This window comes from Pinus tabuliformis, chromosome 7 (genome assembly GCF_031772625.1).
Source record: "Pinus tabuliformis cultivar Carrire ecotype Pingquan chromosome 7, CPIR1, whole genome shotgun sequence".
NCBI lineage: Eukaryota > Viridiplantae > Streptophyta > Pinopsida > Pinales > Pinaceae > Pinus > Pinus tabuliformis.
In genome coordinates this window covers 1,224,831,233-1,225,119,590 of record NC_142293.1, presented here as the reverse complement: position 1 = coordinate 1,225,119,590, position 288,358 = coordinate 1,224,831,233, and the positions used below count along the sequence as shown (strand labels likewise).

The 288,358-nt window shown below is 37.5% G+C and overlaps 1 protein-coding gene and 1 pseudogene across 1 annotated transcript; one reads left to right on the top strand and one right to left on the bottom strand.

Annotated features, from left to right (window-relative positions):
- The first annotated feature begins 62,534 nt into the window (after positions 1-62,534).
- LOC149251799 (3-oxoacyl-[acyl-carrier-protein] synthase II, chloroplastic-like) lies at positions 62,535-219,049 on the top strand (annotated as a pseudogene).
- A 27,294-nt stretch (positions 219,050-246,343) lies between these two features.
- Positions 246,344-249,910, bottom strand: LOC149251798 (uncharacterized). Its single transcript, XM_089459571.1, has 3 exons — positions 249,585-249,910; positions 249,275-249,462; positions 246,344-248,530 (listed from the first exon to the last, which is right to left on the bottom strand). The coding sequence occupies exons 2-3, from the start codon at positions 249,320-249,322 to the stop codon at positions 247,415-247,417; spliced, it is 1,164 nt and encodes a 387-aa protein (XP_089315697.1). The 5' UTR covers positions 249,323-249,462; positions 249,585-249,910; the 3' UTR covers positions 246,344-247,414.
- Between the last annotated feature and the right edge of the window lie 38,448 nt (positions 249,911-288,358).

The following is a 288,358-nucleotide window of genomic DNA, read 5'->3' as shown; positions in this document are numbered from 1 at the left end:
CTTACACTTTGACTCAATCACTTTCTTAGACTCATCATGTCTCAATCTACTTACTTAACTTAACTGTCTTCTACAATTAGAGCCTCCCTCTATTTATACAATCCCATGGTCTGTAGACCATGGGAAGATCTTTCAAGCTGACATTACATTACAAAAACAAGGGCAGACAACCCTGTGACTCTATTATGACTTCGCGCTCCACGCCCACAAATCGTAGAGTCTTTACAATGGACTTGGTCAAAACTTGGGCTTTAAGCCCTGAAACATGTCTTGTGGGGATTCCACGCCCAACAAGAGCAAAGAGTTGACCAGTACAATATGGTACGTGTTAGGGTCCGACTCTAACCTGCTTATTCATGTAATAGGGTGAAGTCATAGTTATAGTTAGTTAAAGAGTCAACAAAACCCATATTAATAATTGTAAGTGGTTGACCTGCATTTAAAGAAAGGGACCACAGTTAGTTGCAAATGGGCCATGGTATTAGATAGATGGTATTAATAAAACCATGGTAATGACCCATGGTATTGCATGTAGAATCCTATATAAAGGATAGAGACTCCCCATATAGGAGCGTCGTGTATTATTCTGTAATCGAGCCCTGCTCTATTGGAGGTTGCCCCCTCGAAGAGGCAAGTGAACATTGCTTTCATCTCTAAATAATAAAATACATGTTGTTATTTCTCATTTTGTTCTGTGTTCTGGGTTGTATTTCTTCACATATTTGGTATTCTGGCATCTTCTCGTAGGTCAAGAGCATAACAAGAGGTATCATAGCACTTTCCAAGGCCAGTGGTATCTCCATTTGTAGCAGATTTTATTTTTTTGGCTAGAGACAAGTTCCGACGTCTTTAAACCATGGGATCTGTCGTTAAGCGCATAAAATTGTGGATTTGGGGAGACATGCACACAGGAAATACAAGAGTTGGTCACGCTTGTTGGACTCCCTTGTAACCCCTATGGGAACCCCTTCGAGTAGTAGTGCATTATATAGAACCACGCACGGACTGTCTTCCACGTACCATCTAGGTATATGGGAAGCCCCCTAGGCTCACTTGAAACCTCACCGTAGATAAACCGTCGATTGTCTTGCTGCTACAGTACACCAAAAACAACACTTGAGGAGATTACTCATGCGTACGATAGGGTAGTTAGGTAGTACGGCTAAGGGTATAGTTGATCCTCCTTAGTTACTGCCATGAAAGATTGGGCCGAGTACTACTGTTCGACCCTTATGTATATTGCGATCTGTAGCACCTGACACTCCTTGAGACCATAGTTCCCTTGTCTCTTTGAAGATCAGCCATCATCTTCTTTGCCAGATCAGATCTAGCATATTGGGTTTTGTGCTACTGCAACAATCAGATCCACTAGAATACCATTCAGATCTAGCAGCGAGGGTTCAATCACTGCCGCATTCCTACTCACACTCTGCAATTGAGGGTTTCGCAGACAAATCTGACCATTTGTGCAGGGAGGCTTGTGGCTTCTATACCTTGGGGTGATTGTGATAGGAAATTGGGTAGGATTAACTTTTCTGGGAATTAGCTACTGTAGTATTGATAACTGGAGAGTAAAACTCCTTTTGGAGTATAAAAAAAAAAAAAAAACTCGCAAGGAATGGATTGAAGAAGCTCTCAAGGAATGGTTTTCACATCCTTCGCTCTCCCAACACATTCATAACTTGCAAGCAAATCCAAATTCCATAGAGGGGTACTATTGGAAGGATGATATTTTTTGCTACAAGGACAAAGTAGTGAAATCACCGACATCCACCCTCAAAAGGTGCATTTTGGTAGATTTGCACTCATCTCCCACTGCAGGCCATTCAGGTTTTCAGAAAACTTATGTTCGCACTCGTCGTTCCTTCATTTGGACAGGCATGAAAAAGGAGATTCTTACTTTTGTAGCGGAATGTGGTATCTGTCAGTGCCACAAAGGAGAAACAGTCAAGTCCCCAGGCACTTTACAACCATTCCCCATACCTGCCTCAATCTGGACAAATGTTTCTATGGATTTCAATACTAGCCTTCCAAAGTCAGGCAACAAGTCATTCATCATGGTGGTTGTGGACATAATTTCTAAGTATGCTCATTTTTGCGCCCTACGCCACTCTTTTACACCCACTTTGGTGGCTCAATCTTTCATGGACCAGATCTTCAAATTGCATGGCATGCCCACTTCCATTGTGTCTAATCATGACTCGATCTTCACCAGTGACTTTTGGCGGGAACTTTTCAAGCTACAAGGCACCCAACTCCAACTCAGTACTTCCTATGGACAAACTATGGACAAACTAAAGCAATCAACAAATGTTTGGAGTCCTACCTCAGGTGTTTCACTTTAGAAAAGAAACAGCTATGGGTACAGTGGTTACCTCTAGTTGAATGGTAGTATAATACTAACTATCATGCTGCCACCAAGATGACTCCATATGAAGCAGTTTATGGTCAACTTCCCCCTTCACCTACTTCTTATATACTTGGATGCTCTAAGGTAAAATCAGTGGATCAACTCCTACAAAACCATGCAATCATGCTTTCCCACCTCAAAGATAATCTCCATCAAGCTCAGAATCGTATGAAGCAACAAGTAGACCAACATCATTCAGAGCACACATTTCAAGAAGGGGATCAGGCATTCTTAAGGTTGTAACCATACAAGCAAACGTCACTCAAAGACAAGGATTGTCAGAAATTATCTCCAAAATTCTACGGACCGTATCAAATACTTCAATTCATTGGAGAAGTAGCCTACAAGCTAGCCTTGCCACCCATTGCAAAAATCCATCCTGTTTTCCATGTCTCATGCCTTAAGAAAGTGGTAGGGAATAATTGCAGAATTCAAACCAGTCTACCAGAATTGGATTAAGGTTCAATCTGGCTCCAACCTAAACAGGTTCTTGACAAGCGAGAATGGTACTTGCGCGACCGCACGATGAAGAAAGTCCTCATCAAGTGGAAAGACACCTCTCCAGAAGATGTAACCTGGGAACCAGCCACTATTTTTCAGTAGTTTCCGTAGCTTCAGCCATGAGGACAAGGATATTTTTATGGGGGAGGGCATGTTAAGGTCTGACCCTAACCCACTTATTTATGTAATAGGGTCGAGTCATAGTTATAGTTAGTTAAAGATTTAATAAATCCCATATTAATAATTGTAGATGGTTGAACCACATTTAAAGAAAGGGACCACAGTTAGTTGAAAATGGGCCATGGTATTAGATAGATGGTATTAATAAAACCATGGTACTGACCCATGGTATTGCATGTATGAATCCTATATAAAGGATAGAGACTCCCCATTGAGGAGCATCGTGTCTTATTCTATAATCAAGCCCTGCTCTCTTGGAGGTCCCCCCTCGAAGAGGCAAGTGAACATTGCTTTCATCTCTGAATAATAAAATACATGCTATTATTTCTCATTTTCTTCTGTGTTTTTGGTTGCATTTCTTCACATATTTGGTATTCTGGCATCTTCTCGCAAGTCAAGAGCATAACAGTATGAGAGTATGAGACATGAGAAAGAGAAAGAGAAGGATTTGTACCCTAGCCTTTTTACCATAATGACCCAAGGCCTCTTTAGGAATGTAGGCCTCCTTAAGTACTATGAAGATGCTACATCCCTAAAGGGGCACTCTGAGTTTTTGGCACAGGTGATCCGTTAGTGGGATGTCCTCTGATAAGATTTTTGTGTTAGTACCAACATGTGGTTTCAACCCACTATGGAGGAAATTTATTTTATCACTGGTCTATCCAAGAGATGAGGGGATTTTCCGAGTTCCCTGATCTCCTCCATGTTGTCGCAATAGAGAGTCATCTTGTCTAGTCTTAGAGATATGTTGGGGATCATGTAGTTTCTCTAACAGATTTTGAGGTGTATGGTGGATAACTATAGATCACTTCTTTTGGTGTAGAGGAGTTTAGGTGCCTCTCATTATTAGTGAGTACCATTTCAAATTATACTAGTGATGGGCAGTGCATTAGTTTCCCTATTTGTTTTATGTTTATTCTTTTGTGCATAGGTCACGAGGTATCAAATGGTATGCCATTTTTTGTGGAATTTTTTTATAGCTTTAGATAGATTTCGTGCTATGCTACATGGTAGGGTAAACTTCCCTTTTTTCTCAGAGTGGTTTTTTTTCTTTTTTGAGAGATTTCTCGAGAGGAGGCCTACTTTTGATTGTCACCCTCCTAGGCTAATGATTGAGGTGAGGATGTGCATGTGGGGCAAGATGATGCCCAAGAGGGGCCATCCAGAGTATTCAACCAAGAATTTTGTCGACACACTGGGGATATTGTGTAGAGATTCAACCATATTTTCATCTTGGTGTTGTTTCCTTATGCGGGGATGGATTGGCAATAATTTCCTAACATCCTCTTCACATGGGATGAGCCAATGGATGATAGAGATAATATTAGTCTTTTCTTTAAAATAATCTAGTTTCATTTTATTCTCTTAATTGATTAGAATAAATTGTATTCTAGCATGTTCTTTAACTTGTTTTTATTAAAATGTTTAATGAGATTATCTAATTATTTGTATGTACTATATATTTTGTAGACATCAGCACATTCATTGGGGACATGACTCCTTCCCCACCAGATGGAGATGCGAAGATAGTCGAGGTAGCAGAGGGTGAGAGACATCCTGATCGGATACACAAGGGAATGCGATGATGTCATAAGTATAATATTGGATTTAGGATGGAGTTGAGTAATTGGATCTCTAGACTTTTGATTGAGGTGGGATTCTTCCCTATGATGAATTGAGATATTAGGGAAAATCCTAGGTTTTCAGAGCTCTAGATGGACTTTTTTCATGATATGATGAGTCTTACACATCATATCACCAGAGCTAGTAGGTTTATACTGGCATTAAGGAGGCATCACCACCATGCAACAAATATAGAGACTTCACATAGTACTAGCCCATCAGATCATGATGCTCAAGGTGGTGATCCTTCCAGTCATGATACACCTCCTCGAGATGGCCATGCATCAAATACACAATCTTCACCTAAACATACTACCCCATCGAATCATGATCAAGGTGTCAGTGATCCTTCTGGTAGTACTCATCCACCTCCTCTTCATTCACCTCATGATCAGGTAGTTAACCATCCATAATATTCTGGTACAGTCCAGGCTACCACTACTATTGTTGTATAAGATATTATATAGCAGTTATTTGACTCCTCTCTCTCTCTCTCTCTCTCTCTCTCTCTATATATATATATATATATATATATATATATATATATATATATATATATATATATATATATATATATATATATATATATATATATATATATATATATATATATATATAGATATAGATATATATATGTTCATGTTGATGTAATTAATTATATGTTGGTGTTGATGTGTATATTGTTAGGTCATGTTAGATATGTTCATTTAATGTGCTTCCATATAGATGTGTATGTTATAGTAGTTATTTGACAATATGAGATGTGTATTTGAATATGTGTGTGGTGATGATGTTAGACAATGCTTCTGTTTTGTTAGATGTGATCACGATGATGATGCTCTATTAGATTAATAGATTTTTGTGCTAGCTAATGGATTTAATATGTTCTAGAGGTGTATATAATTATATGATGACAGTGAATTTGAATCTGTATTTTAGATGATGTTTATGTTTGTTAGATGGTTATCATCATGATGTTTATTTTTATGAAATGATATATAGTATATTATGTATTTGTTAACCTATATCAAAATTTTATATATGAAATAACATCCAATATGAATTAATCTAAATACAAAATTCAAAGATTTAAGTTTAATATGGTTGAAACTATAATTGTAAAATTACCATAAATATTTTTCTATTACATAGATAATTCATACATATTAATTCTAACTAAAGTCTTATTCAAACAAGGGTTGTGAGTAGCATATTCCCTGCCTATAGAAAACATAGAAAAAAAATGTTTATATAACATTTCTAAAAAATATTCACTACAAAACAAAATCAATTTTATAGACAAATGAATTATCCAAACCTCTAAACAAAACAACCTTTCTAGTCATAGTCAAGTATAGAAAACAGAAAGTTGTGACCTATATTTAAGACAAGAATTAGAAAATATCTAATTCATGTTTGTAATTAATTTTCAAAGCAAATATTGCAACATGTAATCATTAAATAAAAATTCAAAATATTTATAATAAAATTAAAATATATAATTGATTGGTCTATAAAATAACCTATAATTAAAAAAAACAATAACATTACAATAAATTTGATTTTATAAATTTAATAAATTAAAGTTTATTTATTAATAATAATTATGAATGAAGCATCATTAAAAAATTTTTATTAAATATAATTATTATTTAAAATATAATTTTTAAATTAATGTGTAATTTAAATTATAATTATAATTATTTTTTTAATTTCTAATGTTTGAATTAATAAATAAGAAAATGTAATCAATAAAGTATTGTCAATAATATTTATTTAATAAATATAAAAATAGTTTTTTAAGTTTATTTATAAAATTCAATCCATTGTTAAATTAAGAAAACTTAAGTCATAACTTCTTATAATAATTTAGATTTCATATAACTTAAAAATTTCTATTTTAATGAAATTTAATTGATCACTAAAGTTATTAGAGTTTCAAGGAATTTAAATTCAATATTTATAGCAATTGTTACCAATTTGAATTTAAATTTGATATCTTACCAATGATATAAAATGCCAACAAGACGAATAAAAAATAATATAATTAGCATGGGATTTCTTAGCGTGAGATATTGTTAGATGTGATCACAATGATGATGCCCTATTAAGTTATTAGATTTGTGTGCTAGCTAATCACGTTTATATATGTTAGAGGTGTATATAATTAGATGATGTTAGTGAATTTGGATGTGAATTTTAGGTTCTGTTTATGTTCATTGGATGGTTATCATCATGGTGTTTATTTTTATGAATGATATATATTTATTATAGATTATATATTTGTGAACTTATATCAAAAATTTATATATGAAATTACATGCATAAAAGACTTACTTTAAAGAAAAAAATGCAAAGATATATTTATAACTTACAAAGCTTAATATGGTTGAAGCTGTAAGTTTAAAATTATGATAAATAGGTTTCTATTGCATAGATAGTTTATACATATTCATTCTAACTAAACTCCTTTTCAAAAAACAAATAAATATGAATACATGTTATTTTCCATTATACTATTTTCTCTTTTTGAATAGACTCTTCTACCCTAAAATTTTTTATTATAAAAAGTTAGAATCTTCAATCATAAGCATTTTATGGGCCCTAATATATTATGGATGAATTTTTTGTTTTTGTCTGTACTTTGTAAGTTGATTACTATAACAAATTTAACTTAATTAATTAATTTTTATTCTAGTCAACATTGGGTGCATAATTAAGTATTTCCAAATGTAATGATATAAGTATGTGAACTAACAAATAGCTAAGTTGAAAATCAAATTATTACAAAATCCAAATTAAACTTATCACAAAATTAGAATTAAACAAATATGTTAAATTTTTTATTTTTAAATTATAAATTACACAATTGGAGATACATAGTTTGATGTGCAAAAACATTTCCACTAGAAAAAAATAAAATGTGTAAAAACATTTCTGAATTTTACCAATTATATAAAATTCCAAAAGACAAATGAAAAATAATATAATTAGTGAAATAAAGAAAATAAAAGCATACAACAATAGTATAAATAATGAAATAACACAAGTACATGTCACTCTTCATTGTCATCACCTTGATTATCTTCCTCACTTGGCATCATAACATTGTTGTTCTCAAAAATATGTTTTGATCTATGTTCGTGTCTTAATACGAACCACCAATCCCTATCCAACAAATTTGCATAAAAAACATATGGATGGAATGTTTGGGGAAATGTAAGGCTCCCTAGCTTCATGCCACATCTTTCTAAAGTTGATAGATATCAACCCACTATCATGATCTCCCTTTACATTATTTTGATAAAAGGTGTCCTGCCACTTGCACCAAAAAATAACACATTGAAATGAAGATAAGCCCACTTCAATGATCTCTTATATCCTTCTCACATAACCTAAATATAAATGTAATGCCAATATTTAACATTCATAAAATTCTCCATTTTTAATGTTGATGTGTGACATTATTTCTCAAAATATAAGGGACTTGATCATGGAAAATTACCTTAATATTTCCTACAAACGTGCATTTGACATGTCATTCTTTGCTTTCAACTTGTATAGTAACATCATTGTCCCTAGTTGTGTAGAATTTGGCTGGCTGCTAGGTCTAAAGACAGGGGTGGTGGAAGTAGATTTCAAGCTTTTGAAAAAGGTATCAGTGATATGACCATCATCCCCTACCTCATCATTCTGGAATGAATCTAACGAAATTGTCTCCATGTAAGTCGTGTCCAGTAAGTAATCATCCATACCAACCTCTAGTTGATTACCGCCATTACCAGCTTGCGATGAAGAGCGACTATTATGTAGAGTGTAGTCATTCCTAATTTGTGAATTTGGACATAGTAGGAATTGAATAGGTGGCCGATTTGACCATTATTAGTGTGCTTCCCCTCTAAGATTTTCTCTTAATGCATTTTTCTCTTGAATTGACATTATAGTGTGGTGCATCGAGAATGGTAGGTGGCTCACTCATCATCGCTAGAATCCTAATTTCAAAAAATATTGAGCATTAGTACATCAATGATACTAGTAAGCAAAATGAAATTGGTTTGCTGAAATTACTTTATAATAAAAAATTACTACCATCATTGACCCAAGATTACAACTAGAACATGGCATGTTACAATTGGCAGGGTAAAGATGTTGTCCATTTTTATCTACCAACTACTTGCAGTATGTTCTTCCTAATAATAGCTTTTGATTTTTTTGAACTGATGGAATATTTTCTACATATGAACTTGATTCTCAATTAGGATCTTACACATTTGGATATGTTTTTATTCAAATTGACATGGATAAAAAAAAATGAATTAGATAATCAAAATATGAATAAAATCTAAACTTATTGAAGATGGAAAGGGAGAACTCCGCAAAGGACTTTGAGCAATATGGGACGAGATGGAATTTGAAGAATTGGCCATTCGATATTATGAGATTTTATCCATACATTTGAACAAAATCAACAATAAATTTGTGTACATACCTAAAATTAATTTTGAGAACCATATAACCACAATCTGAATTTCAGTATAGTTTTCAAGCCATTTATCAAGAATAAGATGACTTTAAGCGAAAAATGTATACTATGTACTATTGTAACTCATGTGGAAGTAACTTAAAGTATAATTTGAGAGGAACATGCCATTTTATGTGAAAATAAAAATTCAGATAAATTTTAAAGCATATTGGTACCCTTGTAAAACTAACCACGTTGATGCATTTAAAAAATAACCACATCAGGGATTTAAAATAATAATCACACCAATTTTTGGGATTTCGAAAATAGGAAAGGAATTCTATCATATCGGTGCTTTAAAAAATTAAAGTGCAACAATAAGTTATCTTAATCGATGCACATTACTATTAAACATGCCAGTGCCTTTTATTATGAAATGCACCAATGTTTCAAAAAACTGAAAAAACCGGGCACATATTTTTTTTCAAATTCAAAAATGAGAAGTAATTTAATTTTTGAAACCTAATTTCATAAAGTCTTATATGTAGTAAGAATATATTTACCATTTCATTATTTTTCCCGAAATTTCAAGGAAAATATTTGCAATAGAGACATATTGGGAGCATTGTGGAGCGAAATAATACTTTGGAACAACAAAATTATTCAGAAGATCAAAACTTGAGAGGCATGGTTATTCACTCAAAACCCTACATAGAAAATATTTTAATTTTTACTGTTGATTTTACTAATATTTTTTTTATAATTTCTTTAAGATTTAGGAAAAAAAAACTGCAAAGTAAAAAATTTACTATGGATTTTAGTAACAATGTTTTTTACAATCTTTATTCCTATATAGATTTAATTAAAAAATTTACTAATAATTTTTTTTACAATCTATTTTCGTATTTATATTTAATTAAAATTCAAGAAAAAATAAAAGATTTAATACTTACCTTAAACCCTTATTTTTTTCTTGCTTATGTGACTGCAAAATTTCACATGAGGATTTAACTCCCTATACCACTTCACAATTAAGGATTTTCATTTTAGTCATTTTAGATTTGCTAGGTTTGTGCTACTATATATAAGGCGTTTCACATGTAAAGAAGGGGGGGCACTTATTGAATCAAATCCAAACCTTGTCGGCCCTATCTATTTTTTTTTCAAATGGATTTTTTTTATCGGTGCACTGCTGTCAAATAGCACCCTTAAGTCCAAAAAAATTGTGTTTAATTTTTTATGCTTTTGTATTTCACTGTGATGGCAGTGCTTTTATCGTTACATCTTGCACCATCATAATTTAAATTTATTTAAAAAAAACAAATATTGTGAGTGCTCAACAATTAAAGACCTAGTGCATTTTATAAATTAAACGCACTGGGTCAGTCATGCACATAAGCACATCAATTATCAAACTTCTTGTTGGTTAAAAATTGTGTGATTTATTTATAAAATATATTTAATGGATATTTTATTGAATGGTATGGGTTGTATATTGATAAAAACATGTCTGAGAAGTTGTCAAGTAACAAAAATATTGATTGACATAGTGATAACACATAAAAAACAAAAACAAAAAGACAATTTCCTTGTAAATTCTTTACAAAATTAATATGTTTCAACTATATGTAAGTTTAACTAATATGTATTAGCTAGCATGTGTCATGCAGAGGAAAATAAGAAAGAAGCTCGATAAGGTTATTTCTGATATAAGTGAAAAAGAGCGTAAAATTTGATAGGAAAATTGCAAATTGATGAATTAGGTGAACGAAAAAATACTATTCAATATGAGATTTGTTTTTGAATTTTCATTAATAATATACTTAAGAATATTAGATAACATGTTTCAAACAATCTATTAATTCACATATGTTTAATTTTCTACAGGGACCAACAAAAAAAGAAAAGAATGTCCTTCTAAGAAAAAAATATTATAGAACATGTAAATGACAATGAATTGGTCTTTATCTCATCTAGAGTGGTGTTGGAGGTTAATGGAGGGGGCGGGGGGAACTTTTGCAAAACTATGAGGGATATTGTCGAATGAACGTATAGATGTACTTTCCACTTATAATACAGAAATTAATTGAATTATTCATAAAACCAAGTTATATAAACTACAGAAAGTGCTTCCAGAGAAATGGTCAATGAGACCTGTCAGAATTGCAATAGAAAAACATACAACAACAAAAAAATCATTCAAAAAGTAATATTTCTAAAAAAAATTCTATGTATATATTACTACAAGATTCATTTATTAATATCAATTTTATTATATGTAGTTTTGATATACCAATATAAAAATAGTTTATTACTTTCTCAAGAAGATTATGAAAATCCCAAATGATCAATGAGCTCATATCTAAAACATGTCAGTAGGAATGTCCAAAAAAATGTACAAAGAGATGGTCAAAGAAATAGACACAATTGCATCATAGGAGGAGTCATCTCAACAACAATGTGTTTCAAATGTTTGTAATTATTGATTTTTCCTATTAGGTGCATATAAACAAATAATTTAGCATTAAATATTAATTTTCAAGTATCTTCTTGCAGAAAAGAAAAGAAAACGGAATTCATTCAACACATAAAACGGGATGACGAGAAAGAAAAAGGTTGATATCAAAGTTTGTGAGTAATTGTTAATATTTCCTTATAACAACTTAAGATTTCATTTTTGTATATTTTAAGTTTTTCTACAACAACCATCCTCGAATGTCTTCATATAGGTGCTAGCATACAAGGAAGAGCCATCATAAGAATTGAATGACATTGGGTTAAATATGGGTTGTGAGTATATGTTGGCATATCAAAAATTAATTGTAGAATCTGTAATTATCTATGTTGTTTTACTTCTCTGAGTTTATAATTAATAGAACAAAAACATACTTTATATTAAATCTATGATTTATTATGGAGCATAACACTTGCAGGAAACAAAGTATGGAACTACACCAACATAAGAGTTGTTGAAAGAAGGCATGGTATTTGGTTTTGAAAGAATGTGTATAACTCAACAATCACTTCTTACTATGGTACATTTTTTCTCAATTTACATTGACATATATTTTTTATTTCAACTTTCATTATTCTCACCAATGTAGATACACTCATTACACATTATTTTTATGTTTGTAGATGGAAGATAAAGAAGAAGAAAATAATCAATGCAATAAAAAAACCATCCAAATAACCCAAATCATGGAAGTAGCTTGAGCACCAACGACAGTTCCAGCAAAGAATGTATTTTTTGAAATAATTGTCTATGAAAATCAAACATTTTTTTGATGTAATGGACATAGTGTCCCAATTTAAAGACAAGGGGTTACCAATAAATATCCATTTTTGTATGACAAAGAGTCTCTTATTCATATATAATAAAATACATTTTAAGTTATTTTATTACATTGTCCAATGTTTCTATGAAATGTTACACTAGTAATTAAATATATGAGTGAATATTATAATGAAGAGATGCAAAATTTGAGGATATAATAAATTAATCCAAACATCATATATGAATGCACTAGCCCCAAGGGATAGCCCAATTGGTTGAGCCCTTGTTGCTAAGTACCTTGCTTATTGGCAGGTCTCAATGTCAAATATCCTCGACACTCTTTGGGTTAGGCCTGATATATTAGGCCGCTTTTGATAGATTTGTGTGGATTAGTGCTCGTGGACGTAGAGGCCACTCACTAACTACGAACCATGGTTTCCTTAAAAAAAAATCATATATGAATGAACTAATAAAAAATTAATTTATATGAATATTGTTATAAGATATATGTCAATTTTTTTCTGAATAACAGATTTAAATAAAAATAATAATTGCATTGTCAAGGGTCGATGATTCTAAAAAAAAAGAAAATGGATACTGGGACATCGTCTATTAATGTGCACCACTTCAAATACGAGTTTTCAACAATATATTTACAATAATGAAAAATGGTATCCCAGTGCATTTTTAAAATAAATACGCACTTGGGGGAAGATGCATATTTGATGCACTAGTGAGATTCACCTTTAACGCACCAGTGCCTCATTACCTTTAATGTGATGATGTGTTATATTACGTAAAAACACCAATACTACAAGAATTTTTTTTCTTACCCTGGTGCCTTTTCTAAAAAGTACAGCACTGAGGCTTTTGAAAACACATAAGAACCAGTGTTGTTTATACAACTCATTAGCACTATTGTATTATTACACATAACTACCCAGTGTGTTGGAGAGATAAAAGCATTGGGACTGCAAGTTTTATTTTTTGCCCCAGTGTCCTCCCTGGAAAGTATTGCCCAAGGCATTTTCCGAAGACATAAGAACTAAGGCGATATACCTTATAGGAAATGGTTTTTTTTCATTCCACGGCCCAATGCATGGTATCATAGATTGTATGTTTCTTTTTTATTGTTGAAGTACAGGTGAATTTATAAATTTAATGCGCTAGTACTCCAATTGTTTTCTTCTAGTCATGATGCTTTTATTTGAATTTAGAGCACCAACGCTTTTATACTAATAGCGCACTAGTGCCATTTTTCCACTTAGTGCATGCTAAGAAAACATCCACTAAAATATATGGTTTCCCATATTTTTTTACTTATTAAGAAGTTTCATTATTAGCTTCACTAAAACATCCTCTACAACAAAAGGATGTTGTAGCAGATATTTTTTTGACAATTTTTTCCAATTTCATAACACTAAAAACCTCTGTTATAACCTCCACTAGAAGGTAATTTTCTTGTATTTTTATTGGCTCCTAATAAGTTGAATTCACAAGCGTTCAACATCAAAAAAATTATTCCCACTCTATGGGTTGTGTTATGTACCTTGGGGTCCATTTTCATCTTTGATGGGTCCCCTTGTTATAGGGACATATCGCTCTTATATAAAACTCTTCCTAAACTATGTTGGATTTATGTACCATCTTATGTACTTAGAGGGATACTTTGGAGAACCTCTTCTCTATGTGTCCATAGCCTTGCTAATATACATTGCGACATAGATCCATGTTATATTCACTAGTGGTTTTGCCCTCCTAGCCTCATGCAAGGATCTTGTCCAAGACTGTGGGAGATCTGGAGAAATATATGATTTTGATGTTTGAACGTCTAGTGAGAATAATTATGCAATTACTCCTCATTGTTATTTCTTTAGAAGCTTTGTCATGCCATTAGAGCTGATTATCGTTCTTGGTTTCCCTTCGATACCTGTTAATTCAACTTCCTTTCATTCCCAAAAAAAATTCAAGAAAAGTTCTTGAAAGTTAAAATCTATCATACCCAAAGATTGTAAGCATTGGACTCTTAGTACAACTTTAGCACCACCCATTGGAATGGAAAGCATTGGAATATTCAATACATATTCCCCATGGTTAGCATGACATTATGGCACCTTATAGAGAAATTTATAGTTCCTCTATTTGCAACCATCACTTGACACTCTGGTGCTAGATATAGGAAGCAATTCAAATCCTTGGCTATCTTACAATAAATAAAATTATGGGTACTACCCTAATCAATCATCATTATTACCTTTTCCTTATTGATATGTCCTATCTGGAGAGTTTGAGGAGTGATAATTCCTGGAAATGAATTACAAGATATTGTCAGATTCATTTCTTCTTTCTCTAGGGTTGGTTCTTGATTCCTCTTGTTTTGAAGTTTGTTGTTCCTTTTCTTCCTCCTCTTCACAATATATGTAAAATAATCTCTTCTCAACATACTTATGACCTTTAGTGTATTTTATATCACAACTATCATAAATCCCTTTTGCTCTTTTTTCTTCTAATTGTTGTGGTGTCAACCTTGTGGGTTGTGGAAGGCTAGGAGAAACAACACTTCCATATTTATAGTTGTGAGTGGAAGGATTCCTTGTTTCCATAACTTTTCTTTCAATTTTTCTTGCCAACCTAAATGCCTTCTCCAATGAATCAGGTTCCCAAAGGTGAACCTTATGTTGCATGTTATCCTTTAAATTCCCCATGAAAACATCAATCCTATGCTCCTTTGGAATATCAGTTACCCTTATATTCAATTTTTGGAAGTCCTCAATGTGCTCTGCCATTGAACCATTTTATTTGAGATTTATCAATTGGCTAAAGAAGGTGTTTCTCGTTGTATCCTCATAATATGCTATCATTTCCTCAGTAAAAATTGACAATGTTACAAGTGGTTTACGAGAACAAAGTCATCTACACCATACAAATTAATTAAGTTCTAAATATAAAGTTGCAATGTGTACCTTTTATTTGTTTTTCACAATATGGAGATCAAAATATTGTTCTGTTGACAGTGTTGGACCCGCCAACCTGTCAGGGGATCCCCTCGGTAAGAATTCCCAAAAATACCTCAAACTGTTTGGTGTAGGAGTCCCAACAATGGGTCATATAGTATCGCCTTGACCGCGGTTGCATGTAGAGGCAAGCAGAATGTCCTTGGTTGTAGCAAGGGTGTGACTAGCACAGCAAGCCAAGGAGGATGCATGAAGGGTTCTAACACAGGGAAGGTAGAATGAGTGTGCCCCTTGGAAACCTATGGAAACACACATCTTGGAAGGGAACACACGAGAAAAGATACATCACAAGCTAGAAGACATGTGAACCTACAATCTATAGTGTTGGTTAAACCAACAACAAATCTCAATATGATTCATACATACATATCTAGAAAGAGTCTATACACACATGTGTAAGCAAACAACTATATATATCATTTGATAAACCAAGATAATTGAAATACAATAACAAGATATGCATGAAACATGTTGCCTCTATTATATTAAGAGTGAAAGATCCAATCAAGCAATACCACCATGACCAACCACTAGTTCCAACAACGGAATGTTACAGTCATTGCCTCCTACTCCTCCAAAGAGATGTACTAGATTTTCACTATGAAGAAACCAAGGCTCATTACAATACACTCCAATCTTTCTCTAAGATACACCTATAGGAAGCTTCACCACCAAAATCATGTACAATAAGTTATGAGGTTCTATAAATAGAAAAGGGTGGGCTAACCCTTGAAATTCCCCTTTGTGACTCTTCACCTACCCTCATGACTCTTCAACTACTACATGAATGTTACATTCGACCATTAACATTTTGTATTTCACTTTTACAAGATGTTACATACAATCTTCACATGTACCCATGTGAGACAAAATAGGATTGGGCAATCCATGCAAGGTATCACTAGGACTCAGACAACTATGGGAATACTAACTCTTTGACATCCACACGATGATTGATGGTGGTGAACTGATGCCAAGATTGGTAGTCTGTGATGGTGTCTGCATGTTCAATGGTGACATTCTACTGAAAGCGAACTCTCGCCTCTGTTGCATCCAGGTACACTAATTTTGCACCTTTGTCCAAGTCATCTGATAACACGCGCATCATAGTCTTGAGTGTAGCCAAACCAACAACATACTGATGCATAGTTTCTACACTAATCTCCAAGTCTGCGTTGGTGGCTACACACATCAACTTGTCAAAGTACATGTCCATCTTAGTTCAGAATTGGTTCTTTGACTTCACCTCAGTGAGTGTGCCAATAGATGGGATTGCATGTGCATGCACAATGACATCCATGCTTCTGAACACCTATGCATGTGAAGCCTGCAAACTGGTGATGAGATGCAGGAGTTCCTCATAGTTCTAGATCTAACTCTGGATGTGTGCCTTCAACTTTACCTCCTTTGGCTTCATCATCTTTTGGAAATGCAATGGGGCTCCTTTGTACCTCATTTTCCATGTATGCATGCAGTCAATAATAGTGTGAAGATTTAACAAGATGCATACTCTCCTAGCACAACGCTTCTGTCAACCGTTGAGATGGACAACTACCTTATGCATGGTGCCCAATCTAGAATACAACATCCGCATGATTATTTTGAGGGACGATACTTCATCCAGTATCACTCTCTTCAACTCTGCTCTACCGGATGATTTAACATGTTCTCGTACCTACTTAGATGTTTGTAACTCCTTGGCCATGCGCTCATTCTCTGCTATCAAGAATCGAACACTCAAGTTGGTGGCCTCAGCATATGCTCTGGTAGCATCATCCAATGCTGCTGGATGCTTGTGAACATTAGATATGGTCACCCATTCTTCAAACTACGTAGGAGATGTGTGGACATCCGGAGTAGGCACTCTACATGACTGCAAAACCCTGTGTTGTGATTCATCGAAAGATATGTTGTGCATCTCCACTTCTAAATTGTCTTCAAGGATCTCTGTGTCTCCTTGATCACTTGGGATTTTCTTTTCTTCCAGATTTGGTGAAACCGGTAAAGTGACCTCTCGGTTATTAGGCATGAGGTCAATATCCTGTTTGGACTCTGGTTACACTGCATACGTATCCATCTACTCTAGCATTTATTCAATTTCTTGAGCTAAGTCCTGCTCCTGCAACTACTTACCCTATTTGTTCTGTTCCAGTTGTTTGGATGATTCCATAACTTGTATGGGCACAATTTCATCAATCTTTTCATGCTACACCTTCTACTGTGTCTGTCCCTGTGGCACTTCATTATCTCTTCTGTGCAACTCCTATTCTTCCCAGAGTTGTTGCTTCAACTCTTGCAATTCCTTTTCTGTTTCCTCCATCCTCCATTTATCTCTTTGAATTTACGCATTCCTCTTGTCTCATTATCACCTCTTAGCCTCAATCTCTAAAGTTTATTTCATCACGAGTGGATCTACTTTAAACTTGTGGCTTTCTTCTACCTCTACGATGTCATCAACCTTTCTCTTGCCTTTTTCATGCATAGGTTTGTTACCCTCTACTGTTGCTAATGATGGTGCTCTCTGAGATGCTGCTTCGCTAACCATTCCAAAGCTATGACAACTAGTTCATTGAGACTAGAGAAGTTATGACAGTATCTCCATGGGTCTTCCTCTAGCCAATGACATGCCCCATGGATCTAAGGAAATTTCACTCTTGCACAGTGTTCCTTTACAAAGAAATGTGAATCATATGAATTTAAACTTCTGGTGCCAAAAATGAATTTTTTTAACTCTTCCATCTCGGCATCAACATGCTTAATATTTTGTATCTCGCACAACCTGATCCACAAAGGAAGAGCAATCCAAGGTACCTTCTTCTTCCTATGCAGTCTAGCTAACATCCCTATTCAGATATGATATGACACTTCTTGCATGATGAGATTATCCATGGAAAACTTTGGTAAAACATGTGGAGGCTTCTCTGCACTATACATTTGTATCAAGTCGCCAAGGGGTGAGGCATACCACTCTGCTATGTCGATCAGTGCCTCCATTGTTTCCTGTGACATGCAAGGTGGATCCTGCTCAAATATCATTTTGTACATTGGGGTGACAATGTGGTCTGACAACTGTGTGATGACTCCATGGAAGCTGCATTTCGAGAACAATCTACAATAAGTGTGCATAGAGGTTTCCGAAGGTGTTCATGTGCACTTCAAACCTAAGAACTAATGATGGGCATGGATTACATCCAAAATATAAGCGAACATTATATTTCTACTTGTTGACATTTGGGAAAATTTTGGGCTTATGTCACCTATTCCTTTAGCCTGAGAGCCAACATGTCTGACTAGTTGCAATCCCTTCCTTCACTAGCCAGTTGGACCAATACAATCACCCAGCTATGTGGGAAGGTCTCTATCTCCTCTTGGCTGTATAAGTGGCATGCAAAGATGACCAAGTATTGATATGCCTTCCATAGTATCTTTGTCTTGTAAACTAGGATGGGTGTTGTCCGAAACTTGGTTGGATATTTCATCCAAATTTTCAATATATCCCTAGAGTTTGCATTGTTGTGTGTGCTAAAGGGTTTCTCCATTATGATCACTGGTTGTGAAAAGTGATACATCTCATGATATTTCTTTGCCCTAAAGGTAGAAAGCTCTGTCCCACTGACACTGCTCAACATCATCGTCTCAGGATCAATGATTGAAACAATCCAATGTATCACGTTCGCGCATGGAAACTTGGGATACCTGCATGCAATCAGGCACAAGCCAAATTTGTGGATGTTGACATAGATCCTGTGGTCTTCTATATCTTCCTCAAATATGCCTGAGAATGTATCATTGATGTCCTTCGATTTCATCTTGATGTCTCTATCTATGACCAGCTTGGTGTCTTTGTAAATGGGCAAGCTCATAGACACTTATTCAACTACAGCTCTAGTTCCACTTCCAATGGTGTTCTTTGACCCTGCTCTCTTCGAGGCCATTGTACCTATGCTACTGAAATACAGATGAACACATTCTATACCTGGAGACATAGTGACACTCATGGAAAGCAATCTATCAGGTTAAAACCAAAACAAATATGAGGACTAACATGCAACACACTTGGGTGACTGGCTGTAAAGAGTACGCAATTTTCATGGGAGGTTGGGAGACTGACTGCCAAAACTACACAAGGAATAGCCTAGGCTATCAGTAGGATGACTGACTCTTGAAACTATGTAATTCATAGTCCATCCTGCCTACTGAGGATTGAAACTACATAATGCACAATTTCAATCAGCAATGACATGCATGCCCATAGACTGAATTGCGCAATTCTCTGGGTCAACAGGGAATTGCCTCCCAAAATTGCACAACACAAGCCTAGAGGCCAATGCTAGGCTAGATTTGTGCAATTTATGGAGGGAATGTAGAGCCTTCACTTCCAGAAATGCGCATTTCTATCTGGGAAAGGGAAGGTCTAAGCCAAAGCAACCTAGACCCGCTAATAGGCGACTGAAAACATGAAAAGGTTTGGATGCATGGCGATACTAAGTGTAAGCGAGTGAATGGTTTTGCATGAAACAATGAATGTAAGATTTAGAAAATGAGAACATGTGCATGTGTGCGAAATGAATCACTGCAATGGCGACCATCCATGTAAAACAGTGTCATGCATGCGACAATAATGAAATGCAAGAAAAAACTAAAATGGTGCCTCTACAAGCTAATATACATTAAAATGATAATAGACATTCAACAAAAGCAAGAAAGCAACATTCATACAAAGCGAAATATGAAAGGCAATAGAAAATCGACAAATGACTAGAAAAGCAGACTTACCCAGAAACAATTGAGCTGAATGTGTCGAAGACTCCTAGATGTGTTGTGGGATATTAGAGCTCCAAGATCAACATGAGGAATGATCTCTATAGCATCGAATAATTAAGTTTGAGTCTTATGATGTGCATGCCACAAATCTGGGAGAAAGCGAAACTTGGAGGGAAGTTTCTAAAACGATCTTTGCATGTAACCTCCAACTGCTCAAAATAGATCCCTAATATTTAGGGATGCTTTTTTCATGCTTATTTTCACTATTTCGAGAAAAAAACAACCCATGCATGTAAATTAGGATTGCTCAGTCCCATAGGGAACTCGTAAACTTGAAGGCACATGTAACAGTCTGCAAGCCTGGGAGAGGTATTTACGCAGTTTCTGGCCTAAGCAAGGTTGGCTGTCCCTCAGGAATTGCACAATATCTAGGGTCAATAGGTCACTGCCTCTCAGAATTGCACAATTTATGGGTTGAAGGCAAGTGTTAGGCTGAATTGCGTAATTTTCTGAGGGAGGGTTGCCTGGCTGGATTACGCAATTCTGGGGCCCACAGGCAGCCCAATAGGATTGTTCAATTTCTGGAGGGAAGGTTGGTTCCACTCAAGAATTGTGCAATTTTCTGAGTGAATATCTTAGCCAGAAAATTACCTAAGTACGGAATGGTAGCCTATGATGGGAGACAGGCAAGTTGACATGTATAGGTTGGAAATCCACTGAAACCCAGATGAAGCCTATGTACATGACAGTTCAAGACAGGCTACTAAGGATGGTTGGTAGGGAGGCTCCAAAACGAGGCTAAGGGAAAATTTTGGAGGGTGGTTGTAGCCGCTACAAAATGTTCCATCTATAGTATCCATGTTACCAGATCCTTGCCATCAAACCTCCTCATATCGATCTTTGGAATATGGTGGGTCTTAAATCCAACGTTAGATTCTATGAAATCATGATTAACATTCCTTTTGTTCTCATCACAAGTTTCATGTAATATATTTTTTCCATTAGAAAGCACTTGTTGTAGCGACTTTGTCAAACCTTCCTTCAAACCTTCGATGTCTACTTTTAAACCATTCTTCAAATCTTCCATGTTGCCTTTAATTTTTCTTCTATATCATCCATATTACCTACCATGCCATCCATCAAAACTTCCATGCCTAATTTTAAACCATTCTTCAAACCATCAATCTTAGCTTCCATTTCATTTTTGGTTACTTTTTGCGAAAGTGAAATTTGTTGCACTTGGTCTTGTAATTTTGACATATCATGTTGCATTTCTTCCTCTTCTTCATGTGTCGTAGTAGAGATTTTTGGTTTCTTACTAGGGGTTTCCATTTTCTTTCTTTGAGCAATTTTGGAGTCAAATAATGATATTTATGCTTCACTTTTCCCCTTGAATCACTTCAAACTATTTTTTCAACCAAAAATTATGCAAATCAAAAACAAAAAAACACACCTTTTCCTTACTTTGTAGGAGCTTGATATTGAATCTATTTTATCTCTATAATTTGGGATCTCCACAGTCTAAAATTTTGTCTTATGTTAGCGCAATGAGTCTTCTTTCTAACCCCATAAGTCAGACCAATATTGGAGTCTTCAAGAAAGTGTTATGCATGATCTCCCAAGATGACCTGATTCTAGACTAGTTCAGTAGATTAAACATGTATGGAGTGCCACATGTCATTGTTTCGACCTTCGATCCTAAAATTGCTACATGAAAAATTGAATTTCATTCACTTTTAGTAAATTTCCACATATTTTAATTTCCCTGGGTCACTTGTTTAAGATTTATTTTTGGATCTTGCAAAAACCCTAACTTCCAAGGATCATATCTCGAAAAATATAGTGAACCAAGATCTAAAAATTTTACACAAAGTTCACCAAGATTTCTGCTCCATGCCACAAAAATTTCAGCTTCTTAACCTTTGTATAAAAACATTTATAGAGAAAATTCCAAGATGACTTGTTTTCAAAATCAAAACCCTAGAATCCAAAGCTCTAAAACCAAATGTTATGCAACCAACTCACAAAAAAGAAAAAAATATAAATCAATGACTTGAAAAATAGCCTCTTAGAGGGGGGAAAATCCTTTAATTCACATAAATGAACAATTCTTACACGATTCAAATGAAAAAATCTCCTTTCTATATATAGGATCTTAAGGGGTCACAACATAATCAGAGCCTACATAATAATAATAATGTAAGGGCATAATGATAACAATAGTGGGCTTCTATGGGGTACAATAATAACAATATGCGGACTACATGGGCACAACAATAACAATAAGGGGATGCACTAGGATTATAGGGACCTAATAGATCCACTATGTATTTCTTGTGGATACATGTACTAGCATTTAATGTCATAGATCTGACATGTATAGTTGGTGGACAAGTCCAATTTCTCCTTATGTCAAGCATGGGTATGCCTACCTCAAGGATGATCTTCTTATGAATGAGACTTGGTTGTTAGTTCATATTTGATTAATTCAAATTATCTTAATATTTGGCTACAATGCATCAATTTTCACCCTTATTTTTTTTACTTATATGGGTATTACAAGGAGGTTATTGTATGTTATAGGGATAAAATTACATAATTAAGCAATCCCTCATAATTAGTTTGTTGCAATTTCATAATTATGAAATAATAATTATTTTATAGAGAAAAAAATCCATAATTGGCAGGAATGTTCTTAGTGAGTTCAAAAACTCTCATAATTAAGCACAAAACTCATGCATGACTTGTAATTGATTGGTTTAGATATCATCAAGTGTATCCATGACTTGTATCCACCTCATTCACATGCCATCAAGCCTACTAATGGCCCTACTTGTCAAGATACATCCTCCTTTAGGAATGGTCTATATAGTGAGACCCTTTTAAGGGGGATGGGGGAGGAATAGAAAGAATAGTTGAGTGATGATGGTGAATTATTTCTAGGACCATACTTTCTTGCACATGACATGAGCCTAGTCCATTGGTAAGTAGAGGAGAGAAAATAACCATGGATCACAAAGGAGATCATGCTTTCACTAAGGTATATTTTTCATTGTATTTCTTTATATTGATAAGAATACAAATTCTTTTGTTTCTAGTGTCTTGTTCATGACATGGAAAAATCGATTTATTGTTTTAGTTTTATTTGATAATTAATCTTCCTTTCATGGAGGCAAGAGTTGTATTTCTTTGTTTGTAGTTATGTGGAGGAGCTTAGTTCTAGTGATTAGAGTGGGATCTCCAGGTTGGAGTGTGATCTTTAATAGCAAGATATCTACATAATATACATCTATATGTAAGGTTTGAGCTACAAACACTTATTTTTCTTGTCTCTATTGAAAATAGCAATAAGAAATGATAAAAATAGAATCCAAAAATTCGAGTTTAATTTGTTCTTGAATTAAACTAAGAATTAAAATCGAATTCTATTCTCATAGAAACTTATAAATAGTTAATTAAGTTTAATTAACTTAATTAGATTAGGAATTTCGAGTTTGAAGTCTTTCTAAAGTCATGTATATGTTCTCCCTATATTATAGAGGTCCAGGATGAGTAAATTGTGAGTTGTAATTAGATAACATTGTTTACTGAGTTAAGTTCAATTAAATTAGTTCCAAATTGTTTGAGGAACTAATAGTGAGTTAATAGTTAGTTGGTGCACTAATGCATTAACTAGTGCTACTCTAGTTAACTAAATATTCCCTCATCAAAAACTCATGCATGTCGATTATGAGAAAGACCCAGTTGAGACTAGAGTGCAAGGATAGGTTACTATCAGTTGTATAATTTTCTGAGTCGTACAGATGGTGCATGCAATCAAGAACGGAACCTTGAAGGGATTGCATAGTTTTAGATGCACTGGTTTCCCATTAATATGAGCTAATCATCCATAGGAATTGCGCAAGTAAATTGGGGCTTGGAGAGCTGGAAATTGGCTAAGTGTTGGCCAAGAGGTTGCTTGTGAGCTGGAGATTGATTTTACTAAGTGCTGGGATTATTCTTATGAGAACAAGAATTGTATTATCATCTTGGATTTTTAATTTAATGCAATACAGATAGCGAGGTTTTGAGCTGTGGATTTCCCTGAATATTTATTGTGTTATGTGCCACTGATTTGTCTTCCTCTTATTGATTATTGTTTTCATCGATCTATTGACTTCCGTTGATTGATAGTGGAAGTAGTTTCTTGTCTCTTGCTTTAGCACATTGCATGAGCTTGTGAATCTACAGGATTTTATGCATGGTAACAAAGTTGAGAACAATATACTAGAGGAGATTTGGAAGTTTTGAGTTCAGGGTTAAAGGTGAAATTCAAATTTGCAGTACATACTTCAGGATCGACAGATGGCATTCTACATTTTGCAGCTCAATTATGCCTTGGATGGTAGCTCTAATTAGATGGATGTCATGTTGGAAGGCAATGGCTTGAAGGAATTCATTGATCAAGACATTCGTAAGCCACCAACATCAAATGCTCAGAATCTCACTGAATGAAAGAAGTGAGTGGCAAGGTCGAGGCAGATAATCCTTGAGGGAGTTCAAGAACACATTGTCTCAAGTCTCCATGGGATGGAAACTCCACATGATATGTGGAAATCATTGAAGGAGTGTTTCTAGAACAGCAGTGACCAAAGGAAGTTATCACTAAAAGATAAACTTTGAAAAATCAAGATGGAGGCGAGCAACTCAATTCCAAGTTACTTGACCAAATTCACTCAATGTCGTGATGAACTTGGAAGTGTTAGAATCATGGTTTTCAAGGATGATATGGTGATTCTTTCTCTTCTAGGACTCCCAAAAGATATGGCATAGTTATTTGGACTTTGTCAATGGTTTGGAGAATCTTCCAGATTAGGAATGACTGTGGTCAGATTTGATGCAAGAGGAGATCAAGAGGAACACCGGGGATGGGACCTCTTCCAAGGAAGTGGAAGAGGATTCTGCCTTATCGAGTAAGGAAAAGAAAGGAAAGGGAAAGAAGTCCCAAGATGAGGAGGGAGGAAAGAAGATGGACTTGATGAAATTCAAGTGTTTTCACTATCATGAGCACAAGAACTATGCCAAGAATTGCCCACAAAAGAAAGCAAGCAAGAAGAAGTCAACAATAGCGATAGTAGGTGAAGCTCTAGCTTCACAATTAGAACTTGATTTCAATCTCATTGCATGCATGGCCAACACTATCATGGGAGGCATGTGGTATCTTGACAGCGGTGCCTCATTCCATATGATGGGGAATAGAGATCTCTTTAGTGATTTTGAAGAGAAAGACCTCAAGCAGAGCATAGGTTTTGGAGATGATGAGAGGTATAGAGCTACCAAGATCGGTACGGTTACCTTTTAGAGGGAGTCTGGCTCCCCTCTCAAGTTCACAGATATGACGTATGTTCCAAGACTAAATAAGAATCGCGTTTTGGTCGCGGTATTGGAAGATTGTGCTTATGATGTGGTTTTTAGTAAGGGAAAGGTATTTCTTACACACATCACCAAGGGATAGGTGAAACAGATCAGTTCACAAGTCAAGAACCTATATTCTCTTGAGTTTCAAGATGCATACAAATCCAAGAGGAGAAAGGCAAAGGTTAGAGACTTGATGGTTGAGAGGGAGGGTAAATTTCCTCTCAACATGCAGCCCCAGAAGAAGCCTCAGAAGTAGCTTTAAGAAATTGTGGAGCAACCACAATTAGATAAGTTGATAGGAGACCGAGTGGAGATATCCACTCAAGCAAAGAAGAAGCAGCGTCAGAAGCAGTATCAAACAACTATGAAGCAACCAAAATTGGAGAAGTAGAGAAGAGACTGAGTGGAGGCATGCACTCATGTAGAGACCTCCAGTAGGGGGGATTTCAAGCCATGTGGGCAGAGGTATCACATGCATCCATACCTCCAGGTTTGAGGTTGGGTGATGTGAAGTGATAGTCTCAAGAGGGCTAAAATTAGGCAGGGTCCATTGAGAGGTTTTATCTCATGGATTGTACCTTGCTATGGGAGCCCAAAGTACATAGTAGCAGGAGGAATCAATGGGATTGATGCAGTTAAAGATTAGAGTGACAGAGGCTAGATCAGTAATATACTAAAGAGAATAGAGAAGGGTTGACAACAGCGCAGAAAGGAAGAGTCAACAGAAGTGAAGAGTTTTTAGTTGGTGGAGGCAATAATAGTTAGAGACTTTGATTAAAGATGCACCATACTGCTTCAAGTTGGATGTTTTTCTGTCTCTGGAGTTGCTGGAGCAGCAAAACTAGAGAGAAGTGTTGCATGCAGAACATTCCAAAGGTTGAGGATTGGGATCGAGTTGAATTCCTTTCTTGTTGAGAGGGAGTGTTGAAAATAGTAACAAGAAATGATAAAAGTAGAATCCAAAAGTTCCAGTTTAATTTGTCCTTGAATTAAACTGAGAATTAAAATCGAATTCTATTCTCATAGCAACTTGTAAATAGTTAATTAAGTTTAATTAACTTAATTAGGTTAGGAATTTCGAGTTGGAAGTCTTTCTGAAGTCATGTATATGTTCTCCTTATATTATAGGGGTCTAGGAGGAGTTAATTGTGAGTTGTAATTAGATAACTTAGCTTACTAAGTTAATTTTAGTTAAATTAGTTCCAAAGGAACTAATAGTGAGTTAACAGTGAGTTGGTGCACTAATGCACTGTTATGAAACCAGCTCAAGAAAAGATAGAAAAGATAGATCAACGCCTTAGAATTCAGCCTCTTCGAGGGGGAAACCTCCTTTACATTACATAAATGAATAGTTCTTAGATGATACAAATGACAAAACCTCCTTTCTATATATAGGAGTCTAAGGAGTCACAATATAATCCAACCGACCTAACAATAATAATATAAAGCCACAAAAATAACAATAGAGGGATTCTATGGGGCACAGAAATAACAATGTGGGGGTAATAGGGGCACAACAATATAAATAAGGGGTATAACTACAATAGTAATGGGGTAATCACTAGTATTATAGGGACCCAACATGCCCCTCTCCTTCAAAAAAGTGTTGTCCTCAACGCTTGAGTAGTTCTGGATACTTCTGCATAAAATTCTCATCCTCCCATGTGGAATCTTCAGCGGATAAGTTCTTCCACTTGATAAGATACTCTGAAATTGATCGATTTCGTAGCTGTCGAGTTCTTGTTTCTGTGACTGCTTCCGGTTCCAATATAATTTTTCCTTCCTCATCAAGTTCTGGCAATATTGTTTGAATTGGGAGCTTGTCACCTATAACCTTCTTTAAACATGAAACATGGAAAACTGGGTGCAATCGAGAAGCTGCAGGAAGCTCCAATTTGTATGCCATAGTACCAATCTTTTGCAACACCTTGTACGGACCATAATACTTTGGTGATAATTTATTATCCTTCTTAGCTTGCTTTAGGGACATTTGCTTATATGGTTGTAGCCGTAGGAATACCCAATCACCTACATCAAAACTTCTTTCACTGCGATGTTGATATGCCTGTTGTTTCATTCTATTTTGTGCCAACACGAGGTTATCCTTTAAGAGTTGGAGGACTTGTTGTTGATGTTCGATGTGATGTTCCACTGCCTGAACCTTAGAATTTTCTCTTAAATATGATGTGATGGATGGTGGTTGATACCCATAAAGTGCCATAAATGGGGTCATTTTTGTTGCTGTATGGAAGGAAGTGTTATACCACCATTCAGCCAGAGGCAACCATTTGACCCATTGTGTTTGTTTATCAGATACAAAGCAACGAAGATATCCTTCCAAACATTTGTTTACTATCTCAGTTTGCCCATCAGATTGAGGATGATAAGATGAGCTATGAGCTAACTGAGTACCAAGACAAGAAAATAATTCTGTCCAAAAATTTCCAGTGAAAATGGGATCTCTGTCACTTACAATAATCTTTGGGTTTCCATGTAGCTTTTGAACTGTTTCCATAAATGCAGTAGAAACTGTACTGGCTTTAAATGGATGTGATAATGCACAAAAGTGTGCATACTTGGTAAGTCTGTCAACTACCACCATGATGACACTCTTTCCTTCAGACTTGGGTAAACCTGTGATAAAATCCATTGAAACCTCCTCCCAACGTTGGCTTGGAATGGATAAAGGTTGTAATAGACCTGGTGTCTTAATTGTTTCAACTTTATTTTGCTGGCAAACCAAACATTCCGCCACAAACTTTTGAATATCTGATTTAAGGCCATCCCAAAAAAATTCCTTCTTAACCCTGTGGTAAGTTTTTAAAAATCCTGAGTGCCCTCCTAAGGGAGAAGTGTGCAATTCCATAAGAATCTTTTGTTTTAGCTGGGAATTCTTACAGAGGTATAAGCGATCTTTGTACCATAACGAATCATTTTTCCAGCTAAATGTATCAGAAGTACTGGAATCTTGTTGTAGCTTTCGAATAAGTGCCCACACTTCTTCGTCATTCTTCCACATCCTCATCCTTTCTTGAGAGTGCATCTGCCACCACATTTTGCTTCCCTTTTTTGTAGATGATTTCAAAGTCATAACCCAACATCTTTGTGACCCACTTTTGTTGCTCTTCAGAGGATAATCTTTGTTCTAAAAAGTATTTAAGGCTATCATGATCCGTTTTTACCTTGAAGTGTCTTCCCATTAGGTAGGGTCGCCATTTCTTAAGTGCATGGAGTATTGCCAACATTTCCTTCTCATAAATAGCTTTTCTTAAAAACTTTCCCTTGATTGGACGACTTTCAAAAGCAATGGGTCTTTCATCTTGCATTAGAACAGCACCAATTCCATTTCCTGAAGCATCACATTCCACAATAAAGGTTTTTGTGAAGTCCGGTGTAGCTAAGACTGGTGCTTGGCACATTGCCTCTTTAAGATGTTCAAAGGCCTTTGTTGCTTCCAGAGTCCATGAAAATGAATCTTTCTTCAATAATGTTGTTAGAGGTGCTGCTATTCTCCCATAATTCTTAACAAACTTGCGATAATACCCTGTCAACCCAAGAAATCCTCGCAGATGCTTTATGGATGTGGGGATTTTCCATTCCTTAATGGCTTTAATTTTGCTAGGGTCTACCTTAACTCCTTCATGAGATACAATATGACCCAAATATTCCACCTCCTGGACTCCAAAGAAACATTTGGATCTTTTTGCATATAATTGTTTCTCCTCCAATAGTTGTAGCACCCTGTCAACATGTTCAACATGATCCTTCCAAGACTTGCTGTAGATTAGTATATCATCAAAAAATACTAACACAAATTTTCTAAGGAATGGTTTGAAAATTGAATTCATCAAACCTTGAAATGTTGAAGGTGCATTGGTAAGGCCAAAAGGCATGACCAAAAATTCATAATGACCCTCATGAGTTCTAAATGCCGTTTTTGGAATGTCTTCAATCTTCATTCTGATTTGATGATATCCCGAACGAAGATCCAACTTGGTGAAGTAAATTGATCCATGCAATTCATCCAGTAATTCATCAATAACAGGAATGGGGAACTTATCTTTAATAGTGAGCTTGTTGAGCTCCCTATAATCTGGACACATGCGCCATGATCCATCCTTCTTGTGCACCAATACTACTGGAGCTGAGAAAGAACTTTGACTCGTTTGAATTATACCAGCCTCTAGCATTTCTGCAACCATACGTTCAATTTCACTTTTTTGGACATAGGGATATCTGTACGGCCTGATGTTTGGAGGAACACTTCCTGGAATCAGATGAATAGCATGATCATGATCACGCATAGGTGGGAGACCCTTGGGAGTCTCAAATACCTTGGAATGATTGTCCAAGACTTTTTGGAGATCTTGAGAAATAGATGATTCCAATGTGGAAACATCTAGCGAGCATAATTGTGCAATTACACCTCTTTGCTCCTTTTTTAGAAGCTTTGTCATACCATGAGAGCTGATTATCTTTCCTGGTTTCCCTGCAATACCCCTTAATTCAACTTCCTTTCCTTCCGCAAAAAGTTTGATGAAAAGTTCTTGAAAATTAAAAGCTATTGTACCCAAGGATTGTAGCCATTGGACTCCTAGTACAACATCCGCACCTCCCATTGGAATGGAAAGCATTGGGCTAGTCAATACATATTCTCCCATGGATAGCTTGATATTATGGCACTTTCCAGAGCAATTAATTGTTCCTCCATTTGCAATCATCACTTGACACTCTGGTGCTGGATATAGGAAGCAATTCAATTCTTTTGCTACCCTACAATGAATAAAATTGTGGGTGCTTCCTGAATCAATCAACACTATTACCTTTTTCTTCTTGATTTGTCCTTCTATCTTGATGGTTTGAGGAGTGGTAATTCCTGCCAATGCATTACAAGATATGGTCGGATTTATTTGTTCTTCATCTAGGCTTTGCTCCTGGAGTATATCTTCTTCTTTTGACCTTTCTTGCTCCTTTTCTTCTTCCTCTTCACAATCTATGTAGAATAATTTCTTCTCAGCACACTTATGACCTTTAGTGTATTTGCTATCACAACTGTAACAAAGCCCTTTTGCTCTTTTTTCTTCCAATTTTTGTGGTGTCAACCTTATAGGTTGTGGAAGACTAGGGGCAACAACACTTCCGTCTTTATAGTTGTGAGTGGTATGCTTCCTGGTTGCCATAATTTTGCTTTCCATTTTTCTTGCTAACCTGAATGCCTTCTCTAATGAATCAGGTTCCCAAAGGCGAACATCATGTTGGATATTATCCTTTAAAGACCCTATGAACACATCAATCCTATGCTCCTCTGGAATATCTTTTACCCTTATGTTCAATTTTTGGAACTCCTCAATGTGCTCCATTACTGAACCCTTTTGTTTGAGACTTATCAATTGGCTAAAAAAAGTGTTGCTTTTTGTATCTTCATAATGTGCTATCAATTCTTCTGTAAAAATTGCCCAAGTGATAAATTGTTTACGAGAGCAAAGCCATTGATACCATACAAATTGATTTGGTTCCAAATATACAGTTGCCATACATACCTTTTGTGCGTTTTGCACATTATTGAGATCGAAGAATTGCTCCATCTGTAATATCCATGTAGCGGGATCCTTGCCATCAAACTTCCTCATATCGATTTTTGGAATATGGTGATTCTTCGATCCAACATTAGCATCTATGGTATCATGATTAACATTTCTTTTGTTTTCATCATGAGTTTCCTTTACTACCTTTTCACCATTAGTGACCCTTTCTTGTAGCAACTTCTTCAATTCTTCCATGTCTGTCTTCATATCTATCTTCAAATCTGCCATGTCTCTCTTCAAATCTTTCTTTGAATCATCCATCTTAGCTTCCATGCCCTTTATCTTAGATTCCACGCCATTTATCTTAGATTCCACGCCACTTATCTTAGCTTCTATTAGCTTTTGTGAGCGTGACATTTGTTGCACTTGTTCTTGTAATTTTGATATATCATGTAGCATTTCTTCCTCTTCTTCATGGGTCATGCTAGAGCTTTCAGGTTCCTTACTAGGTGTTTGCATTTTCTTTCCTCGGGGCATCAGTTACTGATAATAATGCTTTACTATGCCCTTTGAATTCCGTTAAACGAAGCTTACACAAAAATTTAAAAAAAACTACACACCTTTTTTCACTTTATAGAAGCCTGATATTGAATCTAATGTATCTCTGTAATTTCGGATCATCCAGTTCTAAAATTGCTACCTGTAGTAGCCTTCTGCGTCCTCTTTCCAATGCCACAATTTTGAGCCAAATTGGATTCTCCAAGGAAGCGTTATGTGAAATCTCCCACAGTGACTTGCTTTTAGACTGGTTCAGTAGAGCGAACTTGTACGACGTGCCACGAGTCACTGTATAACCCTTTGAATCTGAAACACACGAAAAAGAAACTACAGTCCGTCCTCTTTCTGTACCTTTTTACGAAATTTCAATCCGATCCTCAGAGAGAGAGTTATGACGATTTTCCCCAGATCACCTGTTTTGAATGTAATTCAGGAGTCTGCAAAAAGGTCAACTTCCTCAGATCATATCTCCGAAAATATCACGCGAAAAGCTCTGAAATTTGGACCCAAGGTTTAGCGCCAATTCTTCTCAAATGGGTTTTTTTTGCGACTTCTGAAACGTCACAAAAAAAAGTTATAGCGAAAATTCCACGATGACCTGTTTGGAGCAGCGAAACCCTAGAATTCCAAAGCTCTGATACCAAATGTTATGAAACCAGCTCAAGAAAAGATAGAAAAGATAGATCAACGCCTTAGAATTCAGCCTCTTCGAGGGGGCAACCTCCTTTACATTACATAAATGAAAAATTCTTGGATGATACAAATGACAAAACCTCCTTTCTATATATAGGAGTCTAAGGAGTCACAATATAATCCAGCCGACCTAACAATAATAATATAAAGCCACAAAAATAACAATAGAGGGATTCTATGGGGCACAGAAATAACAATATGGGGGTAATAGGGGCACAACAATATAAATAAGGGGTATAAATACAATAGTAATGGGGTAATCACTAGTGTTATAGGGACCCAACATGCACTAACTAGCGATACTCTAGTTAAGTGAAGATTCCCTCATCATAAATTCATGTATGTTGATTTTGAGAAAGACAGTTGAGACTAAAGTGCAGGGACAGTGTACTCTCAGTTGTATAATTTTCTGAGTTGTATAGATGGTGCATGCAATCAGGAACTAAACCATGAATTTTCCCACTAATATGGGCTAATCAGCCATAGGAATTGCACAAGGAAATAGGGCCTTGGAGAGCTGGAGAATTAGCTAAGTGTTGGCCAAGATTTTGCTTGTGAGCTGGAGATTGATTTTACTGAGTGTTGGGATTGTTCTTGTGAGAACAAACATTGTATTATCATATTGGATTTCTAATTTAATGCAATACAGATAGTGGGGTTTTGAGTTGTGGTTTTCCCCAGATATTTATTTTGTTATGTGCCATTGATTTGTCTTCCTCTTGTCGATTACTATTGTCATCTATCTTTATGGGTTTTTGTTGTAAAGAGTAGAAATAGATTCTTTTCTTTTGCTTTAGTACATTGCATGAGCTTGTGAATTTATAGGACTTTCTACAGTCTCTAATATGTATTTGGATGGTTGTAGTGTAGAAATTTGGGATTGATCTTGTTTATTCACACACTAACCAACATATCTTGAGGTGAGGTCTGTGGATAAATAGTTCCTTAGCCTCTTTGTCATTTATGATATAGAAATAGCCCTAGCTTGATAGAGATAGAATGGTAGTGTCTATGGCTAGGTGGATTTCTAAGGTCTACATCCAATTGGTGCTTTTACATGAATATAAGTGACCTACATTATATGCTTTTATATGATGTGGTTTATGTATTTAATATTTGTTTTGCTATGTATTTGTGCAATTATGCATGGAATTCCATGTTTTTAGGACTACATATGGGTTTCATATTCAAAGCATATTTTTCCTCATGGTACCAAAGCTTATATCACATGTCTCAATTATTACAAAATTGGTATTAGAGCCATTAGAAATGTTATAGTTGATGTAAGAGCCTTATTTGGTATAATTAATCATGGTATCAAAGTATGCAAGGAAAATTTTAAGGATGGAATTTATCTTCAAATGTACATGTTATCACTTAGGTTGTTCCCTGCCTCCAGAAGGGAATACGACCGAGGTAACCACTAACCAATCTTTTAGCTGCAGATTCTAGCCAATCTGCAACCAGAGGGGGGCTGTCTGGTTGCAGATTGGCTAGAATCTGCAGCTAAAAGATTGGTTAGTGGTTACCTCGGCCGTATTCCCTTCTGGAGGCAGGGAACGACCTAAGTGATAACATCAGTACAAATCATGATGAAACATACTAGTCCTTAACATGAAAAATGTAAAATATTTTGATAATAATTTTGTAAACATATTAGAGTTTTTAAAGATATTTATATTTTTATAAAAACATTGATAATTTTTAAGGTAAAATAATTTTATGCTATAAAAATTGGGAAAATCGTTTTTAGGAAAAAAGAAGAATAAATCAATGAACGTTTTTGGGAAAACCATGGAAAATTGACCCTTAAACTTTTCTGTGAAAGTGTGGTAGAGAAAATTTAAAAGAGTTTTTAAAATTCCATATGTGCAAAAGTTGATTTGTATTAACATATGCCCAAGAGTGAGTATAGGGTATGTTTTTCTCATAGTTGTTTATCTCATAGCATTGAACACCAACTCTTCTTGTCTTAGTGATCAATATCTATAAACCAACATCATCATATAGTAATTCGAATCGATATGATTAGTTATAACCTATCCTTTTCTCATAGGGTGTGGATGAATTGTAATTTCAAGAATTACATAACTTGTACAAAATTGATTAGTTTACATAACTTATAGACCAACATCATCTTATACTAATTTCAATTAATATGATTAGTTATAACATGTCCTAAACTAGGGTGTGGATCGATTGTAATTTCGAGAATTGTGTAACTTAAAACCAAACTAGTTACAAGACCTTTAGGAAGGTTTGAAACCAAACATTCTAATCTATTTAAATTCATTCCCTATTACTAGATAACTAAATAATGTTTGTTAAACATGACCTTATCTATAAAATATGTACTCAAATTACTAGAAAAAACATATGATCGAACTAGTAGTCCAAGCTCCTCAATTTCTTTGCATTGTGATGTTGTACTACTATCCATGCAAATATATGATTCATTTATAGATAAAACATCTTGAGGCTAGGAAACCAAAGGATATTTTGGGTTCACTCCATTTAGAATGGATTCCAAAGCTTATCTTTTCCAATAAACACTTATGTGTTTCTTCCTACATAAAAAATAATGCTAACTTTATCAAAATTCAAATCTATTTTGTTCAATTTGTTCATTAAGAAGTCAATAGCTTCTAGCTACATTAAAGGTGATGAAACAACACATGTTACCTAATATATATACCATTCAAATCTATTTTGTTCAATTTGTTCATTAGGAATTCAGTAGCTTCTAGCTACATTAAAGGTGATGACACAACACATATTACCTAATATATACCATGATAAAGATACTAACAAAGGATGAAAACCTCAACATTATCATGTTACAAATTGGACCAATGATGACAACATTAACTTTATCTAATGAGCATTTTTGAATATGGTGAATACTAAAGCATGTGAATCTTTTCTCTAGCTTATGATGTCATGGTCTCTGAAATATTTTCCATATAAGGCATTTGTATCTTAATTGGAAGCACATCCAAACAAATTAAATTCAATTGGAAGGTCTTCTCTAAACAAAAACATTGACCATGCCACTTGAGAATTTAGGGAAAAATGTCTTGGAGTTACAATAGTTTGATAAAACAAAAAAGTAAACTAAAACACATATGAAATTTATTTGGTTTTCAATATGATGAAAAAACAAAGAAAAAAATGATATATGAATTGTTCACAAGGAAATTACAACAATTATTATGGAACCATGGATTTCAAGATGTTGAATCACAACATTAATGTCAAATTCACTCCATGTCTTAAGGTCCATATAAATGAAGGAAAAAAATAGATTTTTAGGCTCTTATTTGTATGTATCCTACTAAGATAGACATCAATGCTAGGGTTTTAGGAAACCTATTCTCATGCTATACAACATTAAAAGAATTTCTTGTGGTGCTTCTTTCCCAAAGGCATATTTGATGGGCATTTTAAGTATATTATGGATATGAAGTTAAGCTATTTTAGGAATTTCACGGAATAAATCTTAGTGTGTAGATTCGGTTATCATATTTAATCAATTAGAACCATGGATTATTATTCTCATCACAACTCATAACACGTGTTGTTGTTGATACGAGGTTGAATTTTAACTCTATTATGACATATTTCTATATTCTTTAAAATAAATAACAAGTTGACCCTCCTCCACCCATAGTGCATGATTTTATTTCAATGATATTATCCAAAAGGAATTCAAATATGTTTTTTCATTCAAGCATGTGTAGGTGGAATAAGATATCCCAAATATAGTAATCTCTCAGTGTTTCATAGGGATTTTCCTATTGGTACTACACATCCTAGATTTTCGAATAGTATGATTAAATGGAACATATATCAGTATCCTAATATGAATTTGTTCAATTATTTTGAGTGTTATCTCTAAAGGGATTAAAAGGATTAACATGTTTGAGGACAATATCCCTATTTAGCAAAGTTTATAAATTAGATTTATAAATATATCAAACAATTTCATAGGTCCAAATAGAAAGCTTCCCAATTTAAATAGTGTCACAATGTATTCAAGTTAGGAACAATCTTATTAAAGGTAAATTTAAATCTAAATTACACATTTTCTCCCTAGGTAGAGATATAGAGGAATTGTTATCATTTTGATGATGAACGTTTATGTTTATTTTCCACCTAGCCATCCACCGACACATATAGAATATTCTATAGTGCACTAAAATTAAAGTTTCAATGATGGATGTATTTGTATGTCGTGTCTATATTTGTAATTTTTTTGTATATACATTCATAGCTAAGTGTTGATGGGATGGATAATACTATAGAATCAAGTGATGTTATTGGGGAGTACCTGTTACACAGTATTTTGTCATGCCTCCTGCACTTCCATGTGGCATACCCTAAACTGCCTGAAACATGACCATTATGCAGTATGATCATCCATGTATATAGCTCAGATCCCTCCAAAGACTTTGTTTGGAAAATGCCTTGAGATTTCCCTGAAGAAATAGCTCTTAAAACCCTAAAATGAGAGTCATCACTCTTATGAGGCTTAAAATAGTGACTTGTTGCACTTTTTTTGACCGATGATGGTATCGCTCTGTTCCCTTGCATACCCGTGATGATCCCAAAAATGTAACTTTCACAAAGGAGATGAGAAGCTTCATGATCTAGAAGCTTCCAGAGCGATGATCTGGAGGTGGTTTCGCATAGATGAAGTCGAATCCTCCCAAGTTGACCTATGTGTCTTGTCCCTACGAGCTAACTCCTTGAGATGTCGGCCTACTCCTATCTTTTGACGAGTCCAAACTCCCTCTCCCAGCTTATAAATTCCTCCCCTCCCATTCCCAAATATTTGGTGTTTGCCTATTTGCACCCTCATGCTAAGCTTGTGCCTAGAGGCTATTCATTAGACTTGGAGAAGGTGTACTTGGATAATTCTTGGCTTGGACTTGGATTACAACTCAAGGAGAGCCTTTCAACATCAAGGGTTGGGTTGTAAGCTTCCCTTTACTTCCTAATAATATTCAATTTTTGGTTCATCTTCTCAAAATATATATGTTCATGTATTATTTAGCTTGACACTTCTTGATCAGTTAAGTAGGTTGTTATTAGATTTTCTATTGGTTTTCGCATGCTTTGTTGTCTCTTGATCACTTTTGCAGGTACATAAACGTTGAGAGAAGCAGGAAGAAGTTCGTGACACAAGCAGCTGGAGGCCCTCAACAAAGGAAATTGGAATAGCATCAGAAAAAGGTAGGTCATATCTTTCGTTCTACTTTTCAATTATAACCTAGGAAGGTGTCTAGTTGATTACCACTTTAGTTGCTAGACCCACTCATTGGGTTAGAGGTATCATCTCTTTCCACAAAGAGGATTAACCTTTCAACACTACCATTTTTATGTTAGTGATCATAATGAGCATGACACACTATTTGTTCAACATTTCTTTAGGTTGGTATATGAATCATTCAGAAAGAATGAGACAACATTTATACATTGGATTTGGTCTAAGGGGTTTGTGGGGTCATTCGAATTAGAATTATCCTTTCACTAGGTGAGTCAACTTCATAAGAAAATGGGATCTTGGCATATCCAAAGAGTTTTTGATATAGGGCATGGAAAGGGTTTACATGATGGTGTGGATTCTATATATATATATATATATATATATATATATATATATATATATATATATATATATATATATATATAATGAACAGTACTCGAGATGTAGCAAGTGAATCATGACACAATCTAACTTAAATCATTTAATAAACTATTTGATTGGTGTTGATTTCATTTCGGCCATGAAGGTCAGAAATAGGTGAGGCAAATATGAAAATAAGTGAATATAATTTCAAAAGTGAAGCTCAAAGTTTCAACACTTTGAAGCATATGATCCATAGAAAAATTATACTTGATACTTAATATGATGTATTTTAGTTTTAAATCTTCTACTTGGTGAGGTGAATAAATGCATGCATTCATATTGTGAAGTTATACCTAACATAAGATAATTATACTATGTTATGAGTAAAGACATGAGTGTCATGTTTTTCATTAAGACATGAAAATATACATGATTTTGTATATTTTTTTTTATAGAAATGGATGTGCACTTGATTAATGTGAGAACAAAGGATACGTGGAATAGTGGAAATATGTCCCTCCTAATCTAAAGGGGTGACATCCAACTCCAACATGGTATGAAATTCATGATGAAGATCTTGTGGTTTCCCTAGATCATCATCATTTTTCTAGTGTTGTTAGGCAATGTATGTGACTTCATTAAGGGGTTTCTAATATATTAGTGATGTTTTCATTAGGCCTCCTCAATTTAATGCTCAAGTTTTCATACAACCAATGTACATTGATATTTTATTTTGTGAAGAGAATGTGGCCTACTATTCGATTTGATGCATGCAAACAAAAGAAATTTGTTGTGATCAAATTGAGATGAAGATTAATTAAACCATGTTAGTAGCAAGTTTTGGTGATCTTATTAAGATGAATAATAATTAAACTGTGTTAGTGGAATGGTTTTGATTGATCACATTTTTAAAATACCAGAAAAAAACAAGGTGATTATGCCATCTTTAGAGATTCCATGCCTAAATATATATCTTGCCAATATATTACTTTCATGATAACATTTTCGATAAAGCTCACAAAGCCAAAAGTGAATAAACGTGAAGAAAGGAGATGGAAGATAGAAAAAGTTGATCATGGATGTATTTCAGAGACTTGAATTATTACAATACATTGGCCAAATGAGTAGAGTAGATGAAACTTTTAAGTCCAACATGATTAGCACACCAACTTATTACACACAATGACTCAATGCAATATTTAATTTATTTCCTTGCATATTAATCAACCCCATATTTGAAATTTATTTCCCTGCTTGGTTGGATTACATTTTTCTTATTTTTTTCTCATTTATATTATATAATTGGAATAACATCATAATGATGTCTCCATACCCCATTGGCCTAGGTTTAAATCCTATCTTTGATATTGATACCAATATAACATTTTGCCTCTCTCGTCAATTATTCACTATTCTCCTTGGTTATAACCATTGTAATGGTTTTCAATTGTTTATTTCAAAGCATGTTGATCTTAATGGTGATGATGGAATTCCTCTAGTTTTTCTAGAAAAGAAATACATCAAAAGTATCCTTGTAAATCAAAATTACAAATAAACAACATTAATATTATTAAACCTACAAGGAGGGATCAGTCTAAAACATGCTCACATATCAACACCATGAAATACACTTAAACAATCTTGACACTTAGGAAACATGCATTTGTAATGAAAATGTACTACAAAATTGGAGGTGATTCACATGGCATCGTATGTTGGCATGACAGTCTAAGGTGTGCCATTTATAGGGGGGAAACAGGCAAAGTAATTGATGCAATTCATATTTATACTTTGGTGGGATAATTTAATGACATGTTTTAAATTTTTTGAACAACTCTATTATGCCAAATCAAGCATGCATGATAGTTTACATTGGAGCTAATGCTATCAACAGTAATGAACTCATTTTTTAGAAAATAAGACTATTTCAATGATTTACATACCAAATGGTAGTGATGGAAAAGGAAAATCATTTAAATATATTTCTACTCTTTCTATTCATGTTAAATAAGTTTAAGTGAATTTGGGCCCATGGGAGTGTGCTAACAAAGAAGATTAGGATGGGGAGGAAGATTATGAATAATTATAGGGAGAAAGTATAATAGAAGATGGATCAAATGCATTAAAATATATCAAACCACGCTACCATAATTAGGTGATGCATCACTCAACATACTACCATGGAAATGATGAATATCAGTTATAAATTTGGTATATTTATTATTACTATTATTACTATTATTATTATTATTATTATTATTATTATTATTATTATTATTATTATTATTATTATTTGAATGGTTAGAAGAAAAATTTGTTAGCATGTATACCTAAAAGCATTATGAATCCAAGAAATATGTTATATATTATAACAACATTTTGAATGATTGTGTTTATGCTTGAATTTATATTGATTATGCTTACATAATGTTGATTCTATAATCTCACTTGTAAGTTATGAATTATATGAAAACAAAGTTAAAATAAATAAGGATTAAATTACAACCGTTATGTAATTAAGTTAGGATGTCACACAAAATGAAATTATTGATGTAATTTGTGGTCATCCATATAAATGCACTTATGCCCCTTAATGAAATTACCAATCACTTTGATAAAGATGCTAATATGTGTTATTAGCCTAATTATTTCTACCTTAGTTTTCGAAATAATTTTCAGCATTAAACATCATTTTGGAAATATTTAACTCTCACTTCCATCACTATATGATGTTAAATTTTCCATGTGAACTCAATAAAACTTCAAAATTCTAACCAAAAATCCAAGCTTAGTATTTTCCTAAATTTCTATTATTTTCCTAATTTTCTACATGTAGGATGCCTCCTTCACATTTTAGAAACAATTTATTATCCCAAAATAATAATAAAAAATTCAATTGTTGTACATCTTCCAAACAAGTTATAGCGGTCTAAAGAGAACATCACTAATCCATTAGGTTAAAAAATATTATTTGATCTAGCCCTAAATTGATATCCTTACACAACTACTTCATGAAAGCATTGGGAACATCCACATTGAATTTACAACTAAAAAGAGTCTACCAAGTCTATTATAAAATAAAGTCATTTGGAGTCACTGATCCCATCCATTGATGTAGTGAAAAGTTATCCTACCAAAATTATTCCAAAAAGAGAAAAGCATCCTTATCCTATGCCTTTCTACGATTGAATGATAGTTGTTCTATGACCATAAGCTTAGAGAGGAGAATACAAGGATATAAATGACCCTCCCTTGAGGTAGCTTCAGAGATCACCTTTTTTAACAACCTTGAGATGTTGTTTGTAAGTCTCTTGTTCCCATTCATAATATACAATTGTATATTTTTTATTGTATCATGTGCCTTTAATATTTAATTCATGTTATCTAATTCACTTTATTTGGCATGAGGTAGAGTATAGAATGATTTACTTTCCTAATATTTTCAATTTACTTCCATTTTATATTCAATATGAAAAGCACAGCCGTTTTTTAATTTCTAAAGGAATAAATAATCAAGATGATCTCATATTTATGTGACATAGCATCAATTCCAGCTACTACCATTATCACCCCTAGGTGAAATACACCACCCCCAGCACATGGGTACAAGTAAGAAATGGAAGATTTGAACGTAGGAATTTGTACTCACATTTACTTTATATTTTCACAAGATTTCCAAGTGAGCTCCTTGGGACACTTCATAACCAAAACCATTAACTAGGTACCTTTTACTACATATTGGCGATAAACCACCAATACTAGTATGGATGTAAATATGGTGGAAAGGCCAACACAATATAATGTGGAAATTTATCTCGCCATATTTTAGTATGTTACTAGTCTTGTAATGAAGATGATGTGGGAAACCCTAACATCGCTAAAGTGGGGATTTATATCTTCACAGTAGTGTTTATTGTTGATGGATATACCTTAGTGATACAAGTCACAACCTCAATTTCATGACTTCTTCCTCTGTTAGTCCACAGAAAATTTTAGGGGCTAAATTTTGTAGGTGGCATAATTTTCTATTCTTTTTCCAAAAAATATATTTGTCATTTCCTTTTTTCTAAAAATGATTCAACCAATTTTTTTAGGATAAAAGTTTTTACCTTAAAACATTTTGAAAAATTATAGAGACTATATGAAATCATTAAAAATATGAAATTTTTTACAAATATAACACCAAACATTTCATAGTTTTTAGGGACTAGTAAAATTTAATAATATTTCTACATTTAAGAAAAAAACTGGGATTAATTTTATAAAATCTCCAAATTTAACATGAGCCACTCAAATTATAAGTAATTTAAAATAAAACATCCAAATCAAAATGACTTTATAATTTTATGGAGTATTTGTGATAAAGATAAAAAAAAAAAGATGATAACTACATCTTAGTCACCCAATCTGAACATTAGCTATTACAAATATCTAAAAGTCAAATACGAAAACAATAATTACATATTAAATGAAATATAATTTATTCCTTAGATAACTTGGAGGAAACTCAAGAACAATCTCCAAAATTAAAGTTTCACATAGAGAAATCAATTAATAACAATGTAAAGAAAAAAATTTGTTCGTTAAATAACTTCAATGAAACTAATCTCAAACAAATTCAAATTGTAGAAGCCTAAATTATGGAACAATATAAATGAAATAATTCAATCATTAAATTACTCGAAAAAAATTTGTTCGTTAAATAAATTCAATGAAACTAATCTCAAACAAATTCAAATTGTAGAAGCCTAAATTATGGAACAATATAAATGAAATAATTCAATCATTAAATTACTCTTAAAAAACTCAAGGGCAATATTCAATAATCAAATTTTAAATAAATAATCATTAATAACAATATAAATAAAAATGCTATTATTAATTTTTCAAATAAAAACATTAATATTAAATAAATTTTCAAAATTAATTTAAATTTTTCATTTTTCTATGTTAATTTATTCTAAATATCCCATCATATTTACCTTGTAAGGCATTTCTCTCTGAGACCAACTCCCCTTGTGCACTTTTGTCATCACTCTATGTCATTTGATCCATTTTTAAACGATTGGATTGTACTCGTCCATTGATTTGAATTGCACTAACATAGGGGGTTGCATCTCGATTGACACAATTGTTTTTCCCTTTGAGCAGATGTCGTCCTTGTATATGATTCTTGTTATGTGTTTTAACGGTGAGGGTTTTCCCACATCCTTATGGAAATGACCCTATGCTCGTCTGCACTGTCTTTCTTACCTCCAGCGAGTGAGCAAGCGCTCAGCCAGAGAATAGGGACTGTCATGGCTTTCCTTGCCATTCTCAGACAAAAATACAAGGAAACGAACTTGATAAGGCCTTTCAGGTCGATAACATTCAGCGCCTTGTTGTTCTAGAGAAAAGGGGCACAATTAGAACCACTGAAGGTGTGGATATCACTGAATAATATTGTGTTGAGGGTTGTCCATTCACTGCAGAGATAATTATGAGTTGAAGGACCAAAGAGGACACCTCAAGGGATGCACAGACTATTGAGTCCCTTCTATTGTTTGATGAATGATATTTTTTCCTTGGTCATGGAGGAAGAAAGATCAATGTCTTCCCCTTTTCACTTAGGTTTTTTTCAGCCTAAATCTATATTTAGGTTCTTTAAGAGAACATAGGATTGAAAGGATGTACTGAACTAGGCTATTGAGCTTAAAAACATAGAGAATAGATCATGCATTCATTAAGTGAGTCGAATATATGTATTGAATTGGTAGATTAATTTTATCTTGTAAGGGTTTAGGAAAAATAGGTTCACATATTTTATTTATTGATGGTCTCACTGTCAATTTGGTTTTTTTCCTATAGAAGAGCTTGTGGGAAGACTATGGGTTTGTATTTCTCAACCCAATGGTGCGTCCCATGTATAAATTTCACTCGACAACTTGTGAATATTTATAATGAGCTTTTGAAGAGAGGGGAGACCTTTGAGGTTGTGTTTCTCTCGAGTGACATACAAAAGAAATACTTTTAAGTTTTTCAGCATGCAATGGTTGGTTTTTCCATTTGGAAACAATGCTAAGAAGAACTTATTTCGCTACTTCCAAGTTCAGGGTATACCGACCTTGATTACTATAGGTCTATATGGGAAAATAGTACAGACTAATCCCATGGGCCTTATACGAGAATACATAATCAGATCTTACCCATTACAATAAAGCGACTGAATGAGCTTACACGAGAATACAAAATCAGAGCTTACCCATTTACAAAATAGCAACTAGATGAGCTTGAGGCAAAGGAGAAAGCCAAAAGAGAAGCACAAACCCTAGAGTCACTCTTGGTCTCTAAGGAGCAGAACTGTGTGAGCAGAAGTTATACCAATTTGGTATGCCAATATCTCATTTATAGGGAATGACCCTATACGTCTTCCCCGTCTTTGTTGGTACAAGTTCTAGCATGCCATGGACCATATATCACATAGATTAAGGTGTTTGTAGGTTCTGGAAATTATGCATCTTCTCAGTTTCTCTTGATCAAGAAATGAAAAGCTAAATGAACCACGTAACGTTTTGGATGAGCCTTTCGACCCATCCCAACCAAATATTAATATTTCAAATGTGTGTTTGGAAATGTTTCTCGAATAGACATGGTCTCGCATGTTGGCATGGTATTGATATTAGCTCTCATCCTTTAGTCCCCATCCTTATGAGAACTTGCAGCTTCCATCTCATCATGTATTCTTTCACTTTCTTTCGGTCAAATTCAACTTTAAGACTAGCACATGAAGCCTATCATTCATATGGGTCTCAAATCGACATGTGGGTATAGGAGGAGGTGTAGTGGAGGGGACAAATAGGTTGTGGACAAGGTGGGTTAGAACTATTGATTTGAACGAATCCAGTCCGTTACTTTGATTATTTGATGACTAGGGTTGTTAAGGGCATATAGGAATCCTCCCTCCATCTCCTAAGTTGGTTAAGCAAGGTTTTTTGATCAGAGGTTAGTAGCACTAAAAGGAAAGTCAACATCCATATCCTAACGCCCTATAGCTGCCATAGAGTCAATGGGCTCTCTTCTACCTAAAGTATAAACAATCCACCCCTCCCGCAATTGGGTTCAATGCCAATGAAATAGGGATATTTAGGAACAAAGTGTGGCGAATCAAGAGGAACAAAATACCTTTGCTACGGATGGATTATCCCCCACCAAAGAGAAAGAAAGATGAAGGTTTCTTGGGGATTTTGTGAATAATCTTAGAGCTTTTATCAAGCATTCTCTCTTCTCCTTGATGCTAGTGTTTGTAGAGGAACATCAAGGTGTTTGTGAGCAATTTTGGTGAGTAGTTAAATATTAGTGATTTTACATGGTGAAAAATCTTACTATTTATGCTAGTGTTCCTATGAGTGAGAAGATTAAATGCTTGTTATTCAAAATGACTAAAAATTTGATACCATCTACTACATCTTCTTCGAAGAATATTTCCTCACTAACAATAGGTTTTAGAGGCTTCCTTTTCATTGTTATAGTTTGATACACTGACTTGGCTTGGTGCAACTACCACACAAGTTGGCACCTTTTTGATGTAGCTATATGTTTTAGAGTGGAGTAGGAAGTATTTCCTGGTCTCTAAATCCCCTTTCACTACAATTCGAGCATGTTCTGCATTTCCAGTCCTTTTATTGTTCCTTCCAGCTTCATAATAAGGTGAAACCTCTCTATCAAGAGAACTTGTTTCTGAATATTGGTAGATGAATGAACCAAAAAATTCAAACCTAAGGATGAAGGAATAACTATGAGGCACCACATTTTACTAATAACCATTCCATGATGACAATATTATGGGTGTTGGTAGAGCCACATTAGGGTGTTTTGAGCAATTTTGATGAGAAGATAAATCTAGTGATTTTATATGGTGAAAAAACTTACTCTTCGTGCCAATGTGCCTATGAATGAGAAGCTTAAATGCTTTTTTTTGAAAGTGACTAAACATTCAATACTATCTACTACATCTTCTTCAGAGAATAATTCCTCACTAACAATAGTTTTTAGAGGCTTTCTTCTCGTTGTTATAGTTTCATACACTGAATAGGCTTGGGACAACCGCCACACAAGTTGTCCCCTTTTTAATGTAGATATATGCTTTATAGTGGAGTAGGAAGCATTGCTTGGTCTCCAAATCCCCTTTGACTACAATTCGGACATGTTTTACATTTCCATTCCTCCTAGTGTTCCTTCCAGCTATTTGCACTTAAATCTGCCTTAGGCTGAAGGAAGGCGAAGTTCAGGGTAACCACAAACCACGCTTAGTCTGGTAGCTAGCCCTACCAGAACAGGAGAGGGATCTCTCCGAGTCACGCTCAGTAAATAGATAAAGAAACGGTCTGAGATGACTTACAGTGAAATATTGACCTTAGGCTAGTAAGTGAATATGGATACAAGAAACAATTTTTTATGAATGACTGAGTTTCTGGGATGGTATGGGACCAACGGACAACAATGAACAAAGAATTTAATACAAAGGCACAGATTATTTCGTGAGGCAATACCGGTGGAAAGTATAGCAATTTTTTTTGAAATAACGCGGAATGGAGAGATTTCTAAGGAGAGCGAAAAGGGCATAAGTACATGAATCCTTTTCAATAGAAGAAGAACACTGAAACATGAAATTCTCCCACAGGCAAAGCAATATAATTGAATTCTACCTTATCTAACTTAGAAAATTTCACTGGAGATGAATATGAAATGAAATTTGAAACATAAAGAAATACGTATGAAACATAAGAGACACATTTGCTACACTCAGAACCACATGAATCTCATGAAACAGAGCCGCTACCTTTCATTAATCCTCTGTCAAAATATACAATGAAGAAACAGAGTTTCTTTCCCACAGTCTCCCAGAAATTACAAGCCAACCAACCCTTTGAAAATAGTTTGAATACAATATATAGAATGTGCCATGAAGAGATGTAATGCCCAAGGGTTGGGGAGTTACTCGAATCATTACAAAATGGAGGTGGAAAGCAAACCATTAGGTACAGGTGCAGTGTTACAAACATGACAAATGGCTTGGGTGACTGTTTGCCTTCCTTTGCCACTTGGATAGAAACCCATCCTGAGTGAAAGCACTTTAGGTGCCAAAAAAGTGAAATGTAGATGAGCGGGCCCACTTGGAGAAGTCGCAAATCAAAATTTCACGAAACGGGCGCGATTTTCGCCTTTTTCTCTATATGTGCCGCGCCAAATTCTATATGCACCCTGCCACTTTGGAGCTTTTTTTGAGGCACTTGTAGGAGTCCAAAATGTTCCCAAGTGTACTTTTTGGAAATTTTGTCCTGTCTAATTTCCAATCCAATTGGAATTTCTGAATTTGGTGCTCATTTGCCCCTCCAAATCTTCATTCTCCCATGACTTCTTCCTGTGTGTCAAAATAGGGGTAGAGAGGTCATTTTTGGGTGTTTTTGACCTCCTGGAGACTCAAATCATGCCCAAATTTCTTTTCCAAGCACAAATAGTCGTGATTTTGCATGAATAATCCAAAAATGTGGGCCATTTCCAATTTGGAGCTCTCAATTCTACGCGCCGCGCCACAGGGAGAAAAAACCTGTGTTTTGACCAAAAAATTGCCATGTGACCAAAATTGCCCCAAATTTCTTGAAATTTGGGCTAGAGGTTCTTTATGAAGTGCTATGTTGTGCCAAAGAAGCTTCATCCAAGATTCGAAGCCGATCTTGCTCTTTTGCCTCTTTTGCCTCTTTTGTTGCTTTGCTCAATTTTGCCTTCAAGCTCTTTATTCAGGCTTTTTCACTCATATTTTGTGCCCTGTAATGGAAAGCCATGTGTCTTAGTAAGGCATGGTCTTTGTCGGCCTTGTCCAGTAGCCTCTCCAGGTGCATTTTAACTCTCTCGAGATTGTTCTCCTAGTCCTCATTGATCTCTTGCTCCAATGACGTGAGCTCAACTCTTCTCCTTTGTGCAGCTTGGTGATGCTCATGAATGTTTTGTAGCTCCATGATCGCTTGCTGATCCTCAAGCTGTTTGTTCCTCCGCTCCAGATATTTCATGTTCCATTTGGCTCTTTCTAAATCAAGGGACAAGGCTTCAATCTCTGGTTGCTGCTCCTGGATGATCTCTCTAAGCTCTACATTTTTCGGTTCTATATCTGTCTCATCATCGTGAAGGAGAATGAATTCGGTCTCTTGTTCACCTGATGGCTCACCTAAAACCCCCTCATCATGCATTGGATCCTTACCTCTGTCCTATTCCTGTGTCATCGATGCCCGAAGCGAGGCCCCTTCCACCCCGTGTGGAGATAACACTCGCTTTGTCGCTGCAAACAAATGTCTACTGCCTCTCTAATAGGTGATGAATACTGGCATAGTAGTGGCCTCATGGCACTCATACTCGTGAGGAGGACCACCTATCTCATGCTCTGCCTCTGATAATGCCTCTGGAGTGCTGAAGAAGTCACGGGAGATGAAGTCCTCCCAAGCAATGCCCTGCAATCCCAACTGATGATCCACCAAAATCCGGATAAGAGCAAAGTGATAAACACTGTTAAGTTGCTGCTGAGGGGTCTTATGCTGCATGAAAGTGTTCATCCTCTCTATGTTCGTGCAAATGAAAAATGGGAGGTTCATCATCCACACCCTGGTAAAGTGCATGAGAAACCTGATGTGATAGGCATATAGATGAGAGAACCTCCCCTCACAGTTGAAGTACTTCATGATCAACCTCATGAGTGGAGCATACTCATTTCTCAAATATCGGAATGGAAAGACTCTTGTGTGCTGCCTCAAACAACTGGCCTTAATGTAAGGCTCATAATGCTTCCTATCCACCTTCTTCTTCTCATGCCACTATTCTCCAACATTTGGTATGCCTGTTGCCACTGAGATAGTTTCGGGTGTCAATGTGAAGGTGACCTCAGCCAAGATAGACTGACCTCCATGTAGGTGAAGCACAAAAAGATGGGCCAACTCATGGTGAACTCTCACATTAGCCACCCTTTGACAAAATTCAAAACATGCTAGTTTCTGGAAACATGACATAGCAAGAGGGCATGCCTACAATTCAGTGAGGGTGTTTGGATCATCCCTAACATGTTTGCCACTTTTGTGATGTCTCCTGGGAGCTTGTTCTTCTGGGGATGTATCACTTTGAGACTCCACCTCATACTCTGATGAACCCTCAGATGCCATGACTGTTGCTTATGTATTGTTCTTGGACTGCCCTTTAATGATGGTGAAACTAGGTGTTGTTGTGATATCTGCCACCAAGGGGAACAATGAAACAAAAGGGAGTATTAGGAGGGGAGTAATGTGATGGGAGTAGGGGTTATGGTGAGAAGTTTGTTTAGGGATATGTAGGGGGTTTGAGTATTTGATAGGGTAGGTTTTTCGAGTAAGGTAGGGTTTTGGGGTTATCTGTTGACAAATAAGAGGAGGGGAAAGGGAATACGGTTTGGTAGTGTTTTAGGGTAGGGATAATGGTAAAAATGATAAAGGGAGGATAGGGAAAAATGGTGGGCGAAAATGGAACCTTGGCTTCAATACCACAAATATGCAACCCTAGCAACAATGGCCTTTCGTGTTTTCTTGTGGTTGACTTTATGAGTTTTGTTGCATTTCAAAAATTGCCATAAACCATCATATCATTTATAAAATTTGAGGAACATGTCATTTCATAGAGCCTACCTGTGAATTTGAGGGGCTTCACAAAAAATTTGGGGAAGTTTGGCACTGTTTTGGCGCTTTGTCTGTGTGCGCCACGCGCAAAACCCAGTGCGCCGCGCCCTGGGTGTGCGCCGTGCTCATTGGAAAAATACACTGAGGGCTGGCTCTGTGTGCGCCACGCCCTCTGTGTGCGCCATGCCCTTTGTGTGCGCCGCGCCCTCTGTGTGCACCACACCCCTGTGTATATGCGTCGCGCCCTGAAAACCACCTCCAACCTTGCTCCAAACACACACGATGCACACTCAAACACTTTGCAATGTTTCCCTATGCACTTGCTTTGCACAATGACTTTGATTTTGGTGGAAACTTGTTTATAAAGACTTGGAAGTGATGGGTTAAATTTTTGCTTCTCCAAAAACCCATTTTTCTAATGTTATGTTTTGACACTTTTTCATTGACTTAAAGCAACACTGATTTTCACTTTCCCTTTGAAATTTTAGCTCAAATGATGAAATGTTCGGCACTTTTTGCAAGGATTGCATGATAGGACATTTGACCATGGAAACCATGACTGCATCTGAAGAAATAAATTGGCGACCTTTTGAAATTTTTATCACAAATGACACTGTTTGACTTTTCTTCAAAACAGAGTTTTGAAGAACAGTCGAAGTTTATCAATATGGCGATGAAACTCTCTGAATCATTACTTTGTAAGGGCCTCACTCTAGCCTGCATGGCTTTACTGGACATATTTAAAGACCAAATTGATTAATCCCTAGACTTAATGATCGAAAATGATTTTATTCCATTAAAGTACCAGACATTGACTGTCATGGACTTTGGTGATCATTGACAAAAGACCTAAGCCAGCAGGAGCCAGACATGGGGGGGAATGACTAGCATGACCTTTTCCGTTAGATTATGGCATGCCCCTAGCAGAATGTAGTTGATTGAATGGAGCGGGACACCTAAAAATGAAATGCATAAAGAGTTTTGATCTCTGACGGAGGACTGATCAGAGTGACTCTAACATTGGCTCCAATGGGGGATGGTAGCTCCTTGGAGGTGCCAAGAACAGCAGATCTCTGGAAGAGCTAAACAGTGCCTTCATCCATTGGGCTATGGAGTCATCATTTCGACAAACAACACAAGAGTCTAACTCATTTATGAAACTAAAATGACCAAAATTGACTCAAACGTGACATTGAAATGACTTGAAGACTAACTTGACAAACTCAAACCAAACTGAAATAAAAATGGTATTTACACTGATAATGGAAGTACCGTTAATAACTTAGAAATGGTACCGCTTGAGCAGCCGACCATTGATCGGCCCTCCTGGACAATCTTCCCCATTCATTTCCTTCTGAAGAATGGCATTCTGACCCCGATATGCTGCAATCTTGAAAGGACCTTTCAAAAGATTCTCGAACTTACCATGCTTACCTTTTTCCTCATTCCTTGCATCCCACTTCAGCACCACATCATCCAACTGAAATTTTTCCACCTTGGCCTTTCTGTCATAAATTTTCTTTATTTTCCCCTGCAATTTGGATGTGTTCTTGAAAACTTCTTCTCTGGTCTGCTGCAAGTGGACCATTTGATTCAACCTTCTCTGCATGGGATCTTCTTCACTACCGGCCTCCTGAAGAAGTTTGACTACCGGGGCAATGAGAGAGGTAGGAAATATTGTATCAACTCCATAAACAAGCTCAAACGGTGACATACCAATGGATTTCTTCTGGCTGACCCGATCTGCCCAAAGTGCATTGACGAACCTCTTATGCCAACTCTTCTTATTTATTTCCAGCAGCTTCTTGATGATGTTGACCAATGATTTGTTCGAAGATTCTACCATTCCATTGCCTTGCAGATGATAGGTAGTTGAGTGACCCAAAATGATGTGATATTTATGACAAAATTCTACCATCCTTTTTTATTTGAAACCTGCTGCGTTAGCGGTGATTAACTTATTCGGGCAACCAAATCGAGACAAGATGTTATTTTCAAGGAATGAAATGATTACCGCATCAGTAGCTTGTCTGGTGGGAATTGCTTCGATCCATTTCGTGAAATAATCTGTCGCTGTGAGGATCCATTTATGCTGACCGGAAGAAGCGGGATGAATTTCACCAATGAAATCCAATCCCCATTGCTGAAAACGGGCACTCACCTCAATAGGCTTAAGTGGCAAAGGCTGTAACTTTTTCTTTCCTTCGAAAATATGACACTTATGACAGCGCTTGACCATCTTATATACATCAGCGAACAATGTCAGCCAATACTACCCTGCTCTCAGAATTTTGTTTGTTGTTGACTTCCAAAAAAGGTGACCCCCACAATCTCCCTGGTGGCAGTCCTCCATGACCTTCTTTGCTTCTTCTTCCACCAAACAATTCAAAATAATTCCACCAAGATCTTTCCAATAAAGTGTAGAATTAAGAATGCAAAACTTGGCAGCTTTCAACTTGAGTGTTCTTGCTTTGTTTCTAGTCATTCCGGGCGGTGGTGACAAATTTTTAAGCACATATATAAAGTCTGAATACCACGGAGAAAGAGCAAAAATTTATGATACCTGAATTGATGGTGCTTCCTCATTCTCATCGGACATAACAGTGATCAGATTTATGTCCAAGGCGTGCAAGTTTGATTCAGCCATTAACTTTGCCAATCCCTGTCCTTTAACCAGCTTTGTGGGCTTTATTTCCACATCATATTCCAGCAAGGCTGCAATCCATTTGCCTTGTCTTCCTTCCAGATCAGTCTGCACTAAAACATCTTTGATAACAGCGTTAGGAACATAGGCCAAAATATGAGAATGTAGAATATATACCCGGAAATCTTTCAATGCCTTCACAAGTGCAAGGGCTTGCTTCTCAATGATGTTGTATTTTAAGGCTGCATCTCTTATAGCTCTGCTGAAGAATGCAATGGGTCTTTCATGATCATCTCTTTTCTGCAATAAAATAGCTACCATAGTGTGCTCTGAAGCAAATGAAAATAATATGAAATCCTGAGTGTAGTCCGGGCTGACTAAAACTAGAGCTGAAGAAAGAGCCAATTTGACCAAATTGAAAGATTTTATAGCCTCCTCCATCCACTTCACTTGGTTGTCCTTCTTAAGCATGTTCGTCATTTCTCTTAGGTGCTCAGAAAAATTAGGTACAAAGCGGTGTAGAAAATTCATCTTACCATTGAACGATTGTATCTCTTTTTTATTCCGGGGCAGATCGATTTGCTGAATTGCTTGCACACATGCTGGGTCAATACGAATGTCATCTTTTGAGATAATGTGCCCGAGTAATTTGCCTTCCTCCATGGCGAACAAGCTCTTCTTCGGATTCAGGGAAAAACCATATTTTCTGCACTTTTGGAAGACAGTTTTTAGATGGTACATGTGCTCTTCATCAGATTTGGAAAAAACTGTCAAATCATCCAGGTACACGACCAAAAAGACATCCTTCTCATTTGCAAAAGCCAAGTCCATTGCACACTGAAATGTGGCAGCTGCGTTCTTCAAATCGAAAGGCATTTTAGTGTAATGAAAGGTTCCCCATGGAGTGGTGAATGCTGTCTTGTCTCGATCATATTCATGGACAGAAACTTGGTTATATCCGGAATAACCATCAAGTAGTGACATACAAGATGCTCCCACTACTCGCTGAAGTATATGGTCCATTTTGGGTAGTGGATAGTTGTCCTTCAATGAAACTTTATTGAGATTTCTAAAATAAATGCATAAGAGGATTTCACCTGTCTTCTTTCATACGGGCACCAAGTTAGAGATCCAATCCGAAAATCTGATGGGCACAATGATCCCTGATTTGTACAACCTGTTTACCTCCTTTTCAATAGATGGCAGCAACTTTGGATTTAGCCTTCTCAACTTTTGTCTAAATGGTTTTTGATTAGGATTGATGGGTATAGTGTGCTGAATTATATTGGTATCATACGTCTTTAAATCAGAATAGTCCCAAGCAAACACATCTGCAAATGAAGACAGCAAACTGATATATTTGTCCTTGATCTTTGGTGGAAATGCTTTAGACAATTTTACCAACTTAGGATTAGCAGCTGTTCCGATGTTGACCTCTTCTACACCCTTCTCTGTTGGCTGCAATGTTGGCTTGCGGGTTACATCATCTTGATCAAAAAGTTCTTCTAAAGGTATCAAGCCTTTAGGAATAATGTTATTCTTCAGCTGCAACATGTCCATTTCATTGATCTGCACCTCATCTGTACCATTACCTTTACCATCATCATTTTCTACATCAATTGAAGTCTCTTTGAACTTGCCTTTGTTTTGCAGAAAATCATCAATCTCCTTATCATATTGGAACACTTGCCAATACCTCTGATTGTCTAGAACGGTTGGATGATTCTTGACATGGATTTTGAATTTATTACTAGAGTTCATTGGGATATTCAAACTACTTGCTGCCTTGGCAAGAGCGCCAGCAATACTATTTTGTATAAAAGGCACACATGTCAAGGTGTATTCTGAAAATAATTTTAGGATGTCTAGAACTGCATTACGGTAAGCCCGCATCCTAGGATGCTTTTCTCGATACTCGCCTCTGACCTGCTTAGTTACCAATTCGGAGTCGCCATATACTAAAATCCTCTTAGCATTCAGCTTTCTTAGAATCTTTAGGCCAGCAATCAGAGCTTCCTACTCAGCTTCATTGTTTGAACAATCAAAAGCCAACTTGTAAGAGCATACGCGCACGTTACTAGGCACTTTGTTCAGGGTGGAGAAAGGACTGCATACCCAAATTCCAATTCCAGCGCCATCATTTCCCATTGCTCCATCGAAATCCATGGTCCGAAAACCTTCTTCCTCCTCTTGCAAGTGCTGGAAATCGGTTTGTTGTGCCTTGTCTGCTTGCTTTCCATGACTTTCAGCTGATTGCCCAACAACGTTCTACTGTTCTTGTCCTTCTCTCTTTAAAATTTCTCTGAAATTTTCTGTTATTTCCGGAATATCATCTGCTTCAACTAACTGACTATCTATATCATTTAAACTATCTGAATACAAAAAAAAAGACTCTAAATCTATATGTACATAGTTAATTAGATGATTTATTGGTTTCTCCTTTGTGATCATGTATTTCATTTTTTGTTCCCGATACAATTTCCTCATTTGTCCAAACACCGAAATCGTTGCATAGGAGAAATCTAGCTGTAGTGTCCCTTTCAATTTTGCTACCCAAGACCTGGAAAGAAGCATGCCAAACCTGGGAGGAATATCTGCTACAACAACATCCATCAAAACATTCTTCATTGGGAGCTGATCCAGACTCACAACCAAGTCTTTGATGAGTCCTATACATCTTACTCTGCTGGAATCAAATGAATAGAGATCATGGTATTGTCGGGTGATGTCCAGACCAAGCTTATCCATGATAGCCTTCGGCATGAGATTGTGAGAAGCTTCGGAATCGAACGTGGCGTTATGTAACACAAAATCATGCAATATTAAACTGATATAAAAGGGTGGCACATCACTATCAGGAGACTCAGCATTCGATGCTGGCCCAAAAATCATTTCAGGTTGATCATCTTCGACATTCACCATGTCGGACATTGGGTCCAAATTCAACATTTTAGATACTTGCCCCTCTATAAATGTTGTTCCTCATTATTTCAGTCAAGGGGATGGATACTTTCAATTTAGAAATCTTGTTCTCTAAACTAAAAGCGGGGCTCTTTTCTACCTCTTTGACCAGGATTTCTTTCCTTTCCTTTTCTTTTGAGGCAACTTGCTGATGTGATTGTTCTTTTGATGGTGATTTGCTGCTCTTCGGACCAACCGCCTCCTTTCCTTTCCTTTGTGTAACTAATGAATCATTCTTTGATACCTCAACATCCTTCCTTCTTTGAATTGGTTTGAACGACACATCTATGTTTCTAAGTGAATATCATTGCTGCTGGGCGGACAGAGCATTCATATACCCCCTTTGATACTCCTCTAGTTCTTATTCTAAAACATTGTCACTTGCTAGAATGAAATCTATGTCTTTGTGTACAGTCGAACCTTCTGCATACTCCTCCTCCTCAGTGAGATAAATAGGCAAATCATCAGGAGTAAAGAGGTGGTTTTCTTCACCTATTACATTCCCGTCCTCATATGATTCTGGTCCATGCACAAAATTTTGCTGCAAAGGTGGTTACATTGGCTATTGTGCTGTCTGCTCTTGGGTTCGCTGATCTCTTTGTCTTATTCTATATTGTGGTTGTTGCTGACCATGAAAGTTAGGATTTCTAACTTTTGGCTCCGGTTTGTCAAGTTTCACCCTTTCAAGCATCTGCTCTACCTTCTTGAGTAATTGATCCATTGAGGAAGACTCTTCTTTTATGGTGACCTTCTTTTCTGCCTTTGCTCTAGCTCTTTTGGATAGCAGATTTGCTTCAACGCTGATCGCTATCTTCTGCATATCTTCCATTTTGGACGGTTCTCTCTCTCTTAATTGATAAGCCATATCAGCATCAAAACCATCCAGGAACTTCACCATGGCTAGTCCCATAGGTGGCCTTAGATGATCTGGAATTTCGTTATAAACTAAATTGAATCTAACGCAATAGTATTGGACCGACTCACCAGCGTTTCTTTTGATCTGCTCATATTCAGCCAGAATTTGAATAGGATTCTTTTTCACTTCCCATCAGTTTAAAAATTGTCTTTGTAGGTCGGCCAAGGTAGCGATATTTGCTGCCGGTAAACCTCTGAACCATTTCCTCACACCACCTACAAATGTCTATACAAAGAGTCTCATTGCCACATTCTCCGCGTCGATCTCATGAAGTTCATAGAAATCTGCCATTCTGTCCACATGTTGCTGAGCAGTAATGCTGTTAGGAGTGCCATCAAAAAATGGGATTTTGCTTTGATAATCTGTGGGCATGTCATCTAGAACTTGAGGCAGAACAAGGGGTGCAAAACAGGCAACCATCACTCTTGGTGGATTTGGCCTTGGAGGTGTAGGAGGAGTATGCACAGTTTGTAAGGGGCTAGCAATTGGAGTTTGAAGCTGAGCTATAATGTAATTAACAATTGACCAGTTAGCCCTTTCCGTCTCCAAGTGTACAAGAAATTGTGGATTGGGGACAGTATAGTCAACAGCCCTTTCGGATTTGGTTTCGAACAACGATAGTTCAAACTGCTCATCAAACTCAAGCTCTTCAAGATACTCAAAAATGTCAGGACATGAATGGGATTTGAACACGAGAGTTATAGTGCTCTCTTGATGAAGGATTCTTGGAATCAAGTTGGGTTTTTTGTAAATATGAGGGGGATCCGGATCTAGATTGGCTCTAGTATATCGTCTCGAAGCCAGCGTGCTATTTTCGAAAAAATCAAAAGGACATGAACAACTCACTCAGCCTATCAAATCCTAAACTTATCATCCAGAAGCTTAGAATTATCAAGAATTAAGGCGATTAATTACGTTCCCCAGTATGGTCGCCACTATTTTAGCACCTAAATCTGCCTTAGGCTAAAGGAAGGCAAAATTCAGGGTAACCACAAACCATGCTCAGTCTGGTAGCTAGCCATACTAGAACAGGAGAGGGCTCTCTCCGAGTCACGCTCAGTAAATAGATAAAGAAACGGTCTGAGATGACTTACAGTGAAATATTGATCTTAGGCTAGTAAGTTAATATGGATACAAGAAACAATTTTTCATGAATGACTGAGTTTCTGGGATGGTATGGGACCAACGGACAACAATGAACAGAGAATTTAATACAAAGGAACAGATTACTTCGTGAGGCAAGATCAGTGGAAAGTATAGCAATTTAGTTCAAAATAATGCGGAATGGAGAGATTGCTTAGGAGAGTGAAAAGGGCATAAGTACATGAATCCTTTTCAACAGAAGAAGAACACTGAAACATGAAATTTTCCCACAGGCAGAGCAATATAACTGAATTCTACTTTATCTAACTTAGAAAATTTCACTGCAAATGAATATGAAATGAACTGTGAAACATAACGAAATACATATGAAACATAAGAGACACATTTGCTACACTCAAAACCACATGAATCTCATGAAACAGAGCCACTGCCTTTCATTAATCCTCTGTCAAAATATACAATGAAGAAACATAGTTTCTTTCCCACAGTCTCCCAGAAATTACAAGCCAACCAACCCTTTGCAAATAGTTTGCATACAATACATAGAATGTGCCATGAAGAGATAGAATGCCGAAGGGTTGGGGAGTTACTCGAATCATTACAAAATGGAGGTGGAAAGCTAACCATTAGTTACAGGTGCAGCGTTACAAACATGAAAAATGGCTTGGGTGACTGTTTGCCTTCTTTTTCCACTTCGATAGAAGCCAATTTGGAGCAAAATTACTTTAAATTCCACTTCAGGTGCCGAAATAGTGAAATGAAGATGAGCGGGCCCAGTTGGAGAAGTTGAGAATCGAAATTTCGCGAAACGGGTGCAATTTTGGCCTTTTTCCCTATATGCAGTGTGCCAAATTCTATATCCACCGCGCCACTTTGGAGCCTGTTTGGAGGCACTTGAATGAGTCCAAAATGTGCCCAAGTGTGCTTGGTGGAAAGCCTGTCCTGTCTACTTTACAACCCAAGTGCAATTTCTGAATTTGGTGCTCATTTGCCCCTCCAAATCTTCATTCTCCCAACACTGCTTCCTGTGTGTCAAAATAGGGGTAGAGAGGTCATTTTTTGGGTGTTTTTGACCTCTTGGAGACTCAAATCATGCCCAAATTTCTTGTCCAAACACCAATATTCGTGATTTTGCATGCTAAATCCAAAAATGAAAGCCATTTCCAATTTGGAGCTCTCAATTCTAAGCGCGAAAAAACCTGTGTTTTGACCAAAAAATTACCATGTGACCAAAATTGCCCCAAATTTCTTGAAATTTGGGTTGGAGGTTCTCTATGAAGTTCTATGTTGTGCCAAAGAATCTTCAAGCAATATTTGAAGCCAATCTTGCTCTTTTTCCTCTTTTGCCACTTTTGTTGCTTTGCTCAATTTTGCCTTCAAGCTCTTTATCCGGGCCTTTGCACTCATATTTCGTGCCCTGTAATGGAAATCCATGTGTCTCAGTAAGGCATGGTCTTTGTCAGCCTTGTCCAGTAGCCTCTCCAAGTGCATGTTAACTCTCTCGAGATTGGCCTCCCAGTCCTCATTGATCTCTTCCTCCAATGACGTGAGCTCAACTCTTCTCCTTTGTGCAGCTTGGCAATGCTCACAAATGTTTTGTAGCTCCATGATCGCTCGCTGATCCTAAAGCTATTTGTTCCTCTGCTCCAGATATTTCATTTTCCATTTGGCTCTTTCTAAATCAACGGACAAGGCTTCAATCTCTGATTTCTGCTCCTGGATGATCTATCTAAGCTCTACATTTTTCGGTTCTGTATCTGTCTCATCATCATGAAGGAGAACGAATTCAGTCTCTCGTTCACCTGATGGCTCACCTAAATGCCCCTCATCATACATTGGCTCCTCACCTCTGTCCTATTCCTGTGTCGTCAATGCCGTAAGCGAGGCTCCTTCCACCCCGGGTGGAGATAACACTCGCTTTGCCGCTACAAACAAATGTCTACTGCCTATCTGATAGGTGATTAATACTGGCATAGTAGCGGCCTCATGGCACTCATACTGGTTGGAAGGACCATCTATCTCATGCTCTGCCTCTGATAATACCTATGGAGTGCTGAAGAAGTCACGAGAGATGAAGTCCTCCCAAGCAATGCCCTGCAATCCCAGCTGATGATCCACCAAAATCCGGATAAGAGCAAAGTGATAAACACTATTAAGTTTCTACTGAGGGGTCTTATGCTGCATGAAAGTGTTCATCCTCTCTATGTTCTTGCAAATGAAAAATGGGAGGTTCATCATCCACACCCTAGTAAAGTGCATGAGCAACCTAATGTGATAGGCATATAGACGAGAGAACCTCCCCTCATAGCTGAAGTACTTCATGATCAACCTCATGAGTGGAGCATACTCATTTCTCAAATATCGGAATGGAAAGACTCTTGTGAGCTGCCTCAAACAACTGGCCTTAATTAAGTCTCATAATGCTGCCTATCCACCTTCTTCTTCTTATGCCACTGTTCTCCAACATCTGGTATGCCTGTTGCGACTGAGATAGTTTTGGGTGTCAATGTGAAGATAGACTGACCTCCATCTAGGTGTAGCACAAAAAGACGGGCCAACCCATTGTGAACTCTAACATTAGCCACCCTTTGACAAAATTCAAAACATGCTAGGTGCTGGAAACATGAAATAGCAAGAGGGCATGCCTACAATTCAGTGAGGGCGTTTGGCTCATCCCTAACATGTTTTCCACTCTTGTGATGTCTCCTGGGAGCCTGTTCTTCCGAGTATGTATCACTTTGAGTCTCCACCTCATACTCTGATGAACCCTCAGATGCCATGACTGTTGTTTATGTACTGTGCTTGGACTCCCCTTTGATGATGGTGTAACTAGGTGTTGTTGTGATATCTGCCACCAAGGGGAACAATGAAACAAAAGGGAGTATTAGGAGGGGAGTAATGTGATGGGAATAGGGGTTATGGGGAGAAGTTTGTTTAGGGATATGTAGGGGGTTTGGGTATTTGATAGGGTAGGTTTTTGGGGTTTTGACAAGGTAGGGTTTTGGGGTGTTTTGTTGACAAATAAGAGGAGGGGAAAGGGAATAGGGTTTGGTAGTGTTTTAGGGTAGGGATAATGGGAAAAATGATAAAGGGAGGATAGGGAAAAATGGTGGGTGAAAATGGAACCTTGGCTTCAATACCACAAATATGCAACCCTAGCAACAATGGCCTTTGGTGTTTTCTTGCGGTTGACTTTATGAGTTTTTTTGCATTTCAAACATTGCCATAAACCATCATATCATTTATAAAATTTTATGAACAAGTACGTCATAAAGCCTACCTATCAATTTGAGGGGCTTCACAAAAAATTTGGGGAAGTTTGGAACTGTTTTGGCGCTTTCTCTGTGTGCGCCACGCGCAAAACCCAGTGCGCTGTGCCCTGGGTGTGCGCCGTGCTCGTTGGAAAAATACATTGAGGGTTGGCTCGGTGTGCGCCGCGCCCTCTGTGTGCGTCGTGCCCTCTATGTGTGTCGTGCCCCTGTGTATATGTGCCGCGCCCTGAAAACCGCCTCCAACCTTGCTCCAAACACGCACGATGCACACTCAAACACTTTGCAATGTTTCCCTATGCACTTGCTTTGCACAATGACTTTGATTTTGGTGGAAACTTGTTTATAAAGACTTGGAAGTGATGGGTTAAATTTTTTCTTCTCCAAAAACCCATTTTTCTAATGTTATGTTTTGACACTTTTTCACTGACTTAAAGCCACACTGATTTTCACTTTCCCTTTGAAATTTTAGCTCAAATGATGAAATTTTCAGCACTTTTTGCAGGGATTCCATGACAAGACATTTGGCCATGGAAACCATGACTGCATCTGAATAAATCAATTGGCGACCTTTTGAAAATTTTATCACAAATGACAATGTTTGACTTTTCTTCAAAACAAAGTTTTGAAGAACAGTCGAAGTTTATCAATATGACGATGAAACTCTCTGAATCAATACTTTGTAAGGGCCTCACTCTAGCCTGCATGGCTTTACTGGACATAGTTAAAGACCAAATTGATTAATTCCTAGACCTAATGATTGAAAATGACTTTTGTCCATTAAAGGACCAGACCTTGACTGTCATGGACTTTGGTGATCATTGACAAAAGACCTAAGCCAGCAGGAGCCAGACATGGGGGGGAATGACTAGCATGACCTTTTCCGTCAGATTATGGCATGCCCCTAGTGGAATTCAGTTGAGTGAATGGAGAGGGACACCTAAAAATGAAATGCATAAAGAGTTTTGATCTCTAACGGAGGACTGACCAGACCGACTCTAACACTAGCTTCTTATCTAAAACATCTTAGCTTATGAGCTTATTCTTAATTGCAGTAATATTTATTTTCCAGTGCTAAGTGTGTCTATCATCAGAAATTTATTCCATGATGATTTCCAAATATATTTTTATCCCAAAGGAGAGAAAATGATGGACGGAAATCATGGTTTGAATGATCTTTTGGACACACTATTGGACATGAGAAGTGATGAATTTTCTGTAATTGATATCAGAGGCTACTTAACTGTAACCCATTTTATTATCACTTTGTTAGTCAATGTATTTAGTTAAGGACAATGTCTTTTTTAAAGACTTCTTGTAGTTAATACTGACAAAATCAATTCCTCTAATGTTTACTTGATATGTGAAGTCTAGCATGGAAAATTGAATACAAGTTTGCAAATTTGGGGCATATGTAGTACTTGTACGCTACCAGTACTCTTTTGGGGTTTAAGTTTTTGTTGTGGTTTTGGTTTGTTTAGCATTGTTGTAATTTAGATTGAAAGTAAATGCCAAGTTTTGTACATTTTCCAACAAATCAATGTCATGTTGTGTCATGCCCATAGAAGTTGGTACTGGGTAAATATTTCCTTGAATTTTTATAAGTGTGTGCCATGTTTTATTCTTTTTTTTCAATGTGACTACCTGAACTCATAGTATTGGATAATGATTTAATTTTTAAACCACGTTTTGATATACATTAAGAAAGACATATATATGATCTACTAACACCACTGTATATGAGGTGAACTATAACACGATATACTTGTGAAGTTTTAGTTACAATATTGTTGAATATAATCCATCCATGGAAATGGGGCCAATCTTGTCCAAAGTGTATGAATCACTTGGGCATCCACTAGGCTTGTGGACTACTTTTGGTTAATTTTCGTTTTGAAATGGTGAATACAGTTGTAATATGTAACTATTGTCTGGATGGGTAAGCACTTCCTTTTTCTCGTTTTGGGAATTGGATCTATGGTTTTGGTTTTTTTCTTTTTAAGATGTAAATTTAACCTATCATCACATCAAAGTCAAATCCAAATTTCAAGCAACAAATATGAAATCAACACGAAATCATATGGGAGTAAACCTTTTTTAGCCTAGAGGAAGGAACCATAACCAAAGATAACCGCAGCCCAGTGCCAACACAGGTTTTGGTTATAATTTTATCTGAAAAATTGCAAAGTGATGTGAATAAAGATACTTGAACATTTCTAAGGAGAGGTGAGCGTTGATCTTAGAACTATAAACTGCTTCTTGATTTCCTGGATTCTTCACCCAAAATAATTTGACATCGTATATTGGATATCCTACATTTTCTGAGATAAGTCTACTCATAAGATTTTTTAGCCCTAGTGATTTACCTTTCTTCTTTGACAAAACTACTTGATGCAATGCTTCTTTGAAATTGCAGCTTGTTTTCTCTTACTATGATGCCTTTCAAGATTATCTTTGGAGTATTATACAGGACGAATTATTTACTCTTCAGATTTGTTTGTTTCCTATCCAATAATTGAGACTTAACATAATCCCAAGTGTTTATAGTGGTTCTAGCCTCCTCCAGTGATTCTAGTCTCTTAGATTTCAATTTTTGCATCATAAGTGCTGCAAATCATATTTTGCAGGGTCAAGCTGTAAGTTCTTCGACCTTTTCAATTCACTACATTTGTTTTTGCAAAAAATATATTAATTTCCTTGCATGGGGTTTTACCTAATTATTTTCAAATCATTCCATGAATAAGATGTCATGCTCTCTGGTGGCTCTGATGCTACAATTATTCCAATTGGTAAGTTCACTTGGGATTTATTATTGAACCCACTATTGTCATTTTTTCTTAAATAGCTCATGCTTGTTACTGGGAAATCTAGTGTCTATTCATAACTGCTAATCCCACTAAGATGGGTAGCTATCTTAGAAACAAACAAACTAAAGTCACTTGTTTTTCCTTTATGAGAGAGAGATGAGAAAGAAGCAGAGAGTACCAACCTCAGTCTTTTGCTTGGCTCCTTGCTTGTTTCCTTTCCCCTTTGACAGAATCTCGCCACTGCTTCCTTACTTGTTCCGCTTCAAAGAGCACCTGTAGAGTCACAACAACATAATACCATCAAAGCATAGAGATCTATCACTGTAAACAATATAGGATCAGATATATATTGACCATACAAATGCATATATCAACACAATATTCAGAGATACACAAGAATATGGAGGAAAACTCAAATAGCTTTATTGATGAAAGTAGTAGAAGAGAGGATTACAACCACTTGGTCTGACCCAGTGCCATCCTCCAAGCTTGAAAGCCCTCTTCACCTCATACAAGGCAAGATCACCCAACAATGCCTTCAAAGATAAACCAACAGCACCTCTTTGCAAGTTACCAAATTCCAATATCTGGATCTCCAGGATGAGGGATCCATATATAGATATTTGCAGGGGGGTGAGTCAGCTTCTGGGATTTTGATTAGTGTCATATCTCTGATAGTTCTTGGTTCCACTTGGAGATTTCATGATCTCTTACTCGTCCTTGGGAAAATTCAGGGAGGCAAGTGTCAAATGAATAGTTTCTAGAAGATTCTCAGGGTCTCCACCTAGCAAACTGCTTGTGCCATTTGTCTGCTCTCGCTCATCGCACCCTACAAAAGGGCTTTCTAGTATGCATCACACTTTTTGCATGTGGCAGGTGAGATGCATCACACCCTTTGCTCTGGGTAGTCTGTATGGTCCTGTTTTGACCAATTCTTAGTGGTTTTTCATGGAGAACTTCTGGGAGATTATGTAATCAACTGACCTTGCTCCTTTAGGGTATGAAACAACACTTTTAGGGAATTACAACCCCTTGGTTTAAGGACATATGTGATTGGGGTTGAAGTTCCCAAATATGTCTATAATAGTTGCCCCCTAAAGCATGAGGCCGTAAATCTTTTGATGTCGAGTAAAATGCTTTATAATGAGGATCTGAGGTTTTTCAGACTGGAAAGTGACCTATAATAAGATACAATACAATACATTATATTCATAATATTTTCATGATCTGGCTGAGGCAGGCATTCCCATGCTCAGCTTGATAAATTTATTTTCATGTACATAGGACAGACAACTGTCTGTGTGCAGACTGATGATTCTGGTAGAGCCATCATCCCTTAGTTTGGATGATTATCTATGCAGCAATGATGTACATTTGATGTATTTATTTTCCTGAATATATCGTAGCCCGAATGGATGAAACTAGATCTGAGGTCTTCAAAACTCGTTCAATCTTCACCCAAAAGTACAAGTTGATCCATGTGAAAAAGATGTTTTGATGTCAAGCATGGAAGGACATCGCCTGATTACCAGCCAATGATGTAAGCTGTTAACAGGCGCGAGAGGAATCACCGATGATGATGATGACCCTCAAGGTACTGCAGTATAATTCGCTTGGTGTGAATCCATGAGTCAATGTCGAACACCATGCAAACTCTTTCGGTCGAAGGCCATTAATGTAAACCTGTCGCTGGAAGTGAGAAACTTGCCATTGAGGCATGCAAGCTTCAAAGTACTAAAAGGATTTTTCCTAGGTCGGCTTCTTGGATAATGAGCTGATGTCGACAAGAAGTGACCCATTGTAGGAGGGCATTGATGGATCCCACATCTATGACATGGAACGAAGCAAATGATTTTGTAGAGGTGAAAACGATCTGATGATACAAGCTTCAGGGTGGCGGTCATGAAAGAATGAAGTGTGAAGGTATTGCAACGGATGAGACACAAGCTAAGTAGGTGAATTCTCTAAGCGACTTCTCTTGAACATATCGGCGACACTGAAATGGATTGGTAGCATTAACCCCAAAAGTGGGTGGTACGGTGGACCAATGGTGATATGACTGGTGAACGGAATAACCCAACCCGACTCAATCATGGTGATGGAGTGAAAGTGTCATGTTCAAGAGTGACCTGCTACCAATAAAGCTTCTTTAAGTTTTCTTCCCAATTTTCCCCAGTCATTTCTGACCATTAGCTCTTTATTTTTGTCAAGCTTGAGGAGGATAACATATGCTTGTTCTATAATTTTCCCTTCGGGCAAACCTGTCGCTATGTTTTAACGAGCTTATCGACAGGGAAACTCGTTCTTGTCTGAATGGACAAGTTTTTTGCTATTGTTTTAATGAGTTTAACGACAAGGATAACTCGGTTCTTTTCAATTTTGGAGAGTCTAAAAAGAGATGGAAAGGAAGACTCCAATATTCCTTTTTCGTAGTATAATCCCTTAAGTCCAAAAAAGTATAAAACAATGTGAAAGGGATGACTTTTCGATAGTTTTAACGAGCCGAACAAGAAAAACACTCGATATTTTTGTGTAATAATCCCTCAGGTCCAAAAATATTAAAATCTAGAGGAGGGATGGCACTTCCAATCACTTTAACGAGCTGGAGAGGCCAATTTCTCGGCAATCTTTTCATGTTTTACGAGTCAGATGAAAAGAGCTTAAAGGAGACTCGTTTTTGAGGAACGAGTGATATTTTGGGTAGCAGCTAGTTCCAGGTGAGAGTTGGAACTTTCCAATCACGACAATGTTAAGAAGATGGCTAACAGAATCACTCATCGTAATTGTTCCTCAAAAGGGGTAAACAATAAAATGGAGGCAAATAATCAGCTAAAACAGAGTGGAGGTGATAGTAAGAACATGACCAAGGCTCAAGAAGCTGATGATAAAGCATTCACAATAGTTATTTAGTGGAAGTGGGTTCATTTTTTAATGAGCTTAAACTCTGGTGGAACATATACTTATTTCTAGGTTTAATTTTTAACGAGCTTGAACTTTGCGTAAAACTACTCGGGATAATGGTCATTGATATTCGATTCACGTTAACACTATGTTCTTTTGACGGTCGTACTACCTATTCAATTGCTCCATCAAACTGATTAGAAATGAGGACATATGCTTGAAAAATGAGTTAAGAAACTAATACCCTACTTCAAATTACGTGAAAGGTAACTTAAAAATAGTTTTTTACCCCTCATTTTACCATTTCATTTGGAGTTGTGACTGTTGGAGCTCTGGAGTTGTTTTCCCCCTTGATTTTCACCAGCTGATTTCAGGAGATCTGTGGATGATTTTTGGCGCTGTCTGGACCATGTGGGAGCTAAACTTGAGCTCCTCAATTGCATTCTTTCCTTTTTGAATTCTGAGCATGTTTTCTTGCTTTTCTGGGCCCTTGGGGTTTTAACATTTCGTTCTGCCCCCATCGCACCTAGTATACATCGAAAGGTGCGATGTATCCTAGGCTGGCCACTGGCCAGTTAGGATGCATCTCACCTAGTACACAGCTAGGGTGCAATGGGCGCAAGGAGGAAAACCTTTGCACTGATTTTTCATGGAAAGTTTGCCTGTTTTTTGCCAAATCAGGATCCTAATTCTTCTCTTGTTTTCTTTTCAAAGATTCATCGGAGCAAAAACGATTGTTACATGGCATGAAAATGAGCATGAAGAAGAGGACATGGTTACCCTACATGATCCGGGTACGGTAACTACATTGCGCAACTGTGGCTTGCTCAAGTTATTCTGCATGTCTAGCATGAGGTAACAAATCAACTTGTTGCAATATTTCGTTGATGCATGGGATCCTACCAACCAATTGTTCCAGATAAGGGGAAAATCCATCCCCATGACTATTGAGGACATCTACTTTTTGACCAATTTATCGAGGCGTGCCACCCCTCTCTCATTATCAGGTTCTGCCCGTGGGGTGAATCTGTGAGGGATTATATTCGCTGATACTGTAGAGAAGGATCTCAGCTGAGCAGGGACGGCAAGATCAGCATCCAAGATGTCACAGACCAGTCCTTGAGGACTATTTTATTGACCTTTTCTAGATTGGCTGGTAGCGCGGCCCTTCACTTGGCCAACAGGTCCTATATGCAGTACGTCTTGGAATGCCTCGAACCCAAGGTATTCAACTGGTGTGATGCAGTACTTCCAGTGATTAATGAATAGCCTACCAAGGTGAACAATGGAAGATCTAAGAACTTTGGCTATGATTCTATTCTGACCACTTTCGCCTTGGAGAGGATCCCACTAATGCAGCCCCAATACATCTCACTTGGCCTACCACCACCGACTGAGCCACGGATGCAGAGATGGGTCGACCTTATGGCCAGACATGCTGTTCAATCATAGGTTTCATTCTCTGATGCTTTATTTGAGTGGTTCATCCGTCAGCAGATGGCTTATGTCGAGTATCCATATGTTGTGATGGACTTTTGGGGTGACCCAGATTTGGTGCTGTCGGCTGGCAAGCAGTGGGATGTTATAGGTGAAAATGTCTGACCATATCTCATTTTATTGTTTTTATAATGTTCTTGTGTTTTTAAATATTTATCAGGACTAATCAAAACTCATGCTTATGCAGATAGCGGGCCAATGCGACCAGCAGTACACCTGAGAGCAGCAGCTGCCGTTCCAGTAGGAGAGGCTGTAGGGAGGGCCATTCTTCGCAACCTGGATGTATCCGAGACCCTTGCAGTGTTGCAGGATCAGATCAAGGGTCTCACTCTTGGTATTCCAGACGTGAGGACCGATGAGCTACCTCTGAGATTACAGCACCATACCACTGGCGTGCTGAGACGATGGACTAGGCTCTTGCGCATGATTGCACAGGCGGTGACTAGTTATCACCAGCACCATTAGATTAGGGTGCCCCCTTGCATTTTGAGTTTTTGGGTCATATGACCAATTTTGTCCTAGACACAGAACACTATGTACAAACTATAAACAGTTATATATATATATATATATATATATATATATATATTTGATTTTCGGAGCTTTATTTTGGTTAAGTTATATGATCCTGATGTAGTTATTGATAAAATGCTTTTCTTTTACAAATGTTGCAAATGTCTATCTAACACATAATTTGCTAATGAATCGGTTAATGTGTTTATGATTCTAGAAATATATTGATATTGAATAGAATCGAACTACCTTTCCGAAATCTTGACCCTTAGGAACATGCGATAGATAGCTGGATTCTGAACGGAATAGATGCCTGTAAGCTATAGAATGACGAGCTATGAGTCTAGCATGACAACAAGTCGGCGTATGCCATGTGCGATGGCATCAGAGAGGAGTTCTATCAATGCACTATATTCAGTGATGTTGTTCATTGATTGACCAATACACACCCCTCTGAAACTCACTAACTCACCGCTTGGATCAAAGATGGCCCAAACTGCAGAAGATAAGTTCTACGTACTACAACTCACCCCGTCGGTGTAGCCAACAAATGATTCCAATGGGTTCGACATCTGCAACAAAATGCAAAGGTGGATTACCTAACCAAAACTATCACTCTTAACGAAAACAAAAATGTAAAAAAAGCATATGAAGAGGTTACCATGCCGAGTCAAGCATAGTAATGCTTTAGGTACAACCCATTTCGGGGTTGTGACAGTGGAATCCCATCATAATCTACTATCTCATAGGCTTCTTTTGCTAATGCACGTTTAACATCGTAGGGACCCATCCACAAAGACTGGAACTTACCTGCTCCCAATTTATCGGATTCCTGACCGTAAAGCAAGACCAGGTCACCTCTGAGAAAATGCGGGGTTTGACATTCTTGTCAAATTGTGCTTTAACTCGTTTCTTATGTGCTTCCTTAGCCAACGTGGCATCATGATGGGTTTCATCCAATTGGATTAACTCTAAGAAACGAGCCTCTTCCTCTGAAGTTCCAGGGAGGAGGTCAACTGCGAGCTTGAGAGATGAAATTTCGCACTGAACTGGTAAGAATGCTTCTAGGCCATACACCAGCTAAAAGGGTGTAAATCTGGTCGCATTTCTTACTGATGTCCAGTATGCCCACAAGGCTGAGTACAGGATTCGGTGCCAAATCCTTTTATGGACTCCAATCATCCTTTGCAACATGTGTTTCAGGACTTTGTTGATCGCCTCAACTTGCTCGTTAGCTTGCAAATAATACGGAGTAGAGCTATCGTGGGACAGTGCTAATTTGGCAGCCAATTCAACCATCATGTGAGTGCAGAAATGCGATCCATGATCTGTGACTATGGCTTGTGCAACGCCAAACCAGGAGACTACATGATTGAAAAAGAAAAGTGGGGCCGTTTTGCCGCTATTGTTTAATGTAGACATCACCTCGGCCCATTTCATAAAATAGTCAATTGCGACTATGATATAACCATGCCCCCCGGCCGAGGTGGGGTTACATTGCATGAAATATATGCCCCATTTGGCAAATGGCCCAACAGAAACTACTGGATGTAGAGGTGCGGGTGGTATTGTAGTTTTGCGGTCAAAGATTTGACAACCATGGCAACTTCTAACTGTGGTTATGCAATCTTTGAACATTGTTGGCCAGAAGTATCCTGCTCATAAAATCTTTTGTGCCGTAGCATAACCAGATTGATGCCCCCCACACACGCCTGAATGACAATCATTCAGGACTTTTTCGGCCTCCTCATGGGTGAGGCACCTTCACAGAACTGTATCAACACCACGACGGTAAAGCATATTACCGACGATCATTTAGTCTATTGCTTGGTATCGAGTACGTCGTTGTTCTAAGCGAGAGGTATTAGACCTATATGTTTGGGTTTGGAGTTAAACGATTATATCTCCATACCACGGATCACTTGAAGATATCAAAAACAAAGATTCATCCACGATTGTTGCTTTGGATGTTGAATCGTTGGACGATGATGGGAAGTCACATAGTAACTCCGTGAAAACTAGAGCTTTCTTTGATTTGGATTTTATGAATTCCATATCAAACTCTTGCAAAATTGCTATCCACTTCAAATATTTTCCCCCAAGCAACTGTTGCAACAAGATGTAAGTCATGGGGTTGCAATCTGACAAAATGGTAGTTTTTTGAAAGAGAACATAGTGTCGAAATCTCTGTATTTCTTGAATAGCTATGAGAGCCATCTTTTCAACATAGGAGTACTTGCTTTCTGTATCATTTATGTTTTGACTTAAGTAATAACCAGGATGTTCGATTCCATTGTCTTCTTGAACTAAAACCATTGCGATGGTCGTATCTACCACAGCCAGATACAGGTTAAAGTCTTTTTGATAATCAGGAGCGTACATTAATGATGTTTTTATTAGGGATTCCTTTAGAGCATCAAAGGAAGCTTGCGCGACCTGATCCCAATTGAAGGGTACTTCTTTCTCAAGAGACGCGTATAACCTTTAGCAAGTTCCGCGTAATTTAGAATGAACCTCCTCATAAAGTTTGCTTTCCTTTGGAGTTTCTGAATCTGAAGCAAATTTGAAGGTGGAGGCAAATCGATGATTTCCTAAACCTTGCATGTGTCGAGATGAATTCCGTCCTTTGAAACTACGAAGCCAAGTAAACGACCAGAACCGACGCAAAACACACACTTGTGTGGATTGAGTCTTATTTTGTAGCGTTGGCAACGTAGAAATATTTCTCTCAAATGCTGCAAATGATCGGTCTGCTTTCGCGAGTGAGCTGGAAGATTGTCGAGGTATGGTTGAACAATGTTCTTGATGTCATGGAAGGCATAATTCATTACCCTCTGAAAAGTTGCCCCTATGTTCTTTAAACCAAAAGGTAGCTTACAATACGCAAATGTGCCCCACAGACAGATAAATGCAGTCTTCAACTGGTCCTATGGGCAGATATTTATTTGATTATACCTAGAAAATCCATCCATAAACGAAACGATTTCCCATCCGACGCATTCATCAATTATCTGGTCGATGAAGGGTGTAGGGTAGTTGTCCTTTAGACATGCTTCATTTACATCCCTGTAATCGATGCACACTCTAATTGTTCCTTGCTTTTTCATCACAGGAACAATGTTCGATATGAACTGGGTAAATGAAACTAGCATGGAGAAGTTTTTCAACTTTTGCCTTGATGGCAACGGCTTTCTTTGGGTGCACCTACCGAAGCCATTGTATTACTGGTTTGACATCTGGATACATCTTAATTTTGTGTTCAACTATGCTTGAGTCAATTCCTACCATTTCTTCATATGACCATGCAAAGACATCTCTGAACTTGCGAAAGAGAGCGTAATATACTTCCAGTTCTGAAGAAGAACAAGATTTGCCGACATGAATATTTTCTACAACATTTGGTTTGGTCAAGATATTTATGGCGATAGTTTCTTCAATATTGGATAGATTTCGCTCGAAATCCACCATATTTATAGTATTTGATAGAAAATAAAAAACTGATGGATTATTAAGGTCGTTGAAGTAATCTTTGTTGCAATCCGGAAGATGGGAACGATGGTGGTAATCTTCCCATGGTGCCCCATCTATGTTCATTGACTAAACAATTCCTTCGTCCATTGAATGTACATAGTTTTACCAGGAAATCTAGTGTTTATTTAGAACTGCTAGTCCCACTAACATGGGTAGCTATCTTAGAAACAAACAAACTAAAGTCACTTGTTTTTCCTTTACGAGAGAGAGATGAGAAAGAAGCAGAGAGTACCAACTTCAATCTTTCGCTTGGCTCCTTGCTTGTTTCCTTTCCCCTTTGACAGAATCTCGCCACTGCTTCCTTACTTGTTCCGCTTCAAAGAGCACCTGTAGAGTCACAACAACACAATACCATCAAAGCATAGAGATCTATCACTGTAAACACTATAGGATCATATATATATTGACCATACAAATGCATATATCAACACAATATTCAGAGATACCCAAGAATATGGGGGAAAACTCAAATAGCTTTATTGATGAAAGTAGTAGAAGAGAGGATTACAACCACTTGGTCTGACCCAGCGCCATCCTCCCAGCTCGAAAGCCCTCTTCACCTCATACAAAGCAAGATCACCCAACAATGCATTCAAAGAGAAACCAGCAGCACCTCTTACCCAAGATAAGATGGGATTTCCTTAGCAGTAGGTCTTTGCAAATTACCAAATTCCAACCTCTGGATCTCTGGGATGAGGGATCCATATATAGATATTTACAGGGGGGTGAGTCAGCTTCTAGGATTTTGATTAGTGTCATCTGTCTGATAGTTCTTGGTTCCACTTGGAGATTTCATGATCTCTTACTCATCCTTGGGCGAATTCAGGGAGGCAAGTGTCAAATGAACAGTTTCTAGAAGATTCTCAGGGTCTTCGCCTAGAAAACTTCTTGTGCCATTTGTCTGTTCTCACTCATCGCACCTGTTAGTGTCAATCTTTGCAGCCTTCCTCCAGTGATAAAACATGCTCTTACAAAGTGATTTTAAGGTGTCAAGGTCAAATTTTATCATTTCAGTGAGTCTTCAAGTAAAATTTGGTCACTAGGCATTAGGTCTAGCGTTTTCTTTCACTCCTTTCAAGGTTGTCCAAATTTCGGTCTATGTCACTATTCAACTGAGTCTACCATCATTCAAAGGGTTTTCATCATCATGTGCGGTTCCAATGGGTCATTTTACACCTTGTTCATGCTTCAACTGCGCCTAGGTAAGGTCATTTCCCTCTCCTAGGGTTTTGAAGGAAATTTCTTTTCGACGGTCAAATCATCTACAAAACTTGTATCCTGATGTTCATCCACCTTCCCCTATCCTTAATGTACCTTATTAAACATTTCCCATCACTGAGATCCCCCAAATTCGTCATTTTCACACAAACCCTAGTTTCTCGCTACAAACCCTATTTTCTAGGCTAGGCCTACGTTTTTCCCTTTTGGACCCCTTCCCCTCACTCAATTTTAGAGATTACACTTTCCCCTACTTCTTAACATCCCTCCCTACTTCCCAAAATTTCCTCAAGAATTTATAAGCTACCTATCCTCTTCGTTTCACTTCATTTCAACAAATCTCTTGTTCCACACATCGGGGTAGTTTTTACTCAAATGATATTTCTGAGCAAGGAAAGATGAATTTGGAAACTCGGAGAGAGTTTTTTGTCCAAAACAGGCCAAGGAATAAAAACCTACTTCAATTTTTACACAGGTGTCATGGTTTTATAGAAATTGCAAAAATACAATCGCTTGAGGAGAATTGATGCACCTCTGAAGTGACCTTGGGAAAATCAAGCTTTCTCCTAGATTTCTTGGCCAAATAACTTGATTGATGAGTCAAATGATAACTATACACAAATATATTTCGAATGAGCTATCATGATCTCAATTTGGAGTTCAGTAAGGCATTCAAAAGTTGACTACAACAAAACTCTTCCTTTAGGCAACCTCATTTGGCACATTTTGACCAGTCTTGGGAGATTTGATTTTCGATAGGGAAAATAAACTCCAAATTGAAATATTATAGGTTGGATGGAAATTAGACTCAAATACCTTTCCAAATAGCTATCCTGCACCCAATTTTGACACCGGAAAGGCCTCCAAATGTCTCCTCGAAAACGCACGATGCACTGGGAAGGCGCGGTGCATTGGGAAAAAATTTCTAGTGTAAATTTACACTGGCGCGGCGCACTGGGAAGGCGTGGCGCATTGGGCTAAAAGGCTTGAAATTCATTGAAATATTCCTCCAAATTGAAAATTATTCATTCCACAAGTAGGTAGAGCCTCCATTTTTGTGTTTCATCCAAGTTTGTGCTACGATATGGTGGTTGATGGATGGTAATGGTTCAAACAAAAACTCAAACCCTATGATGCCAAAATCTTCACATGAAAGTTGTTGTTTAGGGTTTTCACCAAATTCATTCCCCCATCCCATTTCTTCCTTATTTCCATCATTCCTAAGTTTCGCTACTCCCTAAAAACATCAAACCCCTATCCCAAGTTCTCTGTCCCAAAATTCTCAATTTCCAAAACCCTAACCCTAACCCTACCAAAACTCTCCTAACCCTATAGATAAAACCCCTCAAACCCTCCTACATTTACCTAATAAAATTTGTCCCAATAGTCCCTAATCCCTCACTATTTTTCCCTCCCCTTACTGTCCCTCATGTCATTGTTTTCTTTTGGTGACAAAGGTCAAGTAAATCATCAAAGGCATTACAAGACAATGTGACATATCAACACCTATTTGTCCACCAGTCGACATGACATCTAATTCGTCATATAATCATGAAGAAGAGATACATAGTGATTCGAAAAAAGAGGTACATGCACCAAGGAGGCCTCATAGAGGTGGCAAAACATCCGTGAAGACCAACAGGCTGCCCAAAGAAGCCTAAATGAGAGGACACCCATTCAGCAGGAGATAGAGGCTGATCGAGAGATTTGGCTCGAGAGAATCAACATCCACTTAGAAAAGTTGTTGGCAAAAGAAAACAAGGACAATTACATGCTCAGGCACATGAAAAACCATTATTGGGCATGAAATCATGTTTGCAAGGCACGAATAAGGAATTTAAAGGCAAACCTAAGGAAGGCATCAAAAAGGCAAAAGAGGCAAAAAGAGCATGATAGACTCCAGATATTGGCTGAGGTAATGCTTGGCCCACCATAGCTCTTGATGAAGAAGCTCCAGCCCGAATTTCAATAAATTTGGGGCATTTTTGGCATTTTGACAAATTTTGCACTAAAAAACAGGGTTTTTCTCCCTGTGTGTCGCGCCACATGGCACGCGCTTTTGCAAGGGAGCTCCAAATTGCAAAAATTTTATATTTCTAAATTTTTCATGGAAAATCAGGGATGCTGGTGCATGGCCAAGAAATTTGGGCAAGTTTTGAGTCCTCAGGAGGTCAAAAACACCCACAAAATGACCTTTCTGCCCCTATTTTGACACACAGGAAGCAGTCTTGGGCGATTGAAGTTTTGGAGTGGTAAATGACGTCCAAATTGAAAAATTCCACTTGGGTTCGAAATTATACAGGTATTTCTTTCCAATGAGCTATCTTGGGCTCAATTTGGACTTCAGGAAGTGCCTCAAACTCAACCTCAAAGTGACGTGACGCATAGAGAAATTGGCGCGGCACACAGAGGATTTTTGCTCAATTTTTCATCTTCCAGCTCAGAAATTCGGCCAGTTTGACTAGTTTTGCTTTTTGATGTAATTTTTGATCTATATTGATGTAATTGGATAAACATGATGTAATTTTGGCACTTATTTACTTGTTCTAGAGGATTCATTCACTAACGAGTGAAAATTTAATGAATGAATCAGTTTCCTATCTTATAGAGGCAAGTTGTTTTGATTACCTAGATTTTAGTGCTTTGTTTAGAATTGGTTGAAACAGCTCCTAGAATGATGAGATCGACCCCTAGAGGCAAGGGAATGGTTTGGGATAGTCTATATCATGTAATTCCTAAGTCATTTTCAGGGTTGGAAACTTGGGATTGCTTTGGCATATCATTGTACATTCTATCTCTGTATTTTTGGCTAAGGAAAGACCAGGGTTTTGCAGCACTGTTTGGGATCCATGTGGCTTTATGTTTTTGATGGTGTGCTTCTCTAAGTAATTGTAAGTTCATTAGTGTTATGTGTATCATTTTCCTGTCTTTTCTTCTGAGTTTTAACAAATGAGTGATTAAGGTGGAATCCATTAACTATTATGCTCTGCCTTTGAATTTGTTTAAATTTCCATGTTTTCATATATTTAGGGAGAATTCTTGAGACTCTCTTGCTCCCCTTAGCTCCTCACCAGTCTGATCTATCCATTCACTCAATTTAAAGCTTCAAAACGATTGCCTTCCTTGCCCTAATCAGAACTCTGCAGAAACTGTGCCTCATCCCCGGACCCAAATTTGCCTTTCCCTATTTCCAACACAAAACCCTCAAAAACTCAAATCAAATCCTTTGCACTTCATACCTAGCCTAAAATCAGTTGCTAAATCAGTCATCTCCAGCCCCATTGATTATCTTTCGTTGAGATTGACCCAGAGAGAGCCCTCTCCTGTCCTCGTAGGGCTAGCTACGAGGCTAAGCGTGGTTTGATGTGGACCTGGAACCTTGCCTTTTCAGCCTGAGGCAAATCTAGGCTCTAACAGCACCCTACAGAAGGGATTTCTAGTATGCATCACACTTTTTGCATGTGGCAGGTGAGATGCATCGCACCCTTTGCTCTTAGCAGTCTGTATGGTCCTGTTTTGACCAGTTTTGAGTGGTTTTTCATGGAGAACTTCTGGGAGATGATGTAATCAGCTGACCTTGCTCCTTTAGGGTATGAAACAACACTTTTAGGGACTTAGAATCCCTTGTTTTATGGACATATGTGATTGGGGTTGCAGTGCCCAAATATGTCTATAATAGTGCTTATCTTCAATTTTATGTGGTTACCTATCCCTTGGAACATATTATTGAGAATTAAGCTTATTCTAGCCAACTACGAGTGATTAAGTCTTGAGTGTTTTTTTTAAGAATTTTCTTCCAATAAAGATCATATAATATTTGATACCAAGCTTGAGAGGAAAGTGTCTCTCCATGTGTTTGAATTAACTTATGGTATATAATGACAAAGCTCAAGATTTGTGTTATTAGTTTTGCAATATATACCAGCTATTTGGGATGCATTTTAGCATGCATAATTGTCACCTTCCAATATGTACTTTAAATGCACTTAATTGGTGTCTAATTTCTTTTGAATGGAAACTATTGTTTGATCTTGAAGTGGAGCTCATATGTGATTGTTACAAGTGTGGGAGGATTTGTAGCTTGCAAAGCATTATCACAAAGAAATGAAGATCCTACAAAAGCATCTCGTCCTTGGGATGTGGTATTGTTATTTTCTTCTTGCTTCTTTATTCTATATTTTGTAACTTGTGAATTGATTATTATAATATATATTGTCTTGTTTTTTGTCCCATGGATATTTATTGTCTTGTTATTCTATCAATTTAAACTTTAAATACAGTTTCCAAGTTATTGATATATCATATAATATTTTACCTTACAGGATCGTGATGGATTTGTTATGGGAGAGGGAGCATGAGTTCTTCTTCTGGAAGAATTAGAACATGAAAAGGTACAACATTTTTTCAGAGAGGACATTGAACAAGTAATCTAGCTTGTGTTTTGAGAATTAAACAATTTGTATTTTAATATTAGCATTATATAATTTGGAGTTTTCACTTTTGATGATTTTACCAGAAAAGGGGAGCAAATATCTATGCAAAGTTTCTTGGAGGAAGTTCTACTCCTGATGCATATCATATGACAAATCCTCATCCAGAAGGTATAGGATGTCCAACACTTATTTCAATGTTCGTAAGCATCTTGTTAAAAAGCATTCTTATTGACCTGATGGGATATTTTTAGGTATTGGAGTTCTTTTATGCATGGAAAATGCTTTACGTCAAGCAGGGGTAAGAAGATAAAATGTTAATTATGTCAATGCTCACACAACATCAACTAAAGTTGGTGATTTGAAAGAGTAACAAGCCTTGATTCATTGTTTTGGATAGAACCTGAGGTACCTATCTTAGTTTTGTTAAGTGTGTGCTCCTTTGACTTTGTTTCCCATGTGTTCGCGGTTTAACAAGCATTTTAATTCAACTTTTATATATTCAAATGAGGTAGGATGTTTGTTTTTTCAGCTCAAGCTGAATTCTACAAAATTGATGATTGGACACTTGATGAGGGCATCTGGTGTTGTAGAAGTTGTAGAAACTCTCCAGGTAAACAAGCCTATTTTCAACCACTTATATCTGGTGCAATAAATTCAAGGATAAGATATTCGTGTCTGGATAAATTTCTTCAATGCAACATTTAATTTAGTGGGTATAATATTCAATGCAGAGTGGAAATACAACCAATAACCACTCCAAGGAAAATCTTCTTGTATCAAGGGATATTTGTTCTCCATGGAAAATCAATGTCAATAGACTATAGGCCATCATACGCATAGTATACCCCATACTATCTCATAGAGTATGATATGTTTGGATCCACCACTTATAATCTGTAGTGGCATTATTGTTCATTGTTAGTGGATAAAGCTGGTTGCTAGCTAGATTCGCGGGCATGAATCCTCATTTTGATATGCATGTCTAAATTTAGTATGAGGAAAACAAAAGTTATCTTCTATCAAACAAAGAGGTGAATTTATAATATTTTCCTAAAGAGATTTTATGCCAAACAATGTTTGTGATTATTATGACCATTTTCTCTTTCTTTTTTTTGGCAGTTGGTTGCTTAGGTTGCGGGATGTGTATGATTACTATGATTTATTTCTTTATGAAATTTTTTATTTTAAGTTTATTCTTGGCAGGTAAATTTATTTTGCAACCTTTTTTAAGAAAACCAAAACAAGAGTCAAAGGATCCAATCTTCACTGGTTTGGTGAATAATTTGTTTCCCCAGCTGCGTGGGTTCAAGTCTCCAGAAACATGTTGTAACCGATTTGTTTGTAAAATTTATGAATAGTTGTATCTAGTGTAATAGTGGCAACAAATATTTTGAAGTTTACTGATTCTCCAGATATTCTCATTACTACTAAGAAAAAGAAAAGGAAAACCAAAACTAGAAAATAATTTATTCTATTAGAAGGTTGTAGCTAGTGCTAACAACATTATACAAAAAGATAGATTCTAAGTTTCAGTGCCCAAATTGAACAACTCTTTAATATTACATGAAGAAACTTGTAACATAGTAAAAAATAGACATTGCAGATTTTCCTGCAAGTGGTCTTTTTGACAAAAGCATCTAAGATCCTCACGATTCAAGCATTATTGTTATCAAAAGACATGAAGACTATTTCACTTCTTTCTAGCCAACATCTCCGAGAGGAAAATGCTTTGTTTCTTGATATACATCAATTCTTTTAGCTGGTGAACCATCTCTTCTACATTGAAGTCAGCTCAATAATAATTAACTGAGACTTTGTTGTTTGATGCTGAGGAGAGGGAGTCCTTTCAAAGATGAGTCCCAAATTCTACAATATACTGTATTAGACTTCCAAATTGTCAAGCCTCTATTTCTGTTGAATTAGAAAATTCACTACAGATGCACATTGAGAGAAAAGAGAACAATGAAGTCCTATTAGACTAAATATATTCCTTGTGTCTCTGTAGAGTCCTATTGAATTCTAATACCTCTCTATTTTCCATGTTTGTCCTCAAAGCACCAAACTCTGCCAACCAAACCATGCTAAAAAAGATAATTCTAGAATGAGAGCCATGGTTCAAGAGAAATAAGGAGAAGGCTACAAACACCTTGTGCATCCTCAACAAAGGACAGAAACGAGGATAAGAGACCCTTCACCATGAAATACTCAAGAAATTCCCTGCAACAAGTAGTCCATATGGAACACACACAAGAAAGGGAAATCCATAGAGAAACAGAGTTGAGAGACCACTCTCTTCCAAAGCCCTTACAAACTTCCTTCACTAGAACTGAAGAACCGAACCCAAAATATTGAAGCCAAAGCGATCACGTTTACTACAATCCTTTGCAATATTCTCAAAATTGAAATAAAATAACCAGGGCCCGAGAGAAAATATAGATAAATTGGTTACCAAGGTACCTTATGCTTGAAGGTCTCAACCGTATATGTTCCCCCTTTTCTTCCATAGCCCATTATCCCACAACTAACAAATTTTCATACTGAATCATTCACTAAGCAAGGTCGTTGTTAAGTCTTTCATGTGAGAGAGGCTCTCATGTGAATCTAATGGAGTTAGCATGTTTGATATTGAATCATGAGGGTAGTAAATGTGGATTAATGTGTGAATTTAATCCAATAACTTAGTGGGTGTTGCATGGTGAGTGCACCCAATTTGTTGTAGATCTGACCCAGAAATATATGATAACAGAAATAAACCCAAGAATAATAAGATTGAAATAGATAGAAATGATTCACTTTATTGATCAAACTCTTAAGGTAGGGCAACACCATACATTCACTCCTTAAGGAAGGAGAACACTCCACAAGCCATATGCCTGTTCATACAATAATCCTTGAATCTCTTCCATGTGGAGTCTCTAGCCTCTATATAGGCCTCATACATACAATACCATGGGTCATTACCATGGTTCGCTCATACCATCAACTAATACCATGGGCCCATTACATTATTATTAACTACTTGTGGTCCCTTACATGATATGGGTTAACCACCTTATTTATTACTATGGCCCATCCCATTATTACATTATTACCTTGGGTACCTCCCTTGGTACCCCATATTATCCCCCCTAGGTATATAACATTCCAACCCCCTAAGCATGTTTCGTCTCCAAAACATGGGAAGAACACAAATAATAAGATCGACTCAAAAGAGTAGTCCACTGGTACCATGAACATGCATCTAGCCATCCAAGAGAAAGGTGAACCCTCAATCTCGCTGGTGCCCCACTCGCTTGAGATGGAAGTTGACCGTGGCAGCTCTTCTGTGTGTAGTAGGTGGATCGTCGCTCATCGCTATCCGTCATACGGGGGTTGTTGTCCTTGTGACTACTTGGTTTCCATCTTGATGGTTGCCTTGCGGGGTGATGTGGGTGATGATATGTTGAATTTTTAACCCCCGATGTCTTTTTCTTTAATTCACCCTGCTGTGGTGCCTGTTGTGTTGTCTTCTTTTCCAATAATACTTCAACCATTGAACCCTCATCAGATGTGTCAGGACCTGTTACCTTTGCGGCTTCAGCCTCTGTTTGTGTTTGATTGTCGACCATAAACTACTCATCATCTGATATGTCAGTCCCTGTAACATCTTCTACTTCAATCTCCTTGGACTGTACCTGCTTATTAATGGAAATATCCTGTAATGTAATCTTCTTTTTATACCAAAGTTTCAGGAATTTCTTATGCACATTAATATTTATAGTACCCACTAATTCCATCCAAGGGTATCCCAAAACAACATCCATGTTATCCATATCTGAAGCATAAAAATCACCATGAAACACATACTTATCCATAGAAAGTTTCAAATCCTTATAAATTTGAACATCCTTATCATCAACCTGTGTATTTTCAATACGTTTTGCTGGGACTTGCAATTTTTTTGCCAAGTTGACATTTATGAGATTTTGCTGGCAACTCGGATTTATAGACACAATGATTTTCTCCTTCTGAATCAATCCATGAACCTGCAATAAGGATATACCAGTAGGAAATAACCCCACATGTTTCTCCTTATCTTGTTTTCTAGCATGAGACCATCTGTCTAAAAGTAATTTTTCAAATTCTTCATCGGGCAGGTTGGAACACTTCTTTTGGTTAAGTAATCCCCACCATGTGGCCGCCTCATCTCTAAAATCCTCCACTGCCCACAATTTCCAATTGTTTTTCCATACCCACTTCTTTTGTTTTATGTATTCTTCAATAGTAGGACCACTATCTTTTCCTGTAAAATAAAGATACTTGATAAAAGCCATGAAGAGAGTTTTGAAAAAAAAACACTTACGTGGCGAAAATTTGAAATTGTCACAGTTTAGTCAATATTGCTCAGAATCCTTATTATGACCTATTTTTGGAAATGGAACAACCACTCTGCATCTGTCCATGTGATAAAAATTTTGATCCAGGCAATGAAATTTCAAATCTTTGCTGCAACTCTCCCGCCGTCACCAAAATTTCTGCAAAAAAGAGCTGATTTTAAATCAGCGATATCTCCCTCATCCGGACTCAAATTCGACTGATTTGTTTTTGAAATTGGGTAATTTTTCTCAAACAATTCAGATCTACAATTAAATTTTGTAGATATTGCACCAGGACATCTAGATCTATGCTGCAAACTCGATGCCCCGAAAAATTGTCTACAACACCACTGATTTTTAGATCAATGATATCTCCTTCATCCGGACTCCGATTCGACCGATTTTTTTTTTTTAAATCGGGTATTTTTCACATAGAATCCAGATATGCAATTAAAATTTACAGATCTTGCACCAAAACTTATAGATCTGATCTGCAAACTCGCCACCCCCGAATCCTTGCAAAAAAAAAAAAAAAAAAAAAAATTCTCCACGGTTTGCCCAAGAAAGTGCTCTGATACCACTTGTTATAGATCTAATCCCAAAGATATATGAGAATAGAAATAACCCAAGAATAATAAGATCCAAATATAGATAGAAATGATTCACTTTATTGATCAAACCCTTAAGGTAGGGCAACACCATACATTCACTCCTTAAGGAAGGAGAACACTCCACAACCCATATGCATGTTCATACAATAATTCTTGACTCTCTTCCATGTGGAGTCTCTAGCCTCTATATAGGCCTCATACATACAATACCATGGGTCATTACCATGGTTCCCTCATACCATCAACTAATACCATGGGCCCATTACATTATTATTAACTACTTGTGGTCCCTTACATGATATGGGTTAACCACCTAATTTATTACTGTGGCCCATCCCATTATTACATTATTACCTTGGGTACCTCCCTTGGTACCCCATATTATCCCCCTAGGTATATAACACAATTTTTTTCAAACCGACCTTTGGTTAGTTTGGTGGCCTCCTTCTTCTTCTTTTTCATCTTCTTCTTCTTCATCCACATAAACACCTCATACACTACATGCCACTATGGCATTCCAACCTATTGTATAGGCTAGATATGTAGCTTTAGTCTTACCTGGTAACCTCAATGCATTCCCAGTTGGATACTTGAGATACCTTCCTAGGTATAATGGAGAAACTAGTCCCACAGTTGAGGACCATCTTCAAGCTTTTCTAGACTTTACAGATAACATGAATATTGAACAAGAACATGTTTACATGAGATTGTTTGTACCATCACTTGAAGGAAATGTAAGAATTTGTTTTAGGCAGTTACCTATAAATTCCATTAGAAATTGGGAAGAGCTTACAAACATATTTAAAAATCAATGGGGTTTAAAGAAAGATCCTCTTTACTTTCTGACTAAATTTGAAGAACTTAAAAGAAACTTTGGTGAACCTATATCAGATTTTATCAAAAGGTTCAATAAAATTTATCATAAAATGCCCCCTGATTGTAAACCCCCTGTAGCAGCAGCTAAGTCTAGGTTTTCTAAAGCCTTCAACGATGACTTTGTTGTAATTCTAAGAGAGAACTTCAATAACTCTTGAAGATATTCAGACAAATGCTATAGAGGTGGAAGCAAATAGGGCTGCTTCGACTTCATTGAAAGCTAAAGAGGAAAAGGCCCAATGAAAACTCAAATCTATTCAAGAAGCCTCTAGTTCCTCTAGTTCTTCTAATACTAAAACTGAAGATTCTAAAATAGATGAAATAACTTCTCTTCTTAGAAATCTATCTAATAGAATTTCCAAGATTGAGACTCAACCTAGGACAGTTCAAAAAACAGTTACCAGACCCAAAAATCAAAATCAATGTTAGTATAGAAGGAATCCACAATTACAAATTCTTTAGAGACCTAGTAATGATTAGCAGGTTCCCACTCCTCTACTAATATATTACCAACAACCTAATGAAAATACTATGAATATTACTGAAGTTATAAACAACATGGATACTTCTTCTAATCAAATAGTTATGATTCCTCTCTCACAACAAAATCAGGTTCAAGAAGATCAAGAATCCTCATAGGTTTGTAAATACCATGCCTTCTCTAAATTTTTAATTGCGGAGTTGAACAAAATATATGATCTTAGGCCTAGACCCGGCCTTGGAAGACCTCCTAAGGAGACTCCAATAATTGAACCTCGTACCAAAGCTGTTGAAACTCAAAAAAATTTTATTCAACCATTAAATCAGTCAACTGATAATGTTCAAAATGATAAAAATTCTTTGACTACATTTAATGTTGAAAAAGAGTTAGAAAGAGTTAAAATCCCAATTCCACTTTCAGAACTTTCCAAAAACCTTGGGTATGAAAATCAAGTCTCCAAATGGATACAAAACAACCTAGTTGATGTTGAAAGTGATATCATTAGTCTGCAAGATGAAAAACCAGCAATTGTCTTTGGTCCTAGCTCAGATATTATAGATGACATAGTGCCTCCTTTCTATGTAACTCTTAAGACAAATGATTCCATGTTATATAATTGTATGCTTGATTTTGGATCATCACATAACCTCATGCAAAAAACTATCATGGACCATTTGAAACATGACATAACTAGATCCTATCATGACTTGTACACCTTTGATTCTAAAAGGGTGCCTTGTTTAGGGTTGATTAAGGATTTAGTAGTCACCCTTGCCCAAATTCAAGTGAAAAGTGCAGTGCTTGATATAGTTGTCCCAAACATCCCTTCCAAATTTGGAATGCTTCTTTCTAGGTCTTGTTGTACCAAATTAGGGGGAACTCTTTAGATGGATATGTCTTATGCCACTATTCCAGTTTATGGGGGAGAACAACTAAGGCTATATAGAGAGGTAAGATTTGTGCACACTGTTTGAAAAACTGGCCAGCCAAGGAACCATCTCATTTATGAAAATGATCAGGATTTTGGTTGCTTTCAACACTCTTCAAACCAAATACATGAAACTCAAGTTAAAATAGAAGATGTAATTGAAGTCCTATACCAAATCAAACTGATGTATGGAAACTATATTTTGATGGTTCTTGTACAAAAGATGGGGCAAGAGCTGGGGTAGTTTTAATTTCACCAAAAAAATAAAATATCTCCCAACCATGCAAACTCGACTTCGAATTTACCAATAATGTGGCTAAATATGAAGCTTTTCTTTTAGGACTTCAGTTAGCCAAAAGTGTAAAAGTTCAAAACTTAAGTGTTTTTACTGATTTAGAGCTTATTGTCAAACAGGTGAGAAATATTTTCCAGATTAAGCATCTTAGAATTAGGTCCTATCGAAATGAAGTTTGGGATTCAGTTTAAAACTTTTTTGATGCTTTTCATTTTACTTATATTCCAAGGGATCAGAATATTCATGTAGATTCCTTAGCTGTTTCTACTAGTTCATTTAAAATTCCTGATCATACCAATGTACTCTATCAAATACAAGTCAAGTACAGACCATCCTTCCCAGACAATCTAAAACACTGGCAGATATTTGAAGATGATGAAAATTTGAAATCTTTTCTGCAGGTTATATATGATTTTTCAATTCTACAAATTGATGAAGATAGAACGGAAATAGATGAAAATACAAATGGAAATGATACTTCAAATTTCAATTCAAAAATTGTTGATCATGACAATATTCAATTTTCTAACAATTCTATTCCCAAAGTCCTCATTCCTTTAGAAAAATTGTTTGATCAAAATGATGTCCTCAGAAACCATCAGTCCATTTCTTCACAAGATGACATAGAAGAAATTAATATTGGAACAGATGATGATATTAAAAACATTAAAATCTATGCATCTCTAGATCCTGAGATCAAAGCTCAATTTCTTAAGTTACTTCAAACTTATAAGGATGTTTTTGCATGGACCTATGCTGATCTAAAAACCTATGATACTTCATTAATACAACATAAGATTCCTTTAAGGCCAGAAGCAGTTCCTTATCAACGGAAAATTAGGAGGATCAATCCAACTCTTCTACCAACTATAGAAAAGGAAATTAAGAAAATGCTAGATGCCCAAATCATTCTCCCTCTTAGATATTCTAATTGAGTTGCAACTTTAGTTCCTATTAGAAAGAGGAATGGAGAAATTAGACTCTGTGTGGACTTTAGAGATTTGAACAAGGCATCATTAAAAGATAACTATCCTTTGCCCAAAATGGATCAGTTACTTCAAATGGTGTCAAGAGCACAAATAATTTCTATGCCTGATGGTTTTTAAGTCTATAATCAGGTAAATTTTGATTCAGCAGACAGAGAGAAGAAAGCCTTTGCCACACCCTCGGGTACATTCATGTATGCTAGGATGCCATTTGGATTAACCTATGCTAGAGATACATTTCAGAGAGTTATGGATGTAGCTTTTGTGGGTCAGGTAAATAAATTTGTAGTCATTTATCTTGGTGACATAACTACTTTTTCTAAATCTAATCAGGAACATCTAAAGCACTTGATGAAGGTTTTTGACAGGTGTAGAAATTTTGGAATATCATTGAATCCTAAAAATCCTCTCTTTTCTATTAAATAAGGTAAACTGTTGGGCCATATAATTTCAAAATCAAGAGTAGTGATTGATCCCAAGTGTGTGTCTACCATTGAAACATTGACCTTACCTAGAAACAAGAAGGAGATTCAAGATTTTCTATGAAATATTAATTATTTACGGAGATTCATCCCAAATTATGCTGAGATTGTAAAATGTATAGCTGGCATGCTCTGAAAGGATCATGAAGTTAAATGGATTGTCTCTTCCAAGCATGCCTTTGATCAAATCAAAAAAGTTATCTTTGAAGCTCCCACCTTGGCCAACCCTGATTACACTAAACCATTTAGTATCTTTTCCTTTGCCTCAGAAACAACCCTTGCTGATGTTTTACTACAAAAGAATGAAGATTCCCATGACCAACCCATAACCTTTTTGAGTAAGGTTACGAGATATATCGAGCCTAAGTATGACATAATTGAGAAGCAAGCCTATGCCCTTATTTAAGCCCTGAAATCATTCAAGATGTATGTCCTACATTCTCCTATTACTGCTTATGTTCCTAATAGTGCTGTGAAAATTGTTTTAACCCAAGCAGAGACTAATGGAAAAAGAGGTAGATGGATCACTCAAATTCTGGAGTTTGATCTAACTATCAAAACTACCAAGCTAGTAAAAGGCCAAGGATTAGCTAAGCTTCTAGCTGAATCCAACTGTACAGTGCTTGGAATCAATTATGTTTTAGAGATACAAGGGAAGAATCCACAAGAAAATTCCCTTCATCCCGAAGAAAATAATACACGAGAACCTTTACCTTTAGATCAGATCATCCCTTTACACATTGATGACAAATTTATGTTGTCAGATTGGTACCAAGACATTATAAATTTCTTAATCCATTTTGAATATCCAACATCATTCTCCAAAAGCCAACATAAAACTCTCAAACTGAAAGCAGTCGAGTATTGTATCATAAATGCAAATTTGTACTTGAAAGATCCACTAAATATTTTATTATTATGTTTAACAGAATCAGAAACTGAAGGAAGCATTGACCAGTTTCATACAGGATTTTGTGGAGGAAATTATGCTTGAAGAGAAACACCATATAAGATACCAAGGGGAGGATTTTATTGGCCAACAATGTTCTTACAAGTAGGAGTAGAGGTCAGAGGATGTGTTCCTTGTCAAATGTTTGCTGGTAAGAAAAAACTAGTAGCTCTTCCACTGGTTCCATCAATAGTCTCAGAACCTTTTAGCCAATGGGGATTAGATTTTATTGTAGAGATTCATCATATTTCAAGTAATCAACATAGAAGGATCCTTACTATAATAGACTACTTCAATAAATGGGTGGAAACAATTCCAGTGAGAAATGCTACTTATTCAGTAGTAATCAAATTTATTGAAGAGAACATCTTAACTATATTTGGTTGCCCAACTCAAATTGTCACTGATAATGAAGCAACTTTTTCTAGCATTAAAATGATTGATTTTTTCCATAAATATCATATTTTGTTACATAATTCAACTCCATATTACCCACAAGGTAATGGCCTTGCAGAATTCTCCAATAAAAGTCTGGTAAAGGTAATAAAAAAGACTCTAGTAGATCATAAAAAGATCTGGGACTCTCATTTAATTTATGCAGTATGGAAAACAGAATTACCCCAAAGAGATCTACTAGAAAATATCCTTTTCAGTTAGTTTATGGGAAAGATGCAATCTTCCCTACCAATTTGGCCTTCCATGTTTTAAAATTCCTACAGGATTCAATAGATGAACCTGATGATTATTCTAGGAGAATAAATCAGATTATTGAACTAAATGAAAAGAGAGATGAAGTTCAATACAAATTGAAAAAACTATCAGAGTAAAATGAAGATCATTTTTTATAGAAGAGCCAAGGAAAGAGACTTCAAGGATGGTGACCTAGTTCTAAGATGGGATTCTAGGGGAGAAGAAAAGGGGAAAATGGCAAGTTTGACAACCTTTGGTTTGGACCTTAAGCAATTGCTAAAGTAAAGGGAAACAACAATTTTGTGCTAAAAAATATTGAGGGGCTATATTCCACTTACTCTGTAAATGGAAGGTTTCTCAAACATTACATTCAGTACTGAGAAGTTGAAGTAGATTTCATTACTACCATTGTAAAAACTTCAGTTTCTTTTACTTTTCAATCCATCGGTGTGATTTTTTACAGTAGAAGACTCCATAGCCCAAGGAGAAGGCACATGGATCTAAAGGTTCTTTGCATTCTATAGGAGAAAGAAGTCCCTAGTTGGAGCCAATGTTGTATCATTTTTTGGTTTTGATAAGTTAGAATAAACTAGTCGAAAAATGAAAATATTTCTCAAAAAATGTTAAGCTAGGATGTGGACAAAAAGAATATTGAATAAAAAATGTTAGGAAATATTTTGATAACATGTCCATATCAAAGAAAATGTTAGAATAGATGCCCTAAAAAATGAAGGAAAAAATAAAATGATAGGTTAGAGGGAAAAGCAAAAAGCAATAAACTTTGAAAGTGTGAAAGTCTATGTGCCACTACTGTTTAATATATTATGCAAGATAATTGTTGTGTGCAACTTGTCATAAATGTCACAACCAATGACAATCAAATAATTTAATATTGACTAGTTCATGCTTTAAATTTCATTTTTATAGTTAGAGAATAAATATCTAGCTAAACTGTTTAATCTTGGCAGATCAGTAGTTAGGTAGAGAATAATAAGGAGCTCATCAGTTTAATTTGAAAGCCCTTGGATGTTATAAGGTTAGAATTAGATAGTTTTCTTTTCAAAAGAAAAAGGAAAGAAAAGGGTATGCTAGCTGAAATGCACCCAATTAAGTGAAGATAAAATGTTAGGGTAAGTAAATGGGTAGGTAGAAGAAAATTTGTAGTACATTTACCATGCTTGATCATGTGTTTCAGTGTGTAGGAGCAGTTGTGAAAGTGAAAAGATGTTCACAAGTTGATTTGGTTAAATTTCCCTTATTCATTTCGTTCCCCACTACATCCTTACTAATTTCCTCCTCATCCCTTCATTTCCACCTTTTCGTTTCATTTTTACCCTTTCCCTTGGTTTCACACATTTTCCTAGCAATTTACCTTCCAACTCATTCCCCTACCTAAAAACTCCTTTTCCCTACTGTGAAACCCATTCCCCTTTGAAGAAATCACATTCCCTTGTAAATTCCCTAAAAACCCATAAAATCTGTTATCCTAAGTTTTATTCCCCCCTTCGCTTTATTTAACTTTAACTCCGCCAATATACCTATTTAACTCATATCCACTAAGTTTTAACCCCGATCCCACTCCACTAACCCATCGCGATATGTTTAACCCATACTTTCTTCATTAAAAATAGTTACAAATCCTTTGTAATTATTCCCTGGGCCCACTAATCTCTGTGCCTAATCCCTCCATGCATCTCGTCTGCGTAAGAGCCATCCAATCACCTGCTACCATATTTAAAAATCCACAACCATATCGCACGCTCCCAATCTCCGATCTTTAAAGGCTCAAGAGCACGTGAACTTCGTGGTTTTGCTCGGGCCCCTTGTGGTTATGTGTCATTCCCACGTTAACTCGCGTGCCCTCGAAGAAAAACCACCCCACGGCCAAAATAGATGCGATGAACCTCTGAAACCGCTCCCCCGCGTACAGTAAAACCATCCATTGTTCACTTTGCACCAAATTTTAAAAAAAGTAAATTGTTTACCCATTTAAACGTGAAAATGCTCATGTTCACTCCTTTCGCTCGTTTTTTTATTAAAACTTGTATAACCCTCCTATGCCACCGTAACCCTCTGCAACCGATTTAACCACTATTTACCTCCTGAAAACACTCCAGACTCCATCCACAAACCTTTCAACTCAAATGAAGCCATTGTGGCCCTCCCTATCAACCTGTGTTTTTCTTAACAATTGTTGTATTTTTCTGGTGATTAGTAGAAGAACAAGAGACCTAGACAAACATTTTTTATACTAATCAAAAAATTTGTTTATTCCAGATTCTTGAGAAATGAATTCAAATGATTTTCCTGTACAAACAGAAACCAGGTTTAAACCAAAGATAGAGTAGAAGGAAACTTTTACATAGTAAAAGTTAAAATAGAGGAGGCAGATAAAGAAATACAAATGTAAGGTCATAAGTGAATATGAACTCTAGTGTGAATATCAAACAGACAAGCAACTTAAAGGGAAAAATATCAAAGACCAAAGCCAACAGAACCTAAATAACAGGGACAACAAGCAGTAGTTCAATAGTTGTCTCTATCTTCTTGCATGAAGATATTCCCTTTTCCTAGAATAAATCCTTAAACAGTTTAGGATATTTTATTAGTTCTACTATTGTATAAATAACTCTCTTCTCGAGTTATTAAGGGTTCATTGTTCACCATTGAACTAGGTTGACCATTGAAAGAGAGTTCACTCTTGAAGAGGCATTTGTAAACCTTTGATGTACTAGCTTTTCTGGACCCTTAATAAAAAGAAAGGGATTCTGAATTCAGTTTTACACAGTTTGTGTTTCCTGTAAGTTTTTCCAGTGTTACACATTATGTTTTTCTTCATATTCTTATGTCTTACAAAGATACCTAGGTAGGAATAATTGTGTCTCAATTTATTCCTATAAGCTTCTGAAGTGATAATCATTAAAGAGAACGGTTTAATGAATTGTCTATTTAATTAGTTCCCTCTGAATCAATAAATCACCAGCATCTTGCTCTAAGCATAAGCATATTCTCTTGAACCTTCTGAACATCGGTAAGAGGTTTTCAAACTTATGATTGTTTAATTTTGTCTGAAAACTGCAATAATCATATTATTTTTTGTTTCTTCTCACCATTATTCAAACTTTATCATTGTTTGAAGCTTTATAGTAGCCCTCTACTTTGGGCTTAATATTATTCAAACGGTTAGGCATTATAGTGTTACATCTGTTTTATTCACTGGTCTTCCAAATTAAAACAAAATCCCCCAAAATAATTATCTTAGATGCTCTGGCATTGATAGATGGCCACTATTGTATCAAGGGTACAACAGGTTCATCCTACTATCAACCTAGAAAATCTAGAAAAAGATGTGGTAAGTAGACTTCAAATTTTCTTTGTTTTATTAACTTATAGAAAATGTTAAGTATAAAATAATTCAAAGTTCTCTTTAATTTATGGTTCTTCCTTCATGGCATGGATACATTTGTACAACTTGACTCATTCCGAAAAATTATTTTCCAGGTGTTATCACTCTGATAATTCCTTTGAAGTAATAAGAAGGAAAAACCAAAGTTAACCACTATCCGCTTTTGTAGATCGGGACCTAGCCTTCCTGATGCTTAGAAAGGGCTCTCTCTTTAAGTTTTAAATTTGTTTTAGTTAAGATGTTTTAGGCTAGCTATGATTGTTCGAGGGGTTTTGATTTTGTTTGAAACTGGGTGGTGGGATCGCTTAAACAAATGGATAAATTAATGTCTTTCAGACCATTGGGCTATGGAGTCAATTGATAAGGAAACAAGGCTGGACAAACTCACTGAAGGGGATGTTCCAAGGGCAAGATAGCAGAGTGTATTTCAGAATGTTTGAGACAGAGGGGTTAAATGGTTTCACTCGGGGTGACAGAGCAGTTAAGGGTTCTCAGACTCAGATAATGAATGAGGAAGGAAAGGGTAATCGAAATCAAAGGGCAGTTAAGAATCATTTAACCTGGATTATTTATGAAATCAATCTAAACCAAAGAGAAATTAAGAATTCTTTAAATTTAATATCACAAAAACATTCAAGTGATTAACTATTAAAACAGAGTGTGATTTAAACAAGTTCTGAAATATCCTTCCAGTTATAGCATTTAGATTGAAACACATATAAGATTATGAATAACTTTGAGAAAATGACAAAAACACATGAAAATACTTGTCTAGGACTGAATCAACACATGAATCCTTGCAACAATATTATCTTTATTAATCAATCTAGCCTACTGGCTCATTAACTGATACAATAACCTTCTGGTTCTTCTTGATCAAAAAAGTCTATAAAAATACCTAACAAAATCCACCCTACATACTTTGAATTGTGAAGTATTTATACAAAAAAATATTACAAAATATCTCAAACTAATTTGAGATTTAATCTAGGAAATAAAAATATCTTCTTGCAAGAAGATAGAGACAACCATTAAACTGCTTCATGTTGTCCCTTTTATTTTGGCACTGCTGGCTTTTATCGTTTGATTTTAGCCCTTTATGTTGCTTTGTTGTTTGATCTTTCACGCTGGAATATTCATTTACTTTTGGCTTTCATCTGATACACTTTGAGACTGATACACTTTAACTCTGTTGATTTGTCTTCATCTTTCTACCTAGTTGTTTTACTTTTACAGTTCATTAACCTTTTTACTGCATATTTCTTACAGTAAATCAGTTAATTTCTCCCATGCTTTAGCATCAGGTAATTGGATTTTTAGCATCCTCCTATATATTTCATCTTCCTCGGTGTATTAGGAAAAATTAGGCAGATTGATAAACAAGTGTTTTACCTCATGCTAGAGGTAAAACAAGTTTTCAAATGTCTGGTAGAGTACTTTGCCTATTGGCAATGCATTAATTGATGATGTATTGACCTGTTCTTTTGCTAGCTCTCTGATTTTGCTGTCATAATCCTATTGTGTCATGAGCTTGTCATTTGTCACTAAGGGACTGGGTAACCCTTTCCCTTTCAAAATTTGAAACATAGCCATAAATCTGTCAATGCCTACCTGCATATTCTGACACTTGTCCTCCAAGTTTAGCATCAAGTTTCTCTTAGAGAGGACCTTTCTCACCTCCAAAATTGTCTCTATTTTGTCCTCTATTTCCAATTCCTAAAGCTCATACTTATCTTTACTGTTAAGGAACTGGACAATTCTAGTCACATCTTCTGCATTTCTCATAATTCTCCTTTTACTCTTTGGATGGCCTCTATAGCCTTCTTTATTAAATCTATCTGTTAAAAAATCCCCTGAATAGATGGCCAAATATCGTTGGCAGATTCAATGATATTCCCTCATAGTAGTTCCTTAGCCTGCCCAAGGGGTTCCTTTAGTGTCAGGTCCTTTTCCATGGCTTTTAATCTCTCAACTATCCTGGTATCTTTTTTCACTTCTTCTTTCTGCATGATTTTGGAAAGCTTGTAATTAGTTTCCAAGATTGTCACCTTTTCTTTGAGCTTATTCATCTTTGTTTCCTGTATAGACATCTCTTCCATAGCTCTAACCAACTTGGTTGCTTCTTCACCTAATGTACCTACTACTGATGTAGACTCCGTTGAAACCTATTGTGTTGTGGCCATAGGAGCTGTGGGAGCCAATGAGGCTGCCAATGTGGAAGGAACAACTATTAAGACTGCTTGGATGACATTCACTAATGTAGCGCCAAGATCACTTTGCTTCAATTGGATTAAACTATCCAATTCCTTCTCTGTCTCCCTTAACTAATCATTTAGTTTGAGGACTAAGTCCATCAACTCTTCATGCTTGGTTTAGCTTTCTAATACTTCCTGTGTCTAGGGATGCTACAACTGAGGTATCTTCAATTACTTTTTGAGTGCTACAATGTCATCATTCTTTTTCTTGATCAGTTGTTCATCTTTCGGATCATGTCCCAATTCAATCACTAAGTCTTCTAAAGACTTGATTCTGGTGTCTTTGACCTATGAAGAGGCCTTTTCTAATTGATATTGAGCTGAAATGTTGTTCAACGAATTTTGCAACAAATGGGAAACTATGGCTTTTCCTTTAAGAGTGGATTAAATCATTTCTCGATCCTGTTTTTGAAATTCAATTTGGTCAATGGGATGAATATCCCTTGTCAATACCTCAAAATCGATCTTCTTGAAATTTGTTGATGTCCTTGCTTGTTGTACAGTTGGCTTTATGAAGGAAATTTACATCTTTCCTTCCATGATGCCAAAAGCTGACATCAACCTAGTTTGATTGGTAGGTGTAAGCTTGAGATAATGTGCATAAGACCGTGCCTTCAATTTCTCATTTCTTATTTGGATTTCCTTGAATTTTGTCCTTTATGTCATTATCTTTATCAACAAGTCTACTAAATGAGGAGACTTCTACACTAAGCTGCCTTTCTAACATTTTAACTTGTGATGCAGATGGGTCCTATGTTTCTCCAGATCAAGTTGTGCCCTTGCTCATGTCTAACTCAATATTACTTACTTCTGCTGAGCTTTTTGTGTCTTCCTGTTCTGAAACAGGATTGAGCCTTGGCCTTTTCCTCTGGCTAGCTTCATACTGCACGTTTGAAGTGTCCTTACCTGAACTAGAGGCTCCTTCTTTGTTCCTCTTGGGATTATTTTCCTCATTCTGAGGAGTCTGCAAAAGAGCAGGGGTACTCATGGTTCCTTCTTGCTATGGTACCTGCAGGAATGAGCTTTCATCAAGATGTCTTTCTAAATCACATAAGGTATTTTCAACATCTACCTTTGTACTATCCCTGTCTATGAGAGTGTCTTCCAACCACTCAGATTGATTGGAATATCTTTCTATCTTTGGTATCGGGTGATGAATGTAAGGCCCAAATTTGACCTTTTGTCTAAGTTTGGTCATAAACCCTTGAGGGTCATATCTCCACATGAAACTATTTTCGAACTTCATTTGTTGTAGAATATGATCTGCTTCCTACCCTACTTCTCTTGAATTGCAAATGAAAGGGCCTAACTGATTTTTGACTTTGAACTAAGTTCTTTTCTTGGCTGAGACGAAGTTGACCTGGTCATGACTGGATGGACAAAAGAGTCAATGAAGCTTGGATAGGTGTATGGTGATGAGTACTTGTGGAATAATGGTGTCCAAAATATGACAAACCTGGGCTGGCCTCTAGTGTCCAGCTTCTAGAGGGTGAAGGGAAATCTCTCTTACTAATAATACAAAAACATATGGTATAGTATAGATGAGTACTTGAATACTCTTTCATTGTTCATTCTAGTAAATTGTTCATGCATTCTTTCAACTATGAATTGGGCATAGTTGTACAAAGTAGTAGGAGGCTTTCCTGGGGTGAAAATAGACATGAAGGCTAGGAGGAGCTCATCAACAAATTCATCTATGGTACAACCCAAAATACATGATATCACAGTCACAATATGCTTGCCCGTTTCAAAGAAAATGGAAGAAACATATGGAGGGGCATCTTTAGGAATGTGTTGCTCTTCTACAATGAAAGTTTGGAATATTTGGGCCAGTCTAAAGGGAGTCAACTTGGTGTACAGGTCTAACAAGTCCCCAACAAAGAGTGGAGTCAGGTTTGGACCTAGTTGGACTTGCAACATCTCATTAATTGATTCAACTGTAATTGTGAACAAAACCTTTTGGTCAGGGGACATTATAGCTCTCTAGCTAGGAATGTAATAGGCATGGCACATATGGACAATTTCAGGAAAAATATATACTTGGGGAAACTGGAATTTGGGCAAATTGGCTTCCCAAAGGCCAATGTCATCAGAATGGTTCAAATATTTGTCTTTACTCAAACAATGAATTTTGAGTAGGACTTCATATGCACTTGCGTCTTTGATTTGAAAATCCCTATTCGCCAGGGGAAGGTGGTCAAGGTCCAAATGGGGAGTTGTGATAGGTCTGACATCCATGGCGATGGGGGAAACCATAATTTGGTTCTTGTGTATTTGAATTTGGCACTATAGGCACAGACTTTTAAATTTAAAGTAATTTCAATTAATTTTACTTAATCAAAACACTTCAAATATTGAACGTTTTCAAATTGTAAGGGTTGTCTAGTAATTTGTCTTAATATACCTGGAATTTGGTGAATTAACTGCAAATTCGATGTTCTCGGCAATTACAGGAGTTTAAATGGCTCTGGTATGGATTTGAGAGCTTAATTGGGGTCTCTGCAGCTTCTTCAAGGGTGAAATTGGAGTTCAATTGGTGAATTCAGTGTTTCCAAGAGTCGCACTGGTTCGTAAAGTTTCACAAAGAAAATGAGCGAAAGAGGGCTTCTCAGCCTTTTTATTGCACATCGGTCACTTTTTGGCTGGTAATTTATAAATGAACAGTGGGCAGTTTTTCGGGTTTGGCGGGGAGGTGGTTTCCAAAGCCATCACACCACTTTCATGGAGGAGGCAGTATTTAGGAGGGCACCCAATCTATGCCAATGCTTGACACGTAGTAGAGATGGGGCCAGGAAAAACCACTTTATCGGGCAAGTAATGGTCGGACATCAGGTGAGCCCGATATGGCTGTGGACCGTCGGATGAGGGCGATGATGATCGGACGATAGTTGGGCAAGGGATGTGTGTGGATTATATGGGTATAGGTTTACGAGGGGCCCAGGGATTTAATCCTTGGCAGTTTGGGATTAATTAGGATTTAATCATGTTATTAAACGATCCGGGGGGTTAATGACGCGATTTATCGGTTTTGTCGGGGATATGGGGTAAGGTATAGTTTCCAACTAAACTAAGGATTGGGATATTTATATAAGGGATTTAATTATATACGAGAAAAGGTATATTGGGAATTATAGTATTATGTTAAGAAATTAATATGAAATGAGTGGAGTGAACATACCCTTAAGCATAAATGTAATATTTGTGAACTTTATTTACATACACTTCATACTTAGGATAAAATATTTTTGTGGGTTGTTTACTTTTCATAGGAAAATGAAGTTTAACCTTAGGAAAAGGGTTTTTATTAGGGTAATGAAGGGAAATGAATTTTATAATAGGAATTCTAACACTTGATGTCCATAAGTCATTAAGCCAAGGGTCCAATCCCACCAAAAGTTGGAGAAATGCTCTGAGCCTTTATGACTTGAAGTATTTTTGGTACTAGAACATACTTGTGGGTGGGGAAATCAATAAGAGAAGGGGTGAAAGGAATGAAGAGGATTTAATTAAATGAACTTGTAAACCATTGCTTTTATCTTCTTAACTGTTCATGCATAGTGAAACATATAATCATGCATGATAAATGTGCTTTTATCCAATCAACTTTATACTTCAGGGACCTCTCTTGTACTTACCCATTACTTACCCTACCATTTTTTCTTCATTTATTTGGGTGAATTTGGACCATTAGACCCTTATCATTCATTTTTATTTTGAAAATTAAACTATCTAATTCTAACCTTATATCATCCAAGGGTTCAGATTAAACTGATGAGCTCCTTTTATTTTCTCTACCTATCTAATGATCTGCCAAGATTAAACTCTTTGGTTAAATTTTATTCTCTAACTATAAACATAAAATTCAAAGCATGAAATAGCCAATATTAAGCAGTTTGACTACCATGGGTTGTGGCATGTATGAAAAGTTGCACACAACCATTATTTTAAAATAGTAAAGTAGTAAAATAGTAGTGGAATTTAAACTTGCACACTTTCATGATAAATTTTTGTTTTTGGGGTTCATATTTTTTCATTTTTTGATCTTTCTTTATTCCTTTTGTCCTTTGATGTTTCTTTTAGGACATACCTTCTTTACATTTTTTAAATTTTTAATATGGAAAAAATTGCAAAAACTAAAGGTATGTACAGTATTACAAGGCTCAAACTTAGCCAATTCAAAATTATGAATCCTATCACTATAGGACTCTAACAGTGGCTCCACATGGGGGTGGCATTTCCTAGTGAAATGTCAAGAACTCTAAAGATCAGTAGCCTTTGAATTGTGGCTGAAGTTACCTTGCAAAGTGTCCTTCTATGAATCTGCATTATTGATACTTATGACAGTAAATCTTTTAAAGCTTAGGGCCTTCTCTCTGGGCTTCAACTTCAAAGGATTACCATCCAATCCAATCTACACTCTGCAATGTTATGTACAATGATGGAAAATAAAATGAACTACTATAAGTCAGTGGAAAAGTAGTGCTTCAACATCCTACCATTAACAGGTCCTCCTGGTAGATCTGATCCATCTATGTTTCTCAAGAAAAAGGCATTGTTGCCTCTATAGCCAAAAATGACATAAGGCCCCTGCCATAGAAAATCAAATTTTCCATGCTTGCCTTTATCTTCTCTCCTTGAATCCCATTTAAGGACTTTGTCTCCTATGTGAAAATCATCTGCTTTAGTCTTTTTATCAAAGACTTTCTTGATTTTTTCCTGGATTATCTGTGATTTTACATACACTTCTTCTCTGGTCTGTTGCAGGTGTATAGTTTGGTTTATTCTTCTTTGAATGTCATTCAGTTCCACCTGTAATTCTGGAGGATTTTCATGACTGACACTCCCAAGGATGATGGGAAAACTGCATCCATCCCATAAACCAACTGATAGGGTGATGTTCCAATGGACTTCTTAGTAGTCAGTCTATCTGCCCATAAGGCATTGACTAACTTCTTGTTCCATGTCTTTTTATTATCCTCCATTAACTTTTTGATAATATTGACCAGGATTTTGTTGGATGACTCTGCTAGTCCATTACCTTGAGGGTAATAGGTTGTGGAATGGCCAAGGGTGATATGGTATTTATTACAGAAATCTATCATTCTTTTGGACTTAAAGGTTGCTACATTATCAGTAATGAGCTTCTAGGGACATCCAAATCTTGAAAGGATATTACTCTCTAGGAAGGTGATTATGACAGTGTCTATGGCTTTCCTAGAAGGTATGGCCTCTATCCACTTGGTAAAATAGTCTAAGGATTTACTAAAGAATGCTATTGGCTATTCATATCTTTGATTATTCTTTTGCAGGAAAACAACTGCAATGGTGTGTTCTGAAGCAAATGAAAAAATAATAAAATCTTTGCTGAAGCCAAGACTAATCAGAACTGGATTCTTGGTTAATTCTTCCTTAATAGCTTCAAAGGATTGTTTGGCCTCCAATGTCCACTTGATAGATGAGTCCTTTCTTAGCATGTTATTTAATTCCCTAATTAATTTTGCTAGATTTGAAATGAATCTCCTAAGAAAATTAATCTTACATAGAAATGATTGTAGCTCTTTAATGTTTCGAGGATGGGAAATTGTCAAAATTGCTTCTATTCTAGCAGGGTCTATCCTAATCCCATATTCGGATATGATGTGTCCTAACATCTTTCCCTCTTCAAGACCGAAAAGTGTCTTTTTATGATTTAAAGAAATCCCAAATTTCCTGCATTTGATAAATACTCTTCTGAGGCGGTCTAAGTGCTCATTTATAGATTTAGAGAGAACTATAATGTCATCCTGGTATAATACTAAGAAATCATGGATTTCTTTGGAAAAAGCTATATCCATAGCTCTCTGAAATGTGGCATCTGCATTCATTAATCTAAAGGGCATCTTCCAACACATGAAGGTACCCTAAGGAGTAGTAAACGTAGTTTTGGGTTGGTCCTCAGGTTGGACTAATATTTGGTTATAGCCAGAGAATCCATCTAACAGTGAAATCCTAGATGAGCCCACTACCCTTTACAATATATGGTCCATTTTTGGTAAGGGGTAGTTGTCTTTTAAAGAAACCTTGTTCAAGTTTCTAAAATCTACACAAATTCTAATTTCACATCTCTTTTTCCTAGTTGTAACTAAGTTTGAAATCCAGTCTGAGTATCTAATGGGTGATATTATTTGAGTATCAAGCATTATTTTAACCTCTTTTTCTATGGATGGCATAAGAACAGGGTTTATCCTCCTAAGTTTCTATTTGAAAGGTTTATGATCTTCTTTTAGAGGTATATTGTGTTGGATTATGTTGGTGTCATAAGATTTTAAGTCTTCATAACTCCATGCAAATACATCTTGGAACTCTTTAAACAAATTTATATATTTGACCTTTTCCTCTGGGGGCAAGGCTTTAGATATCTTAATGAGCTTTTGATTATCTTCAGTTCCTATATTAACTTCTTCTATGTGAACTCTTAGAGGTTCCATCTTGGGTTTTCTAGCTACATCATTAGAGTCAATCAAATCCTCTAATCCTTTAGGCAAAAAATTATGTTTCAAATTAAGAATCTCAGGATCATCATCCATTATTCCATCTATCTCTACATTCTCTAAACTATATATTTCTACCTTAGTAAATTTAGCTGGTTTATGTACATCAAAAACATTTACATCTAAGACGCTTTCTACATTATTGTCTATTGTGCAGTCAATATCTATCTTACAATTCCGAAATTCACCTTCATATTTTCATGAAATCATAGATCTGAGAGTCTTGGAAAAATATCTGCCAATACTTAAGGTTATCTGGTATAATAGACCTGTGTCTGACCTCTGCAGTGTACTGGTGGTTTGGTTGAATTGGAAATTTACAAGTACTAGCAAATGTAGCCAGATTGTGGGCCTACATGTTTTTTTCTTCTGGGAATGGCAGCAAAGTTTGATTCCAGGAGATCCTTGACTGTTACAGGGAAAAGTGTCTATTTAGAACTGCTCTATCCCACTAAGGTGTGACAGCTGCCTTAGAAACAAACAGAGAAAAACTACTTTTGTATTTCCTTTATGAACTATAGATAGAGAGGAATAGAAAGAACCAACCTGTGTCTTGCGCTAGTCCTTTGATCCAATCCTTCTCTTCTTTGATAGTCTCCAGCTACCTGCTCCCTTACTTGCCCAGCTTCACAAAGTACATGTACGATCACAGAAGAAGAAAACTACACAAAGACATGGATCTATATTCATAAACAACTTAGGATCAGATTTAAGTTAACCATACAAATGTAACAAGCATCAATGATACAAAAGCATGGAGGAAAACTCAAATAGCTTTTATTGATAAACAAGAAAAGATCTAGGAGGAGTTACAACCAGTGGTTCCTGACCCAGCATCAACCACCCAGCAAAGAAGCCCCTCTTCACCTCAAACAAAGCATAGATCACCCAACAATCTGATGTTTGTCTCAAAAAACCAACATCAATTCCTTACAATATGCAAAATTCTAGCCTCTGGATCTCTGGGATGAGGGATCCATATATAGATATCTGTAAGGAGGATGAGTCAACTTTTGATTTGATTAGTGTCTTCTCTCTATCAGTTCTTGCTTCCACTTGGAGATTGAAGGTCTCTTACTCATCCTTGGTCAAATTCAGTGAGGCAAGTGTCACTGGAGAAGATTCTAGAAGCTTCCATTGTCTCTCCACCTCGCGGAATGACACTACCATTTGTCATTTCTCGCCCATTGTACCCCACAGAAGGGACTTTTGAAATTCAACGCACCCTCACAGTGTATTTAGGTGCAATGCAATGCACTTAGCCAGTGGAGCAGCTGAAATGATCCTATTTTGACTTATTTTGAGCAGTTTCTGGTGGAGAACTTCTGGGAGAAGCTGTAATCTGTTGACCTTGCTCCTTTAGGGGTTAGAACAACACTTTTAGGGACTTAGGAGCCCTTGGTTTATGGACATTTCATGCTTGGAGTTGTAGGGCACAAAAATGTCTATAACAGTTGCCCCCTAAAGTATGAGGCCGTTAACCTTTTGGTGTCGGGTGAAATGCTTTATTATGAGGCTCCGAAGTTCTTCCAATGCTGGGAGGGGACCTGTAATAAGATACAATACAATACATTATCTTCATACTATTTTCATGATCTAGTTGAGGCGGGCATTCCCATGCTCAGCTTTATAAATTCATTTTCATGTACATAGGACAGACAATCATCTGAGTGTAGACTGATGATTCTGGTAGAGCCATCATCCTTTTGAGTGGATGATTATCTGTGCAGCAATGATGTGCATTTCATGTCTTTATTTTCCTGAATATATATCGCAGCCCGGATGGATGAAACTAGATCCGGGGTCTTCAATCTCGTCCGATCTTCACTCGAAGTACAAGTCGATCCATGTGAGAAATGTTCTGAAGTCGAACATGGAAAGACATCTCTTGATTACCAGTCAATGATGTAAACTGTTAAAAAGCACGAGAGGAATCACCGATAATGATAATGATCCTCAAGGTACTACAGTACAATTCACGTGGTGTGAATAAAGGAGTTGGCGTCGAACACCACGCAAACTCTTTCGGTCAAAGGCCATTGATGTAAACCTGTCGCCGGAAGTGAGAAACTTGCCATTGAGGCATGCAAGCTTCAAAGTACTGAATGGGGTGTTCCTAGATCAACTTCTTGGATAATGAGCTGATGTCGACAAGAGGCGATCCATCACAGGAGGGCCTTAATGAATCCCACATCAATGACACGGAACGGAGCAAATGATTTTAATGGAGGTGAAAATGATCTGGAGATATAAGGTTCAGGGTGGCGGTCATGAAAGAATGAAGTATAATGTATGGTAGTGGGTGAGACACAGGTGACTTCTCTGGATGACTTCTCTTGAACATATCGGTGACACTGATGTGATGGATTGGTAGCATTAACCCCAAATGTGGATGGTATGGCGTGACCATGGTGATGTGACCGGTGAATGAAACAACCCAACCCGACTCGGACACGGAGTGGAAGTGTCATGTTCAAGAGTGACTTGCTACCAACAAAGTTTCTTCAATTTTTCTTCCCAATTTTCCCTAGTCATTGCTGACCAGTACCTCTTTATTTTTGTCAAGCTTGAGGAGGATAACATATGCTTGTTCTATAATTTGCCCTTCGGGCAAAACCCATCGCTATGTTTTAACGATCCTAGCGACAGTGAAACTCGTTCTCTTCTATAGACAAGTTTGTCGCTATTATACTTTTAACGAGTTTAATGACAAAGATAACTCGGTCCTTTTCAATTTTAAAGAGTCTGAAAAGGAACGTAAAGGTAACTCCAAAATTCCTTTTTCGTCATCTAATCCCTTAAGTCTGAGAAAGTATAAAACAATACAGAAGGGATGAATTTTCGATACTTTTAACGAGCCGAACAAAACAAGCGCTCGATCTTTTTGTGTAATAATCCCTCAGGTCCAAAAAGATTAAAATCTAGAGGAGGGATAGCACTTCCTGTCCCTTTAACGAGCTGGAGAGGCCAATGGCTCGGCAATCTTTTCATATTTTACGAGTCAGTTGAAAAGAGCTTAAAGGAGACTCGTCTTTTAAGGAACGAGTGGTAAAATGGGTAGCAGCTAATTCTAGGTAAGGTTTGGAATTTTCCAATCACGGCAGTGTCACAAGGATGGCTAGTGAGATCACTCTTCGCATCTGTTCCTCAAAATGGGTAAACAATCAAATGGGCGTGAATGATCGGCCAATGCAAAAGTGGAGGTGACGGTGTAAACACGACCAAGGCTTTAATGGCTGAAGTACTACATTCATGATGGTTATTTACCGGGGAATAGTTCATTTTTTAACGAGCTTAAACGCGGGGGGAAACATTTGCTCATGGCTTATGTTTATTTTTTAACGAGCTTGAACTATGTGCTAAAACTGCTCGATGCGGGTTTATTTTTTAACGAGCTTGAACCCTGTAGTAACACTGCTCGTGATAAGTTTGCATGCCCCCAGAATAATGACGCAAATCTAGGTGCATGCCCCCCAAGCTTCATTGCATTCAACTCCGTGGTTGGAATGAAGTTTTACCTTTGAGATCTTTGAAATACTCGATTTGGATTTTACGAGACTATAATCAAAGACTCGATTTGGAAAGGGAGTTGTTTCATTTTTTAATGAGGTTGACACAGTAAAAGAACTATCCTCATGACTCCTTGTTTCATTTTTTAACGAGGTCGACACAAGATAAGAACCGTCCTCGAAATCAACCGTATTTACAGTATTTGATAGAAAATCAAAAACTGATGGATGATTAAGGTTGCTGGAATAATCTTCGTGGTAATCCGGAAGAGGAGAGCGATGGTGGTAATCTTCCCATGGTGCCTCTCCTATCATCATTGAAGAGGTGCCATATTCCTTAGACCTATCTATCCAAACACTCGATGAGCATTGATTTGGGTTTGCCTCCCAAACCAAGAAAATTAATTGCTACAATATTTCTAAAATGGCGATGATCCATGCTGACAAAATGTTTAGGAATCTTCTGAATCCATTAGATATAGAGGATTTCATATTGTAGGTTTCCACTGTGGCCACTTCCGCCAGATTACTTTGAGGCGGTAGGGCAAAAGTACCCATTAAGGCAGGCTGTTTTAGGAGGCCTACTCCAATATTTTGAAGCGAATGATTGCTTTCGTGGATCATTGGAATGCTTTCCGTAACTTGTGAACTGTTGGGGAGAAATGTTTGTTGGTTGACGATTGTAATTCCTCCTTGAAAAGGAAATGCAATCTTCCTGAAGTAGGTCGACACAATTGCGGCCATGGCATGTATCTAGGGCCTTCCTAGTAGGATGTTGTAATCGAGGTTTCCGTCGATTACTTCAACATCAATTTCTACTGTCTTGCCCCCCAGTTCAACTTGCAAGTTAGTTAAAATCCCATATGGAGTGTATGATCATCCATCAAATGATTTTAACGTTGTTGACGATCTCGACAAGAGTGGTGAGCCTAAATTTTTCCAGCAACTCATCGACATAATACATGTAGATGCCCCCTCATCAATAATTGTTCGATGAACAGTTTTGTTGAGGGCTTTCACTTGAATAAGGAAAGCTAGCTGAACTGGTAACTGAGGGTCATATCCTTTATGATCAAAGGCCACAAGATTGGAATCCATTGGGTCAATCCCACCTATTGCTGATAATAAAGCTTGCTTTTGGGAGTGGCAATTTTGCGGTTCCTCAAGTGTCGACATAGCGGACGGCGATCGGGCTAGGTCCTCTACTATATTATAATTCGGTGCTACTTTTGCACGAGGATTAAATGTCGATTTGTTTACTACTCCCTTTGGCAACTTTATCATTGGTTCAGGAATGATGGGTGGCACAACTTCGGTCAAAGTTGTTGTCGAACTACTAGGTTGTTCATTAGCCTTGTTATTCGACAGCTGTGGATTCCTGTAATCTTTATTCCTTGTCAAAGCATCATTTTGCTGCTTTGAGATAGACAACATAAGCACTTGGGATCGGGAAGCATTTTGATTAGCAACTAGTTTGGTTCCCGGGTTTGGAAACGGATCAGTCAATACTGCTGAGGTTTTTGAACTCTTAAAGAGTTTCTTAACTTCAGCTTTATGTGGACAATCTCTCGTCCGATGATCCTCATCGCATATATGACACCCCGCAGGGGGTTTCCTTTGCCGAGAAGGGTTTGTAGAAGGTTTTCGAGGAGATGACACATCCTGCTTCTTTTTTCTCCCTTTCTTTTTCTTCTTGCCCCCTGGTTGCTTCAGTTGTTTGCCTTTGTCGGTCGACATGGCATTTACTTCCGAGGCAAGAAGTTCCTCATTTGCATTTTGACTGGAAATCTTACGGGCCTTTTTAGATGTATCCTTTGTCGATTTCGTGTCTGTTGCACCAATCACGCCATCGCCAACATGAGAGTCATTGTTTGATTTAGGAGGAGGAGGAACGGAAAATTCTGATCTAGGAGCATCAGGTATTTTATCGTAGAGTGTGCCAGATTGAGTATAGATCAAGTCTAGATATTGTTCACGAGCAATAACTTGCTCTTTAGTGACAACTCCTCCCTTTGCCACATCTTCTGTGATAGAGGGTAATAATGACTTAATAAACCATTCAGCTAGCAGCTGATCAGGAACATATGTTTTTACCATTCTGCGACGACGTCGCCACTCGTGAATATGATCAGATACGTGAGTGGCCGTTGTCTGTTTGAAATTGGTAAGAAGTTTTGTTCCCGTTTCGTACCTTATCAGTAACTGAAAATGGGTTAAAAAGGTTGTGGCTAGGGTACTGAAGTTGTCAAATGAAGCTCTGGGTAACTCGATATACCATTTTGTTGTCGGACCAGTTAACGTCCTCTGGAAAAGGCGAAGCCTAATCGAATCATTGTTTAGGGTGTTTGATGAACACCACAGATGAAATGTCATCACATGATTCGATGGGTCTTCACCCAGATTTCCATTAAATTTAGGAATATCTGACGGAAGTTTATGCGGAATCGCCAACCACCAAGGGGCATAAGCAATTGGATCATTCGTCATCCGGTTTAGATCTGGTAATTCTAGAGTTGCTACAAAGGGCAACTGTTGATCCAGGTTAGGCGAAGCATACCTAGGATAAGATGGAATCGCCTGAGAAATGGGTCTTTGCATACCAGCATACTGTATTTGATGCTGGCAACTTTGACAAGGTTGATGGGCATAACCATTATAATATGGTTGTTGATAACCGCTTTGGAAATGCAGTTGCCCATTACTTACGAAGACTTGTTGCTCAGGTCCTTGATATGATTGCTGGAATGGTGGTTGTTGAGATTGAACCAGCCCTGGTTGTTGGACCATTTGCTGTTGTCCAATACTGGATGATTGACCAAGATGAGGAGTCATAGTACTTGTTTGAGCCCGAGTCGCTCCAGATAAGAAGGCACTAACCTGAGGTTGTGATTGAGTCGTTGAGACAAGAGGCTGTTGTATTGCAACCTGAGAAACTTGGGGTTGACATACAACAGGTAACGCTTGTACTTGCGATGCAGTCACCATTGCAGGTATAGTGGGAATATTCGACACAGGGTGGACTGGTTGCATTGAATATACAACCCTTGGTTGCTGAGGCAGTATTGGTACCCAACCGCTGGATGTAATTCCAGTTTGACCTGAACTTTGTTGTAAACTCCCATATGGTTGTTCTCCGGGAGGGAACAATGAAAAGGCATACTGCCCTCCATATGGTGGCAATCCAGTACTTAAAGGGTATATTGGCCTTTGAAGACACATTGGATCGATTTGTTGAGTTTCAACATAAGAAATACCAGATGATAATCCAGATGAAGAAATAGGAACTGACCATGTCGTCGAAACAGTCCGTAATTGAACTCCGGTTTGTTGTTGATAACTTGTCGGGACAGATGGTATACCGGCGAACATTGTTGGAGTAGCAGTAGGAGGTTCTGCTGCTGCTGTGTTAGACGACACAGTCCTAGATGTTGACGGTTGTTCAGACATTTGTAGTCTATCCAAAAGATTACCTAGCGATTCTACAGGAGCTTCCGCTGGTGGTAGACTAACTTCTGATGAAGAAGGATATAGAGTGATCCTGACTCCAAATTGCGTTGGAGTAGTTGTTGGAGGATCTTCTACAATTTCTTTTATGGCAATCAGACCAGGTGGAAGGGGAAGATCGTCAGGTCCGTAGAATATTTCTGGTGCCGAAGAAGTTATGGAATCGGTAGCGACAGATGTTTGAAGAGTAAGACTCTCCGAACCGGTTGTAGATGGAACTGGTTCAATAACACAACTGTTTACTCTCAGACTAGGATCAGTATCACTGTCCCTCTGTGGCTGTTGAACTTCTTCTATAGAGGCAGGGATTCCAGAAATGTTTGGAGTAACCGGAGTCTCTGATGTTGTTGGAACACTTGTTCTAACTTTAATAGGAGATTTGGAACTGGTTAAACGAGTTCGCTTGGTCCGTACTGGCTTCGATTCCGGAGACAAAGACGGTTGACTCGTAAGCCTCCAGGAACGACGGGGTTTCAATTGACTTTCTTCCACGATTGCGGATTACTCGATCAACTAAAATAAAGGGGAAGTATGTTTCTGAATTAAATGAATTTTAGACGCTTTGACACAACTTGTTTTTTCAGTTTTTAAGAGTTGAGAAAAAACAAAATATGACTCTAGTCTCCTTCGATTTTTAATGAGCCTGAAGTGACAAGTGCTTAGATGGACCTTTTCCGTTAAGGAGTCTGAAAAGGAACGAAAGGACTGCTCTGGAAGTCTAGGTAGAGGGAGTACCAAACCAATCACAAAACTGCAGAATACTTTTTACGGTACGACAGTTAATCTTCCCGAATGCTGTGTTCAGTGCATTGCGATCGATAGGGCGGTAGACACGGCTTCCTATGGATAAAGGATTAAAACCTATAGGGGTCTCCCAAAATATACTCGATGGTACGTGGGAGCACAAGTCCGTACTGGCACTTATCGTCTCAAAGTGGAGGAATCACCCAACCAACAGTGAGAACAACAGTTACCAGGTTTTACGACGCCGGAATACGTCTCTAGCCTAGACCTCTAAATGTTGTGCGTTAAGTTCCAAAGCATTGTTAGATTCATTGAATTTATTTTAAGTTGATCTTGCTTATGAAGTTTTCCTTTTGGGTTCACCACGAGATGTAGATGTAATTCATAAAATGCAATCTAAAGATGATAAACAAACTTTTTATCTCTTTTATGCAATGAAAATCCTAGCTACTAGGGAAAACAAAGACAGAATCTTTTCACAAAGAGCAAAGAGCACGCTGTAAATGCACTTTCCTAAATCAAGCCAAACAGACTATCTATATGCAAATGCACATGCACGTATTTGTTTTCGACTTTCTTAGTATATGGATGCTAAAAAGAAAGTTGATGCACAAATCTGAATTTCTTTTCAAGCGACAAACATAAACAAGCTTCTTTTCGAAATCAAAAATAGAGATGATTACGAAACCTTACGATTTTGAAATGAATACTCGTTTTTGACACTAGAAAATCTCAAATTCAGACCAAAAGCAATAGTAACAGGATAATCAAACATCAATAGCAATCAAACACTTTCCTACGATTGAAATTGACACTTACGACAGATTCAAATCAAAGGATGACAGTACGATTACGCCACTTTTGATAAGGAGAACTGTAAATGACTCAACAAACACACAAAAACATCTACAGTTCTTTTGTACAAAGGAGGTGGAATAACAGCAAGGAAAAGGGGTTTCAAACAGACATATACTGATCACAGGCAGCAAAATTCAGAGATAGAACTGGAAAGAATGAAGCACAAGAACCACAGCTCAACAGGGCTAGTCTGATCAGCGCACCTGTAACACAGAGAATCTGAAATGCAGCGCAGGTTGCCCTTTCGGGAAGTGCGCTGAAATTCAGGATCTCTTAACAGTACCTGCACTGGGCCAGAAACAAGACTCTGTCCGGGTTTCGGGTCACAGTTTGCAGTTCAGTCCTTGGTTTTTGGCCGAGTAAAAAGCAATTAGTAATTCAACAATCAGGGGTAGATCTAAGGAGGATCTAAGAGCTATCACAAGGGCAATCAGATAGTTTATGAATCAGTTGTTTAAATCATAAATAGATCCAGTGAATGGATTGAAGCAGCAGATGTCTACTTTGCATTTGTTATGGCAAATGCAGTTCGAATTCCACTTATAAGTTTATGAAACAAACAAACAAAGAATGATAAACAAACAAACTAATTAGCTCCCCAATGGAGTCGCCATTTTGTTACAGGTAAAAGTGTCTATTTAGAACTGCTCTATCCCACTAAGGTGTGACAGATGCCTTAGAAACAAACAGAGAAAAACTACTTTTGTATTTCCTTTATGAACTATAGATAGAGAGGAATAGAAAGAACCAACCTGTGTCTTGCGCTAGTCCTTTGATCCAATCCTTCTCTTCTTTGATAGTCTCTAGCTACCTGCTCTCTTACTTGCCCAGCTTCACAAAGTATCTGTAAGATCACAGAAGAAGAAAAATACACAAAGATATGGATCTATATTCATAAACAACTTAGGATCAGATTTAAGTTAACCATACAAATGTAACAAGCATCAATGATACAAAAGCATGGAGGAAAACTCAAATAGCTTTTATTGATAAACAAGAAAAGATCCAGGAGGAGTTACAACCAGTGGTTCCTGACCTAGCATCAACCTCCCAGCAAAGAAGCCCCTCTCCACCTCAAACAAAGCATAGATCACCCAGCAATCTAATGTTTGTCTCAAAAAACCAACAACAATTCCTTACAATATGCAAAATTCTAGCCTCTGGCTCTCTGGGATGAGGGATCCATATATAGATATCTGTAAGGAGGATGAGTCAGCTTGTGATTTGATTAGTGTCTTCTCTCTATCAGTTCTTGCTTCCACTTGGAGACTGAAGGCCTCTTACTCATCCTTGGTCGAATTCAGTGAGGCAAGTGTCACTGGAGAAGATTCTGGAAGCTTCCATTGTCTCTCCACCTCGCGGAATGGCACTACCATTTGTCATTTCTCGCCCATCACACCCCATAGAAGGGACTTTTGAAATGCAACACACCCTCACAGTGTATTTAGGTGCAATGCAACGCACCTAGCCAGTGGAGCAGCTGAAATGATACTGTTTTGACTTATTCTGAGCAGTTTCTGGTGGAGAACTTCTGGGAGAAGCTGTAATCTGTTGACCTTGTTCCTTTAGGGGTTAGAACAACACTTTTAGGGACTTAGGAGCCCTTGGCTTATGGACATTTCATGCTTGGAGTTGTGGGGCACAAAAATGTCTATAACATTGACCAAGTCTAAAACATTATCCCTATATCTACCAAGACTAGGGTTGTTGAAAGAATATTCACCACTGATCTGTTTCATAATCAACTCTGAGTCTCCCATGAAAGAAACTCTTTTGGCTCCCAATTTCCTAACCAAATGTAACCCTAGAATGAGGGCTTCATATTCGGCCATGTTATTGGTACATTCGAAGTTCAATATGAAAGCATGACCCTTGGCATGGTTATTTTCCATATTATGGATCCAGACTCTTGCACCATCCCCCAAGTTATTTACATACCCATCAAAGTCTAAATGCCAAAGTGACTGATGGAATATGTTCTCACTATTATTTGCTCTTTACTTAAGGTCTTTCACTGTGATTTCCTTTTCATCAATTTCTGCATTGTATAAGATGAAGGAGTCCATATCTGAGTGCATGGAGTATATGGGAAAGTTTTGGGGCTTCTCCTCACTACTAACCATGTACTTCATCAATGTCTCCCTATATAATTTTCTTGGTTGGCCAAAAACAGTTATGGTGGCATAAGACATATCCAACTGCAAAGATCCCTGCAGTTTTTCTCCCCATCAGCAAGATAGTAGCATTCCATATTTTGGTGGGATATCTACAACTACAATGTCCATTAGAATGCTCTTTGCAAGGCACTGGACAAGAGTCACACATAATTCTTTGATTAGACCGAGGCATTTAACATGGTTGGAGTCAAAAGAAAATAAATCCTTATAAGGCCTGGTTATGTCTAGGTTCAATGTTTCCATTATTACTTTTGGCATGAGATTGTGGGATGCTCCTGAGTCCAACATAGCATTATGCAAAATTTTATCATGAATATTTAGGTTGATGTAAATGGAGGAAGTCCCCCTTACTGATGAATTCCATTGGCTTTAGGGCCAAACAACAATTATGGCTGGTGATCATTCAAATAAACAAAGTCCTCTCCCCCTCCTATGTTCAAAATCTTAGTTATCTGCGGCCTATAAGCTTCATTCTTTACCAGTTTGGTCAAAGGAACTGAAATTTATAACTTAGCTATCTCATTTTTAATATTGAAAGGGAGTTGAGGTTTTTTTGTTTGATTCAGATCTTCCTTAACGTGTGCAGTTTGAGTGTCTTTATCCTGTTTCTTAGTGGTAGGCATTTCAGTCTTTGTTTCTAATGTTTTAGCTTGATATCTTTTATCTTGATTGCTGTCAATTATTGGCTCTGTTTGGGTTTCATTAGAGGTTATATCTACAATCCTAGAGGTTTAAGTTTCAGGTGTTCCCCTGGGGAGACTTTGCAATACTTTTTTAACTGGAGTTTCTTTTATTATCTTAGTCTGGGTTTGGATGGATCTTTTAATGGGAGTCTCATTATTTTTCTTACTTCTCAAGCTATATTGTTTATTTACCTCATATATAGCGGATTCATATCCCTGCTTAAAATCAAAAGATTCACTCCTGAAGCATATATAACTTATATTCTTCTTGAGTAATAAAAACAATGTCTTCCTTTGTGGTTTCCAGTAAGTTAATCTGGGTATCATCCTCTGCTTCTTGGCTTTGTGATTCCTCAACATAGTTTTCTTCGAATGGTGGCCTAATCTGTTGGTCTGATGTAGCATTTTTTGCAGCATTAGGGTTCTTCCTAAAATTTGGGTTTCATATTGGGGGTTGTTGTTTTTTATTCTCCCATTGGTTTTTCCTATCCATGATATCTAACCTATCCATAATTCTTTCTAAACTTTTAGCTAAAACATCTACTTTTCCATCTAAAGTTGAAGCTTCTTCTTTAAATACAACTTTCTTTTCGTTCCTCATTTGTGCTTTCCTAGCTAACAGGTTGGCTTCTACACTGACAACATTACTCTGCATTTGTTCAATGGTTTCAGTAGTTCTCTCCCTTAGCTGGTATGACATATCAGCATCAAAACCATCAGGGAACTTAATTAATGCTAGGTCAGGTGGAGGCTTTATGTTGGTTGGAATTGCATTATAGATATTATTAAACCTAGTGCAATAGTCTTGAACTGATTCGTTAAGAGCTCTCCTAATATTGTCATATTCAGAAAGTATTTGCAATGGGTTATTTTTTCTTTCCCATCTATCAATGAATAACCTTCAAAAATTTGCTAGGTTTGCAATGTGGTTGGCAGGAAAGGCTTTAAACCACTTCTTGACATCACTAGTTAAATTTTTGGCAAAGAGTCTCATTTGGACATCTACCTCATCTATTTCATGCAATTCAAAAAAGTCAGACATCTTGTTTACATGCTGTTGGGTATTGTAATGACTAGTAGCATCAAACAGGAAAATCTTACTCTGATAATATGTAGGCATGGCATGAAGTTGGGCAAGTAAAACAAAAGAAGCATATCTATTTTCCATTGCTATGATTTTGGTTTGACTGGGGGGTAAAGTTGAGGTTGTTGAAGAAGGGCTTGAAACTGATGGAGATGAACTAGATGATGATGAAGATGACTGATTAATAGGTGATTTAGGTGATTGAATTGTGGTAGATACAATTGATGAAGTTTTGGTAAAGGAAGGTGGATTTACAGTGAGTGATGATTGTGACGAAATTTTAGATGCAACTGCAGTAAGGGCATCTAGATCTACAAATTGCTGAAGATAAGCACTATCTATATTACTAATCAACGTAGAGGTCAAGGCTTTTAACTTGTCAAAAGCATATAAGACACATTTTTCTAAATCTGGATGAATAACCTTTTTTGACTCGATGAGTTGAGTAAACTCAGGGTCTAAAACTGTTTCATGGATATCATTCTCAGATTTGGTTCTAAATACTGAGAGGTCAAATGACAAATCAAAAGTGAATTCTTCTAAACTTGAAAACTCCTCAGGGAGTGAATTGGCTCTGTCTAGCTCACTACTACTGGCTTGAGTTTCTGTTGTTCTAGGTTGTCTTTAAACCCTCTCTGGGTTATCCACTACAGTTGAAGGTTTTGGATCTAGGTTGGCCCTAGTGTAGTGAATTTTTTTTGGAGCTAGAATTATAATTTTTAAATTGTTTTTATGAAATTTTGTGAGAACATACTTTGGGTAATGACCTTAAGGGGCTCAAGATTTGATTGAAGGTTTCCTTGAATTTCTTATGAGACTGAGGATTGAAGTCCCCAGTATGGTCACCAGAAATGTTATCACTTTGATAATTCCTTTGAAGTAATAAGAAGGAAAAACCAAAGGTAACCACTATCCTCTTTTGGAGATCAAGACCTAGCCTTCCTGATGCTCAGAGAGGGCTCTCTCTTTAAGTTCTAACTTTGTTTTAGTTAAGATGTTTTAGGCTAGCTATGATTGTTCAAGGGGTTTTGATTTTGTTCGAAATTGGGTGTTGGTATCTCTTAAACAAATGAATAAATTGATGTCTTTCAGACCATTGGGCTACGGAGTCAACTGATAAGGAAACAAGGCTGGAAAAACTCACTGAAGGGGATGTGCCAAGGGTAAGATATAAGAGTGTATTTCAAAATGTTTGAGACAGAGGGGTGAAAGGGTTTCACTCGGGGTGAGAAAGAAGTTAAAGGTTCTCAGACCCAGATAACGAATGAGGAAGGAAGTGGTAATTGAAATCAAAGGGCAGTTAAGAATCCTTTCACCTAAATTATTTATGAAATCAATCTAAACCAAAGAGCAATTAAGAATTCTTTAATTTAAATATCAGAAGAAAATATTCAAATGCTTAACTATTAAAACAAAGTGTGACTTAAACAAGTTCTGAAATATCATTCCAGTTATAGCATTTAGATTGAAACACATATAAGATTATGAATAACGTTGAGAAAATGACAAAAACACATGAAAATACTTGTATGAAACTTGCTCAACACATGAATCCTTGGAAAAGTCTGATCTTTATTAATCAATCCAGCTTGCTAGCTCATCAACTGATACAATAACCTTTTGGTTCTTCTTGATAAAAAAAAGTCTATAGAAATGTCTAACAGAATCCACCCTACATACTTCGAATTGTGAAGTATTTATACAAAAAATTATTACAAAATATCTCAAACTAATTTGAGATTTAATTTAGGAAATAAAAATATCTTCTTGCAATAAGATAGAGACAACTATTGAACTGCTCCCTTTTATTTTGGCACTGATGGCTTTTATGGTTTGATTTTATCCCTTTATGCTACTTTGTTGTTTGATCTTTCATGCTGGAATATTCATCTACTTTTGGCTTTCATCTGATACACTTTGACACTGATACACTTTAACTCTACCGATCTGTATTCATATTTTTACTTGGATGTTTTACTTTTACTGTACATTAACCTTTTTACTGCATATTTCTTACAGTAAATTAGTTAATTTCTCTCATGCTTCAGCATCAGGTAATTGAATTCTTAGCATCCCCCTATATATTTCATCTGCCTCGGTGTACTTGGAAAAAGTAGGCTTATTGATAAACAAGTGTTTTACCTCATGCTGGAGGTAAAAAAAAATTTCAAATGTCTGGTAGAGTACTTTGCCTATTGGCAATGCCTTAATTAATGATGTATTGACCTGTTCTTTTTCTAGCTCTCTAATTTTGTTGTTGTAATCCTATTGTGTCATGAGCTTGTCATTTATCACTAAGGGACTGGGTAACCCTTTCCCTCTCAAAATTTGAAACCTAGCCATAAATCTGTTAATGGCTACCTGCATATTCTGACACTTGTCCTCCAAGTTTAGCATTAAGTTTCTCTTGGAGAGGACCTTTCTCACCTCAAAAATTGTCTTTGTTTTGTCCTCTATTTCCAATTCCTGAATCTCATACTTATTTTTACTGTTAAGGATCTGGATAATTCTGGTAGCATCTTTTGGCATTTCTCCTAATTCTCCTTTTACTCTTTGGATGTCCTCTGTAGCCTTCTTTATTAAATCTATCTGTTCAAAAATCACCTAAATAGATGGCCAAATATCATTGACAGAGTAAATGATATTGGCCCATAGTAGTTCCTTAGCCTGCCCAAGGGGTTCCTTTAGTTTCAGGTCCTTTTCCATGGCTTTTAATCTCTCACTTATCCTGGCAGCTTTTTTTGGTTCTTCTTTGTGCATGAATTTGGAAAGCTTGTAATCAGTTTCTAAGCTTGTCACCTTTTCTTTGAGCTTCTTCATCTTTCTTTCATGTACGGAAATCTATTCCATAGATCTAACCAACTTTGCTACTTCTTCACCTGATGTACATGTTGCTGATGTAGACTTTGTTGAAACCTATTGTGTTGTGGCCATAGGAGCTGTGGGAGCCAATGAGGCTACCAATGTGGAAGGAACAGCTCTTGAGATTGTTGGGATGGCATTCACTGATGTAGTGCCAAGATCACTTTGCTTCAATTGGATTAAACTATCCAAATCCTTATTTGTCTCCCTCAACTGATCATTTAGTTTGAGGACTAAGTCCATCAACTCTTCATGCCTGGTTTGGCTTTCTATTATTTCTTGTGTCTATGGATGCTGCAGTTGAGGTAACTTCAATTTCTTTTTTAGTAATGTAATGTCATCATTCTTTTTCTTGATCAGTTGTTCAGTAGCTTTGATATCTTTGGGATCATGCCCCAATTCAATCACTAAGTCTTCTAAAGACTTTATTCTAGTGTCTTTGGCCTGTGAGGAGGCCTTTTCCAATTGGTACTGGGCTGAAATGTTGTTCAATGAATTTTGCAACTGATGGGAATCTATGGCTTTTCCTATAAGGGTGGAGTAAATCATTTCTCCATCCTATTTGTGAAATTCAATTTGGTCTATGGGATGAATATCCCTTGGAAATACCCTAAAATTGATCTTCTTGAAATCTGTTGATGTCCTTGGTTGTTGTATAGTTGGCTTTATGAAGGACATTCGCATCCTTTCTTCCTTGATGTCAAAAGCTGACATCAACATGGTTTGATTGGTAGGTGTAAGCTTGAGATACTATGCATAAGACTATACCTTCAGTTTCTCATTTCTTATTTTGATTTCCTTGAATCTGTCCTTTATGTTCTTATCTCTATCAGTAGGTCTACTAAATGAGGATACTTGTACACTGAGATGCCTTTCTAACATCTGATTCTGCGATGCATATGGGTCCTATGTTTCTCCAGATCAAGTTGTGCCCCTAGTCATGTCTAACTCATTATTAGTTACTTCCGCTAAGACTTCCGTGTCTTCCTGTTCTGAAACAGGATTGAGCCTTGGCCTTTTTCTTTGGCTGGTTTCATATTGTACGTTTGAAGCGTCCTTACCTGAAATGGAGGCTCTCTCTTTATTCCTCTTGGGATTCTTTTCCTCATTCTGAGGAGTCTGCAAAATAGTAGGGGTACTCATGGTTCCTTCTTGTTGTGGTACCTACAGGAATGAGCTTTCATCAACATGTCTTTCTAAATCACACAAGGTATTTTCAACATCTACCTTTTTACTATCCCTACCTATGAGTGTTTTCCAACCACTCAGATTGATTGGCATATCTTTCTATCTCTGGTATGGGGTGATGAATGTAAGGCCCCAATTTTACCTTTTGTCTAAGTTTGGTCATAAACCCTTGAGGGTCATATCTCCACATTAAACTGTTTTGGAACTTCATTTGTTGCAGAACCTGATCTGCTTCCTGCACTGCTTCTCTAGAATTGCAAATGAAAGGGCCTAATTGATTTTTGACTTTGCACTGAGTTCTTTTCTTGGCTGAGACAAAGTTGACCTCATCAGAGTTCATTATCTTCCTATAATACTCTAGATCAAATAACCTCACGGGGAGGTATTTGGGTAGTTTGTATGGGGTTAGATGGTAACCATAGATTCTTATTTCAGTGTGGTTTTGGTAAAGGTACCGATATCCCACCTTACTTTTCTTGGAAAATTGGATGACTCTTTTGATTTCTTGACTTATCCTGGGTGGAGGGCTTCCTGTCAACATGGTCATGACTGGATGGACAAAAGGGTCAATGAAGTCTATATAGGTGTATGGTGATGAACATTTGTGGAATAATGGTGTCCAAAATATGATAAACCTGGCCTAGCCTCTACTGTCTACCTTCTGGAGGGTGAAGGGAAATCTGTCTGACTGATAATACAAAATCATATGGTATATTACAGATGAGTACTTGAATACTCTTTCATTGTGCATTCTAGTAAATTTCTCATGCATTCTTTAAACTATGAACTGTGCATAATTGTACAAAGTAGCAAGAGGCTTTCTTGGGGTGAAAATAGACATGAAGGCTAGGATGAGCTCATCAACAAATTCATCTGTGGTATAGCCCAAAATACATGATATCATAGTCACAATATGCTTGCCCCTTTCAGAGAAAATGGTAGAAACATATGGAGGGGCATCTTTAGGAATGTGTTTCTCTTCTACAATGAAAGTTTGGAATATTTGGGCCAGTCTAAAGGGAGTCAACTTGGTGTATAGGTCTAACAAATCCCCAATGGAGAGTGGGGTCAGGTTTGGACCTAGTTGGACTTGCAACATCTCATTAATTGATTCATTTGTAATTGTGAACAAAACCTTTTGGTCAGGGGACATTATAGCTCTCTGGCTGGGAATGTAATAGGCATGAGACATATGGACAATTTCAGGAAAAATATGTACTTAGGGAAATTGGTATTTCGGAAAACTGGATTCCCAAAGGCCAATGTCATAAGAATGGTTCATACATCTATCTTTACTCAAACAATGAATTTTGAGCTGGACTTGATATGCACTTAAGTCTCTAATTTGAAAATCCCTGCCCGCCAGGGATAGGTGGTCAAGGTCCGAATGGGGAGTTGTGATAGGTATGACATCCATGGCAATGGGGGAATCCATAATTCAGTTCTTGTGGATTTGAATTTGGCACTACAAGTTTATTCAGAGGTTTTGAAGGAAACTGTAAGCTTTTAGAAGGGTTTGGGCACAGACTTTTAAATTTAAAGTAATTTCAATTAATTTTACTTAATTAAAACACTTCAAATACTAAACGTTTTCGAATTGAAAGGCTTGTCTGGTAATTTGTCTTCAAATATCTGGAATTTGGTGAATTAACTACAAATTCGGTGTTCTCGACAACTACAGGAGTTTGAATGGCTCTGGTACGGATTTGAGAGCTTGATTGCGGTCTCTGCAGCTTTTTCAAGAGTGAAAGTCGAGTTAAATTGGTGAATTAAACATTTGCAGGAGTTGCAATGGTTCATAGAGGTTCACAAAGAAAATGAGTGAAAAAGGTGAAAAAGGACTTCTCCACCTTTTTATTGAGCAACGGTCACTTTTTGGCGGGTAATTTATGAATGAACAGTGGGCGGTTTTTCGGGTTAAGCGGGGAGGTGGTTTCCCAATCAATCACACCGCCTTCATGCAGGAGGCGGTACTTAGGAGGGGTCACCCGATCTATGCCAACACTTGACAAGTAGCAGAGATGGGGCCGGGAAAAACCACTTTATCAGGCGAGTAACGGTCAGACATTGGGTGAACCCGACATGGTTGTGGACCGCTGGATGAGGGCGATGATGATTGGATGACAGTCGGGCGAGGGATGTGCACAAATGATATGAGCATAGGTTTTGGAGGGGGGGGGTTAGGGCTTTAATCCTTGGAGGTTTGGGATTAATTAGGACTTAATCATGGGATTAAATGATCGGGCGGGGTTTAATGATGGGATTTATCGATTTTGTCGGGGATATGGGGTAAGGTATAGTTGAACTAAACTAAGGGTTGGGATATTTATATAGGGGATTTAATTATATATGAGAAAAGGTACATTGGGAATTATAGTATTATGTTAAGAAATTAATATGAAATGAGTAGAGTGGACATACCCTTAAGCATAAATTTAATATTTACGCACTTTATTTACATACACTTCATACTTAGGATAAAATATTTTTGTGGGTATTTTTGAATGAAATGGATTTCAACATGGGTTTGTTTACTTTTCATAGGAAAATGAAGTTTAACCTTAGGAAAAGGGGTTTTATTAGGGTAATGAAGGGAAATGAATTTTATGATAGGAATTCTAACACTTGATTTCCATAAGTCGTTAAGCTGAGGGTCCGGTCCCACCAAAATTCAGAGAAATGCTCTGACCCTTTATGACTTGAAGTATTTTTGGTACTAGAACTTACTTGTGGATGGGGAAATTAGTAAGTAAAGAGGTGAAAAGAATGAAGGGGAGTCAATTAAATGAACTTGTAAACCATTGTTTTTGTCTTCTTAACTGCTCATGCACATTGAAACATATAATAAAGCATGATAAATCTTCTTTTATCCAATCAAATTTATACTTCAGCAACATTTCTTCTACTTACCCATTACTTACCCTACCATTTTTCTTCATTTATTTGGGTGCACTTAGACTAGCAAACCCTTATCATTCATTTTTCTTTTGAAAAGTAAACTATATAATTCTAACCTTATATCATCCAAGAGCTCAAATTAAATTGATGAACTCCTTTTATTTTCTCTACCTATCTAATGATCTGCGAAGATTAACATTTTTGGTCAAATTTTATTCTCTAACTATAAACATAAAATTCAAAGCATGAAATAGTCAAGATTAAACAGTTTGACTACCATGGTTGTGCCATGTATGAAAAGTTGCATGGAACCACTATTTTAAAATAGTAAAGCAATAAAATAGTAGTGGAATTTAGACTTGCACACTTTCATGATCTATTTTTGTTTTTGGGGTTCATATTTTTTCATTTTTTGATCTTTCCTTATTCTTTTTGTCCTTTGATGTTTCTTTTAGGACATGCCCTCTTTACATTTTTTAAAATTTTAATATGGAAAACATTTACAGAAAGAAAAGGTATGTACAATATTACAAGGCTCAAACTTAGCCAATTCAAAATTATGAATCCTATCACCATAGGACTCTAACAGTGGCTCCACTTGGGGGTGGCATTTCCTAGTGAAATGTCAAGAACTCTAAAAATCAGTAGCCTTTGAATTGTGGCTGAAGTTACCCTACAAAGTGTCATTTTGTGAATCTGCATTGTTGATACTTATGGTAGTAAATATTTTAAAGCTTAGGGCCTTCTCTCCAGGATTCAACTTCAAAGGATTACCATCCAATCCAATCTACACTCTGCAATGTTATGTACAATGATGGAGAATAAAATGAACTACTATAAGTCAATGGAAAGGTAGTGCTTCAGCAGCCTACCATTAACAGGTCCTCTTGGTAGATCTGATCCATCTATGTTTCTCAAGAAAAAGGCATTGTTGCCTCTGTAGCAAAAAATGACATAAGGCCCCTACCATAGAAAATGAAATGTTCCATGCTTGCCTTTATCTTCTCTCATTGAATCCCATTTCAAGACTTTCTCTCCTATGTGAAAATCATCTGCTTTAGTCATTTTATCAAAGGCTTTCTTAATTTTTTTTCCTGGATTATCTGTGATTTTACATACACTTCTTCTTTGGTCTGTTGCAGGTGTATATCTTGGTTTATTCTTCTTTAATGTCATTTGGTTCCACTTGTAGTTCCTGAAGGACTTTCACGACTGACAATCCCAAGGATGATAGGGAAACTACATCCATCCCATAAACCAGTTGATAGGGTGTTGTTCCAATGGACCTCTTAGTAGTCAGTCTATTTGCCCATAAGGAATTGACTAACTTCGTGTTCCATGTCTTTTTATTATCCTCCATTAACTTTTTGATAATAATGACCAGGCTTTTGTTGGATGACTCTGTTAGTCCATTACCTTGAGGTAATAGGTTGTGGAATGGCCAAGGGTGAAATGGTATTTATTACAGAAATCTATCATTCTTTTGGACTTAAAGGTTGCTGCATTATCAATAATGAGCTTTTGGGGACATCCAAATCTTGAAAGAATATTACTCTCTAGGAAGGTGATTATGACAGTGTTTGTGGCTTACCTAGAAGGTATGGCCTCTATCCATTTGGTAAAATAGTATGTGGCTATTAGAATCCGTTTATGTTGAGTTGAGGATTGGAGTGTATTTCTCCAATGAATTCTAACCGCCATTATTAAAATGGCATATCAATGGAAATTGGTTTAAGAGGCAAGGGTAAAAGTTTCCTTTTTCCCTCAAAAGTCTGGCATTTATGACATGAGGTCACATGTTTTTTGACATTTTCAAACAAAGTAGGCCAATAGAAACCAGCCCTTAAAATCTTATCAGTAGTACTCTTCTAGTACAAGTGTCCTCCACAGTCCCCTACATGAAACTCTTGCAAAATCATGTCAACTTCATCTTTTAATAAACATGTTAAGAGAATACCACTACTGTCCTTCCAAAACAATGCATTATCTATTACACAATATCTTAATGACTTCATTTTTAAGAATATAGCTTTAGTTCTTGTCAATCTAGGAGGAGCTTGTAAGTTTAGTAATACAAATGTAATATGTGCATACCATGGTGATTCATTAAAAGTTTCACTGATCTGTGGAGTTGCCATCTCCTCCTGATCATCCAAAGCACTAATGAAGTTGATATCCAAGGCCTGACAGTTCGATTCAGCCATGAGTTCTGTTAAACCTTGGCCTTTGATGACCTTGGTAGGTTTTATCTCTATGTCATATTCCAATATTGTGGCAATCCACTTGCCTCTTTTTCCTTCAGGCCCATTTTGAGTCAAAATGTCCTTAACTACACAGTTTGGAACATAAGAAATGATGTGAGAGTACAAAATGTATACTCTAAAATCTTTGATAGCTTTAACCAAAGCCAATGCCTATTTTTCCATGATATTTTATTTTAGTGTGGCATCTCTTAAGGATTTACTAAAGAATGCTATTGGTTGTTCATATCCTTGATTATTCTTTTACAGCAATATAACTGCAATGGTGTGTTCTGAAGCAAATGAAAAAATAATAAAATCTTTGCTGAAGTCAGGATTAATCAAGACTGGAGTTTTGGTTAATGCTTCCTTAATAGCTTCAAAGGATTGTTTGGCCTCCAATTTCCACTTGATATATGAGTCCTTTCTTAGCATGTCATTTAATTACCTAATTAATTCTGCTAGATTTGATATGAATCTCCTAAGAAAATTAATCTTACCTAGAAATGATTGTAGCTCTTTAATGCTTCGGGGATGGGAAATGGTCAAAATGGCTTCTATTCTAGCAGGTTCTATCCCAATCCCATCTTTGGATATGATGTGTCCCAACAACTTTCCCTCTTCAAGACCGAAAAGTGTCTTTTTAGGATTTAAAGAAATCCCAAATTTCCTGCATTTGATAAATACTCTTCTGAGGTGGTCTAAGTGCTCATTGTCATATTTAGAGAAAGTTGTAATGTCATCCTGGTATACTACTAAGAAATCATGGATTTCTTTGGCGAAATATATATCCATAGCTCTCTGAAATGTGGCACCTACATTCATTAATCCAAAGGGAATCTTCAAATACATGAAGGTACCCCAAGAAGTAGTAAACGTTGTTTTGGACTGGTCCTCATGTTGGACTAATATCTGGTTATAGCTAGAGAATCCATCTAACTGTGAAATCCTAGATGAGCCCACTACCCTTTGCAATATATGGTCCATTTTCGGTAAGGGGTAGTTGTCTTTTAAAGAAACATTGCTCAAGTTTCTAAAATCTACACAAAGTCTAATTTCACCTGTCTACCTCCTAGTTGTAACTAAGTTTGAAATCCAGTCTGAGTATCTAATGGGTGCTATTATTTGAGCATCAAACATTCTTTTAACCTCTTTTTCTATGGATGGCATAAGAACTTGGTTTATCCTCCTAATTTCCTTTTTGAAAGGTTTATGATCTTCTTTTAGAGGTATTTTGTGTTGGATTATGCTGGTGTCATAAGATTTTAAGTCTTCATAACTCCATGCAAATACATCCTAGAACACTTTAAACAGATTTATATATTTGACCTTTTCCTTTCGGGGAAAGGCTTAAGATATCTTAATGATCTTTGGATTATCTTCAGTTCCTATATTAACTTCTTCTATGTCAGCTCTTAGAGGTTCCATCTTGGGCTTTCTATCTACTTCATTAGAGTCAAACAAATCCTCTAAAGGTATCTATCCTTTAGCAAAAAAATTATCTTTCATATTAAGAATCTCAGGATCATCATCCATTATTTAATCTATCTCTACATTCTCTAAACTATCTATTGCTACCTTAGTAAATTTATTTGGTTTGTGTACATCAAAAACATTCACATGTAAGATGCTTTCTACATTACTATTTATTCTGCAGTCAATATATATCTTACAGTTCCGAAATTCACCTTCATTGTTCATGAAATCATAGATCTGAGAGTCTTGGGAAAAGATATGCCAATACTTAAGGTTATCTGGTATAATAGGCATGTGTCTAACCTTTGCAGTACTCTGGTGGTTTGGTTGAAATGACAATTTACAAGTACTAGCAAATGTAGCCAGACTATGGGTCTGCATGTTTTGTTTTCTGGAAATGGCAGCAAAGTTTGATTCCAGGACATCCTTGACCAAGTCTAAAATAGTATCCCTATATCTACCAAGCCTAGGGTTATTGAAAAAATATTCACCACTGATCTGTTTCATAATTAGCTTTGAGTCTCCCATGACAAAAACTCCGCTCCCAATTTCCTAACCAATTGTAACCCTAGAATGAGAGCTTCATATTCGGCCATGTTATTGGTACATTTGAAGTTCAATCTGAAAGCATGACCCTTAGCATGGTTATTTTCATATTATGGATCCACACTCCTGCACCAGCCCCCAACCTATTTACAGACCCATCAAAGTCTAAATGCCAAAGTGACTCATGGAATATGTTCTCACTATCAGTTGTTCTGTACTTAAGGTCTTTGGTTGTGATTTCATTTTTATTAGCTTCTGCATTGTATAATATGAAGGAGTCCATATCTGATTGCATGGGTATATGGGAAATTTTTGGGGCTTCTCCTCACTACTAACTGTTGTGGGGGAAAATGCCTATGCAGGACGATCCTATCCACCTAAGGTGTGACAGTGCCTTAGCAACAAATGAGTACAACTATTCTAGTTTCTTCCTTTATGAAATGTGAAAGAAGAGAGATCAATAGACTTACCGGTGTCTTCCGTTTGTCCCTCGATCCGATCTCTCTTCCCTTTGGGTGTTCACAGCTACTTGTCTTCTTGCTTATCCAGCTTCCACTTCCTGCAAGATCACAAGAGAACAGCTACTTGCGACAAGAGAACAGCTACATGAGACAAGAGAAGAACACTACACAAAGACAGATGTTCACATTCATAACTAGTTTAGGATTAGAAATAAACCAAATACGCTAATACATTCATACATCAAAATACATCAGCATATAGGAGAAACCAAGATAGATTTATTGATGAATAACAAGGTTCAGGAAGAGATACAACCCAGAGGGCTCCAATCCAGCATCTCCTTCCCAGCAAATGGAATTCCTCTCTTTTCCCCCTTCAAAGCATTAAGCACCCAATGATTCTAGTCTCAAACCAACAACAATTCTTTGCAATAACAAAATTCCAGCCTCTAGATCTCATGGAGGAGAGATCCATATATAGATGTTTGGAGAGAGGATGAGTCAGCTTGAGATCTGACTAGTGTCCTCTCCCTCTGTCAATTCTTGAGTCCACTTGGAGGTTCCTTCTTCCACTTGGAGATTTGGAACCTCTTACTCATCACCAGTCGAATTCCCTGATTCAAGTGTCATTTTGGAAGCTTCCTGGGTTTTGACACCTTGAGAAATGAGCCTGCCACTTGTCCACTCTCGTTCAGCGCAGGTAGCCTTTGTTCCAGTTGACATTCAACGCAGGTAGCCAGTGTTGGCTTTGACATTCAGCGCAAACATCTAGTGTAGCCACTGAAATGATCTTGAATTGACTTGTTTTTTAGCAGTTTCTGGTGGAGAACTTCTGTGAATTGTTGTGGTTTGTTAGCCTTGTTCCTCTAGGGGTAGGAACAACATGTTTAGGGACTTTGGATCCCTTAGATTATGGACATTTCATGCTCAATGCTATAAGGCACAAAAATGTCTATAACAGTTGCCCCCTAAAGTATGAGGCTGTTTATCAGGCGAAATGCTTTATCAGGGGGATCCGAAGTTCATCCAATGCTGGGAGGAGACCTGTAATAAGATACAATACAATACATTATTTTTCATACTGCTTTCATGATCTAGCTGAGGCAGGCATTCCCATGCTCAACTTTATAAATTCATTTTTCTGTACATAGAACAGACAATCGTCTGATGGTAGACTGATAATTTTGATGAAATTATCATCCTTTGAGTAGGATGATTATCTGCTGCAATGATGTACATGTCAATGTCTTTATCTTTCCTGAATATATGTCGCAGCTCGGATGGATGAAACTAGATCCGAGGTCTTCAAACTCGTTTGTTATTCACTCTAAGTACAAGTCGATCCATGTGAGAAATGTTTTGAAGTAGAACATGGAAAGACATCGCTTGATTACCGGTCAATGATGTAAACCGTTAACAAGCGCGAGAGGAATCACCGATAATGATAATGACCCTCAAGGTACTGCAGTACAATTCACGTGGTGTGAATAAAGGACTTGGCGTCGAACACCACGCAAAATCTTTCGGTCGAAGGTCATTGATGTATACCTGTCGCCGGAAGTGAGAAACTTGCCATTGTGGCATGCAAGCTTCAAAGTACTAAAGGGGTTGTTCCTAGATCAACTTCTTGGATAATGAGCTGATGTCGACAAGAAGCGATCCATCAAAGGAGGGCCTTGATGAATCCGACATCAGTGACACAGAACGGAGCTAATGATTTTAATGGAGGTGAAAACGATCTGTGACATATGATTCAGGGTGGCGGTCATGAAAGGATGAAGGATAATGTATGGTAGTGGATAGGACACGGTTGACTTTTTCTGAACGACTTCTCTTGAACATGTGGCGACACTGATGCGATGGATTGGTAGAATTACCCCAAACATGGATGGTATGGCGAGACCATGGATGTGACCGGTGAATGAAACAACCCAACCCGATTGTTGTACGGAAGAAAAGTGTCATGTTCAAGAGCGACTTGCTACCATCAAAGTTTTCTTTAGTTTCTCCCAATTTTTCCCCAGTCATTGCTGACCAGTACCTCTTTATTTTTGTCAAGCTTGAGGAGGATAACATATGCTTGTTCTATAACCTGCCCTTCAGGCAAGCCCATCGCTATGTTTTAACGAGCCTAGCAATAGTGAAACTCGTTCTCGTCTAAAGACAAGTTTGTCGCTATTTAATGATTTTAACGAGTCTAACGACAAGGATAACTCGGTCCTTTTCATTTTTAGAGAGTCTGAAAAGGTACATAAAGTTAACTCCAAAAGTCCTTTTTCATCATCTAATCCCTTAAGTCCGAAAAAGTATAAAACAATACAGAAGGGATGAGTTTTCGATAGTTTTAACGAGCCGAACAAAACAAGCACTCGATCTTTTTGTGCAATAATCCCTCAGGTCCAAAAAGATTAAAATCTTGAGGAGGGATAGCTCTTTCGGTCGCTTTAACGAGCTGGAAGGCCAAAACTCGGCAATCTTTTCATATTTTACGAGTCAGTTGAAAAGAGCTTAAAGAAGACTCATCTTTTGAGGAACGAGTGATAAACAGGGATAGCAGCTGATTCCAGGTACAGGTTGGAATTTTCCAATCACGGCAGTGTCACAAGGATGGCTAGGTGAAATCACTCTTTGCAACTGTTCCTCAAAATGGGTAAACAATCACATGGAGGTGAATGATCGACCAATGGAAAAGTGGAGGTGACGGTGCAAACACGACCAAGGCTTTAATGGCTGATGATATTACATTCACAGTGGTTATTTACGGGATAGTTCATTTTCTAACGAGCTTAAACGCGGGTGGAAACATTTGCTCGGTCTTATGTTTATTTTTTAACGAGCATGAACTATGTGCTAAAACTGCTCAGATCTTGTGTTTATTTTTTAACGAGCATGAACTGTGTGCTAAAACTGCTCGATATTATATGGTCAAATCTTTGATTTTTACCATGACTAGCTTTTCCCTTTTCAAAGATAGTACTGTATCCTCAATTGCTGCATCAAACTAGTTAGAAATGAATAAGATTAGAATCCTAATATTTCGCTTTGAACTACGTAAAAAGCAATTAAAAGGTGTTTTTACCTCTCATTTTACCATTTCATTTGAACATGGTTTGTTGGAGCTTTGGAGGTGCCTCTTCCCCCTTGATTTTCACCAGCTGATTCCGGGAGATTCTGCGGACGATTTTCGGCGCCGTCTGGACCAGGTAGGAGCTAAACTCTAGCTCTTTCTTTTCATGGTTTCCTTTTTCCATTCTGTGCCTGTTTTCCTGTTCCCATGAGCCCCTGGGGTTTTGCTAGGGCGTTCTGCCATCAGCGCAGGCAGTCCATTCGAAACTTGCATTGAATGTCAAGCTGCATGAAGGCAGTTTGACCTTCAACGCAGGTGGGACACCAGCCAGTTGCGTTGATCATAGAAAAGCAGTTCTATTGCACAGTTTTTGATGAAATTTTGCCAGTTTCTCATCAAATCCAGGATCTTAATCTTTCTCTTGTTTGTTTTGCAGGGACTTTTGAGCAAAATGACCCTCACATGGCGAGAACGAGAACATGAAGAAGAGGACATGATTGCCCTCCATGACCCTGTCACGGTGAACGCGCTGCGGAACTGTGGCCTGCTGAAGTTCTTCCGTATCTCTAGTATGAGAGCACAGATCTATTTACTGCAGTATATGCTTGATGCTTGGGATCTTATTAACCAAGTATTTCAGATCAGGAGCAAATCCATCCCTTTGACCGTGGTAGACATTTACTTCTTGACTGGTTTGTCGAGGCGGGGTGCCCCCATTTCTTTGTCAGGTTCGGCCAGAGGGAATGACTCCGTGAGAGATTATGTCCGCCAGTATTGCAGAGAGGGGTCCCAGCCGAGCAGAGACGGCAAGGTTGTTATCTGTGAGATTACCGACAGGTCTCTCAGGTCCATTCTGTATACTATTGGTAGGATGGCCGGCAGCGCATCTCTACATGTTGCCAACAGATCTTATGTGCAGCACGCCTTGGAGTGTCTCCAACCGAAAGTATTCAACTGGTGTGATGCAGTACTTCTTGAGATGAAAAGTCAGTTGAACAAGGTAAAGGACGGGAAGCTGAAGAACTTTGGATTTGGTTCTATTCTGACTGCCTTTGCATTGGAGAAAATACCACTGATGCAGCCTCAGTATATTGCACTCGACTTGCCTTCTCCTACCGAGCCACGCATGCAGAGATGGGTTGATCACATGTCTAGGCATGCTGGTCAATCTCAGATTTCTTTCACTGATACCTTCTTCAGGTGGTTCGAGCGTCAGGAGATGGTCTATTCCGAGTATCCATATGTTGGTATGGATTTCCGAGGTGATCCGGACTTGGTACTGCCGGATGGCGAACAGTGGGGCGCTATTGGTAAAATCTTCGCCCATATTACTGTTTATTGTTCTTATTTATAATGTCCTTGTGCTTTATTCTATCAATACTTTAATCAAACTCATGTGTGCATGCAGATGTTGGTCCTGTTCGTCCAGCAGTTCGCCCGAGAGCGCCAGTTGCTTCCCCAGCAGGGGAGACTGCTGGGAGAGTTATTCTCCGCGACCTTGACGTAGTCGAGACCCTTACAGCTGTGCAAGAGCATGTTGAGAGCCTTACTCTCGGCATTCCCGATGTGAGGATTGATGAGTTACCTTTACAATTGTAGCGGCATACTACTGGCGTGCTTAGATGATGGACTCGTCTCTTGTGCATGATTTCACAGGCCGTGACATGCTATCATGAGCATCACTAGGCTAGGGTGCCCCCTAGCATTTTTGAGTTTTTGGGTCATATGACCGATTTTGTCTTGGTTACAGAACATTATGTATGAACGATAAATAGCTTACATATATATTTTGATTTTCGAGGTTTATTTTGGTTGAGTTATATGATCCATATGTACAACATTGATGATGTGTCTCTTTTTATAAATGTCGCAAATGTCTATCTAACACATAGTTTGCTAATGAGTCGGTTAATGCGTTTAAGTTTCTAGAAATATGTTGGTATTGAATTGAATCAAATTGTCTTTCCAAAATCTTAACCCTTAGGAACATGCGATAAATAGCTGGATTGCGAACGGAATATATACCATTGAGTTGTAGTATTACGAGCTGTGAGTCTAGCCTGACAATTAGTCGGCGTATACCATGAGTGATGGCATCAGAGAGTAGTTCTATCAACGCGCTATACTCAGCGATGTTATTCGTTGATTGCCAATACACACACCTCTGAAACTTACTAACTCGCCGCTTGGATCAAAAATGGCCCAGGTTGCGGAGGATAGGTTCCGCGAACTACGACTCGCTCCGTCGGCATATCCAACACATGTCTCCAGAAGGTTTGACATCTGCAATAAATGTAAAAAGGTGGATAACTCGACCAAAACAAACACTTTAGCGAAAACAAAATACAACAAAAGCATACAGGTTACTATTTAAGCATAGTAATGCTTGAGGTACAACCCATTACGGGGTTGCGCCAGTGGAATTCCATCATAATCCATTAACTCGTAGGCTCCTTTTGCTAACACTCGTTTAACAATATAAGGGCCCATCCATAAAAAATTAAATTTCCCTGCTCCCAATTTATCGAATTCTTGGTCATAAAGCAAGACCAAGTCACCTTCTGAGAAGACACGGGGTTTGACATTTTTGTCGAACTGCGCCTTGACTCGTTTCTTATGGGTTTCGTTAGCCAAAGCGGTGTCATGACGAGTTTCATCCAATTGGATTAATTCCAAGAAACGAGCCTCTTCTTCCGAAGTTCTGAGGAGGAGATCAATTGCGAGTTTAAGCGACGAAATTTCGCACTGAATTGGCAAGATTACTTCCAGGCCATACACCAGTTGGAAAGGTTTGAACCCGGTCGCGTTCTTTACCGATGTTCGGTAAGCCCACAAGGCTGAGTACAGGATTAGGTGCCACCTTCTTTTGTGAACCCCGATCATCCTTTGCAACATACGCTTCAGGACCTTGTTGATTGCTTCAACTTGTCTGTTGGCTTGCGGATAATACGGGGTAGAGCTATCGTGAGATAGCCCTAGCTTGGCAGCTAATTCGACCATCATGTGATTGCGAAAATGTGATCCATGATCTGTAACTATAGCCTGTGGTACGCCGAACCTGGAGACTACATGATTGAAAAAGAAAAGGGCAGTTGTTTCACCAGTGTTATCTAATGTAGGCATCGCCTCGGCCCATTTGGTAAAATAGTCAACAGCGACTATAATATACCCATGCCCCCTGGTCGAGGTGGGGTTACATTGCATGAAATCGATGCCCCATTTGGCGAAAGGCCCAACAGCAACTATTGGCTGTAAAGGTGCGGGTGGTCTTCTGGTTTGGCTATTGAAAATTTGACAAGCATGGCAACTTCTGACTGCGGTTATGCAATCTTTGAACATGGTTGGCCAGAAGTATCCTGCTCGTAAGATTTTCTGTGTTGTATCATATCCAGATTGATGTCCCCCACACGCTCCTGAATGACACTCATTCAGGGCTTTTTCGGCCTCTTCATGGGTGAGGCACCTCCTCAGAACTGTATCAATACCACGACGGTAAAGCGTATCACCGACGATCATGTAGTCTTTCGCTTGGTATCGTATACGTTTCTGTTCTGAGTGAGAGGTGTCAGGCCTGAATTTTTGGGTTTGGAGATATATTATTATATCTCCATACCACTCATCGCTTGCAGATATCAGAAACCAACTTTCGTCCACGATTGACTCTTCTGATGTTTCATCGTTGGACGACGATGGGAGATCACACAATAATTCTGCGAAAACTAAAGCTTTCTTTGACTTGGATTTGACAAATTCCAGATCAAACTCTTGAAGGATCACTATCCATTTTGAATATTTGCCCCCCAGCAACTGTCGCGACAATATATAAGTCATGGGGTTGCAATCTGATAGAATGGTAGTTTTCCAAAAGAGGACATAATGTCGAAATCTTTGTATTTCTTGAACAGCAGCGAGCTTTTCAACATAAGAATATTTACTTTCTGTGTCATTCAAGTTTTTACTTAAATAATATATTGGATGTTCAATTTTATCGACTTCTTGAACTAAAACCATCGCAATGGTCGTATCTGCTGCAGCCAGATACAGGTTAAAATCTCTTTGGTAGTCCGGGGCATACATTAATGATGCTTTTACTAGAGAATCTTTCAGAGCATCAAAAGAAGCTTGCGCCACCTGATCCCAGACAAAAGGTACATCCTTTTTCAAAAGACGAGTATAACCTTTAGCAAGTTCTGCGTAATTTGGAATGAACCTTCTCAGAAAGTTTGCTTTCCCTTGGAGTTTCTGAATCTGAAGCAAATTTGAAGGTGGAGGCAAATTAATGATTGTCTGAACCTTGCAAGGGTCGAGCCGAATCCCATCCTTAGAGACTACAAAGCCAAGTAAACGACCAGAACCGACGCAAAATACACATTTGTGTGGATTGAGTCTTATCTTGTAGTGTCGGCAACGTAGAAATATCGCTGCTCTTAAATGCTGCGGATGATCAGTCCACTTTCACGAATGAGCCGGAAGGTCATCGAGATAAGGTTGAACGATGTTCTTGATGTCATGGAAGGCATAATTCATTGCCCTCTGAAACGTCGACCCTGCGTTCTTTAAACCAAAGGGTAATTTTCGATAAGTGAATGTGCCCCACGGATAGATGAATGCAGTCTTTGACTGGTCCTGTTGGCGGATATTTATTTGATTATACCCGGAAATTCCATCCATGAATGAAAAGATTTCACATCCGGCGCATTCGTCAATTATCTGGTCGATGAAGGGTGTAGGGTAGTTGTCCTTCGGACAAGCTTGGTTTACATCCCTATAATCGACACACACTCTAATTGTCCCTTGTTTCTTCATAACAGGGACAATATTCGATACCCAATCGGTTAGAGGAACCGGGTAGATGAAGCCAGCATGGAGAAGTTTTTCAACTTCTGCCTTAATGGCAGCGGATTTTTTGGGGTGCACCTGCCGAAGCCGTTGTCTTACTGGTTTGACATCAGGATATATTTTAATTTCATGTTCAACAATACTCGAGTCAATGCCTGGCATTTCATCATATGACCAAGCAAAGACATCTCTGAATTCGCGAAAAATAGCGTTATATATTTCCAGTTCTGAAGAAGAACATTCTTTGCCGACATAAATATTCTCTACAACATTTGTTTTAGTCGAGATATTTATGGCTATAGTCTCTTCAATATTGGATAAGTTTCGCTCGGAATCCACCGTATTTACAGTATTTGATAGGAATTCAAAAACTGAAGGGTGGTAAAGGTCATGCTGAGTATCTTCTTCATATTCCGAAAGAAGGGAACGATGGTGGCAATCATTCCATTGTGCCCCCTCAATCAACATTGATTGTAGGATTCCTTCGTCAGTCCCATGTACTTTTGACCAAGGATCTAACGGGGTACCATATTCTTTAGGCCTATCTACCCAAACGCTTGATGAGCGTTGATTTGGGTTCACCTCCCATGCTCGAAACATTGATTGCTACAATATTTCTATAGGGCTTGGGGGCAAAACCATTGCATGATCCATGTCGACATCGTCTTTTGAGATCTTCGTGGAAGATACCATGTTGCAGGTTCTTACCAACGCTACTTCTCCTATATAGACTGAAGGTGGAAGTGAGAAAGTTCCCATTAAAGTGGGGTCTTTCAGTAGGCCTACTCCGATGTCTTGAAGCGAGTGGTTGCTTCCATGGATCATGGGAATGCTTCCTGTAACTTGTGAACCATTAGGGAGGAAGTCTTGTTGGTCGACAATCGTAATCCCTCCTTGAAAAGGGAATGCGATCTTCCTAAAATAAGTTGACACAACAGCTGCCATGGCATATATCCATGGTCTTCCCAGTAGGATGTTGTAGTCCAGATTCCCATTGATGACTTCAACATCTATTTCTACTGTTTTTCCTCCCAGTTCAACTTTCAAGTTATTAAGGATACCACACGGGGTATATGTCCTTCCGTCGAATTCTTTTAATGTCGTCGAAGATCGCGACAAGGTTGGAGATCCTAAAGTTTTCCAGCAACTCATCGACATAAGACATGTAGATGTCCCCTCATCGATAATTGTTCGGTGAACAGTTTTGTTGAGGGCTTTCACCTGAATAAGGAAAGCTAGTTGAGCTGGTAACTGAGGATCGTATCCTTTGTGATCGAAGGATACAAGATTGGAATCCTTAGGATCAACCCCACCAATAGCCGATAACAAAGCCTGCCTTTGGGATGGGCAATTTTGTAGTACTTCAAGAGTCGACATAGCGGATGGCGATTGGGCCAAATCTTCCACTATGTTATAATGCTGCGCCGCTCTGGCGCGAGGATTAAATGTCGACTTGTGTACAACTCCCTTCGGCGGTTTTATTGTTAATTCAGGAATGATGGGCGGTACAACTTCAGTCGAAGTTGTTGTCGAACTACTTGGTTGATCTTTACCTTTGTCGTTCGACAGCTGCGGATTCCCGTAATCTTTGTTCCTTGTCGAAATCAAAGCATCATTTTGCTGTTTTGAAACCGACAACATAAGCACTTGCGACGGGGAAGCATTTCCACTATCAACCAGATTTTGACCTGGGTTTGGGAATGGATCAGTTAACACAGCTGAGGTCTGCGAACTTTTGAAGAACCTTCTAAGCTCAGCTTTGTATGGACAGTCGGATGTCCAATGATCCTCGTCACATATCATGCATGGACTTTTTGGTTTCCCTTTCCTAGGAGGGTTTGAAGAAGTTTTTTCAGGGGATGACCCATCCTGTTTCTTCTTCTTCCCTTTGTTTTGTTTCTTCTTGCTTCCTGGTTGATTGGTTTCTTTGCCCTTATCTGCTGATACGGCATTTACTTCCAAAGCAAGAATTTCATCTTTTGCATTTTGGTCCGAATTCTTACGGGCTTTCTTAGATGAAGCCTTTGTCGATTTCGCGTTTGCCGTGCCAATCACACCATCACCGGCATGAGAGTCACTATTTGATTTAGGAGGAGGAGGAATTGAGAATTCTGGTCTAGGGGCGTCAGGTATTTTGTCATAGAGCATGCCAGACTGAGTATAAACTAAGTCTAGATATTGTGCATGAGCAATAACTTGCTCCTCTGTTACGACTCCCCCCTTTGCCACATCTTCCGTTATAGCAGGAAGTAACGACTTTATAAACCATTCAGCTAACAGCTGATCGGGAACGTATGTTTTCACCATCCTACGACGACGACGCCACTCATATATATGATCGGATATATGAGTGGCCGTTGTCTGCTTGAAGTTGGTTAAGATCTCCGTTCCCATTTCATACCTTATCGGTAATTGAAAATGTGTTAAGAAAGTCGTGGCTAGGGAGCTGAAATTATCGAACGAGGCTCTAGGTAATTCAATATACCATTTTTCCACTGGACCCGTTAACGTCCTCTGGAAAAGGTGAAGCCTTATCGAATCATCATTTAGGGTGTTTGACGAACACCACAGATGAAAATTCATCACGTGATTCGATGGGTCTTCACTCGGATTTCCATTGAATTTAGGAATGTCAGATGGGAGTTTGTGAGGAATCGCTCGCCACCAAGGGGCGTAAGCAATCGGATCGTTGGTTAACCGGTGTAAATCGGGTAACTCTAAAGTTGCCACGAATGGTAACTGTTGATTCAGATTAGGTGAAGCATATCCAGGGTACGATGGGATCGCCTGAGTAGTGGGCCTTTGCATACCAACATAATGTAATTGATGCTGGTATGACTGATATGGTTGGTGGACTTGACCACTGTAAAGCGGTTGGTTTTGACCGTTTTGAATATACGGTTGTCCACTGTTCGCAAAGATCTGCTGCTCAGAACCTTGGTACACTTGCTGGAATTGTGGTTGTTGGTATTGCACCAGCCATGGTTGTGAAGCCACGTTCTGTTGTGATATACTAACTGTTGGACCAAGGTGTGGGGTAATTGTACCCGTTTGGACCTGTGTCGCCCCACCAGTTGGCGATTGTGGTTGTGTCCCAGGGTCAAGGGGTTGTTGCATTACAACTTGAGAAATCTGAGGTTGACATACAACAGGCATCACTTGAACTTGTGACACTGTTACAATAGCCGGTGTGGTCGGGATGTTCGACATAGGTACACACTGTTGCATAGAATATACAACCCTTGGTTGTTGAGGTAGCATAGGTACCCAACCACTTGATGTAATTCCAGTATAACCTGAATACTGTTGTGAACTCCCGTATGGATACCCTCCCGGAGGGGGTAATGAAAGGGCATACTGCCCCCCATATGGTAGCAATCCGGAACTCAAGGGGATTGTTTGTCCTTGGGGACTGGATTGCCCAAATTGACCTCCAAATGGATCAATTTGGCGAGTCTCAACATAAGAGTCGCCGGATATTATTCCGGATGAACAAACTGGAACGGACCACACTGTCGAAATAGTCCCTTGGTGGACTCCTTCTAGCGGTTGTGAGCTAGTCGGGATAGATGGTATGCCGGCAAACATTGTCGGAGTGATGGCAGGGGCTTCTGCTGTCGTTGTGTCGTTCGACACAGTCCTAGATGTTGACGGTTGTTCAGACATTTTGGGTCTATCCAATAGATTGCTTAGCGATTCTACAGGAACTTCCACTTGTGGTGGATTAACTTCTGACGAAGGAAATAGAGTGACCCCGACTCCAAAATGGGTTGGAGTACTTTCTTGCGAATCCTCTACAATTTCTTCTATCGCAATCAAACCCGGTGGAAGAGGAAGAACGTCAGGTCCGTAAAATATTTCTGGTGCCGAAGAAGGGTTTGAATCGACAGCGACAGTTGTTTGAGGAGCAAGACTCTCTAAACCAGTTACAGTTGGAACTGGTTCAGTAACGCAAGTATTTGCTCCCAGACTAGGATCAGTGTTACTGTCCCTCTCTGGCTGTTGAAATTCTTCTATAGAGGCAGGGTTTCCAGAAATGTTTGGAGTAATTGGAATCTCAGATGTGGTTGGAAAACTTGTTCTAACTTTGATAGGAGATTTCGAACCGGTTAAACGAGTTCGCTTTGTCCGTACTGTTTTCGATTCCGGAGACAAAGACGGTTGACTCGTAAGCCTCCGCGAACGACGGGGTTTCAATTGAATTTCTTCCACGATTGCGGATTACTCGATCAACCAAAATACAAAAAGGGGAAAGTCTGTTTCCGAATTAAATGAATTTTTTAGACGCTTTTAGACACAACCTTCTTTTTCACTTTTAAAGAGTCGAGAAAAAGCTAAAGATGACTCTAGTCTCCTTCGATGTTTTAACGAGCCCGAAGTGACAAATGCTCGGATGGAATTTTTCTGTTATAGAGTCTGAAAAAGGCCAAAAGGAATTGCTCTGGAGTTCTAGGCAGAGGGTGTGCCAAACTTTTCGTAAAACCGCAGAATACTTTTTAGGGTACGGGCGGTCGATCTTCCTGAATGCTGTGTTCAGTGCATTGCGATCAGTAGGGCGGTCGACACGGCTTCCTAAGGATAAAGGTTTTATACCTATAGGGGTCTCCCAATATATACACGACGGTACATGGGATCACAATCCGTAGTGGCGCTATCGTCCCTTAGGAGGAATCACCCACCATCCACGAGATCGACAGTCACCAGGCTTAACGACGCCGGAACACATCTCTAGCCTAGACCTCTATGTTGTGCGTTATGTTGCAAATTGTTGTTAAGTTCATTCAATTTATTTTAGGTTGATGTTTTTAAAGTTTGCCTTTCAAGGTTCACCACGAGATGTACGATACAAATTCCTAAATGCAGTCTAAAGATGATAAGGAAGCTTTATATCTTTTCAACTTTGAAAATCATAGCTTCTAAGGGAAAAGAAAGACACCATCTTTTCTCAAAGAGCAATTAGCACACTCTAATGCACTTTTCCTAAATCCAACATGCAAACTATCAAATGCAAAATGCACAATGCAGGTGTTTGTTTTCCGCTTTCTTAGTATTGATGCCTACAAAGAAAGCTTTTTGTACAACTTTGAATTTGCTTTTAAATGATCAATACAAACAAGTTCACTTTTTCGAAATCAGAGAAGATAGAAGAGATTACAACACTTAACGATTTTCGAAATAAAAACTTGTTTCGACACTTAAAAGAGACAAATTCAAACCAATAAGCAAAAGTAAATGTATAATAATTCTGCAAACAGCCAATGAACTCTCTTCTAAGATCACAATCAACAAATCTAAATCAAGGGCTACAGGATGACTATTTCACTCATGCAAAGGAAAACTGTAAATGATGCCACAAACACATAAAAAAACTCACAGTCTTTTTGTACAAAAGGAGGCGGAATGTAAGCAGAGAAAAGGGGTTATTAGACTGGTACCTATGCTGGTTACAGGCTGCAAAAATCAGAGATCAAAACAAGGCAAAACAGAGCAGAGAACCCCAGCTGCACAAGAGCAAACTGGTTCAGCGCAACCTCAACACAGGGTTTTGACATTCAGCGCAGGTAGCCTTCACGGGACCTGCGTTGAAATGCAGAATCCCTTCACTGGGTCTGCGCTGAAGGATAAACTCTCGTTTCCCTCAGGTTCTGGGTCACAGATTGCTCTTTAATTCACTGTTTTAGGCCAAATAAAAGCAACAAGCAAGGTGTAATCAAAGGGATTCTTTGAAAGGCTACTAAGATCTATCACAAGGATCATCAAATCATTTGTGAATCCATTGTTCAGACCATAGACAAGTCCAGCAATTGGATCAAAGCAGCAACTTTCTACTTTGCATCCGGGAAAGATGCAGTTCGACTGTTGCTGTCAAGTCTATGAAACAAACAATGATAGAAACACAAATAAAATGACTAAACAAATCTCCCTAGTGGAGTCGCCAATTTGTTGTAGGGAAAAATGCCTATGTAGGACAATCCTATCCACCTAAGGTGTGACAGTGCCTTAGCAACAAACAAGTACAGCTATTCTAGTTTCTTCCTTTATGAAATGTGAAAGAAGAGAGATCAATAGACTTACCGGTGTCTTCTGTTTGTCCCTCGATCCGGTCTCTCTTCCCTTTGGGTGTTCACAGCTACTTGTCTTCTTGCTTATCCAGCTTCCACTTCCTGCAATATCACAAGAGAACAACTACTTGCGACAAGAGAACAACTACTTGAGACAAGAGAAGAACACTACACAAAGACAGATGTTCACATTCATAACTAGTTTAGGATTAGAAATAAACCAAATACACTAATACATTCATACATCAAAATACATCAGCATATAGGAGAAACCAAGATAGCTTTATTGATGAATAACAAGGTTCAGGAAGAGATACAACCCAGAGGGCTCCAATCCAGCATCTCCTTCCCAGCAAATGGAATTCCTCTCTTTTCCCCCTTCAAAGCATTAAGCACCCAATGATTCTAGTCTCAAACCAACAACAATTCTTTGCAATAACAAAATTCCAGCCTCTAGATCTCATGGAGGAGAGATCCATATATAGATGTTTGGAGAGAGGATGAGTCAGCTTGAGATCTGACTAGTGTCCTCTCCCTCTGTCAGTTCTTGAGTCCACTTGGAGGATCTTTCTTCCACTTGGAGATTTGGAACCTCTTACTCATCACCAGTCGAATTCCCTAAGTCAAGTGTCATTTTGGAAGCTTCCTGGGTTTTGACACCTTGAGAAATGAGCCTGCCACTTGTCCACTCTCGTTCAGCGCATGTAGCCTTTGTTCCAGTTGACATTCAACGCAGGTAGCCAGTGTTGGCTTTGATATTCAGCGCAAACAGCTAGTGTAGCGACTGAAATGATCCTGAATTGACTTGTTTTTGAGCAGTTTCTGGTGGAGAACTTCTGGGAATTGTTGTGGTTTGTTAGCCTTGTTCTTCTAGGGGTATGAACAACATGTTTAGGGACTTTGGATCCCTTAGATTATGGACATTTCATGCTCAATTTTGTAAGGCACAAAAATGTCTATAACACTAACCATGTACTTCATGAATGTCTCCCTATATAATTTTCTTGGTTTGCCAAAAACAGATATTGTGGCATAAGACATATCCAACTGTAAAGATACTTGTAGTTTTTCTCCCCATGAGTGAGATAGTAGCATTCCATATTTTGGTGGGATATATGCAACTATAATGTCCATTAGAATGCGATTTGTAGGGAACTATACAAGAGTCACACATAAGTCTTTGATCGGACCAAGGCATTTAACCTGGCTAGAGTCAAAAGAAAATAAATCCTTATAAGGCCTGGTTATGTCTAGGTTCAGTCTTTTTGTTATTTCTTTTGGCATGAGATTGTGGGATGCTCCTGAATCCAACATAGCAGTATGCAAAATTTTATCATGAATATTTAGGCTAATGTAAAATGGAGGAACTCCCCCTTGCTGATGAATTCCATTGGCCTCAAGGCCAAACAACAATTTAGGCTCGTCATCATTCAAATTAACAGAATTCTCTCCCTCTCCTATGTTCAAAGTCTTAGTTATCTACGACCTATAAGTTTCATTCTTTACCAGTTCGGTCAAAGGAACTGAAATCATTAACTTAGCTATCCAATTTTTAATATTGAAAGGGAGTTGAGGTTTTTTTGTTTGATTCAGATCTTCCTTAACGTGTGCAGTTTGAGTGTCTTTATCCTGTTTCTCAGTGGTAGGCATTTCAATCTATGTTTCTACTATTTTACCTTGATCTCTTTTATCTTGATTGTTGTCAATAATTGGCTCTATTTGGGTTTCATTAGAGGTTATATCTACAATCCTATGGGTTGAAGTTTCAAGCATTCCCCTAGGGAGAATTTGCAATACTTTTTTAACTGGAGTTTCATTTATTATCTTAGTCTGAGTTTGGATGGATCTTTTAATGTGAGTCTCGTTACTTTTATTACTTCTCAACTTATATTGTTTATTTACCTCATATATAGCTGATTCATATCCCTGCTTAAAATCAAAAGATTCACCAGATTCTAACTGTAACTACTGAAGCATATATAACTCCTGTTCTTCTTGAGTAATAAAATAGTGTCTTCCTCTATGGTTTCCAGCGAGTTAATCTAGGTATCATCCTCTGCTTCTTGGTTTTGTGATTCCTCAACATAGTTTTCTTGGAAGGGTGGCCTAATTTTTTGGTTTGGTGTAGAATTTTTTTGTAGCATTAGGGTTCTTCCTAAAATTTGGGTTTCTTATTGGGGGTTGTTGTTGTTGATTCTCCCATTGATTTTTCCTATCCATGATATCTACCCTATCCATAATTCTTTCTAAACTTTTAGCTAAAACATCTACTTTTTGATCTGAAGTTGAAGCTTCTTCTTTAAATACAACTTTCTTTTCGTTCCTCATTTGTGCTTTCCTAGCTAATAGGTTGGCTTCTACACTAACAGCATTACTCTGCATTTGTTCAAGGGTTTCAGGATTTCTCTCCCTTAGTTGGTATGACATATCAACATCAAAACCATCAGGGAACTTAATTAATGCTAGGTCAGGTGGAGTCTTTATGTTGGCTGGAATTTCATTATAAATAATATTAAACCTAGTTGCTCTGCATTTGTTCAAGGGTTTCAGGATTTCTCTCCCTTAGTTGGTATGACATATCAACATCAAAACCATCAGGGAACTTAATTAATGCTAGGTCAAGTGGAGTCTTTATGTTGGTTGGAATTTCATTATAGATAATATTAAACATAGTGAAATAGTCCTGAACTGACTCGTTGGGAGATCTCCTAATATTTTCATATTCAAAAATTATTTGCAATGGGTTCTTTCTTCTTTTCCATCTATCAATGAATAACATTTGAAAATTTGCTAGATCTATAATGTGGTTGGTGGGAAAGGCTTTAAACCACTTCTTGACATCACTAGTTAAAGTTTGGGCAAAGAGTCTCATTTGGACATCTGCCTCGTCTATTTCATGCACTTCAAAAAAGTCAGACATCTTGTTTACATGCTGTCAGGCAATGTAATGACCAGTAGCATCAAACAGGAAAATCTTACTCTGATAATTTGTAGGCATGGCATGAATTTGGGCAGGTAGAACAAGAGGAGTATATATGTTTTCCATTGCTCTAATTCTGGTTTGACTGGGGGGTAACGCTGAGGTGGTTGAAGAAGGGCTTGAAACTAATGGAGGTGAACTAAATGACGATGAAGATGATTGATTAATAGGTGATTTAGGTGATTGAATTGTGGTAGATACAATTGATGAAGTTGTGGTAAAGGAAGGTGGATTTACGGTGAGCGATGATTGTGAAGAAATTTGAGATGCAACAGGAGTAAGGGCAGCTATCCTATAGATTGTTGAAGATAAGCACTATCTATATTACTAATCAACGTATAGGTGAAGGCTTCTAACTTATCAAAGGAATATAAGACAAATATGTCTAAATATAGATGAATAACACTTTTTTGATTCAATGAGTTGACTAAACTCAGGGTCTAAAACTGTTTCATGGATATCATTCTCGTATTTGGTTCTAAATAGTGAGAGCTGAAATGACAAATCAAAAGGGACTTCTTCTAAAGTTGAAAACTCCTCAGGGAGTGAATTGGCTCTGTCTAACTGGCTACTACTGGCTTGAGTTTCTGTTGTTTTAGGTTGTCTTAAAACCCTCTCTGGGTTATCTACCACAGGTGCAGGGTTTAGATCTAGGTTGGCCCTAGTGTAGTGAATCTTTTTAGGAGCCAAAATTTTAAGTTTTAAATTGTTTTTATGAAATTTTGTGAAAACTTACTTCAGGTAATGACCTTATGGGGCTCAAGATTTGATTGAAGGTTTCATTAAATTTTTATGAGCCTGATGACTGAAGCCCCTAGTATGGTCACCATAAATTTTATCACTCTGATAATTCCTTTGAAGTAATAAGAAGGAAAAACCAAAGGTAACCATTATCCACTTTTGGAGATTAGAAACTAGCCTTCCTGATGCTCACAGAGGGTTCTCTCTTTAAGTTTTAACTTTGTTTTAGTTAAGATGTTTTAGGATAGCTATGATTGTTCAAGGGGTTTTGATTTTGTTTGAAATTGGGTGGTGGGATCTCTTAAACATATGGATACATTGATGTCTTTCAGACCATTGGGCTATGGAGTCAATTGATAAGGAAACAAGGCTAGACAAACCCACTGAAGGGGATGTTCCAAGGGCAAGATAGCAGAGTTTATTTCAGAATGTTTGAGACAGATGGGTGAAAGGGTTTAACTCAGGGTGAGAGCGCAGTTAAGGGTTCTCAGAGCCAGATAATGAATGAGGAAGGAAGGAGTAATCGAAATCAAAGGGCGTTAATAATTCTTTAACCTGGATTATTTATGAAATCAATCTAAAGCAAAGAGAAATTAAGAATTCGTTAATTTAAATATCAGAAGAAAACATTCAAATGCTTAACTAATAAAATGTAGTGTGATTTAAACAAGTTCTGAAATATCATTCCAGTTATAAAATTTAGATTGAAACACATATAAGATTATGAATAACATTGAGAAAATGACAAAAAAACATGAAAATACTTGCCTGAAACTCGCTCAACACATGAATCCTTTGGACAGTTTGATCTTTATTCATCAATTTGGCCTGTTGGCTCATCAACTGATACAATAACCTTCTGGTTCTTCTTGATCAAAAAAGTCTAAAGAAATGTATAACAGAATCCACCCTACATATTTCGAATTGTGAAGTATATATACATAAAATTATTACAAAATATCTCAAACTAATTTGAGATTTAATCTAGGAAAAAATATCTTCTTGCAAGAAGATAGAGACAGCTATTGAACTACTTCATGGTGTCCCTTTTATTTTGACACAACTAGCTTTTATGGTTTGATTTTAGCCCTTTATTCTACTTTGTTGTTTGAAATTTCATGCTGGAATCTTCATTTACTTTTGGCTTTAATCTGATAGAATTTGACACTAATACACTTTAACTCTGCTGATCTGTCTTCATCTTTCTACCTAGTTGTTTTACTTTTACTGTTCATTAACCTTTTTACTGCATATTTCTTACAGTAAACCAGTTAATTTCTCTGATGCTTCAGCATCAAGTAATTATATTTCTAACATCCTCCTATATATTTCATTTTCCTCGGTGTACTTAGAAAAAGTAGGCTTATTGATAAACAAGTGTTTTACCTCATGCTGGAGGTAAAGAAGTTTTCAAATGTCTGGTAAAATACTTTGCCTATTGGAAATGCCTTAATTGATGATGTATTGACCTGTTCTTTTGCTATCTCTATGATTTTGCTATTGTAATCCTGTTATGTCATGACCTTGTCATCTATCACTAAGGGAATGGGTAACCCTTTCTCTCTCAAAATTTGAAACCTAGCCATAAACCTGTTAATGGCTACCTACATATTCTGACACTTGTCCTCCAAATTTAGCATTAAGTTTCTCTTGGAGAGGACCTTTCTCACCTCCAAAATTGTCTCTATTCTATCCTCTATTTCCAATTCCTGAAGCTCATACTTATTTTTACTGTTAAGTAACTGGATAATTCTGGTAGCATCTTCTGGCATTTCTCCTAATTCTCCTTTTACTCTTTGGATGGCCTCTATAGCCTTCTTTATTAAATCAATCTATTCAAAAATCACCTGAATAGATGGCCAATACCATTGACAGATTCAATGATATTGGCCCATAGTAGTTCCTTAGCCTGCCAAAGGGATTCCTTTAGTGTTAGGTCCTTTTCCATGGCATTTAATCTCTCACTTATCCTGGCATCTTTTTACACTTCTTCTTTGTGCATGATTTGGCAAGCTTGTAATCAATTTCCAAGCTTGTCACCTTTTCTTTGAGCTTATTCATCTCTGTTGCCTGTATGGAAATCTCTTCCATAGCTCTAACTAGCTTTGTTGCTCCTTCACCTGATCTACCTGTTGCTGATGTAGACTTTGTTGAAACCTGTTGTGATGTGGCCATAGGCGTTGTGGGAGCCAATGAGGCTGCCAATATGGAAGGAACAACTGCTGAGACTGTTGGGATGACATTCACTGTTGTAGTGCCAAGACCACTTTGCTTCAATTGGATTAAATAGAGCAATTCCTTCTCTGTCTCCCTTAACTGATCATTTAGTTTGAGGAATAAGTACATCAACTCTTCCTACCTAGTTTGGCTTTCTAATACTTCCTATGTCTAGAGATGCTATAGTTGAGGTATCTTCAATTGCTTTTTGAGTGATGCAATGTCATCATTCTTTTTCTTGATCAGTTGTTCAGTAGCTTTGATGTCTTTGGGATCATGTCCCAATTCAATCACTAAGTCTTCTAAAGACTTGATTCTGGTGTCTTTGGCCTGTGACGAGGCCTTTTCCAATTGATACTATGCCGAAATGTTGTTTAATGAATTCTACAACTAATGGGTAGCTATGGCTTTTCTTGTAAGGGTGGAGTAAATAATTTATCCATCCTGTTTGTGAAATTAAATTTGGTCAATGGGATGAATATCCCTTGCCAATACCTCAAAATCAATCTTCTTGAAATCTCTTGATGTCCTTGGTTGTTGTATAGTTGTCTTTATGAAGGACATTTTCATCTTTTCTTCCTTGATGTCAAAAGATAACATCAACCTGGTTTGATTGTTAGATGTAAACTTGAGATACTGTGCATAAGACTATGCCTTTAGTTTCTCATTTCTTATTTTGATTTCCATGAATCTGTCTTTTATGTCCTTATCTTTATCAGTAGGTCTATTAAACGAGGAGACTTCTACCATGATCTACCTTTCTAACATCTGAGTCTTTGATGCAGATGGGTCCTGTGTTTCTCTAGATTGAGTTCTAACCTTTCTCATGTCTAACTCAGTATTAGTTACTTCCATTGAGCCTTTTGTGTCTTCCTGTTATGAAACAGGATTGAGCCTTGGGCTTTTGCTCTGGCTGGCTTCATACGGCATGATTGAGGTGTCCTTACCTGAACTGAAGGCTCCCTCTCTGTTCCTCTTGGGATTATTTTCCTCATTCTGAGGAGTTTTCAAAACAACAAGGGTACTCATGGTTCGTTCTTCCTATGGTACCTACAAGAATGAGATTTCATCAAGCTGTCTTTCTAAATCACACAAGGTATTTTCAACATCTACCTTTGTACTATCCCTGTCTATGAGAGTGTTTTCCAACCACTCAGATGGATTGGCGTATCTTTCTATCTCTAGTATGGGGTGATGAATGTAAGGCCCCAATTTGACCTTTTGTCTAAGTTTGGTCATAAACCCTTGAGGGTCATATCTCCACATGAAACTATTTTGGAACTTCATTTGTTGCAGAATCTGATCTGCTTCCTACCCTGCATCTCTATAATTGCAAATGAAAGGGCCTAACTGATTTTTGACCTTGAACTGAGTTACTTTCTTGGCTGAGACAAATTTCACATCATCAAGTTCATTCTCTGCCTATAATACTCTAGAGAAAATAACCTCATGGGGAGGTATTTAGGTAGTTTGTATGGGGCTAGATGGCAACCATAAATTATTATTTCAGTGTGGTTTTGGTAAACGTACCAATCTACCACCTTACTTTGCTTTGACAATTGGAGGACTCTTTTGATTTCTTGACTTATCCTGGGTGGAGGGATTCCTGTCAGCATGGTCATGACTGGATGGACAAAAGAGTCAATTAAGTCTGTAAAGGTGTATGGTGATGAATACTTGTGGAATAATGGTGTCCAAAATATGACAGACTTGGGTTGGCCTCTAGTGTCCAGCTTCTAGAGGGTGAAGGGAAATTTGTCTGACTGATAATACAAAAACATATGGTATAGTACATATGAGTACCTGAATACTCTTTCATTATGAATTATAGTAAACTGTTCATGCATTCTTTCAGCTATGAACTGGGCATAATTGTACAAAGTAGCAGGAGGCTTTCTTGGGGTGAAAATAGACATGAAGGCTAGGATGAGCTCATCAACAAATTCGTCTGTGGTACAACCCAAAATACATGATATCATAGTCACAATATTCTTTCCCCTTTCATTTAAAATGGCAGAAACATATGGGCGGGCATCTTTAGGAATGTACTGCTCTTCTACAATGAAAGTTTGGAACATTTGGGCCATTCTAGAGGGAGTCAACTTGGTGTACAGGTCTAACAAATCCCAATGGAGAGTGGGGTCATGTTTGGACCTAGTTGGACTTGCAACATCTCATTAATTGATTGAGCTGTAATTGTGAACAAAACCTTTTGGTCAAAGAACATTATAGCTCCTTCACTGGGATTGTAATAGGCATGGCACATATGGACAATTTCAAGAAAAATATAAACTTGGGGAAATTGGTATTTGGGAAAATTAGATTCCCAAAGGCCAACATCATCAGAATGGTTCGGATGTCTATCTTTACTCAAACAATGAATTTTGAGCAGCAATTCATATGCACTTGTGTCTCTGATTTGAAAATCCATGTCTGCCAGGGGAAGGTGGTCAAGGTCCAAATGGGCATTTGTGATAGGTCTGACATCCATGGCGATGGTGACAGCCATAATTCAGCTCTTGTAGATTTGAATTTGGCACTACAGGTTTATTCATAGGTTTTGAAGGAAACTAGAAGCTTTCAGAAGGGTTTGCGCATAGACTTTTAAATTTAAAGTAATTTCAGTTAATTTTACTTAATTAAAACACTTCAAATACTGAACGTTTTCAAATTGAAAGGGTTGTCTAGTAATTTGTCTTAAAATACCTCAAATTTGGTGAATTAACTGCAAATTTAGTGTTCTTGGCAACTGTAGGAGTTTAAATGGCTCTAGTATGGATTTAAGAGCTTCATTAGGGTCTCTGCATCTTCTTCGGGAGTAAAATTGGAGTTCAATTGGTGAATTCAGTGTTTGCAGGAGTCGCAACGGTTCACAGAGGTTCACAAAGAAAATGAGTGAAAAAGGCGATAAAGGGCTTCTCGGCCTTTTTATTGAGCAACGATCATTTTTTGGTGGGTAATTTATGAATGAACAGTGGACGGTTTTTCGAGTTTGGCGGGGAGGTGGTTTCCCAATCCATCGCACCGTTTTCATGGAGGAGGCGGTATTTAGGAGGGGTCACCCAATCTATGCCAATGCTTGACACGTAGTAGAGATGGGGCTGGGAAAAGCCACTTTATCAGGCGGGTAACAGTCAGACATCGAGTGAACCCGATATGTCTATGGACCATCGGATGAGGTCGATGATGATCGAATGACAGTCGAGCGAGGGATGTGCACGGATGCTATGAGCATAGGTTTGGGGGGGGGGTCCAAGGCTTTAATCCTTGGTGGTTTGGGATTAATTAGGATTTAATCATGGGATTAAATGATTGGGTGGGGTTTAATTATGAGATTTATCGGTTTTGTCGGGGATATGGGGTAAAGTATAGTTTATAACTAAACTAAGGGTAGGGATATTTATATAGGGGATTTAATTATATACGAGAAAATGTATATTGGGAATTATAGTATTATGTTAATAAATTAATATGAAATGAGTGGAGAGAACATACCCTTAAGCATAAATGTAATATTTGTGCACTTTATTTACATACACTTCATACTTAGAATAAAATATTTTTGTGGGTATTTTTGAATGAAATGGATTTCAACACGGGGTTGTTTACTTTTCATATGCAAATGAAGTTTAACCTAAGTAAAAGGGGTTTTATTATGGTAATGAAGGGAAATGAATTTTAAGATAGGAATTCTAACACTTGATGTCCATAAGTCATTAAGTTGAGGGTCCGATCCTAGAAAAAGTCAGAGAAATGCTCTGAGCCTTTATGACTTGATGACTTGAAGGAATTTTAGTACTAAAACTTACTTGTGAATGGGGAAATTAGTAATTAAAGGGGTGAAAAGAATGAAGGGGAGTTAATTAAATGAACTTGTAAACCATTGCTTTTTCCTTCTTAACTACTCATGCACTTTGAAACATATAATCAAGAATGATAAATGTGCTTTTATCTAATCAACTTTATACTTCAGTAACCTTTCTTCTACTTACCCATTACTTACCCTACCATTATTTCTTCATTTATTTGGGTGAATTTAGACTAGCAGACCCTTATCATTCATTTTTCTTTTGAAAAGTAAACTATCTAATTCTAACCTTATATCATCCAAGGGCTCAGATTAACTTGATGAACTCCTTTTATTTTCTCTACCTATCTAATGATCTGCCAAGATTAAACTGTTTGGTCAAGCTTTATTCTCTAACTATAAACATAAAATTCAAAGTATGAAATAGTCAAGATTAAGAAGTTTGACTACCATGGGTTGTGGCATGTATGACAGCTTTCACACAACCATTATTTTAAAACAGTAAAGCAGTAAAATACTAGTGGCATTTAGACTTGCACACTTTCATGATCTGTTTTTGTTTTTGGGTTCATATTTTTTCACTTTTTTATCTTTCCTTATTATTTTTGTCCTTTGATGTTTCTTTTAGGACATAACCTCTTTACATTCTTTAAATTTTTAATATGGAAAACATTTGCAGAAAACAAAGGTATGTACAATATTACAAGGCTCAAACTTAGCCAATTCAAAATTATGAATCCTATTGCTATAGGACTCTAATAGTGGCTCCACTTGGGGGTGGCATTTCCTAGTGAAATGCCAAGAACTCTAAATATCAGTAGCCTTTGAATTGTGGCTGAAGTTACCTTGCAAAGTTTCCTTCTGTGAATCTGCATTATTGATACTTATTGTTGGAAATAATACTGAGAGGGGGGGGTGAATCAGTATTATCTAATTCTTTTAATGAACCTTCCTTATTTGATCTTTGAATTATATTTGCATGTCAGTACCATAAAATAATGTGCATGAACAAAGGAAACAGATAGTCACACCAAAGAACACAAGATGTAAGGTGGAAACCCAATGTGGGTGAAAACCACCTGCTGCAATATGTCTCTATCTTCTTTCAAATTAGAAACTTCTTTTACAATGGTTTTGTACTGGTGCAGTCCTTTACCAGTACGCAGGCTGCAACCTGCAGAGAGCTACAACTCTCTCTCGTTTTCCAGTCTCTCCTGGAAGGGAGCTACAACCCCTACTTCTTTTCTTACAAGGACCACTTTTCATAAATTTTCAAACTGGATCCATAAGCATCAATTGATCATCAAGTATGAGAGAATCACCCAATCAACTGTAGTAACTAGATCAACAGTAATAGGACCAAACCCAGAACACAACAATGATAAACAAAGATTTTAAGAGAAGGAAGCACCCTGCTCCACTGCTAGCCTGCTTCCGGACTCACCCTGCTCAACTGCTAGCCTGCTTCCCAGACTCACCCTGCTCAACTGCTAGCCTGTGTCCCGGACGCACCCTGCTCAACTGCTAGCCTACGTCCCGGACGCATCCTGCTCAACTGCTAGCCTGCGTCCCTCGCTCTGAGTCTATTGAACTGCCTGCATCCCGACACACCTGAACCCTTCTGCGCCTGCGTCCCGACGCACCTGAACCCTTCTGCGCCTGCGTCTCGACGCACCTGAATCCTTCTGCGCCTGCGGCCCGACGCACCTGAACCCTTCTGCGCCTGCGTCCTGGCGCACCTGAACCCTTACTGCACCTACATCCCTCTGGGCATAGATGATTTCAAGACTTCAGAAGTAACCCAGACAGTCAGATCTATAGATCTGAACATGCGCCGAAGAGATCTCGATCCATCAGTAGATTCGCCTTGTTTAGATCTAGACCAGATCTAGCCCTCATAAGATATTCAACCAAAAACCATGCTTAAACCAAATGATCTCCTTTGCTTTATATAGGCAAGCTCCTCCTCAAATCATGGAACAATACCACGAGCCGACACCATAATAACACAATACCGTCGGCTAGATACCAAGAGTAAAACACAAGAAACCCCCACGTGAGCTTTTCTCTGCCTTGAAATGTGTGCACTAGGTGGACGCACCTCCTGAATGGCTGGCCTGCATCTCTGGACGCGGTCCCTGCAAGGTTTACCTGCGGGTACGCACCTTCTGAACTGATATCCTGCGTCCTTCTTATTTTTCAATAAAATGAGACCCTTGTCATGGGAGTTGCCATCAAGTACAACATCTGTAACATATAGCCATACCAGAGAAGATAATGCCAACACTTATGACGGTAAATCTTTTAAAGCTTAGGGCCTTCTCTCCGGGCTTACCATCCAATCCAATCTACACCCTGCAATGTTATGTACAATGATGGAGAATAAAATGAACCATTGTAATTGAGTGCAAAAGTATTGCTTTAGCATCCTACCATTAACAGGTCCTCCTAGTAGATCTGATCCATCTACGTTTCTCAAGAAAATGTCATTGTTGCCTTTGTAGCCAAAAATGACATAAGGTCTCTGCCATAGAAAATCAAATTTTCCTTGCTTTCCTTTATCTTCTCTACTTGAATCCCATTTCAAGACTTTGTCTCCTATGTGAAAATCATCTACTTTAGTCTTCTTATCAAAGAATTTCTTGATTTTTTCTGAGATTCTCTGTGATTTTACATACACTTATTCTCCGGTCTGTTGCAGGTGTATAGCTTGGTTTATTCTTCTTTGAATGTCATTTGGTTCCACCTGTAGTTCCTGAAGGAATTTCACGACTGACACTCCAAAGGATGATGGGAAAACTACATCCATCCCATAAACCAGCTGATAGGGTGATGTTCCAATGGACTTCTTAGTAGTCAGTCTATCTACCCATAAGGCATTGACTAACTTCTTGTTCTATGTCTTTTTATTATCCTCCATTACCTTTTTGATAATATTGACCAGGCTTTTGTTGGATGAATCTGCTAGCCCATTACCTTGAGGGTAATAGGTTGTGGAATGGCCAAGGTCGATATGGTATTTATTACAGAAATCTATCATTCTTTTGGACTTAAAGGCTGCTGCATTATCAGTAATCAGCTTCTGGGACATCCAAATCTTGAAAGGATATTACTCTCTAGGAAGGTGATTATGACATTGTCTGTGGCTTTCTTAGAAGGTATGGCCTCTATCCATTTGGTAAAATAGTTTGTGGATGTTAGAATCCACTTATGCTAAGCTAAGGATGGGGGGTGTATTTCTCCAATGAAGTCTAACCCCCATTGTTGAAATGGCCTCTCAGTGGAAATTGGTTTAAGATCAAGGGTAAAAGTTTCCTTTTTCCTTCAAAAATATGGCATTTATGATAGGAGGTCACATGTTTTTTGACATCTGCAAACAAAGTAGGCCAGTAGAAACCAGCCCTCAGAATCTTGTCAGCGTCATCTTTTAATAAAATGTTAAGAGAATACCACTACTATCCTTCCAAAACAATGCATTATCTATAACACAATATCTTAATGACTTCATTTTTAAGAATCTAGATTTAGTTCTTGTTAGTCCAGGAGGAGCTTGTAAGTTTAGTAATACAAATGTAATATCTACATACCATGGTGATTCAGTAAAAGGTTCACTGATCAATGGAGTTACCATCTCCTCCTGATCATCCAAAGCATTAATGAAGTTGATATCCAAGGCCTGATAGTTCGATTTAGCCATGTGTTTGGCTAAACCTTTGCCTTTGATGAGCTTGGTAGGTTTTATCTCTATGTCATATTCCAATATTATGGCAATCCACTTGCCTCTTTTTCCTTCAGACCCATTTTGAGTCAAAATGTCCTTAACTATAGAGTTTGGAACATAAGCAATGATGTGAGAGTAAATAATGTATACTCTAAAATCTTTGATAGATTTAACCAAAGTCAATGCCTATTTTTCCATGATATTGTATTTTAGTGTGGCATCTCTTAAGGATTTACTAAAGAATTCTATTGGTTGTTCATATCCTTGATTATTCTTTTGCAGCAAGACAATTGCAATGGTGTGTTCTAAAGCAAATAAAAAAATAATAAAATCTTTGCTGAAGTCAAGACTAATCCGGACTGGAGTGTTGGTTAATGATTCCTTAATAGCTTCAAAGGATTGTTTGGCCTCTAATTTCCACTTGATAGATGAGTCCATTCATAGCATGCTATTTAATTCCCTAATTAATTCTGCTAGATTTGAGATGAATCTCCTAAGAAAATTAATCTTACCTAGAAATGATTGTAGCTCTTTAATGTTTCGAGGATGGGAAATGGTTAAAATGGCTTCTATTCTGGCAGGGTCTATCATAATCCCATCTTTGGATATGATGTGTCCTAACATCTTTCCCTCTTCAAGACTGAAAATTGTCTTTTTAGGATTTAAAGAAATCCCAAATTTCCTGCATTTGATAAATACTCTTTTGAGGTGGTCTAAGTGCTCATTATCAGATTTAGAGAAAAATGTAATGTCATCCTGGTATACTACTGAGAAATCATGGATTTATTTGGGAAAATCTATATCGATAGCTCTCTGAAATGTTCCACCTGCATTCATTAATCCAAAGGGAATCTTCAAATACATGAAGGTACCCCAAGGAGTAGTAAACACAGTTTTGGGTTGGTCCTCAGGTTGGACTAATATCTGGTTATAGCCAGAGAATCCATCTAATAGTGAAATCCTATATGAGCCCACTACCCTTTGCAATATATGGTCCATTTTTGTTAAGGGCTAGTTGTCTTATAAAGAAACTATGCTCAAGTTTCTAAAATCTACACAAAGTCTAATTTCACTTGTCTTTTTCCTAGTTGTAACTAAGTTTGAAATCCGGTCTGAGTATCTAATGGGTGTTATTATTTGAGCATCAAACATTCTTTTAACCTATTTTTATATGGATGGAATAAGAACTGGGTTTATCCTCCTAAGTTTCTGTTTGAAAGGTTTATGATCTTGTTTTAGAGGTATTTTGTGTTGGATTATGCTGGTGTCATAAGATTTTAAGTCTTCATAACTCCATGCAAATACATCCATGAACTCTTTAAACAGATTTATATATTTAACCTTTTCCTCTAGGGACATGGCTTTAGATATCTTAATGAGCTTTGGATTATCTTTAGTTCCAATATTAACTTCTTCTATGTCATTTCTTAGAGGTTCCATCTTGGGATTTCTAGCTACATCATTAGAGTCAAACAAATCCTCTAAAGGTACCAATACTTTAGGCAAAAAATTATCTTTCAAATTAAGAATCTCAAGATCATCATCCATTATTTCATATATCTCTACATTCTATAGACTATCTGTTTCTACCTTAGTAAATTTAGTTGGTTTATCTACATCAAAAACATTTACATCTAAGCTGCTTTCTACATTACTTTCTATTGTGCAGTCAATATCTATCTTACAGTTCCGAAATTCACCTTCATTATTCATGAAATCATAGATCTGAGAGTCCTGGGAAACGATATTCCAATACTTAAGGTTATCTGGTATAACAGGCATGCGTCTAACCTTTGCAGTGTATTGGTGGTTTGGTTGAAATGACAATTTATAAGTACTACCAAATGTAGCCAGACTGTGGGCCTGCATGTTTTGTTTTCTCATAATGGAAGCAAATTTTGATTCCAGGAGGTCCTTGACCAAGACTAAAATACTATCTCTATATCTACCAAGCCTATGGTTATTGACAAAATATTCACCACTAATCTATTTCATAATCATCTCCGAGTCTCCCATTACAGAAACTCTTTTGGCTCCCAATTTCCTAACGAATTGTAATCCTAGAATGAGGGCTTCATATTCGGCCATGTTATTAGTACATTTGAAGTTAAAACTGAAAGCATGACCCTTAGCATGGTTATTTTCCATATTATGGATCCAGACTCCTGCACCAACCCCCAAGCTATTTACAGACCCATCAAAGTCTAAATGCCAAAGTGACTCATGGAATATGTTCTCACTATCAACTATTTTGTACTTAAGGTCTTTGGTTGTGATTTCCTTTTTATCAGTTTCTGCATTGTATAAGATGCAGGAGTCCATATCTAAGTGCATGGAGTATATGGGAAATTTTTGGGGCTTCTCGTCACTAATAACCATGTACTTCATCAATGTCTCCCTATATAATTTTCTTGGTTTGCCAAAAATAGATATGGTGGCATAAGACATATCCAACTGCAAAGATCCCTGCAGTTTTGCTCCCCATGAGCAAGATAGTAGAATTCCATATTTTCGTGGGATATCTGCAACTACAATTTCCATTAGAATGCTATTTGTAGGGCAGTGGACAAGAGTCACATGTATGTCTTTGATCAGGCCAAGGCATTTAAGCTGGATAGAGTCAAAAGAAAATAAATCCTTATAAGGCCTGGTTATGTCTAGGTTCAATCTTTCCATTATTTTTTTTGGCATGAGATTGTGGGATGCTCTTGAATCTAACATAGCATTATGGAAAATTTTATCACGAATATTTAGGTTGATGTAAAATGGAGGAACTCCCCGTTGTTGATGAATTCCATTGCCCTCAGAGCCAAACAACAATTCAGGTTGGTCATCATTCAAATTAATAGAATCCTCTCCCTCTCCTATGTTCAAAGTCTCAGTTATCTACGACCTATAAGTTTCATTATTTACCAGTTCGGTCAAAGGAAATGAAATATTTAACTTAGCTATCTCATTTTTAATATTGAAAGGGAGTTGAGGTTTGATTGTTTGATTCAGATATTCCTTAACATGTGTAGTTTGAGTGTCTTTATCCTGTTTCTCAGTGGTAGGCATTTCGGTCTATGTTTCTACTATTTTACCTTGATCTCTTTTATCTTGATTGTTGTCAATGATTGGCTCTGTTTGGGTTCCATTAGAGGTTATATCTACAATCATAATGGTTGAAGTTTCAAGTGTTCTCCTAGGGAGAATTTGCAATACTTTTTTAACTGGAGTTTCTTTTATTATCTTAGCTTGAGTTTGGATGGATCTTCTAATGGGAGTCTCGTTATTTTTCTTACTTCTCAAGCTATATTTTTTATGTGCCTCATATATAGTTGATTCATATCCCTACTTAAAATCAAAAGATTCACCAGATTCTAACTGTAACTGCTAAAGCATATATAACTCTTGTTCTTCTTGAGTAAGAAAAACAATGTCTTCCTCTGTGGTTTGCAGTAAGTTAATCTGGGTATCATCCTATGTTTCTTGGTTTTGTGATTCCTCAACATAGTTTTTGTTGGAAATAATACTGAGAGGGGGGGCGAATCAGTATTATCAGGTCAATTATTTTTCATTTCACAATCAGATTTTCATACGCTATACTATTCAAGACTTGAGTTTTGACCCATCAATAAAACTTATCTATCTTCTTGTGCTCAGGTTCCTCCTTAATTCAGATTCTGCTTTGCACCATAAACCAATCACCAGTATTCCAGATTTGTCACCATTTGTCACCGTCCCTGTTACCCCTCACACGCACACTGGAGGACTCATTCCGGGACCTGTGAGAAGTGACATGACCTGAAACCACTTGCATCATATTCCTCTAAGTATGAGCTTCATATTCCCTGAAGATATCTCCTGCAAAATACCCATGAAAATAGCTCTTTTTGCATTAGCGCGGGTCCACAGTTCACTGCCCGCACCAATGAGGGAAATTCTCTAAAAAGGGCATGCCATTGGCGCTCTGTCCCAGAGTCACACTCGCGCCAACCGAATTGAGTAAAGTTTTTAACCAACAAGCTTCCGAAGTTTCTCTTCAACCCATTCACCAACTGAATCTATGTTGAGCTATAATGGTTTGGCTTCGAATCTCCATAGAAGGGAAAGTGGTTTGCCACCTCTCATGGAAGTTTCCAAGTGATAAAGCTAATCCCATGAATAATGTAGTTGATCCTATCTCTTTCCTCTCTATCTATAAAAGCTTGCCTCTATGCCTTGAGCAAGCTAGTTAGGGAAAATTTTACGAACCCCCCCCTAAATTTATAAATATAATAAATGGGCGAATATCCATGGTATATAGGAAAAATGGAAGGCGATTTTATCAATAATATAATATGTATATATAATTTTTTGGCAAATCCCTCACCAGGCATGGCGAATATTTTACTCAATTATAAAATCTTGTAAGATCTTGGCGAGTTTTTCACTAAATAATAAAACTTTGTAAAGTCCTAGTGAATCTTAGCATAGGCTACATGCTGGTTTAATTCCCGCATTTAAATAGGCTACATTCCAGGTGAATATCATGGGTAAATACCATGTGCCATTTTGGTGAATACCATGGGTCAATACCATGTGCCATTTTTGCTTTTATTAATTCTAATATTAGGGTTAAGAATGGTTTTTTGCATGGTATTAATAACAATCTAGTCCATGGTATTTGTCCCATAGTATTTTGGTCATAGGTTTCACCTAAATATAACCCTTTTTTTGAGTGTTCATAAATATAAGGTGACTTATGGAGTAAATATAAAAAATGTTTTATTTGTTTACCATACCTCTCCTTTATTTACATTTTTATTAATTTACCATACCTCTTTTACAAATATTGTATTTGGCCCATAGGATTCACTTAAATAAAACCTCTTTCTTGAGCCTTCATAAATAGAACGAGGGTTATGGACTAAATATAAAAAGAGGTTTTATTTATTTACGATACATCTAGTTTATTTATATTTTTATTTATTTACCATACCTTTTGAGTAAGTACAAAAAGATGTTTTATTTATTTACCATACCTCCACTTTACTTATATTTTTATTTGTTTACACTCTTACATGTATATAAGGTGACTTATGGAGTAAATATAAAAAACGCTTTATTTATTTACCATACCTCCACTTTACTTGTATTTTTATTTGTTTACACCCTTACATGTATATAAGGTGACTTATGGAGTAAATATAAAAAATGTTTTTTTTATTTACCATACCTCTCATTTATTTATATTTTTATTAATTTACCATACCTCTTTTATAAATATGGTATTTGGCCCATAGGATTCACTTAAATAAAACCTGTTCTTGAAAATGGGCGAATGGATTCGCTTAAATAAAACCTATTCTTGAAAATGGGCAAATGGAAGGTTGTAAGTCCTAATTTCAAGGGCTAAATTTATCTTTTTTACCCTCTCCCTTAAAATAAGGTGGGCTATTTGAGGTGATTTGTAAAAATGTACTATGATACAAAATATTCGTCCACTAAAAATTTAAAATCCATTAATTTCGCCAAAGGGCGAACATTCGCCCCTAAAATTATCCTTGAAGCTAGTCATAGTTACAGTAGTTCTAGTCAGTAATTCCAGTATAGTGATAGAGAGTTTGAAGCTGCAAGAGCCTTCTTTGCACCCATAAGGCCAAATCTAAGTAAGGAGATTCTTTTCACCCAAAGAGAGAGAGGCTTGTTCCTCATCCCAACAAGCTTTGCAAGACTTGTGTAGCTGACTACCCAGCCAAAGGAGGATTTGACGTCAGAACGATGGTTGTATTCTTCTTTGTTATTTATTAATAATAGATGACTATCATTATGGTTCCACTCTCATTGTCTTATGTTTGATGTTGAGTTATATCTTTTCTAACTGATATATAATTGCATCTACTAGATTTTATGCTTGTATTCGTGTTGTTCTTTGCATTTGCAAGTGTCCAATCATGGAGATCGTGGGGATCGTGACCGACCGAGGCAAAGGAACGAGGGCGACATCTCTTCTACGAACACTAGCGTTGGAATCAAAGTAGGTTCTCACCATACACTTTTTATTTGCAATTAGGAACTTGAGTGATAGCGTTGTGTGATTGTTGCTAGACCCGGTCTGGGCTAGTAGGGATCGTCTCTATCTGCAGAGGGTATTTACCTCCACAACAATTTGGCGACTCCGCTGGGGAGTCTTGTCTCTTTGGTTCTCTCGTTTGATTGCTTAGATAGCTTTCTGGGTTGGATTTCTTGCTGTCTCTTGTTTCCTGGTCTGTCTGGATATTGTCGACCAAGCCTTGGACTGCTTGTTTTTATTTTTAAGCTAGCAAACATGATTGGCACTCGTCTTTGCATGACATTCGCACCAATTGGCACCACTTTCCAGTGTATAGCCCGCGCCAATCCTCAATTGGCGCTAGTTTTTGGCCTGACAGTCGTGCCAAGCCTGTGAACTTTTCCAGTTTGCTTGCTTGCAGCCTTCCAAGCTTGGGTTTTGTGTCTAGCTACACCTTTTTCAATCACTTGAGTGTGTCAGAGTCTTGTTTGATTGGTTTTGAGTTTTTTCTGGAAAATTATTAATTTGATTTTGTTGTGGGGAAAAATGCCTATGCAGGACGACCCTATCCACCTAAGGTGTGACAGTGCCTTAGCAACAAACAGAGACAGCTATTCTAGTATTCTTCCTTTATGAATTAAGAATGAAGAGAGATGGATGGACTAACCGGTGTCTTCTGTTTGTCCCTCGATCCAGTTTCTCTTCTCTTTGAGAGTTCCCAGCTACTTGCCTTCTCGCTCGCCTAGCTTCAAGAGGTTTCTGCAAGATCACAAGAAGAGAACACTACACAAGACATGGATTCATATTCATAACTAGTTCTGGATTAGAAAAAAACTAAACATACTAATGCCATCATACATCAAAGATACACCAGTATATAGGAGAAACCAAGATAGCTTTATTGATGAAGAACAAGGTTCAGGAAGAGATACAACCCAGAGGGCTCCAATCCAGCATCTCCTTCCCAGCAAATGGAATTCCTATCTTCACCCCATTCAAAGCATTAAGCACCCAATGATTCCAATCTCAAACCAACAGCAATTCTTTGCAATAACAAAATTCCAGCTTCTAGATCTCATGGAGGAGAGATCCATATATAGATGTTTGGAGAGAGGATGAGTCAGCTTGAGATCTGACTGGTGTCCTCTCCCTCTGTCAGTTCTTGATTCCACTTGGAGGTTCTTGCTTCCACTTGGAGATTGGGAACCTCTTACTCATCACCAGTCGAATTCACTGAGGCAAGTGTCATTGAGGAAGATTCTGGAAGCTTCCTGGGTCTTGACACCTCTTGAAATGAACTTTCCATTTGTCAAATCTCACTCAACGCACCCTGGTAGTGCTTCTACCTGCGTTGCAGTGCAGGTAGCCAGTGTTGGCTTTGACATTCAGCGCAGACAGCTAGTGGAGCCACTGAATTGATCCTAAATTGACTTGTTTTTGAGTAGTTTCTGGTGAAGAACTTCTGTGAATTGCTGTGGTTTGTTAGCCTTGTTCCTCTAGGGGTAGGAACAACATGCTTAGGTACTTTGGATCCCTTAGATTATGGACATTTCATGCTCAATGCTGTAAGGCACAAAAATGACTATAACAGTTGCCCCCTAAAGTATGAGGCCATTTATCGGGTGAAATGCTTTATCAGAAGGATCTGAAGTTCGTCCAATGCTGGGAGGAGACTTGTAATAAGATACAATACAATACATTATTTTTCATACTGCTTTCATGATCTAGCTGAGGCGGGCATTCCCATGCTCAGCTTTATAAATTCATTTTTCTGTACATAGAACAGACAATCGTCTGATGGTAGACTGATAATTTTGATGAAATTATCATCCTTTAGGTAGGATGATTATCTGCTGCAATGATGTACATGTCAATGTCTTTATCTTTCCTGAATATATATCGCAGCTCGGATGGATGAAACTAGATCCGGGGTCTTCAAAATCGTTCGATCTTCACTCTAAGTACAAGTTGATCCATGTGAGAAATGTTCTGAAGTCGAACATGGAAAGAAATTGCTTGATTACCGGTCAATGAGGTAAACCGTTAACAAGCGCGAGAGGAATCACCGATAATGATAATGACCCTCAAGGTACTGCAGTACAATTCACGTGGTGTGAATAAAGGACTTGGCGTCGAACACCATGCAAAATCTTTCGGTCGAAGGTCATTGATGTATACCTGTCGCCGGAAGTGAGAAACTTTCCATTGAGGCATGCAAGCTTCAAAGTACTGAAGGGGTTGTTCCTAGATCAACTTCTTGGATAATGAGCTGATGTCGACAAGAAGCGATCCGTCAAAGGAGGGCCTTAATGAATCCCACATCAATGACACGGAATGGAGCTAATGATTTTGATGGAGATGAATACAATCTGTGACATATGATTCAGGGTGGCGGTCATGAAAGGATGAAGGATAATGTACGGCAGTGGGTGGGACACGGTTGACTTTTCTGAACGACTTCTCTTGAACATATGGCGACACTGATGCGATGGATCGGTAGCATTACCCCAAATATGGATGGTATGGCGAGACCATGGATGTGACCGGTGAATGAAACAACCCAACCCGATTGTGGTACGGAGGAAAAGTGTCATGTTCAAGAGCGACTTGCTACCATCAAAGTTTTCTTGAGTTTCTCCCAATTTTTCCCCAGTCATTGCTGACCAGTACCTCTTTATTTTTGTCAAGCTTGAGGAGGATAACATATGCTTGTTCTATAACCTGCCCTTCGGGTAAGCCCATCGCTATGTTTTAACGAGCCTAGCGATAGTGAAACTCGTTCTTGTCTAAAGGCAAGTTTGTCGCTATTCAATGATTTTAACGAGTCTAATGACAAAGATAACTCAGTTCTTTTCATTTTTAGAGAGTCTGAAAAGATACATAAAGTTAACTCCAAAAGTCTTTTTTCGTCATCTAATCCCTTAGGTCCGAAAAAGTATAAAACAATACAGAAGGGATGAGTTTTCGATAGTTTTAACGAGCCAAATAAAACAAGCGCTCGATCTTTTTGTGCAATAATCCCTCAGGTCCAAAAAGATTAAAATCTAGAGGAGGGATAGCACTTCCTGTCCCTTTAACGAGCTGGAAGGCCAAGGACTCGGCAATCTTTTCATATTTTACGAGTCAGATGAAAAGAGCTTAAAGAAGACTCGTCTTTTGAGGAATGAGTGATAAAAGGGTTAGCAGCTGATTCCAGGTACAGGTTGGAATTTTCCAATCACGGCAGTGTCACAAGGATGGCTAGTGAAATCACTCTTCGCAGCTGTTCCTCAAAATGGGTAAACAAACATATGGAGGTGAACGATCGGCCAATGGAAAAGTGGAGGTGACGGGCAAACATGACCAAGGCTTTAATGGCTGATGATATTACATTCACTGTGGTTATTTACCGGGATAGTTCATTTTTTAACGAGCTTCAACGCGGGTGGAAACATTTGCTCGATCTTATGTTTATTTTTTAACGAGCATGAACTATGCGCTAAAACTGCTCGGATCTTGCGTTTATTTTTTAATGAGCATGAACTGTGTGCTAAAACTGCTCGAAAAGTTTGCATGCCCCCCAAGCTTCATTGCATTCAACTCGGTGGTTGGAATGAAGGTTTACCTTTGAGACTTAGAAAGGGGATTTGTTTCATTTTTTAATGAGGTTGACACAGTAAAAAAACTATCCTCATGACTCCTTGTTTCATTTTTTAACGAGGTTGACACGAGATAAGAACCGTCCTCGGAATCCAAATCCATTAGATATAGAAGATTTCATATTCCACTGTGGCCACTTCCGCCAGATTACTCGAAGGCAGTAGGGCAAAATTACCCATTAAGGAAGGGTCTTTTAGGAGACCTACTCCGATATTTTGGAGCAAATGATTGCTTCCATGGATCATTGGAATGCTTCTCATAACTTGTGAACTGTTGGGGAGAAATGTTTGTTGGTCGACGATTGTAATTCCTCCTTGGAAGGGAAATGCAATCTTCCTGAAGTAGGTCGACACAACTGCGGCCATGGCATATATCCAGGGTCTTCCCAATAGGATGTTGTAATCAAGGTTTCCGTCGATTACTTCAACATCAATTTCTATTGTTTTCCCTCCTAGTTCAACTTTCAAGTTATTTAGAATACCATATGGGGTATATGTCCGTCCATCAAATGCTTTTAACGTTGTCGAAGATTGCGACAAGGTTGGAGATCCTAAAGTTTTCCAGCAACTCATCGACATAATGCATGTAGATGCCCCCTCATCAATAATTGTTCGATGAACAGTTTTGTTGAGGGCTTTCACTTGAATAAGGAAAGCTAGTTGAGCTGGTAACTGAGGGTCATATCCTTTAGGATTAAAGGCTACAATATTGGAATCCATTGGGTCAATCCCACCTATTGCTGATAATAAAGCTTGCTCTTGGGAGAGGCAATTTTGCGGTACCTCAAGCGTCGACATAGCGGACGGAGATTTGGCCAGGTCCTCCATTATATTATAATTCTGTGCTATTTTTGCACGAGGATTAAATGTCGACTTGTGTACTACTCCCTTTGGCGACTTTATCATTTGTTCAGGAATGATGGGTGGCACAACTTTGGTCAAAGTTGTTGTCGAACTACTAGGTTTTTCATTAGCCTTGTTATTCGACACCTGTGGATTCCCGTAATCTTTATTCCTTGCCAAAGCATCATTTTTCTGCTTTGAGATAGACAACATAAGCACTTGGGATCGGGAAGCATTTTGATTAGCAACCAGTTTGGTTCTAGGGCTTGGAAACGGATCAGTAAATACTGCTAAGGTTTTTGAACTCTTAAATAGTTTCTTAACTTCAGCTATATGTGGACAATCTCTCGTCCAATGATCCTCATCGCATATATGACACCCTGCAGGGGGTTTCCTTTTTCTCCCTTTCTTTTTCTTCTTGCCCTCTGGTTGCTTCAGTTGTTTGCCCTTGTCGGTCGACACAGCATTTACTTCCGAGGCAAGAAGTTCCTCATTTGCATTTTGATTGGAAATCTTACGGGCCTTTTTAGATGTAGCCTTTGTCGATTTCGTGTCTATCACACCAATCACGCCATCGATGGCATGAGAGTCATTGTTTGATTTAGGAGGAGGAGGAATTGAGAATTCCGGTCTAGGGGCGTCAGGTATTTTGTCGTGGAGCGTGCCAGACTAAGTATAGACCAAGTCCAGATATTGCGCACGAGCGATGACTTGCTCTTCCGTTACGACCCCCCCCCTTTGCCACATCTTCCGTGATTGTAGGAAGTAAGGATTTGATAAACCATTCAGCTAATAGCTGATCGGGAACGTATGTTTTTACCATCCTACGACGACGTCGCCACTCATGTATATGATCAGATATGTGAGTGGCCGTTGTCTGTTTGAAGTTGGTTAGGAGTTCCGTTCCCATTTCATACCTTATCGGTAATTGAAAATGGGTTAAGAAAGTCGTGGCTAAGGTACCGAAATTGTCGAACGAAGCTCTAGGAAATTCAATATACCATTTTGCTGCTGGACCCGTTAACGTCCTCTGAAAAAGGCGAAGTCTTATCGAATCATCATTCAGGGTGTTTGATGAACACCACAGATGAAATGTCATCACATGATTCGACGGATCTTCACCCGGATTTCCATTAAATTTAGGAATATCTGACGGAAGTTTATGCGGAATCGCTGGCCACCAAGGGGCATAAGCAATTGGATCATTCGTCAGCCAGTTTAGATCTGGTAATTCTAGAGTTGCTACAAAGGGCAACTGTTGATTCAGGTTAGGCGAAGCATACCCAGGATAAGATGGAATCACCTGAGCAGTGGGTCTTTGCATACCAGCATAATGCTGGCAACTTTGACAAGGTTGATGGGCATAACCACTATAATATGGTTGCCCATTACTTACAAAGACTTGTTGCTCAGGTCCTTGATATGATTGCTAGAATGGCGGTTGTTGAGATTGAACCAGCCCTGGTTGTTGAACCATTTTTTGTTGACCAATACTGGATGATTGACCAAGATGAGGAGTCATAGTACTTGTTTGATCCTGAGTCGCTCCAGATAAGGAGGCACCAACCTGAGGTTGTGATTGAGTCGTTGAGACAAGAGGCTGTTGTATTGCAACCTGAGGCTGTTGGGGTTGACATACAACAGGTAGCGCTTGTACTTGCGACGCAGTCACCATAGCAGGTATAGTGGGAAAATTCGACACAGGGTGGAATGGTTGCATTGAATATACAACCCTTGGTTGCTGAGGCAGTATTGGTAACCAACTGCTGGATGTAATTCCAGTTTGACCTGAACTTTGTTGTAAACTCCCATATGGTTGTTCTCCGGGAGGGAACAATGAAAAGGCATACTGCCCTCCATATGGTGGCAATCCAATACTTAAAGGGTAGATTGGCCTTTGAAGACACATTGGATCAATTTGTTGAGTTTCAACATAAGAAATACCAGATGATAATCCGGCTGAAGAAATAGGAACTAACCATGTCGTCGAAACAGTTTCTGATTGGACTCCAGCTTGTTGTTGACAATTTGCCGGGACAGATGGTATACCAGCGAACATCGTTGGAGTAGCAGCAGGAGGCTCTGCCGCTGCTGCATTGGATGACGCAGTCCTGGATGTCGATGGTTGTTCAGACATATTTAGTCTATCCAAAAGATTTTCTAGCGATTCTACAAGAACTTGCGATGAAAAGAGACTAACTTCGAAGACCAACGAGGGAATGGTGATGATTATTCCATTTAAAATAAATTTTAGACGCTTTGACACAACTTTCTTTTTCAATTTTAAAGAGTCAAGAAAAAGCTAAAGATGACTCTAGTCTCCTTCGATGTTTTAACGAGCCCGAAGTGACAAATGCTCGGATGGACTTTTTCCGTTATAGAGTCTGAAAAAGGCCAAAAGGAACTGCTCTGGAGTTCTACGCAGAGGGTGTGCCAAACTTTTCGCAAAACCGCAGAATACTTTTTAGGGTACGGGCGGTCGATCTTCCTGAATGCTGTGTTCAGTGCATTGCAATCAGTAGGGCGGCCGACACGGCTTCCTAAGGATAAAGGTTTTTTGCCTATAGGGGTCTCCCAATATATACGTGACGGTAGATGGGAGCACAATCCGTACTGGCGCTATCGTCCCTTAGGAGGAATCACCCACCATCAACGAGATCGACAATCACCAGGCTTTACGACGCTGGAACACGTCTCTATCCTAGACCTCTATGTTGTGCGTTATGTTGCAAAGCGTTGTTAAGTTCATTCAATTTATTTTAGGTTGATCTTTTTAGAAGTTCACCTTTTGAGGTTCACCACGAGATGTATGATACAATTCCTAAATGCAGTCTAAAGATGATAAGCAAGCTTTATATCTTTTCAACTTTGAAAATCCTAGCTACTAAGGGAAAAGAAAGAAACCATCTTTTCTCAAAGAGCAATCAGCACACTCTAATGCACTTTTCCTAAATCAAACATGCAAACTATCAAGATGCAAATGCACAATGCAGGTGTTTGTTTTCTGCTTTCTTAGTATTGATGCCTACAAAGAAAGCTTTTTGTACAACTTTGAATTTGCTTTTAAATGATAAATACAAACAAGTTTACTTTTTCGAAATCAGAGAGGGTAGAAGAGATTACAACACTTAACAATTTTCGAAATGAATACTTGTTTCGACACTTAAAAGAGACAAACTCAAACCAAATGCAAAAGTAAATGTATAATCAACTGTAAACAGCCAATGAACTCCCTCCTAAGATCACAATCAACAGATCTGAATCAAGGGCTACAGGATGACTATTTCACTCATGCAAAGGAAAACTGTAAATAATGCCACAAACACATAAAAACACTCACAGTCTTTTTGTACAAAAGGAGGTGGAATTTAAGCAGAGAAAAGGAGTTATCAGACTGGTTCCTATGCTGGTTACAGGCTGCAAAATCAGAGATCAAAACAAGGAAAAACAGAGCAGAGAACCCCAGCTGCACAAGGCCTAACTGGATCAGCGCAACCTCAACACAGGGGTTTTGACATTCAGCGCAGGTAGCCTTCACAGGACCTGCGTTGAAATGCAGAACCTCTTCACAGGGTCTGCGCTGAAGGAGAAACAAGAGTTTCTCACTGGGTTCTGGGTCACAGATTGTTGATTAATCTACTGTTTCAGGCCAAATAAAAGCAACAAGCAAGGTGCAATCAAAGGGATGCTTTGAGGGGGTACTAAGATCTATCACAAAGGATCATCAAATCATTTGTGAGTCCATTTTTCAGATCATAGACAAATCCATCAAAGCAGCAACTGATTGCATCTGAGAATAACAGATGCAGTTCGATTGTTGCTGTTGAGTCTATGAAACAAACAATGATGGAAACACAAATAAAATGACTAAATAGATGTCCCCAGTGGAGTCGCCAATTTGTTGTGGGGAAAAATGCCTATGCAGGACGATCCTATCCACCTAAGGTGTGACAGTGCCTTAGCAACAAACAGAGACAGCTATTCTCGTATTCTTCCTTTATGAATTAAGAATGAAGAGAGATGGATGGACTAACTGGTGTCTTCCGTTTGTCCCTCAATCCAGTTTCTCTTCTCTTTGAGAGTTCCCATCTACTTGCCTTCTCGCTCGCCCATCTTCAAGAGGTTTCTGCAAGATCACAAGAAGAGAACACTACATAAGACATGGATTCATATTCATAACTAGTTCAGGATTAGAAATAAACTAAACATACTAATGCCATCATACATCAAAGATACACCAGTATATAGGAGAAACCAAGATAGCTTTATTGATGAATAACAAGGTTCAGGAAGAGATACAACCCAGAGGGCTCCAATCCAGCATCTCCTTCCCAGCAAATGGAATTCCTATGTTCACCCCCTTCAAAGCATTAAGCACCCAATGATTCCAATCTCAAACCAACAACAATTCTTTGCAATAACAAAATTCCAGCCTCTAGATCTCATGGAGGAGAGATCCATATATAGATGTTTGGAGAGAGGATGAGTCAGCTTGAGATTTGACTAGTGTCCTCTCCCTCTGTCAGTTCTTGATTCCACTTGGAGGTTCTTGCTTCCACTTGGATATTGGGAACCTCTTACTCATCACCAGTCGAATTCACTGAGGCAAGTGTCATTGAGGAAGATTCTGGAAGCTTCCTAGGTCTTGACACCTCTTGAAATGAACTTGCCATTTGTCAAATCTCGCTCAACGCACCCTGGTAGTCCTTCTACCTGCGTTGCAGTGCAGGTAGCCAATGTTGGCTTTGACATTCAGTGCAGACAGCTAGTGGAGCCACTGAATTGATCCTTAATTGACTTGTTTTTTATCAGTTTCTAGTGGAGAACTTCTGTGAATTGCTGTGGTTTGTTAGCCTTGTTCCTCTAGGGGTAGGAACAACATGTTTAGGGACTTTGGATCCTTAGATTATGGACATTTCATGCTCAATGCTGTAAGGCACAAAAATGTCTATAACAGATTTCCTTTGATCATTACTTGGAGGTTTGTCTCAGTCTTTTCACAATTTTGCATCTTTTTGCTTTTGTTTTTGCAAAAAGATGCAAAATTGTGTATGAGTGTTAATAGCCTTTGAGTGTTTTTAGTTTATGATCTTTGGAACTCACACCCATTTTTCTTGATTTGCACTTGATTGGTTCTTAGATTACATTAGAATCATCGTGTGTTTGAGAATTCTCTTGCATAGATCACACTTGCATAATTAGAATTCTCATTTTTAGGATATGAATGAAAAGTGTGCATAGATTACATTTGCATACTTTGGGTGTTTGCCATTTTCCACTGATTTCACATTTTATCCCTAGGGCATCTAGTGGCTTTGTGCATCGAGCCTTTCTTAGGAGTTTTGGTCTTCTGTTGGTCCGGGCAATTTTTTGGTTACTCTCTTGCACTTGTTCAGTGGTTGTCAAAGCTTTTTATTGTTATTCAAGCGATTTTCTCCTTTTCCGCTTGGATTTCGCTTGGCTTCGTTTGGGCTTAGATCACATAGCCCATTGAGGTCTTTGAGATCTTATCTTGGTTATGAAGGACTGCCTTGGTATTTACGGACTTGATTGTATTTTCATTGAGTGAAATTTTTCTTTTTACTCTTTGTTATTGTTTCTCAAAATTTGTTTAGTGCATTTTGCCATCAAAAAAGAAACAAACAATCTCTTTTGCTTTGCATTAGTTAATGGAAAATAAAGCTTTTCGTTGTTATTAGCGATTAGTAACTTTAGAGAAAAGTTTTGTTAATTGCCATTAGCTGCATTAGAGTTATTGTTGATTGTTTTATGGTCATTTTTGTTTGTGTGAAAGCTCTCAACCCTCTCGTAGTTAGCATTCATCGAACGAAATGATATATTTTGGCATATAGTTTGCATTTAGGAAATTGTGAGAAATTACATACGGTAAGGCCTGAAAATCAAAACCTAATCAAAGATCAATCGTAAAATAAACTGAATAAACTCAAAAATGCATTGGAACATAACGCTCACTATCTATAGGTCTAGGCTAGAGACATGCTCCGGCGTCGTTAAACCTAGTCACTTTTGTTTCACTTAAGGTTGGGTGATTCCTCCTTCCATGACGCAACAAGTGGTCTAGCACAGACTTGAGCTCCCACGTACCATCGAGTATATGGGGAGACCCCACTAGGTTATCATCCTTTATTCATAGGAAGTCGTGTCTGCCGCCTTACAAGCCGTAACGCACCGCGCACAGCATTCAGGAAGATTGACTGCCGTACGGGAAGTCCTTGGTTTTCATATGACTGCCAAGGTGTATATGCAGTTTTACGGATTTGTTCGATAAACCCTTTGCCTACTCTCTCTAGAGTAGTCACTTTTGACCCTTTTCGGACTCCTTAAAAGAAAAGGTTCACTTGAGCAGTTTGTCACTTCGGGCTCACAAAACATTCGAAGGCGACTGGAGTCACCTTTTTGTCCTTTTCTCGACTCTTAAAACATGAAAAGGTCAAGTTGTGTCCTTGCGTCTTAAAATTTATTTGGCCGCGATTAACATTTACCCGGTCAGATCTTGTTTGCGTTAGCTTGAGTAGGCTTCTTTTTGTTCTCGATGGCAACTTTTCCGGGGTTCACCAACCCAGGGATCCCCTCTGACGGGAACCCTGGTCATTTCACTCCTTTTGGAAATGTTGGTGCTCCTTATATGGCAACGTTGTCCCTCCCAGGGTTAACTGTTGGGTTGCCGGTTTGGTTGTTCTCAACCTCTTTGGTCCCTACCGTCTCACCGTCTAGTCAATCTGTCCCTCCACCTGAACAACATCATGTTGATTCTAAGGTGGATCTCTCCCCTTCTATGCCCACTTCTATGTCCTCATCTTCTACTTCGCCTGGTGAAAGTCTCGATTCGAGTACCCCGATGGCTAAGAAGAAGAAGAAGAAGGCTCCCAAGGGAGAGGCTAGAAGTACAGCTCTTACTCCGAGTACACCTGAAGTCGGGCCCCCTTCCGCTCCTGCGCGGAAGGTCAAGTTTCCTTGTCGATTATGCAAGGAGGACCATCTTCTTCGCGATTGTCCTGGCATTCCCAGGGTACTAGAAGTATGGTCTCACGATCCGGCCCGCCCCTCATCGTCCTCTGAAGCTCACGGTGATGCTACCTTATCAGCTGGGAATGGTAAAGGGAAAGGGAAGATTCGAATCCCCTGTAGACTTTGTGAAGGCAATCATCCCCTTCACCTTTGTCCACTCATGGATAAAGCCTCCGTTGTACTGGAAAGTCTTACAGCTCCTTCACCCCAACTTCCCGTTGGTTATCAACGTCTCTCTGTAGCCGCAGATTGTTCCCCTGCTGACAAAGAGATTGATTCATATTCTTCTCTTGTCCAGCCTCCTCTTCCCGAACCTGGCTGCACCCCACCTGTTCCAGACCAGCCATTGGTCGGAAAGAGTGTCGACTCGAGTCTGCCGCTCACTCACTCTGTTTCGGAAGAGAATCACGCCCATGTTCTTCTCGTCTCTTCAGATTCTCCTGAGTCCCGAAATGACTCTCCTAACCCAGTTGCTCCTGAAGGTTCTCCTTCGGTTCCTTTAGCACATGGGGGCAATCATACGATTCCCCCACCAAGTAGTCTGGTCGCTTCCTTTGATTGGAATCGCCTGATCGCCGGTCCCCTTCCATCCCATATGCCTTTCCAGATCACAATACATGCCTATGCTAAGGCAATACCTGGCACTGTTTTGGATGAAGGGGCGTCTGTCAGTCTTATGTCGTACACTACTTGGCAAGTTTTAGGTGCCCCGCAGCTTGGGCCAGTCACTCAGAATCTGTTGGCCTTCGACGATGGAGCCTATCCATCTCTAGGAGTTCTCCCGAAGTTCCTTATTACTTTGGGAGGCAAAACTGTCTATATAGACGTCTTGGTTACCCAATGTGTTTTAGACTTTAGTCTTCTCCTTGGTTACGACTATGTTTACGCCATGGGGGCCCTCATTTCTTCGCTTTTCTGTGTGGTTTTCTTTCCGCATGATGGAAGAATTGTGACTATCGATCAAGTGTCATTCGTTAGTCCCCCGATGCCTCCTGCGTCGTTGTTGTCCCATCCTAGTTTTCATCCACCAGTTGCATCTACCCCACCACAGATCAACTACGTGGCCACCTATCCCATGCCTAGATCCAGCGATGCTGCCATCGTGCATAGTGTCTTGGGGGCACTGGGCCCTGACTTCCAAGATGTTTCCCTTCCATCGGGAGTGGCACTCTTGGAAGCCCCGACTTCCAGTTCGTTATGATGAAGTTTGGGCAGAGCACAGTTCCTTGTCTTGTGTCAAGCTCATTAAAAAATGAACCAACGAGTCCCGAGGATAGTTTTGATCTTGTGGCGACCTCGTTAAAAAACGAAACAAGGTGGTCAAGCATAGTTCCTGATCTTGTGTCAAGCTCGTTAAAAAAACGAAACAAGGTGGTCGAGCATAGTTCCTGATCTTCTGTCAAGCTTGTTAAAAAAATGAAACAAGGGTTATGAGGATAGTTCTTTTACTGTGTCAACCTCATTAAAAAATGAAACAACTCCTCCTTTTCCAAATCGAGTCTTTGATTAAGATCTCGTAAAATATAAGTCGAGTCTTTCATAGATCTCAAGAGTGAACCTTCATTCCATCCACTTTGTTGAATGCAATGAAGCTTGGGGGGCATGTACCTCGTTTTGTGTCATTATGCTAGGGGCATGCAAACTCATAACAAGCATAGTTTTTCGTTTCAAGCTTGTGTAAACATGAAACTGAATCCAAGCAAAGTTCTCCATGGTTCAAGCTTGTGTAAAAATGAACCCATACCCGATTTACATCTCGTGATTGCTATCTTTATCTGCTAAATTCTGCTAGATGAGCCTTGGTTTTTTTCATTCCATCGCCACCATCTCTTTGGCCAATCATATGATTTCACTTGGTTGTTTTACCTTTCCTGAGGGACCGCAGTTATGAGTGGTTTTATTAGCCAGCCTCTTGACCATTATGTTTTGAGCAGTTCCACCATTACCGGAACCAGTTGCTACCCTTTATACTACTCGTTCCTCCAGGACGAGTCACCTTTAAGCTCTTTTCTAACTCGTAAAATATGAAAATATTGCCGAGTACTTTTCCCATTTTTTGACTCGTTAAAGAGAATAAAAATGGAGGTCTTCTTTCAGCTCTTTTCCGACCGTTTAAAGATGAAAAGATTGCCGAGTTTTCCCTTTTAACTCGTAAAATGGAACAAAAGGCGGTCTGCTTTTAGCTCTTTTCTGATCGTATAAACATGAAAAGATTACCGATTTTTCCCTCTTGACTCGTTAAACGTAAATAAGAGGCGGTCGTCTTTAAACTCTTTTCCGACCGTGTAAAAATGAAAAGATCGTCGGACCCTTGTCGTTTTAGGTTCATTAATGGTTACGAAGCAACGTGGCTTCGATCGATTTTTTACTTTTTCAGGTCAAAATCACTACTCATGAAAAGTACTCCTTGATCGTAATGGTCGGGCGGTTCTTTCAAGCATTGTTTTATACTTTTTCGGGCTCGGGAGACACAAATTTACGAAAAAGGACCCCCCTGGAGTTCGCTTTTCTGCTGTCTTTTCAGACTCTCTAAACAGGAAAAGACGTCGAGTTCTTCCTTTGTCAGACTTGTTAAAACTTAATGACATCGGATTCTTACAAGCATATGCCATCCCCGTCAAGCTTGTTAAAAATAACCGGGGTACTCACCAGAAATGGTGGGGAAAATGGACCCATAATTATTGTCGTGTCGGTAATATGTCGCTCTTGAACATGGCACTTGTTTGCATTCGTGTCTGGGTGGGAACCTATCATCTTGTTTTACACTGGCCTCCGTGGGTTTGGGTTATCTTTTTCGACCTCTCATCTGCTCATTGCCTTGTCACCATGACCTCTGCTCATTTGATGTCAAATACTGCCAAGTCCACTATCGTGCCGCCGATATGTTCAAGAGAAGTTGACCTCTGCAGAATTACAACCTTCCTCTAATACCTCACATAATTTTGATTCACCACAACATCTTTCCTCTGTCTCGTGTCAATGATGTGGGAAACACTATGGCCCACCTTTGATCAAGGTCACTTCCTGTCGACTTTAGCTCATTATCCAGGAAGCTGATCTAGAGACTCCCTTCGGTGCCTTGGAGCCTACATGCCTCAATGGCAGGTTCTTCGTGTTCGATGAGAGGTTTTCATCATTGGCCTCCGATCGAATGATTCTACGGGTGTTTGACGCTAGCTCATTAATTCACATGTCGTAGATTGTACCTGTAGTATCTTGAGGACCATTGTCATTATTGGTGGTACCTCTCACGTCTGTTAACAGTTTTCATCATTGACTGGTAATCAGACGATGTTCATGCATGTTTGACTTCAACTCCTGTATTCACATGTTTAGACTTGTACTCTGTTCGGGTCGAGATGGAGCGCAAGACCCTGGATTTTGTTTGTTGGAATCTAGGTTGCGATTTGTGGATTATTATGTTCATTGCATGACTCATTCACTGGATGGCTGCGACCATGCCTGAGTCTATATCGATCCTCTCTGGATGGTTGTGGCCATGCCTTGGATCTAGATTATTATGAACTCTGTTATGGATGGCTGTGCCCATACCACATACATCATGTATTTGAGATATCAGTTGTACTTCTTTACGCAGGTTCTCCAGCGGCCGTGTTTTCAGTCACGCATGTTCTTGTAAAGCATTTCACCCCTCTCTCTCGGGCCTCATGCTTTAGGGGGCATCTGTTACACAGCAATTTGTCACCGTTTGTCACCGTCCCTGTTACCCCTCACCCGCACACTGGAGGACTCATTCCGGGACCTGTGAGAAGTGACATGACCTGAAACCACTTGCATCATATTCCTCTAAGTATGAGCTTCATATGCCCTGAAGATATCTCCTGCAAAATACCCATGAAAACATCTCTTTTTGCATTAGCACGGGTCCACAGTTCACTGCCCGCGCCAATGAGGGAAATCCTCTAAAAAGGGCATGCCATTGGCGCTTTGTCCCAGAGTCGCACTCATGCCAACCGAATTGAGTAAAGTTTTTAACCAATAAGCTTCTGAAGGTTATCTTCAACCCATTCACCAACTGAATCTATGTTGAGCTAGAATGTTTGGCTTCGAATCTCCATAGAAGGGAAAGTGGTTTGCCACCTCTCTTGGAAGTTTCTAAGTGATAAAGCTAATCCCATGAATAATGTGGTTGATCCTATCTCTTTCCTCTCTATCTATAAAAGCTTGCCTCTATGCCTTGAGCAAGCTAGTCATAGTTACAGTAGTTCTAGTAAGTAATTCCAGTATAGTGATAGAGATTTTGAAGCTGCAAGAGCCTTCTTTGCACCCATAAGGCCAAATCTAAGTAAGGAGATCCTTGTCACCCAAAGAGAGAGAGGCTTGTTCCTCATCCCAACAAGCTTTGCAAGACTTGTGTAGCTGACTACCCAGCCAAAGGAGGATTTGACGTCAGAAAAATGGTTGTATTCTTCTTTGTTATTTATTAATAATAGATGACTATCATTATGGTTCCAGTCTCATTGTCTTATGTTTGATGTTGAGTTATATCTTTTCTGACTGATATATAATTGCATCTACTAGATTTTATGCTTGTATTCGTGTTGTTCTTTGCATGTGCAGCTGTCCAATCATGAAGATCGTGGGGATCGTGACTGGCCGAGGCAAAGGAACGAGGGCGACATCTCTTCTACGAACACTAGCGTTGGAATCCAAGTAGGTTCTCACCATCCACTTTTTATTTGCAATTATGAACTTGCGTGATAGCATTGTGTGATTGTTGCTAGACCCGGTCTGGGCTATTAGGGATCATCTCTATCCGCAGAGGGGATTTACCTCCACAACATGCATTCTGAGATTTTCATATTGAATTCTAAGAGTTTGTAGTTTTTCTCGTTTTACCTGATCATCTCCTTCATAGCTCAAAATGATATTGTCCCATATTTCTTTTGTGGTTTTGAGCTACATAACCTTGACGAATTCTGATTGAGATAGACTCCCTAATAGAGTATTGACATCCTTTGCATTTGTTTCATATTGCTTCTTACCAGCCGTATCTGTAGGAGTTGCTGATGGAAATGTGTATCCTGTTTCCACGATATCCCAAACTTCTGTACCAAGATATTGAAGATAGGCTGTGATTCTTACCTTCCAATAGACGAAGTTGCTCCCATCAAAAATTGGTGGCTTGATCGATGCTTCTTTCTCGTAGTTGCTCATGATGATAGATCTTCCTTCAAGTGATCAAGCTTCTTCTGAAGGACCTAGCTCTGATACCAATTGTTGGAAATAATACTGAGATGGGGGGTGAATCAGTATTATCAGGTCAATTATTTTTCATTTCACAATCATATTTGCATACGCTATACTATTCAAGACTTGAGTTTTGACCCCTCAATAGAACTTATCCATCTTCTTGTGCTCAGGTTCCTCCTTAATTCAGATTTAGCTATGCAACATAAACCGATCACCAGTATTCCAGATCTTTCTCTTCATAAGATATTCAATCCTTAAGTCAATACCATTTCCAAATGATCTCCTCCTCTTTATAGTCTCAGGCCTTAAACCATGGTGCAAAACCATAGAGAGCCAATACTAGGGACCCAAAACCTGGGTTCAATACTTCGGACGCAATACCAAGGTCCAAAACCATAGGTCCAAATACCATGGTCCTAAAAATAAGCTTTCCCACATGTATGCACTTTTCCGTGCATGAAAGTGCGTGCATACGCGTACGCGACTTTTGATCAACAATCCCGTGTGTATACGCGAATTCATCAAAGGAAACCTGCGTATACCTCTTTTTCTTTCATTATGAGAGCCTGAATAGTGATCTGCCAGCTGAGTGATTTTCCACCAACGATAACACCTGTGTCATAGTGCCAAATCTGTGTGATAATGCCAACAGTTTTCTTGGAAGGGTGGCCTAATTTGTTGGTCTGGTGTAGCATTTTTTGGAGCATTAGGGTTCTTCCTAAAATTCGGGTTTCTTATTGGGGGTTTCTTTTGTTGGTTCTCCCATTGATTTTTCCTATCCATGATATCTAACCTATCCATAATTCTTTCTAAACTTTTAGCTAAAACATCTACTTTTCCTTCTGAAGTTGAAGCTTCTTCTTTAAATACAACATTCTTTTTGTTCCTCATTTGTGGTTTCCTAGCTAATAGGTTTGCTTCTACGCTGACAACATTACTCTGAATTTGTTCAAGGGTTTCAGGATTTCTCTCCCTTAGCTAGTATGACAAATCAACATCAAAACCATCAGGGAACTTAATTAATTTTAGGTCAGGTGGAGGCTTTATGTTGGCTGGAATTGCTTTATAGATATTATTAAACCTAGTGCAATAGTCCTAAACTAACTCATTGGGATCTCTCCTAATATTGTCATATTAAAAAGTATTTGCCATGGGTTCTTTTTTCTTTCCCATCTATCAATAAATAACCTTTGAAAATTTGCTAGGTCTGTAATGCGGCTGGAAGGAAAGGCTTTAAACCACTTCTTGATATCACCAGTTAAAGTTTAGGCAAAGAGTCCCATTTGGACATCTGCCTCATCTATTTCATGCAATTCAAAAAAGTTAGACATCTTGTTTACATGTTTTTGGGCAGTGTAATGACCAGTAGCATCAAACAGGAAAATCTTACTCTCATAATCTGCAGGCATGGCATGAAGATGGGCAGGTAAAACAAGAGGAGCATATATGTTTTCCATTGTTGTGATTCTGGTTTGACTGGGGGGTAAGGTTGAGGGGGTTGAAGAAGGGCTTGAAACTAATGGAGGTGAACTAGATGATGATGAGGATGACTGATTAATAGGTGATTTAGGTGATTGAATTGTGGTAGATACAATTGATGAAGTTGTGGTAAAGGAAGATAGATTTAGAGTGAGCGATGACTGTGAAGAAATTTGAGATGCAACAACAGTAAGGGTAGCTAGCTCTACAGATTGCTAAAGAAAAGCACTATCTATATTACTAATCAACGTATAGGTAAAGGCTTCTAACTTGTCAAAATAATATAAGATAAATTTATCTAAATCTAGATGAATAACCCTTTTTTATTTGATGAGTTGAGTAAACTGAGGGTCTAAAAATGTTTCATGGATATCATTCTCAGATTTGGTTCTAAATAGTGAGAGGTGAAATGACAAATCAAAAGGGACTTCTTCTAAAGTTGAAAACTCCTTGGGGAGTGAATTGGCTCTGTATAGTTGGTTACTACTGGCTTGAGTTTCTGTTCTTCTAGGTTGTCTTAAAACCCTCACTAGGTTATCCACCACAGTTGTAGGGTTTGGATCTGGGTTGGCCCTAGTGTAGTGAATCTTTTTAAGAGTCAAAATTTTAAGTTTTAAATTGTTTTTATGAAATTTTGTGAAAACTTACTTCAAGTAATGACCTTAAGGGGCTCCAGATTTGATTGAAGGTTTCCTTAAAGTTTTTATGAGACTTAGGATCAAACTCCCTAGTATGGTCACCAGAAATGTTATCACTCTGATAATTCCTTTGAAGTAATAAGAAGGAAACACCAAAGGTAACCACTATTCACTTTTGGAGATCATCACCTAACCTTCCTGATGCTCAGAGAGGGGTATCTCATTAAGTTTTAACTTTGTTTTATTTAAGATGTTTTAGGCTAGCTATGATTGTTCAAGTGGTTTTGATTTTGTTTGAAATTGGGTGGTGGGATCTCTTAAACAGATGGATAAATTGATGTCTTTCAAACCATTGGACTATGGAGTCAACTAATAAGGAAACAAGGCTAAACAAATCCACTGAAGGGGATATTCCAAGGGCAAGATAGTAGAGTGTATTTCAGAATGTTTGATACAAAGGGGTGAAAGGGTTTCACTCAGGGTGAGAGAGAAGTTAAGGGTTCTCAGACCCGAATAATGAATGTGGAAGGAAGGGGTAATCAAAATCAAAGGGCGGTTAAGAATCCTTTAACCTGGATTATTTATGAAATAAATCTAAACCAAAGAGCAATTAAGAATTCTTTAATTTAAATACCAAAAGAAAACATTCAAATGCTTAACTATTAAAACATAGTGTGATTTAAACAAGTTCTGAAATATCATTCCATTTATAGCATTTAGATTGAAACACATATAAGATTATGAATAACCTTGAGAAAATGACAAAAAAACATGAAAATACTTGTTTGAAACTCGCTCAACATATGAATCCTTGGAACAGTCTGATCTTTATTAATCAATCTAGCTTGTTGGCTCATCAACTGATACAATAACCTTCTAGTTCTTCTTGATCAAAAAGGTCTATAGAACTGTCTAACAGAATCCACCCTACATACTTCGAATTGCGAATTATTTATACAAAAAATTATTACAAAATATCTCAAACTAATTTGAGATTTAATTTAGGAATTAAAACTATCTTCTTGCAAGAAGATAGAGACAGCTATTGAACTGCTTCATGTTGTCCCTTTTATTTTGGCACTGCTAGCTTTTATGGTTTGATTTTAGCCCTTTATGTTGCTTTGTTGCTTGATGTTTCATGCTGGAATCTTCATTTACTTTTGGCTTTCATCTGATACACTTTGACACTGATACATTTTAACTCTGCTGATCTGTCTTCATCTTTTTACCTAGTTGCTTTACTTTTACTTTACATTAACCTTTTTACTGCATATTTCTTACAATAAATCATTTAATTTCTCCCATGCTTCAGCATCAGGTAATTGGATTTTTAGCATTCTCCTATATATTTCATCTACCTTGGTGTACTTGGAAAAAGTAGGCTTATTGATAAACCAGTGTTTTACCTCATGTTGGAGGTAAAACAAGTTTTCAAATGCCTGGTAGAGTACTTTGCTTGTTGGCAATTCCTTAATTGATGATGTATTGACCTGTTCTTTTGCTAGCTCTCTGATTTTGCTGTTGCAATCCTGCTGTGTCATGACCTTGTCATTTATCACTAAGGGACTGGCTAATTCTTTCTATCTCAAAATTTGAAACTTAGCCATAAATCTATCAATGGCTACCTGCATATTTTGACACTTGTCCTCCAAGTTTAGCATTAAGTTTCTCTTGGAGAGGACCTTTCTCACCTCCAAAATTGTCTTTGTTTTGTCCTCTATTTCCAATTCCTGGAGCACATACTTATTTTTACTATTAAGGAACTAGATAATTCTGGTAGCATCTTCTGGCATTTCTCCTAATTCTCCTTTTACTCTTTGGATGGCCTTTGTAGGCTTCTTTATTAAATCTATCTGTTCAAAAATCACCTAAATAGATGGCCAAATATCATTGACAAGGTCAATGATATTGGCCCATAGTAGTTCCTTAGCCTACCCAAGGGGTTCCTTTAGTGTCAGGTCCTTTTCCATGGCTTTTAATCTCTCACTTATCCAAGCAACTTTTTGCACTTCTTCTTTGTGCATGATTTTGGCAAGCTTGTAATTCGTTTCCAAGCTTGTCACCTTTTCTTTGAGCTTATTGATCTCTGTTGCCTGTATGGACATCTCTTCCATAGCTCTAATCAAATTTGCTGCTTTTTAACCTAATGTACCTACTGCTGATGTAGACTTTGTTGAAACCTGTTGTGTTGTGGCCATAGGAGTTGTGGGAGCCAATGAGGCTGCCAATGTGCAAGGAACAACTGTTGAGACTGCTGGGATGACATTCACTAAATCAGTGTCAAGATCACTTTGATTCAATTGGATTAAATTGTCCAATTCCTTCTCTATCTCCCTTAACTGATCATTTAGTTTGAGAACTAAGTTCATCAACTCTTCATGCTTGGATTTTCTTTCTAATACTTCCTATTTCTGGGGATGCTGTAGTTGAGGTATCTTCAATTGCTTTTTGAGTGATGAAATGTCATCATTCTTTTCCTTGATTATTTGTTTAGTAGCTTTGATGTCTTTGGTATCATGTCCCAATTCAATCACTATGTCTTCTAAAGACATGATTCTGGTGTCTTTGGCCTACAAGGAGGCCTTTTCCAATTGATACTGCGTTGAAATGTTGTTCAATGAATTATGAAACTAATGGGAAGCTATGGCTTTTCCTGTAAGGGTGGAGTAAATCATTTTTCCAGCCTATTTGTGAAATTCAATTTTGTCAAAGGGATGAATATCCCTTGCCAATACCTCAAAATCAATCTTCTTGAAATCTGCTGATGTCCTTAATTGTTGTACTGTTGGATTTATGAAGGACATTTGCATCTTTTCTTTCTTGATGTCAAAAGCTGACATCATTTTGGTTTGATTGGTAGATGTAAGCTTGAGATACTATGCATAAGACAGTCCCTTCAGTTTCTCATTTCTTATTTTGATTTCCTTGAATCTGTCCTTTATGTCCTTATCTTTATGTTGTGTTGTACAACAACCCCCCATTTCATAAAATTTTTCTTTAAAATCATAATATGGAATGGATCCCTTTTAAACATAGATGTGTGAATAAATTGGTATTAACTCATTTATAGGAAAAAAACCCTCATCAAAAGGTCCAACTGAAATATGATATACCTTTCAAACAATGATAAAATACGTCTTTTAAACAAATCATAAAGCTTTTTATTATTACGATAAAGTGATCACAAGATCGCACATCGCAATAATAAGAAAAAAATATATAAAGACCCATTGAATTACTCCGATCCGAAAAGGGAAATCGCTATCGGGTATCGGGGAAAGGCAAAACGCATCGTATATATAAGGCACCCCTCCATTCCTCTGATGCGATAAAAGGTATCGCTATCGGCAATCAGTTGTGGCAATCAATTCATTAACTATGACACCTTCAAATCTTCCGATGCGATAAGGCGTATCGCCATCGGCGATCGGCGATTTCGCAATAGCATAAGTAATGTGACCTGAGCCCCTTCCCGATTGCGATACATTAAATCAAGGCGCGTGTTTCTAAGCATATTAAAGATTGGCATGCATTATACCACCTTTGGTGATTAAACGATATTTTGGAATATTATTAAAACCCTCCCTTTCATGTCACCAATCATCAAATGCGATTAGCCGCAAAAAATCTAAGCCACACTTGAATCAATTATTCACCATATAGACGTTATGATGGATTAAAATCTCCCTTATCATGATTGACAGGTGAAGCGGCCAATCAATGAAGTAGTTATGCCGAGATTTTCCACTTAGATTCTATCTGCGGCAATTTCATTGTGATCTTTGATTATTCACTAATAGATATAACTCTTTCATATTGGCTCATGTTATCTATTTCTCTGTATCACACTGGTTTCATTCCTTGTGTAGAATTCTGTCGAAATAACAAGTTTTAAGCAAATGGGAAAGAAATCCAAGAGATCCACCGTAGCAGTGGCCCTTGCAGTAACAGTCCAGCCCACTAGTGACCCAGGACCAAGCAAAAAAGGCCTAATCTCAGACACTACATGTCTTGGCCTTGGAAATACAAGCTGGAAAAGCATCTACAATTTAATTGAAGCAGAAGAACCGGAGGAAGTGTCCAAAGAAGCTACTGCAGGCTCAACTAATAGATCAGACGCCTCCCTGAAAGATTTAGCCGACTCATTTTTGCACAAGATAGCAGCTCGGGAGAAAATTCTTCCTTACACTGATGTGGTCGAATGGGTGGTCGAACAAATTCCAGTGTCTAATAGGACATTTTGCACAGTTGATGGAAGAGTTTTTGGTTCATTTCAGCCTAACGACTTAAGGAAAATGTATCATTTACCCGAACCTGAAAAGAAATACAACAAAGCTTTTCTGGAGAAATTCGCAGAGGAGAATGAGACAGAATTAGCCCCGATTAGACAATGGAGACAGAATCCTACAAAGCACAAACATGAATCATCGTGTAAGTACTCTGTGGATTCCTTGTCATCTCCTTACTGTTACACTGGGGCAATGATGTGTAGGATATGGGGAATGCATGATTCAGCAAAATTTACTATCGAAATGGTTCCTTTAATGGAAGTGGCTATTAGTAGTTATGTCATCGATTGGGCGAATATATTGTCTGATAAATTAGCCTCTACAATTCTTAATTTTAGATTCAATTCACGCAAAACCACCAGGACTATTCCCCCCTTCTAATATAGTGCTTATGTTATGGATATGCTTTGCTTTAATTCCGAATACTTGATACTTGGGTGGAGGTGGACGCCACAGGACCCTAAGCCAATCCACATCTATCATAAGATGTTATGGAAGGCACATTATAAAGACCACTTGTATCAAATCTGTAACGATTTCATGTTGTCTATCTATTATGCCATTTTTGATAAGTCTGCCTCAAGGATTTCCGAGGAGGCAGAAGTTGACTTGACTGCTGTGGGGAATTGGTTCAGGGAAGATAAGTTCACATATATAAGGGTGTTTGGTAGCCTCACAATACCCCATGTCCTCCCATTGTATGTACCTGATAAACTGTTGGCACGAGAGTTAGCTTACCAAATAACAACCGCTGGAACATCCAAAACTCTTAGGACTTCTAAAAAGTAGTCATGGCCAATATTCCCTTTGAGATGTGGTGTTTATGCTCTACTTGATTACAAACATGCTGAGAAAGAGACATGAAAAATAAATATGCTCAATCGTGCGACCATCCCTAACAGACAATTCAATCCCCGGAAGGTTGCCTATAATGTGCTTGAGCAGGCCAAACTTACTAAGTTTGACCATGAAAAAGATGAATTTGACGACCTACTTTCTTCAGCAAAATCATTGTCTCAGGTTAAAACATTGGCCAAGATGAAATATAATGATGAAGGATTGGTGGAATTCAATAGGCTCAGAGAACAGAGGTTGAAAACTCTACCTCTGGACTTATTGGCTACTACACCAACAACTAAGTCAAGCGAGCCTGAACAGAAGAGTATTGACGAGCCTCTTGCCACAGAGAAAATTCCCGAAAAGGGAAAAGAGCCAGAAAAAGGAAAAGAGCAGGAAACAGAGCAGGAGAAAGAAAAGAAGAAGGACAGCGAAGTTATTTATTTAGAGACTCAAATTGATCCCAAAATCCTCAAAGAGTGGCAACAATTTGACTCTATTATAAGCAATCCGGAGACTTCACAAGGATTCGACACACCACAAGTAACATCCAGTCAAGAAATGACCACGACTATGGTTCCAATTGAAGGAACCAGTGGCCTACTTTTATAGACATTTTTGTGCCTTACAGCATGAAGCATGAAATGACAATAATCTAAGGGATCCAAAGTCCCTAAACATGTTGTTCCTACCCCTAGAGGAACAAGGTCAGCAAACCACAGCACTAAATATCAGTTCTCCACCTGAAAACACTCAAAAACAAGCTAATCCTGGATCATGTCAAATGCTCCACTGAGCATCTGCACTGAATGTCAACTGCTCCACTGTGTACCTGCGCTGAATGTCAACTGCAAAGAAGGCTACCTGCGCTGGGCGAGTTTGGCCAAGTGGCACAGTCATTCCTCAAGGTGTCAATGCCCAGGAAGCTTCCAAAATGACACTTGGATCAGGGAATTCACCTTGTGATGAGTAAGAGGGTCTAGATCTCCAAGTGGAAGCAAGAACCTCCAAGTGGACTCAAGAACTGAAGAATAACTAAAGTGGGAGACGACACTAGTCAGCTTCATGCCAGCTACAAGCTGACTCATCCTTTCTCCAAATCTCCTATATATAGAGCTCTCTCATGAGGTCTAAGGAGGTTGGAATCTTGTGAATGTAAGGAAGTGCTGTTGGTTTGAGTATAGAACTATTGGGTGATTTTCTTGAAGGAGGTGAAGAGGAGATTTCTTTCTGCTGGGAGGTGATGCTGGATTGGGCCTTTTATGGTTGTATCACTTCCTGAACTTTACTTCTTCCATTAATAAAGCATTTGAGGTTCTTCTATATGCATGTGTCTCAATGGTGTATTGTTATACTTGTGTATTCGATTTATCCTAATCCTTGAATCAATTATGAATGTATGCTTCTTGTAGTTTCCCTCTCTTGCCATTTTGCAGGATCTTGGTGTAGCTGGGCCAGTGAAAGAGCAAGGAGCTGGGAGCAAGCAGCAAAGAGAGAAGATTGGATCAAGCATTAGCGGAAGACATCGGTTAGTGGATCTCTTCCTCCTCTCTCTTACATCTCATAAAGAAGTAATCTTGAATAGCTTTGCTTTGATTGTTGCTGAGGTACTATCACCCTTAGAGTGGGATAGGGTCATTCCGTATTGGATACTTTTCCCAACAACAAATTGGCGACTCCGCTGGGGATCGTATCTTGTTGGTTGTTTGTGTTTTTGCTATTCATTTCATAAACACAGGGAGTACCGAATCGAACTGCATTTGGATCTTTCAAATGCAAAGTAGAGGGCAGCTACTCTAGCTCAGTTTCTGGGCAAGTTTATGATTTGAAGAGCTGATCCACAAGGACTCTAAATAGCTCTTAGTGATAGCTTTTCATCCTCCTTTTCATCCCTTAGTGTGTACTTGACTGATAGCTTCTGATTTGGCCAAAAACTGTGAATTTTTTAGCAATCTGTGACCCGGAAACTGAGAAAAACGAAAGTTTGTCTCTTCAGTGCAGGCACTGTGAAGGCAGTCTGCATTTCAGCGCAGTTCCCGAAGGGGCTACCTGCGCTGAAGGTCAAACTGCCAGTGTACTACCTGCGCTGAACCAGTTTTGCCTAGTGCTACTGGGGTTCCCTCCTGTTTATTGCCCTGTTTTCACCCTTGTTTTTGCAGCCTGTTACCAGTCAATGTACCTATCTGAAACCAACTTTCCTTGCCACTATTCCACCTCGGTTGTATAAAGAAACTGTGTTTGTTCTTTGTGTATTTCTTATACCATTTACAGTTTCCCATAACGAAAGTGAACTAGTCTTGCTGTGGCCTCTTAGATCTAGACCTGTGATAAGTGTCGTTTTGATCTTAAGAGTTAGTTTGTTTGCTGTTCATAGCTGATTGAGCTTTTGCTTTCGTCATATGGTTTGAATTTATGTATTTCTAGTGTCGAAACAAGTAAATCTTAAGGTGTCTTTTGATTTTGGACAAGCTTGTTTGCTTTCACTTGAAATTGAATTCAAAGTTATACAACAAGCTTTCTTTTTGTATTGCACCAACATTAAGAAAGAGAAAAGAAATACCTGCATTGTGCATGTGCATTATGACAGTTTGTATGTTGATTTAGGAAAAAGTGCATTAGTGTGTGCTCTATGATCTGTGTGAAAAGATGATGTCTTTCTTTTCCCTTAGTAGTTAAGATTTTCAAAGTTGAAAGATTGAAAAGCTTGCTTATCATCTTAGACTGCATTTAGGAGTGTTACTATACATCTCGTGGTGATCCATAAAGGCAAACTGCTAAACAAGATCAACCTTAAAATAAATTGAATTTACATAACAACGCATTGAAACATAACGCAAACACATAGAGGTCTAAGCTAGAGACGTGTTCCGGCGTCGTTAAACGTGATATCTTAGCGTTGAGTGGTTGGGTGATTCCTCCACGGTGAAGCGATAAGTATCAATACGGACTTGTGCTCCCACGTACTGTCGCGTATATATTGGGAGACCCCTATAGGAACAAAGCCTTTATCCATAGGAAACCATGTCGGCCGCCGTACTGATCGCAATGCAGTGAACACAGCATTCACGAAGATCGACCACTCGTACCGTAAAACATATTCTGTGGTTTTGCGAAAAGTTTGGCACACCCTCTGCCTAGAAATCCAGAGTAGTTTCTTTTGGCCTTTTTCAAACTCTATAACTGAAAAAGTCCATCTGAGCATTTGTCACTTCGGGCTCGTTAAAACATCGAAGGAGACTAGAGTCATCTTTAGCTTTTTCCCGACTCTTAAAAAGTGAAAAAGCAAGTTGTGTCTAAAGCGTCGTTATAAAATTTATTTTAAACGGAACATAATCACCTCCTATTCCTGCGTTGATCTGTAGGTTGAGAACATGGAACGCCCCAACCAAGGAATTCCACATGATGGAAATCCTAGTCCTTTCTCCTCTTGGGGAGAAGTTGGTGCGCCCCACATGGCCACATTGTCGCTTCCAGGACTGACAATTGGCCTGCCAATTTGGCTATTCTCAACCAATGTAGTTCAGAACACCATGGTTCCTGAACAGTCGAGTCAACAGTTAGATGAGTCTAGAGCTGCCCACCAGCCTTCTACTTCCTATAATTCTTCCTCCAATCCTTCATCTTCGCAAGGTAGAGCCGGCAAAAGCCAAGCTCCCATGGAGAAGAAGGAGAAGAAGAAGAAAGAGAAGAAGAAGAAGGAGCCTAAGGTGACTGGGGGCAAGCAAAAGACATCTGACAAAAAACCACACACAACACAGACCAGGCCTAAATCACCATGTGTCATATGTAAAGGAGACCACTTCCATAGAGATTGTCCCTGTATTCCCCGGATACTAAGGGAATGGTCCCCTCGGTTGCACAATTCGGGAGCATCAACCTCTGATAGCCATGTTGAATGCTTACCGTCAACCAGCGAAAGTGAAGGTTCAAGACAAAGAGGGGAAGCAAGATTCCCCTGCAGACTGTGTGAAGGCGATCACGCCATCCACCGTTGTCCCTTCTTAGACGAAGCGAAGAGAGTTTTGGAAGATCGCCCGGTTTCACCGTTGAGACTTCCTCCTGGATACAAAAAACTCGTGCCAAGTCCTTCGTTGGTTGAAAATACAGCTGGCCCACTCAAGTGGTCGGCTGAAGCGTCAGTCATTGGAAATGAACCTACTGAATCCAGACCAGACGAAAGTCCAAAGGTCGATACGGCAGTTGACCCGGTTCTTCCTTCAGAGGTTTCATCCTCAAATGACACCGTCACTGAAGATTCATCTTCAAATGACACCCTCACTGAAGAGAATAAGGATGACACCATCCAGATTCTTTTCATCAACACAGATTCTGATGAGCATCAGGGCAATGCGCCCATTCCTTTATTGCAGGAAGGAACATCGTCAGGGTCATATCCGGCCGTGTATTCGGTCCCACCGCCAAGCAACCTGGTTGTGTCCTTTGATTGGAACCAACTAGGCAGACCCCGGTTGCCAGCCAGTATACCATTCAGAATCATAGTCCAAATTTATAGAATGGTAATGGCTGGCACTATCATTGATGAAGGGGCATCTGTGAGTATCCTTTCCTCTATTGCTTGGAAAGCACTGGGTTCCCCGGCGCTTTTGCCTGAGATAAGAAATCTCTCGGGTTTTGACAAAGGAACCACTCGACCATTAGGGATCCTCCCCAATGTACCTGTTACATTGAAAGGGAAGACCGTTCAAATGAACGTGATGGTCGTTCAAGGACCCTTGGATTATAACCTACTCCTTGGACGAGACTATATATATTGCATGGGAGCTATAGTCTCCTCACTCTTTAGAGTAATGTGTTTTCCACACGAAGGAAGAATGGTCAAGCTCGTAGACCAACTTTCATTTCCGGGATCACGCATCGCAAATAGTCATATACCAACCCTCAATGGTCTATTCACTCAAGAAATGTCTCCACCCCCAGTCCTCCTTCCCGATGAGCGCGAGTGATTCAGAAAGATGGGACTGGAACCCAGGGGGCATGCATCCTGGTCTGCTTCGGGCAGAGGAAACCCTGGGTATGAGGTAGAATTTCCGCGAAAGAATATGACTAGTCCGTACCCCGCACGTGGATGGAAGAGGGGTTGTTCTAGAACAGGATTCTTTTGTTAAGGTTACTTGTTTGACAAAGGTCATTCACCATTGTCTACTTCGGTAGACAGTGCCGAGGAAATGTTTTCGTTTGATGGTGTTAACAAAACAATCTTTGGGTAACCAGGAAGAGGCAAGCCTCCCTCAATAACACATATGTTTTGTCTTTGAGTAGTGTTCTTCTCTTGTCGCAAGTAGCTGTTCTCTTGCGATCTTGCAAAAGATCTGTTAAAAGTTGGGCTGACGGGAAGACAAGTACCGCATAAGACCCGTTAAAAATAACGAGAAGAAAAGTATCGTTAACATTAGACTAGCAAGACGACAAGTAGCTGTGAACACCCAAAGAAAAATAGAGGTGGGGGAGAGGAGGGGCAGCCTTGAAATTGTATTTTATACTTGGGGGCATGCAAACGTTTTGGAGTGCAAGCTAGGAGCGGTTATTTATCTGTTTTTGGGATTAGCCGTTCCCGAACTTACATAAAGAAAGGATGTGGGGCAAAAGTCAAAATTTGCCAAATTAGGAGCATAGCTCGTGAGATAAAGCTCCATAAAAAATAGCTATCTCACAAGGGACATTTCTTATCTTATGACTGGTATATCGAGCAGTTTTACCGCGGAATTTATGCTCGTTAAAAAATGGAAAAGCGAGATCCGAGCAGTTTTAGCACATAGTTCATACTCATTAAAAAATAAACATAAGATTGAGCAAGAGTTTCCTCCAGAGTTTAAGCTCATTAAAAAATGAACCTATTCCGGTAAATAACCATTGTGACCGTAAATTTATTAGCCATAAAAAGCCTTGGTCGTGTTTGCACCTGCCACCTCCATTCCATTTGGCCAGTCGTTCACTTCCATATGATTGTTTACCCATTTTGAGGAACAGCTGCGAAGAGTGATTTCACCTAGCCATCCTTGTGACACTGCCGTGATTGGAAAATTCCAACCTGTACCTGGAATCTGCTGCTATCCCTGTTTATCACTCGTTCCTCAAAAGACGAGTCTTCTTTGAGCTCTTTTCATCTGACTCGTAAAATATGAAAAGTTTGCCGAGTTTTGGCCTTCCAGCTCGTTAAAGTGACCGGAAGAGCTATCCCTCCTCTAGATTTTAATCTTTTTGGACCTGAGGGATTATTACACAAAAAGGTCGAGCGCTTGTTTTATTCGGCTCGTTAAAGTTATCGAAAACTCATCCCTTCTGTATTGTTTTATACTTTTTCGGACTTAAGGGATTAGATGACGAAAAAGGAATTTTGGAGTTAACTTTCTGTACCTTTTCAGACTCTCTAAAAATGAAAAGGACCGAGTTTTCCTTGTCGTTAGAATCGTTAAAATGATTAAATAGCGACAAACTTGTCTTTAGACGAGAACGAGTTTCCCTATCGCTAGGCTCGTTAAAACATAGCGATGGGCTTGCCCGAAGGGCAGGTTATAGAACAAGCATATGTTATCCTCCTCAAGCTTGACAAAAATAAAGAGGTATTGGTCAGAAATGACTGGGGAAAAATTGGGAGAACCTCAAAGCTTTAATGGTAGCAAGTCGCTCTTGAACATGACACTTTTCCTCCGTATCACATCGGGTTGGGTTGTTTCATTCGTTGGTCTCATCACCATGGTCTTCGCCAAACCATCCACATTTGGGGTAATGCTACCGATCCATCGCATCAGTGTCGTTATATGTTCAAGAGATGTTGTTCAGAAAGAGTCAACCGTGTCCCATCCACTGCCATACATTATCCTTCATCCACCCATGATCGCCACCCTGAATCATATTTCACAGATTGTTTTCACCTCCACTAAAATCATTAACTCCGTTCCGTGTCAATGATGTGGGATTCATTAAGGCCCTCCTTTGACGGATCGCTTCTTGTCGACTTCAGCTCATTATCCAAGAAGTTGATCTAGGAACACCCCCCTCAGTACTTTGAAGCTTGCATGCCTCAATGGCAAGTTTCTCACTTCCGGCGACAGGTATACATCAATGACCTTCGACCAGAAGATTTTGCGTGGTGTTCGACGCCAAGTCCTTTATTCACACCACGTGAATTGTACTGCAGTACCTTGAGGGTCATTATCATTATCGGTGATTCCTCTCGCGCTTGTTAACGGTTTACATTATTGACCGGTAATCAAGTGATGTCTTTCCATGTTCGACTTCAGCGCAAATCTCACATGGATCGACTTGTACTTAGAGTGAAGATCGAGCGAGTTTGAAGACCCCGGATCTAGTTTCATCCATCCGGGCTGCGATATATATTCAGGAAACATAAAGACATTTGACATGTACATCATTGCAGCAGATGATCATCCTACTCAAAGGATGATAATTTCAGCAGAGAATTATCAGTCTACCATCAGACGGTCGTCTGTTCTATGTACCAAAATGAATTTATAAAGCTGAGCATGGGAATGCCCGCCTCAGCTAGATCATGAAAGCAGAATGAAAAAATAATGTATTGTATTGTATTTTATTACAGGTCACCTCTCAGCGATTGAATGAACTTCGGATCCTCCTGATAAATCATTTCACCCGATAAACGACCTCATACTTTAGGGGGCAACTGTTATAGACATTTTTGTGCCTTACAGCATGAAGCATGAAATGTCAATAATCTAAGGGATCCAAAGTCCCTAAACATGTTGTTCCTACCCCTAGAGGAACAAGGTCAGCAAACCACAGCACTAAATATCAGTTCTCCACCTGAAAACACTCAAAAACAAGCTACTTCTGGATCATGTCAACTGCTCCACTGAGCATCTGCGCTGAATGTCAACTGCTCCACTGTGTACCTGCGCTGAATGTCAACTGCAAAGAAGGCTACCTGCGCTGGGCGAGTTTGGCCAAGTGGCACAGTCATTCCTCAAGGTGTCAATGCCCAGGAAGCTTCCAAAATGACACTTGGATCAGGGAATTCGCCTTGTGATGAGTAAGAGGGTCTAGATCTCCAAGTGGAAGCAAGAACCTCCAAGTGGAATCAAGAACTGAAGAATAACTGAAGTGGGAGAGGACACTAGTCAGCTTCATGCCAGCTACAAGCTGACTCATCCTTTCTCCAAATCTCCTATATATAGAGCTCTCTCATGAGGTCTAAGGGGGCTGGAATCTTGTGAATGTAAGGAAGTGTTGTTGGTTTGAGTATAGAACTATTGGGTGATTTGCTTGAAGGAGGTGAAAAGGAGATTTCTTTCTGCTGGGAGGTGATGCTGGATTGGGCCTTTTATGGTTGTATCACTTCCTGAACTTTACTTCTTCCATTAATAAAGCATTTGAGGTTCTTCTATATGCATGTGTCTCAATGGTGTATTGTTATACTTGTGTATTCGATTTATCCTAATCCTTGAATCAATTATGAATCTATGCTTCTTGTAGTTTCCCTCTCTTGCCATTTTGCAGGATCTTGGTGTAGCTGGGCCAGTGAAAGAGCAAGGAGTTGGGAGCAAGCAGCAAAGAGAGAAGATTGGATCAAGCATTAGCGGAAGACATCGGTTAGTGGATCTCTTCCTCCTCTCTCTTACATCTCATAAAGAAGTAATCTTGAATAGCTTTGCTTTGATTGTTGCTGAGGTACTATCACCCTTAGAGTGGGATAGGGTCATTCCGTATTGGATACTTTTCCCAACAACACCTACCCATTAGCAAAGATGTGGAAGTAATTCCTAAAGATCCATCCAATCAGATTGTTTTATAGATAGAAGACATACTACCATTAGATGTCTTTTACAGTCCCAAACACAGGGCTATGGTGAAAAGACAGATGAAAAGGAGGAGACTTGCTCAATCTTCCCTTTTGCCATATCAAACAGAGATGGCTAATGTGGTGTGGAAGGAGGAATTGAACCCTTCTGTTGACCTTGCAAAACTTTCTTAGTATGCCGGAGCTTATTCGGCAGCCACCATGGATAAAGCCTCGGAAGTAAGCAATCTCCTTAAGGAAAAAGATCAAATAATTGGTTCATTGCAGTCACAGGTGTTTGAAGCACAGTGAAAAATAGAACAGTTAGAACAACAACTATCAATACAGCGGCAGACAAACATCCAATTAAATGAGCAATTGCTCAAATAGAAATAGAGGATAGACTTGAGCATAGTAGAAAAACAAAAGGAATTGTCTGAAGCATTGGCTAGATTAAAGGCAATGAATGAACAAATGAGCAAGACTAAGGATGAGCAAATCGCTCAACTGTCACAAGAAGTAGAAAAGTTCAGGAGCCTTCCTCAAGTAGCAGAGTTCAAAACTGAAGCTCTACAAATCAATAAGGCATTGATTGCACAACTAAAACTGCTATGTCATAACATTTCTCTGGTTGAGCCTCTTTAGAGATTACTACATCAATAGTTGATAAATCAGTTGAAGCTAGGCAGGATTTAGAATAGGCCAATGAGACCTTAACTAGCTTTCTTGCTTGGCAAGACTCCCATGAAGGACAAGCTGCAGATCTGCCCAAAATTCTAGAGCCACACAAAGACATCCTCTTCCTAGAATGGCAGTCGCAACTAATGAAGGCAGAAAGAGAAACCTCAAGATGTCGGTTATCTACTAGCAATTTAATTAAATTGGTCAATGACACTCTTTATCTGTCTAACATGATTTCACAGTGTAATCCAGGTAAATTGACATCGGCTAAAGCCTTGGAACAAACATGCAATTAGGAATTGGAAAAGAATGGAAGACTAATCGCTGGCATCCAAAGTTTAACTTGGGATGCCTTTTGGTTTTTCTTAATCAAGCCTTACAGTCAGAGGGCCGCACTAAAATGTTTAACTGATGCCATCAGTTGCATGATTCCTGAGATCCAAGATGCCACATATTCAACCCAACTAAATTCTCGTCTAAGTCGCCCTCCAGAATTGCAACCGATGCTAGATATCTGCCAGCTCAAGCTGAAGGGAGATCATCTGAAACAATGAATCATGTTGCCGACTGACGACAAGCCGATTTTGAGGAGATATTCATAATATAGTTGTACCAATTAAATAGCACTTTTATTTTGTAATTAGTTAGCTTAATAAGTATTTATAGGCCCTTTCATGCATTTAGAAAGGGTCCTCAGTTTTTGTATAAACTCAAATAAGTAAGTCACACTATTGTGCTTCTGATCTATTTTTTATGAAGACTAGGCCAGTATTCTGAATTTTGACAAAGAAAGCTTTGATGACATGTGCACTATTGCCTTTTGTGGAAGTGTTTCTATGTTAGAAGAAGGAATTCGAATGCGATTGATATTGGAAGTGATTCAAATAACATATGGTACTATTATCTATGCTCTTGTGTCATTCTTTTATGTGAATCAGCATTTGTTTAAATTTTGCTATCATTGAATATATGTATGTGTTTTAACAACAATCCTTGTACTTTTCACTATTGAATGTCTAAGGACTTTTATTCTTTCAATCATATCTATGTCTATGATATATATGAGGAATAGTGTAATAATGTTTTCTTGATTGCTTTGTTCAACTATTTGGGCTTGGTAATTATCATATGAATAAATATCTTTGTTTACCAACAAGAGTCATCTATATGCCTGTTTGTGGATGAAGACCATCAAGAGTTACGCTAAAAGCAGCAATTTCCTGGGATAGGATAGTTGTTTATAATTTTACTTTTAGATTAAATCATTCATCCATTATCATTATATTAGAAGATCAATCATTCATCCATCATATTTACCAATCATTGTGAAACTGGTCCCATTATATCCAGTCGGAGCCACCACACCAAACGGAAAAGGAGCTGCTTTTAAGGTCCGGACCGGTGGTTATCCCCGATGTTGATGCAGCGATTTTCGAGGAATCAACATTTTTGGCACTAGAAGGAGGGCATGAACTGGGAATGGCGAGCAAACCAAAACCTATAACCCATTCTGAGAGTAAATCTCCCTCCCCCTCACCTCGTACCTCCCGTTTGCATGCTGGAACTCCAGTATTCAAGCGAGAAGAAGAGGAATCAACTACCACTACTCAAATCCACCATACTTCAGAACGATTAAGTCTTGACTCCCCTGAAGTTTAGTATCTCATCCATAAACTTCAAGGCTTTTCGATATCACAACAAAAATCTGAGCTATCTCAAGGCAGTGAGACTTCGTAATTCAATCTACCTCACCCTCTCACCAGACTTCAGAGTGGAAAGCTAGGTATTGAACCTGCTGAGTTGCCTTTACCTAAAAGGAAAAGGGAAAAAAAGAATACTGAAGGATCTGACAGTGAAACTTTCTCATCATCATCTTCCATCTCATCTTCACCAGCGCGAAGTCAACCATCCACTCCTCCATTACAGATTGTTGTTCAACAGGGATCAGGAACTTCAACATCCCAACCCATTCAATCCTCAATATCAACTCCTCCCAAACATCTGGAATTTCATCAGCAATATCATCCACTACTGGTTTTTCAATGGCTCAAAATCCATGGAATAGTCCTGGTGCTATCACCATGCCTACACCATTACACCCATTGCCTGATTTTCCTGAAAAATGGTTACCCAAGTTTAATCCAGATGCTGGAACACAAGTCGAAGAACATATTAATAATTTCATGTTATCAGTTAATTTGAAAGGAGTGATAGAAGAAGATGTTGTCATTAGGATTTTCCCTTATACTTTGCAAGGATTAGCTGGTTCTTGGTATTTTTCCCTGCCCTCTGGATCCATTACCAGTTGGAACATTTTCCAAGAACAGTTTCTTACTAAGTATGGCGATGATAGATCTTTAGCAACATTAATCAATGGTCTCTCCAATCTTAGGATAGAGTCTAAAGAACCTATTAAGGAATTCAACTCATGATTTAATAAACTCTTGAATAAGATTCCAACCGCCTCCAAACCAAGTGAGAAAATCAGAAGCGAATGGTATATAACTACCCTACCTTCAAATATAGCTATTTTTGTAGACAAGGCTGCAAAACCAACTTTAGCTGAAAACATGAAAGAGGTGCTTGCTGTAGAGAAACGTATTATTGCTTTAGAAAGGAAAGCTGCTCTTGAAGATAGAAAATCCAAAAAATTTTCTTTCAAGGATGATTCAAAGAAGAAAACCCCTAAAGATCCATATGATATGGAAGGTTTACAAAAAGTCCTCAAGACTATGTCAAATGAAATGGTCAAAATCAAGAAGCAAGTAACTAAAACCTCAACAAAAAGGCCATTTAGAAATTTTAAGAAACCCGAATCAAAACCACCAAATGCTATATCCAACGCAGATTCAGATCCTGAAGAAGAAGAAGAAGATGAAACAATATTGCCATCTGAGGAACCCGAAGAAGAGGAGACTGTCGAATGTCATGGGATGTGGGATTTTATTTTACCCACCTCCGATACAGAAAATGAACAAGAAGCTTTCCCTGTCACTACGAGGAGTAAAGGTACTCCTGAACCTGTCCAGACAACTTCAAAGAATAGGAATGCAGGTCCCACTACTACCAAAGAAAAGATTCCTACAAAGAAAGCTTCAACGATACCATCCCAAGATCAACCATCATCTTCAAATCTACCTTCAACATCTAAGACATTGGTAGTGTCAGATTCTATGGACTACAATATTAGCGAAGATATGAAGAAGACTAAGGTGAATATTACTATGTTTAAACTTAGCAAACTCAAACATCAACAGAAATCACTTCTTAAGGAGTTAAATGCCGTTCCTTCTTCACCTCTTCCTAATGTTGTATTGTCCAAAGCTGCTAATGATTCAAGCCAACCACCTCCTGGTAGAGTGGAAGCTACTGATGCAGTCTTAATTGGGGATAGATCAAATTCTCATACTCCTCCTTTCCTCTTAACCTATGAGATCTATAATAGAAATCTACACAACTATTTGATTGACTTAGGGGCTTCGTCTAATATAATGCCAGCTTTAGTTTGTTCAAAACTGAACATCGAACCCCAAAAGTCTGCAATTCATATTGTACAGTTGGATAGAACTAAGGTCCAGGTTTTAGGGGAAATAAACTCAGTGACTATCAGGTTATTAGCTAATCCTAGAGTGGTTCAAAGAATTGATATTTTGATCATTGATATACCTGAATTCTATGGGTTGATTTTAAGTAGAGATTGGTCTGAAAAACTCCATGGTTATATTTCCACCGATTGGTCCCATATGTGGTTACCTTATAAAGGAAAACCAAATCAGATCAAGATTGATCGGGAGAAACACATGACCCATACAGTTACCGAGTTTGAACAAGAAAGCCAACCAATAGCATTCAATAACAATATTTTAGGGAATTATTCATCTGAATCATTCTTTGGCAATTTCACTGCCCAACCATCTCCTTTCCCAGTTAATAATTTCACATCTTAGATCAAAAACATTTCACAAATAGATAGGTCAAGATGTGTTAATGTTCCTGAGGAAACTGTAAATAAAATTGTTGATAATTCTTTATTTTGGTCACTATATTTTGACGGGTCTAAGTCTAGTGAAGGTTCAGGAGCAGGATGTATTTTAGTTAGTCCGCAGGGAGAAAAAACTATGTTATCATGCAAATTGGAATTTGAATGCACAAACAACACAGCTGAATATGAGGCCCTAGTTCAAGGACTCTACAAAGCAATTGGCCTGAAGGTTCAATATCTGAAAGTGTTTGGTGATTCAGAAATTGTGATTAAACAGGTTAGAAATTCAATTCATTGCCTTTCTGGTCATCTCAAACACTATCAGTCTTTGGTATAGGAACTCATCTCTCAATTTTTAGCATTCAAAATTTCTCCCATCCCTAGGTCCCAAAATGCAGCGGCAGACCTGCTAGATAATGTTGCTTCCAGACTCCTACCATTCGAAGATTACAACCCGGATAGATTTTCAGTAGAGTTAATTTTTAGACCATCAATTCCCGATAATGTCACCAATTGGCGAGTGTTCAATCATGATGAAGACATTTTAAACTTTTTGACTTCTGACAAGTCCTACGATGACCAAATCATTGATGAAAGTGATCATGACCTTCAAATGAAAGAAAAACAAGAGGAAAACTCAATACCAAAACTAGTGGTCAAGCTTGAAGATCTTTATGATATTAAAGACAGGTTTAAATGGGTGACCAAGTCAAAACTCCAGAGTTCCACTTTAAGATTTGAATTGATAAACCTAGGTACTGAGGAAAACCCTCAAAACATCAATTTGGGACTAGGAATTTCTTTAGAAGAAAGAACAACATTCATTAGGCTATTAACAAAAAACAAATATGTCTTCGCTTGGAAATATGATGATTTGAAAACATACGATGCATCAATCATTCAACATACTATTCCAATGCTTTCTGAACAAAAACCAGTGCAACAGAAGTTAAGAAAGATTCATCCTAACCTAGAGAGTCAAATAAAGGTTGAATTAAATAAACTCTTGAAGGCTAAGATAATTTTTCCTGTGAGACATTCAAACTGGGTTTCTAACATGATGCCTGTTAGAAAGAAAAGTGGCGATATCAGGATTTGCATCGATTTCAGAAATCTTAATAAGGTAAGCCAAAAGGATAACTTCCCTTTAGCTACTATGGAGCAGACATTACATTTGGTAGCTGGTTCAGAACTAATGTCCTTTCTAGACGGTTTTTTGGGATATAACCAAATTCTGGTCCATCCTAATGACAGGCTTAAAACTACCTTCATAACTAAGTGGGGAACCTATGCCTACCAAAAAATGCCTTTTGGACTTATCAATGCAGGAGCTACATTTCAGAGAGCCATGGACATAGAATTCAAAGGATTTCTCAATAAATCAGTAGTTGTCTATTTAGATGATATTACTGTATTTTCCAAGAAAAGTTCTAATCATTTACATGATTTAAAACAAATCTTTGAACGTTGTAGAAGATATGGTATCTCTCTTAATCCAAAGAAGTCATTTTTTGCCCTTAATCAAGGAAAATTTTTAGGCTTCATTGTTTCAAAAGATGGTATCTATATTGATCCAGACATAATTAAAGAGATTTCTGAAACTCCATTCCCTCATAATAAAAAATCCATGCAGTCATTTTTGGGTCAAATCAACTTTGTTAAACGTTTTATTCCAGATTTTTCCCAGATTATTTTACCATTGCAAATGATGATTAAGAAAAATTCAGTGTTTAAATGGGGATCTGCAGAAAAAGAGGCATTTGATTCCATTAAACAATAAATAATCAATGCCCCTGCGTTAAGCACTCCCAATTTTTCTAATCATTCCATACTATATACCCTCGCATCCGCTTCGTCATATGCACCAGTGTTGACTCAAATTAATGATCAAAACTTGGAAGCACCAATTTCGTTTTACAACTCAAATCTTCAAGGTGTTGAACTAAATTATTCGGAAGTTGAAAAACAATCCTTTGCTATGTACAAAGCCATTAAACACTACAAGCCCTTCCGCTTAAAATCTCACACAAAAGTTATAGTTCCTTTTTCAGCAGTAAGACAATTACTAGTTCAAAGGGAATTAGGAGAAAAGAGAGTGAATTGGGTCACAGCATTACAAGAATATGACTTGGAAATCAAGTCAGCAAAGATTTTCAAAGGCTAAGGTTTTTCCAGGTTGTTAGCAGGAGCATCCAACATTCAATAACCTGAAAGTACAGAGGATATTGAAGAAATCAATCAGATAAGTACCACAGGTCCTGAATCGCAATATACAGATCTGATTTTCTATTTAAAAAATGGGTACGCTCCTTCTAATCTCTCCTATAAAAAAAAAGGTGCAATTAGATTGAAAGCAAAAAAATTCACAACTATAGATGATGTATTGTTTAGGTGAAACTATGATTCAATTTTATTAAGATGCTTAGAAAAGCCTGAAGCACAAAAAGTTTTGCAGAAACTTCATGATGGACCAGCAGGAGGACATTTTGGAGCTGACACCACAGCTCACAAAATCATTCATGCTGGGTATTATTGGCCCACCTTGTTCAGGGATACTCATGAATATGTAAGGAAATGCCAAAGTTGTCAAACATCTAGTGGAAGGCAAAGAAATCCAGCTTTCCCTTTGCATCCAGTCAACATTGAACAACCATTTGAGCAATGGGGATTGGACATCATTGGAGAAATCACTCCACATTCACCAAACAGTATAAGTATAACCCTACTGCCACTGATTACTTTACTAAGTGGGTTGAAGTAATTCCTTTAAAGACAACGAACTCTGAGGCAACTATGGAATTCATAGACCAATTCATTATTACCAGGTTTGGTGTCCCGAATGCTCCTATTTTTGATAATGCATCTTATTTCTCTAGAAATTCTTTGTTTGAGTTCGCTATCAAAAGGGGATTTAAATTGAGGTATTCTGCAAATTACTACCCTCAGGGAATGGTTTGGCAGAATCCACCAATAAAAACCTTATTATAATTATTAAGCGAACTATTGAACAGAATCATAAAAACTGGCATAAATCTTTGATATTTGCACTATGGGTTGATAGAATAACTCAAAAAGCCTCTATAGGCACTTCTCCATTCAATCTAGTGTATGGAAAGGAAGCTATCTGATGAGCCCCAAAAATGGATAATTACTTGGGCTCATTCAACCTCCTAATTCGACTTAATACACCATTCTCATTAGTTTATTGCATGTTTTTTATTATATTTATGCTAATAGAGTGAATTGGGTTAGTCATTATGCCAACAAGTCTAATGTGTGCTCTGTGTAGCCTTTTTGGTCAATTTGGAGACAAAATCAATGGTTGAAATGAGCACTTGGCAGCCAAATTCATGGAGAGTATTTTTAGGAAGGTGTTCCCTTCATTTATGGGCCTTTACCTCAAATTCTCCACCATCAGCTCAGAGTTCAAGGGCCACCAAATCAATTAGCACAAGGGCAGCCAAGCAAGTCAAGTAGGACTGCTGTTAACTACAAGTTTTGGGCAGCCGAGTCCCTAAAGTTTAGGAGGACTGTTGGGGTCCTCAATTTGTATAAATAAGAAGGCTTATGGCCTCATTTGGGTTAGTTGGTAGTTAGTTAGTGGTTAGTCATTTTGTAGGCAGTAGTTAGTCATTTTGTATTCATTTTGTAGTTATTTTGTAGTTCGATTTTTAGGCAGTAGATTAGCTTTGCTTTCAGCACATTTTCAAGTTCTCCTTGTGGAAAGTTTTTGGAATGTAACATTTCTTTTGATCAATAAAGATGAATCCAGCTTTGCACCAGCTCTAAATCTCTCTTAGGAGGCTGTAGCTCTTGGGGTTGGGCCCATCTCAAGCGCTCAGTACCTCCTTTGTTTACGTTTATATGTCTTTGCTACATTCTTAGAATAAAATCTGCTATTTAGATTTAAATATTGTGTTGTTGTTTAGGTTGCTTTTGATGATTAAAAAGGTTTTTCATGTTTAGATTTACTTGATAGGTTAATCATACGAAAGATCTTTAGAAAAAGGCTACCAAACACCTTGGATCTCACCTCCGCCTCAGTGGAGTAATGAGTTGGGACCAATGTGACTTTGCTGCCAACAAAAATGTTGTTTTGCTTTGCCATGCAATTCTTAGTGTTGGAAACCTCTTTTGTAGATGTTGATATTAGTAGTGTTTAAATGCTTTAGTTTATGATTGCTTAGTTGCATATTCATTTCACGTATTTCATTTCGAATAAACTTTTGTTCATTTCCTTTTGCTGTTAGGTCAGATTAGAGTAAAGTAACTAGGTCATAGGTTTTATAAGTGTTTGTTTGGTCAGTTTGAAAAACCACTTGCTGAGTACCTGTTATCCTTCCTTACCTACCCATACTCCATCCAACCTACCTGCTTCACCCTTCATTTAGAACCCTTACCTTACATTTGCCTCATCCGCTTACTTTGCCATGATTCTCATATCCTTGTGCAACATCGTTTCATCCCTCCTTGAACAGATCTCGCCATCTACACCACTCCTCAACTCCATCCTCCAATTCTTGAACTCCCCTACACCCCTATTTCACCTCCATAATCATTCCTCCACCTTTTTTCCTCCATCCATGCTTCAAAACCCCATTTCTGAACATCCTGTAGAAAAATTACAGAACATCCTGTAGAAATCCTAAACATCCTGTAGAACCCTTGCAGACTTCCTGTAGAAGCTCACGAATGAGGTTTCTTGATAGCCAAACTCTATGAAACTCTCTCAAAGGGTGTTGGGGACTCCTTAGACCCTCTGTGAACCTTCCCGACCTCTTCCAAGCATTTCTCCTCCTTGATCCACCTCTGCACAGTCAAAAATAGTTAAAAGCACCTGCATGATAATTCCAACAACTTAATCAAAAATACAAAAAGATGTTTTCTTTAGATAGAGGTAGTCTAGACACATGTATTTTACCTTCATAGAAGTAATGGCATCTCTTTCAGTAGTTTGCATGCTCTTCTTTGCGTCAGTAGGACTAGCTGGTAGAATTAGGGTTTGTTAGGGTTTGCGTTTCTTTTTGGCTTTCAGTTTCTTGTTGCAATTAGATTAGCTTCCTTCGAGTTAGCTTTCATCCATCAATTAAAAAGCTTCTTCTAAGAGCTCATAGAAGTTGGCTTAAGCTCCTAGTGGACTTGTGCCAGTTGATCAAGTGACAGCTGTGGCAAGAGCTAGTACTTGTGCATACAGCACCGTTGCTTCCAAGTCTGTTACGAACTACCGGGTTGATAAAATTAAAGAAGGGAGTTCCAGAAGTTGTAGCATTATTGCTACAATACTGGAGCCCACCATCTTTTTGGCGTCGTTGCCGGGGAAGCGTCATAGTATTGGTGATTGTTGCTTTTCTTCTATTTTCCACTACAATCTTCTGCTAAGTAGTTTATTTCATTTCCATTATGCAATTTCGTTTATGCAAAAGTAGATTAGCATTTCCCGCTTTCATAGATTAGCATTTCAATTCTGCAATTTCATTTTTGCAAGTGTAGATTAGCATTTCAATTCCACAGGCGTAGCCTAGCATTTCATTCCTGCAATTTCATTTGAGCAAAATAGATTAGTCCTTTCATGCTTTCATTTCAATTCCGCATTTTCGTTTCAGCAAGATAGTTAGTTGAAGTTCAACCTATTTTAGTTTTGCAGGTACAAGAAGAAAAATGAAAAAATCAACCAAAAAGATTTCATTTCATGCCTTGTAGGAGTAGAGATAAGTTAGAAAAATGATTGCACAACACCCCCACCACTTCACACAGCCAACCTTCTCTCTTCTTCGATGGCTGTGATTAAAGAATCCTTAGGTGGACAGCAAGACAAATTTGAAGAACCTCAAGGGAAGAAGAAGAAGAAACCATTCCTCTAGAGAAAATGGCTACAAGCAGAAATGTTGGGAGCAGTCCCTTGTCCAAAGATGAATTTGATGATCAGATAGAAGATTTCAAGAGTGATATGAGGCAGTTTCTTGCCATGCAATTGGATACCCTGTGGATCCAAAAGAAGCAAGAGGAAGCCAAGAGGGCTTTGGTCATCTTTTGTCCCAGGTGCACTAGAAAGCATCCTAGGAACGAATGTCCAATGCACTCCCTAGAAGTGTGTTTCATCTGTGAAGAATACCATCCTACAGATCAGTGCCCTTCCTTACCCAGAATCAAAGCTGCATATCAGAGAGCCAAAGGAGCGACTGAATCACTCTATTATATGAACCAAAGGAGGCCACATGGACCTAGATCTTACGAGCAGGAACTGCAAGGGACATCCGAGACCTATTATGACCCTTATCAAGCCACTTTCATGCCTTCTTGGGGTCCCCCTGCTCATCCTTCCTGGTTCACACCTCCTCCTTGTTCCTTCACAGATCCATATTATGCCCAACCAGTTGCTCATTCATTTCACTCTTATGCTCAGCCACAACTTCAGTGGAATGCACCTCATCAAGAGTGGAGGCCCCAATACAACACTCCTCCCACTTATTTTCCTCCACCACCCGCTCATCCACAACCATCTCCTCCTACTCCGCCAAGGCAGCCCTAAATGCCTACCCAACCACAACCCCATCCGTATCCATCTTAATACACACCTCCACTCAACTACCCATACCACCATTTCCAAACCTGTCCATTGGAGTAGCTCAACACAATTGCAATGCTGGGACACAACATGTCCAAATGACTCCTCTTGAGCTCAATGATCTTCACCATGGCTCAGGAAGAGCATTGCAAAAAGGAGATCATCTTGAAAGCATTGAAGGATCACATCTAGCAAAAGAAGATTCAAGAGAGGGGACAAAGAACCATGGGTTGCACTTGATGAAGAGAAGAGATCAGAATCAGAGATCAAGAGAGTACCCTCATGGTTACCATCAAATCTTCCATGTATTCAAGAGAAAGATCATCAAACAGAGGGAGATGAGAAATTCATGATAGAAGGTGACATGAAATATGATCCATATCAGCCAAAGGACCAAGGATATCAGAGCTATATTGAGATATGGTTCCAAACAGTCACTAAGTTGCAGCAGTACTCTCTTCCTCAGCTATGTTTGATCCCTTCAAGGTCAAATCATTTGGTCTCTGAGATCTGGATAGCTATCAAAGCATGCATTTCAAGCCACCACATCATTTTATCTCTAATCTCGATGTGCACATGGCTCCATTGGAAGTATTCTTATACTTGAAAAGAATTTTGTTTTTTTCAAGTAGGGTAGGGTAGAAAAAAAAAATGAAAATAAGATGAAAATAAAAATCTAAGGTGAAAACCTCCTCGGAGGCGCCTTAGATTGGCTCATTGATTGAAAATATCCATGAGGCGGTCAATGGGTTGGGAAAAATAAAAAAAGAGAATAAGATCTTTGGGTGAAAACCTCCCTTGGAGGCGCCCAGGGCAGGCAATTAGCATGAAAACCTCCATGAGGCGCCCTAGTTGTTTTTCAAAAAAAAAAAAAAGAGAAAAAGAAAAAGAAAAATAAATCTAATTTCCATTGAATAATTTTAGGTTGCAGCAATGACATTGCAGGTCAGGAGGATCACTCAAAACAAAAACAAATGAGTTTTTGTGCCTTCTAGAGGAAGTTCTATATTTCTACAGGAAACATCCTGTAGAACCTTCAAGCGAGCCAGATTTGATTTTGGAACGGGATCTAAAGCTTGGAATCCATTGGTTATGCCTACAAGCATCGATGTTCCCATTCCTCACCCTTTTCCATCATCTTTTCCACCTCATTGTGCTTCTACAAGAAGTTCCTATAGAAATTGTAGGAAGCTAGAAATGGATTTCAAAAAGGTGGTTTGGCGAACATGGTAGCTTCCTCAAGGGTTCAGAAGTCCTCCTGCACTTTTCAAACTCCTCCTCCATCATCTCCATTCCTGCATCACAACCCAAGCTCAATTTTTCTTACCATGCAACAAAACTGCAAAATGCCTTGAAGCAAAAATACCTAGAACAGAATTTGTTTCTTCGATAACTTGAAAACCATACATCCATTTGAAAAACCATTTTACGGGGGATTGTACAGGGGTGATGGAAACATGCCTGAGCAGTTTCAGCCAATTCTGGTGCACGGTTTCCAAGAAATCAGCCTCCATAACCATAATCCATTTTTGCATTTTCTCCATATCCATGCATCTGTTTTAAAACCTGTTTCATGGGGAGATGCACATAGGTGATAGTAGCCCACCCAAGCAGTTTCAGCTAATTCCGATGCATGGTTTCCGAGAAATTGATCTCTGAAATCTTCAGCCATTTTCCATTTTTCTCGAAATTTGTACATCCATTGATCACGATTTTGCTATGGGAGGTGCATCATGATGATAGGAACATCCTCAGAAATTTTCAGATCAATCCGGTTTACCGTTTTGGAGAAATGGCGAAAACAAGTTCTGGTCCTGTGAAAATTCAGCAGCAGCAGCTTGAAGGTGCAGATCTGAACGTGGAAATGAACTCTTGTAGCTTAGATCTGGTTAGAGGACACCTGCACAAGGAAAAAAACCAAAAAATCAACAGCCATGCCACATGCAACCGCAAAAACCAGTGCATGCAGCAAATGACAGGCCACAGCACCTCACAGCAGCCATTGGAATTCCAGGTACGTGACTGAAACTCATTCCTCTAATTGCATGAATGTAATTTAGAAACTGCATGAGCAATGAGATGGTCGGGATTAAAAAAATCAGTGGCCAGCTAACTGACCATTGTCATCCAGTTCAATAGCGCTTGGTGGGTGAATGAGACATGTGCGCTCAACCATCTCAAGAGGGAATTAGAAGACAGGTAGTGATGGATAGTTAAACTTCAGCGTGATTGATGGATGAAATTACAGGCAGAGAAAAAATAGTTAAGCACTGCAGGGGACCAACAGTTTGCATGGGCCAATGCACGTCTCTGCCACCTCACCACAAATCACGCCACAATTAAAAATTCTCGGCTGACTCTCACCATCCGCTAATTAATTTGCACTTGCAACATTCTTAGCTGAAGTATGCATCCTCTGCTCCCACAATTGGTTAACCTGTTGTCCTCCACTGAGCTTTGTGGCCTGGTTCAAATTTCTCTAGTGTATCAGGCTCACTCAAAGGCAGAATAACATTCTACAGGAAATGGGAGGGGTCTTCTACAGGAAGTACGTTATATCCTTCTGAAGCAGAGGAGCTTGAGTTTTTCTTCATCAAGTTTGGAGCTTGAAGAAAGGTAGGCTCAAAAACACCATTCCCATGCATGATATTTCGAAAGGTGGTGAACTAGCTTGGTTGAAGTGGGGACAATTAAAACCAGTCTACCTGTGGGTCAAGAATGGTGGTTTGCTCGTGGGATACACATAATTTATTTCAAATAGCGCTGCATCACATTCTCTTCCAAGGTTCCTATTAACAAATGCTCCATATGATAATGATAAACCACTCTAAGGCTTACTTGTGCATAAAAAATTTGTGACTATTATGTGGTTGGAATAAAAAACAAGCTCTGTGCCCTGTTTGAGAGAGCCTAACTCCCTTTTGTCAATCGAAGTTGGGCAGCAGCAACATTCTAAATGGGGATTTGGTGCAAACGAAAATACAAAAAAATTGAGGGGAACTCCGAGGTGGTAGACCTGTTTACCCATGCCAATTGGATGACCTTCTGTGACAGAATCCAAGGCTATGATGATGAGGTAACTGAAGAATTCCTAATATCCCTGCAGCCTAAATCCAAAATACTGGCCAGTGTAAATTTCAGAGGGTTGACCCTAAAACTGACCCCAAAACTCATTAGTCAAGTCACTGAGCTGCCATTGGGGACATCATGGAGTAAAGAGGAGAGGTCATTGGGCCAAAAAGCCAAAAAGCAATTTTTTCTACCAGAAGAACAATTTTCAGAGGATAAGAATGGGGTCCGGAGAGCCAGCCTTCAGCCATTATTGGAGCGAGGTAAGCCTTCAAGTTATGAAGTATATTACCTGTGAGGGGCGATTCAGCATTGTATATGGTTATCATTTCTGTTTACTAACAGAACTCAGGCATCAAATGGATCTGCCCTCAGAGCAAAAATTGAGCATCCCCTACTTCCTCCTGCAATCCTTGATGGAATGCGCCACAAAGCTAAGGGAGGGGACACCAGACCAGCTGGCCCATCATGGGCTTATCAAGCTCCTCGTGGAAGATGCATTCCATACTTACACTGTCCCTCTCTCCTGGGGAATTTTTTAGAATATGTCTAAGGATGATGACATCCGAATTTTGGCCGAAGAACTCACTGCATCCAGCAGTGAGGAAAAGGAGCAAATTGAGGCAGAGAGGAAAACAGAGGGGAAGAAAGCTAAGGGTAAGAAAACCCAGGGTAGACCAACAATGAAACCATCACAAGGAAAACAAGAGGAAAATCAAGAAAAAAAAAGAAGGATGAAATAGAGAAAAACAAAAAAAAAACAAGTTTAATCCCTGGTAATTGTTGCAGGTTGCAGGTACACAATGTGGAAATGGGGCCTCCCAACACAAGCAGAAGGGTCGCTACCAAGTTCCTAGGCATCCTCACATCCATCCCCTCCATGAACACTCATTTTTCTCAGGGTTTGGACACAATTTAGTCATGGTTCAACCTTCTACAGGAAGCTACAGGACTATCTATAGGAAGTTCTGTATTTTTACCAGAAACATCCTGTAGAAGCCTTTGGGCAGGCCAGAATCAATTATGGAGAGGGATTTGAAGCTTGAATTTTGTTGAGGAGGCATGCAACCACTCTTTTCTTCCATCCTCCATTGATTTCATCTCCTTTCACCACCATTTCCACCATCAGATTGAATATATTTTCACAATCATACCAAAGCTGAGAATTCTCTACAAGAAGGAGCAAGTAGTGGGAAGAAGCAAAGAGAAAAGCATGGTTTCATGACAAAGAAGAGGGCATCACTTCAGAAGCTTGGCATGACAGGGAGGCCACCAGGGCCATCAAAGATGAGGAGATAAATTGGTTGCTCAGAGGATGAGCAACACTTTCAGTAGGGGGTGATAATGAGCCCCAAAAATGGATAATTATTTGGGCTCATTCAACCTCCTAATTCGACTTAATCCACCATTCTCATTAGTTTATTGCATTTTTTTTATTATATTTATGCTAATAGAGTGAATTGGGTTAGTCATTATGCCAACAAGTCTAATGTGTGCTTTGTGTAGCCTTTTTGGTCAATTTGGAGACAAAATCAATGGTTGAAAGGAGCACTTGGCAGCCAAATTCGTGGAGAGTATTTTTAGGAAGGTGTTCCCTTCATTTATGGGCCCTTACCTCGAATTCTCCACCATCAGCTTGGAGTTCAAGGGCCACCAAATCAATTAGCACAAGGGCAGCCAAGCAAGTCAAGTAGGACTGTTGTTAACTACAAGTTTTGGGCAGCCGAGTCCCTAAAGTTTAGGAGGACTGTTGGGGTCCTCCATTTGTATAAATAAGAAGGCTTAGGGCCTCATTTGGGTTAGTTGGTAGTTAGCTAGTGGTTAGTCATTTTTTAGGTAGTAGTTAGTCATTTTTTATTCATTTTGTAGATATTTTGTAGTTCGATTTTTAGGCAGTAGATTAGCTTTGCTTTCAGCACATTTTCAAGTTCTCCTTGTGGAAAGATTTTGGAATGTAACATTTCTTTTGATCAATAAAGATGAATCCAGCTTTGCACCAGCTCTAAATCTCTCTTAGGAGGATGTAGCTCTTGGGGTTGGGCCCATCTCAAGCGCTTAGTACCTCCTTTGTTTACATTTATGTGTCTTTGCTGCATTCTTAGAATAAAATCTGCTATTTAGATTTAAATATTGTGTTGTTGTTTAGGTTGCTTTTGATGATTAAAAAAGTTTTTCATGTTTAGATTTACTTGATAGGTTAATCATAGGAAATATCTTCAGAAAAAGGCTACCAAACACCTTGGATCTCACCTCCCCCTCAGTGGAGTCATGAGCTAGGACCAATGTGACTTTGCTGCCAACAAAAACGTTGTTTTGCTTTGCCATGCAATTCTTAGTGTTGGAATCCTCTTTTGTAGATGCTGATATTAGTAGTGTTTAAATGCTTCAGTTTATGATTTCTTAGTTGCATATTCATTTCACGTATTTCATTTCGAATAAACTTTTGTTCATTTCCTTTTGCTGTTAGGTCAGATTAGAGTAAAGTAACTAGGTCATAGGTTTTATAAGTGTTTTTTTGGTCAGTTTGAAAAACCACTTGCAGAGTACCTGTTATCAATCCTTACCTGCCCATACTCCATCCAACCTACCTGCTTCACCCTCCACTTAGAACCCTTACCTTACATTTGCCTCATCTGCTTAATTTGCCATGATTCTCATATCCTTGTGCAACATCGTTTCATCCCTCCTTGAACAGATCTCACCATATACGCCACTCCTCAACTCCATCCTCCAAGTCTTGAACTTCCCTACACCCCTATTTCACCTCCATACTCATTCCTCCACCTTTTTTCCTACATCCATGCTTCAAAACCCCATTTCTAAACATCCCGTAGAAAAATTATAGAACATCCTGTAGAAATCCTAAACATCCTATAGAACCCCTGCAGACTTCCTTTAGAAGCTCACGAATGAGGTTTCTTGATAGCCAAACTCTGTGAAACTCTCTGGAAGAGTGTTGGGGACTCCTTAGACCCTCTCTGAACCTTCCCAACCTCTTCCAAGCATTTCTCCTCCTTGATCCACCTCTGCACAGTAAAAAATAGTTAAAAGCACATGCATGATAATTCCAACAACTTAATCAAAAATACGAAAAGATGTTTTCTTCAGATAGAGGTAGTCTAGACACATGTATTTTACCTTCATAGAAGTAATGGCATCTCTTTCAGTAGTTTTCATGCTCTTCTTTGCGTCAGTAGGACTAGCTGGTAGAATTAGGGTTTGTTAGGGTTTGCGTTTCTTTTTGGCGTTCAGTTTCTTGTTGCAATTAGATTAGCTTCCTTCGAGTTAGATTTCATCCATCAATTAAAAATCTTCTTCTAAGAGCTCATAGAAGTTGGCTTAAGCTCCAAGTGGACTTGTGCCAGCTGACCAAGTGACAGCTGCGGCAAGAGCTAGTACTTGTGCATACAGCACCGTCGCTTCCAAGTTTGTTACGAACTACCAGGTTGATAAAATTAAAGAAGGGAGTTCCAGGAGTTGTAGCATTATTGCTACAATACTGGAGCCCACCACTATCATACCGGCCAACTTAGTGCTTCCATCCCTAGCTTTAGTGTAGTTTATTGAAGAAAGTCCCTCATCTTCTATTCAACTAAGACACGATCAAATTTTGAAACTAGAAGAAGAAAGGGAAAAAACCAGAATTATACATGCAAAACATCAGCAAATTATCAAGTCCTCTTTTGATACAACTTCAACCAGTTCAAAACAATTACAAGTTGGTGATCTAGTTTTGAAATGGGACATAGCCCATGAGGATAAAGGAAAACACACAAAGTTCCAGAAAATGTGGCTCGGACCATTTCAAATCAATGAGAAGATAGGCCCTTCTACTTTCATACTGCAAGATCTATCAGGAAAGATAGATTCTCTTCTTGTTAACGACCTTATCTTGAAAAAATTCTTCAATTGAGGAGGTAACCCCTTCTCCCTTTGTAAATATTCAATTTTCAGCTAAATTTCTGTACATAGCTTAGATTTTTAGGATTTTGGAAAATAAAGTTAGCCTTCCATCGGTCTTTACTATATTGAAAAAGTTTCTCAAAAGAAATAGTTATGATATTTGCTTTTAAAATGGAAGCCTTAAACGAAAGGAAGATTTCTAGGAAATTAGGTATTTTTAGATTTTGAAACACCATTTTATTTTTGTGAACTCTTCTCAAGGATTAGAAGTACTGTAAACCACTTCAATGTTTTTAAGCAGCCTGAAAATGGTTATCAATACAGAACATATACTGATTCATTCTTAGCATCTTCAATTCTTATCCTATCATCCATCTTCTCTTAAGGAGAAAATTGTTCATCCCATTCATCAAGGGTTATAATTACTTAGAGTGTAATTCTAAAATATATTTGAGGTAAAAGATAAGAGGTCTTATTACAAGCTTGCTTACCATGATCATAGGGAAATAATTTAACTGACATTACCAACATTGTATATCAAAACAGGGTAATGGCTTATAATTATAAGACAAGGGGTCTCATCACGAGCCAACTTGTTCAATTAAATTACAACTAGTGAATGGCATTGTCAAATAGCTGGCTACCAAACCAGGACAATGGATTTTTATCTTACAACATAAAGAAAAAGAAAAAATGATACAAAAATATGAAAACATATTTCTGGATTCATTCTTTTCTAATTATATCCTGAAATGGATGGGATAATGAACGATCAAATGGTTAAAAGGTATGCTTTTCGAGACTATAGACGTTGCTGGCAGCAGAGGCTCTACTTATGACAAAGGATTCATTATAAAGCTAAGTTGGAAAAGTTTTTGTTTTATCATTAGCAACCAATTAAGGAGCTAATTTAAAACATAGAATGTATTTAATTGTAACATGAGAAGAGAATAGCAGAAATAATTATCATTACATTCAGAATTTATGTTTGCCTAGTTATATTAGAATTTTTCGCTCAGATAAGATTTTCATATTTAAAAAGTTTAAGTATTTTAACTTTTCCCAGAGATAACTGTTTCTCCCAGTGAATCGCCAATTGTTGCGTTGTACAACAACCCCCCATTTCATAAAATTTTTCTTTAAAATCATAATATTAAATGGATCCATTTTATACATAGATGTGTGAATAAATTGGTATTAACTCATTTATAGGAAAAAAAACACTCATCAAAAGGTCCGAATGAAATATGATATACCTTTCAAACAACGATAAAATACATCTTTTAAACAAATCATAAAGCTTTTATTATTACGATAAAGCAATCACAAGATGGCATATCGCAATAATAAGAAAAACATATATAAAGACCCATTGAATTACTCCAATCCGAAAAGGGAAATCACTATCGGATATTGGGGAAAGGCAAAATGCATCGTATATATAAGGCACCCCCCCATTCCTCCGATGCGATAAAAGGTATTGCTATCGGCAATCGGCTGTAGCAATCAATTCATTAACTGTGACACCTTCAAATCTTCCGATGCGATAAGGCGTATCGCCATCGGCAATCGGCGATTTCGCAATAGCGTAAGTAATGTGACCTGAGCCCCTTCCTGATTGCGATACATTAAATCAAGGCGCGTGTTTCTAAGCATATTAAAGATTGGCATGCATTATACCACCTTTGGTGATTGAACGATATTTTGGACTATTATTAAAACCCTCCCTTTCACGTCACTAATCATCAAATGCGATTAGCCGCCAAAAATCTAAGCCACTCTTGAATCAATTATTCACCATATAGACGTTATGATGGATATTTAAAAGCTCCCTTATCATGATTGACAGGTGATGCGGCCAATTAATGAAGCAGTTATGCCGAGATTTTCCACTTAGATTCTATCTGTGGTAATTTCACTATGATCTTTGATTATTCACTAATAGATATAACTCTTTCATGTTGGCTCATGTTATCTATTTCTCTGTATCACGCTGGTTTCATTCCTTGTGCAGAATTCCGTCGAAATAACAAGTTTTAAGCAAATGGGAAAGAAATCCAAGAGATCTGCAGTAGCAGCGGCCCCTGCAGTAACAGTCCAGCCCACCAATGACCCAGGACCAAGCAAAAAGGGCCTAATCTCAGACACTACATGTCTCGGCCTTGGAAATACAAGCTAGAAAAGCATCTATAATTTAATTGAGGCAGAAGAAATGGAGGAAGTGTTCGAAGAAGCTACTGCAGGCTCAACTAATAAATCATATGCCTCCCTGAAAGATTTAACCGACTCATTTTTGCACAAGATAGCAGCTCGGGAGAAAATTCTTCCTTACACTGATGTGGTCAGATGGGTGGTCGAACAAATTCAGTATCTAATAGGACATTTTTCACAGTTGATGGAAGAGTTTTTGGTTCATTTCAGCCTGACGACTTAAGGAAAATGTATCATTTACCCGAACCTGAAAAAGAAATACAACAAAGCTTTTCTGGAGAAATTCGCAGAGGAGAATGAGACGGAATCAGCCTCGATTAGACAATGGAGACCGAATCCCGCAAAGCACAAACATGAATCATTGGGTAAGTACTCTATGGATTCCTTGTCATCTACTTACTGTTATGCTGGGGCAATGATGTGTAGGATATGGGGAATGCATGATTCAGCAAAATTTACTATCGAAATGGTTCCTTTAATGGAAGCGATTGTTAGTAGTTATGTCATGGATTGGCCGAATATATTGTCTGATAAATTAAACTCTGTGTTTCTTTATTTTAGATTCAATTCACGCGAAACCACCAGGACTATTCCCCCCTTCTATTACAGTGCTTATGTTATGGATATGCTTTGCTTTAATCCCGAATACTCGATACTTGGGTGGAGGTGGACACCACAGGACCCTAAGCCAATCCACATCTATCATCAGATGTTATGGAAGGCACATTATAAAGACCACTTGTATCAAATCTGTAACATTTTCATGTTGCCTATCTATTATGCCATTTTTGATAAGCCTGCCCCAAGGATTTCCGAGGAGGCAAAAGTTGACTTGACTGCTGTGGGGAATTCGTTGAGGGAAGTTAAGTTCACATATATAAGGGTGTTTGGTAGCCTCACAAGACCCCATGTCCTCCCATTGTATGTACCTGATAAACTATTGGAACGAGAGTTAGCTTACCAAATAACAACCACTGGAACATCCAAAACTCTTAGGAATTCTAAAAAGCAGTCATGGCCCATATTCCCTTTGCGATGCGGTCTTTATACTCTACTTGATTACAAACATGCTGAGAAAGAGACAGGAAAAATAAATATGCTCAATCTTGCAACCATCCCCAACAGGAAATTCGATCCCTGGAAGGTTGCCTATAATGTGCCTGAACAGGCCAAACTTACTAAGTTTGACCATGAAAAGGATGAATTTGACGACCTATTTTCTTCAACAGAATCATTGTCTCAGGTTAAAACATTGGCCAAGATGAAATCTAATGATGAAGGACGGGGGGAATTCAATAGGCTCAGAGAACAGAGGTTGCAAACTCTACCTCTGGACTTATTGGCTACTTCACCAACAACTAATTCAAGCGAGCCTGAATAGAAGAGTATTGACGAGCCTCCTGCCACAGAGAAAATTCCCGAAAAGGGAAAAGAGCCAGAAAGAGGAAAAGAGCAGGAAATAGAGCAGGAGAAAGAAAAGAAGCAGGACAGTGAAGTTATTGATTTAGAGACTCAAATTGATCCCAAACTCCTCAAAGAGTGGCAACAATTTGACTCTAGTATAAGCAATCCCGAGACTTCACAAGGATTTGGCACACCCCAAGTAACAGTCAGTGAGGAAACGACCACGACTACGGTTCCAATTGAAGGAACCAGCAGCCTACCCATTAGCAAATATTCGGAAATAATTCCTAAAGATCCATCCGATCAGATTGTTTTACAGATAGAAGACATACCACCATTAGATGTCTTTTACAGTCCCAAACACAGGGCTGTGGTGAAAAGACAGAGGAAAAGGAGGAGACTTGATCAATCTTCCCTTTTTCCAGATCAAATAGAGATGGCTAATGTGGTGTGGAAGGAGGAATTGAACCCTTCCGATGACCTTACAAAACTTTCTCAGTATGTCGGAGCTTATTCGGCAGCCACCATGGATAAAGCCTCAGAAGTAAGCAATCTCCTTAAGGAAAAAGATCAAATAATTGGTTCATTGCAGTCACAGGTGTCTGAAGCACAGCGAAAAATAGAACAGTTAGAACAACAACCATTAATACAGCGGCAGACAAACAGCCAATTAAATGAGCAATTTCTCAAAGAGAAACAAAGGATAGATTTGAGTGCAGTACAGAAACAAAAGGAATTGTCCGAAGCATTGGCCAGATTAAAGGCAATGAATGAAAAAATGAGCAAGGCTAAGGATGAGCGAATCGCTCAACTGTCACAAGAAGTAGAAAAGTTCAGGAGCCTTCCTCAAGTAGCAGAGTTCAAAATTGAAGCTCTACAAATCAATAAGGCATTGATTACACAGCTAAAACTGCTATGTCATAACATTTCTCTGGTTGAGCCTCTTTGTGAGATTACTACATCAATAGTTGATAAATCAGTTGAAGCTAGGCAGGATTTAGAACAGGCCGATGAGACCTTAACTAGCTTTCTTGCTTGGCAAGACTCCCGTGAAGGACAAGCTACGGATCTGCCCAAAATTCTAGAGTCACACAAAGACATCCTTTCCTAGAATGGCAGTCACAACTAATGAAGGCAGAAAGAGAAACCTCAATATGTCGGTTATCTACTAGCAATTTAATTGAATTGGTCAATGACACTCTTTATCTGTCTAACATGATTTCACAGTGTAATCCAGGTAAATTGACATCGGCTAAAGCCTTGGAACAAACATGCAATCAGGAATTGGAAAAGAATGGAAGACTAATCGCTGGCATCCAAAGTTTAACTTGGGATGCCTTTTGGTTTTTCTTAATCAAGCCATACAGTTAGAGGACCGCACTAAAATTTTTAACTGATGCCATCAGTTGCATGATTCCCGAGATCCAAGATGCCACATATTCAGCCCAACTGAATTCTCGTCTAAGTCGCCCTCCAGAATTGCAACCAATGCTAGATATCTGCCAGCTCAAGCCGAAGGGAGATCATCCAAAACAATGAATCATGTTGCTGACTGATGACAAGCCAATTTTGAGGAGATATTCATAATATATTTGTACCAATTAAATAACACTTTTATTTTGTAATTAGTTAGCTTAATAAGTATTTATATGCCCTTTCATACATTTAGAAAGGGTCCTCAGTTTTTGTATAAACTCAAATTAGTAAGTCACACTATTGTGCTTCTGATCTATTTTTTATGAAGATTGGGCCAGTATTCTGAATTTTAACGAAGAAAGCTTTGATGAAATGTGCACTATTGCCTTTTGTGGAAGTGTTTCTAAATTAGAAGAGGGAATTTGAATGCGATTGATATCGGGAGTGATTCAAATAACATATGGTACTATTATCTATGCTCTTGTGTCATTCTTTTATGTGAATCAGAATTTGTTTAAATTTTTCTATCATTGAATATATGTATGTGTTTTAACAACAATCCTTGTACTTTTCACTATTAAATGTCTAAGGATTGTTATTCTTTCAATCATATCTATGTCTATGATATATATGAGGAATAGTGTAATAATGTTTGCTTGATTTCTTTGATCAACTATTTGGGCTTGGTAATTATCATATGAATAAATATCTTTGTTTACCAACAAGAATCATCTATATGCCTGTTTGTGGATGAAGACCATCAAGAGTTATGCTAAAAGCAGCAATTTCCCGGGATAGGATAGTTGTTTATAATTTTACTTTTAGATTAAATCATTCATCCATTATAATTATATTAGAAGATCAATCATTTATCCATCCTATTTACCAATCATTGGGAAACTGGCCCCATTATATCCAGTCGGAGCCACCACACCAAACGGAAAAGGAGTTGCTTTTAAGGTCTAGACCAGGTGGTTATCCCCGATGTCGATGCAGCGATTTTCGAGGCATCAACACTTTATTAGCAAGTCTACTAAATGAGGAGAATTCTACATTGAGCTGCCTTTCTAACGTCTGAGTATATGATGCAGACCGGTCCTGTGTTTCTCTACATTGAGTTGTGCCCTTGCTCATGTCTAACTCAGTATTAGTTACTTCCGCTTAGCCTTCTGTGTCTTCCTGTTATGAAACAGGATTGAGCCTTGGTCTTTTTCTCTGACTGGCTTCATACTGCATGCATGAAGTGTCCTTACCTGAACTGGAGGCTCCCTCTCTATTCCTCTTGGGATTCTTTTCCTCATTCTGAGGAGTCTAAAAAACAACAGGGGTACTCATGGTTCCTTCTTGTTGTGGTACCTGCAAGAATGAGATTTCATCAAGATGTATTTCTAAATCACACAAGGTATTTTCAACATCTACCTTTGTACTGTCCCTGTCTATGAGAGTGTTTTCCAATCACTCAGATTGATTGGCATATCTTTCTATCTCTGGTATGGCATGAGGAATGTAAGGCCCCAATTTGACCTTTTGTCTAAGTTTGGTCATAAACCTTTGAGGGTCATATCTCCACATGAATCTATTTTGGAACTTCATTTGTTGCAGAATCTGATCTGCTTCCTGCCTTGCTTCTCTAGAATTGCAAATGAAAGGGCCTAACTGATTTTTGAATTTGAACTGAGTTCTTTTCTTGGCTGAGACAAATTTGACCTCATCAGAGTTCATTATCTACCTATAATACTCTAGAGAAAATAACCTCATGGGGAGGAATTTGGGCAGTTTGTATGGGGCTAACTGGCAACCATAGCTTCTTATTAGTAAATTTACCAATCTCCCACCTTACTTTTCTTGGACAATTGGAGGACTCTTTTGAATTCTTAACTTATCCTGGGTGGAGGGATTCCTGTCAGCATGGTCATGAATTGATGGATAAAAGAGGAAATGAAGTCTGTATAGGTGTATGGTGATGAATACTTGTGGAATAATGGTGTCCAATATATGACAGACCTAGGCTGGCCTCTAGTGTCCAGCTTCTAGAGGGTGAAGGGAAATCTCTCTGACTAATAATACAAAAACATATGGTAGAGTACAGATGAGTATTTGAATACTCTTTCATTGTGCATTCTAGTAAATTGTTCATGCATTCTTTCAGCTATGAACTGGGCATAATTGTACAAAATAGCAGGAGGCTTTCCTGGGGTGAAAATAGACATGAACACTAGGACGAGCTCATCAACATATTCATCTGTGTCACAGCCCAAAATACATGATATCATAGTCACAATATGCTTGCCCCTTTCAGATAAAATGGCAGAAACATATGGAGGGGCATCTTTAGGAATGTGCTACTCTTCTATAATGAAAGTTTGGAATATTTGGGCCAGTCTAGAGGGAGTCAACTTGGTGTATAGGTCTAACAAATCCCCAATGGAGAGTGGGGTCAAGTTTGGACCTAGTTGGACTTGCAACATCTCATTAATTTATTCAGTTGTAATTGTGAACAAAACCTTTTGGTCAGGGGACATTATAGTTCTCTGGTTGGGAATGTAACAGTCATGGCACATATGGACAATTTCAGGAAAAATATGTACTTGGGGAAACTGGTATTTGGGAAAATTAGAGTCCCAAAGGCCAATGTCATCAGAATGGTTCAGATATATGTCTTTACTCAAACAATGAATTTTGAGCAGGACTTCATATGCACTTGTGTCTCTAATTTGAAAATCCCTGTCCACCAAGGGAAGGTGGTCAAGGTCCAAATGGGGAGTTGTGATAGGTCTGACATCTATGGTGACAGGGCCAGTCATAATTCAGTTCTTGTGGATTTTAATTTGGCACTACAGGTTTATTTAGAGGCTTTGAAGGAAACTAGAAGCTTTCAGAAGGGTTTGGGCACAGAATTTTAAATTTAAAGTAATTTGAATTAATTTTACTTAAATATAACACTTCAAATATTGAACGTTTTCAAATTTAAAGGGTTGTCTGTTAATTTGTCTTCAAATCCCTAGAATTTGGTTAATTAACTGCAAATTCGGTGTTCTTGGCAACTGTAGGAGTTTAAATGGCTCTGGTACGGATTTGAGAGCTTGATTGGGGTCTCTGCAGCTTCTTCAGGAGTGAAATTGAAGTTCAATTGGTGAATTCAACGTTTGCAGGAGTCGCAATGGTTCGCAGAGGTTGACAAAAAAAAAGTGAAAAAGTCGAAAAAGGGCTTCTCGACCTTTTTATTGAGCAGCGGTCACTTTTTGGCGGGTAATTTATGAATGAAAATTGGGTGGTTTTTCAGGTTTCGTGGGGAGATCATTTCCCAAGACAACGCACCGCTTTCATGGAGCAGACGGTATTTAGGAGGGATCACCTGATCTATGCCAACACTTGACATGTAACAGAGATGGGGCAGGGCAAAACCACTTTATCGAGCGGGTAACAGTCAAACATCAGGTGAATTGGATATGGTTGTGGACCGTCAGATGAGGGTGATGATGATTAGATGGCAGTCGGGCGATGGATATGTGCGGATGATATGAGCATAGGTTTAGGTGGGCGAGGGGGGGGGGGCAGGGCTTTAATCCTTGGTAGTTTGGGATTAATTAGGATTTAATCATGGGATTAAATGATCATGTGGGGTTTAATGATGGGATTTATCAGTTTTTTCGAGGATATGGGGTAAAGTATAGTTTATAACTAAACTAAGGGTTGGGATATTTATATAGGGGATTTAATTATATGCGAGAAAAGATATATTGGGAATTATAGTATTATGTTAAGAAATTAATATGAAATGAGCGGAGTGAACATACCCTTAAGCATAAATGTAATATCTGTGCACTTTATTTACATATACTTCATACTTAGGATAAAATAATTTTGTGGGCATTTTTGAATGAAATGGATTTCAACACGACGTTGTTTACTTTTCATAGGCAAATGAAGTTTAACCTTAGGAAAAGGCGTTTTGTTAGGGTAATGGAGGAAAATGAATTTTATGATGGGAATTTTAACACTTGATGTCCATAAGTCATTAAGCCAAGGGTCCGGTCCCACCAAAAGTCAGAGAAATGCTTTGAGCCTTTATGACTTGAAGGATTTTTAGTACTAGAACTTACTTGTGGATGGGGAAATTAGTAAGTAAAGGGGTGAAAATAATCAAGGGGAGTTAATTAAATGAACTTTTAAACCATTTCTTTTGCCTTATTAACTGATCATGTACATTGAAACATATAATCAAGCATGATAAATGTGCTTTTATCCAATCAACTTTATACTTCAGCAACCTTTCTTCTACTTACCCATTACTTACCCTACCATTTTTTCTTCATTTATTTGAGTGTATTTAGACTAGCAGACCCTTATCATTCATTTTTCTTTTGAAAAGTAAACTATCTAATTCTAACCTTATATATATCATTCATTTTTCTTTTGAAAAGTAAACTATCTAATTCTAACCTTATATCATCCAAGGGCTCAGATTAAACTGATGAGCTCCTTTTATTTTCTCTACCTATCTAATGATCTACCAAGATTAAACTGTTTGGTCAACTTTTATTCTCTAACTATAAACATAAAATTCAAAGCATGAAATAGTCAATATTAAGCAGTTTGACTATCATGGGTTGTAGCATGTATGACAAGTTGCACACACCATTATTTTAAAACAATAAAGCAGTAAAATAGTAGTGGCAATTAGACTTGCACACTTTCATGATCTATTTTTGTTTTGGGGGTTCATATTTTTTCATTTTTTGATCTTTCCTTATTCTTTTTGTCTTTTGATGTTTCTTTTAGGACATTCCCTCTTTAGATTTTTTAAATTTTTAATATGGAAAACATTTGCAGAAAGAAAATGTATGTACAATATTACAAGGCTCAAACTTAGCCAATTCAAATTTATAAATCCTATCACTATAGAACTCTAACACCAGGATATGAAATTCATTATTGGACCAAGAAAGGAGAGATTAGACATTAAAGTTGCTATATCCAATTCTTCTAGATTTGGAAGTCACAATTCCTCTCTCATTTTTTCTTCTTATGAAGAATGTAATGAAAACTAACTTTTTCCTTGATAATTTTGTCATGTTATATGCTCAAGGTTGGAAGTGGTTTGGCCTTCAGCTTGGATTTTACTAAAATGTCCAATGGGATATCTATGCAATCATTGCTACTATTTCATGGTGAATCTATTTTTTGCATTTATAAGGCATTTGAATATCTGTTTGAAGAATTTCACACTTAAAAATAATGCATATATGTCAAATCAAAAGAACATCACAGATATAAGCAAAGAAATTGAAATGAATTCACTTAAAGATAACATAATGCAGATACTCCTTGTGTTCTAAAGGGAAATACTAAATTAGTTGTGGCTAGAAGTTGGTAGATCACTTTTCTCAACAACAATATACTTGCAAATGCTTTTCCCCTTGGCTTTGTTTTTTCGAGATAAAATATATAATCTTATTATTACTTCACACCACAATTTGACTGACCAATATGAAAATTCTACAAGATGATAAATCAAGCTACATTTGCTGAGAGTGCAATGGCTCATCACTTTGAGTACGATGACTGAAGTTGTGCTTGAAGAAAAAAATTCCAAACATTACTTGATATTAAATAGTGAAACATTATCGGCAAAGAAGAAGAGTGGTTGTACTCTTGGTTGAATGATTTGATTTCAGAGGTAAAAATTTTTCTAACACAAAGACACGTGATAATAATGATGACAACAACTATGGTGATAACGGTAATGATAAGATTACCTAGATAAACCTGGGGTTGGAACAATCACCACACATTTTCCAACTACATAAAATGAATTGTGTGACCTTCAAATTTCCAAGAAATCTAGTTTGTTTTGTGGCTTTATTTAGAGTTTGATTGAGATTTTAGATCAGCAACAAGGTTGGAAACAAATTTTGAGTCTAATTTACATTATAACTAAATGTTATTTCATCGTACAATTATGTTAGCGCTTCAAATTCATTGTATTTGGAGTGTATAGAAGGCCTCTTATCAATCTTAGCATTTTCATGGCATTGATTGGATATACATTCAAGAAAACATTTTCATCAATGTGCATGTATATGATGGCCTTTTTAAGGTGTTTGTGAACTCCTGTGCAAAATAAATTAAATGTATCTCATTGATAAGATATACATTCTCACATTTTGGGTAGTGATTTGTAGAGTGTGAACTGAACCAATAGAGAAATTGCAAAATGATCTGACAAAGTTTAACTTTTAAGTTGTGTGGAAAAGTCTCGTGAGATCTGTGAGGGCATTTTTGGTGGAACTCCTTGTTGTGAAGTTAATAATATGATATTAATATGAACAAAAAAAAGGCAAACAAGGAGGCATTGCCTCATAAGTTGCAAGAAATTGCAGCTATAATATGGAAATAAAACCAATTGTACATAGGAAAAGTATATTTTTCACAGAGCAATAAAGACAATTAGAGGTGTTACTTTAGCCTCAGAGGCTATAGCTGATATGTTGCCTGTAGTTACCCAGTTCTTTTTTTTTTTTTTTCCTTTGGAGAATTTGGCATGTGGTTTAGCTACTTGACTTGATTTTTAACACTCATAAATGAACCTTGTGTTCTTCCTTGTCCTTGACATGTTATAATATTCTTAGATGTCAGCCAAGAACACAACTATAATTTTTTTACAAGATATGACTTGAAGAGATTATGTTATCAATCTCATTAAAGTAGTTTGAGCATGGGGTTTGGCCAAGTGCATTACCAACATTTATAATGTTTGTCCCAATTCATGAAAGTTACTTTTTGATGCATCTTTCTTCGAAATCCCAAACTAATCCTTTTTAAATCCTACCTGGAAAGGACAATTGCATCTTCCATGGACCAACTTATCTTTGATGGTGACCTTTTTCAAGGGTTTTTAGTCCACTCAAATCCTCTTATAAAACAATCAGTTTTGGTTCGGCCAACGATCAAAGTGGGCCACAAGAGCAGAGAGGGGTTGGTCTCTTGCAATTCCATTTTATATATTTTTTCATTTTGTATGGAGTCTGGACAAGTTTATAAGGTATCTGATGAGTATCTTGAGTGTCTAGGTCATCGCCTCATATTGATTCTAGATCTGTTGCTCAAATTTATATATGGCTAATGCGATACAATAGGTGAATCATTTCTTCCTTGTTTTAGGAGTTCTTCAATTTCTTTCATGGCTTAATTAGCTTCTTTGGTTCTTTGTTTCTTCTTGACTGCCTTGAACTCGTGACATTTTGACTACTTTAGGCTTTGGGAGGTGATACTTTATGGATCTACCCCTCACCTTCTCTTTATCTCTCTTTCCTATGTTACTTACTGCCTTACAGCATTTCCTTTGCAACATGTGGTGCAATTGCTAGTTAAACATATTTGATTTAAACTTCCCACGTTTGCTCCCATTGTAGAGTGCTTTGTATTTTCATTGCGTTTGAATTATTATTGGAAACTTATAGTTTCCCCATAAATTGTTATTAGGGATAATAAATAATGCCATTGTCTAACTTACAAGTGCAAAAAAAAAAAAAATCGTTGGAATTTGGTCATATAATTTAAAATAAGATTGTAATTTTTTATTATTTAAAATATAGTTTTGAATGCATAAATGGATTCAACACCTTGAAAAACTCCTAAGCACTTGAATTTTACATATTAAATAACTTGAACTCATGTTTTTAAAAATCTCTAAAAAAAAAAATTAGTTAAAATTAACCAAAAAAAAATACCTTAATAAAAATCATTTTGTTTATTAATTAAACTACATGATAAATAAATCTTTATAATTAACTATATACTATAAATTTCACACTTATTAATAATAATAAAATATATTCACATTTATAATAATAAATAATAAAATATATTTATATTGCTCATCAAATCATAATATCAAAAAAATATTATATTATATTATATATATATATATATATATATATATATTAATTAATTAATTAATTAATTAATTTAAGCATGAAAATTAAAACAGTAAATTGAGATCATCACCATAATTAACAACCACCCACCCGGCCTGGAGTATGCCGTAAAACTGCTTCTGCTTGGCTAAGAGCTCGTCTTCCTCGGACGTAAGGAAACAGGTTAACGGTCCAAGACCCAGAGGCATCTGGCAGGAGTGAGAGCCTGCTCCCGATTACGGACCACCAGTAGGGTTATGCCAGGTGGCGTGGTTTTCCTATTTAACAGTGATGAGTCAAACCCAGCATTCGCGGATAGCAGCCAGAGATGGCTGTCCTCACTGTTGGTTTGACACCTGAGTTGATAGGTTTTACCACCTTCGGAAAAAAAAAAAAAAAAAATTAACAACCACCCACATACGTGTTATAAATTTCACACTTATCAAAAGTAATAAAGTATATCAATATTTGTCATAAAGCGAAAAAATAGAATCATAAAGTCCATACAAATTGTAAAAGAGTAAAAGATAATTTCGTATACGTAAAATTAAATCTAATACAATTTAAAGCATCAGGATTAAAACACAAAATTGACATCGTCACTATGCTATAAGAAAATATTGTAGATCTAAATCACGTAGCACCATTGGCCTTCCTACCGCCACCATCACCATCACATTTGTTCCTTCGTACTCCGCATCCTACTACCTTTGTTACCACCACCACAATCACTATCACGTGTACCAAGTTTCGTAATATCCCTAAGGAATTATAACTTATTTTTATTACCGTAGAGAGAAAATAGATTAGAAAAAAAAATAAAAGAAAGAAATGAGAAAACATCATTTAAAAAAAAAAAAAAAATACGTTGTATTTTGTATTTTTATTGTTTTTATTATATTTTTAAATTAATTATTTTATTGTAATAATATGGTTTGATTGGTTGTTAAGTTTTAAGGGATAGTTTAATTGGTCGAGCCCTCGTTGCTAAGTGCCTTATCTATTAAGAGGTCATGAGATCAAACCTCCTCGATGCCCTTGGGGTTAGGCCCAATATATTAGGTTGTCTTTGATGGATCTATGGACGTAGTAGCGACCTAGTAACCGCGAACCATGGTTGTCATAAACAAAAAATGATCTGATTGGTTGCCGCCAAGAAATTAACGTGCATGCAACTCTGAACGGACGAGATCGAGTCCGCCAAAACTAAAGCCCCTCAATACATTGCAGGACCCCCCGCATTATCGGAAGTTAACCCAGGGGTGGGTCCGCAAAGTTGTTTTCTCGACCCCACTTTTTGAGTAGTGGAAGCTTCCCAATCAATGCGGCCCCCCTTCGCTCAAAACCACAAACTGCTCTCATTCCTGCCCCCCGCAAACCATCGTTCCTCTCACTTGTTTCTCCCACCACCAACCTTTCGCTACACTTAGTCATCACCAACCCTTCTGATAAATGTAGCAGGTGATCGTTGGATATTAAATTCTCCCACAACGCTCAAACACATTAATTTCTTCATGCCAATAACAGTTAGTGTAACTGAAACCCGTTACCACCACCTAAATAAAAGTTGCTCCCCTATCCAAAATGCGTTCTTTCACCATTTATGTCTGCAACTAAGGCTCTAACATGACATTGCAGGCGAATTTTGTGATTCCAACACCAAAACATCATTATATCCGGGTAACTATTTAATTGTCCTCAACAATTCTTTTTCTTACTAATGGCTTCCCATAACTGAAAATCTAAGATGATTGTAGGCATTCCTATGTTGCCCCCTGTAATTAAATTAGATGAATTTCCATTGATTGATACCCATTTCAAAATTGTTGAGACCAATTGTGAATTCAACTTGTACGAATTTCACAATTGGGCTTATCAGAAGTATCAATATGGCAATGATCAATGCTCCTTTTGGGAATCATTGTTACCTCAGTTTTGTTTCCCTCAGACATATCATTTTCCCAAATTTGTCAATTGGTGTGAAGCTCAATATTTCCTAGCCAAAGAGATGTTATTGCTCAGAATAATGAAACTTTGTTTTATATAACCCCTGAGTAAATCTGATAGGCCCTCCAATTAAATCCTCAAGACTCCCTTCACCATTTTTTGCTAATGTTTTAATAGAGATCTATCAGAGAGTATCTTTTTCACAAAGAGCGCATATTTTTGAATCATTTTACTAGGAAACTCAAAATTACCCAGAACAAACCCACCTTATCTCCCTGCAATGTTCCCTGAGATGTCCATGAAGGTCATTTCCCTAGTTTCTTGTATGTTAGGATATCTCAATGATCAATGGATAGATGAGGCTATTTTTGGGTTTTTATTAGTATTTTCTTCGAGTAAAAAACCATCCATCTTGTTCAATTACAATCAATTTCTTTTTGAGACAATTCATTACCAGTTTTTAAAGTTCAGTGTTTAAGGTTCGTTCATGCACCAATCAATTTTTATTTACCTATTCTTATATCATTAGTCATAAAGGTTCAAGTTTCCTTTACAGAAATTGGATGATGAAGGAAAACCACATTCAATGATTCATTGGACCTTATTATTGGGGAAAACCCATAAAGAATTTTCTTTCAGTGATTTTGTTAATCAATTTTTGTATATGGAAATATGTATATTAAGTAGTGATGTAGTTCCCATAGTTTCAACAGAGATCAAGAGGATTTTTCATTTGAGTGAGCGGTCTAAAGCTGGAGGCTCGTATTTATACTACAATTTCACAGAAATCAGGATTTATGCTTCCACCTTACAAATTGTTAGTATTCCTCCCCATGAGGATTTTTTCAGTCGAATATATCAGACAGATAATGAGCATGGAAGATGTTCATTTTGTTTCCTGAAAACAAAATGCTCAATTCAAACTAAAAGCACAGGCTGGCCCATTCATAGTCAACACTAGCGCTGCAAAACTCATTGTTTTAGCAATTCCTACATGCGAGCGATGGTCTAGATTTGATTTTATGTATATGGCATTTGATTGAATTCCCTAACTCTAAATATTCTCTAAAAAAATTCAATGAGTTCTTAAGTTTAAAATCTAGTTAAATAACTATTCTAAATAGAAAATTTATGATCTCATGATATTTTTAAATTTAAAATAGATGAATCAAGTCATTAAAATTGAGTTCTTGGTAAACAATATATAGGATTTGATTTTATGTATATGACATTTGATTGGATGCCCTAGATCCTAAGATCATCGATTAGCTATCATCAAAATGTTGAAAAAGTGTTCCATCCAACTCACGTGTTTGCATCATTGTGCATCAACAACACCCCATCCATAGATCTTCGTATAAGGATATGACATGTAAACATTCGAATTAATAAATAATATTATAATCATTATTCCAAGAATTATTGGAAAATTTGAATTAAATTCAATTGATTAAAAAATTATACATCTTTGAATAGCTATTAAAATTAAGCATTTATCTTTGTAGTGGGGATATGTGGAGATATAGATTTTCTATTTAATCATGCTTAGTGTGAGTAGAGAACCATTAATAATACCTTGCATTTACTTTGTACAATTTGAATTAGACATGAAGAAATTTAGAGCAAAATAGTCAAAATTGTAAATATAGGTAAGCACATACATGCGATTTATATCAATTAAAAATTATATAATTCAACTTGATTAGGTCTCATGAATTTGCTATGTATGGATGAGAAATTCATGGTTCATTCGAATAAATCTCATCCAATAATACTAACATTTGCATGTCATTAAAACAAGAAAAGATTATGTAATGCATTGATTCAACGTGTATTAAAACAACAAATTTTCCAACTTGATAAGAACTTTTAGAGTTCCTTTTGTAGATGACATAATTAGTGGTTGTTTTTATTTTGTTTCAGAAAATAGCAGCATTGTTTCTTTGGAGTTCAAATCATGATTTGTTTGAAATTTTCTATTTAATAACCACTACCATATATATATATATATATATATATATATATATTAAAAAATGTATAACACAAGTTTTAAAAATAAAATTAACATTACACTTTTAAAAATTAATGATAATGGAACAAAGGGAAAATACGATAATAATAATAATGAAAAAAAATTAAAACAAAATATAAAGAGAAAAAGAAAAGAAAACATATCTAAAGACAATAAAATAATAACAATAATTAATAAAAAGTATAAAATAGTATAGTGTAATCAATAGATTGCTTTTGTTTTAGTTTTTGTTCTTTTTATGTGAGATTTTTTTTAGTTAATTTTGATTGGATTTTAGTGCATATTTTTTAGAATAGTAAATTTTATTTATGTATCTATAAAATCTGAGTACTTTAACAATTTTTTAGGTTGTTGAATTTATTTATATATTCAATAATATATTTTAAAAAACAAAAAATTATAATCCCAATCAAAAAAATATCATCATATTTCAATAAAAAATAATGAAACATCTACTAATTAAATTATACCAAATAAAATAAAAGTATATAAAAAATATATAAATTTGAACAAATTAATAATAAAAAAATTAAAATATTTAATGAAAATTAAATACTCAAGTATGAGCGAGAGAGAGTGATTCCTCAAATCACTTATCTCCATGTTGTCCACCGTTACACCCACCGAACCTGCTTCCCCTCCCCTTCCCTATCGTCTCTATCCCCACATTGCCCATGGGCAGTGCTACAAGGAGTACGCTCCAAATTTATTTCTCTTAAGGAGTGACAAGCTGGGAACAAATTGTTTATAGGATGAGCACGCACCCACGACAATGTTGGATTTTATTTTTTTATTTGTTTTTTATTTTTTATTTTTTATTTTCAATGGTTGTTTTTTAATTTTAAATTATTATTATTTATTTAATTATTTTAAAATTTAAAATTTATTTTTAAAATGTTTATATTTATTTAGTTTTATATTTTTGTTGTTTAAATGTTTTTTAATAACTAAATTTCATTTTTTTTTTAAGGTTTATGTTGTTATTGTTATCAGTATTATGAAAGTTTTTTTTATTTTTTTTAGAGTTAATTTTTTCAATTTATTTATTTTTCAAATGTTAATTAGTATAATTAATTAATGAACAATTTTTGAAGTAATATCAGCTTTCAATTTAAAAGTTCGTTTTAACTTTATTTTATTTGTGATGATAATATTTGTTAACCCTATGTTTTTAATTAAGTAATAATTTTAACTCTAAAATTAAAAGTGTTGTTACTATAACTATCACTTTTTAATTTGAGGGTTAATTTTCTACAATAATATCAATTGTCCAGATCATAATATTGAGCAATAGAAAATTTTAACCATCCCCGAAAAAGTGATGTTATTGGTAGTACTAGTTTTTAAAATAGGGGTTAGTTTTAGTGTTTAAGATCTAAAAGATGAGTTTTCTATGCTAGAGTTCTTGTTTTGGGATCATAATTCTTGTGTTCTTGTTGTGAGGTCACAATTCTTGCATTTAATAGTTCTTGTTAAACACAATCAATTGATGACTAATAATGAGAATTTAAGCATATACAATTGCACAAAACTATAACTTACCTCTACAAGTTAGCCAACATCTCTCATGTAATTGCAAATATCTATCTCAAACATCAATACAATTCTACAATAACTAATTGAGGAGTAACAACTCAGGTACAATATCAACCACAAAATGCAAATTAAGCTCAACGAAGATGGGTGATGGTCTAGATTCATATCTCTTCCAAAATTAATTTACATGCTTCTAATGTACCTTGGAAGAACATGTTCCTTCATTTAATGTAACTACCTATCAAAATTACTATCACTATTAAGGAGCATTTTAATTCTCCACCAATAATAAAGAAGACATCATAAATCACAAATCTTATATCTTAACACCAAAGGAATTGTACCACATGATTAACTTGTATTTACGGATTGGCCTTTCATTCAAATAAGAATCTAATGATCTCTTTATTTTCCATTATGTTTGTCATTACTAGTATTCATAGTTAGTTATTATTAGATTCAAAGATCCATTTTTAGAAATGAATGAAAGGAAAAAAAATTATGAGGGAAAGAAAATTTATCCATCATAATAGAGAACTTTTAGGGATATGTGTATAATGTGACAACACTTTTTCTAATCCCTATTGTAAATATTTCTATGAATTTTATTCAAGTAAATAATGTAGAAATGTAACACATTGATTGGATGATGAAGGTGGACACAAATTCATAGGACTGAGGAGGAGGAGGAGTTTCTTGTAAACCCAATACGCTATATTTAATTCACCACCTATCTCCCTAATGAATTTATGGCATTGTTGGTGCAACGTTGAATTTAGAAAGTGAGATTCCTAAGTGAAGGATGAGTATGCAATCTTGGTTCTTATGGAGACATGGGTGTGTTTAGCACACATAAGGTATAAGAGAATCATAGTCAAATAAAAGGGTGGATAGGAGAATGATTTAGGGAGGAGGAATAATCTTATCAATGTAGAGTAGATGAGCAGGAGAGAGTGAGAGAGAGTGAGAGAGTTCATTGGGAAAAAGAACGCGGAGTATAAAATTGGAAACATATGTAAATCTACTATGAAGATATAACAATTGAAAACATGTGCTCTTATTGGGGAGAATGGTATTCCATGTGTTTGCTGAGGCCTATCACTGTGCCCGTGAATTGATTTTCCAAAGAGAGTTTAATAGATTCATGACGCTTAGGGGTTAGTTGGGGCTGATAAGCTAGTTAAGTGCTTTTTCAAGGAGTTGATAAACACTTGACTAGTGGTTTTCCTTTAGGATGAAAAACCACTGGGATACTAGTCATGCTTGATAAACTACTTGATGAGATGAGATGCCCAAGAATTAGTTGAAAGGTATCATAAAACCCTAAGTGGCTAGCGTTGGGGTTGCTAAACCACCAAGTTAATTTCTTAGTAAGTTGATAAATCTCCTAAAGGTGGACTATTTACTCCTGTAGTAAGGAATTGAGTTAATAAACCTCCCTTTATACATATATACTTCATCTTCTAGAATTGATATGAAACTATGTTATCCTTGGTTGAACCCTTATGGTTGATATTCTACTTAATAGAGAATAGAGGGTCACTATGGTGTATCAACCAGGGAATGTTGAGAAATATCCTGAGAAATGGACTTTGCTTCTTACCATTTGTTGAGTAGATGGTCATGAGGTATTTCCTGAGAAATTACCTCCTCAGACTCTGAATCTGGCTCAGGGGTGGCCAACTACAAGAAATATTGCATCATAACTCACCAATGATTGGGTGGAGATTTGAAGTCCCTCCCTTAGCTTCCAATCATAAAGTTATATAGATAAGTGTATCTACTTGTGCTTTTGTTGTGTTCTGAATGTTAAATGTTAATTCTATGGGTTATAATAATGAAAGTATTTAAAATACTACTTATGGAGGATGGCGTATTCCTGGTTGCCTACGATGAGATGATTTTTCTAATGGTTTGGGAGGGGATTGTAGACCCCTTTGATTGTTGATAACATCTTGAATGCATGGACACTTGCCTAGTATGTATGGTTAAATCATTGAGTTCAACTAATTTCCATTGTATGCGATTTTTATTATTGATATACATGAAGTTTTTGAATGCTTGTGATGTATAGGTTGGTGGGAGTCTATGGTCATTGTGTGTAAGGCACGCCATATCAGTGATTCTAAGAGAGCTTGTGGTTAGACATGTTGAGAGTTTATTTCCCTGTTACATCTCTGTATAATTCCTCGAGAGCTGGTGTGGGAATGCGGGATTTATCCCTATTATGTTAATAATGCAGATCATTGATTGTTTTTAAGTATGGCTTTGTAATCCATTAGAGACTTCAAGTATACAAGTATGGTCTCCATTGGATGACGATCTTGTGCTTAGGATGAATAAGTCTTGATAGTCTCACAATAGAGTCGATACTTCTGTACGTTGAGAAATGTCAGAATGAAGATATAGAAATTCATGTCTCGGGGAATAGAGGTGTGTCTTTATAGGATGGGAACTTGGTTTTTAATGAACAAGGCATGGATTGATGGGAGTGCAGAATGGGAACATTCCCATCACTAATTATAGATATTCTTGTCATGTCGCACCAATATTGAAAAGTGTCTTAAGGGAGAAGTAAAGGTGGGACAAGAAATGCTTGTTTCCTAATGCTGGAATTATTGCCATATTGTAGGGTGTGATGGTGTGTTCATCCGAGTTAGGAATGTGGGTTCTATGAATAGAAGACATGCTAGAGAAACCCCTCCTTCATTAAATGAGAAAGCACTTCTTTGCATAGAATTCACGACTCGCTCGCACCATTGATATGTGTCAATGTGGCAGATTCCATGAAGGATAGGGATGATTTGTACATGTGACATTGTGTAGTTGCTAAAGTGTCATTTGGGAAACACATGATAGTTGGTTCATGGAACTAATTGGCTCAATGCTGCCATATGGAGTTGATGTGGTGATTCACATGTATGGGATTCCAAGTTATCTCAGAACTTGAGATCGTGGAGGAAACTTGGTGGTTTCATTCCTAGGTAGGCTATGGACTTAAAAATACTCATGGGGCATATAGAAGTTGTGTAATAGAAGTTGTATCCATGATCTAATGGAGGTATTCCCAATGTGTTGCCAGAAAATTGAATAGGGTAACTCCAAGATATGGTGTGATGTAGCGAGCACCGCGGTGGACCTTGGGTAAGGTGGAGGTGCCATGTGGGCACCATGTCATTGATCTTCGGTTGATGCGGCAAGGTTAAGGATACCAAACTTTAAATGGGCATAAATTTTGATCTAGGATTTGGATCAGGATAAAAGTTATATCACCAAAAGGATGTCAATGAGATGGATGCATTAGTGAGATCCAAAGTGAAATCTACACACTTTGGGAAAAAAGGAAATTTTGTAATCCGATTTCCACATCATGACCATGGAGGTTGTGTTAATTGAAGGCAACAACTCCCACTAGGCTTGGGAAGTCGAAAAGGGTGGGAGGGAGCATTAGATATACTTATAATGAATTATTTGAAATGGATAAAAATAGGTGAGAGTATGTGTAAATAGATGTATATGATTGGATATGGTTGGCCTTGTATAAAAATACCCTTCACCTAATTGTTTGAGAATAAAAAGAATAAAATTAATATCATATATATATGTCCTATATAAAAATAATAATCTCCATATGAAATACCAACAAATGAATAGGTTTTCATTGCCAAGTTTAAATGAAAAGAAAAGAAATGAATGGTTTCAGGCGTTGTTTCATTAACCTGACTATACACATCACCCCTTACCCTTGAGGATTGAGTTTTATTTAAAGGATAGTGAGAGGTTAATTTTTCACTTTAGGAAGAAATATATCTATTTATTTTTGGACCCATAGTGCACTAGGTAACATGACCATGCTTGCAATTCATAACTAACTAGGGAATGTATATAGATACAAGCATAGGGTCCTCGCCAAACATTATGGAAGTCTGGCACTATATAGTTAACTAATGATTATAACCATTGAGTGTAAAGTTATAGGGTTACATTTCACATTGGTATTTATTATAATTTATCATTCCATATGAAAAAAATTATTTATAATATGGTGACATTATCAAATAAGGATTGAAGTAACTTATTACTAAATATGAGAAATGACTATAAATGCACATGATGTGTTTGTTGTCATTGACATGAGGATACAAACAAAAGATTCCACTACAATATGGTCCCCTCTTTGAAAGTGGTTACAATATGAAAGAGAAGTAATGGGCTAATGGTTATATGTGTCTGAGAATATTCTCATGCTCAACCATTGTCATGATGACTATACTAGCTTTCTCTCCTATTTCTTAACAAAATACTACCATATATATGTTTCTATATTCTTGAAATAATGGAAACCATATAAAAAGCATAGAGGAAATAATCTTGAAGTTTTAGAATTGTTCATTTTCCTTTCCTTTATGCATATTGGGCATGTTGTGAATTGTCTTCTTATGCTATTTGTTGTTTTAGTATTTTATCTTCTATGAATTCCATACATATTTCCATTGATTCAAGGTACAAACTTTTCTCTACCTTCATCCATGCTTAGTATTTTTATATTTCAAAGTTTAAGGAAACTGATATGTACACTTTTTAAAAATTATCAATGTTAGAGAAACTATTGATATAGTATCTTTTTCTTTTTCTTTTTTATGTCATTGTTGATCGGGAATGGTTCTTGTTTTTATTGAAATGTTAAAATGAAATAAAAAATGTCAACCACCTACCCTCATCCATAGTTTGAAGAGGACATCCATTTACTATAATTTACTATGGATCTAAAATTCACATTAGTTCAATGAAAATTGATGTTAGATTTAGGATGTTGAAGATTTAGACATATGTTACACATGTAAGCTATTTTTTATGTCAACACTTCTTCTTTATAATATTCATAGACTATGTAATTCTTATGAATTTATGTATGATAATATATCTCATTTCCATATTTTAAATAACATGAACCCCTCCACCAATAAGGTCTTGGATAGATGATGATTAAGTGCCTTACTAAGGGACTCCTAGATGTTAACCCATTGGTTCAATTCCCCACCCTATTTGGGTGTTATAATTGGACATGACCATGATGTAGCCTCACCAATGCTGAACTATATATATATATATATATATATATATATATATATATATATATATATACATATACATATATATATAGTTTTATGAATGATCCCTCCTTTTTCTTTTCTTTTTTTCATATTTTTTAATAAAATACTTCCTATAAACTATATATGTTAACAAAATGAAAAATGAAATGTATATGGAATTTTACATAGAAAATGAGGAAAAACAAACAACACCACAATCAAAATGGACTTAACAAAAATTCTAACCAAAATGAATACATAAAAAAATATAAAATTCAATGCTTTAGGGGCCGAACAAAACAAGTGATAAACCTATGAATAGAAATCGATAATGAAATAAAAATATGTGTTTAATGCAAATAATAATGATAGGCATTCGGTAATGTTGACTCATAAACAAGTGGAGCAAGATCCTGTTCATTATTCTCTTACTTAGTGTCCCATATAGTGTGTTTTGGTTAATGTCTCTATTGTTATTGTCTTAATTGATACATTATATTATAATTGACACTTTTTTACCTATGAAATCATCACTTATGAGAATAGTGGTGAAAAAAAGTTAATTTTTATGTTTTCCTCTAGTTTAGAAATTAGTCATTAATAGGGAACCAAAAAGGAAAATTTATTACTAATGGATAACACAACTACATATGAATTCTATGAATGATGAGCTTGGGAGAATAAAGACTCACATGAGCATTTTCTATGATCTAGGATGTTATCCATGTAAAAGCAAGAAGCCTATTCCTATGGAAGCCTCTAAATCCAATAAGTTTGGATGATAGTCTCTTTGTTGTTTTCTTTCTCTAGTCCCACTTACATGGTTTTTTTTGTTTTCAATTTAAGAATGATCCAACAACCCTTGCAGAACAATTTGATTTTTTTTTGGATAATCATCAGTGAAATAATCTTTTTTTGTTATTACTATAGTAATTGTTTTTGGCTATCTCCAATTTGGTTTCCCTTTTTATGTACACTCTTAAATTTTAGAAATAAAATATTTACCTTCAAAAATATTTTAATAGTCAACAATAGGGAAATTATCTTTCGAAATCTCATTTAGTCTCCTCTTAGTAACACATGTGTTGTAGTATTTCATAGGTTCTATTTTTAATGATTTATATGAGTGAATAAAATGACAATGTATTTTCTTGCCAACACATGTTTGGAAAAGAAAACTAATAGTATATATGTCACTGATTAGTTATTTGAAATCAAATAAAATGGAAAAAAAAACTTATGTGGTTGATTTTATTTTCAACCATGCATTAATGGAATGTTTTCAAGCATGTGCATTACCCAGGGATTGAGAAAATACAACAACATTTCTACTTGTCAATACATAGCTTGAAATAAAATTAATATAATAATCATTTTTGGTTGATACAGGTCATTTATTTAAAAAAAGCATACCATGTTGTTGACTAGGTAGGTAGGTGGTTAAAGAGTTGTGTTGAGCTACAACATTAGTTTAAGATCCTTTATCCATTTCTATTCCATGTGAAATGAGGAAAAAGTTCCTTGTGGGCTTGTTTTCTCTTTATATAGAAAAATGAGAGGTTGATTGAGCCATTAGCTCATCAAGATTCAAACCCTTAGATGAGGTTATATCTCTATACAATGTTTATTTAACCCTCAACTAAACCCCAATTGAGGTTTTGAGAGCACATAAAAGAAACTCTATCAATGGATTTATTAAGAATTTGATTAATTTTTTAATAAATTGATCAAGGGTTTAATAGATAACCCAATAAAGAATGCAATTTAATTTTTTTCATGCAATTCGTTGCTGAAAATCATGACTAAGATTCATGGATTCACTCTATATGGAGAAAAATTAACACATTCAAAGGCAAAGAGAAAAAAATTTGCAAAGGGTTCATGAAATGAAAACTGAAACACATGATAAAAATGTGGTTTCAAGCAATTTCATCATAGGAAATATGGTTCAATGCATCTTCATAAGAAGGTATTGCAAGGACTAAGGAAAAGTCTAGTATCCACAAGTTACATCCCATATATGCGTGAAAATACATTGAATTGGATTTTTCATCATACTTGGGTATTTATCATGTAATAAATGTTAAAAACCTTAATTTGTTTGAATTTTTTATGCTTTATGAAAATGAAGACAGATTATTAGTGTTAAGTTTTGATACAAGGTCTAGTGTTAAATGCACAAGGAAATATGGAATCAAATTATTCTATAACAAAAGCCTCAAAATAGCAAGAGAGGCAAGCAAGAGTATCTTCATAAAAAATTTGATAATGATATTGTTTTGAAATCCAATCATATAGAATTGAGGAGGTAGACAACAAAATTCTTAATATGAATCAATTTTTGAGTAAATTATTCAAAATGTATACAAATTTAACTTTTAGTTTTTTTTCTTTGAATAATCAAAAGATGAAAATGGAGTTATTTTTTCAAGCCACAAACAAAATATGGCTTTTTACTATGTTGGAAGTGGGATACTGAAATATAAATAGTTCAATAGAGAAAATAAGGAGGTGAATATTTCTTGGTTGCTTTCATATAAAAAAAGAGAGCGTGTTCGATGGAATTATTAAACCACTACTAGAATTTTGAAGTAGAGAAATTGTTAGGATATTCCGACACATAGGAAATGGTTAAGTATAACTTGGTCTAGTATAGAGTTAGGTAAAGTGTGTTTCTTTACTATGTACATTTTGTAACTTACAATCCGACGGTCACGATATGTAGTGATCCGACGGTTCATTCTCTCCTTGGTATTATCTACACTTGATCCATGGCTTAACACCCGATTGGTCCATGATCTCTATTTAAAGAGAGTGGAGGGTCATTTGTAGGTTAACCGTTCATGGGAGAAGCTTATGTAAATTTTCATTCTTTTATTAATAAATTGCCTGAAGTGGCTGCGTTGGCTTAGGTCGTGGACTATTTCCCTCTTTGAGGGTTTTAACCACGTCAAAAGTACTGGTGTATTGATCTGCGATCCATTTGTGAGCGGTGTCTTTTGGTGTTCTGTCTGAGGAACTTACCCTGTAAATTCCTACATGGTATCAGAGCTATTTGAGGGCCGCGTCCGTTGGTGATCCAAATCTGAAGCCGGTAGAACTGCATCCGACTGACGTTTCCTAGATCTACTGCTTTTGACTACTTTCGGGCCAAGAGGACTGCTCTATTGTGTTTGGAGCATCTGTTCTAGTGAGGAACCCCTTTCGTTTCATGCGAAAAGGTTTCTGGTAGCCCTAGCTACATCATTTTTAAGATCTGGAGGTATACAGTGTTTATTTGCAGTTTACAGTTATTTTCTCTCTGTTTATTTCGGTTTCGGTTTATTTAGCTTTTTTTTATTACCGGATCTATACCTTTCATTTCTGCATATGCTCTTTTCCCCACGACTCTGTGCGATCTGGGAAAATTAGAAATAGAAAGGAAGGATTTTTCTCATGCGTATGCTCTTTTCCACTGCGCCTTAGTGTGATCTCGGAAAATCAGAAACATTGAGGAAAATATTTAGTTTCCGGCTAAAGCTAACTTCGAGCCGCAAGGTTCATTTTTTTTTGTATGCCCGTGTTGGGTTTTGTGTTTTTTGTTTTGAAGGGAAAAAGAGCTTTCTCAAAGCAAGCACGTAACCCAAAGCTTCAACCCCGCCCCCCCTCTCTCTCTCAAACTTTTTGTATAGCTCACTTGGTCCAAAACTAATTTATGAGAGTAGAGGTCTTGAGTTCAAGTCTGCTTTTTGTGGGGGCGGATTTTTCATTTCCGCACATTCCCGCACTTCGTCGGCATCTTCATCAAATTTTCTTCAAAAAGCCATAAATTCTTCATCTGGAAGCCGTTTTCAGAACCTTTTTTTTGAAACAGCCTAATTTTTCGAGATCTTTCCATTGGAACACTTAGTTTCAGCATCTATAACTTCAGTTTCTATTAAAATGGAAAGTCCATGCCAAGTTATTCTTGACAGCACCAACTACTTCCAATGGTGGTCCTATATTGTGGATTTACTTAGAAGTAAAGGTCTCTACAGAATAGCCACAGGCCAAGAAACCAAACCGAAAGATGAAGATAAGGCAGCTAAATGGGAAAATAGACAAGATCAAACACGTGGGTTGATAGGGATGTCTATTTCTCCAGATCGTAGATTCCATATTGCAAAACTTGATACTCCTGATGAAGCATTGAAACAGATTACTAAAGTTTTTGGAATAAAAAATGAACTTAGAGCCCATCAACTTGAAAATGAGTTGCTTACATTGGACCCCAATAATTTTTCTTGCATTGAAGATTTTTTGTCCAAGTTCAAGACCCTTAGAATTCTCTTGGAAGGTGTTAAGGTTAAGAAAGAAGATAGTAACCTTATCTATTCCATTCTTACTAAGTTGGGACCAGCCTACTCTATGTTTGTTTCCACTTTCCATTCTACAAGAGAAGCCTTTATTTCTCAAGGACAAGACTACAAGTCCCCTTCCTTTGATTCTTTTTGTGATTCTTTAATAAGAGAACAAGAAAAACTCTTACACCTTGGTCTTCTTAATCTTGGAAACTCTTCTAAGAAAGCGTTAGCCGCCCAGCAGCAACAAAATCCAAAGAATCCTAAGAAGTTGTATCCTAAAAGGAATGGTCCTAAACCAAACAAGGGTCCTGAGCAATCTCAGCCTCAAAATGAAAAATAATTTCAACAAAATGATAAGACAAATAAAAACAAAGGGAAGAAGACTGATAGACATTGCAAATTTTGTAATCGAGATGGCCACTTAGAATCCAAATTCTTTAAGAAGATGGAAGCCTTGGAAGTAGGAATGAAGAAGCATAACATCCATTTGGAGCACTCTTCAACTTCAACTTCATCTTCAGGAATGGCACTTTCTGCATGTGGTTGTCAAGCATCTCAGTCTGGCTATGCACTAAATGTATCTTCTTCTTCTCATTTTCATGAGTGGCTCATTGATTCTGGAGCTTCTTATCACATGGCCAAAAGCAAAGCCATGTTTTCTTCTTTAAATGATTGTAACACCAAAAATATATATGTTGGTGATGATAGATCTCTTAGTGTTGTAGGGACTGGAATTGTTCATATAGACAATGGTCAGTTTAATGATGTATTATGTGTTCCAACCTTATCCTGCAACCTTCTATCTGTATATTAGATAACGCATTCACGTGAAGGTAAAATCGTTGAATTTTCACCTCACGATGTTGTAATTAAGGACCTAAGAGATCCTAGACAGATTTTAGCTACTGGCATTGCTGATGATTCTACAAGGTTGTATAAGTTTCACAACTTTGGGTCATCAAATCTTCCCTCAGTATTTGTTGCTCATAATGATGAAGTGATCAAACTTTGGCATGAGCGATTTGGTCACTTAAACTATCGCTCTCTTCAGAATCTATGTAAAGAAAATATGGTGACAGGTCTTCCAATGGTATCTTGCAGAGATGGTGTTTGTTCTGGATGTGTACTCGGAAAACATCATCGGGACATTTTTTAAAAACGTGCCTCTTGGCACGCCTTAGCCCCTTTACAGCTCGTGCATAGTGATTTATGTGGTCCACTTCCAATTGTTTCATTCTCTGGCTACAAGTATTTCTTAACTTTCATTGATGATTTCTCCAGACGCACTTGGGTATACTTCTTAAAACTCAAGAGTGAAGTATTTAACATGTTCTTGGCCTTTAAGGCCTTTGTTGAAAAATAATCTAGACATCAAATTCTTAAGCTAAGATCTGATAATGGTGGAGAATATGTTAACAACAAATTCATCAACTTTTGAACTGAGAATGGAATTCAAATGCAACATACTATTCCATATACTCCCCAACAAAATGGTGTAGCTGAAAGGAAGAATCGCACCTTAAAGGAAATGGCTAATTGTATGCTTCAATCTAAAGGACTTAGTCTTAATTATTGGGTAGAAGCAATTAACTGTGAAAATTACATAATAAATCGCACTCCTACTAAGGTTTTAAAGAATATCACTCTAGAAGAAGCATGGAGCTCAATCAAACCAGATGTAAGTCACTTTTGTGTTTTTGGAAGTGAAGCATGGGCCCATATTCCAGATGAGAAACATAAAGCTTTAGAACCTAAGAGTGAAAAATGTATTTTTATTGGATATTCTGAAGATGTCAAAGGATATAGACTTATTCCACTTAAGTCCAAAAATGTTATCATTAGAAGAGATGTAAAGTTTGCTGAAAATATATCGGCCTACGAGCCTAGTTCGGCAGATGTGCCACCTCTCCCTATCTCTTCTACTTTTGAAAATATTTCTTCTTCAGATGATGAAAGAAAGGATGAAAATCCTCCCCCACCTTCTCAGGATCCTCCTTCAGCTCCTTAGCTTCCAAAATGGGTCTGTGCTACTCGGGATGCAGCAGTTGATCTTGCCGGTGATCCTATAGATCAGCGACGTACACGTTCTCAGTTTGATAGGGCCTCTTCTTTATTGGCTCAAGCTTCAGTGAATTATGATCCTGACACCTTTGCAGAAGCTTCAGGCCATCTAGATTGGGAAGCAACTATGAATGAAGAATATCGTTCATTATTGGCAAATGATACATGGGATCTTGTTCCTCTACCAAAGGGGCGAAAACTTGTTAGATGCAAATGGGTTTACATAACCAAGTATGGAACATATGAGAAAGTTGATAAACATAAAGCTCGTCTTGTTGCTAAGGATTTTTCACAAGTTGAAGGCATTGACTACACTGAAACCTTCTCCCCTATTGCCAAAATGAACTCTATCCACCTTGTTCTTTCCCTTGCTGCCTCTTTCAAATGGGAAGTCCATCAGATGGATGTTAAATCCACCTTCTTGCATGGGGACTTGCATGAAGAAATCTATATGGAACAACCTATTGGCTTTATACAAACAAACTCCAGCATTGTATGTTGGCTTAAGAAATCCCTTTATGGTCTCAAGCAAGCTCCTCGAGCTTGGTATGCCACAATGGATAACTTTCTTTTAGAAAATGGCTTTTCTAGGTGTCATTCTGACAATATTGTCTACACCAAGGAAGTGGGCAAGTCTCTTATCATTCTTGTTCTTTATGTTGATGATCTTATCCTGACTGGTAGTGATCCCAACCTTATAAACCATGTGAAGACTAGCCTTGAAAGGAAGTTTGAAATGACAGACTTAGGACACTTACATTATTTTCTTGGTCTTCAAGTCTTGCAATCCAAGGAAGGTATTTCCCTTTCCCAGTCCACGTATGCCTGTGATATTCTACGCCATTTTCACATGGAAGACTGTAAGCCAGCCCCTTCTCCCTTTCAGTCTGGAGTCAAACTTTCAGTCACTTGTACTTCTCCTGAAGTTGATGCTACCTTATACCGTCAACTTGTAGGAAAACTTTTGTATCTAACCCATACTTGTCCTGACCTTTCCTTTGCTATTGGCCTTGTTGCTCGGTTTATGCAAAACCCACATGAAAGTCATTGGAAAGTAGCTAAAAGAATACTTCGTTATGTTCGAGGTACAGTTCAGTTTGGGATTCATTACAGTGCCGAAGCATCTCCTTTATTGGTTGGTTTCACTGATTCCGATTGGGCTGATGACCCTGATGATCGGAATTCTACTGCAGGTTATGTGTTCACTCTTGGTTTAGGACCTATTACATGGGCTTGCAAGAAACAAGGTGCCATTTCTCTTTCTTCAACAGAAGCAGAGTATCGTGGTGTCGTAGAAGCTAGTAAGGAAGCCTTGTGGCTTCGTCAGATCCTGTGAGAGTTTGGCTTTCAGCAGCAGCATCCGACTACACTTTGGTGTGATAATCAAAGTGCCATTCAACTATGCAAAGATCCAGTCCAACATCAGCATAGCAAACACATTGAACTGCACATGCACTTCATCAGAAAGCTCATCCACGACCATGTTCTTGAAGTGCAATATTGTTCAACAGATGATCAAGTTGCAGACATCTTTACAAAGGCTCTCACAGAGGCGAAGTTCACTAAACTTCGATTTATGGTTGGAGTTCAGGAAGTTGTCACTAAGGGGGGATAGGCTCTAGTGCCTCCTTCCTTCTGCTATTGTGGCATATTTGTAAATCCTTCAATCCTATCCCAAGTTGTTCATAAGGGGGGATGTTAGGATATTCCGACACATAGGAAATAGTTAAGTATAACTTGGTCTAGTATAGAGTTAGGTAAAGTGTGTTTCTTTACTATGTACATTTTGTAACTTACAATCCGACGGTCACGATATGTAGTGATCTGACGGTTCATTCTCTCCTCGGTATTATCGACACTTGATCCGTGGCTTAACACCCGATTGGCCCATGATCCCTATTTAAAGAGCATGGAGGGTCATTTGTAGGTTAACCGTTCATGAGAGAAGCTTATGTAAATTTTCATTCTTTTATTAATAAATTGCCTGAAGTGGTTGTGTTGGCTCAGGTCGTGGATTGTTTCCCTCTTTGAGGGTTTTAACCATGTCAAAAGTATTGGTGTATTGATCTGCGATCTGTTTGTGAGCGGTGTCCTTTGGTGTTTTGTCTGAGGAACTTACCATGTAAATTCCTACAGAAATATCATATATTATATAAGAAATATGTAAAGCTACTTAATGAAATTTTTTTAATGTGAAGGATCTATAGGATCTGAAATCTCATTGCGAAAGATAATAGTACAAACTCCATCTATAACTTTTCAATAATAGGGTTTCTTTAGTAACAAAACCATTATTTTTTGTTTTAAAACATGTGTTTTCTATTGTTAATATTATTCATGTTTTTCCATGAATTAGATAGATATGACATCATATGAGTTCTAGACACATAAGCCTACATGATTTTTTTAAAAAACTATTGTTAATTATAATAGGAAATTCTAATAATTCCACTAAATTATAGATAATGTTCATGTGTGAAGTTTGGTTTGTAGTTTGTATGACAATATGAGGTAGTGCATGAGAAGGAAATATTAAAAGTTTATAGATAGAGGAGGGACCCATGTGCTGGTTGAGGTTTACGAACTTTCATACTTACAAAGTTTCAAAGATATTTAACATAACTGATAGAATCTTATGTCTAATATCTATTTGGTCCTAGTCAATTAGCAAAGGTTGAGGAGTTAAATTAAAGAGAATCCTATGAAGGATAGCTTGAGAAAGAGGAAGAAAGGGTTGAAGAGTCTCTACATATCAATATTTAGAGACAGGAAAGGAAGAGCAATTTGTCATGTTGTCATGACAAGTTTTTGAAAGAGGAAAGGATCTTAGAGGGATGTTTGGTTATGTTCACTAACCACATTATGGCCATTTATTTGACTTAAGAACCATATTTAGGAGTTGAGTTGGACCATGTGGAAAGTTTTCTATGCTAGAAGATCTTAATTATAGGTTGGATGGAAGGAAGTTTATATTATACATGAGGAACTCTTAAAAAAATTACAGCTCATCATCTCGAAGTTATGCCATTTTTTAAACAATAAGGGTAACATGGTCTAATATTTATTGATACATAGTGATGGAAGAGAAAACACATGGAGGTTCCATGGTGGAAAAGTAAAATTGTAAGATAGGAACTACTGTAAAAAGTAGCATGGGAGAGGAAAGTGGAGGTGGAAGATAAACCCTTTCCACTTTGGAGAGAAGGAAAGAGAGTGATGGATTTCTCAATGATGAATGAGATAATGGGAGAGAAATGTGTCATAAAAATTCAAGAGGAAGTAGGGAGATGAGACCTTCTCTTAATAGAGGGAAGGATTGAAAAACACCCTAGTGGAGTTTCCAGAAAGTAAATGTACATGGATCAATACATAAGGACAAAATAAGTGAACCCAACCTAGAGGAATAGGTAGGATAACTATTTTAGCATAGGAGGTTAAGAAATCTTTGGAGAAGGATAATTAAAGGGGGAATAAATCATACAAGGAAATAGGCCAATTCCTTACTAAATAAGGAAATCCTTTGTAGGATGACTAGTCTAGGCATGTTAGATTCATCACCCATTTCTTTTGAAAAAGTGAAAAAATAGAGATTGGAAAGAGGGAAAGTATCAATATATTAGGGTAATGAATTTAAGGTATTCATTATTCATATTGTACTTTAGTTTCTATGCACTTATGCTCAACTTAAATGATCTTAATTAATAGTTGCAAATCAATTAAAGCAAAAGAGAGGCAAACAAAAAAGAATAAAATTAAACTAGTTCAATTGGCCCTTACATTACCCTTACAATGTTTGATGGAAAAGCTAAAAACAACAAACCCAACAAAAGGAGAGGGTTACTCCTCCTTTGTGTACACCACTTATCTATTATCCTCTTGAAAATTTGACTGGTTTCTTGAATATATAAATAAAGTACACTACTAGATATGAAAGAAAAAAGATATGATATTTTTGTTCTCACAATTGAAGGAAACGCCCTCCTTCATAAATGGATTGTCAAAGAAATTCCTTAAATTACATGGAAGACCTAAATCAAAGTATGGGAAGAAGGATTCTCCAAACCAATATAAAACACAATCTCAAGCCTAATAATAGTAGTAATTTCATTGAGAAATGAAGAAAAAGGTAGTAGATAATAAATTGAAACCTAAATTCATTGAAGAGCCAAACATGGATGAGGGGTAAAGAAATCCAACAACATCATCATGTTATCCATAGTTCATAGACACAAAATGCACTTATAATAGTTAAAATATATGTGTTGACTAGTCAAAAGGATAATGAATCCAATCATACATGAAATTCACAACATGTTCTTGATATAAGTTATAGATTAAATAGACAACGGATATAAATACGAAGGACAAATATAGTAAGAAGGGAATTCCTATGGATAGTCACAAAAATAATTTTTTAGCAAAATTAATATTTAAAAACAAGAAATATCATAATATTTAAACAAATTAGACATAGGCTCAACTCAAAATCCCAAAGATCAAAATGGATCAACTAAAACATAAAACTGTAATAAACATAATAAAACAACCTCTTAGTAACCCAAAAATGATTAAGACAAACCTTGAATATAAATTAAAGATAAAAATATAGATAATTCTTTATTTTGACAAAAACATTAGGTATAGAGAAAATGTGAAAGATTAAATTATTATAGTGTAGGAATTTTAGCTAATCTTACTAGTTACTAATATGCAAATTGGAAATTAATTTGAAATATTTTTATAAAAATATTTAAATTTCTAATAATGTTATATTATAATTTTAAAAGTAAGATAATTTTAGATTATAATATAAAATTTGGATAAACCATGAAAAATAATTGACATTTTTCACCAAACTACACATATTAACTTTTTCTAACCCTAAAATTTTTAACTTTTTCTAACCCTAAAATTTTCTTATTTTGATAATTTAAATATAAATTAAAAACCAAACACCATATAAAAAAATATTAATACATAATTACTACTCAATACAAATTGCATATATTGTATTTGCTAGAGATGATATTAAAAAAAATATTAATACATCATTACTGCTCCATACAAATTGAGTTATGTGCCTGAGATAATGTCAAGTTAAATCTATAAAAAGAACTACATGGTAAAAAGTCAATTGCATATTTGAAATTCACAAAAATAACTGTGTGTGATAGATCCTATTAAGTCAAATCCATACATTATAAACAGAACTGCATTGTAAAAAGTTAATTGAATATTTGAATTTCACACAAATTCCCCAGCTTTTCTTCGCATTATATATCTCTCTCTGAATGATTCTAAATGCCAATATAGTGATTCTGTATTTCCATCGCATGTCGCTCTGATGTGTTTCTAAAGACCAAACTGCTACAGTTTCTTAACATGTCACCATTTTGTGAATAGGTATGACATGATCTGCTCGGATGTGTATGGAGGAAATTAACGTACTAGAACCTTTGATTGAACATTTGTGTGCATTTTCATTTGTTTAGAGATGTTCTGCAGGGAGGCAATTGTACATAACCCTTTGATTGAACATGAGTGCATTTACATTTGACAAGAAACTGGGTACTTTGCATTTGCCTCTACATCTTTCCAGTCAAAGAGAAAATCATGTTGAATTCTTGTCGACAATTAAACTTGACACAGTCGAAGAACGGAACACCTTGGCCCGGGCCGTAATGGCACTATCTAAATAGTATGACCATTGACGACCTGTAGCTCGAAGCTCCCGAGAAACATGGCGCTGTTTTTGTTGAAGTACAAGATGTTGGAAGTCTCCCACTTCAAAACCTCAACTTCGACCCCACCATCTTCTCCATATTTTGATTTCTTTGCCCGAGAGATATTTTCGTTTTGTTAAGCTTATCAAAACTTGAAAATTTGTGCCACCCAGAGATCGATTTGATAATTATCCAATCACAGGAACAACATAAAGTTCGCTTACCATAAAAGTACGCATAAATCCAAGCGGCTGATGTTCAAAATTATGCTGCGGTTGTCTCTAATGCTGCGGTTCTCTATAATGCAATTTTTTGGAAGCTTTTCGGTGGGTTTTTCCAGTTAAAATCCTGCAGTAATTTATTGGAATCCCAAGTTTGATAACTAATTTCTGCACAATCAAAGTGTCACAGGGGTTTTCGAAGGTGCTGAATCCAAATATGCAGTTAAAAAACCATTTTAACTACAATAAAGGAAGATTTAGCCTCAATTTCTTCCGCCGAATTCCGTCACCGAAATCTCCAGAAAATCGCATTATAGACAACTCCAATTATGCTACCTTCTATATATTATATAATTAAGGTTAGGGTGGTTACTCTAAATTTAGTCTAAACTTGTCTAAACTTCGTCATCAAGTTTAGGATGGTTTTGTCCATCATTTTGTTCATGGTATTTATGAGAGTAATTTTGTCTTATAATCGTAAGGATATTGTCTAACAACTGTGTTGTTAGACATAACCATTTCTCTAAATTCAATGATCTTAATAACTCATATCAAAACGAAATAATACAAAAATAAATCATCCAACTTTACATAAACTAACAATTAGTTAATAAAATCTAAATTTAATAACAATTATTCATATAATTTCATATTATGTAATGCATTCTAACATACTTCATGAGATTCTCCTCTGAAGTTTTTGTTTTATTTATGATTAACAATCAAAATAATTAGAATTTAAAAGAACTAATTCTATGGTGTGATTATGAAGATTTCTATATATTTATTTATGGTTATATTTTCAAATAATTCAAATTTAAAAGTAGCAACTCTAGTGTAGGTTATTGTTTAGCTTTATTGAAAATTATTTAGGGTAGGTTTTTCCTTTCTCCGTTATTACTTAATCTTGAAAATAATGATTTTTGGTTTGACTAGATGAAATTTACAGTTTAAATTTTATGATTTACACTTACCATATTTCAAAACATTTCATGTTCTACACTTACCATACTTCAAAACACAACGATTATTGACTAACTTGAAAATAATGTTCAAAGCTTTACTGATATCAATATGTTTCTAAATATGTCTATCGGTTTCAACAAATATAATCCCTATATTCGGGAAACTTCTCATTAATTATAACTATCAAATTTTAAACTACGTCGTGCTTAAATGGTATATGCTGCGGTAATATCAATTAACCTACACCGAAAAAAACAAAGAATCGAAATTAGTCATAGAATATATTTGCTTTCCAATATATTTTTTTCAATTCGAATAGCAATATAATTTTTGCTATCAATCAAAATTAACTCCAACGTGTTGAAAAATTCGCAGTACGTTTGCAGATATATGCGAATCAGAATAGCATAGACAGGTGCTCATCCTACTCTTAATTTTTCTTTTCCATAATTGAAAATTGAACAGAAAGTCGGTTGAAAGGTGAAATAAGTTGTACTGATAGATCACAAATGTTGAAGAGCAGAATATTAATAATCACCCACCATATTTTGTATTTATTTAGCTGTATAAATATAAGCAGTACAGTTTGAGAAACGACTGATAACATGTTACGCTATTTAAAGAACACATGACACCACCAACTCTCTCGAGTTTTGGACTACAGACTTCCTAACTACCTCCCATCCTATAACACACCATAGAAATTAATTTCAAGCAGAAGCTCTTCTGCCGACTCCACAATAGACAGGAGTTTATTTCCAAAATATCGCTTCTATAAAGAATGCAGGTTTTCCTTCCAGAAAAGCCCACTCCAACAAGCTTAATTATTCTGAATACCCCCCTACATGAAAACCCTATACCCATTCACTGGCACGAAAGATGGCCATGAAAGCTTCAGCCTTCTTGTGCCATCAATCCTGTCAATCTCAAACTTCATGACTCCAGATACATATAGCATGTTCTGCATATTTACAAAGAATATCATCATGATACCAACTGATTATGAAAAGAAAACTGTTAAACTTGGGAAACAGTTTCACCTGACCTTAGCAATAACTTTGTCTTGACTCAAACTCAAGAGAAAAGTGAGTTAGCATATTCAGCTGTCCTGCATAGAACTGGATGTGATAATTTGATTTCCTCCTCTCCTTGCAATTTTGCTAGGATAATTAAGGCAAATTATTAACCCCAACCTTTGTTGCCCCGCGATGTTTGAAGCTGGAAAAAAATGAAGCTTCAAACCTCTCATGCTGTACATTTGATCTGTATTCCTCAGTCAGCTTCTGTCATGGTGATAATGTCCCAAGTCCATCATGTCACTGCATTTCTATGAAGTGAATTTGGACATGGATGAAGACCCATCTTATAGATCTTCATGAAAAATGAAAAACAAACAAACAAACACAACAAAATTCAAGTGTAGGGAAGCCTTCATCTGGAGAGACTGGCCAGACTACATGACAATTAGTCAGCCCTGGAAGTCTAAACCCTAATGCTTGACATTTCCTTCATCTGAAAAAAGGACGTTTCTCTCATCAATTCATGCTCTTTCAAGAAGCATTTCATGTGCAGCAGCTAATGGGTATTATCTTAATTCTAGATCAAGGAGCCTACAGAAGATCCATAATTAGTGAGCTCAGGCCATACTCCTCCATTCCAATATGCAGAATCACTAGCTGCCTCAAACAAGGGCTCTGATGGAACTGGCCATTCTGGAGTTATATTCAAACGATTGTCTTGACCTTCCACCTTGACACAAGAAGGGAGGCTTGTGACAACTTTTAGGTTAAGATCATTCCTGGAGTTATTACTGTTTTCCAGTTCAGAGAAAGGGGTTAAACCTACCTGTACAGGATCACTACCCTCAGCTAGCTTCTGCTGCTCAATTGCTCTCCACTGATTGGCCTCAGAATACCTGTTGGTATTGCCATTATTGATCCCTTCCTGCAGAGATAGAGAATACGGAGACAAATCATCACAATTAGTGGAATTCAGCACTGGTAACGGTACTTCTGAGATTTGTGTGGGGAGACTTTCAAAGAAGCTGGCATCTATATCTCTGACTGCTCTAGTTAGGGCTTCTGTTCTATTAGGGTTAGAATTAAAATTGAGACCTGGAAAAGTGGGTTTAAAAGTGTTGAGGGCGTTCAGTGAGGAAAGCCCATTGAGAGGGGATAGGTTGCAGCTACGGGGATCAAAGAATGTCCTTAGAAACTCAGAATCATTGCCATATAGAGCTCTCTGATCTGCCAGCCTTGTGGCAAGAGAAAGACTGTGGATGCCATCACGAGCAGTAGCACTTCCTGCAGGAAGCCCATAGAACATAGAATTTGCAATATGAGAATGCCCTAGAGGAGCTGAACCGTTTATGTTTAACTCATTAACAGATGTGGAAGCTTCGTTCATTTGAGCACAAGCGTGATCTATTGTTCTCTTGGCACGCTTGTTCTTCCGGCACCCACCACCAACAGGAACGTTGCGCAGAGTGCCTCCTCTAGTCCAATATCTCTTGCATGTCTTGCAGAAATGGCGAGGCTGGGACAAGCTGTAGTTGTTGTAGTAGCAAAACTTGGTGTTGGCCGAATCACAACGAGGGCATTTGAGTGGTTGATCTGGCGGTGGTGGCTTCAATCCACTTTGTTCCATCATAGGTCGGGAGCAAGCCGGCAGCATTTCCTCCAGAGGCTTTAGGGTTCTCTCGTGCATGACACTCTGCACAAAGAATGAAAGGCAATATTGCGTCAAATACAAGCATCAATATCTCAGCTGCAACTCAAATTTCTAATTATGCCAAAACAAATGAAAGTTCCAGAGTTTATGCTTTTGTGATTCTAATTCATTTGAATTTTATCTTTCTAATAAATCTATTTTTTATTTGTCAACCTTGAAAACTGTGTAACAATAATCTCTATGTGAGGTATCCTAAAGATAAAACTCAAATAAACTTTCCAACCCTGAAAACTTTGTCACAATAAATCTCTATGTGATGTATCCTTAAGATAAAACTTAAATAAAGAAAAACAATCAATGAAAGGGATCTTGATCTTGGATTCTAACAGACTGATACATCTCCAACACAAGCCAAAACATTTGACCTCCTCCATGGAATAAGAATGTTAGTAGAAGAAGCTGTGATTCAGATGAAATTCTAAGAATAACTCACAATAAAGCATCATATATTTGTGAAATTCACCATGAGCTGCATCTAAACATGAATCAAGACTAAATTTCCAAGGCTTAAAGTAATGATTCCAGTACAAAAGTGTACGTGAGATGCTTGTAAAGCTACAAAATATGCATATAATATACTCAGAAACCCTAGACGGGATAGGATGAATTCAGACCTACCTACCATCGCCTTTGCCGCAACCCTAACCCTAAGAAAACCAAGAAAGAGGAGGAGGGCAGAAACAAGAGTCTGAGCCTAATCGCAGTGCAATTAGGCTATTGTTATACCTGTGGCCAGTCAGAATCCATGCAGACTTGGATGGAGCTGAGAACCATTTCAGCTCTAAAGCTAACTTAGAATCCAACACCTTGAAAACCACTACAGTTTGAAAAACCGATATGCAGGCGAACACACACCAGTCCTGCACTGTTGCGCCAAGTTGCAGACCCAGATGGAAGCATCTAATAAACAGATCCTGCAGTAACATGGAACCGTTAGAATCCAAAAGAATTAATACCATGAAACAAGTGGATGGGCTATGGGAGCCTGAGATGAGATTACCCAAGGAAACAGAAATTAAATGTAAAATCCACACACCTTGATTTGCTTATTGGAGTCTCAGGCTTCAATAACATTAGTATGAAATAACAAACTGTTTGCTTGTAGTGTTCTGAAAGTGAATCACACTGAATGGCCAGTAACCTTTACTCTATGGCTGGAAAGGTCGACTCAAATAACACAGTGTGATGAATCCGGAAAATAGTAATTATTTCCAAATATTTTCTCTGCGCGCAAACACAGAGAAATACAAAAACAGAAAGAACAAGGAGCAGGATGAAAGCAAATGGGAGGAGAAGAAGAGATCAGATTGCACAGAAGACCAGCATAAAAAAAGAGGGAAGGCACAGAAGACAAGCGTGGAGAAGAAGAGGGCGTGTGAATATATGATAGCTTGAGTGGGGATGATGATGATGATGGGCATGGGATTAGGTTAAGGGAATCTGATTGGCAGGCGGCTGGACGGTGACGAAAACCGAGGCTGTAACGATCCTCCGAAGTACATACAGCGACAGGCAGTCAGGCGGGGCCTGGACCTAAACCCACAGCTAGCAGCTACAAGAAAGAAAGAGCTCCCAGGATTCTCTTATGGGTGGATACCGGGTGGATGTGGAAGGAAACCGAGGCAGGTAATTAGGGGAGGGTCTTGTCTAATGAGGTGACGATTTAGGTAGGATTCTGCATTTTTTTTGTTTGAATTGGACGATTTTGTTTTCAAGAAATTAAAAAGTGGGTTTGGAAGTGGATTTAACACTATTAAGTAGTCATCCAAAAAATTAAGAATGAATAGTGTATTTTAGATTTTCAAAAATTTTAACAAAATTTTATCCAAATTTTCCCTTTTTTTTCATTCCTCAACTAAAACATCACCTCCTTATACTATATATTGGGGAGAAAAAGTGCAAGGGTAGATATTGCTCTCAGACCTCACATGTGCCCACACCACACATTGTATATAGAACATGGTGATGTGGGATTCCGAAGCTTCAAGAGAGATTTTTCATTCTATTTCAAGAGGAAGGGCCTTGTCTAATGAGGTGATGATTTCCCTAGGACCATGGAGTTTTTATGGAGTTTTTATGGGAATAGGGCTATCTTTTCAAAAAAATTGGTAGTGAAAGTATTTGAACAATTTATTTTATAGTAAAAATAAATCTTTTTCAAAATTTTAAATATTAAAATTTATATCTTAAATTTAAAAAAATTTAAATAAAATTCAATCAAAATCTTCCAAAATTTTCCATTCTTTTCCAACTAAAACATGACCAACTTTAAATAAAATTCAATCAAAATCTTCCAAAATTTCCATTCTTTTCCAGCTAAAACATGACCAACTTATACTACTATATTGGGGAAGAAAAAAGTGCTAAGGGTAGATATTGCTCTCAGACCTCACATGTGCCCACACCACGCATTGTATGTAGAACATGGTGATGTGGGATTCTGACGGTTCCCGAGGGATCTTTCATTCTATTTCTAATTCTCTCCTTGTTATTAGTAATCCAGTAGTGGAAAAGCAAAGCAAAGCTCAGCCCAGCCTCAAATGCTGTTTGATTCAAAGTAACTTGGTCGGTCCGCGCAGCCCTGCAAAGTTCAAAGGAGGTGGCCAGAGAGAGAAAACATTTGTAGTGAGAGAAATAGACAGAACCCTGAAAAAGGTGGCGAAGGGAAGCGCCTGCTCTTCCCCTCAGTGCTGGCCAGTGCGCGCGGTGGGACCCGCGGGTCCCACTTCATCCCGGGGAGATGCTAGTGGCCGAGATTCCACTCAATTAAAAAAGAAACCTATGCACGACTCCCTATCCAGTTCTCACTAAACCCTTCCCCTTGGGCTTCCTTCCTTCCACCGTCCACGTAACTCATTGTCCACACACAAAAGGCATTTCTCACACCTAGCAACCACACATTTCTTGTATATAATATCGTAAAGTACGGCATCCTCATTAATAAATTGATAGACCTCTTCATTTTATTCCATGTCAGAGAAAAACATCCATTGTACATTCTTTGACTACACATGACACACATGACCCATTATGGTTGTAAAAGTCTTATGATGGTATCACCATAGTCATATCTCTAAATCATCTGGATTTAGTAATAGCAACATGCAAATTCCTCATGATAGTCCATGGCTTATCATGGCGTTTTCTAAAGTAAAAGGCACATTTTATTTTCTTTATCTAAACCTTATAGAGCAAGTCATCTAGAAGATTATTAAATATCAAGGGGCATTTTCCTCGTTAATATGAATATTTGAGTAAAGGTTTATATTTTTAGATATTTGATTTATTTACTGAATAATAAATATCAACCGGGATTTTTCTCGTTAATATGAATATTTGAGTAAAGGTTTATATTCTTAGATATTTGATTTATTTAATGAATAATAAGTTGCGTATATTTATATATAAAATCTTTAAAGTAAAATAATGTGAAATTTAAGAAGTTAAAGAATTAGGAATGCATGCAAATGGTTATGCTTCACTTGTTTACATGACAACCGGAAAAATAACTTCACCAAAATATGGTTTCATAAAATAATTTTTACATCTCATTCCATTTTCACTAGAACTACGGAAACATGTATTCAAAGCTCATATCTAAAACCTTATGTTTGGTAGTACATCTTTTACCTTTAATAAATGTGCTTTTGTTATAAGGGAAAACCCTAAAAATCTATTTTGGTTCAAATATTTCTAATAAGTATGTCAATGGCATCAAGAAAACCTAAATAATCGACATCGATAAAAGCCTTGATTTTGGCTCTTTCTAACTAGAATTTTTCAAAAGAATTAAAACAATTGTAAGTGGGCACATATAAACCGTGATTCCTATCCTTAGTCTTGATTTGGTCAACTAATCATTGTTCATTATGACTATTTCAAGGGGATTTAACAACTATTTTACTAATAAAATCCAAGAGGCCTCTCCATTTTATAGATTCATCCATACACTTTAGGTACATGATGCCAAAATTGTCTCATAACTCAAGAGAAGTAATTTTACTTAGCATAGATTATGCACATTGAAGCTACTTACTATCAAAGGAGAGGGGGTCAACACATACTTAGGAAACATAGGACCATCCCAAGGAGGAGACCTTGGAGCCATTTTATTCAATAGTTCCTTCCACAAGTGAAAGTGTAATTATTTTCTATAATTGGATGTGGAGTAAAATTCACATGATTTGAACTAGTTTATTTCCTTTCATGGCTACATCTTTTTTCTTTTTGTTTCTTTTGTATAGTAGACTACAATGTTATGTTATGCAAATCCACTTTTGGAGAATGGTTTTCATATTTTAGCTCTATATTTTTCTATGTCTAAGTCCCAACCCTTAGATGTAGAAAGTTAAACACCTTTGCTATAGATTTACACCATCATATTGCAATGAATCCACTAGGTAATATAACCTATTTTTGTTCCATGGTTATGGTCTTGTGTTCAATCCCCCAACCCCACATTCCACCCCGCAAAACATTGAGTTTTAGGGCATTTTTGGCTCATTGTTTCTTTTTTATATTTTTATGTAGGTTGATTTGGGTGGAATGTCTTCAAATCTACCTTGGAAATTATTTTGAAACTCTTGGAGGTCTCCTTGGTGTTGACACATTTTTTATTGGAAATTTGCGAGGCTAGCCTTTAGAAATCAGGGTAAGTTTCTACATGGTGTCAAAAATTCATTTTTTTAGCTTTTTATGTTTTGTCTTGGCTTCTTGGGCAATCTTAAGAGTTTGTGTTCATGTTTTAGAATACTCATGCTATAGATGAATTTTATTTTGAATTTTTTTCATAAGATTGAGAAATAAATCCCCTCCCCTTTGGGGTATTTAGTATCTTTTATTTTTTAAATTTCTTCAATTTTCATTTCAAAATTTTATTATAGTATGTCATAGGATATAATTGTACCTTTCTAGTTAGCATGTAGAAATATCATTTTTGCATGAGTTTCAGCTAAAGAGAAGCATTTTTTTTCCTTTGTATTTGTCATAGTTTGGGGTTAGTATTAGTGGTCTTTGTCTATATTTTTTAAGTTTGGTTTTCCCTTTCACTTTTATCTTTTCAACCATAGCCCTTTGTCATTTCTTTATTCATCTATTTTCAACTAAACAATCATTTAAGTAGAATAAAGTTTTCCCTTTATATTCGCAGAATTTTAGTTGCTTTTTTTTATTTACCTTTTGGAATTACGTTCTAGGGAAGCCCTAGTTTAGGGAAAAATAATTATTTTCATTTTTTAATCTAATTTTTTGTAAGCTCATTTCATTTTTGGAATATATATATATATATATATATATATATATATATATATGATATTTTAGACTTTTACTTGTAGATTCAAACTGCTTACGCAATATTCTAGAACAAAAGACTTGAATCTATTATACTCATCAGTGGAAACAAAATTTGATCAATGAGAACACTAAGTAGAAAAAAGGAATTTCAACCACACATAGCACAATATTTTTCTGGGGAAAGCAATTGTTGAAAACCTCGACTATCTATATTGCATTAACCAGAAGATCTGAGAAGAAAATACAATGCTTGTTCAACTCGAACAATCTCTACACAAGTACAATCTATCTCACTCCTTCACAAACTAGCTCAAGCCAACACTTAGCCAAGTTTGTTTCCTGCCAAGCCCCTACTTCCTTGCGCAATCCCTAAGGGAATTAGCCCATATTTATATGGAAAAATCCCTCACCACAACTGCGTAATCCATCATAGGCCTTGAAATGATTGCATGCACCATCTGTATAACTTGGAAAATTATACAACTAATAGTACACTGTCCTTGAACTCTAATCTCAACTGGGTCTTCATGTGAACTAACAGGCATGAGATATTTTGACTGATTTATGAGTTATCTAATTGATCACTGCATGTGAATTACATTCAATTTAATTCACTTGACCACTCACTAGTTCCTCCACCAATTAGAACTAGTTTAACTGAATTTAAACTCAGTTAAACTGAGTTAAATAATTACAACTCAATAGTAACTCAACCTGGGCCCCTAAAATTTAGGGATCACTCTACATGACTCTAGATAGACTTCCAACCCAAATTTATTGAGCCAACTAAGTTAACTTAACTTTGTTAACTACTAATAGCTGCTATGAGAATAGAATTACAATATAATTCCCAATTTAATTCAAGGACAAATTAAATTAGGATTTTCATGTTGTTATTTTTAACACTACCTCTAAACAAGAAAGGGATTATCCACTACCCTCATCCTACCTCCGTGAAACTCAAATTTTCACCTTGACAATGTTGTTGTCAAAATATCCGCATCTTGCTCCTATGTAGGAATGTACTCCAACAACATGATTCTCCTCTGCACACAATCTCGTAGATGGTGATACCGGATATCAATATGTTTGGAACAGTCATGAAAAACTAGATTCTCAGAGAGTTTGATATAACTCTGATTGTCACAATATATCACTATTGGATCCATCTGTCGATAAAACAAACCAATAAGAATATTCCTCATGTAGATAGCCTCACAAGATGCTTGACAAGGAGCCATGTACACTGCTTCTCCTGAATTGAGTGCAACTAATCTCTACTTCCTGTTGTACCAAGAAATTGTTGCTTACCCAATACTGAATATCCCACCTGATGTGCTTTTCCTGTCGGATGGATTCCTTACTGATCTAGGTGGATATTGTTGGCCACTCGCCTATTCCACCTAGACCCTCTAGTCAATTTGATATGTCTTTGTTTATTTTAGTATTTACTATTTTTAGCAATTTTTCAGGTCGTGAACTTTCAGTGTAGTTTTGATCCCCTAAACAACATTTTTTTAGGTCTGTTGCAAGCCCATATCCATAGGGAAGGACCTGCGGTAATGCCTATAGTAATCGGAGAGGCCTCTCCAACAAGCTATCTTACGCACCAAACGAAGATAATATGACCAAGTTATGACCCTGGGAAGTTGGCTGCCCAACTAATCCCAATTGGGCCCACAAACTCTTGGTGTTACATCTCTTGGGGTTAGGGTTTTGGTTCTTTAGGCTTTTGGTTCTTTAGGTTTTTGGTTGTTGAGGATTTTCTCATGTTTTCAATAATAAATAGGCCCTTGAGCCTTAATGTAACACAGTTCAGAGGCATGTATCTGCCACATCTCTTCTCAGAGATAAGCTACCATCACCTGAGCTATCTTATTCCATTCTGTTTGTAAGCATAGTTCAATATTTTCTATTAATGAAATGAAGTGTTTTCGTGATTCATATCTGTATTTAGGATTATATCTGTAATTCGTTGTGTTTTTATTTAAGTTTATATTAGTGGTATCATATCAGTCTTCTCTTTCTCTGTTTTTAAGTGCATGTCCCCAACGAGGTCAAGGTATAAGGAGTTAGGGCTCAATCTGGTTGAACTATTGCAAGATTAGCCTCACAAACCCCGATCACCTCCCATGGTGAAAGAAAATAAAGAAGAGGGGGCAAGAGACCATTTCAAAATGTTGCTCGAGGAAGCCCTTGAGCAACAAGGTAATGCGATGATGGATAACTTTGGCCAGATCCTTTGACGGCTACCCATAGGCGACATGTCTTCATCTAGCAGCCACTCTAGAGGAACCACTCCTTTTAAGGTGCAAGTTAACTTCAATATTCCCATATTTGAGGGCCTCATAGATACAAACATCGTAGATAAATGGTTGAATTTGTTGGAAGGATATTTTCTAGTTCATGACTTTTCCAATCAGGGAAAGATTACTTTTGCACTTCTCAAAGCCACCCCACACGTCAAGGACTAGTGGGAAACATACTGTGAACAAAAAGACGAAAGTGAACCCTCGTTTTTTTCAGCTACACCCACTTGGGATTCTTTCTGGTATGCCATCAAGGGATAATATTACCTTGTCGGGAGCTATGAAGATAAATACATAAAGTGGACCATGCTACGACACAGAAGGAACTAAGATGTGTCAGAGTTCACAAATAATTTCCATACCCTTCGCACAAAGTTGGGTATCAAGGATAATGAGTGGCATTTGGTACTCAAGTACTATGGTTGTCTACACAAGTACATCCAGGACGAGATGGAGTTCCTGGACATTTCCTCACTTGTCAAGATGTATCGACACGTTGTCAAGATTGTGTAGAAGTTTAAATAGAAGAAGCGAGACTTTGGATATGTGAATCCAAAGTAAGGAAAAGGTGCCCCCAAACCATAGTGCAAAGGAAAGAGCGAAGGTGGGGTTACATAGGATAGCCCGCCAAAGATGCAAGAAAAGAGAAACACCACAAAGAAAAAGAAGGACACATGAAAATAGTGTGAGTTCCATGAGAGCTCCACTCACAACACAAGCAAGTGTCGGGCCAAGCAGTCACAGGTGGCCGAGCTGAAGGCCTATGAATTAGAAGCATGTTCCGACTCTCAATCAGAACTTGATAAGGGGAATGAAAAAGGGAAGTACATCATTAATCCAGAAGATTGACCCTAAAGATCCAGAGGAGGGGGAACACCTCTTCCACTCACATATGTGGGTGAGGGGTTCTCCATTGTAGTTCATTGTCGACGGCGGGAGCCAAAATAAACTCATTTCAACAAAGGTCATGAATCAGTTTGGCCTAAAGACTACAACACTTCCTCAACCGTACACCATTGGTTGGCTTCACCAAGGACGAGATCTCCGAGTCAGCCAACAATGTCGCCTTCCATACATCATCAAGCCCTTCACGGATGAGGTACTGTGTGATGTTGCTCCTCTTGAAGTTTGTGATGTATTGTTAGGACAACCATACCTGTGGAAGAGACATGATTTATATGAGTCTAGACCTCACTCTCTCATTATTACTTTAGCCAATAAGTTATACAGGATACTGGAGGTAGCCCTGCTTACCACCATCGCTTTGGTCACTATAAAGCAATGCAGTAAGATCATTTCCCAAACCAGGAAATTTGTTTTCATTATGATTTTCCCTTTGGGAAAGAAGAAGTTTGTTACCACGGCTTCCACACAAGGTTCCTTTGCATTGCGTCAGTAGATGGACAAGGTCTTGGAGGAGTACAGGGATATTTTCACCTCACCTACATGGGTACCTCTGCACTGTCAAGTCAAGCACTCCATCAATCTGACCCTGGGTGCACCACTGCCAAATGGTTCGATCTATTTATGCTCTGTTATGGAGAACAGTGAGATCAAGAGGTAGATTCAGGAACTATTGCAGAAAGGGAAAATAGGCCAAAATCATCACCTTGTGGGAGCTCGATTATATTGGTGCAGAAGAAGGATGGGACCTGGAGACTCCGCATTGAGTATCGGGTGCTAAACAAGGTCATTGTCTGGAATAGGTACCCAATCACGTAGATTGATGACCTTCTGGACTAGCTCAACAGGCTCAAATATTTCACCAAGATTAACTTGAAGTCAGGTTATCACTATGTGCCTATCAAGCCTTCCAATGTGGGAGTATTGCCTTCAAATCCAAGGGGCCTTTTCGAATAGTTGGTCAAGCCGTTCGAATTGACGAATGCCCCTGCAACCTTCATGAATCTGATGGACAACATCCTCTGACCCTTCACCAATGCATTCTTGGTGGTGTATTTAAATGATATCTTGATCTTCAGCTAGAATTGGGAAGAGCACCTCCACCATATTTTGCAGGTCCTTCAAACCCTATGACAACATAAGTTGTGTGTTAACTTGGAGAAATGCACTTTTGGCCTAACCCAGGTTCAATATCTGGGGTACACCATTGATGAGTAGGGTGTACATGTGGACCTAGCCAAGATATAAGTCATTCGAGATTGGCCAGCCCCGACCACTCTAATAGAGCTCCACATATTTTTGGGTCTTGCCAATTTCTACTGGAGGTTCGTGTTGGGGTTCTCTCATATCACCTGGCTTTTAAGTCAAGTCACAAAGGGTGGAGTGAAAGCAAAGTTTTTTTGGTTTGAAACCCAATAACAGGCACTTTTTGAGTTGAAGCATCACCTCTACTCTACACTAGTGCTCACATTACCAGACTTGCAACAACCATTTGAGATTGAGACAAATGCCTCCAACTATGTTATTGGTGTGGTTCATACTCAGCCTGGGCATCCAATTGCTTACCATAGTGAGACACTTTCATACACCAGTACAAAATGACTAATTAGTTACTAAAAAAAAAACAAAAAATTTCATATAAATGACCATTTTTCATTCGGTGACCAATAGTAGCTAATTTATAGTATCTTATAGCGCGACCAACTTTTAGTCATTTTTAGCTTAGTCATTAATTGGTTTCCTCAATTTTACCATTTAGTAGTATATTTAATCATAATTTTGGTCATTAATTTTTCATTGGTTTAGTCATTAATTGTCGCAATTAATGACCAAATATACAACAAAATATATTACTATATGAATCCTCGAGAAACTAATTAATAACCAAAGCAATATGACCAAAATGTTAGTCATGTTATAAGATACTATAAATTAGCTACTAATAGTCATATATATGCAAATTTTAGTCATCATTTGAAACTAATTAATGACCAAAGAAATATGACTAAATTTTAGTCGTGTTATAAGATACTATAAATCAACTACTAATAGTTGTATTTATGCAAACTTTACTCATCATTTTAATAAAAAATTATCATTTGCAGTAGTCATTTATCTTTTTTTTGTATTTTCATATTCATTATATAAATGACTCATTTAGTAGTCTCTATTCATTTCATCTAATTTCATTCATAATCATTATAAACAAATAATTTAGTGATATATTCATTTTATTCATGTTCATCATTAATTAATATAAACTACTAATTTAGTAGTTTTAGATTGATTTTACGCGTTTATTATTAATCAACATAAATTAATTAGTATGATTTTGTGACTAAATTTAAAAAAAAATGCCATACAATGTGTATGTTTATCTAATATGATGACGCAAAGTTACATATGTTAATTACAAGACTAAATAATATCAAGTGCAAATAAAAATAATTTCAACCATATAAATTTTATTATATAAAATATCAAGTATTACAATATGAGTTTTCAACTTCATATCGGTTGGACTACAATTTACACATGAAATATTGTTTCACCATTTCAAAACTTTATCACTATGTCACCAAAGCATTGCAATCGAATTCACCAACTCTGAAGACCTGACCATCAATATGTATGAGTGTGTCTTGTATAAGATACTGTCTCTAAGGGTATCAGTAGACAAATTCTCTCCTCTCTCTCATTTTTCATTTATTGCTCCAGTGTTATTGTTCTCCTCTTTCTTTAATTGCTGCTTCTTATGTCCATCAATATTGACTTCCTCTCTTGAAAATGAAAGAAGATACAATGCAAAGTATAAGACATGAAAGACGATGAATACTTAAATATAAAATAAAGTAGACTATAAAAGATTTATATGACATATACCTCAACATTCGATAGTGACCATTATGTGGCTAGATTACCTGTAAAAACAAAGCAAATAAAATGTCACCATAGAAAATAACACCTTAGGAACTTAGTATTCAACCTACGCACAATCATACCAAGTAAGTTACATGTTAAAAATAGTAGGAAATAGATAACTTGTAAAAACAAATGGAAAAAAAAAGACCCGTGTAAAAAATATCCTTATTACTTGTTCTTAAATAGTCATGTTCCTTAAATTTGGATATTTTTTTGCCCATAGTAAAATCTCCTCAATATTATGACCTATGCTTTTAGGATCATGAGATTGATCCAACATCATATTGGATTGTGGAGACAAAATGATTCAAATTTCCAAGATGAGTACCTCACTTGGTTGAATGAAGGTGCTAGTTGTGAGTAGTGTCAAAACCTTAGCGAAGCAGAACACTAAGGCCTAAGAAAATATATCACCACTTGTCCACTGAAAGAAAAATTTTAATCCCACAATGGCCTCTAGGAGTACATTTCGTTGGATGGATATCCCATTCTGAGAGATGATTGTCTAATACAATGAGAAGTGTACATATATTGTCACAATGCCTCTCATAGTTAGACCCTATAGTTGTGTCCTATAATATTAATCATATTATACTATTTAATTATAAATTATGACTATCAGATAATTATTAGTTTGAATAATTAGTCTAAAATTGCATTTTTAGTATTTTTGTATACATTAAAATAGTCAGAAAAAAGAAGGTACTTTTTGTGACTAGTTAATTTCGAGTGAATCTAAACACACAAGAAATTATGTTGCTTCAGTGTTTCTCTAGTAGTTATCTGCTCATTGTACCAATTTCTCCCATGTCCTCTACTGCTTTTGGTGAATTCCTCTTTGATGATGTCCAATGCCAAGGCAATGGACATTTATCCTCGATGCTTTTCCAAGCCAAAGGGAAGCTCCACAAGTAAAAACCAAAAAGCAGCCTCAAATATATTATTGGGGGCCAAAATGCAGTAATTATATGACAAGCCAAGAAACAATGCACGTTAAGCATCTTCCCTTTAATATTGATTAATAATTTATTTGCATGATTATGTAATACTAAAGTATCAAGTAGGGACATTTAAAGTTAGTCATCCATAAATATCACCTTTGAGAGTGCTTAGTAGTTACTGTTTCTGTTACACACACAGTAGATCACCAACTTCAAGGATAGCAATATAAACACAACAAAAATGAAATTAAGATAAATGCTAGGAAGTCAAATGCGACTAATCTCAAGTAAAGAAAATACCAAACTCTTCACATTAGCAAGGTATTCTTAGGCACTAAAATAGAAAATCCTTCCAATGCATCATTTTCACCTTTTCTTTAATTTATTTAATTAAGAACATAACTTTCAGAAGAAAAAAAATCATTGAAAAAGGTCTCAAAATCCTTGCAAATGCTCGAGTGATTGTCATATCTATTAAACAGAAAGGAAATCATTCAATATGATTTTAACTTGCGCAATATATTGAAGAATATGAAGCTTTTTCATCCCTTTCTCTTAGTCAAATTGTAATCCGTGGGTTTCAATCAAGTAATCAATTTCCGTCCAAGATAGTTAGGAGATCACTTTGGAGAAGGACTTCTAGAATCATTGGGATAGTAGAAATGAAATTAACTAGGAGGAAAATCAAGCACTTTAGTGGGTTCTCCAAAATATTTGAATAAAAATGAAAATGATTTTATACTCCCTCCACACATTTTAAAATAGAAACCATACCACTACATCTCATTTATTTTCCACATTTCTGTAATATGTAATTCTTTGAGCAAGAATAGAGCATTCATAAATATTGTCATGAAAGAGGACTCTTCATAATCCTGATAAGTTGGGCTCTAAAAAATAAATAATTTCATGTAGTGAATAAATCTTACATGGTATATTTCAGTGATTAGAATGACAACTTTATTCTTAATCTCATTACAACAAAAATAAATTCAACCCTAATTAGTTAGGATCTAACAAATGAATAATTTCACGTAGTAAAGTAAGCTTACATGGTAGATCCCAATTATTTGCAATGACAACTTTATTATTGATGTTATTACAACATAGATAAATTCAAGAGTACATACATATTTCCCTATTTGAGACAAAATTTGAACACATTTCGAGATTTCATAGAAATATAATGATACGATTTACCTTTAGGACATGAGAAATCTATCTAAATCTAGGACCCATCACTGGAAAATAGTGTTATTGAGACACCATCTCATGGAATTAGAATCATGTATATAGATAATGATATAGAGATACCTTGCAACACCTATTCAACACTACCTTCAAGCTTCAAATTCATCAATTGATTTACTTTAGTATCAAATTGTAGTGGGATTTCATTAAATATAACTCGACAAAAGCCATTTATGACAACTGTCATTTGGCTTCTCTGGATCTATCCCACTCTGGAAATAAAGTAATTGATATCCCCCAATTTTTGAGGTACTTTCTTCATGTTCAACATGGTCTATTAGGTTCTTCACGTGGAAAAGCTTGGAAACATTAGATGTATAATGGAAACAAGCATGCAATTCAAGGTTGCTCCTAAAGTCTCTTGGGTGAATTATAAAACACAGTCTACTTAAAACATCATATATGGTAGTAACAAAAACCTACCCAAGATCCCACTTAAGAATTCAAAATGTTGCAAATAGGATGTCTTAAAAAGCATCAACTATTTAATTTCATAATCACACTAAAATAGACAAATCTTTAAAATGTTGAAAAGTGTTAAAAAAATGGAGTTGGAATATTATAATTATGTCAAGGTAGATATAGCTATGTAAAATGTAACATCTAGAGCTACATGAAATGTAACTTCTATATAATAAAATGGAGTTGGAATATTATAATTACGTCAGGGTAGATATAGCTACATGAAATGTAACTTCTATATAGCACTCTGAATATCCCTTTTCAGCCATTTAAGAGACTAACATTTTTTATCTTCAGTTAATAACTTAATACTCCACCAAAAATAGCATTGAATTGGTTCTTCACCAACCAAGGGAAAATTTTAAACCAGTGTGAAAATTCTTACTCATTCCCCTGCCATATTTCTGATATTTTATTTGTGTGCGGATTTAAGATAGTGTAATGTAACTTCTACATATTTGACAATTTAAATGTAAAAAATTACCCAGATTGAAGTTATACAATTAACATATGCATAATAAGATACAATATGCATGAGTTATAACTAATATGACGTTTACATGTTATATCAAGGAAAAAAAAATTCTCATCTCATTAACTCTTATCTTATTGTTGGTGATGGATATAGCATTTAAAATTATGAACCATCATTGCCATATCTTATATTTAATGATGGATATAACTTTTAAAAACATCAACCTTGTTTTCTATTTTATGTGTAGTCCATTTAAATGGAAGTGCTCATAATTTTATGCAATATTATCTTGTACAATTGGAAATAAAATGATGTGGGAGTAGTGTTTCTAGTGATTTTAAAACTACCCACGGGGCTTTGGATTGACAGTGAATGGGTGCATTATTAAGGCACTCCTTGCGATAGGTCACTGGTTCAAATCCCCGTGGGTACTTACCTACCAAAAAAAATAGTGATTTTAAAACTTATTTTAATTACCTAAATTTAACCTATTTAAAATAAATGCAGGTGGTGTTTCTAGTGATTTTCAAACTTGTTTTAATTACCTAAATTTAGCCTATTTAAAGTAAATAGTTGCATTGACCATCTTATCTTCAATTTAGTAACATTGCCTGAGGGCATCTTCATGACATCCACCATCTCTAAAAATTATGAAATATTAGTAGTATCTTGCACTAAATAGACAATGTTGGCATAGACTCTTTTATTGTATGTTTTACTCCATATCACAAATTTATTGATATTTTATGATTCTTGGTTTCGATTTCCATGCTAAGACTAGATTCATCATGCCTGCTACGATTTTTAGTTGTGCGCACATAATATGGCTCACCTCTAATTGTATAAAAAATAGAGAGTATGCACAATGACATGTAGTGACATGTGGGTGTCTATTTTACTCAATGATATGCTTGATTTTTTAATCCATTCCAATCCTACCACAATGAAATTAAGAGAGACAAGGACACAAGATGGACTATAAATAAATGAAATTAGAGACTTTAGAATGCAACTAAAATTGTACCTGAATGTAACGATAAGTATTTGTAGTTGACTCCTCACCGATCAACATTGAATTACGTTGTGAAAAATTCCTTGCATTATGATAATTTGGTTGCACCTGCACTAATCCTCTGTAGTAGTTCCTTGACTTGCCTATATATATAATTTTCGAAACAATCCTACTCCTGCAATTCTTCCCTATATGGATCATCTCTGTCCCCCCTATTGATATTTATTTTTCAAGGCAACATAATAGAAATCTCCAATTGCATGATTGCCTTTCAAACAATGCTTGAGTATTTCTAGGTGATTGTCGAACTGGTCTCTACTCAAGTCCACGAAATCATTGATTTGTCTCCATCGCACAAACCTCTTTTCATAATAAAATTATAAATTCCACATCTGTATTCCTTGTCCCTTACATACGAGTTCTTTACAGTGGAATACTTTATCATTACTCCCTCGGTGAAATAGGGATCCACCACTGTGGCATGGAAATGATTGGTATCATAAAATGGTGCAGTGCATCCTTCAATATATGTCACGGAACTCCTCTCACCTCACAAAACTCCTCTCATCTACAACAATAAGAGTCCTCACAAACTGCATGGTATCCTTCTCATTCATCCTGAAATAAGTGGATATTTCCATGGGTGATAAAGTGTGCTTGGGGATTTAATAGAAGGATCTATCAATAAAAAAAAAATACAATGCAGCATAATAGTTATTAGTAGGAGGAACAACCCTACCAAGCTACTTCATAACTAGATCAAGAAACTCCTAAATGACCTCTTACAGCAAACAAAAGATAACGCCGACTACCTATAGGGTCTACCTATGCATGGTAGAAATGAGAACACCATAAAAAGAAACATCTACAACAACGTTGGTCAATCTCTTTTCCTAGTCAAGGGCACGCCCAACTTTTGAAAAGTATCAAGCAGGTCAGAGTCCACCTCATCTAGGCTCTTCTTCTTCTTCTACTCTCTCTGTTTAGGTTCATAATAATAACAAAGGTCTTGGAAATTGATGGGTGGGTAAAAGTTATCAGACCATTTGGGTTCTTCCATTTTTAATCATTGTCTGTAAGCATTGAATCTAAATTGCAAAAGCCATTCAAGTTCCTTCTTTTTAGTTGAAATTAACCTAAGCTTTGGAGAGTTGTAAGGTTTAATGGATCTAAGTATATTCTACTTAAAATATAGTAACATGGTTTGAAATTCTAGGCATTGAGATCAGAATCTAACGATGAAACTGAAAAGATTTTATGTTCGTGATTACAATAAATTTTAATTTCATGTAACAAAGTTTGAGGAAGGTCTAGTATTTTCATCTTACCAGAAAATTTTCTTGCATCACTCGAGCCATTTGAATTTGGGCATGGTAGAATCCATTAAAAAAACAATCAAGCACTAAAAAAAACATGAAAAAATTAATAAAATTCATGCATTGTCACCCTAGAAAAGTTAGGGAGGAGCGATCTGATCTATACAATAAGGACATGCAAAATACTTACTTGTCCATTGTCTTTTGATGAGTTGTTGGCCACAATCAAGATCTGCATTATCATAATCATTAAACCCTTTGTACAATAAGAACATGCAAAATTCTTACTCGTGCATTGTCTTTTGATGAATTGTTGGCCGCAATCAAGATTTGCGTTATCATAATCATTAAACCCTCAATTCTAGGTGAAATTTATGCTTTGATCATATAAACCCTCAAAATTATTTACCAATAAGAACAAAAATCATCTTTAGTAAAAAGGAAGAACTTTCCAGAGTCCAAATTCATACCCATGTACAAATGGCCAAAATCTCCATGCCCAATGACCTTTCCCTTCCTCCATCTAATCATTGATGCTCTCCTAAGGTGTTTCTCATGAAAGCAGGGTTCGAATCCCATGGTTGATGGTCTTCCTTCTTCTGGCATTTCCACAAGGTAGAGAAAAAGGCAGTGCTACAATGTGATATTGTAATCTAAGAATATTTTATTTGAACCTAGCACTAAACTGTAAATGAAAAAGAAAATAAATATTTATAATGGAAAAAATAAAAGAAATATTTATAATATAAAATAAAATATATAAATTGCAATTGAGTTAAATGATTTATTTTTAATAAGAATATGTTATTTTTGCTAGATTAAAAGAAGAAGAAGTTAAAAATGATATTGGGATGAGTGTAAACATTTAAATATGGCCACCTACCATGACTTATCAATACTACAAGTCCAAAAACTATAACTTATTTGGCGACCAAAATATTTTGTAACAATATAACAAGATTCTTAACCATGGATATTCAACCCCAGATTACGATAGATATTATTAACTTGTAAAAAATAGTCTTTGTTACAATACCATGGGTCAATACCATGGATTATCAATACCACATGCCCGAAAACATAAATTATTTCACAATCAAAATATTTTATAACAATATGACAATATTGTTAACCATGTACAGTTACCCTCGCTTTACCATAGATATTAACTTGTAAATCAGCTTTGTTACAATACCATGGGCCAATACCATGGCTTATCAATACCACATGCCATAAAACCATGACTTATCTCATAGTAAAAATATTTTATTTTAATTTAATTTTACAACATTTTTTTAATTGAATCTAAAAGGGAAAATGTTACAATTATGATATATATAAACCCTCTATACTCACGACTACTACAAATATTCCCATAGAAATTAAATTAAGTTTTTAATAAAATTAAGTTAAGATGGACCTATGCCGAACCAACATAGATCCATTTTAGCTAAGGATCCAAGGGATGAGAGAAAGCAAATTGAATAATTATAATAGATTAAATATGGTGCATAATGGTGAGTGCCAGTATTGCAGCAGGACTGCTGCAACTCGTGGGCTGCCAAATTTACTTTTATCAACCCGGTAGTTCGTAACAAACTTGGAAGCATCAGTGCTGTATGCACAAGTACTAGTTCTCACTGCAGGTTGTCACTTGGTCAGCCAATGCGAGATCACTAGGAGCTCAAGCCAACTTCTATAGATTTTAGAAGAAGCTCTATGTGTGATGAAAGGAAAGAAAGATTACTCTACAGAGGCTATTCTAACTGGAGAAAGGAGAAAGACTAGAATGTAAAGCAAAACCTAGTAAAGCCTACTTAATAAGCTAATTCTACTTTTGCCAAAAACACTATGTAAACCATGAAAGAAATGCCATTACCTACTTAAGGAAGTACACAATATCTAACCATGCTATTTCTGGAAGTAAATAAGCAGAAAACATATTTTTGGATTTTTATGTGTTTTTATGTGAATTTCACATGCATCTAATTTATTGTGTATGAGTGTGGCAACGAACAGGTGGCGTTGGAGGGTGGTTTTGGAGCTTGGGAGGATGTATGATTGTGCGGATGGGTCCTAGAAGGTCTTAGGTGGCCTTCTGGAGGCTTTTCTCACACTCGTCTTTCAAAAGAAAGCCTACAGGAAAAACTACAGGAGGACACAAGAAAGCTATAGGAGGAAAACAAGGAAATTATAGGAGGCCTATAGGAGGAGGCCGAGAGCAATTTCCGCTGTTTTTAGGGTGTGAGAGTGGGTGAAAAATGTGGATAAAGGTTGGAATGAGGTGTTAGGGTACCTAAGGTCTACTTTGAATCACCAAGAGAGAGAAAGATGATTGGATTTTCTCAAGGAGAGAGGAAGAAGTTCTATGAAAAATGAAGGAAACTAGGGCAGAATTGAGGTGAGGCTTGGGAGACCTAGAGGGCATGGATCAGATGGAGGATGTGATTGTTGATAATCTGGCCTACTTCTGGAAGAGATCTGCTGCATAGGGACTGATAGTCAACCAAGAAAATCAAGCAATAAATGAAATGACTGCATCCTAGAAAAAAATAGAGTTTTGCATTAAAATGGCCTAAACTATGATGTGTACAAGGGAATGATGGTAAATGCTGCAAGGAAGGAAAGCATGAAAGAAGAGTATTGCAAAGAAGGAAGTGAACATGATGAGTAAGATCTAAAGTAAAACTAGACTATCAACCTACTAGGGTGTTGCAAACACTAGAAGTCCTATGAATGAGGAAAATCTATGTTTTTGGGGTAGCAAGAGAGTCTTTACCTCAAATCATGGTCCCAAAGGGAGGAAGAGAGGCCAAGGCACTACTGCTAGCATTTTTAATCTTTTCTGATCACTGCTTAAGTTGCTACAGAAAGTACAAATGGAAGAAAGCGACTAAATCATCAAAAGCAACCTATTCTTAACCATAAAATAAATACATCTAACAACAAATTAATCTACAAACTGAAATAAAGCATAAAAATACAAGTAAAGAGAAGCTTGGCTACCTAGATTGGTCCCTAACCCAAGAGCTTCAAGGTAACTCAGTGCTAGCTCAAAAAGGATTCCATCTTTATTATCAAAGAATAACAAGATTACATAAAACTTTCACACAAAAATAAGCTCGAAATTTGAGCAGAGTTTACATAAGCAAAAAGTCAACCCTAGTGAGGCCCTAGGCCTCTCTACCTATACATCTGAAGCTACCAACAACTTCCTTAAAATCAAGGAGGCTTGGCTCCCAAAGCTCGAGATAACTATCAGTCATCCTCCACTTTGCTCGGCTTCCTTCTAGTGCATGATTTGTCTACTTGTACTCCGAGTTGAATGAAGGGGACTTCAAAGTGAGGAGTAAAAAATGAGGGGGATTCCCTCCTATAAGTCCTCTCCTCTGTCTACTTCGAGTTATTGCTACAATTTGACCACTGGATCCTTGACTTTGACCTCGAAATCCATCAATAATCTGCATTAAATACATGTTAGACCACATGGCATCATAAATAACTAAACTCACCCTATAAGCATAAATATAATCAGAAAATCATACAATAGGCTAAGGGAATGGTTGATTTGATTGGGTTAGGAGGTAAAATGAGCCCATATAATTACCCATTTATGAGGCTCATCGTCACCCCCTACTGAACGTGTTTATCATCATCTGAGCAACCTAGTCAATCTATTCATCATTTATGGCCCTAGTGGCCTCCCTAGCATTCCAAACTTTTAATGTGGTCTACTGATGTTCTCCATAAAATCCTGCATTCCTGTCTATGTCCTTCCACTGCTCCACTTCTTCTTCTCTTCTCCCTTCTAGCATGCCTAATATGAGTGGAGGACTCAATTTGAGGCCAATCTAGTTTACCTTTAGCCTTTGCATGGAGCACTTGTGCATTGGCACTCTTTTTAATGCTTGCTTTAGCCTCATGGCGGAATGGTATTCCATGATCTGCAAACTGTGGGGTAGGGTGTTCCATCTTCTCATACATGCATGCACACAATCCTCCCCAAGTAGCCTAAACATATCTTCAAAGTGTGCAATGGCTTGTTCTTGATTGGCTAGATATTTAGAGGTAATTTGAGGGTCATTTGCAAGAAGGTTGTGTGTGCTGATGAGCGCCATAGGATCTGATGGCTCACATCTTATCATCAATGGTTCATTCTGCTCTTTTATTAACAATCTTTTCATTTCTGCTGCCATCAATTCATCATGCTTCATCCATGACGCCATGGCCGTTAATTGTAGATCCCCTAGCTTGGCATTGGGGTCCCACACATTCATGTTTGTGAGGGCCATGTTGTGTAGGTAGAACTCTGCCATCTTTGCTTTATCCTTTAAGGTGCTTTCGTCACACAAATCCATGAATTTCCTGTAGTCTTGGAAAGGCATTGTGCCTCTTTGTGCCAAAGTATTTATTTTGAATTGAAGCCATTTATCCTTCAGATAGAGGCCATAAGATTTGGCTGGTGTTCTTCATTGTAATGCTTCCATGGATAAGCTGGCCATGTATGCCAGCGAAGTCTCTTTCTCTTGCAGCTGCCTCCTTAGTAGTTTATTCTCATTTTCAAGGTGGCTTCTTGTAATGGCCTCTCTATCTCTGAGAGCACTCAATTCTCTACCCATTTCCTTGAGTTTGTTTTCCATATGGCCAACATCCTCAACTCCTTTGGACTTGTCTATCTACATCCACCTATTTGTTCTCACTCTCTCTTTGTCGAATTCGAAAAACAGTGGAATGGCAAATTTCTGTGGGATTATCCTGCCTCCCTCAAGTAGATTGTAATAAGAGGAAAGACTAGGCTGGGGGTTAGGTTCTTGTAGCTCTTGTGCTTCCTCGTTCACCTTTGGCTGTCCTCCTATCTTTTTCTCAAGTTTTTGTGTCTCCTGTAGTTTGGACAGTGTCTCCTGTAGGACTGTTTTAGGGTCCTGTAGAACTACCTTTCCCTTCCATGTAGAAGATCTTGGAGTCCCCCTTTCATAGGGCATAGGAGTCTTGGAAGAAGATTCTTTCACCTTAGCAGATGGTGAATCTTCGATGGTAATGGGAATCTTTGAGGATGGCTGAGGTTTTCCTATTTTAATTCTTGTGCTCTTCCTTGCCCTGAAATACATGGAGGTTTTTCTTTTCCTCTTTTGCTTTGGCTTGAATGGTGTACTAAGGGCAATGAGGGCAGCTGATGCTTCTCTTTCCAAAGTTTCAAGGGACTCTTCTCCTTGCTCTGCCCTCTCTGCATCCTTTTCTCCATCTTCTTTCTCTTTTTCTTCCTCTTGCTCTGTCCCTTCAACTCTCTCCTCCTCCCTCTCTTGCTCTGCTATGCTACCACTAGCTTCACCTTCTACTCCTTGTTGTTCTCCCTCCTCACTAACAGGAGGACTAACATCATAGGTTAATGCCTTAATGTCATCCTCAACTGTCATATTTCTTTAAACTTCCCATGCTGTGGGGATTGTAAGGGTGTGGAGGGTTTCCTCTACTAGGATTTTGATTAGGCCATGGTGAGCTAGCTACTGTGAAATTCCTTCTTGTACCTTGGTGCTGGAGTCAATGAGGGACTGAAGGAGAAACTAAGGGATACTAAGCTTTTGATGTGCTGGGGTATCCATGCCATATCTCAATTCTTGGAGGATTCTAAAATGATATCCATAAACAATGCTATACCTCCCCTTACAAAAAATGTATTTGATTATTTGGTAGCTAACCTTGTCCCAGGGATATGGTATACTATCCCTCCTAATTCCATTTTTGTCTTCAATAGGGTTTTCATTATCTTGGAAAAAATTCTTCTTGGTAGCCTAGCCAATTGGTTTCTCATCTTTACTCCAAGGCAGCCCAAGAGGAAGGGTAGTGACCCTACTGATGAATTCAGGGGTTATGTTGATGGAGAGGCCTCTAATGGTTACAGTGGCATGAGTTCTTATGTGAGGGACCAGAGAGAGAGAAAATTCTTGGGCAATTTCATCATCAAACGCTCTAAACTTCTAAAAGAAATTCATCCAGTTTGCCCTTGTAAATATGTCCACCACTTGAGGATGTGCATGGAGTCTAGTGGAGTTAGTGGGATCTTTTCTCATAAACCCCCCTGTCATACTACCTGTAATTCTTTTGAAAAACCAAATATGGAGGTGGAGAGAAAGAATTTTGAGAAAAACAGAGAAACAGAGGAGACTGTGTTTATAAAATATATAAAAAAAACAGAAATTCATTTTATGTATAATTACCCTCCTAAAGACTTATTTCATTCTAAAATTGAGACCACTTCCTTCATATATTGATATTCAATAGAGGACATTCATGAAACCTACCTCTTCAGACTGAAATTCGTGCCAAAAATCGTGGTTTCTCCCTTCAAAATGACTCACTGCCTCTCTTGTAGAAGCCTGTTGTCCCTCCTGTAGATTTCTTGTAGGTGCTCCTGTAGAAAATGCCGACATCAATAATATGGAGGAAATCGATGGAGGATGGTAGTTACGAGGCTATGGGGGCACAAGAAGACTATTGTGTGGTTGAGTTATGAGGAGAAAATGAAGAAAAGGTGGTGAGAACACGTGGGGAGGAGTGATCATTACCTTTTATGGATATTTTCGGATATGAGTGTTGAGTTGGAAAGTTGTATGTTGCCCGAATTAGGACCATTGGTCCCCACCTACTTGGTCATCATGGCCCGTCCTCGTAATAATCCCTCATTATTGCATCAGAGTTAACTCTTCCTCCCACTACCTATCCTTGGCATCTTATGCTTGAGTTGACTGTGCGCACGTGTGGGTGACATCTTGGTTGAGTGGAGTCAACTAAATGAAGGTGGCCAAGTTAACTGGCCACCTTTCGATTTCAACCATGTCGTTGCCTTTTTATTATTTCCAATTACAAAAATGCAGATAGAGAAGTGATTTAGTTACTTACCTGTGATCGGAGTGTATTTGTTGTGAGGTGCTGTCGCTTTCTCTGCTGCATGCCTTCATTTTTATTCATGCATGCTGTATCTACTTGTTGATGTGTGTGTTGTGCTTTTGTGTGCTTTTGCTAGAGCTAAGTTGCATGGGCCTTTTCAACTTGTAGATGTGCACTCTTTGCTGTTGGTGCTGGACTTCTATGGGACCAACTGCTACAGGAATTCCTACAGGAGCTCTTGTAGCTGCTTCTCCCCTGGAAACTTCAGCTTTTCCCTGTGCTTGTAGCTCGAGAATAATTCTAGAGGTGTAATGAGTGATGGAGGGATAGTAGGTAAGCTTCAGGCAAGGTTATTGGTGCCTTTTCCTTTTTTCAAAACTAAAAGACTATCTTTCTATGTTTTCTTGGACAGGGAAAAAAATAATGATTCTTGGAGTGTGATGCAGGCTTGGAAATGATGGTAAGGAGGCTTGAAGGTGATAAGAGGGATCATAGGTTCATCATGAAGTTGTTACTGTCCCTCAAACTACCTCCTGTAGACACTTTTGTCTCTCTGTCATTCCTACATGAGCCTCCTGTAGAAAACACAGAGCCTTAGAAAACACAGTTTTGAAAGAAAAAAGGTATAGTGGGGCAAAAGAGATGCCAAAAATAACGGAGGAAGGTGTGGAGAAGATGAGATGGGTGCTGGTATGAATGTAAGGGTTCCCTTGGCACCTTCTTCTGCTCCCTGTAGTCCTCCTGCAAACTTGCAATGCAATAAAAATTCATTTTTCTTTCTCTTTTTTCCTCTTTTTCTCTTTTTTGAAAACAACTAGGGCACCTCAGAGAGGTTTTCACCCTAATTTCCTGCCCTGGGCGCCTCCAAGGGAGGTTTTCACCCAGGGATCTTATTCTTTCCTTTTTTTTTCTTTTTTCTCTCTTTTTGTGACATCACTACACCGCCTCAGGAGAGGTTTTCAACCCAATGATGGGACTCAAGCACCTCATGGAGGCTTTCACTTGAGCCCTTATTTTTTCTTTTTTCTTTAGTGAGCTGGTGAAGTGGAAGTTAAGACATGCACCACTACCATCACTGTTTTATTCAAATATTCAATAAACTCTCGCTTGGAGAGGGGTTTATTGTAGACTTTCAACCGATGTCCATTGACAAGCATGGGGATGGCTTCATCATCATTGGTTCTGATCAAAACTGAACCATTGTCATTGTATTTCTCCACAGTGTAGGGTCTTAGCCATCTTGTCCTCAACTTGCCTTGGAAATCCTTGTATCTTGAATCATAGAGTAGTGCCCAATATCCCTCTTGGAATTTCTTCTCCCTAATATTTATGTCATGCCATATCTTTCTATGAATCTGAACTACCTTTGTATGGACAAGGGCTTGCAATCTGTATTCATCCAATCCATTGAGCTGAAGTAATCTCTCCTTCTTTGCATGGCTAAGGTCTAGGTCCAGCTGAGCTGCCATCCTTAGGGTATTGAATTCAGACTCTATCGACAACAAGGCCTTCTTCCCATAGACCAGTTCATAGGGTGTGAACCCTGTGGTGGTCTTCCATGTTGTGTTGTAGGCCCAAGTGGCCTCAACTAATCTGTCCACCCAGTCTTTTCTACTACTGCTCACTACCTTGCTTAGGATCCCTCCCAATTCCCTATTAGTGACCTCCACTTGCCCATTGGCTTGCGGATGGTAAGGGGTGGAAGTCTTGTGCTTGATCTTATGATGTGTGAGTAGGTATTCAATCAGGTTGGAAGTGAACTGGCTGCCTTGATCTGTGACCAACTCTCTTGGATACCTGAACTTTCAGAATATGTTTTCACTCAAAAACTCAGCTAATTTTTCCTCTGACCCTGCTTTCATTGCTTTTGTCTTCACTCACTTTGTCAGGTAGTCGGTGCACACAATGATGTATTGCTTCTGCTTTGAAGGGGGATTGATAGGCCCCACAAAGTCCATGCCCCACTTCTCAAATGGCTCAAAGGTCACTTGAGGTTGCATGGGCATTTCATCCTTTGGAGTGGGTTTCGCCATCCTCTAACACTGATCACACCGGCTCGTGTATCTCCTCACATCTTGATGAAGAGTGGGCCAGTAGTAGCCTGTTTTCAATATCTTGAAGGGGTTCATTTTGTTACAAAATGACCTCCACAAGGCCCGTCATGATAGGTCAGGAGGATGTCAAAGAATTCCTCCTCCATGACACATCTTCTCAAGATTTGATCTGGGCCAATTCTGAAGAGATTGCCTCCAGGTGAAAGGGGTGCTTTTCCTTACTATCTTGCTCTTCTCTTTTGAGGACAGGTGTGGTGGGAACTATGCTGAAACCAAGTAGTTTTCTAAATCAGCAAACCATGGAGAGAGTACTGATATAGAAAATAGGTGTTCATCTAGCATTTTCTCATCCACATTCCTTTGTCATCCGCAGGAAAATTTACTCTCGAAAAAATTTTAGCAACAACATTCTCTTTACCAGGCTTATCAATAATGGTCAGATCAAACTGCTGCAGTAAAAGCAACCATCTAATAATGTGAGCATTTACATCTGGTTTGTTCATTAAATATCTAATTGCATCATGATCAGTGTGAACAAAGGTTTGATAGCCTATGATATAATGTCTGAATTTGCTTAAGGAATGCACGACAGCTAGGAGTTCCTTTTCGGTCACTATATAGTTTAACTCTACCTTTGACAAGTTTTTGCCTATAAAGTATATGGCATAAGGTAACTTTTCATAAGTTTGTCATAAGGCTGCTCCTATAGCTTTGTCTGAGGCATCTATGTGAATGTGAAAGGGTAGGGCCCTGTTGGGGCCTCTGAGAATTGGGGCAGTCACTAACTTGCTCTTCAAGGTATCTAGGGATTCTTGACAGTTTTCTGACTATATGAACTCAACATCTTTGCCTAGGAGGCCAAACAAAGGAGAGGCTAACTTGCTGAAGTCTTTAATGAATCTCCTGTAATATCCAACTAAGCCTAGGAAACTTTTGAAATCTCTCACCTTTTGAGGAGGTGGGACCCTTTGGATGATGGCAATTTTGTTGTGGTCCACCTGCAATCCTAGTTGAGATATTGCATGACCTAGCACGGTCCCTTCAGTCATAAAAAATTCACATTTTTCTAGACTGAGGGACAGATTCATCTTAATACACTTATCTAGAACTTTTCCTAGGTTAGATAAAGCTTCCTGAAAGTTAGAGCCATAAGGAGTAAAATCATCCATGTATATTTCTACTACATCATGAACCAGTTCAAAAAATATACTCAATACCACTCTTTGGAAAGTGGCTGGAACATTACACAAACCAAAAGGAAGGACCCAATATGCAAAGGTACCCCAAGGACAAGTGAAAGTGGTCTTATCTTGGTCTTTCGGGCTGATTTGGATTTGATTGTACCTGCTAAAGCCATCTAGGAAGGAGAAAAACTTTTTCGTTGCTAGACCGTCTAACACTTAATTTATGAAAGGTAAAGGAAAGTGGTCCTTCTTAGTGGCTTTGTTCAATTCTTGATAGTCGACATAGATTCTCCACTTACCATTTTTCTTTGGCACTAGCACCAAAGGAGAGACCCATTCACTGTTAGAGATGGGATAGATGAATCCCGCATCAAGAAATTTCTGCAGTTCTTCCTTAACAATATCTTTGAGTATTGGGTTCATCCCCCTTTGAGGATGCCTGACTGGATTGCAATCTTCGTTGATGTATATATGATGAGTACATACTGGAGGGTGCACTCCCTTCATCTCCTTATAACTCTAGGCGAAGGCATCTAGATGTTTTCTCAATATGTTGCATAGCTCTTTCTCCTGAGAAGTAGATAAGGATGGATTGATTTTCAATATTCTTTTGGGACGAATCTATATTTTTAACACGAGAGAAGTGGGATCAGCCACAAAGAGATCAGTTGAGGGTTGTTTTGGATTTCTCTTACTATATCTTCTAATGGTGATACACTGGGAGGTGGATCCTGAATTAAATTTTCAATCATATCATCCTCATCTTGTGGTTTTCCTCCCATGGAGATTTCTAATGTACAAAGTGGTGTAGAATAAACTTCATCCTCATCCTCCTCCTCCAACCAGAGAGGTAGATCATGTTCTAGCAATGGTTGGGTAGGAGGATAGAGGATTAACTGCTTGGACATGTTCCCAGCTCAGCAGTTGATGTAGGCATCGGCTGTAGCCAACCAGGGTCTTCCTAGAATGAGAGGATACCCAGTGAGCTTTGCCTTTGGCTGGAGAACTAAGAAATCAATAGGGTACTCCCAAGAATCAATGGAGACCATCACATCTTCCACAATCCCCTCAAGGGTCAATGTGGAGTGGTTTTCTAGCTGCAGCACTATCGTGGTCTTCCTTAAGGAGCCTTGGAGATTGAGTTTGAGCATTGTGTCCTTTGTCATCATATTAATGGCTGCTCCTAGATCAATCAAGGTATGTGGGACCATTGTACCATTGATGTGGACATCAATTACTGGGCTTCCAGGGTCTAGATATTTTTGACAGACTATCTACCCCAACATCAGTTCGGACAGTTGTCCTATGACATTGATGGTTGAGGCATCTCTCTTGTGCCTTCCTGGATACCTAAAGAACTTCTCTTTGATCAACCTATTGTAGATAGGCACATCGTTTATGGCTTGGAGAAGTGGTATCTTCACACATAAATGTTTCAATTCTCCCAGGAGTTCAATCTCTTCTAGGGTAGGCTGGGTTGTCATGGATAGTCTCTCAAGAAAGGGTGAATTTGCTTTAGGTTCTCTTTACTCTTTATCTTCCTCAACCTCCCTGGGTGGAGGCTAGCTGTCTGGGAGAAATTTCCTGGATCAAAAGTTAATTTCTTAAATCTCTACAGCATAAGTTGGGCATGATGGTTCCCCAATATACACTTGCTAAGCCTATCTATTGTTCAGGTTCAGATTTGGCTGGACAGGCATTTGAGGTTGCCTTGGTGGAGCAGAAGGTAACGGTTGTGGTTGGGCAGGTGGTGGAGGTAGAAAGTAGGAAGAGAGTTGTATTAGGGCTTCCACCCTTGATGAGATGCATTCCACTGAGGTCGTGGCTAAGCATAGGATTGAAATGAATGGGTGGCTGGTTGGGTATGATATTGAGATGTGAAGGACCAAGGAGGAGGCGTGGACTAGGAAGGATGAGCAGGGGGGACCCCAAGAATGAATATATGTGACTTGGTTGGGGCTGTAGTATGCCTGAGATGTTTCTTGCATCCCCTGCTGGTATGGTCTATGTCCATGCGGCCTCCTTTGGTCTATGTAATAGATCTCTTCAGTGACTCCTTCGGCCACTTGGTACACAACTTTAAGCCCGGGAAAGGAAGGGCACTTATCTGTAGAATGATCTTCTTCATAGACTGAACAAACCTCTATAGAGTTCAATGGGCATTCATTTCTAGGATGCCTCTTGGTGCATCTAGGGCAAACAATGGCCAAAGCCCTCTCTACTTCCTCTTGTTTTCTTTTGATATGTAAGGTATGCATTTGCATGGCAAGATTCTGCAACATCTCACTCTTGAAGTCTTTTAGCATGTTTCCAATTTCACCTTTAATGAATGAATTGGAAGAAGAGGTACTGGCTATGGGTTGACTCACCCTACCTTTATTTCTGGCTACCCTAGAATGGTTTCTAGAAACAATCTTTATGTCCTCATAGGGCAGTTGGTAGATGTCTCCCCTAGCCAGTAGATGGAGGGTGTCTAAAAGGTCTTCCTAAATTCTCCTGAGCAAGACCAACTTCAGAGACTTAGGGTCAAGTGTACACCTGGCCCTTTTGTAATTGAGCTGGAACCTCTCTTCATAATCTTCCAGGGACTCATCACTTCCTATGGTCATTCGGAATATTTCTTCTTTAGTATCTTTTAACCTACAATAGTCTCGATTCTTGTCATGAAAGACCTGTTGCATTTGAGCCCAAGTCTTGATGCTATTGCCAAGTAATCCCATGAACCAGTGTAATGTTGCATCCTTGAGAGTAGAAGGGAATAGTCTCAACTTTTTCTCATCTTTTGCATAGTCATAAGTTCGACATATGACAGAAAACTCGAAGAAGAAAGTGTCGGGATCTTCTGTGGGCAGACCATGGAAGTGAGGTAGGGCTAAAGGACTTATATTCTTCATTTTGGTGTCCCCATTGGTTTCCTGAATGGGGAAGGTACCCTCAATTATTTCTCCATTTCCCCTAGCATTTTTGGTTTCAACCATTGGCCTCAGAGGAATGTTTTCTTCCTCTTCTTCTTCTTCCCCTATAGGTTCTTCAAATATGTTTGGTTGTTCACCTAAGGGTTCTTCTTGATTGCAGCCACCGAAGAAGAGAGAAGGTTGGCTATGTGAAGCAGTGGGGGTGTTGGGAACTTTTTTTCCTAAGTTATCTCTATTCCTACGAGGCATGAAAGGAAATATTTTTGGTTGCTTTTTTCTTTTTCCCCACACCGAAAGTACCTACAGAAACTGAAATTGTGAACAGAAAAAAACAAATTGCAACTAGCTGAAATGAACTTGCTGAATGGAAATCTGTAGAATTGAAAAGGAAAGCAAAGAAATGCATAACTGAAAGAAAAGAAATGACTAGTCTACTATTGCCGAAATAAACTATTAGCAGAATGTTGCAATAGGAAATAGAAGAAAGAATTAATCATAGAATACTCTGACGCTTCCCCAGCAATGGCACCGAAAAGTGGTGAGCATCGGTATTGAAACAAGAATGCTGCAACTGCTGGGATGCCAACTTTACTTTTATCAACCCTATAGTTCGTAACAAACTTGGAAGTGTCGGTGCTGTATGCACAAGTACTAGTTCTCACTGTAGGTTGTCACTTGGTCAGCCAACGCGAGATCACTAGGATCTCAAGTCAACTTCTATAGATTTCAGAAGAAGCTCTATGTGTGATGAAAGGAAAAAAATATTACTCTACAGAGGCTATTCTAGTTTTGGAAAGGAGAAAGACTGGAATGTAAAGCAAAACCTAGTAAAGCCTACTTAACAAGCTAATTCTACTTTTGCCAAAAACACTATTAAAACCATGAAAGAGATTCCATTACCTACTCAAGGAAGTAAACAATATCTAACCATGCTATTTCTGGAAGTAAATAAGCAAAAAACATATTTTTGGATTTTTATGTGTTTTTATGTGAATTTCACATGCATCTAATTTATTGTGTATGAGTGTGGCAGTGAACAAGTGGCATTGGAGGGTGGTTTTGGAGATTAGGAGGATGTAGGATGGTGTGGATGGGACGTAGGAGGTCTTAGGTGGCCTTCTAGAGGATTTTTCCACACTCATCCTTCAAAATAAATCCTACCGGAAAAACTATAGGAGGACAGAGGAAATCTATAGGAGGAAAACGAGGAAACTACAGGACACTTACAGGAGGAGGCCGAGAGTAATTTTCACTATTTTGAGGGTGTGAGAGTGGGTGAAAAAGGTAGATGAAAGTTGGAATGAGGTGTTAGGGTGCCTAAGGTCTACCATGAATCACCAGGAGGGAGAAAGATGATTGGATTTGCTCAAGGAGAGAGGAAGTTCTATGAAAAATGAAGGAAACTAGCGCAAAATTGAGGTGAGGTTTGGGAGACCTGTCGGGCATGGATCAGATGGAGAATGTGATTTCTGATAAGCTGGCCTACCACTGGAAGAGATCTGCTGCATAGGGACTGACAGTCAACCAAGAAAATCAAGCAACAAATGAAATGAGTGCATCCTAGAAAAAAACAGAGTTTTGCATTAAAATGGCCTAAACTATGATGTGTAGAAGGGAATGCTGGTAAATGCTACAAGGAAGGAAAGCATGAAAGAAGACTATTGAAAATCAGGAATTGAACATGATGAGTAAGATCTAAATTAAAGCAAAACTGGACTATCAACATACTAGAGGGCTGCAAACACTAGAAGTCCTATGAATGAGGAAAATCTATGTTTTTGGGGCAACAAGAGAGTGTTTGCCTCAAATCATGGTCCCAGAGGGAGGAAGAGAGGCCAAGGCACTATTGCTAGCATTTTGAATCTTTTCTGATCACTTCTTAACCTACTATAGAAAGTACAAATGGAAGCAAGCAACTAAATCATCAAAAGTAACCTATTATTAACCATAAAAGAAATACATCTAATAGCAAATTAATCTAAAAACTGAAGTAAAGCATACAAATACAAGTAAAGAGAAGCTCGGCTTCTTGGATTGGGCCCTAACCCAAGAGCTTCAACCCTCTGAGGTAAATCATTGCTAGCTCAAAAAGGATTCCATCTTTATTATCAAAGAATATCAAGATTACATCAAACTGTCACACAAATATAAGCTCGAAATTTGAGCAAAGTTTACATAAGCGAAAAGTCAACCCTAGTGAGGCCCTAGGCCACTTTACTTATACATCTAAAGCTACCAATATATTCCTTAAAATCAGGGAGGCTTAGCTCCCAAAACTCAAGATAACTATCAATCATCCTCCACTTTGCTCTGCTTCCTTCTAGTGCATGATTCGGCTGCTTGTACTCTGAGCTAAATGAAGGGGTATTTCCTCCTATAAGTCCTCTCCTTTTTCTACTTCGAGTTATTGCTACAATTTGACCACTGGATCCTTGACTTTGACCTCGAAATCCATCAATAATTTGCATTAAATACATGTTAGACCACATGGAATCATAACTAACTCAACTGACCCTATAAGCATAAATATAATTAGAAAATCATACAATAAGATAAGAGAATGGTTGATTTGACTGGGTTAGGAGGTAAAATGAGCCCATATAATTACCCATTTATGAGGCTCATCACATAAATTTTTTAAAGTTTTTTATTATTTTATTTTCTTTGACATGATTGATCCAAAATATAGGTTTAATATTTTACAACCAATTAAGTTTTTTTAATATAGATAATTTCTTAAACAAAATACAATGTCACCAAATTTAAGAGAGAGTTGGGGAAGGGGCGGAGAGAGGGAGGGAGATAGTGAATAAGTTGTAGGGAAGAGAGAGAGAGAAATAGAGAGTGATGGGGGGAGAGAGAGTGAGGTGGGAGAGAGGGAGCGAAAGGAAGGAAGAGAGAGAGAGAGAGAGAGAGAGAGAGAGAGAGAGATGCAGTTGGAGTGGGAGAGAGAGGGAAGACATAACAAAGACATAGAGAGATAGAGGCGGAGAGAGAGAGGAGTGATAAGGGAGAGATGGAGAGAGATTGGGGGAGAGAGGAGAGGAGGGAAGAGAAAGACGAGGAGAATATAGAGATAGGGAGAGAAGGGGAAGGGAGAGAGATGGAGACGTAGAGATGGAGAAGGACAGGGAGGGGGGGAGATAGTGATAGAGTTTGACAAAAGAGAGAGAGAGAGAGAGAGAGAGAGAGAGAGAGAGAATGATTTGTGGGGGAGAGATAGAGGGAGGTGGGAGATAAGGGATAGAGAGGAAAAGAGATAGAGTTGAAGAGAGAGATGTGGAATTGGAGGGAACAGGAGAGGGAGGGAACAAGTAAAGCATAGAGGGAGAAAGGTGGAGAGAGAGAGGGTGACAAGGGAGTGATGGAGAGAGAGTGAGGGATAGATGAGAGTGGGAGGGAATAAAGTGAAGGATATAGATAGAGAGGGAGAGAACGGGAAGAGATAGATAGACAGAGAAGGGGAAGAGAGGAAGAAAGTATGTGTGTATGTTTGGGGGGTGAGATAGATAGAGGGAATAACAAAGAGACACAAATACAAATATAGATATTATATAACCAACCTAGATCCATATTAACCCTATAACTATCAAGTGAAGAGAGGGATCCAATATCTTGAGGTGCGAACCTTTCCTCAAGTTTTTAACTAGAGAAAAAAAGTTTGCACCTCGAGAGATTGGATCCCTCTCGACACTTGATAGATTTGGGGTTAAGATGGATAAGGTTGGTTAATATGAAATTAAAGTAGTTTTCTTTTATATTATAGTCTTAAAAAATAAAATTTCTGTTCAAATTAATTTCTAATTGGAACTAGATCCAATTAGATTCAATGAATATATTTTTAAAAAATACATAAAGTAATTTTTTTTATTAAAAAATATATTTTTAAAATTACAAATTATTAGAGATAAATAATGCAAAGTTGGCTCACCTATACACCATGTGTGGATGAAGAAGTGAGTAAGGAAAGATAACCTTTCAACCAATCTTTAACAACCTTTCAATCCCCTCTCACTTGTAAGTTTATATTGCTTGACACAATTAAGATGACTAACATAAAAAACTGATTCATATTATTGTAGTACTTGTTAGGTAGTTGTAATTTTTTTCTTAGACTAAATTAGTCATTCATGTTAGTCATTTTGAGTTGTATTACTTATTATATAGTCACATATTTTAACCCTTGACTATATTAGTGATTTATGTTAGTTGTTTTTTAGTTTGGTCACTTAAGATTGCTCATTTTTGGTAGTATTTCACTTGGAAAAGTTGTGGTGACTAACTTTTTTGGTCACCTAGTCACTAATATCTCTTTTTCTATTAGTGATACATAGTCTGAAAGTATCCCACTTAAGACAAAGAAATGTATTCCATTATGCAAGCTTGTCGTTATTGGAAGCATTACATTCTGGGAAAGGAAATGGTCATCCACACAAACTACCGACCCCTACAGTTCATACAAACACAAGGGAATTTGTAGAACGATCACCATCATAAATGGTCCACCTACATACAACAGTTCCATTTGAACATTAAGTATATGAAGGGCAGCACCAATAATGTTGTTGATTGCCTCAGTGGACCACTGGTCAGGGCACTGATCACTGTGCTCGACTCCTGTGGGCACAAGACTTCGAGGTGGCCGCACCTTTACAAGAGTGATCCAGAATTCAACAACACATACCAGACACTCCTCGAAGGGAACCAAGTTCCAAATTTTCACGTTCAATATGCATTGTTATGCCACCTAGGAAACATCTCTATTCCTTCAAGTGAGTATGCCAAGATGACTTGGGAGGCGTACTGCAGTCATATCACTGGGCATTTTAGAGTAGAGAAAATAATAATGGTATTGTAGAAGTATTTTTATTGGTTGAAACTTCCTAAGGATGTTGGGAAGTACATTAGATCCTGCACCCCCTGTGCCATTAACCAACCATCAAGAAGCAAGGCCTGTATACTCCTCTACCTACTTCTAGTCGGCCTTGGGAATCTATCTCCATGGACTACATGTTGAGACTTCCTTCTACTAAGCACGGTAATGGTTACATTTTCGTAGTCATCGACAGATTCTTTAAGATGGCCATCATGGTGGCTTGTAAGAAGAGTATCATACTAGAGGCCACTGCTAAGCTGTTATTTTCCACTACTAAGCTCTTGTTTGAGTGAGTGTGGGTACACTTTCGGATCCCACAGTCCATTGTCTTAGACTGGGATAGCAAATTCCTGAGTGAATTTCGAGCCAGTCTCTAGTTGATGCTGGATACAAAACTTATTAAGTCCACGAATTTCCATTCGCAAACTAATGGCCAAACAGAGGTTGTCAACAGGATGATCGTACACATTCTTCACATGTAAAACTCAAAGCATCCATGCACGTGGGATGAAAGTCTTCCTTATGTCCAACATAGCTACAATAGAGCTCTCCATAGCTCAACCGGACATATCCCCTTTAAAGTAGGGCTGGGATTTCAACCATTATGTCCCATTGATGTGGCAATACAATTTCCAGCCACTCAAGAAGATTCAACTCACGTCCAGTTTGAAGCCAAAAGGGTTATCAACTTCATTGAATGCATTCAACACATCCACCAATAGGTCCATGATATATCGGATAGATCCAATTTTAAGTACAAGCAACGCCATGATCAACATCCAGTGTTGTACAAGTTCTAGGTGCGCAACAAAGTTTGGCTACATTTGTAGAAGGAGAGCCTTGCTAGACCCCACTGAAAGCTTCCCCGCTCTGATATGGGCCATACACCATCACCAAGGTTATTGGTGACAATTCCTTTGAGCTCACCGTCCCACCATTCCTTGGATTACACCTAGTGTTGAATGTAGACCACCTTCAGCCATACTTTCCACCATTGTTGGATGCATCCGACATTGCAGAACAACTCACACCAACAGAGCTCAACCTAGACTGCATGGAATAGGCCACAACTAATCATATCATGGATACATAGATCAAGAACAATCACCAATAGAGGATACAGCTATATAAAGTTATTAAAGAGAGCCAACTCCTTCACCCGGGCAAGTGGTTCACTAGGGACCAGGTTCAACAGAAATTTCATCACCTCATGGAGGCTCTGCACGCACTTGGGACCATTGCTTCCTAAGGAGGGAGGAATGATCTAGGTGGATATTGGTGGCCACCTGCCTATTCCACCTAGACCCTCCAGTTAGTTTCATATGTTTCCTTTTTTATTTCAACATTTACTATTTTTAGCAGTTTTTCGAGTCCTGAACTTTCAAAGCAGTTTTGACCACCTAAACGGTGTTTTTTTGAGGCCCGATACAAACCCACATCGATAGGTCGAGGCTTATGGTGAAACATGTAGTACTTGGATATACCTTTCCAAGAAGGTATTGCACGTGCCGAACAGAGATAATATGACCAAGTTATGACCCTGGGAAGTTGGCTTCCCAAATAACTCCAACGGGGCCCACAAACTCTTGGTGTTACATCTCTTGGGGTTAGGGTTTTAGGTTGTTAGTGTTTTCCCATGTTTTCAATAATAAATAGGCCCTTGAGCCTCATTGTAATACATTTCAAAGGCATGCATCCGCCACGTCTCTTCTCTGAGGTAACCTACATCACCCGAGCTATCTTATTTCCATTCTGTTTGTAAGCATAGCTCAGTGTTTTCTATTAATGAAATGAAGTGTTTTTCTGCTCCATATTTATATTTATGATTATACATGTAATCTTTTGTGTTCCTGTTTAAGATTGGATAACTTGCCCAATCTGCATCTGTTAAGCCTTGAAGCTTCACTCCCTTTGTCCGTTTATACCAAAGACTAAACTGAGTGGTGCCTCTAAGGTATCTCAACACATGTTTGGTTTCCTTCCAATATAATTTGGTTGGCTTAACCATGGTTTCACTAAGTTGGTTAACTGCATAACACATGTCTGGTCATTTGTTCACCAAATACATGAGTGAATCCACAATTTGTCTATAAATAGTATCATCCACTACTTCTCCTGAAGTAGCATCCTCCTTCCTCTAGTTACTAGCTAGAGGAGTCTCCATGGGTTTACTGCTCTCCATGTGGAACTTCTTTAATATCTCATTGGCATACTTGCCTTGAGATAAAAATAGTTCCTCATCTCCTTTCCATACTTCCACACCAAGAAATTAATGCATGAGCCTCAAGTCCTTCTTTTCGAACTCTCTTGCAAGATCATCTTTGCAAGACTTCATCAACTTCTCATCACCTATGATAATCAAATCATTGGCATATATACTATAATCCACAATTTACCTTCAACCACAATATGCTAAAGGTTCAAATCTTCTTCACTTTTGGTGAAGCCCAACCCAGTGAAATAACTATCAATCTTGGTGTACCAAGGACAAGGTGCTTGTTTCAGTTCATATAGTGCTCGCTTGAGTCCGCACACATGTGACTCTCTGTTGAAGGTCTCAAATCGTTTTGGTTTCTCAATGATGCCTCTTCCTCAATCATGTCATTGAGGAATGTTGTTTTTACATCCATATGATGTATCTTCCATCCCATCTACACTGATAGTGCTAGAATATATTTGATTCATGAGTACTTTGATATAGGAGAAAAATTCTCATCGTAATAAATTCCATCCACCTCAGAGAACCCTCTGGCCATAAATATGACCTTTTGCTTCTCCACACTACCATTTTCTTCTTTCTTTACCCTGTAAATCCATCTGGAACTGACCATTGACTTGTATACTAGTCTTGGGACCACTTCCCAAACATTGTTTCTAATAATGGAGTCATACTCCTCAAGCGTTGCATCAACCCATATTGTTTGTTGTACTTTTTCCTCGAATGTCGATGGATAAATTTCTACACTCTTGCTCATCAGAGCCATGTATCCAATGTACCAATCTGGTGACCTCCTCTGCCTATTGTGATGTGGGTGCTCTTACATTCTCTCTAGAATCATGTAACAATATGTTAGCCTCTCTCGTGTGCTTCCTTCCATCTCTAGAAGTCTCTGCATGAGTGGGTGCTTCCATTCTTTACTCCTCTACATGTGGTTGCTCCACATCATCCTGAGGTTCTTCATTTGGAGCTAAAATATCCTCTTCTACATGCAACTGAAGCTCCCTCTTAAGGGAACATCTCATGGCTTTCTCTTCATCGAACTTCACATCTCTGCAAACCACTACCAACCTATTGGTTGGCAGGTAGACCTGATAGTTTTTGAGGTGTATCAGTGTACCCCCAAAATATGCCCAAATTAGTTGTTGGCTCTAACATTTTTCATGCATCTTTGGTAACATGGCAGTACACCAATGAGCAAAAAATCCTGAAGTGTGCCACATTTGGTTTCTTCCCTAAAAAAGACTCTTCTGGTGTAGTCATCCCGAGAATTCAATGAGGACTTTCGTTATGCAAATAGAAAACTATGTTGCATGCTTCAACCCACAAGTGTAATGGTAAGCACTCATCATGCAACATCGCCCATCACGCTCCAACGATACTTTTGTTCTTCCTTTCAACCACCCCATTCTATTGTGGGTTATGAGGTGCTATCAACTCTCGTCAAATGCCTTCTGATGCACATAAGTTCTGGAACTCATTTGACACATACACTTCACCATTATCACTTTTGAGAGCTTTAACTTTCCTTCCAATATATTTCTTGACAAGTGCTTTAAATTCATAAAAATTAGCGAATGTTTGATCTTTCTTTTGCATGAAGAAAATCCAACACTCATGAGAAAAATGATCAACAAATATTAGATAATAGTTGTTCTTGTCCATGGATGCTATTGAGAATGGTCCATAGACATCTCAGTGAACTCAATCAAGGGTCATTTATGCTCAACTTTCTTTGTCATGAATGGAAGATTTGGTGTACTTCGCCAATTCACACCATTTTCATATGTCTCTCCACTCTAGTTTACCCTTGGGAAGTCTTGTAGAAATTTACTGCATGATCTTCAAAGCTTCATGGTGCAAGTGACCCAATCTCCTATGCCACAAATCACCGATGTCTCGACACTACACCTTATCTGCTTTAGTGCTCAAAGTAATGCAGTATTCTACATCTAGCTTGTAGAGTTTCTTCACCCAAATCCTAATCTGCCTCACCTATTTTGAGGCCATGTGATGAAGGAAATCCTTTCCCTTACTAAATATCACTTCATAGCCTCGATCTTCCAACATGGCTATAGAAACAATATTCTTCTTCAAACGCAAAATGTACATCACATCTTTTAATATGATGGGAGAAACAAACTCCCTCTGAAAGGTATCAATACCGATGCATGTCGCGCTATACCTCCTATCATCTCCCATCCCAATGTGCATCTGGAGGTCCTTATCCTCCAAGTGAATGAAGAACTCCTTATTGTCGGTCATGTGGAATGAGGCCCCACTATCTAGGTACCACACACTACCCATCACTGATGTCACCATTCAATCGATGAGGGTGAAACCAAGTTTGAATTGTTAAGTAAGAGCTTTACTTGATAGTCCTCCTAAGGGCTTCTTACTGGCCTTCCTGTGCGAACACAATGGCATATTGTCCTAGCTTGTGACAATGAAAGAATTTGACTTTTGACATGTCTTTCTTCTTGCTTCCTTGACAAGAATCTAATTTGGAATGGAATGACTTCCCCTTTCATTTCTTTGCCTTACCAGCTAAGGCACAATTCTCCTCATCATCATGCTTAGATGAGGAGAAATCTTTGGTGTTCTACATAATCTCTTCTTGTACCAAGTTAGACCATAATTTCTCCCACTCTGGTAGCTTCTCCCTCCCATTAACTGAGTCCTGGTAGCTGTGCCTACTCTTGGGAAGTATTAGAAGTGCTAGACTCACAAGATTGTCTTCTACAACAGTAACCCTGACACTTCCAAGCTCATATCGACATTGGGTGAACTTGGTC

Coding starts and splice junctions, on each gene's coding strand:
- LOC149251798 (XM_089459571.1), bottom strand. CDS start 249,322: ATGGTTCTCAGCTCCATCCAAGTCTGCATGGATTCTGACTGGCCACAG. Junction 248,531..249,274: donor TGGATTCTGACTGGCCACAG/GTATAACAATAG, acceptor TTCTTTGTGCAG/AGTGTCATGCACGAGAGAAC.